General features: G+C 44.3%; 13 protein-coding genes and 1 long non-coding RNA gene across 26 annotated transcripts; 5 read left to right on the top strand and 9 right to left on the bottom strand.

Moving 5' to 3' along the window:
• Positions 1 to 22,741: 22,741 nt before the first annotated feature.
• On the top strand, positions 22,742 to 27,872 carry ADORA3 (adenosine A3 receptor). The gene is made up of 2 exons (XM_073319909.2): positions 22,742 to 23,253; positions 26,539 to 27,872. Exons 1-2 carry the CDS (start codon positions 22,904 to 22,906, stop codon positions 27,158 to 27,160), a joined length of 972 nt encoding a protein of 323 aa, XP_073176010.2. The 5' UTR covers positions 22,742 to 22,903; the 3' UTR covers positions 27,161 to 27,872.
• A 5,497-nt stretch (positions 27,873 to 33,369) lies between these two features.
• LOC144929623 (uncharacterized) lies at positions 33,370 to 47,820 on the bottom strand. Of its 2 annotated transcripts, none has more exons than XM_078849789.1 (6): positions 45,252 to 47,820; positions 43,014 to 43,074; positions 41,320 to 41,416; positions 39,648 to 39,742; positions 37,710 to 37,789; positions 33,370 to 34,555 (listed from the first exon to the last, which is right to left on the bottom strand). In XM_078849789.1, exons 2-6 carry the CDS (start codon positions 43,054 to 43,056, stop codon positions 34,415 to 34,417), a joined length of 456 nt encoding a protein of 151 aa, XP_078705915.1. In that variant the 5' UTR covers positions 43,057 to 43,074; positions 45,252 to 47,820; the 3' UTR covers positions 33,370 to 34,414. The 2 variants fall into 2 exon arrangements, with proteins under 2 accessions (XP_078705915.1, XP_078705914.1); XM_078849788.1 differs by having other exon boundaries at positions 33,376 to 34,555; positions 41,320 to 41,419.
• A 102-nt stretch (positions 47,821 to 47,922) lies between these two features.
• Positions 47,923 to 55,888, bottom strand: ATP5PB (ATP synthase peripheral stalk-membrane subunit b). The gene is made up of 7 exons (XM_073319900.2): positions 55,774 to 55,888; positions 55,651 to 55,693; positions 53,916 to 54,061; positions 53,049 to 53,212; positions 51,478 to 51,603; positions 49,199 to 49,378; positions 47,923 to 48,262 (listed from the first exon to the last, which is right to left on the bottom strand). The coding sequence occupies exons 1-7, from the start codon at positions 55,799 to 55,801 to the stop codon at positions 48,191 to 48,193; spliced, it is 759 nt and encodes a 252-aa protein (XP_073176001.1). The 5' UTR covers positions 55,802 to 55,888; the 3' UTR covers positions 47,923 to 48,190.
• Positions 55,889 to 56,044: 156 nt separating this feature from the next.
• On the top strand, positions 56,045 to 65,181 carry WDR77 (WD repeat domain 77). Of its 2 annotated transcripts, none has more exons than XM_073320012.2 (10): positions 56,045 to 56,249; positions 57,984 to 58,169; positions 59,164 to 59,305; positions 59,394 to 59,443; positions 60,166 to 60,236; positions 61,191 to 61,245; positions 61,542 to 61,613; positions 61,733 to 61,841; positions 62,506 to 62,574; positions 63,096 to 65,181. In XM_073320012.2, exons 1-10 carry the CDS (start codon positions 56,135 to 56,137, stop codon positions 63,253 to 63,255), a joined length of 1,029 nt encoding a protein of 342 aa, XP_073176113.1. In that variant the 5' UTR covers positions 56,045 to 56,134; the 3' UTR covers positions 63,256 to 65,181. The 2 variants fall into 2 exon arrangements, with proteins under 2 accessions (XP_073176113.1, XP_073176115.1); XM_073320014.1 differs by lacking the exon at positions 63,096 to 65,181 and adding an exon at positions 62,796 to 63,087.
• An 8,959-nt stretch (positions 65,182 to 74,140) lies between these two features.
• On the bottom strand, positions 74,141 to 99,735 carry C21H6orf132 (chromosome 21 C6orf132 homolog). The gene is made up of 5 exons (XM_073320146.2): positions 99,495 to 99,735; positions 90,520 to 90,635; positions 81,509 to 81,584; positions 76,962 to 80,115; positions 74,141 to 75,903 (listed from the first exon to the last, which is right to left on the bottom strand). Exons 1-5 carry the CDS (start codon positions 99,631 to 99,633, stop codon positions 75,798 to 75,800), a joined length of 3,591 nt encoding a protein of 1,196 aa, XP_073176247.1. The 5' UTR covers positions 99,634 to 99,735; the 3' UTR covers positions 74,141 to 75,797.
• A 20,094-nt stretch (positions 99,736 to 119,829) lies between these two features.
• Positions 119,830 to 131,303, top strand: GUCA1A (guanylate cyclase activator 1A). Its single transcript, XM_073319893.1, has 4 exons — positions 119,830 to 120,027; positions 126,921 to 127,070; positions 127,820 to 127,910; positions 131,128 to 131,303. The coding sequence occupies exons 1-4, from the start codon at positions 119,830 to 119,832 to the stop codon at positions 131,286 to 131,288; spliced, it is 600 nt and encodes a 199-aa protein (XP_073175994.1). The 3' UTR covers positions 131,289 to 131,303.
• An 11,776-nt stretch (positions 131,304 to 143,079) lies between these two features.
• On the bottom strand, positions 143,080 to 155,643 carry GUCA1B (guanylate cyclase activator 1B). Its single transcript, XM_073320398.1, has 4 exons — positions 155,440 to 155,643; positions 151,644 to 151,793; positions 145,153 to 145,267; positions 143,080 to 143,210 (listed from the first exon to the last, which is right to left on the bottom strand). Exons 1-4 carry the CDS (start codon positions 155,641 to 155,643, stop codon positions 143,080 to 143,082), a joined length of 600 nt encoding a protein of 199 aa, XP_073176499.1.
• Positions 155,644 to 165,222: 9,579 nt separating this feature from the next.
• On the top strand, positions 165,223 to 178,704 carry IRF6 (interferon regulatory factor 6). 2 transcript variants are annotated; one of them, XM_078849798.1, is made up of 9 exons: positions 165,229 to 165,268; positions 169,374 to 169,416; positions 170,991 to 171,167; positions 172,460 to 172,664; positions 174,414 to 174,536; positions 176,369 to 176,515; positions 176,767 to 177,159; positions 177,650 to 177,768; positions 178,139 to 178,704. In XM_078849798.1, exons 3-9 carry the CDS (start codon positions 170,994 to 170,996, stop codon positions 178,358 to 178,360), a joined length of 1,383 nt encoding a protein of 460 aa, XP_078705924.1. In that variant the 5' UTR covers positions 165,229 to 165,268; positions 169,374 to 169,416; positions 170,991 to 170,993; the 3' UTR covers positions 178,361 to 178,704. The 2 variants fall into 2 exon arrangements, with proteins under 2 accessions (XP_073176167.1, XP_078705924.1); XM_073320066.2 differs by lacking the exon at positions 169,374 to 169,416 and having other exon boundaries at positions 165,223 to 165,268.
• A 3,326-nt stretch (positions 178,705 to 182,030) lies between these two features.
• Positions 182,031 to 185,582, top strand: C21H1orf74 (chromosome 21 C1orf74 homolog). Of its 2 annotated transcripts, XM_073320379.2 has the most exons (3): positions 182,031 to 182,276; positions 182,466 to 182,717; positions 182,934 to 185,582. In XM_073320379.2, the coding sequence occupies exon 3, from the start codon at positions 183,064 to 183,066 to the stop codon at positions 183,862 to 183,864; it is 801 nt and encodes a 266-aa protein (XP_073176480.2). In that variant the 5' UTR covers positions 182,031 to 182,276; positions 182,466 to 182,717; positions 182,934 to 183,063; the 3' UTR covers positions 183,865 to 185,582. The 2 variants fall into 2 exon arrangements, with proteins under 2 accessions (XP_073176480.2, XP_073176478.2); XM_073320377.2 differs by having other exon boundaries at positions 182,466 to 185,582.
• Positions 184,904 to 213,587, bottom strand: TRAF3IP3 (TRAF3 interacting protein 3). 9 transcript variants are annotated; one of them, XM_073320369.2, is made up of 18 exons: positions 212,936 to 213,433; positions 212,337 to 212,478; positions 204,179 to 204,593; positions 202,283 to 202,418; positions 201,339 to 201,396; positions 201,034 to 201,058; positions 200,457 to 200,486; positions 200,072 to 200,167; positions 195,058 to 195,129; positions 194,497 to 194,637; positions 193,040 to 193,177; positions 192,198 to 192,333; positions 191,221 to 191,283; positions 189,468 to 189,527; positions 188,711 to 188,859; positions 187,695 to 187,874; positions 185,953 to 186,066; positions 184,921 to 185,480 (listed from the first exon to the last, which is right to left on the bottom strand). In XM_073320369.2, the coding sequence occupies exons 3-18, from the start codon at positions 204,521 to 204,523 to the stop codon at positions 185,397 to 185,399; spliced, it is 1,827 nt and encodes a 608-aa protein (XP_073176470.1). In that variant the 5' UTR covers positions 204,524 to 204,593; positions 212,337 to 212,478; positions 212,936 to 213,433; the 3' UTR covers positions 184,921 to 185,396. The 9 variants fall into 9 exon arrangements, with proteins under 9 accessions (XP_073176475.1, XP_073176470.1, XP_073176473.1 ...); XM_073320372.2 differs by lacking the exons at positions 212,337 to 212,478; positions 212,936 to 213,433 and adding an exon at positions 213,458 to 213,587; XM_073320371.2 differs by lacking the exon at positions 212,337 to 212,478 and having other exon boundaries at positions 213,236 to 213,433.
• LOC140901469 (uncharacterized) lies at positions 195,407 to 200,065 on the bottom strand. The gene is made up of 2 exons (XR_012155861.2): positions 198,327 to 200,065; positions 195,407 to 196,712 (listed from the first exon to the last, which is right to left on the bottom strand). It is a non-coding gene; the product is annotated as an uncharacterized LOC140901469 (long non-coding RNA).
• Positions 213,588 to 216,369: 2,782 nt separating the features above from the next.
• On the bottom strand, positions 216,370 to 222,269 carry LOC140901299 (11-beta-hydroxysteroid dehydrogenase 1). Its single transcript, XM_073319894.1, has 6 exons — positions 222,185 to 222,269; positions 221,073 to 221,203; positions 219,589 to 219,700; positions 218,865 to 219,050; positions 217,553 to 217,696; positions 216,370 to 216,653 (listed from the first exon to the last, which is right to left on the bottom strand). Exons 1-6 carry the CDS (start codon positions 222,267 to 222,269, stop codon positions 216,433 to 216,435), a joined length of 879 nt encoding a protein of 292 aa, XP_073175995.1. The 3' UTR covers positions 216,370 to 216,432.
• A 5,822-nt stretch (positions 222,270 to 228,091) lies between these two features.
• Positions 228,092 to 234,126, bottom strand: LOC140901208 (11-beta-hydroxysteroid dehydrogenase 1-like). Its single transcript, XM_073319629.2, is given in 7 exon segments — positions 228,092 to 228,598; positions 228,600 to 228,640; positions 229,921 to 230,064; positions 230,902 to 231,087; positions 232,222 to 232,333; positions 232,979 to 233,109; positions 233,793 to 234,126. Coding segments are annotated over 7 exon segments (891 nt in total). The 5' UTR covers positions 233,881 to 234,126; the 3' UTR covers positions 228,092 to 228,409.
• A 10,665-nt stretch (positions 234,127 to 244,791) lies between these two features.
• On the bottom strand, positions 244,792 to 246,086 carry G0S2 (G0/G1 switch 2). Its single transcript, XM_073319581.1, has 2 exons — positions 245,982 to 246,086; positions 244,792 to 245,411 (listed from the first exon to the last, which is right to left on the bottom strand). Exon 2 carries the CDS (start codon positions 245,385 to 245,387, stop codon positions 245,082 to 245,084), a length of 306 nt encoding a protein of 101 aa, XP_073175682.1. The 5' UTR covers positions 245,388 to 245,411; positions 245,982 to 246,086; the 3' UTR covers positions 244,792 to 245,081.
• Between the last annotated feature and the right edge of the window lie 15,787 nt (positions 246,087 to 261,873).

Consider the following 261,873-nt stretch of genomic DNA (forward strand, 5'->3'; position numbering starts at 1 on the left):
GGCCTGGCCTATATACAGCTTGCACCAGGATTTAGGTGTGTCCATGCTAGGAAGGTTTCACCAATTTAGATAACTCTGTTCCGAGCAAAAACTGTGTCTTATATAAATTGTCTCTGATGACACTTGTCTATTGTTTCAAAGACATTCCCTCACAACAGGTAGGGAAATAAGTGCCATTACCCACATTTTACAGGTGCTTCATCAAAAAAGGTCAAGTGATTTTCCCAAAGCCATAGCGGATTCAGTGTCAAGAATTCAGTCTTTAGAACTCAGGGTCCCAGAGCTAGGGTCAGACTATATTTTCTCTCCCTTACGGAAATGATCTTTGATATGAGGTTTTCTCCAGAATGAGATGCAACGTTTTAATTAGCACCAAATTTGTTATGCTTGATTGGCGGTGCCAAGGCATGCTACATTAATGGGAAGGAGTACTTGTGGCACCTCAGAGACTAACCAATTTATTTGAGCATGAGCTTTCGTGAGCTACAGCTCACTTCATCGGATGCATGCCGTGGAAACTGCAGCAGACTTTATTTATACACAGAGAATATGAAAAAATACCTCCTCCCACCCCACTGTCCTGCTGATGACAAGTCCTCATCTACCTGTACAGAAGCATAAAACAAAAACCAAAGGAAACATTGTGCTTTCCACTTGACTTCCCCACGTGATGGGATGCAATGAGACAAGGACCAATTCGTCTCCGTGTGATGTGTCGCAATGCAAAATATCAGCCTGCACTAATGGAAAAGGAAAACTATGGCCTGAGAAATCGGTGAGGGGGTTAGATACATGCACAAATATAGGTCAAGTGCTTGCAATGTCACCTGATTCTTTTTGACAAGTAACGATTGGGTCACTCGGAAAACACAGAACAGCACAGCACAGTCCTCTGGCAGCCCAATATATTTCAAGGGCACCAAATCCAATGGGACAATAAGCGATTGGATAATCCGGGGGAAGGACACTTTCATGCTGTTGGGACCTAATTATGACCCGGGTAAGATGGATTTCTGGTGAAACAGGCCCCTGCGTTACCTGCGACACCCAAAGTCGCAATTTCACCTGCTTAAAGAGATGCAGCCATTGAACACTTAAAATGCTAATTACAATGTAATTAAATATGAAATATAAACAATCATCCATCTTTCCTTCAGAGTTAGCACCCCTTATCCTTCAGGACTTTGCACTGCAGCCATCTTCCTCAGATAGAGAGTGAGGATTGAACATCAGGAGTCCTTGCAGAGTCCCCAGAGGCCACCCCACCATTGTCCAGGGGGAGTAACCATAGAGCAATACATGTGAGGCACCCCTTCTCCTCACTCCACAGGGGTTGTGCTTTACAATTGCCTGAACTGAAAAAAACCCAGGTCCAATCATGCCCAGGTTCCAGGGTGTTTAAAATCCAAAGCTGAATGACATACCCAGGCAGAACCGTGAGGGGTGCATCGATTCCCCACCGACTCTAGGAGCCCTTTGTGTAAAGGTTTTGCTTTTGGGTCAGATCCCCAGGGGTAAGTGTTCCGTTCTCAAAGACACGCTGACTTGGGGGAAGCATCCACCATAGGCAGAATGTCTTGGTGCTACTGTAAAAAGAAAAGGAGGACTTGTGGCACCTTAGAGACTAACCAATTTATTTGAGCATAAGCTTTCGTGAGCTACAGCTCACTTCATCGGTACTACTGTGTTTCCCTGCAACAGATCAGGGATCTCTGTCTAGCTGTGTCCTCAGAGAGCACTGGAGCAGCCAGCCACTGAGAGGATACTTCTCCTGCGGTTGAAAGGATGCCATCCCCATAAATGGAAGTGGCCATTACAGTGTGAGTTTTCCCAGGTCCTCTGTACTTAAAAGGAGTTAAGTTCTTTTTGCAGCCAGTGGGTGGGGGCTGAAACTGGCAGCCTGCTCTCTGGAGGTCCTAGGTTCAAATTCACTTGTTATGAAACTTCTGTTCAGTCCAGCCTCTTTCTGCTCACACAACAGAGCTGTCAACAGCCCAAAGGGCTGGGGCCATGTTTCTTAGAATTGTCAAGTTGTCAAGCAATTAATCCACTCTGGAGTGTCTCGTGAAGTCCCTGGGAGTGATGCCGGAGGCTCTACCACTGTTTACAGTATAAAATTTTCCAGAGCGGGAGAGGCAATGCCAGGTTTGTGAATGCTGTGTCTATTAGCAAGTGAAGGGATCCCTTCAAGTTAAAGAAATAACCCAGAAGTGTCATCAGATCTTAGATCACTAGAGCAGAGAATCAGGCCCTGAGGCTCCAGAAGAAGGGAATCCTTTGTCACATACGTACAGAGGATCTCGCTTGGGGGAATGGGGAAGGATTTATTAGTAAATTGTTATTATACCATCCCTAAAGAGATGACTTTGACTAGATGGCAACTCCTGTTCCTGTTCTTCCCTCAGTGTCTGAGACCTCGCTTACCATTGGTCACCGAACAGATTTGTATTGTGAGCTCTCTGGGGTCCTGAAAATAAGGTGCCCTGCTGTCTCTGCAAATGTGGGGTGAAGGTTGCTAGATCAGTTATGGGGCTTAAGCCGCAATAAACAACCTTTTCTTTCCCAGGACTTTTGAATCCCCAGCAAATTCAAAGATCAACTCACACTTGTCAGTTATTTGTCAGATCACTGCTGTGTTATTTTTTGAATAAATTATTTGACTGCTATGTTCTTCATTGCTCCCCTGGTTCTGTTCAGGGATCCTTTCAAGATCCCTCTTATTAATGATTCACATGTTCTGTTTTCACTCTTTCTCCAAGGTCCCAGTTCAGCAAGGCATTTAAGCACAGGCGTAAGTTACTCATGAGCTTAAAGGGGAAGTAAAAAAACGCAAACACATTTTTCATTAAGGATTCCGACCGCTCCATAAACTGATTGAAAAACAATAACAATATTCCATGAAAAGTTTTGGGGGAAAATGTGCCAAAAGTTTCAACAAGCTCTGCTGCTAAAGTGCTTTATCAGCCAGGGCCTTATCCTTCTTCCAAGCCCTCGCCTGCCACCTTCACTTCCTGGCATACATGTCCTGTATCAGGCCAGGAACCTGCTCACTGACTATACTATTCCCTGACTGGGGAAGGGTCAGCAAAGTCATCAATACATAGCACACTCTTAAAGAGCCCACAGATAAATACCCAGGGTGTGATCCTGCCAACGTGTGAGTAACCTGAACCCTGGAGTAGTCCCATTGCCTTCAGGGGAACTTGTCCTGTGAAAATCTGGTGCTTAATGTTAGGTTTCAGAGTAACAGCCGTGTTAGTCTGTATTCGCAAAAAGAAAAGGAGTACTTGTGGCACCTTAGAGACTAACCAATTTATTTGATCATAAGCTTTCATGAGCTACAGCTCACTTCATTGGATGTTTGCAGGATTGTGCCCTTGAGGATCAGTGGTTTAGGAGGCAAGTTTCTTGGGAAGCCAAATAAAGCCCCAATAGTGGTATCTGAGAACCACTTCTCTCAGCACTTGTGTTTGCTTTCCAGGAGCTTGTTCTAATGCCCCAGGAAGTCAGTTAGGAGACAAAAATAGTGCAACGTCTGGTCTTGTCACAATATCTCCACCTCCCAGGAATTGACATATCAAGCGAGCACTGGAGATCGCATTATTTTAACCCTATAGTTGGATCCTTGAGGCTAAGAGACCCGTGAAAATGGGAGAGCAACAAAGACGAGCACATTATTGTCATGATCACTGCTAGGGCTCAGCTTTGTTTACTTTATGAAGTTTTAATTATTGTTTATTTACTCCTGTACTTTAATTGCCTGTGTGTCATCCTCATGGGCCTGTGGTGGGGTTATGAATAAAATGATTTATTCTATTACTAATTATTATTCATCTGATCTTTGCTTTTGTGAAATCCCGGGCTGATATGCTCTGCTGTTGTGCTTCATTTGCATGGGCTGTGATTCTGCAGCATCCATAGCTGTGGTGTGCCAGGTAATTTAAAGAGAAGGGGCCAGCCCTTCCGCAAGTGGAAACCAGCGTCACTCCATCGGAGGCAGCCGAGAAAAAGGACTTGGTCACTGGAGTTAGCAGAGCTGTGGCAATTTATACCAGCTGAAGATCCGTCCCTAAATGCTACAACAAAGCCCTTCTCTTTGTATTGTATTGTATTGACTATTATGTAAAAAATTACAAGCTGTCGCATTAAATCCTACGGGGTTGCCTGGTGCTGCTTGCTGGCTAGGGTGCTTTGTAGGAAAGCATACGGATCTGTGTCCTCCGCAGTCAGTCTGCAAAAAGCCCCAGCCTATAGTAAGGTGGCGTGAGTTGTGGCTGTTTTAGGGGGCAGCCTGCTTCAACTCTCTTTCTTTCAGGGTACTTGTGCATTATCGTTCCGAATTCTAAGAAATAAAGTAGTTACACTGCAACATTGCTGCAAGAGTATTTTATGTTTTTATCTCCCTTTTCTGGGTGTAGGCCCTGAACCTAACATTTCTAACACTGAGCAGATCTCTGGGCTGGAAGTTACCTTCCCTCAGCCAACATATCTTATCGTCTTTCCTGTTAGTGTAATTGACAGGGTGGCTGTAAAACTACAAGCAGGACTAAAAAACAAAAGCTACGGTCTATCAGATTCTTCCCGTGGATGATCCCCAGAGTCCAGAGAGGCTCCTGCAAATGGGTACTAATTTTTTCATTAGTATTCAGCAAAATAGTATCCTATAACATCTACCTGTCTGTCTGTGCTTTACTCTGAAACCTGTCAAACAAACACGTAACATTTAGAAGCAAAGTACAAAAGGAACAGTGAGCCAGATCCTCATTTGGTGTAAATGAGCATAGCTCCATTGCGTCTTTTTCTTCCTTGGCTTCAGTAGAGATTTGCCAGTGCACAGCAGCTGAGGATCTGGCCAGTAGGACGTAAGGTCTGTGCATGAACAAGTTGGAACACCTGAGTAATTCTGGAACCCTTTGAACTTCAAGGAGTTCAGTTCTGGGTCAGAGTTTGAATGTCACAGTTGAGGCTCATCTCTTGTATTGTCACTCCCTTGCCTAGTGGGAGCAGATGTTTGGAGCTTTGAAGGTTGACTTCCCATTGGAGGAGAAATCAGTGACATAGAGTCAAGGTATAGTCGTAGTGTAACTTGTGTATTTTACACCAGTTCTAGAACAGAAGTGGTCACAAACAGCATGCGGGAAATCCCCTCTTTCAAACCTCTCTGCAGAGTCCCCAGTGGCAGATGTCAGGAATCTACTCTGCCCCGAGAATTGATTGTAATAGAGAGATTAAGGCATAGAGCAGCCTCCCTTGCTGCTTGCCACAGTTGCCATAAAACAAAACCATCTCACAAAACTAACACTACAGCATTTCTTCAAAGACTGCACCGTGCTCACACATGAAGAAAAGTGTAAGAACCCTATAACAGAGCCATCTGGGGGTGCCAACCATAACAATATTAATCCTGGGGTGCACTTCGCACCCTGGCTCAGTTTTATTGATGATTGTAAATAATGCAGGACAAGATGGACAGAGACCCTGCGCAACTCCCCTGAGGATAATTTCCTTTAGGGAGCATAAGTTTTGCTTTTTATTCTTCCTTTATGTTTGTGATGAGTCATTTTCTATACCAGGAGCAAGTATTTTCTATTGAAAATGGCTCATGGCAACGAGATGTGTGTGTGTGAACATGTGTGAATGCGTGACACTGTGCATGTGTGTGTGAATATGTGTGACTCTCTGTCTGTTTGATATGCAGCAAGGACGCAGTGATAAGCTCTGGAGAGAGAAAACGTGGTTAAAAGTTTGATCCAGCTGTCACTCCAGCCCATGTGCTCCGCTGGGCTCTGTTCCTAAAGCAGAAAGGAAATGCTCAGGAGAGTTGTTTCCTTTCCTTCAACCCTGAATGCTTTCCTGGCTGCACATGCAGCAGCCACTCTTCCCATTGGAAAGTGTCACCTTTAACAGGCAGTGACCCGATCATACCTCAACGAGCGCAGGGTCGCACGCTGCAAAAGAAGGAGGCAGATGCATCCCGGGGTGCAAAATAGGTATTGGGTGAGGGAACCAGGGCTGGCCTAATGGCTCCTGGGGTTGATCATGAGACATGGATCCATTTACCTCTAAGTCGATATCTAGAATCCAGTGGTGGCCAAACACTGTTGCAATACGATGGCTGTTCCTTTACTGGTGTAAGATGAATTGGGGGACACTGTGGGGAAGCTGGCACTGCTAGTATCTGGGGTGGTCAGGGCCAGAACCACCAAAATGTAGGATCTCCTCCTCTTTCGTGAAATACAAACTTCTCCACAGCCACCTTCAGGCCTTCCTCTTATTCCCCCACTCTGTTCCTCTTATCCCCTTCCCAAAGGTCATTCACTCCCAGCACCTGGATTTGACCAGGATGGAGAATTCTGGCCCAATCTGGAATTCTCTAGAGCCTAGCTTGAAATTCACGCCTGTGCAGAGGGCCCTTTGGACTTAAGTGAGGCTTATCTTGTGCAAAAGCCTTCAGTACAGAGATAGCTTCACCCCTAGCCTGCCTACTGCTGGTCAGGGAATAAGGGTAGAGAATGTTGGAGGATTTTTCTGAGGGGAGTTGCTCCTTTTGACTGAATGTCCACACTGGATCCCAGACCATCACTGGTTCTGTACCCATCCTGAGGATAAACAGAGTAGTTCGCTCTCCCAGAGGCTTCACCAGCACAAGATTCATTGGAGAAGTAGAAAACGGTGTCAAATTGCTGCTGGGAGCAGCTAATTCACCTTTTGTTCATGAAGAGAAATAAACCATGGATAGGAGGAAGCTCAGGGCACTTTGTCTCCATTACAGGGGTTCCGAATCACTGGGTTTCAATGGTGTTTGGAACAAATAGATTTTCACTGGAAATTAAATGATGTGACTTCAGCAGCCAGAGGTAGGTGAGGTGACAGGGGATGGGTCCATCTCATCTCACCAGCCCAGCACATCTCGCTCTTGAAAACAAATCAATTGTGGATGAATCAAAAAGCATGAATGCCTGTCAGGGTTCAAGGCCTTGAGAGTGAAATGTGGAAGGGAAGAAGATGAGTTTTCTGGCTCGGCTCTGTCTTTCCAGTCAGTTTGCTCTCAGTTACAATTCTCTCCGGAGCACAAGGCAGACTCTAAGAGGAGACCAAATAGTTTTGTCTTTCTGCAAAATTTGGCAGGGGGAATTTCCCATGTTTTCCCAGAATTATGTACGGGCTCCTACGGTAATTATGTCTCCATTTTTGAGGAGTTTGGAGTAATTATGTCCCAATGTTAAAAGCTTCCAAATAATATGAGTACATCTGAAAAATAGTAAAATCCTGCTGTTATATAGCACTTCTCAACTGCAGATCACTGAGCACTTTTTTACAGCGGGGGAAACTGAGGTAACAGAAACTTGCTTAAGGTCACTCAGCACGGGTGGAGCAGAGCTGGAATAAAACCCAGGCCCCCTGAGTCCAAGACCAGTGGACCACACTGCCTCTCCTGTCAGATTGACATGACCTCTGTTTCATGTTTACATCCTGCTTCTGCTTTGTTTTCCTTTGAAACACAGAATAGCAAACAGGGATATTGGTCTCCATTCACTAAGTCATGTGGTATGAATCTTTCTTTTTAAGACCCAAAATCCCTGAAAAGCTCCTGTACACCCTCTGGCACAATAGAATGAAATCTTGCAATTTAATAACATATACAATACAGCTGTCTAGGAAAGCAGAACACAGAAAAATATCCCCCAGCTGCACACTTGTGAAGTGTTGTGAGTGCCTTGTATTTGGAAAGGCTGCCCGGTGGCTATATCAGTCTAAACGTTAGCTCTCCTTTGCCAGCAGTTGCTAGGATCACATCATTTAGTAGCATACAACCTCCCTTGCCATGCTTTGTCTTGGAACTTTCAACCCGGTGTCCGAGCTCAGTTCCAATGACTGACGGTCTGTCTGTCTCCTGCATTTTCAGTCAGCTGTTTCCCATCTGTGCTTCTTGTTCTAAACTGTCCTGCAGCATTGCTCCAAGCTTTTAAACAGCTGCCATCTTCTGCCCCTGAGGTAACTGGGTTTCAGTGGTGGGTGTAGGAACACAGAAGTTAAAGATGGAAAGGTCATCTTGTTCATGCAGCCTAAGGCCAATACAGATCAGTTCCCTAAAGTTTATTTGCCAATGCATTGGCCAGTCTAGGCTTTGGCAACAGGCTTCCACCACTTTTCTTAAAGTATTCCACAGTCTCATGGATTCATCGTGGCAAAGTGATCCCTGAATATATGGGGCCAGGTCTCCAGCTGATGTGTATCAGTGTTTATCAGCTCTATTGACATCAATGGAGTTACACCAGTTTTCACCAGTCAGAGATCTGGCCCAACATCTGTAGAGCATTTTGGGGAGCTTATGGGTTTTAAAGGTGCTCTGGAAATATAAGACATTGTCTCCATCTGGAAGCCTGAAGTGAACATATAAAAATAATGTGGTTGAAATGGCACCTACATACCAAGGTAGCTGGTGCCTTATAAATACCTTGCTGGACTAGAATGGGACAAAGGAACTGCCATGCTGGACCATGGTTCATCTAGTCCAAGAATGGCCAGTACTAGACTTTGGGGGTAATACCACAACTTGTGCACAACAAAATACTATGGCTCCTGCTAGGTCACATGATGCTGGAGTCCCTGTCTCCAGCCCCAGCTCCTGATTCCTCCTTTATTGCTTACATTCCTCGCCACTAGGAGAAGGCATGGCAGTTGGAAGTGGCATTTCATGTGATGGCCAGGGGATAGGGGCAAAGAGAAAGGGAGAACAGAAGACCCGGACGGGAGGAGGTAAGAGACAGGGAACACAAAGGGAAATAAATGAAATTAAAGAGGGAAGCAATCCACAAAATGGGGGAGTAAAGATAGATGGATATGCCCAAGCACCAAAGCAAGTGAGGCAGTGATGGACAGAAAGTGCATTACATCACCAAAGGAGTGCAGACTCCAGGAGGAACAGACAAGAGCCCTTATCTTGCTCTGTAGTTGGGTGAGATGTCAGCTCTGTCTGGAAGAATGCAGCTTTCTTTCCCTTGCAAGTATTTAATATCCCTGCCAGAACAAAGGGGGGATTGTTTCCATTGCTGAGTCACATGATAGTGTCATTGTTACAGGACATTTGTTTTTTTTCCACATCTGTGTGTCACTTACAGAGAAATATTTTCTTCAAGAGCTGTAGCTAAGATTTAAGATATATTGTTCCCTTTCTGATCCTTATCTGACCAGGATATAGGAGCCCCCCTCCCCCATCCACCAGCATGCAAATTGGAGAGGGGGCCATTGGAGCCTGTTGTTGGATCCATAGAAATGCCTAGCAAACAGATTGGAGCTTTAAAATGGCTAGTCCAGCAAGCCCAACCCCAGCTCCCTTTGGACTCGGAATTAAAAGTGAGCCAAGATCACCATCTGCTATCTACCTCAGTCTAACTGACAGAGTCTAACCAGCAGTTAAGACAAGGCAGGTTGTGCTCCAGATAGCTCTAAAGGACCAAGTTAAAGCCCAAAGCTGTCCTCTGTGCTTTAACGCAACCAGGTAGGTACATTATAAAGTACAACTTGACTTGTCTACACTGGAGTTTTAGAAGGTGCGAGTTAAATTCAGCTAACTACCATGATCTAAAAATGCCTCTTCAAATCCTAAGCAAGACAAGTTTCAGAGCAGCAGCTGTGTTAGTCTGTATTCGCATCCGATGAAGTGAGCTGTAACTCATGAAAGCTTATGCTCAAATAAATTGGTTAGTCTCTAAGGTGCCACAAGTCCTCCTTTCCTTTAAACAAGACAAGACCTTTGTGGCAGGGTTAAAAACAGCAGTGTAGACATACGGGCTCAGGCTGGGCCCCGGACTCTGAAACCTGACGAGGGGGGACAGTCCAGCTGCCTGGGCTCCACGGGTGCTGCAACCGTTTTTATAGTGCGGGTGCTGAGAGCCACTGAGCCAAACTGCAAACCTGTGTCCGATGGAAACCGCTTCAAGCCAGAGGGTCCTGCCACATCCCCAGCACCCGTAGTTCCAGCACCTATTCTGGGCTCCAGCCTGAGCCCAAATGTCTACACTGCCATTTTTAGCACTGTAACATAAACCCCACAAGCCCAAATCAGTTGCTCCGGGCTCCGAGACTCACTGCCATGGGGTTTTTTTGCTGTATAGACATACCGTTAGCCTGCAGAAATTAGCCCTTCTTAAGGGCTGCAGTGCTGTAGGGCCTTGGAGAGTGAAGGGTGATGGGGAAACAAAAAGGATTATTAGATTCTCACCCCAAAACCTGCTGTGCTAAGATAACAGTGTGTTGTGTCCGCCTGGCTGAAAGCACCAGCTCCGGCCCATGACCCCCAGAGGTGATGAGAGCTCTGCACTTGCACTGAAGTCAATGGGGACTGATAGTGTCGAGCACTCTGTGTACCAGGGAGCACTGAGGAGGTCAATTAGTCTTAAACAAGATCTCCTTGCGCCTGCTCTTCACAGCAGACACTGTGGGTGCCAACAGTGGCTGAAGCTTGCAGGGTTAAGGTGGGGGACTGTGGCTGACAGGGAGTTTTCTCCGCATTAGCTTGTGTTTTGTATTTAGTGAGCGATTGCATAAGAGGAAGGAAGGAAACGAGCGTGGAGCAGTCAGTGTTCCTGTCCCGTGTGTCAACTGCACAAAGCTGCTGAGAGAGTCAAAGGAAGTGGTGCATTCTTGCCCGGGGAGGGGTGAGAGGCCACAGTGAGAGTTGAGGTCAGAACTCTGTGCATTCTGTGAAATCTTGGGGAGGCAAATTATCAGCAATGGGAGGGAAGCTGGGAGCTGACATACAGCAGAGCAGATCATCTAGCTTGATATCCCTCCTCCTGCCAAGCCAGAGCAGATTACCAGTAGGTCCAGACTGTTGCATCGAGGATGTATAGTCTATTATATGGCCTTGTCCAGTGGCAAACACCTGCCTGATGCTACCGGGGAATGAGAATAATAAATACCAGGCATAACCTCTACCAAATTCTGCTCTCTGTTAGAGCTGGCGAGCTTTGCTGTTTTGGGACCTGCTAGGAGAGGGCTTCACGTTTTTCAAGAAGTTTAACTTTGATGAAAAATCTTCCCCTTGAATTTTTTTTTCATTTTTCGACAAGTTCTAGAGTCAATAATTCAAGCCACAAATTCCCTTGAAAAAAGCTTTGGCAGCATCAGTGCCCAAAGCTCTAATTCACAATGGTGTAACTAACTGCAGCTTCAGATTATTACCGTGGGTTTGTTTTTCTTTTTTTAGAACGTAAGAAGGGCCATAGTGGGTAAGACCAAAGGTCCATCTAGCCCAGTATCCTGTCTGTTGACAGTGGCCAATGCCAGGTGACCCAGAGGGAATGAACAGAACAGGTAATCATCAAGTGATCCATCTCCTGTTGCCCATTCCCAGCCTCTGGCAAACGGAGCCTATGGACACCATCCTGACTAATAGCTGTTGATGGACCTATCGTCCATGAACTTATCTAGTTCTTTTTTGAACCCTGTTATAGTTTTGGCCTTTACAACATCCTCTGGCAAGGAGTTCCACAGGTTGGCTGTGTGTTGTGTGAAGAAATACTTGCTTGTGTTTGTTTTGTAAGGGATTACTCAATGACCATCACCCACACTCCCAAGAAGGGATCATCACCAAGGTCTAACTCTGGACCAATGTGCAAATCTCTATTGACTGAGCTAAAAGACTAACTCCATTAGTTTGCAGCAGTACCAGACTATTATCCTATATGTGATCCAGCTTCCAGAAGGGCACATGACACAAACTTAAGGCTCCAAGATTGAGTTTAATTTTATTGAGAGCTAGTAAATGAGGGGGCCCTTCCTCAGATGTCTGACTACTTAAATGCATCCCGTATATTAACAGTGAAAAGGAAAAATAAATACAGAGTAGCTGAATGCCCCAAGGAACCAGATTACAAACCTCAGCCTCCTGCTTTCCTGCACAGAGCTGGGGAATTTTAATCATTTCACAAGTTGTAAAATCCCAAGCTCGCTGTTTCCTGGAGCAGGTTTTGAAGAAGCTGGGTGGGAAAGGGAGGTGGGTGCCCAGTAAAACAGGAAGCCCAGCCTGGGAGAAGAGAAATGTGACATCTGCTTGCAGTGGTTTCACTCTGGTGCATGAAGCTGACATGCTGAGGACATGTGTGTGTGCGGTCAGTAGGGAACTCTGGAGAAAGGAGAGGGTTGTGAAAGGGTCTCATTTGCTCTGTGGCACAGGAGTCACAAAAGTCCAGCAACCTGATTGTTTAAGTTTAGGGCAGGAAACAGATGCTGCCTGACTGAGGAAAATAGTCGTATTTTGCAACATCCATGCCAGGAATGGTGTGGGAAGAGGAGGTGTATTACACTGACAGTCATTTGGGCAGGTGCAGCTCAGAGGGCTTCAGTGGAGTTGCACCCGTGTGTACCAATGGTGAGGTTGGCCCAAAGAGACTGCTTGGTTTTATTTCTTCTTTGAATAGCTGGGCAGCTGACACTGCTTCTTTTCTATCCCCACATGTGCGACTGATGCGTGGGTTTTAAATCCTCATTTGCACTGCCCTATTTACGTAAAAGAATAAATGGACACAAATCAGATGTCAAGAATTATAACATTCATAAACCAGTTGGAGAACACTTCAATCTCTCTGATCACTCGATTACAGACCTAAAAGTCGCAATATTACAACAAAAAGACTTCAAAAACAGACTCCAAGGAGAGACTGCTGAATTGGAATTAATTTGCAAACTGGATACAGTTAACTTAAGCTTGAATAGAGACTGGGAGTGGATGGGTCATTACACAAAGTAAAACTATTTCCCCATGTTTAGTTCCCCCACACCCCACCCGCCACTGTTCCTCAGACGTTCTTGTCAACTGCTGGAAATGGCCCACCTTGATTATTACTACAAAAGGTTTTTTTCCCCCCACTCTCCTGCTGGTAATAGCTCACCTTACCTGATCACTCTCGTTACAGTGTGTATGGTAACACCCATTGTTTCATGTTCTGTGTGTATATAAATCTCCCCACTGTATTTTCCACTGAATCCGATGAAGGGAGCTGTAGCTCACAAAAGCTTATGCTCAAAGAAATTGGTTAGTCTCTAAGGTGCCACAAGTCCTCCTTTTCTTTTAACAATAGGGTAGGCACTGTTTACATACATCAGAAGAGAAAGCCCTGGTCCCGAAGGGCTTTCACCCTAAGAAAACGTATAGATCTATTATACCTCTATTAAATTCTATAGATTGGTTCAAATGAAACCCTAGAGAAAGAGTATCAGTCTCTGTTGCATACTGTGGGACTTTTCCATAAGGGTAGGCGCTGCTGCAATAAGAAACATGCAGTAAGAATCCATCCGCAAGGCATCCTTGTGCAATTCAGAGCGGCTAAGCCTCGTTCCAGTGTATCCCCACCTTTCTAGCTCCGATGTTGGACTCCACTCAGTTCTGTTTCACTCATCAGCCACCTTCTCGCCTTTTAACTCTGAAAGGAGAAATCCAATAAGGCCAGGATTGGACTTTTGTAACATTCTCTAGTGGCTTCACATGCAGAGCGATGTTCGCTCTTTGGCAAAATACCAGGACAATTCTTTGTAGCTTCACTGCCTTAAGGAGCAGCTGCCTTAAATAGAATTGAGAAGACAAAAGGGAGCACTCTGAAAGGAAGGACCGGTAGGGAGGGGAAAATGACATCTAGGGCCAAAGTCAGCCCTGGTGACAACCTGCTGGAGTCCACAGGCAACACCCTGGCAGAATTTTGGCCTGATATGATCGAGGTCGAAAGGGTGGATTTTATTATTTTCCATCACATGTCTCCGAATTGCTAATTCTTCTAATTTATTTGTATTACTGTAATGCCTCAGAGCCCCAGGCACAGAGCAGGACCTCATTGTGTCAGGTGCTGTACAAACACAGAACAAAACCACGTCCCTTCCCCAAAGCACTGATGATCTAAATGCAAGAGGAGAGGACAGGGGGAGGACAACGGACAGGCAGGGGCAGCACGAAGAGACAGAACTGGTTAGTATGATAAGCAGCAGTCCCAGCCCACCAGCAATCTAACCATTGGCCAGGCATCACAGCAAAGGGAACCTTTGAAGATTTAATTGTCACGTTAGATACTGAACACTCATGAAAGGGGAGGACTAACTGAACAGGTCTGACTCTTTATACCATAATTCCCTCTGCTAGCACTGGTGTTAATCAACTCACGAAACTCAACGGAGACATTGTCTCTCCAGGGTGGTTTGATTCAGGAAAGTGCTGCCATCTTATGGCTGTTTTTCAGAAAATTTCCCCATAACCCTTTTTTTTTTAATTTATTTTAACTCATTCTTTTTCCACCCCTGGATCAACAGTGAGCTTAACAGCAGCTTTGGATGGACTGATGGAAAGTAGCCTCACGCTGTATAGTTCACGGCTGAGATTCTTCAAAACTACCTAAGGGATCTGGAGGCCCAACTCTCATTACGTGTCCAAATCCCCTAGAAAGCTTTGAAAATCTCAGCCCATATTACTAGCTGTGTAGCGTCATGCTGGCCACTGATTAGCAAGTCTAAGCAATATGCAGGGTCTGGAATTTGGGGCCAACTTTTCAAAGTGCTGTCTAAATTTTGGAGGACGAACTTTTGATATCTAGGCCCCGGATAATGAAGTGCTGAGAACCTGCATCTCCTGTTGACAGCACTGGACTGGTGCTCAGCAGCTTTCAAAATCCAGCCTAAATTGGTGCTTTAGTGTCCAGTCTCAAGCTGAGCTCCAAAAAACTGAGGCACCCAAATCAGTGACTACTTGTGAAAATGTAAATCCTAATATAGTGGGCACCGTCCTTTAGAGACCAAAGATTCTCCTACATCCAGGGCTCAGCAACCAGTGAGACGAGGTAAACCAGGCTTCCAGGGATCTCTGCGTCCAGGACAATTGGAGCAAACACTTTGTAGGAGCTGGGCCTCAGCATTCCAGACTGTATGTTTCAGATTACATCCCATCCCAGACCTCGTTCCTTCTGACAATCCGCCTGTCTGAGGTATTTGTGGAGCACACAGTGCTTTGATAGATGGGCATTGAACTGGACACAGAGTTTATAAGCATGTTGATTAAAAATGTTTTAGAAACAAATAATCTTTACTATCTTTCAATCATTTTGCATCAATGCCACTGCTCATTACATTGAAACTAGAGATGGATCTGGCTCCAGGCCAGAACAGAGAGCAGTTTCCTTCTTTTTCTCTCCTTTCATGGATGTGCTTATGTGTGAACCAGTGGTAAAGCTTGACTTGCTCAAGTATGTATGTGTGTGTGGGGGGGGGGAGGGGGGGGAGAAGGGGATGCAAAGGGACATCAGGGTTTTAAGTTTCCTAATAGATGTCATATATCTTGACTTTAGTAAGGCTTTGGATACTGTCTCAAATGACCACCTCATAAACAAACTAGAGAAATATAGCCGAGATGAACCTAGTGTAAAGTGGATGCACGACTGGCTGGAAAACCTCACTTTGAGAGTAGTTTTCAATGGTTCCTCACTCACCTTGTCTCTCTAATATCCTGGGGCTGACATACAACAACACAGCATACAAGAAAACTATTTGTGTGAGACTTGATTAAACAAGACCACCCGAGGGGTCAGTCGGAGACATTCGTAGTTCTGCGGTCATTGACCCTGTCCCCAGAAGGAGCTGAGAGTTGGCTGGGGTGGGATGTGGGGAAGTAGCACCTGTTTACACAGGAGTTCTAGATCCTAGTGTCTTCAAACACTAGCCAAAAATACATGAGCTTCAGGAACCTGTGACAAGGCAGAAGGAAAGTGAGTGGGACTTATTCTTGTAGCTCATAAATCAACAAACCTTTAACTCAGGCTTGGGTAAGTAGTAACGCCTCCACTCAAAGACTGATCTGACTCCAGCCCACCAATCTTCGTTATCTATTGGCTTCTAAAATGCTTCTCTCTGCATTGCAGCTCCATGCGTGTGAAGGGGGCTTCCTACCAGGTATCTGCTAGATTTGGAAGCAGTTACAGACAGTCTGATAAAGTTATCTCTTAACCCTATCTTGCTGCAGAGCAGCTTGGTACAGGCTTGCACGATGTCATGGCCTCCGGCTGACTGATCTCAACACAAAAACACCACTCTCCCCCACTAGCCTAGAATGCCATCCAGGTTGGGCTGAGCTTGCTGGGAGCACAGGAATCGCCTGACTGTATCTATATGTTGCGTACATAATAACCTCCCAGATACTCCCCAGCAAGCTGGAAGCCAGAGGTAGCAGGTGGGACGTGAATGAGGCAGTTGTTACACCACGCACTGGGCTGGGTCAGCAACAGCCAGGAACAAATTTGGGATGGCTACATCCAAATACACAAGCCTCTCTTGCCCAAGCTAAAAGACCTGGCTCCGTTAGCCAGAGTTGCAGCAGGCTCATAAATCATAAGCCGTGCATGAATTGCTGGCTTGAGAAGGCTAGCCCCCAACCCCACCCCTTCCGCACTGTCCCCCTGCCGCAGGAGGCCAGAGGCCCCCCCATCACGGCTGCTGGCCCATGCCCCAGGCTAATGCCCCTAGCCCCGGTGTGCTGGAAGGGCGGGCAGCACAGCCCCAGCCCCAGCCCCCTCCTCCCCCCGCATCCCCAGAGTGCTGGGAGGACGGTGCGGCTCCAGCACCAACCCCAGCCTGAGCCAGGGCCATGGCACAGGGGAAGAGCCACCCGCAGAGCAAGAAGCAGGAGGGGGCTGGGGGCGGAGCCATGCCTGGCTGTTTGGGGAGGCTCAGCCTCCCCCAGCCTCTAATACCCACCGCCCATGCTCCTCAACCTCAGCTGAGCCATCAGTCGAGGAAAATAGATCACCACACTGCGTAGGTGTGGGTTCTAGTGTTACTTATATTAACATTCATGTCCATGTATTGAATACTGTCCCCACATTTTCAGCATTCAGCTTGGCAAGGGTTTTGGAACTAACAATGCTGAACTCTTTTGAGGCAGTTGCTGTGGAGATCTGGGAAGCTGGAGAGGAACCAGTTGTGGTTTATGGTGACCAGGGAGTGGATTTGGATTGTGAGTAAAGCACATTAGCTGGCTCTCCGGTGGAACACTGCACATTTCCACTGAATGCATCCGATGAAGTGAGCTGTAGCTTATGCTCAAATAAATTTGTTAGTCTCTAAGGTGCCACAAGTACTCCTGTTCTTATTGCTGACAACGTTACTCTGAACCCGAAGAATGCAATTGAACGTTATGGGGCCCCCCGCTCAGAGCAATTGTTTCAAGCTGTCCGCAGACTCAGGAAGATGTTTAGTTCATATTTTCAAGGGTTTCTTCTCTGCCGTAAGCACCATTTTTTCAATGGAAAGTGAGATTTTGTAACACTATTCTGTGGAAGATGATGGATTCCATGTCATATTCTGCTGCCATGGAATACACAGGGCCACACAGAAAACACTTTTTAAACTAGAGATGGGCCTGAACCAAAACCCAGTCCAAATACACCTGAATCAGTTTGGGATGGAAGGAAGAGTGTGTGTTAAGAATCCAAGTGTTGTAGAAGGGCCCTATTTTAATAGTGGGCTGAACTGAACAAATTCTGTGAGTAAGGTAACCACTGGGAAAGTAAAATGTTTCTTTCCAGGAGACATTTCTCTCTCTTCTGCCCTGTGCTTGCACCTATGATAAGTTGGTAAAAACTTGCACTCGTTACTAACCTGGCCCAGATTTGAGCTGATGGCCTAGAGAAGAAAGATTCCATATCCAATTATTGGTATCTGGACCCATTAGCCTACCACCTTGGCCACAGTAACCAAGAATGTACAAATAACTGCTAGTCCAGACAGTGGGATTTAGAAAAGCATGCAAAGCTATGCTGAGTTGATTAGACTTATATCCACCCCCTATGCTTGAGTCTCATCAACTCAGCGTAGCTTTGCTGTATGCCAAATAAAGAAACCAGCAAGTTATCTTGCATCAACCTATTTGTGCACATGTCTACATCCACATTTGTCTCCGTCTGATGTAAGAGAGACAGTAACACCACCTCCTCAAATGGCACTGAGCCATGGTCAACCTAATGAGGTCAATGTAGTGAGAGTGTAGGCATTGCATGACCGATGTAGCCCCTAATAGTCCTCCGGCAATTGTCCCATAATGCCTAGCAGTGACTGCTCTGGTCAGAAACATGAACTCCACTGCCCAGGGGTCATGGGGACCAGAAGCCATTCCACACCCCACTCTAACGCCCCTGTGTATTTTTGAAATGCCTTTTCCCGATTGCCCACCTTGGTGAGCATGCCCAGCTGTTCCTTGGTTGTGTGCGACTGCCCAACCCACCGTGCCGGCTCCCTATGCTAGACGCACTCCGGTCAGGATCTCCTGGGCCTACGGGGAGAAGGCACAACTACGGACCAGCTGCAGAAATGTGGACTTTTACAAACAGATTGCACTGGGAGGCAGGCTGAGGGGTACAACAGGGACCAGCAGCAGTGCCACGTGACAGCGAAGGAAGTGCGGCAACATGCCACGAGGCCAGGGAAGCCAACAGTCCACCTGGTGCTGAGCTGCAGACCTGTGCTTTTACAACAAGCTGCATGCCGCACTTGGCAGAGACGTCACAAGCAGCACCACACCAACCACTGTGGATCCCTCCATGGGGCCCGAGACAGAGACCCCTGCCATTAACATCAAGGAGAAAGGGGGTATTCCCATGTGACTCACTGCTGCTCCACCACGCATTGCCAGCATTTCCCAAAAGACAGGGTGCTGGATGGTGGTGAGTCGCATACTGGGATACCACCTACCCCAGGTGCACCGCACCATACACTGACACGAGCATTCCTGATCAGTACGCACAAAGCCAGTGCAAGGAGCCAAGTGTGCACGCACACAAGTAACACACTAGCTGCAGCAGCTTTATCAGCTCTCAGAAGTTGCATCAACCAAAGTATGTAGTGTAGATATGGCTTAGTGAGGCTCTTCTTGTTATTAATCATGTTTGTCACAGGAGTGCCTAAGGACCAGCCAAGAATGGGGCCTCTTGTGTCAGGTGTTGTACAGACAGAATTACACCGTAGTAGCTAGTCCCTTCCCCGAAGCACTTACAAGCTAAATAGACCAGCGAGCCAGGGGGTGGGGGAAGGTGCAGAATGCACCAGGAGCATGAACAACGTGATGGCAACAAACAGCATATCAGCTCCACAAGATTTTACATTTTGGAGTGAGTTTACTAAGGAGGGAATCAGCTACATGCAAAGAAAAGGGAAGGGAAGGAGCATGAAGGGGACAGGACAGGCAAGAAGAGGGTCGGAGGGGTAGTTAGTTGTGGGGTGAAGCTAAGGTGAAGAGACTGTGAGGCCTGGAGCAAACAGCCGTTCAGCAGAGGGCAGAGAAAACTCAATCAGAACTGTAGAAAGTTCTCAGAACCTGCCTGGCTGGTTCTGCTCCCACCGGCTGGACTCTGGCTGGCTTCTTTCTGCAGTTTTCCCCCCAGGCCACATGGCAGAGGTTAGGGGAGGCACCTCCTAGTGGCCCCAGCTTGAGGGGTTCTCCTCTGTAGAGTTCTGGATCCAGGAGAGTGTCCAGAGGATGGGGTGTTCTTAGCTGGGCTCCATTATATCTGCTCCCCGCTAGTGCAGCAGTCCTTGTGGTTCTATTCAGTGTGGGGGGTGGGGGAATTCAGTCTGAGTGACAGGTGCTGGGAGTCTCATGCTGCCAGTACTAAAATGTCCTCACAATTTCTAAACATTATCGATAAAAATTTCCTAACTCAGAAAAGTGTTGCATCAGCAGGTGGAATTCTACACTAGACCTAGTCTTGACACATAATGAGGAATTGCTCACAGACCTAAAAATGCCCAGGGGTTGATCACATTTGTTGTGTGCAAACAGAAATAAAGTCCATACCAGTAATATATCAACTTGGTGCTTTAAAAGAGCCAATTTCACAAAGCTGAAAACAATTATGAGGCAAATCAAGTGGGAGAAGATTTGAACAGAAAAATGTGAATGATAATTGGGAAGTATTTCATAATATTTTACTAGATACCCCAAAGTACACCATCTCAAGGTCGAGAGAGGTGACTACGATGTTAAAAAAATCAACCAACCCCCCCCCCAACAATATATTACACATAGGAAAAAGGAGAAGTTGATGCCAATGAATATAAAGCAATGAATATATATTAGAAGTTTGGAATGATAGAAAATTGACAAGGGAAACAGAAGGACACAGAGAGAAATCTAGGGCCTGAAGAGTAAAGGAAAATGAGGAGTCTTTTAAGTATATTAGGACAAAAAGAATCCTAATAATGGTATTGGTCTGTTATTAGATGGAAATAGAAGACCTGTTAGTGAAAAAGCAGAAGCGTTCAATACATTTTCTGTTCTGTATTTAGGAAAAGCCTGACAACGTATTCATATCAGATGACAGTGATGATAGACTTTTCATTGCAACAGTAATTCAGGAGGACGTTACACAGCAGCTATTATAAGTTTAGACAGTTTGACATTTTTAAAAATCAGCAGGTCTGGCTAACTCGTACCTGAGAGTTTTAAAAGAGATAGCCAAGGAGCGCACTGGATCATTAATGCTGATTTTCAATAAATCTTCAGCAACCTGGTTGGTTCACAGTCTATCCCACATGTGCACACGTCTATCCCTATCAATCTGCTGAATGCAGCATACAATAACAGGAGACAAGGTTGTTCTCAGCAGGCAAAGAGGAGCGTGGGTTTGTCCGTACTCAGTTTTACTTATAGCGGGGTAGGTGAGTGAAACATATATCTATGCTGCCCACCAGGGCTGGGGAAAACTGTTCCAGTTGAAATTGCTGCTTCTTCTGCGGACAGCTGGACATGGGAATTTCTGCAGATTTGGATGCTTGCTGTGTTTATTTATAAGCTAATTCCTAGCATGCACTCCTTGCCCTCAGCTTTCTCATTGCCAGACTAGAATCCACACTCTAGGAGCACATGGATAGTATGTGTAGATGACATGTGCTTTGACTTCTTGTATGTGTTCATTGCAAGCCAGACCTGTGTCTTTGAATGAGGCTTATTCTCAGCATAAGTAGTTTCTGGTATGGCTCCGCACTCTACAAGGGCCTAATCCTAAATCTATTGATGTCAAAATGGAAAGGATATGACTGGGGTTCACTAGGGACTTGCTCCATTGGCTTTGGTGGGCTGTAGACCAGACCCCTAGCAAACCTCAGTCACATCCCAATGCAGCAGATAACAGCCAGATTAATGATCATCATGTCTACTGTAATTTTACAGAGTTTTTCTCTGACTTGCACCTGGGTCAATGAGGAGTGATGCCACTGATTTCAGTGAGGTTACACTCAGGATAAATGTGGCCCAGTGTCTGTTTTTACTGAGCACACTGTGCAGAAGTAACTTTGTTTTTTCATTTTAATTTTCCCCGAGTTGTCTTATCACTTAAGATCCTGGGTTCATTTCACTTCCACATCATGGGTTCTGGGGCCAAGCTATGTCAGCTTCGAGACAACAGACATTTAAGGAAGTGAACACTATACATGTTGCCTTCCAAAGATTATGTTTCATTCCATTCTTTTTATTATAGTATCGTTTATTATTTACATTAGGAAGATAAAGTTACTCCCCGATGAGTGAGCAATATAATATAGACCATTACAACGCAAGCAGTTAAAGGTCAGGCATGGTAGTGGGATTAGAGGGCACTGGAAAGGACATCAGGGGTGGACCCTGAAATAACAGTGTCACTTGGGCTGGATTTCTGTTTTTTACAGGACACTTCTGGAACCCGGATAAAAGTTTGGAATTTACGATGGTTTTCATCTTCCCATTCTGCCTTTCTTCTGTGGTTTCTGTTTGCCTGTTCTGGGGTAGCATGTGTCTATCTGTATGTCTGAGTACCCAGTTACCATGAAATACAAATTTAAGGGTCACACAAATGCTTTCCCATAACAAACTCAGATATTTTCAGCTTAGTGTAGTTATTCTCTCTCTCTCTCTCTCTCTCTCTCCCTCCCCTAATTCCCTGCTGCCTTTTCCCGTCACTTCTTTCCTCTATCCATGAACAGTGCTGGCTCATTCTTCAGCAGTTTCATGGTGGGGAGACCTTTCTGCACCTACACACCATGCTGATAGGTGCAAACTAAGAACTGAAAGAACTATGCGTTGCTCTCTGAATATGAGGAGGCTTGAACTCATTCTGATATCTAGCACTAATGAATGCCACAGCTCAGGGCCTTCCATTGAAAGGCTTTGCCTCTACATCATGACAGGACCATCCTAGTCACAGCAGTGCTCCACGGTGCACAGCTGTCTCAGAAGGTCAGCAGTGCTGGTAGGGGGATCTCCAAGATTGCTGGGCCCCCCCAGCCCATTCAGAGCTTTAGTTGAAGATTAACACACCAGGAGCTGAAAGTCAAGTGGGGAGCTGAAATCAGACATTCTGGTGACTTCCTCTTAACTGCCTCACTTCCTAAGAAGAATAGAAATTGCTTATCTAGAATCAGATGTGGTTAACTGACATTGGTAAGTCTAAAGAAAAAAAAAGTTCACAGCTTTAAAATAGTGTCACTGGGGAGTGACAACAGCTAGAGCAAGTGAAGGCAGGTGGGTTTTTGGCTGGGTTGCTACAAGATTTCTGACCACTTCAAAATAAATTGCCAGAGTACTCAAAGGATATTGAAGGAACCACAGAGATGTTCTGGCATTAACAAGGAGAAATCACAAGGGAGGATCATGTGGCATAGACATCCAGGTACAATTTACCCTTGTGCAATGCTAAAGAGGGGTGACAGCCAGTTAACTGCATGATTCCATGGTGACAAAGTTCTGCACAGTTCTGTAGTTATTGTGAGGAAAGTCACTGGGAGAGCTGAGTTTTGGTGCCATTGTGGAAGAAAAATCCCACTCAAGGTTGTTCCTGTTGGTGTCTTCCTCCTTTCTTCCTGCCCTTGAGCCTGCAGAGGAGGCACCCTGCTCTTCACCATGACAAACAGCAGCTTGACTCTAAGCAGCCTGGATGCAGTTTACATCACCATCGAGTTCGTTATTGGGATATCGGCGACCCTGGGCAACATCCTGGTCATCTGGGTGGTGAAGCTGAACCCAGCTTTTCAGACGAATACCTTCTACCTCATCATCTCCTTGGCACTGGCCGATATAGCTGTGGGCATCCTTGTCATGCCGCTGGCCATCGTGGTGAGCCTGGGAGTCGTAATCCACTTCTACTCCTGCCTCTTCATGTGCTGCCTGCTGGTGGTTTTCACTAATGCCTCCATCCTGTCTCTCCTGGCTATCGCGATCGACAGGTACCTGAGAGTGAAGCTGCCCACTAGGTGAGTCAGTCTGTTTAGGTTGTTGCATTTTCAAGTTATTGTTCATATTACATGGGGGGGTTCTGTTAATGCTCTAATGCTCCTCCTGGTCGCCACACCCCAGCTCAGACCTGGAGGCATGCTCCCCCGTCTCCCCCAGTGCTCATACCCCCATCTCACACCAACCCTGCAACACCTATGTTTTACTCCACCCTGCCTCAGGGTTGGAGGATAGACTAAACGACCTCTTGAGATCCCTTCCAGCCCTACATAGCATTGGCCTGCTAAATCCAGGGTTGTGAGTTCAATCCTTGAGGGGGCCATTTAGGGATCTGGGGCAAAAATTGGGGATTGGTCCTGCTTTGAGCAGGGGGTTGGACCAGATGACCTCCTGAGGTCCCTTCCAACCCGGATAGTCTATGATTCTGTGATACATTTCTATGGTTCTGTGATGACAAATGCTCCCTGCTTCCCCATCTATTTGAAGTGGCTTCTAATCAGGCAAGTTTCTGAAGCAGTAAACTCACTTTAAATGTATGTTCCAAAAAGAGTAAGATTATCTCTTTGTAAAATCAATTTAAGAGCAGTTCTTTGGGGGGCAGGGACTATCTCGTAGCTCTGTGTTTGTGCAACTAGCACAATGAAGTCCTGATCCGTGTTTGGGGCCCCTAAGTGCTACCACAATATAAAAAATAAGTATTAATTATTTAATTGCCTATAGGGATCAGAGAGCTGCTGGGATCTTGGTGAAACATGATTTCATTCTTCAATCATTTTGTTGGGTGTATAGCCTGATTTTTATATTATTTCTGTGTTTGTTTATTTTGGGGCTAGTCACTTCAAATACTCCCGTCAATGTCAGCACTGGATCAAAATGAGAAAGGGGCATAGAGTGAACAGCAAGTTCTAATAAGAGGATTTTATAAAAAACACACCTTTTTTCTATAACTTGAGTGGCCAAGTGCAGGCATAAAACACTCCCCCCTCTCCCCCACCAAAAAAAAGAAAAAGAAAAAAGCCCACCAAACCCAAAAACCGTGGCACAGGGGCAGACAGTACACAGTCCTGGTGTAGTAACTGGGTCCACAAATTTATCTTAATTGTGAAGTCAACTGTAAGGAACGAGTGAAAGTTCATAAACAAATTTTTTTATGAACTGTAACAACATATGTTGATGGGAAAAGGTGCAAAAGGGAGACAGAAAAACTGCACAAGTCTAAACTAAAAAACCTACAGATATAATTAAGGACTGTGTTAAGATTATGCCTGGTAAACAAGAGAAGTGTGGGACCAGTAATCAATGAACCAAAACTAGTGGGTCAGAAATTAGGTCTAACAGATGGACAAGATGATGAGGGGATAGGCTATTCCACCCACCACTCTTGTTGGAGATCCTTAAAAGAAGAGACATTGGGGGGAAAGCTGGCTACTGTGATGCTGTCTAACTAAAAGATGAAAGAAGTGTTAGGAGTAAGCTTCACTGTGACGACTACCTGCCCTGCAGTCTCCTGGGTCCCCGGACTTCCTTCATCCTAATCCTCACAAATGTCGTGACCAGATCGGGCCATGAGAGAGGGACCCAGATAACGTTGCCTCCTCTATCAGCTCTGACTAAATCCTGAACACTGTCTAGGATGTGAGACTTTGTCACCCCTCACCACTCCCCAAGATGTCCTTTTCCTTCCACATCCTTATTTCTTCTCTTTCCCATGTTTCTTCTTTTGTCTTCTGTCTAAGAGTCTGGCTCAACCAGCCAAGACTGTCTATTTTACAACACTGGTGTAAGCCTATGACCAGAAAGAGGCAGCTAAAAGCCCTCAAAAGACCAACACTGGTACGAGTTTTCTGGGTTTCGGAGTGGCTGATCAGACTGCGTGCTAGGCCTGGGTTTTTTCCAGCGGTGAGAGTCAATGCTAGAGAGAGAAGTTCCATTTTCTATCTTTGCCATTCCTTTCTTTCCCCCTTTGTGCGTGTTCGTTTTGTTTTGTCCTCTGGGAAGTGAGACTGAAGTTTAACAGCAGCATCTATGACAGGTCCAGCCCATCTTAACTAATGTCTTCTCTTTTCCCTAAAGGACAGTTATTACCATCTAAGACACTGTCAAATGGGAAGGGGGAAAGGAGTTCTTTCAAAACTCTCTCCAGCGAAAGGGAAAGGGTTTAAAAGACTTTCCATAGTGCCAGGTTTCAGAGTAACAGCCGTGTTAGTCTGTATTCGCAAAACCTGGATTTGTGCTGGAAATGGCCCACCTTGATTTTCTCACACACCCCCCCACCCCCATACACACACAAACTCACTCTCCTGCTAGTAATAGCTCATCCAAACTGACCAGCAGGATAGTGAGTTTGTGTGTGTGGTTTTTGGGAGGGGGGTGAGGGGGTGAGAGAACCTGGATTTGTGCAGGAAATGGCCCAACTTGATTATCATGCACATTGTGTAGAGAGTTGTCACTTTGGATGGGCTATCACCAGCAGGAGAGTGAATTTGTGTGGGGGGGTGGAGGGTGAGAAAACCTGGATTTGTGCTGGAAATGGCCCAACCTGATGATCACTTTAGATAAGGTATTACCAGCAGGACAGTGGGGTGGGAGGAGGTATTGTTTCATATTCTCTGTGTGTATATAAAGTCTGCTGCAGTTTCCACAGTATGCATCCGATGAAGTGAGCTGTAGCTCACGAAAGCTCATGCTCAAATAAATTGGTTAGTCTCTAAGGTGCCACAAGTACTCCTTTTCTTTTTCCATAGTGCATTTGCCATGATGCTAAGTAGGCTGAGGTCTCTGTTTACCAAACCCTGAACCTTGTTTAATGTTGGGCAGTGACTGGGTCAATTTAAATCTTTAACTCTTTGGGTTTGTTTTTTCCCATCTAAATTAATAGAGCGGGCCATATTTCTATGAGCAAAGGCCCTACATTAAAAGATAACCAGGAGCAGAGGAATAGTATAGTCTGGCGGAATAGTGTAAATTACAATATGAATGGACAGGTCCTTAAAGGAAAGCTGGAAAGTAGCAGAATCAGCCGCTGGCAATGGCAATCATATCCTTGCCTCAAACATGCTGAGATCAGCACCAGACCAGAAATGTGGCCATCCAAAGCAGGCCAAATGGTAAGAGACAGACTTGGTTAAAACCAGTTAATCATTCCACATATGGTACAAAGTACCTGCAATAAGATACCTTGTCCAAAAGACAGCTGAGCACTCAAGTCAGCCACAAATGAACCTACAGCCCTTGAAGGCATGAATTCTTGGATGTTGCTTCACTGTCACTAAAGAATCACATCTAACAGGGGTGGTGTTTTTCAGGTACAGAATAATCACCACAAAGAGAAGAATTTGGGTGGCTCTTGGAATTTGCTGGCTTCTGTCCTTGCTGACAGGATTTGTCCCCATGTTCGGATGGAATCAAAGGACTAACACAAAAAGGGCCAGTGAACTCAAGTGCAAATTCACCTCTGTGATGAGAATGGATTACATGGTATATTTCAGCTTCTTCGCCTGGATCCTCATCCCTATGATCCTCATGTGTGCTCTGTATATTGAGATCTTCTACATTATCCGGACAAAGCTAAGTCAAAGTGCAACAAACATGAATGCAGCAAGAGTGTTTTATGGGAAGGAGTTCAAGGCGGCCAAATCTTTGGCCCTCGTCCTCTTCTTGTTTGCTATCTGTTGGCTGCCTTTGTCCATTCTAAACTGTATCCTCTATTTCTGTCCCAAATGTCATATCCCATCGCCTCTGTTGTACGTGAGCATTCTGCTGTCTCACTCCAATTCGGTCATGAACCCCATTGTCTATGCTTGCAAGATAAAGAAGTTCAAAGATACTTATATTCTTATTTTAAGAGCCTGTGTTCTGTGCACGAGTCCAAAGCTGGTCAGTCCTAGCATGGAGCAAACATCAGACTGCGACCCAGCGACCCCTTGATGCCAACTGGCAGAAGGTCCAGGGGGCACACACAGGATTTTACAGGGGTTCCCTGGGTCACATATATGCATAATAATTCACCAAAGGATGGCAAATGAGGTCTCTACCAAGAGCCAGTAGCCCACTGGTCATCATAACCACGGCAATATGAATGGATGGATAATATTTAAGGAGTTATGTATCTATATCGAAAATAATGTTCTTAAGGTCTTGGAGTTAAAGCAGGTCACATACCTTGGAAATGTTCCTTTCAGGCAAGTGGTAATATCTCCCTGTCTGATCATTTGTGTATTGTGTAGTGAGCAATGTATGCCTCACAATGTATGCCTATTTGCATATTGAGCCAGGTGCTAATTAAGAGACTGTGAAAATCTACAAGAGAGGAAATCTACAGGAAGAAAAAACAGCAGGAGAGTGTCCTGCTTATGAATAAAGACAAATGATTGTTTGGGGTATATCTTGGTGTGCAAAGGGACACACTGAAACCTTCACCTTGGAAGCAAACTGACAGCATGCATATCTCATGCAAGGGGTGGGAGGGTGTCACAGCCAGCCTAGCTAGAAAGTGCTGCAAGGATTTTAGATGAGCAATACTCTACTAGCCGTGAGAGTATCTTGTTAATTAAGTCTAGGCTCTAGAATGCATGCTATGATTTTATTCTTTATGGAACCATTTGTTTCCAATACTTCTACTTGCTTCTACTCAAATTGTTATGCTTTGTTAAATAATCTTGTATTTGATTTAACTATAAACAAATCTCAGTGCTGTGTGTTCAGCGGAGTGGTGCTCTGAAGTGGGACTGGTAAACTGGCTTGTACCATTTCTTTGGAAGCAGCAAATCTGTGAATACTGTGAGTGTCCAGTGGCACAAGGGCTTGTCACTCCAGGGAGATGCTCAGAGGTTGGAGTGTGCCTATTGCTAACCTGCAGAATGACAGCGGGGCCTGCAAGGCCTAGAGCGGAGTGATTATGTTGCCCATGGCCAGTGGAGTTGGGGAGCTGACCCCCAGCAGGCACAGAGAAGGCGTCCTCATGCTAAGGGCAGATGGTAGCAAGGTGCCTCAGAGTCCTGGGTACTCCCAGCAAGAATCACACAAAGCAGTGGTCATAAATCAAGAATGGCAATTGAATTATCTGGGTAAATTATATCCACATAACGTAAACAGACTGATAACCCTGCGCATTAACAGGCTCTGGGAGAAATATATGCTCTGAATATTCTGCTCATTCATTCTACACATGCTGGAAAGAAAGGCTTCACCAGAAATACAAAGGTAGCAGGATTAGTAGAATCTAGTCCAAACTCAGCCATGTTTTTCTAAAGCACATTGTCTGCACCAGCGATTAGCTTATGGGTTTTAAGGCCAAAAGGAATCATTATGAGTATCTAGTCTGGCCTCCTGCATAACACAGGCCATAGAACCTCATCCAGTGATTCCGGTAACCAGCCTATAGCTTGTGGTTGAGCTAGAGTGTTGACTTGTTTTGGTATTTTTAGAAAGATTTCCGGTCTTGATTCAAAGATGTGAACTTTTCATGATGAGGTAATGACTTTGTCTACTGATAAATGAGATATAGATCCTTTTGCCTCTAGTTCATCAGCTCAGATCTGTCCCAGGACAGCAATGAAAAGCAGTTATATTATTAACTATTGTTTACAGGTATCCTGGGATAGATTTGAGCTGGTCAACTAGATTTATTATCTTCTGATCATAAGTCCAACCACTGAGTGGTTGACAGTGGAACGTCCTCCCCACTCAGCTTTCTGCTATCCTCTCCATTTCCCTTTCAGTGCTGCTGCAGGTCTAGTGCTTTTATCCAGACACTCCTTCCCACTTTTTGCCACAGTTACACCTATGCATCTGATGCCTTTTCAGTACCTTGTGAGAACTGGGTTCCAGCACATTCACTGGAAGACAGGTGTCTGCAGCACCAAACCTCACTCTCAGCTGGGCCCCTTGGTGGCAGTCTCCGCAGAGAGGACCAAAGGCTGAACGGGCTATGGAGGCTAAACTCCTCTTAGCCCTACAAGGAGTTCCTGTCAATGGGCAGCCATTTATCAACTTGGAATTCACTTAACCCTCCCCCACAAAAAATAAATAAATCCCAGAACCACACTATAGTGGACGTGTCCTGTTGAGACATACCACTCCAGACAATAACAGGCAGCATTGGTGGTGGTGGTGGGGAAGATAACAAAATATGCCACAGGGACACAATATACCAGTTCTTTTATGGGAATACCAGTGAGTTAGCACAGCTGTAGGTACAGCTTTTATAATTTCAAAAGTCAGTAAAGAGATTCCCGGTGCATGTTTTGTCTTTCACATTTTCTCATAAGGGTATTGACCAGAGTCAGTTGGAAAAGATGTTAGGTGTTGTCAAGGTTCCTTCCCCACTCTGAACTCTAGGGTACAGATGTGGGGACCTGCATGAAAACCTCCTAAGCTTACTTTTACCAGCTTAGGTTAAAACTTCCCCAAGGTACAAACTATTTTACCCTTTGCCCTTGAACTTCCACTGCCACCACCAAACGTTTATCTGGGTTTATTTATTAGGAAAGCGTTCTTTGGAAACATCTTTCCCCCAAAAATCCTCCCAACCCTTGCACCCCACTTCCTGGGGAAGGTTTGGTAAAAATCCTCACCAATTTGCATAGGTGACCATAGACCCAAACCCTTGGATCTTAAGAACAATGAAAAAGCATTCAGTTTCTGAAAAGAAGGATTTTAATAGAAGTAAAAAGTAAAAAAGAATCACCTCTATAAGATCAGGATGGTAAATACCTTACAGGGTAATTAGATTCAAAGCATAGAGAATCCCTCGAGGCAAAACCTCAAGTTACAAAAAGACACACAGACAGGAATATCCATTCTATTCCGCACAACTTAATTTCTCCGCCATTTAAAGAAATCATAATCTAACACATATCTAGCTAGATTACTTACTAAATTCTAAGACTCCATTACTGTTCTGTCCCCGGCAAAAGCATCACACAGACAGACATAGACCCTTTGCTTTTCCCTCCCCCGAGCTTTTGAAAGTATCTTGTCTCCTCATTGGTCATTTTGGTCAGGTGCCAGCAAGGTTATCCTAGCTTCTTAACCCTTTACAGGTGAGAGGATTTTTCCTTTGGCCAGAAGGGATTATAAAGGGGTTTACCCTTCCCTTTATATTTATGACAGGTGTGTATTCCTGTTTTCCAAAATACAGTACTTAGCAGCCTGGGCATATCCTGACTGAATAATATTTGAAGAGAGGCGTGTTGTGTTGTCTGACCCAGGAACTCCTGAATTTTAATCACAGCTTTGGCAGTGGCTTCTCTTTCAACCAGTCACTAAACTACTCTCACAATTTTGCCATCTGTCAAATGGAGAAAATAATTATATCACAGGGTGTCATAACTATTACTTAATGTTTGTAAAGGGTCTTGAAGACAGAAAGCTGCTCAGCAATATATCTCAAGCATGCTGTTGTATTTTTGTTCATCTTTATATTTTAGCTACCGATATGTTTGGAGTCCAGCAAAAAAAGTAAGTTGAGTAAAAGGAAAACTTATGGGAATCGGAGAGAAGGCCACATAGCTCTTTGAATGCATCTCCAACTGATTGCTGAATAGTTCTCAGTAGTTGCATTGTTCCCTAATTGCCCTGCCTGTCCCTGAGAACTTTCATTCATACCTGGCTCTCTCTCAACACTGGATTCAGTCTCTAAGGTGCCACAAGTCCTCCTTTTCTTTTTGCGGCTACAGACTAACATGGCTGCTACTCTGAAACTGGATTCAGTGTTACCTCATGTGGTTTGACCAGACGCTGACTGTCCTTCTGTCTCTCCATTTTTGAAACATCGCTGTGAAGCATCCTGAGTGTTTGTGGAAAGTGGGATGAACTAGTGCAGGGGTAGTCAATTATTTTTTGTCAAGGTCCAAATTTCTCGGTTAAGGTATAGTCAAGGTCCAGACTCCAGAGAAGAAAAAAAATAATAGTGATGATATTAATAAGTAAATAAAAAGATTTCAGGGTCCTTTCGAAAGCATCTGGCGGTCTGGGTTTGGCCCATGGTCCACCTACTGACTACCCCTGAACTAGAGTGATTGTGTCAGAGAAACCAGAGGAATAGAGAACTGAAAACCAACTGCAACCACACACACAAGACAAAGCTCCAGACACAGTTTCAGACTAATACCCGAAAAAGAGGAAGCCAGGGCAGTGATGAAAGAATGAAACTCAAACTTCCACTTATCAGAGTAGCTGATGGAAACAAAACTTTGCTTTAAGTATTAAGTGAAATACACTGTTGCAAACAAAAGAGACTTTGGGAAAAAACAGGGAAAGTTAATTTTGCTCTAGGGTTGAAAACCGCATAGCCACACTGAACAAGCTTGTGATTGAGACACTAGACTAGGATCTGGAAGATCTACATTCAATTCCTCCATCTACCTCAGGTCCCCTTTTGAAAAATGGAAATTTCTCCCTCTTTTTAGGGGTCTTTTCTTTTTGGACTGCAAACTCTTTAATGCCAAGCACACTGGAGCCCTGATCTCTGCTGGTGCGGCTAGGCACTACTGTAATACATATAAGAGCAGTTCTTATACCCTGATCACTGGAGCATGGCAGGGCATGGACACAGTAGAATGATTAGCCAGCCATGCTCACGTTCTTTCAATTTTTCTAATATTTTTAAAAAATCCAAAGTCAAATACATAGAGAACAAAGAGTGGGTGCAATACGGTGTGAACTCGCACATTCTGAATGTCTCAAAGGAGTATGAAGGGGGCCTCCTACCTGCAATTGCCTTAGAGGATTCTAGGCTATAGCTTCTGCCATTTTACAAACAAGAAGTTGTGATAAGTCACAGCAGGCTGAAATTGGCCAATGTCCTTGTTAAAACGGGATATAGCTCTGATGGCTGAAGTATCACAGCTAATCAAATTGCAACACTGACTTCTAATCCAAGGGGCATCTGCCTTGTGTGCCTCCAAATCATACTAACTTTCTCTAGAGGTCTGACATTTAAGTTAGCATGAACTCCACCCACTGTCCTTCCCCAGGTAATCAGAGAAAGCAGCCTGAGTAGATTGTCAGCTTTTGGGGCACGGGGCTCTTTGTCCCGTGTTTGGGTAGCACCTAGCACCGCAAGAATGCAAATAATAATAATAGTCTCAAGACCCTTTCAAACCACATCTTGACTAGAACAAGTTCCAGCTGATAAACTACATTAAATACCAGTAGTTGATTGGTAGCATCTGCTGTTTCCAGTAAGCATAGCAGAGAGTGGAAATAGGATGTAGGAGCCAGGCTTTTTTTTCCCTGATAAAGGCTATTCTAGGAAAGTTGAAAGGGAGCAATTCTGTTCCGCTCATCCAAGGAAGTTACTGTTAAAAATGCTCTATTTCTTGGCCTTGTGACTAAGATGAAGTATAGAACCAGTTTAATACCTGTCACAGCCTCTGACAGGGGATGATGTCTACCCTGGTGTGCAAGTGGACTCAGGTAATGAACAGGTCAGTGAGGGAGCTCAGCCAGACTGTGTAACACCCATGGATTTCCCTGCAGAACCCCTGTTCGTCAGTAACCGGACAGACCAGCTGGCTGCTGTGGGTTGTCAGAGGCTTGGACAGGGGCCCCATTTAGTTAGCTGTGGGCCTCACAGAAGGTTTATTCCCAGGGCACGTGCAGTGACACTGTTCGTAAGAGACCAGACGAGCACAAGAAGGCACAGGACCAACACCCCTATAGGGCTAAGAGACAAAGTGAGCGTTCCTGAGACCAGACGTCACAAACAAGCAGAAAAAAAGATTGGCCCAGCCAGATCTCCCGTTGAAACCCCACAGCTCTAAGAGAATCATTCTACCCTGCCTTCCTAAACGGAACCCCAACGGACAGCATTGGCTACCCCATCGTTCCCAGAGACGAGGTGAAGCAATTCTATTCTTCCCAGTCCTATCAAGCTGCCATTTCCCCCTACTCTCAGCACACATCTCTTATAGGGGAATTTAGTAATTCACCCCAGCTGAGCCCATTCCCATTGCCCTCTTAGTCAGGGTCATTACAATGAGGATAGGCACCTGTGTTGTTTACAAGGCTCAGGGAGAGTCTCTATTAATCTTCTCTCTGCCAAGAGAGTCCATTGCCCGCACCACACCCTGAAAAATGTCTGTCTGCTTCCCAGCCAGGGGTATTGTCCGAAGCATTTCCCCCTCCCCCCCCCGAGGCATAACACGGCATTCTCTCTGACCTGTGGTAGATGCCCTTGGAAGTACCTCAGATTTTTACCCCTGTGCCGGCTGTGCAGAGACCCAATGTGCAGCCTATCTGCTAATTAAGTCCACGTAAGCTGTACTTTTAAGTAGGATTGCCACTGCTAAGGTACAAAAAACCAGGAGCTCAGGGATGATCCTGGACAGCTGGCAGTGTGCACCTGTACAGATTTCCCAGGACAGCTATGATCCTGGGAAACTCTGGCTAGATGGCAGCCCTAATTTTACATGGTCCCTAGGCCTCGTGCTGGCTTCTGCACAGGGGAGAATTGCACCCAGCAGGAGCAAATGAGACAGCGTGTTGCAGTGACATCTGAGTGATGAAGACTCATGATTGGCTGAGCGAAGCCAGGTCCTGCACTCAACTTGATGGCATTTCTGTCTGTCTGTAACATGGTAACTTTTGAACCCTGCATCCAATCAGTTTCAAAATGATGTAGGAACAATGGGTAGAACTCTATGGATTTTGGTGAAAATAGGAAAACAATGGACACACAAAGCCCTTGGCATCTAGTTAACAGATGCAGCAGCTTCAACCACCTCTTTGATTGCCCATAATCAAAGAACCAGTTGATGGCAGCCATTAACAACTGGTTAACACAGAGCCTCTGCATGAGAGAGGTTAAGGGGGTGCAGGGAATCCTTGAAATAGAGGGACAAAGGCAGGAAGCATATAGTGTTTTTGTTGTGTGGTTGCTGGTGAGTATTTCCTTCAGGTTGGGGGGCTGTCTGTAAGCAAGGACTGGCCTGTCTCCCAAGATCTGTGAGAGTGATGGGTCATCCTTCAGGATAGGTTGTAGATCCTTGATGATGCATTGGAGAGGTTTTAGTTGGGGGCTGAAGGTGATGGCTAGTGGCATTCTGTTATTTCCTTTGTTGGGCCTGTCCTGTAGTAGGTGACTTCTGGGTACTCTTCTGGCTCTGTCAACACTAATCTAGGAACCAAACAAACCCTTGCAACAAAGCCCGTTGCCAACTGTCCCCACATATCTATTCAGGGGACACCATCATAGGGCCTAATCACATCAGCCACACTATCAGAGGCTCGTTCACCTGTGCATCTACCAATGTGATATATGCCATCATGTGCCAGCAATGCCCCTCTGCCATGTACATTGGCCAAACTGGACAGTCTCTACATAAAAGAATAAATGGACACAAATCAGACATCAAGAATTATAACATTCAAAAACCAGTCAGAGAATACTTCAATCTCTTTGTTCACTCGATTACAGACCTAAAAGTGGAAATTCTTCAACAAAAAAACTTCAGAAACAGACTCCAATGAGAGACTGCTGAATTGGAATTAATTTGCAAACTGGATACAATTAACTTAGGCTTGAATACAGACTGGGAGTGGATGTGTCATTAAACAAAGTAAAATTATTTCCCTTTGTTAATTTCCCCTCCGACTGTTCTTGTAAAGTGCTGGAAATGGCCCACCTTGATTATCACTACAAAAGGTCCCCCCACCACTCTCCTGCTGGTAATAGCTCATCTTTCTTGATAACTCTTGTTACAGTGTGTATGGTAACACACATTGTTTCATGTTCTCTGTGTATATAAATCTCCCCACTATATTTTCCACCGTATGCATCCGATGAAGTGAGCTGTAGCTCACGAAAGCTTATGCTCTAATAAATTTGTTAGTCTCTAAGGTGCCACAAGTACTCCTTTTCTTAATATAATCATGGTTCCCCCAAGGCTGTGTCCCTTTGTCATTGGTATCATGATACACTAGTGCTTAAAGAAATGGTGGTTTTAAATGTGAGTGGAGAAGAACAGATCTCAGTGTCAGTCATAAAGCACATTTGCTCATCCCTTATCTTTTGCAGTCATCATATGGCCATTTAATCTCACTTCTTTAAATGCTGAGCAATGTGTTTGTGTTTCTAGACATTTCTGCCTCTTTTCCATTTACGAAACTTGGCTTCTCTTTGTCAGATATTGTGAATACTGACTTCTGCTGAGGTGTGCAGCAAGTTTAATCGACGCAAGAGAAATAGAATCAGATTTACAAAGATATTTATGTGCTAAAGATGCAGATAGACATCCAGTGGGCTTTTTAGAAGGCAGTGCCCAACTCTCACTGGAGTTAAAAATCTGGCCCAAGGCACCTGAAATCCAAATAAGTGCCCATCTGCATATTTAGGCTCCTCAATACCTTTGAAAATCTGGTTTTATGTACTGACCAAAGTGAAGAAGGGTTCAGTACTCAAGTAACAGAGCATGAGACTGTTGGAGATATAGATTCCATTCCCAGCTCTACTGCTGATGTGTTGTGTGACCTTTGGCAAGTCATTTCAGCCCAGATCCACAACAATTTGTAAGTCCCTGACTCCCACTGATTGGGGAGCCTAAATACCTTTCAAGATCTGGGCCTTCATCTCTCTGTACCTCAGTTCCCTACGCATGAGCGTGTGTGGGTGGTGGGGGAATGGAACACAGCTCCCTGTGCTCAGCTAAAACAGAGGCGAGCCCCCATCCCTCCTCTGCCTGGCTTGGATAAGCAGGGCTTCCCTACAGCTCCCCTCCTCCTTCAAGGATCTGGTGGTGGGCAGGGTGCTTCATTGTAACTTTGCTGCAGTTCCCACAGTTGTAAAATGGGGGTAACGCTTCTTACCCACCTTGTAAAGTGTTTGTAAAGCTATGGATGAATGTGCCATTATAATCTTTGATGTTCCCCCAGCGTGTGATGGGTCCTCGCTATTTATTTATTGTTACATGTTTTTTTAAACATCTCCACTGTGGCCATGGATTTCATAAGCGTCACAGCATTTATTTGAACCTAAAATTCTACAGAGGACATGAAGTCCAGAAAAACAACCTAAAGTACTCATCTCAAGATCCCATCAGGAAGCAGAGTTTTCCCTATGCCATCTACTATGGAGAATTATTTTTACGTGATTAACAAACACAGTTAACCAAAGCAACTGACAATTAAAAGAGGAGGTACAATAAAATGAACTATTTGAGTAAATACTAATTTAAGAAGGGGGTGTAAAAGGAAGTCAGAGAGGGGACGAGAACATCTGACAGGACAGATCTGCACAGATTATAAGAAAGAAGAATTTCCTGCCTTTATCTAGTCACTTATTAACACATGCAAAGAAGTTTCAGAAGCTGTTTGAAGGATCACAAAAATATAGCAGGAGGAATGAAAAGAGACAAAGTCATCACAAGCAAGGTTATCCATGTTTTATAAATAAGGAAATGGAGCCACAAAAGACAAGCGATTTCTTCAAGCTCACACCATGAGTCAGGGAGAGAACAATGGAATCTGAACTCCTGGTGATCTGCTCTGACCACTCACCAACACTTCATTGTGGGACAGACCTCCATGTAGCTTAAATAAATCAGCTGATGTGATACATGCAATATTTGGCAACATGATTCCAAGCAGAACTGAGGGGCGGTGACAGAACTTCCATCTGCATTTGAACTGCAGACAGCAAAGATGTCTTCATTTCACTGTGATTAGCACAAACTACAGAGCAATCTTTGACTGAGGCTTCTGTTTGAACATCAAACTGGCATAGGTGATCTCATCATTAGGACACGTAGGAACCTGCAAATATTATTTGGGAGTGAGGAGCTGCTGGAGTTCTGACTGGATTTCCTACCCTTCATTTTGCTTTCTAGGATGCTCTCAAATGTAGTCTAGTGTGAGCAGTCTGTTCCTGTGCATGGGGAACACAGAACTTGCCAGACCAATGGTCCACTAGTCTGGTATCCTGTGACCATGGTCGATATTAGAGACTTCAGAGGAATCAATACCATAATGGACAATTATGGAATAACTTGCCCATAAGGAAAAGCTTCTTCCTAATCATCTCAGTTAGTGTTTGGTTTATGCCCTGAAGCATGAGGGCTTATAACCCTTATAAATGTCAGAGGTAACATCCCATCTCTAAGGAACCGCAGAGGTGACAGATTGAGTCCCTGAGGTATTTGGGGAATGCAGCATTTGAATCAGGGCAGGAAATATCTCGGTCCCTCTACAAACACCTCTTCCAGTCTCTGGCACCACAGCACGCTGATGGGGAGGAGGAGGCTGCAGAGATGAGAAACTGAGCATTTGGGTGGCATAGGTAGGAGTGATTATTGCTTTCCAAGGGAAAGCACTAGCTATAATTTAAGGTAAAAGGAACCTCTGAATAACTGTTACATTTATATGAACAAACTTCCTTTTTTCAGTCCCAAATTCACATTTATAACAATGTAGCATTTTCTACAGAGAATCTAAGACACATCATGAGACACCCCAAGGAACCAGTTCCGACCTTTACCTGGGTGTTTTCAGCAGGTGCCTGATGCACAGTATCTGCAGGATCCTGCTCTTGAGAAGTCTTTAGGGGTGTACTGTGATCTGTAATGGAGACAAAGGGATATGTACCAACGACAGCCAGGCCCCAGAAGAAATCCCCACCCCCTGGGTATGCGTTCAGAATCATTCTAAGGCCTGGATGAATTGATCCAGTTCATGAGGTGTGGAGAAGTGCAGAGGGCACAGGAAAAATTGGGAGCAAACTGTTTTGCAAATGGAAATAAAGTTTTAATCAGGCAGGTTGGAGAAGGAAGGGCAGAACCCCAAAGTGTGCAGCATGGAGCAGCGTGAGGAGAAGATGTACAGTATGTTCTGACCTGCATCCCCTGTATTATTTTACTGTATTGTCTGTATTGGGATGGTGTCTGGCAGCGCCAGCCGTTAACCAGGACTCCATTGCGCTGGGTGCTACACAAACACACAACAAACAGAGGGTCCATGCCCCAAAGAGCTTACAATCTAAGGGTCTCTCTTCATTGCAGAGTGAGTGCATGGAATCTGCCTGCTGCTTAGCCTAGCCTGGGTGTTAGCTGCCACACTGCAAAGCCAAACTCAAGTCACTGTACCCCCACTGGGGCTAGGACTCTTGGATTCTTGGTATTTGCTGTAAACTGAGTTCCTCTATGATACTTTCCCACGGAACTGTGGGAGAATTTGTCCACCCTTCTGATCACACAGCAGGAATTGCGGGAAGGCACTGGAAGACTATCAGCACTTCACTTGCGTGGCTTAGCCTGCATCCTCACTGCAAAGTAGGTGGGTTACCAGTCTGAATGAAAAGAGAAATGCCTGGCTCAAAACCACATCCCCAGAAAGGGCCAGTTAATTTGGGTTTAAAGCATCACTAAATATGGGTGATGTGCGGGGACAGGAGGGAGTTGGAGCAACAGCAACACCTGAATAAAAGGCCGAACTAACCTTGCTGCGAAGACAGACCCTAAGTAATCTAGTAACTTGGATCTTATCTGTGTGGATTCCCACAGGAAGACCTTTGAAAGGTGTGGGTGCTCGGTGCTTTGAAAAATCTGGCTCGGGTTTTTAATAGTCACTATTCTTGGCTACAGTGGGCTTTATGCTTCATTGCATGATGGCAAAATTACCACCATTATAGCTGAAGTGGTGCCCAGAGTCAAGAGGTGGATGAAAAGTCACTGCTACAAACAGATACTTTTGGCTACCATTTATTCAATACTCAAAGTACATTCACATACAAAAAAACCCAGCACACCTGTCTGGGTTTTTTAGAGTATTAACATTAGATAGACATGTGTGGATGGTTAAATATGTGTAATCAGAGTTTTCTCTCAATTTAATCAAATCACTAGAAATGACATGTCATAGGTATTGTCATGATGCTCACTCACTCTGTAATATGACAACACCCTGCTATGGAGATCTGATTATTATATTCCTGACTAATGTTTCTTTCAACAAACGTTCATTGGTGTAATGATGTTTTTGTTTCACATGGGCAAGCGTTTGTAAACCTACTAACGCTTCCTAAATACAAAAATAGTAAAAAAGAAAAGTCACTGCTGTTAATGCTGCATTCAAACAGATATCATCTAAGCAGAGCTCTGAAGGTGGTGGCATTATCACATTCCCAAAGTTATGTTATGGCCTACCCTGAACAGATATGGCAAGGAGATCCTAAGTGAACACCATCACTTCCTCAATGAAAAACCTGCACCCGCAGCAACCACATTTGAATGTGGAACATCTGAGATCCTCGGTCCTAGATGCTAAAAGGCATTTAAGCATCTAAATCCAGTTGATCTCAATGTGAGTTAGGTGCCTAAATACCTTTGAGAACCTGGCCCATGGTAACCAGCTGTCCTCTGCCACAAGCTACAGCAGTCCAATATCCTGCAAGCATTATTCTTCATTGCACATCCCTTACCTTTCCTTTTCCTGATAAAGCAGACGATTGTAAATACCAGTATGGTCAACAGGACAGCAGAGATACAGGCCACCAGTATGTAGAGGAACTCAGGGCTGTTAGTGCACAGAATACAGTGGGTCAGAAACAAACAGCTCTTCCCTTTCCTGCTCTCTGTCCTGGCTACCACACTGGCCAATACTATCTCAGCACCTCAGGGCTCTATGCTGAGTTCAAACACTAATGTTACCAAAACTTCCAGAACCATGCCCGATGCACTGAATTTGAGCTGAGTTAATAGAGATAGATAGATGTTATTGGATATCAAAATCACATGTCTACAGAGAGCTGCTATTTAGTGGGCCCAAATTCCAAATGAGAGGGAAGAAAGAACCTAAAAAAATCTGTGTGATAATATGAGATGTTTGCATCTAATAAGTGTGTCATTCAGATATTGTTATTGGCATGAAAAGCATTACCACAGGTTATGCAAGCTGCACTATGGACCCTCACATTCACAGGAATAAATATGGGTAACAAGATCAGTAACATATTTAATTCTAAGTAACAGAAAGAGACTTGATCTAAACAGACCAGATTCAGCCCTGATGTAACTTCACTGATCTCAGTGGAATTGCACCTACTTACACCAGGACTGAGCCTGGCCTGGTAATTGGAAAGCACTGTACTGGAGACCATAAAACCTATCTCCCATTGAAGTTAATGTCTTGAAGTGGAGCACGATGAGGACCTCAGTGTATATTTTAAAATGTTTTGGCTTTTCACACCCATTACAGAGCCTGAGTTTCAAAAACATAAAAATGCTGCATTCAGAAAATGAACATAAATCTGATGAAAAAGGTAAGTCTGTGAGGCAAACACACACACACAAAAAAGAAAAATATCCTCTCACTTCAGATTTAAATTCAAATATATACAACCGCCGGACCACAGGGATATTCACTGAAGGCATTAATCTACTGGAGGCAGATTATCCAATTCACACACTGTAAGAAATATATTACAGTTTGCAACCTGCGTCTCTTGTGACTGGAGAAAATCTCGGGGGGGGGGGGGGGGGAGAACAGTAATGGGTGTTTTTACTAACAGTTTATATCTCTGAAGAAGTCATGAGGTATATTTCTGCTCATTGTACACTTACGGATGACAAGAATCCACTCTCATTTGCTCCAGTGTAAATGAGAAGTTACTCTGCTATAGTCAATGAAGTCACTCCTGATTTACAACAGTGTAAATGGGTGTAGAATTTGGCCTGACATTTTCATTTCCATGAAATTTTGAAAAGCTAAACAGTATATCCCAGCATCACCACTGAGCATATCACATCAGCCTGTCAACTTACATTGTTCTATTATCTCATTTAAATCAAAATGTGGTGGTGAATGTATCAGAGAGTTATTAATTTAAAAACATCTCTTTTGGAATCTGATGCAGCACTTACTTCAAGCTCTTTATGACTTATTGGTTATGTTGTTTTCATTAGAATTGCATTAAGGGCTGATGATGAATACATGTTTATCAGCAATATAAATATACAGATTCTGTAGCAAATTCCGAGCAACCCTTTACAATTAGAAAAATTGAAGTCACTGCCCATAACAACTCTCCTTGGAGTCCGTGAACGATCTCTTGCCATCATGACAATTAACCCACAAAAATAGTTCTTGTTTACTTATCAAATATGCTCTTGTCTCTTGTAATCGTGACTACAGTAATTGTGCTGGAACTGGTGCTGGCAGTGCTGGTGGGGGCGGCAGGTGATGATGGTGCTGCTAGAAGGGAATACAAAGAGCATTACAACATGTTATCTGTTTCTTAAAATAAGTTTCTTTCTGCAGCAGTGTTTCCAGTATTGGGATCTGTTCTGTCCAGAGGCCCATGACCCACAAGGGAGCTATTAACGTACATTGGTGTGAGAACGTTCTTTAAAATCTTCTTTTTATGATTACTAATTAGAATGAGAAGGATCAAAGGTCTGTGGATGAAAGCTGGGCTATGGTAAATCATGTTCTGTGAGAATTACACGGCCACACTATTACTGCTGCTCAAAAATGTCTCACAGAGAGAAGTGAGATGATGTACTGGTCTAGTGGCCCAAATATTATTACCAATTACACTAATGCAGCTCTGTTGAAGTCTTGGGATTACCCCAGTGTAACTGAGAACAGAATTTGGTTTTCCTCCCTGTGATGGGTTGGACCCCCTGTCCAGGATGTCACCTGATGTACTGTGGTTTTAGTGAGCCTCTCCTGCTCCACCAGCCTGGATTCCCTCTCCCTGTGTTGCTGTATTAGGCTCTCCGGCCTCTTGCAGCACATAAACACAGGTACGGCCACAACCAGCTGCAGACACAGACTGAAATCAGCTCTGTGAGAGAAGGCTCACCCAGCACTCACGTATTGTTTTACACTATATACAAAAATCTGCACAGCGCAAACTCATAAAATTTCACCCTCTTCCTCAATGTGAAGAGAAATATGCATGACTTCTTGCCCCCCCAAGTTAGAAATTACATAAACTGGGTTTAATAAACAAAACAAATTTTATTTACTATAAAAGCAGATTAAGTGGTTGAAGAGATAGCAAACAGAACAAAGCAGACTACTAAGCAAATAAAATAAAACACGCAAACTAAGCTTGATTCACTAAAGAAACAGGTTACAAAATGTAGTTTCTCATTGGATATAATAAGATATGTTGAATCTAGGCAGGAGGCAGGGTTGCATTTCACTCAGAGTTCCAGTTATTTTTCTTACGGATTGGACCCGTCTCAGTCTGGACTCACCCCTGACTTTCCCTGCAGGTTGGTTTCTTTGTCCCTTCAGGTACTTTTAGCAGTCTTTCTTCTTGGGTAGGCCACGGAGGAGAGTCCCATTTGCCATCCTCCCCACCCTTAAATAAGATTTACATAAGGCAGGAATCTTTTGTTTCCCAAACTTGACCCCCTTCTCCTTTTAATGGAAAGTTACAAGAAGTCCAGGACAATGTTTAATATCAGGTGACAAGACCACCAGACCTAGTAGTGTCACAGCTAGTCCCAGGACCCCTCCCAGGAAGGAGAGAGATTAGTATCTTCACAGTCTTGTTTCTTCCTAATGGCCCATCAAATCTGATGGCCTGTTGTCTGGTGGGTGTCTTCCCAATACACACTCAGTTGTAATTGTTACATAGTCCATAATCTGAACTTCAGATACAGAAATGATACATGCATACAAATTGGATAATCACATTCAGTAAATCACAACCTTTCCAAGGATATCTTACGTGAGCCATCTTGCATTTCAGTTTTGTCATACCCATAACAGAAACATATTTTCATAAAGAATACAGAGTGTAATGTCATACCCCTGTGCAAGATGCAATTACCTGGATGTGATTTATGATTGTTTTTCGAGGACGAACTTCCCATTCTCTCTTCTTCTGGTAACTAAGGATAAAAAGTACGTATATACTGTTTAGAAAACATTGTAGATTTTGGGCCGAGTCTCTGATTTCTAAGATCATTAGATTGTGTCTCAATGTGTTCTAAAGTCCTGGTCTGATTCATGGAGGACAGGTGTCTCCGGGTCATTATTAATTACTAGTATTAATAGTTTGTACTGGAAACCCAAATTCTGGGTCTACTCTAATTTGTACTTCTCTGGAGGCTTTCATCCAAGGAGCTCAAAATGCTTAAACTGCAATGGATTAAGCCTCACAACATACCTGCGAGCTAAGAAAGTATTATCCACATTTTAGAGTGTGTGTGAGGTGTAGCAAACAGAGAGAATAAATAACTTGTCCAAACAAAATGGGCAGCAAGTCAGTAGCAGAGACAGCAACAAAACCTAGGAGTCATGGCAACCAGTATCTCACTCCACCTCTAGGTGTGACCGAATGCACCCCTGTATTCACACCCTGCAGACTATTGTAATCATCTTTGTACAAAATACACCTTGTGAGGTATCCTTTTAAAAACTAATAACTCACTGATGAATAATACCATGGTGAAATGGATGGAGCAACATTATGTGCAAAAAGAAAAGGAGGACTTGTCTCACGAAAGCTTATGCTCTAATAAATTGGTTAGTCTCTAAGGTGCCACAAGTCCTCCTTTTCTTTTTGCGAATACAGACTAACACGGCTGTTAGTCTGAAACCTGTCATTATGTGCAAAGTTATGAAAAACCCCCTGTATGATGTTAAAGGGACATGTTCAAACACACATAGCCCCCTCAGGTAGAACTGGTGAAGCAGGCCTGGCTTAAACAAAGGAATGTTTGTTTACCTCCATTTCACTGTAAACAGAGTCCTCAGACAGCAAGAGGAGGAAGAAAGATGACAAAGAAAATCTGAATTTCAGCATACACAGGTGAAAAGAAACAGCCTGAAGCCTCCTTCCTCCAGCAGACTCCATGTTTCCTTGCTCTCGGCTGGAATGAACTTTAACTAGGGGTCACATTCAGGAAAATGCTTTTAAGAGTGACTGAACTATGAAAATGAGGGGCAAACCCCCACTTATCTCTCCCTACCCATCTCTCTCTTTTCACCCAAGATGAAACAAACAGCCATTACACTTTGGGAGCAGGCCCTAGCCTGAGAGTTTGGTCAGCAATCTTACCAGAAACCTGTGGTAAGGGACTTCACTTTGAACCAAGTCTAGTTTGTTTAGGTTAGAAAGCATTTTATCTTTATTTTTCCTATATCCATTTCTGACTTTAATACATTACTTGTAACTCACTTAAAAACTAGTTTTGTTCTTTAATCAAAATAATCCAGTGTTGTGAATTGTTTGGGTAACTCCATTTAAGGTGGCAAGCTGTTGTGTATTGATCCTATTAGAGGGGCAACAGACCTAGTATGTCTGGACTGTCCAGGAGAGGGCTGAATAGTGCAGAACACACATTTTAAAGGAAAATCCGGGACTGTAGTGTGTTGTTGTCACCCTGCAAATAGTAATGAAGGCTGCTGGAAGCCATAGCGTGGGTGGGTGTGTTGCTGTCAGGCTGCTGGTGTCAGAACTGCTGGACCAGCATGGTGACTTTACACAGACACTCAGGAAGTAACCTGCATGCTGACAGCATGCTTCTGAGGAAGCAAAGTTGGAAGCTACATCAGCAAAGCATTGTGAGGCACCCAAGGTTGCAGGGCAGGGGTGACAGCCCCTCACTGGTCAGCACTGCACCCTGAAATGTTCTACTAGGCCATACTCGGAATATTTTTCCATACTTATAAACATACAGTCTATCTACTGTTAAAGACACTGACTAAAGTAAATTCTGTTTCAATCTGAAAGAGAAACAGCCAATGTAAAACCCACACTTCTGCATGAAAATTTGTATCTACTATTTTTTGCAGCAGCTATGAATATAACTGAAAGAGGTTAGGAAAAAATTCTCTTTTCAGTTTATGTTGTGCATTTGACAGCGCTTGATGTTCCCCCATATAATCAGTTAGTCCTCTATTGTTTGTGTGGGTCTTTCACACATCAACAAAGAGGAAAAGGTATTTTTTAAATCTCAGGACACGATCTGAAAATTACCAGATTTGACAATAAATATGACTGATTTATTCTTTACCAGTAAAAATGTTTTTAATTAAGATAAATGAAATAACTACATCTTACCTCCTTCTATGAAATTGTTGCGCGCTGGACACCAGGAAAATGTTCCAAAGCCTTAGCAGCTGCAAAAACAACTTGATTTTCCCCTTTCTCAAAGCAGACCAGTAACAGCTATCAGAGGTAGTTCAACATATCTACATCCGTTCAGATGTTGAAAGATCTCCGGTCTTGGGCTAGAAAGGATCTTTTCTTGCATGCATGAGGAAATTCAGTAATATCAGATTTTGTCACACAAGAAATCACCCATTTTTTTCATGTAAACAATACCCATTTTTAGGCAAACAAGTATGTTTGAAATCAGGTGTCAAAATTCTGATATACTTATTAAGGGAGAGTGAACACAAGAGAATGTTTTGGTTTTGCAAATCTCTTGAATATTTTTTTTCTCCTCTGAATTTAAAGCTTTGTTTTTAACAAAGCCAGTCAAAATTTTGGTTGACATTTTGAATCTTTGAAATCTTTATGATTGGTTCTATTTTTTTTTTAAATTGAATCACCATGTTTAAAAAAAACTAAAGTTTTGTTCCCCTTGTGTTAAATTATCTCATACCTTTTCAGCACAGCATTTAAACGCAATAATCTTATTATTTCAATGGGAAGTAACTTGTGAATAAATTACTTACCAAAGTAATGTGCATTGCTGAGTAATGATGAGATTACTCATATTTAAGTGTTTTGCTCAGTTAGGGCTTGTGTGAGGAATAGACCTCCACCCCTGAAAAGATCAGACAATCAATGGAAGGCTCTCTATTTTTGTTTTAAATTAGAATTCTCCCTCTACTTGCTCCTTTTTCAAATCTCCAGTAAGTGGAACACACACTCAATAACATTTGAGTCAAGATGACTGAGTGGGTTCAAATGTAAGCCAAGTGATTTACCTGTCCTTAGTCAACACTTGGCACGTTACTGTCGTGCTTGGATTCTCACTCTGCTCAGGACCTGTTTATATCCCCATAAACCTATTTTCACATTGAATTGATTTTTTTGAACGGGTAGGATTAGTAGAAATGTTTATTAACAAAAAGCCTAAATGTTGGGCTTATGTCACCACTGTTCAGTTATGAATTCTGTGCCTGCTGTTCTAGTACAATGGATAGAAAGTAAGATGGAATGAGGGTAGTGGTCTCCAGTTGTTTGGAAATATAAGCTATTTAATTCCTGTTTGCAAAGTGCCTCTTACATTAAACTCCTCTCACTACAGAACTGACTATTGTTGCTAGAGGTAAAGTAGGTAGATGGGTAACAATACAATGAAGTTGAGGACACATAACAAATGTCAGCTCCATTACAGAACATACGCAGGAAGGGGGGGGGGGGGGGAGAGAGAAACAAAACTAATTCAGCTTGGAACCACAGATGGAAGGAAATTGCACTTCCTTGAGTTTTAAGAAACTGGTTTAGCAACTATTTTCTTCTCTGCTTTATTTCCCTGCAATAATCTGTCCCAACACACATATATAGCAAGTCAAGTTCATAGCTGCCTTCAGTGCTACTTCCTGCTCCCAACTTCCTCCCCTGTGGACTAGTAGCTGGCCCAATCTTAGCTCACTTTTCATTGTTGAGACACTGCAAATTGGGACAGTAGTTAGTGTGGGCATGTAGAATCCACAGAGAGATTTATATGGCACGAGTACAGAGGAAAGTGACACTGACAATTCTGATTTTTCAGTTTGCTAACAGAAAGTCAAAGGGGTATGTGCTTTGGAGGAGACAAGTGGTAGACAGTGTGCAGAGGTGGAAGGTGGCTTTAGCCCTCTCAGAGCCACTGGTAATTTCTAAAGGCAACTGTATCATACCATAGGGAGCATAATCACATCCCTGTTTGTGGGAGGGAGCCATCTATTCATCCAGAAAACAGGGGTACCATGCTAGAAATGCACAATTAAGAGCATTAGTCTTTAACAAGATCCACAGGAAAGTTAAGACAGACAGAGGCTGAGGCTTTGTTTAAAGAAACCACACACACACCCAACACACTAAGCATTCATTTCATTCACAGACTCCAGGGACCTTTCTCTCCCCCCACAGAAACAAAGGAAGAGCAGCCCCTCTTTCATTGAGTAAGAGGCGTCATAACAAAATTTCAGTTTAGCATTGTGGAATATGATCTATGGTCCGCCAGCAGGGCTTCATCGTGGGAACTTCTGCTTGCAAGGCGAGCCATGTAACAGACTTCTCATCATATACAGAAATACTGCTTATGGTTGCAAGGCAGAGATCAGAAAACCTAATGTGCAAAAATACCCATCAAGTTTTTTGTTTTTTTTTTCCCCCCCAAAAAGCACATAGGGTGAGAAATATAGGACATCTGGGGGAAAAAAAGGGGGAGGGGGGAAACTACCCTCCTACGCTCTCCCCACACTCCAGAGCAAGTGGAGTATAACATACTCTGCATAGTGCCTCTCTCCTTCCCTCTCCCCACCTGGGAACAAATAAGCCATTGCTGTCTGTGTAATGGTTAGGCCATAACCCAAATGTATATCTAGTGTAAACACTGTTTGTTCATACTACTCAAGGATATCAAAATGCTTTACAAGTATGAATCATGCCTCACTTTCCCGTTTCCCATGTACTTATTTTACAGTGGAGGAAACTGAGGCACAGGCAAAAGTAGTCACTTGCCTAGACATATAGTGAATCAGTGTCAAAGCCAGTCACAAAGAAACATGAACCGTTTGGCTTTAACAAAGGAAGAGTTATGTTTTTATTCATCTGCAGAATCCTAATTTCTGCATAAAAACAAACTGGAACAAGTACATAGGTTCCTGTTCACATGTCAGAATTAACTGCCATAAACATATTCTGGAACTGCTGCTAGTTCAGTGCTACTAGTCAGACAGGGAGCGTACAGAACTTATTTTAATTGAGAGTTACAGTTGTACAGTTTCCAACAGCAGATCACAGATGCCACACAGAGCTGATTGGAATTCAATGTCGTGCAATTATACTGCCGCCTGCGGGCTCTTCGATAACATCTTCAAATCTGAGATGCACTTGGCAATACTCTCCTTCTCCTGAAAAAGGAAATGAATAGACTTTCACAGGCCTTGAAACAATTTAGGGAAAAGAATCATTTGCACGAACCATTTGTGCACACCAGCTATGTTCTGATTTTGCTGGGTAAAAACTGAAGCCAAGTACAGAAAGGATCTAGTTCCAACTCATGTATGATTAATACTTTGCACAACCACCTAAGAAAGTCATGGAGATGGAAATCCAAATATTGGTCTATGTTCAAGCATTAGCAAGCGATGATCAATCTAGATGATCAAAATCTGATCCTACAAAACAGTCAGCCTGCACAATTCAAAGGAGACTGCAGAACGTTGGCAAGTGGCAGGCCAACCTATCTAGAGGAAGAGTAAGCTTTGGGAAGAGCGAGTGGATCCTCCAAAGCGCAGGCAGAACTGATGGAGGAGAGAAGACAGCGTTATGTAAATGAACTCCCCATTTAGTGCACTTCAACTCCATATCTAGGTCTACCCATTTTCTTCACCTCCCAGTGTGGAGACAGACCACTGAAGAGGCACCAAGGAAGGGAAATGTGCAGTTGCCAGTCATCTTAAAAATTCACATTTAAACATCTATGCTTTACATCAAAGGATGCTGCACGGAAGTACCCCAGCCTCCTGGGCAATACCTCCCACCCACAACCCACCATTGTGCTGGAAGGTATTCCCTCAATTGGAGTCATTGGGCAGGATTCTCAGAAGCAACCAGCAACCACAACCCAAATGGAATCAAGAAATGCTGCAAGTCCTCAGCATTTTTGTGTTGCTCAGAAGAGTAGGCATGTGCCTCGGGCCCTCTGGGAGCCAGCCAGAGAAGAGCAAACCAAAGAAATACGAGTCATATTTGGCCAGAGATGGCAGATAGGTGAGGAAAACAGTGTTCTGTATTAGGACACGGGAGGCACAGTGAACTGCTAGAAGCTCAGACACTAAAAGTACCTGTTGAGCGGTGATGCTCTGGGCAACGTTTTTCTCTATCCAGTTGATCATGTGATCTTGTTCCTTACGACGCGTCAGTTGCTGTACAGCGATTTGATAGTCTAGCCGCTTCTTCACTTCATTGTATACAGTGAGCAGCCTCTCTCGGTAGTTAGTCTCTAGCAGCATAGCAATGTTATTCTAGTCAGGGAAAAGATGCATTTCAATTTTCTATTATGACTTTTCTGACCATCTTCACTGGTATTCTTTTATTTCAGATTTAAAATTTGTATTAACACTAATGTTAAAAATTATATAATACACAGGTTAAGAAAAGAGTGTCTGTACATCTGGGTATAATGTTTAGATTATCCACAAATACAAAGTTTGTTTTAAAAGTCGTAAGATACGTAATCAGCAATAAATATAGATCAATACATTTAATACAGTTTAGATATTAGCATCCTAGTATTTGGATACATCACTCCTGAAAAGTTATACAGAGAGTTGGTTGTGGAAAGCAAATATATCAGTGAGTGAAGATTATCCCTCAGTAGTTGAGAATTTAGGATTGGTTGTCCATTAGAAAATACAATCCATCTGGAAAGTATGTAAGTTACTTTCCCGACCACGCTTCTCATCAGCACTCCAGCTCATCCCTCCTAGTATTGCCAATGTGCAGTGAGGTGTTCTAGGTAGATGTCCCTCGATCACTACACTCTCATGTTGCCTTTCAAAGGAACCTAGAGTATTTTACAAAAATTGGCTGTGTGTTCATTCACAGATGGAGGCACAGAAGTTAAATGACTTCACAAGGTCTCAGACAGAAACTGAACCCTAGAATCCAAACTCTATACTATATACAAAGACTATATAGTCTGTCAAAAAGCGAGAGTCCCACTATTTAAATATCTGTAGTATTTTAAAAAATGGGCTGCATTTTAGACTTTTCAACGGAGTGTCTTTATACTCAAGATGAATATTTGGCAAAAAACTAGCCTAATCCATCTCTACACAGGAGCTCTCACCATCATGTTCTTTTAAAATAGGTTGTGTGTAATTTCCTAGGTTTAAAAAACTGGAAAAAATGTCACATTGACACCCACATGGGTTATCCGCAGGGCTGGAACCTTTAGATCCACAATACAGACCTCTGCCACAGCGGCAGATACAGCAGTAGGTGGAACTCTTTAGGTGGACCAACACTAGAGGAGGAGGAAACACTCTGCCAGTGGGTTTCACAAAGACCTGGAAAGGAGGTGACAGACTGTTCCCTGCCCCCTACGACCCCTCCTAGCCCATCCCTGTCCCACTCTTCCTTACCCCTCAGACTCTTATTCCAGTCTCATTCCCCCACTCCTCAGGCTTCTTAGCCCATTCTCCTTGTCCAGACAGTTCCAGTTCATTCCCTGGCCCTCAGCCCCTCATCTTCCCTGTGTTCCTCATCCCATTTCAGTATCCCATTCCTCCCAGCTTCTTGTCCTAGTTGTCCCCGTGCCAAGTACCTCACCTGATCTGTCACCACTCCCCCTCTTACCCAATCAACACTCCATCCCAATCTACACACCTGCAGGTCTGGCTCTTGTCCCTTCTTCATTCAAATTAGGCAGCTTCCTCCTCCATGCTGCCTGGGCTCAGCAGGACAGCACAAGATAGTCTCCCTGCTCTCAGTTCATGTGCTCAGACCCAACACTTCCACAGCAGCCCAAAGCTGCAATTGACAGGAAAGTCCTGCTTAGCCCTATGCTGCAGTATGGATGGAGTCTTTGACAAATTTAGCAGCTAAACTCTGAGGAATGTCTATTGAGTACGTGTGAACTGTGATCTTTCAAAGGCTTAAAATTTGGCCAAATTTGGGCAGGTCAACATGGACTGCAAAAGGAACACCCTCAACACAGAGGCCTCCAACTGCCAAATTTCAAGTCTCTACTCCATAACTTGCAGATTCTAGAACTTCTCAAATGAAAGGTCGCCAGAATGTTCTAACAATGTATTTTTCCCTAGCTTCATTCTCTGAAACGGCTGAACCATTTTCAAGGAAGATTTAAAAAAAAAAAAAGCTGGGGCAGACACCCAAGATGGAAAAATTAAAGCCTGAATAATTCTGGTAAAGTTACGTGCAACTGAAAATAGGGTCTTATAATGGGAAATGTCATACAACTTAATTGTCTATGTGACCTGCCACGCCTAATGTACCGATAGTCAACGTTTGTTGCTTAAGTACATATAACCACAGATCCTGAGAGTCTCTGAGGGCCATGTAAAAAGATATTTGTAAAGTTGTATTTGTAATAACGTACCCGCTTGGCATCAAAGAGATAACTGCGGCCTTCAGCCCTCCATTGCTCCTTCTTTTCCTGTTCAATTATTGACTCCAGGTGGTTGATTGAATCATTTTTCACAGCTAAAGCTTTGGCAACTTTCTCCTGAAATAAGAAGGAACTTTAAAATCCAGACTGAAACGTAAGAAAAGGAAAGATCAACCGCTTATCTGATTGCTCAAAACTGCACCGTCTCCTTAAACTGTAACTTATCAGTTCTGAGGGTGAAGAGAGGCAGCCACGAACAGTAACTGAAATTCAAGCTGCCATGTTTAAAGCTTAAGCCTGGTCTACACTTAAAACATACATAAATGCAGTTTTACCAGCACAGATGAGTTTCTGTCAGTATAGCTTATTTCAATCAGGGACCCAATATAAGCTACAAGGCAAGAACTTTTCTGTTTGTGTACACTGGAAAAGGTTTACCGGTACAGATATACCTGCAAACAATCCTAGGGTAGATGCAGCTTATTCTGGCAAAAGCCTTTTTACTAGTGGAACTTATACCCAATTACCCAACTGAAATAAGCGACATCAACAAAAGCACTGGTAAATCAGGTCTACAGTACAAGTTTATTTAGGCCAAGACCTTGTCTACACTAGAAAGAAGCTACAGTTATACAAGCAAACCCTTTCTAGCATAGAAAAGGCCTTTGCAGAAAAGAACCAAGGAACACACATAAAAGAGTACAGAAATAAAATAGCATGCTCCCAAAATATGAAGAATGAGGCAACAAGGTCTCTAATTTCCAGACTAAATTCCTCCATTTCACTCTGAAGTAGATGTAATAAAGACTGCAATGCACTAGCTTCAAAATGCACGTACATGGTTTAGTTATTTCTAAGAAACCCCACACCAGCTAAAAAGCAGGTAAGTTTGAAAGTCAGAGGCTTATGCTCCCCAAGCATCCAAGTCACTGCTGAAAATGGGAATTAAGCTGCTTTTGAAAAATGCTACTCAAATTCTACATATATGGATATTGATTCATGACACCAACTATAAATGCATACTATGCCTCAGCCCTTTAATTTTAGATTGTGACACCCATGGCAAAATACCATAAAATAAGCATTTTGCAAACAGGTGGCTTCTAAACATGCATGACATAGTCAAGTTCTGGCTCCCTTAGCCAACAGGGCCTGGAAGTACTGTTCTGATGAGAGTTTCATCCATTTCTTCAGGATTAGTAGATTACCAGTCAAAATGCAAGAACACTTAGTTGCAAGACAGTCACACTGTACACAATTCTACATCAAACCTGTCCATGAATTTAAATTAAGTTGCCTCTAAGTGTGCCCTGTAAGATTTATTTGGCACAGAACACCTATTGTAAAGTGCTTTGTAGGCTTTCTGCACTGTACAAAGAGAACTATCATTAAAAAAGCCATTACTTTTCTTCAATATTAGAAGAACTGGTGAACTTTTTCATTTTTTTAAAATTTGCCTTCTTAATAACTGTTTATTTCCAAACTGATTTTAGCAACTGAACACCTGGGATTGTTGATTGAGAATCAGTGTCAAGTTAGATTATGTTCTCTTTTTTTCTTACCTCATTGAGCCTATCAGCAAAAGCTGCTACATCACCCCCATATTTTTTAACTATATAGATGAGGACTCCCACTGTGCAGGCACCTGCAATCGTTTCATGGTTGACTATATAGATTTCCTTGGAGAGAAGGTAGAACAGTAGCCCTGTCCCCAGCACATAGGGCCCTAAAATAGATAAAAAGGATACTGTTTTAAATACATCACTTGGAAACAGATCCATTCCAAGTTCAACTGACTGAAAGCAGAGCTAGGTATTTAATTATTTTAAGTTACATAGGAATATTGAGGGACTTGTCACACCTCTCCACAAAAAGGATTACTCCGGTAGAAGAATGAGATAGACTCCATCTTACACCATTCCCAGAGATATACTGTTATATGAAGACTTCCATCACCAGAAAGTAACCATGGAAGGCCTAATATGTTACCGGTAACTTCTGCTGCCCTCTCAGCATAGGGCATTAACCTCCATGTTTGGAAGTTACTGTGAGCCAGCAGCTGCAAAAACTTTTCCGCTAATCAGGCCTATAACACACTTCGGACTTATCCTTTACTGAACGCTAAAGTCTGTAAGGTGCCCTCTGATCAACTCCCCCATTTGAGTCCCAGACTTCAAAAGAATTGAAGGTTCTCAGTATCTCAGAGGGAAACTTATCACCATGCAGGATCAAGTCTATAATTAGTACAATACCCTAAACAGAGTGTGTTCTTTCCCACCACAAAAGCAAATTCATTACCCAAATCAATGTCAAGTTACTCACACCAGTAAAACCTAAACTTTTCAAACACTTTGCCTTACTTGATGGCCATAGCAAGTGTGCAGCACCAAGAAATCAAAATCAAACCCACAAAGGTACAACACACTAACCTGTGACTCCTGTTTTAGGATACAGGAACTGGAAAAATTCCTCCGGGATCAACCCATGACGAACTTGCCCTCCTTTCTCAGGGAGGGGTGGTAAAGGAGCCAAGCAGTGCTGACCTGTGTGAAATGGTCTAGACGCATGTAATACACTATGAGTAAAAACAGATTTTCTGTGAAGTGTATTCCTTTGCAAAAAAAGAAGTCTCAAATGAAGTTAGGTTTCAGAGTAGGACACTTGTTCTTATATGAGGGCCCCAAAATATTTTCAGTTATATAGAAGTCAAAACTGTATACAAAACATTCAAAATGGACTTTGGTTAATGCTTATACAAATTTACCCTTGGTAAACACATCTATTTATTTGCATAGATTTGGTAGATTTTACCTAGTTTCACATGAGCAAATGGGTTCACATGGAGGTTGCACGTACATGGAAAAAGAAAAAAGACCTTCACAATCCTGTCTGAAGATTCACAGCAGGAACTTAAATGAGAAATTGTAGCAAATCTATACTTCTACAAGAATACTTTTCATTCCTTTAATTTTCTACTGAAGGGTCTCAAGATGCTTAACAAAAAAATTATTCTTCCAGATGCATAACGGAAGCAAATTCTATCATCACGATTTAACAGGTAAATAGACTGAAAATTTAGGTGACTTGCCCATGGTCCGACAAACAGAAGCATCCCAACCTCCAGAACCCTGATCATATTAAAAAGTTTGATCAGAAGCTAGCTGAGTGTTGCCAAAGCAGGGTGGATAATAGCACTCAAATAGCTACCAGAAGGTAGCTCAAATATTAGGGCCTGACAAAGTTGCACCATTCAAGCTAAATGTGTTACTTTATACCAATTTAAACTGGTCTAACTTTGTTGATAGTCTTAAGCTGAAATAACACTACTAATATTGTATTTGCTGGTATCTGTACTAGGCAGAAGCTAGCTAAACCAACATAACCAGTTTGGAAATTACCCCCTCTATAAAGTGCCTGGAGATCTACTCACAAAAAGTGTGATATAAGAACTAGCCATTATCATCACGCCATTAAACAGATATAACAGTGTATACACTCACTGGTTGAATTAAGTGGGCATAGGAGTTAAACCAGCACAACCGCCTGCTTATGCGAACGGTTAATCTAACCTAAAGAGGGATTCACAGAAGAGACTGTCACGGAGTTTTTAGCTCCATGCCAAGGTAGTACAGGTCATGTCTAGCACAGCCAGCAACCCTAACCCCCAGCCCCAGGAACAGGCCCCCAGAATCTTAATTCCTAGTTCCCCGTCTCCCCACAGACCCCACTAGAAAGAGAACCCAGGCGTCCTGACCTCCCCCGGCCCCCACCGCAACCCAACCGGAGGGGGAAGAGAACCCAGGCGTCCTGACCTCCCCCGGCCCCCACCGCAACCCAACCGGAGGGGGAAGAGAACCCAGGCGTCCTGACCTCCCCCGGCCCCCACCGCAACCCAACCGGAGGGGGAAGAGAACCCAGGCGTCCTGACCTCCCCCGGCCCCCACCGCAACCCAACCGGAGGGGGAAGAGAACCCAGGCGTCCTGACCTCCCCCCCCCACGCCACAGCAACCCAACCGGAGGGGAAAGAGAACCCAGGCGTCCTGACCTTCCCTCCCCACCCCCGCCCAACCGGAGGGGAAAGAGAACCCAGGCGTCCTGACCTCCCCCCCACCCCCGCCCGGGGCAGGCCCAGAAGCCCGGCGCCTCGCCCGGGCCGCACTTACCCCACGGAGAGGGAGGGAGCCAGGCTCTTCAGCGCCGCCGGAGCTGGGGAGGACACAGAGCGATCAGCGCAAAGCCCCGGCCCGCCCGCGCCCAGCCGCCCCCCGGGGACGGGCCCCACTCACCGGCGCGCAGGCCCAGGCGGGACAGCATTGTCGGCTCGGCTGCGGCGCTGCCCTCTCCGTCCCGGTGACCCCAGCCGCAGCGGCGGCAAGATGGCTGCGGAGAATGAAGCCTCGCGAGAGGAGCTTGGGAACGCCCCAAATCTCGCGAGGGTGGGGGCGGGAGCGGTAAAAGTATCGCGAGAGGAGTCGTAATTCGCCTGCAATTTCGCGGAGCGCGGGGGGGCGGGGCTCGGGCAAGTCTCGCGAGAGGAGCGGCAGGGCGGTGGCGGGGGGCGGGGCCCAGTCGGGGTGTCCCGGGAGCAGCACGTGGAGGCTGCCGGGGTCCGTCTGCTCGTGCCTTGGGGAGTCGCGCGCTGCCGCCATGCAAGAGCCGGAGCAGCCCGACGGGGGGGCCTCGGGCGGGCCCGAGTGGAACATCCCGCCCAACGCGCCCGCCTGCATGGAGCGCCACCTGGACGGGGCCCACTACCGCCCAGGTACCCCCGCCGCCGGGCCCCTGGGGCGGGCCCCCAGCGCCCCCTGGGGCGGGCCCCCCCAGCGCCCCCTGGGGCACGTGCTTCCCGTGCACCCTGCCCCTTGGCACCTGCGCCCCGGGAGCAGCGCCCCTGGGGTGGGCCCCCCCAGATCCCCTGCCTCCCCCCCAGATCCCCTGCCTCCCCCCCATATGCCCCCCCGATCCCCCCCAACGACCCCTGCGCCCCCTGGGGCATGTCCTTCCCGTGCACCCTGCCCCTTGGCACCTGCGCCCCTGGAGCAGCGCCCCTGGGGTGGGCCCCCCCAGATCCCCTGCCTCCCCCCCATATGCCCCCCCGATCCCCCCCAACGACCCCTGCGCCCCCTGGGGCATGTCCTTCCCGTGCACCCTGCCCCTTGGCACCTGCCCCCCTGGAGCATTGCCTCTGGGGTGGGCCCCCCCCCGATCCCCTGCGCCTCCCCCCCCGATCCCCTGCCTCCCCCTCCACGACCCCTGCACCCCCTGGGGCATGTGCTTCCCATGCACCCTGCCCCTTGGCACCTGCGCCCCTGGAGCAGCGCCCCTGGGATGTGTCCCCCCGATCCTCCCCCAACGCCCCCCCCGATCTCCCCCAGCGCCCCCTGGGGCATGTCCTTCCCGTGCACCCTGCCCCTTGGCACCTGCCCCCCTGGAGCATTGCCTCTGGGGTGGGCCCCCCCCGATCCCCTGCCTCCCCCCCCGATCCCCTGCCTCCCCCCCCGATCCCCTGCCTCCCCCCCCACGACCCCTGCACCCCCTGGGGCATGTGCTTCCCATGCACCCTGCCCCTTGGCACCCTCGCCGTGCGCCCCTGTAGCATTGCCCCACACTGTGCCCCCAGGACACCTCGTCTGTCCTGAACCTGGACAGCACTCAGTCCCCAGCCCGTGGCCTGCACCCCTCAGTGGCTAACCCCTGCCCCTAACGCGAACTGTTCTGCACCCCCACGTTCCAGTGCACATCCTCTCCCTGGCACACGTGAGCCCCAGAATTTCCCCGGGTGATCCCAAACACTGTGTTCTGGGGGATTCCGAACATCCTCCCTCCCTTCTGGGACATGGTGCATCACAGCTACTGCCTAGCGATACTCATCATACAGCCCCTGGGATACCCTGCAGCCAAGTGTTACCCTCCTGAGGTCGCACTTCTGAACAGTTTCACACCCCGAGAGAGAGCTCCTGGGTTGTCTCTTGGGACCTTGCAGGGCTCTACCGTTTTCTCACACCTGCCTACAGTGCAACCACTGGGCGTTGCTCCACCATCCCATAAGATCTGTTCATTCAGTGCAGGTCCCAAAGACACCATTCATACCCCCATAGAATTTAGAAATAGAATAGAAAAATCCACACTCCCGTGTGACACAGTTAAACTGACCTGCCAGCCAGTGTGGACCGTACTAGTTCAATGGGGGACTTCTCCCATCGACCTAGCTACCCCTTCTCTGGAAGGTGGAGTACCTACGCCAGTGGGAGAAGCCCTCTGGTCAGTGTAGGTAGCGTCTTCACTGACCTGGTGCACCTGTGCCGCTGTAGCATTTTAAGTGTAGATAAGCTCTTAGTTAGCATGTGTTAGCTCAGTCAAACCAAAACTTTATCAGTCAAGACAAAGCTTTAGTTAACCTAGATAACCTGAGTTCTGTATTGTGCTTTACGAATAGGCTCAGTATATCAGGAATTGTGGTATTTAACTCTCTCTCTCATTTTTATCTCTTTTGCAGATGGAGCTCTTCTCCTGGGTGCTTCCAGTTTGAGTGGACGTTGCTGGGTGGGTTCCATTTGGGTATTTAAGGATCCAAAACGGGCCCCTAATGAAGGTTTTTGCTCTGCTGGGGTTCAGACGGAAGCAGGCGTAGCGGATCTGAAATGGGTAGCGGATAAAGGAATACTAGTGGCCTCAGATTCTGGTAAATTGAAATGGATTGCATTTTTATACCTCTGTAGTTTGTCCGTAATGTGTGGGCATGATCAGTAGTTAGCCTGGTGCAGTTCAAGGGAGTTATCTAGGATGCCATATGGAAGGAAGTTGACCACATGAAGGGAACCAGCCCAGTGGTCCGTATTGACCAGAAGTGGGTGTGTCTGTGGGATTAAAAATGTTTCAGAATTTTTTTTTTTTTTTAAAGCAAACATTGTGGACATGCAGATGAGCAAACTGTTGTTGACCAATGTTTAAAATGACAGGGGAACATGTACAAAGCAGACTTATGTGTACAGACCTACAATGCAAAATGAGTTGCACTGCTGGATTCCAGCCCCTTACCCTGGGCTCTCAGCTGAGACCGTGACAATTCTGAACCTTGGTAAACAATGCCTGAACAAAGATTTGGAATTAAGACACCCGAACCGTGTTCCTGGCCCAACTGTAAGTCCACAGGGAAGTGATGTCACAGTTCTGTGCCATATTCCCATCTGTAAAATAAGAATAACAGGGACTGTCTTGTTTGTTCTGTTTGTACAGCACCTAGCATTATGGGGTCCTGGGCCATTCCTCGGGCTCCTAGGTGACATGAGTAATAATAATAATTTATCTCGGAGGGATGTTCCATATTCTGTAGTTTAGGGTTTTCTGTGACACTCATCACCATAATATTGAAGCATTGTTAAGGTTTTTGATTGCATGTGTTGTAACATGCTTTGAAAATAAAAACCACCCTGTAAGTACTACCTAATATTCTTAATATGATCATGGTGGCATTTTTGAAAACTTTCTTGCACTTTCTCTCTGTTAATTGATTTGTCTATGGGGGTATTTCCATTTAGATCCCATCTGGTTCGCCGCAGGGCCCTTCTGGGTAATGAGTTCTCTTGGTAATAGAACATCTTCTCCCCCGGTCTTTTGTGTTTTTTCTTGGTTGAACCCTCTTGGTAAAATGGTTGGCTTTCCCTGTTCTCCTTTAGGTGCTGTGGAGCTCTGGGAGTTGGATGAGAACGAAACTCTAATAGTGAACAAGTTTTGTAAATATGAGCATGATGACATTGTGACAACAGTGAGCGTTTTCACTAATGCCACTCAGGCGGTTAGTGGCAGCAAAGACTTCTGGTTAGTTTTCTTTGCATTCGTGCTTCTTTCTCTTGTTTTGAGTGAATCATCCCTCGCTCTTCCTAACTGGTTGTGTTCTTACTTGTAGCGTGAAGGTTTGGGACATCCCACAGCAAACAGTGCTGCACTCTTACAGAGGTGAGTGCCAAATTGACTTATGGATTTTGCTTCTCCTGTTCACTTCTAGGAGCTGCTTTGGGAGTCTGGATTTCAAATCCAGCTGTTCTCGGTCTAATAAAACACACACTGCTCTAATAAAATGCACAGAGCTGATATATATGCAGTATCCTGGCTGGTGACCACACCACAATCTTTGACCCAAAATTATTTACTTTGGAATTCTTACCACTAACCCCAGTTGTATTTATCCTGATTATAATTCATGATGCTCAGCTTTCAAGGAAAAATGACAGTACAATAAATTTCAAATGGACAGTGTTTATGATTTAACAAAATTTACAAAGTGGTCTGTTTTGTGGGATTATCCATAGGTTTGTAGGCTTCCTAGAATTTTTCTAGCCCACATCTTTCCAGGGATGTGTGTCATTCCCCTCGCTCTCATTTCTTCCTCCAAACATCGTACTGACAAGTGACAGTTCTCCTCTCTGTGGATCCATTGTACGGTAGTTGTGCTGGGCTGAAAATATTTCTCCCCTAGAATTTTATATTTATTACTTTATAATACAAGTTTTTGTGAATTTAGAGCTGATGGAAGATGGAGGTGTAACTTCCCTCCTGGCCACAGCCCAGGTAGAAGCAGTGCAAGTGAGCCACCCAGTGCCCCTCTTTGGCTAGGTCGCATACAGATTTGATTCACATTCCCGACACTTCAGTAGCTTTATCCTTTTTTCTTTTGATAGCTCATTCCAGCCCAGTGACATGTGTGGCCTCTTGTCCTGGTAAGGACACAGTGTTCCTGTCCTGTGCTGAGGTAAAACCAACTCTGTCTCCAAATCTCTATGGTATAAATCTGATTTGGCCTGTGAACTCTGCAGTTAAAACATGTATTTACGTTTTCAATAAGTAGCACATCGTGTTTTTTGTCATCTTGAAGCATTCCAGTTTGGCACGTTCATTGGTCCATAACTTACAATGATAATTTGTATTGACTACATTGAAATATGCTGTAGGCTAGCTGTGTAGTTGTTAACCCTCGGTCTGTACTGAGGGTATATCTACCCCAGTTTAAACTCTTATTGCAGATTACAGCACCAGAGCAGTGCAGAGGTTGCACCGGTCTGAAATCAGGGTAGGCTGCATTGGTGCACTGCATCTATACTGGGAGTGTACACTGGTGTAGCTACCATGATACAAATAATCTCAGTTTAGAGAGACCTTAAACCTGGGGTGTGGGAGGGAAAAGACGGACTTATAGTTAAGGATGTGAAGTCACTATACAATTGCAAAATATTGTTATGAAAATATACATAATAAATTCTGCTTTTAGCAGTTGTCACAATTTGAAAGAAAACCCTCTTGAATGAAATCATCTGAATCAAAATATTTATGTGCTTCTCAGTTATGAATTTGCCATATAGATTGGAATGGATTCCGATTTGTTTAATATGTTATCAGAGTATTCTGATTCAAATACACAATATTGCCTCTTATTGATAATGCTTAGCAGTTATATAGCAGTACTTATACTTTGAAATCCTATAGAAACACTGATCCCCACTCTGGTGTGGTAGATAAGTGTGACTGCCCCCATTTTAGAGAGGGGGAATTAAAAGCATAGCGTGATTTATCCAAGCCCGTGGAGAGAGTGAGTGGGAGAACAGCAATTACTACTCCTGATTCCCAGTCCAAAGCTTAATTCATTGATGTGATATGTGGAGGCAGAGTTCATAAAACCTTTTTTTCTCCATTAACTTTGAATTTGTAGGATGACAGAATTTTACTGTGGGATACCAGATGCCCCAAACCAGCTACTCGAATTGGTGAGTCTGTGGATATACAATACATGGAATTTTGTGGGGGAGAGGGGGAGGAGATAAATTTGCAATGTTTCATTAAGTTTGTAATGTTCTACTACCACATAGAATTTATCTCAGCCAATGATAGTGCTAGGACGAAAGCACAAAGAAACCAGTCCTAAAATAGCATCGCAGAAGTACAACAAGTTTTTAAAAAAAAAAAAAATCTTAGCCAATCAGCAACTGAGGGTGCTAAAATAACCTGGGAATACCTGAGCTCACAGTTCTCTTCACACTCACCATAGTTTCTTTCCTGACAGTTTGCAGTGCCTCTGCTCACCTCCCTACCTCAGTTATGTGGCATCCACAGCAAAGTGACACATTTGTGTTGGGTAAGGAGCTATCTTACTACTAGCTGATTGTCATTATCCAGACTACACATTCTGATCGAATGCTCTTTGTTCTCTGTTGGATTTTCCTAATAATCCTGTTCTCCTTTGTTCTTTTAAAGGTGATGAAAACGGGACAGTTGCTCTTGTAGACACAAAGAACCCAGACTCTGCTCTAAGTTCAGCTGTGCACTCCCAAACTGTCACTGGTTTTGCATTTTCTACACACAGGTACTGATATTATGGTGGAATGAGGCAGTTTAGATGCTGATATGAATGACCTTGTTTGCTCTCAGAATTAAAGCAATTAGAAGTACTCTTGGCTACAGCCTTTTGTAATAGGCAATATGTAAAAATGATATGAAGTGCACAGGAATTGGTGTCTTACATTGATTCCCATGTATGTGTAAAGTCCATTCACCGTGCTGCTCTGTCTACTGTCTTGCCAGTGCTCTGTATATCTATTGCACCCTAACAATTCTGTCCTGTTCTTTAAAAAAAAGAAAAAAGGAAAAACCCTCTGAACCAAGAACCATGTGGGGAAAGATGTTCATACTGTTCTGCACTAAGGCTGGGGCTAGCAGTGTATATTTGACTCCAGAGTGATGTGGAAGTGCGTGTCGGTAACACTTGGGCCCTTTTGAATCATCTTATAACTGTGTTTCCTTTCCTTTATGCAGCAACAGAATGTTGTCTGTTAATTCTGGTTGAAATCTATAAGATATGCATAGAATATTAAAATACTGGTAAAAGAAACTTGTGCAGATATGGGTTATAATATTGCTTGGTAGTCTTTGTTCACTCCATTAAGAAGCATATGTTTCATATGTTGTTTGTTTTTGAGCTTTCAGGTATATATGGTAGTTTTAACATCAGTCTTTCTTTTACCCTACAGTTCGCCCCTTCTGGCTTCAATTAGTGAAGACTGCTCGGTAGCTGTTCTTGACTCCAGCCTTTCAGAGGTGTAAGTACTAAATGGAATTAATACTTGGTGCATTTTGAAATTTTAGCCTCCTATTAAATGATCATTAAGTATGTTTTATAGGCAGGAAAAGTAATAGCCCTCCAGGAGTTGGGAAGAACATATTAAGCTTACTGACATACTGTTGTAAAAGAAGTCAGGTTTTTTGTTTTGTTTTTGTAGTACTGCAGAAATGAATCAGATGCATTCTCACATATTTATAGGAATGGACTTGGCTGCGGGGAATAACAAAGCAAAGCTAGAGTCTTTCAGTCCCTTTTTTGAACTGAACACCTGTTTGGGGGTCAAGAAGGGGGAAGATGATAAAGAAGCTTATAGCGTATTAATCAGCAGGAGTTAGTTACTGAACACTGCCTGGCTGTGTGAGTGTGTGGATTTTCCAGGAATGATGATGCAGTTAAGTAGCGTTTTGTAATGTAAAGTAAGGCGGTGGGGCCCTTAAAATATTGTTGCCTTAGCACTGTATCTGTCTAATCCCTTTTTATGTCTTCTGATTTTCCCAGTTTCAGAAGTCGCTCTCATCGAGACTTTGTGAGAGGCCTATCGTGGTCTCCCTTGAACAAGGCCTTGCTCTCTACAGTTGGATGGGACCATCAAGTTTTACACCACACAGTTCCAACACAGACTACTGAAGCTGCTGGAAGCAACAGTGTACATGACTAGTTTTATAAACTCACTGGTCCAGATTTATCCCCGGTATAACTCTAGATGTTATGCCCCTGGGATGTATATGGCCCATTGCCTGTCTCAGAGCTTGTGACTTGCAACCAAGAAGACAGGTCCTGTAGCAACTTTGCATTAGGCACGAGCTAATTACAAAAACAGCCCCTTGATGTAGAGTCCAGATTCACCTGTGATAAAGCTTTAACATGTTGCACCAGAGAATTTTGATTTCAGACACAAGGAATTGCAGGGAAGTGGGCAATTAGGTAAAAATAAATAAATAAAACCATAAAGGATTTGGTTTTTATTTGTCTTGGCATATCAAACCACTTACAGAAGTAGCAGAACAGAAGCTCCTGCCAGTTAAAAAGTCTAGCAGTCTTGTGGGGGCCTTGTCTGAGTTGGGATTATGGAACAATGAGATTAAGAGCGATGTAAATTAATCCTGAGAAATGAACAGGAAACCTTGATTCAATATTTATAGTACAGAAAGTCATTCATGCAACCTCCGGCACAGTTAGGGATGCTCTGTCTTCCCTCTTGAGTGTGTGAATCCCGTATGCAGGCATGGAATCTGCTAGTGTATACTTCTGTCCTGTGAATGGACATCTGAATGCTCAGATAGTCAACAAGAGAGAAGATGGAGATCTGTGCTGTTCAGCAGGAATGCCAAGTGACGCTCCCACAGTTGTCCAGTGCAGCCTTTGAATGCCTTCATGGGGAAGTATTACCTAGGGAGAACTATGATCTGGGCTCTCCAGGATGTGTGTCTGCATCAAAGATGATGGTAGTTTAGTTGGCTGCATTATGTTTGACACTAAGGGCATGTCTACACTTACCTCCGGAGTGATCGATCCAGCAGGGGTCGATTTATCGTGTCTAGTCAAGACACGATAAATCGAGTGCTCTCCTGTCGACTCCAGTACTCCACTGGTGAAGACACCGCGGTAAGTAGATCTAAGTACGTCAACTTCAGCTACGTTATTCAGGTAGCTGAAGTTGCATAACTTAGATTGATTCCCCTCTCCTCCCCCCCCCCAGTGTAGACCAGGGCTCCACTGAGGCCTGAAAGCCACAGCAAGTTACCCCCTGGGGCTTTCCCAGGGTCAAAACTTCAGCTTCCCTGCTTTGCAGATACCTCACTTGAAGAGCAGAAGAAAGCTGCGGGGCAGAGCTCCCTTGTTGCAGCTTGGAGTCAGAGTGAAGATTCTGAAAGCTCAAATGACTTGTTTCTCTTCTGAAAGTCACTGTGACCAGCTGCTGCTGGTAGCCTTTCATAAAAGGGCGACTTCTGTTGTACTATTTATGTTAAGTGGCTTTTTGCACTGGGGAGTGGGGCATACCCCAGAAATTCCTAGTATTTGTTTTGCTTGTCTTGTAGTATTTTTGTAACTTACAGCATAACATTTTTAAAACCTGGCTGTTTCCCTTATACTACAGTATGGTTTTGAAAAGCTGCCCTGATGCATATGTTGCCAACTGCTGTTTGGATATGTTGTTCACAGTATGGTTCCTGCCCACCTCTCCCCCTCCCCCCTCATGGCCATGTGCTATGAGGCAAATAGAAAGTACCTGATTGGAAGCCACTTCCATTTTTCTTAGTCTGTAACATGCTGTTCTGTATGAGCCAAGAAATCAAAATGAAGGAAAATGTTAACATCATCTGGCCTCCCATATAGGTTATATCATAGCAGACCCAAATTGTGCAGTGCCCAGAGTTAATTGGCAGGCAGGTAGATAAGTTTCCTTGTGTATTTTTTTTTTTTCGTTTAAAACTAACTTGGCACTCTCGTGAATTCCAGCACAGTGAAATGTTTCACAGAGAGCACATGCTGATCTGGTTCAGTGCAGTATATTCAAAAAGGAAAGTTATAAAAGCAGACACCTTAAGAGCTATTTTAAAATAAAGGAAGAGGAAAAACCTTGTACTTATTATCATGGACCTCTGTGATACTGTAGTGAGAACTGAAACAAGTCTTGTGCTGTTTACATGTGAAATGGGTGGATGTCTTTGAAAAATGCAAGGCAGTTTTTAATAAATCATTGTTTTAATTTCTAAATGGGTACAGATTCACTGGGACACTTTCTTCACAGACTTGCATTATTTATCTTGCATTCTCTCCAAAGAGTGAACTTAGATCCTATGACTTGCATAGAGAGACATGCAATATATTTGTCTTTTGGTCACATATTTGGATGTGAATTGCAGAACCTTTCTCTTGGTAGAGGCCTCCTAGCGAAGTACTCCTGTTCAGGAAAACATGTAACAGCATGGAAGCTACCACTGAGTTTGTTTTTTTTTAATCCTCAGGAAGGATAAAATTCATCCCTGGGCAAAGGGGCCAACATATGGCCTTACGCATTACTGGCCCCCTGTACAGGAGTGAATTTAACCTTAAGTGAGGCAGACTCTGTACTGCAAAGATAAATTTGTTAACTGCACTTCCCCTCAGCCCAGAATCCATGAGAAGCTGCTATAATCCTATGACAGGTTTCAGAGGAACAGCCGTGTTAGTCTGTATTCGCAAAAAGAAAAGGAGTACTTGTGGCACCTTAGAGACTAACCAATTTATTTGAGCATGAGCTTTCGTGAGCTACAGCTCACTTCATCAGATGTTTACCGTGGAAACTGCAGCAGACTTTATATACACACAGAAATCATGAAACAATACCTCCTCCCACCCCACTGTCCTGCTGGTAATAGCTTATCTAAAGTGATCAACAGGTGGGCCATTTCCAGCACAAATCCAGGTTTTCTCACCCTCCACCCCCCCACACAAATTCACTCTCCTGCTGGTGCTAGCCCATCCAAAGTGACAACTCTACATAATCAAGTCGGGCTATTTCCTGCATAGATCAAGGTTTTCTCACATCCCCCCCACCCCCATACACACACAAACTCACTCTCCTGCTGGTAATAGCTCATCTAAACTGACCATTCTCCAGGTTTAAATCCAAGTTAAACCAGAACATCTGGGGGGGGGGGTAGGAAAAAACAAGAGGAAACAGGCTACCTTGCATAATGACTTAGCCACTCCCAGTCTCTATTTAAGCCTAAATTAATAGTATCCAATTTGCAAATGAATTCCAATTCAGCAGTTTCTCGCTGGAGTCTGGATTTGAAGTTTTTTTGTTTTAAGATAGCGACCTTCATGTCTGTGATTGCGTGACCAGAGAGATTGAAGTGTTCTCCGACTGGTTTATGAATGTTATAATTCTTGACATCTGATTTGTGTCCATTTATTCTTTTACGTAGAGACTGTCCAGTTTGACCAATGTACATGGCAGAGGGGCATTGCTGGCACATGATGGCATAGATCACATTGGTGGATGTGCAGGTGAACGAGCCTCTGATAGTGTGGCTGATGTTATTAGGCCCTGTGATGGTGTCCCCTGAATAGATATGTGGGCACAATTGGCAACGGGCTTTGTTGCAAGGATAAGTTCCTGGGTTAGTGGTTCTGTTGTGTGGTATGTGGTTGTTGGTGAGTATTTGCTTCAGGTTGCGGGGCTGTCTGTAGGCAAGGACTGGCCTGTCTCCCAAGACTTGTGAGAGTGTTGGGTCATCCTTTAGGATAGGTTGTAGATCCTTAATAATGCGTTGGAGGGGTTTTAGTTGGGGGCTGAAGGTGACGGCTAGTGGCGTTCTGTTATTTTCTTTGTTAGGCCTGTCCTGTAGTAGGTAACTTCTGGGAACTCTTCTGGCTCTATCAATCTGTTTCTTTACTTCTGCAGGTGGGTATTGTAGTTGTAAGAAAGCTTGACAGAGATCTTGTAGGTGTTTGTCTCTGTCTGAGGGGTTGGAGCAAATGCGGTTGTATCGCAGAGCTTGGCTGTAGACGATGGATCGTGTGGTGTGGTCAGGGTGAAAGCTGGAGGCATGCAGGTAGGAATAGCGGTCAGTAGGTTTACGGTATAGGGTGGTGTTTATGTGGCCATTGTTTATTAGCACTGTAGTGTCCAGGAAGTGGATCTCTTGTGTGGACTGGACCAGGCTGAGGTTGGTGGTGGGATGGAAATTGTTGAAATCATGGTGGAATTCCTCAAGGGCTTCTTTTCCATGGGTCCAGATGATGAAGATGTCATCAATATAGCGCAAGTAGAGTAGGGGCTTTAGGGGACGAGAGCTGAGGAAGCGTTGTTCTAAATCAGCCATAAAAATGTTGGCATACTGTGGGGCCATGCGGGTACCCATAGCAGTGCCGCTGATCTGAAGGTATACATTGTCCCCAAATGTGAAATAGTTATGGGTAAGGACAAAGTCACAAAGTTCAGCCACCAGGTTAGCCGTGACCATAAACCATAAACCAGTCGGAGAACACTTCAATCTCTCTGGTCACGCAATCACAGACATGAAGGTCGCTATCTTAAAACAAAAAAACTTCAAATCCAGACTCCAGCGAGAAACTGCTGAATTGGAATTCATTTGCAAATTGGATACTATTAATTTAGGCTTAAATAGAGACTGGGAGTGGCTAAGTCATTATGCAAGGTAGCCTGTTTCCTCTTGTTTTTTCCTACCCCCCCCCCCCCCAGATGTTCTGGTTTAACTTGGATTTAAACCTGGAGAATGGTCAGTTTAGATGAGCTATTACCAGCAGGAGAGTGAGTTTGTGTGTGTATGGGGGTGGGGGGGATGTGAGAAAACCTTGATCTATGCAGGAAATAGCCCGACTTGATTATGTAAAGAGTTGTCACTTTGGATGGGCTAGCACCAGCAGGAGAGTGAATTTGTGTGGGGGGGTGGAGGGTGAGAAAACCTGGATTTGTGCTGGAAATGGCCCACCTGTTGATCACTTTAGATAAGCTATTACCAGCAGGACAGTGGGGTGGGAGGAGGTATTGTTTCATGATTTCTGTGTGTATATAAAGTCTGCTGCAGTTTCCACGGTAAACATCTGATGAAGTGAGCTGTAGCTCACGAAAGCTCATGCTCAAATAAATTGGTTAGTCTCTAATATAATCCTATGGTATTTGTTAATGAGCTCTCACTTAAGACCTCTCTCAGATTTTGCAGTGGGATTGGCACAGCTGTTCACTATCACATTTCTCTGCCCCTGGGAACTAATCTCCAAATATCAAAAACCCATGGATATTTTAAAACCAAATGCTGAAACTAATGCAGTTTGTAACTCCCATGGCATAAGTGAAACTAGTCACAGTGAAAAGGTGGGTGATTCTGAGCTCAGGCTCAGTGGGGCTGTGTGTGTCTGAAGACTGCTAAGACTCTACTGGTATTATAAAATTGTATGGTGTCAGATCAGTCTTCAGTGCTTCTGTTAATGTGCCAGCAGCGCACAAATGCTTTGCTCTTCCCCTTCAAACTTTAATAGTTTATTTTGAATGCTAAGCTTCCCTGCGTCCTACCACATGGGGGCAGCAGCTGTCTATTTCCGTTCGGGTTACCTAATGAGGAGCTTTTGATTGCATAGTTGAGAGCAGCATGAAAGAATCTTCTTACTTTGAAAGTTGAGCCATTTCTTTTAGGTAAATGAGTATCTGCCAGGACCATTATGAATTAAACTGGTAGGGTCTTCTCCATCAGGATATTTCAGCGTAATGGGAAATGAGACATTGCAGTTGGAAAAAGCCATTATAGAGCTAGTTTAAAAAAATATCTAATACAAAGTTGTACATAGTCTTCTCTACCCATATTGCTGTGCTTTCATATTAAGATTTCTGACAGTTGAATATAAGCCCTAACTTTGAGGAGAGAAATATCTCATCTTTCAGCCCCACCCTTATTTTTTTATTATTTATACTGTGGAAGTATCTAAATGGCTCAATTAAGATTTAAGCCTCATTGTGGTGGTGGAGGAATACGTACTTTTCACCCAAAGGAGATTACATTCTGTGGCCTTAAGGATGCACGTGTTACATGCAATAGAGTGTCTGCTCATTGATAACTGAACTGGTAATTGGTTAACAGAAATCTTACTGCTTCATATTCTATAGCACTAAGTTATGTTGATAACTCAGTTTCATAGTGTTAAAATGTACAGAGGTATCTGTTTCATTCAAAGTATGTTTATACAGTACTTTGGGTAATGCAAAGTGCTATATAGGTGCTTAACTAAATTATTTAGGAACAGAGGGAATATACAATGGTATTTTTTCATCTCTAAAATGGCTTTTTATCTAACTTGCTCATCGTGCCCTTGTAATTTAGGGGACTGGCAGGTTGGGTGTGTGAGGCAATTCACTTGTATATCCCTTGATGCTAACGAACATATTTTACAAATATTGCCAGAGTACAGCTATCAGATCCGGATATGGGTCAAGACAGCAGCTGTGCAAGGTGATTTAAAGCTCATCTTTGTACTCCTCTGATCTTGCTTTTTGTAGTTACAGCTACTCGAATTTACATCTGCTGCAGAGGACCCATTTTTAAATTTTAATTAATTAATGGATTTACATGTAAGTGCTCAGAACATTCATTTGTCTGTAAGGGGTAAACGTATAATTCTAAAACGGATCGAGTTTATTCCTCATACAGAGGAGGTTGAATCCCTGCTTTAAGTGCAAAACTCGACTCAGCCTTATCTGGAGTTTTGACTAATACCTCCCTAATAATTGTTTAGTGCATAATTCCCATTGAAGATAATGTGAGTTCAGTATGCATAGCTGTTGCAGAATCTGGCCCCAGCTAACTTAAATGAAGTATGTAAGCCCTGTTTCAGTTGTTATAAACCCCTGTTTGCCTTTGGAGAACCAGTGGATCCTGCAGAAAAAATGGAGGGCTGAATAATTTAATTACCCATTTACATCTGTTCCTTTTCTACAGGGCCTGTTTTGTAGGGACCGTTTGGCTCCCATTTAGGCACCTAAAGAAAGAATGGTGTTGGTAGTGTTCGGGAGCCAGCATGCTGAGCTCTGGGAAGATCCAGTCACTTATTTTGGTGCCCTAATAGCAGATGAGCTCTCTTGAAAAAGCTGACCTGAAATGTCAGGCTAGTGTAAGAACTAACTTACATGCAGTGAGCTGCATAGATTGTGTAAAGAAAAAGCTTATGTGTCAGAGGAGACCTGTGTTAAGCAATTTCACCCACCCTCTGCCTACAGTTGTCGTTAGAGAGCTTCCACTGTGTTTTGTTTTTAACTGATATAGCTGTTAATTTTAGTAATTTAAACTACAATCTTTATCTCTAGAGATGCTGGTATTTTTGCCCCTGGAGTAAAATCTGGCATGTAGAACTGGTCTTGATAGCTTTGAAGACAAGCATACCTGGTTCAGTTATGGATAAGCCATTTTGTTTAGATGGTGGTGGTTTGACTTTTGCTTTCTGTTCTGACTCGTGTGTCTTTCTGCCTCTGCAGTTGGTTCTTGCCAAATGTTGAATGAGTTATTCTTCAGTAAATACTTTCTAAAGGAAGGGAGTAGCAAACAAGTTCTTCCCTGCTCACATTCCATTAACCCATTTTGCACAAAGGTGTCATTGGCTATTAGTATCCATCTTTGAACCAGTTTTACAAAGCTTGTGCCTCTGAGCTTCTAAACCAGACATTTCTTATAGTAATGCAATCTAGGAGCCCTACTCATAGACCAGAACCCTATGGTGCTAGATTCTGTACAAATACAGAAGAAAGAGTGAGCCCCAAAGAGCTAAGTAGTAATAACCTGAGGTAGCTATAGGCTATCTGCACTGGACATGGGGGGGGGGGAACAAGCTTAAAACTGTATTATTTTTCTGCACATCAACAGACTTCTCAATACACTGAAGTAAGTCTGTCAACGGCATCTAAGAAAATTCACACTGATGTGACGGACTGATGTAAACTGCAACTGTGTAAACTCCATTTTACATCAGTGGATGGGGTCTGCTTTAGGGATTTGCACCAGCGTGATTACAGCTATAGCCATGCCTGTGTGTAAGCTTCCTTAACATAGGCTGGGCCTTTAGAGGGGCAGGTGGGCCCTAAACCCCAATTTATGTAGAAGCCATTTGGAAAAAGGGCTGTGGAAAGTTAGATTATTGATGTCTCCACTATTGGACTCACTTGTACACTGATCTTAGTTTTTGGTATGCCTCCCAAGTTGGGCGTTCATATATATACACACACATTCTGCACTTCCCCAGTAAAGAGTCCTGGTCTGTAACCAGAGTTGAATGAAAGAAATGTAAATGTGTATTTAATGTGGAGGAGTGGAGAGAGGGAGCCAATGTTTAAAACAAGTCTCAGTCTTTTCTCTTCTCATTGTAGCATGAGTAATGTGAGCATTTTCCATTTTAAAAGACACTCGTGTTAGGACTTGCAAATGCTTAGGGGAGTTTCAGTGCTAGTGAAAGAAGCTGGACAGGACTGACAGCTCTAAAGACTAGAGTCCTGTGGTTCTATAGAACAAGTGTGGTACAGAGAATATAAACAAGCTTCCCTGCCCAGATGCCGTAGTTCACGGTTTATACCCATTCAGTCCTTAGAGACTCTAGTGCCCCTGCTACAGAGGCCAGTACCAACTGCAGTGGTGTTTTGTTATGGACAGTGAGCTGGACTGATCCACAGACAGATGGTGGTAATTATACAGCGAGGCTGAATTTCAGTTACCTAGAAATGAAAGGCTCCTTTGTCCTTTACCAATGGCAGGAAACAGGCAATCCTCACCACGCTCCTTTTTTCTCCTTAAGTCTTAAAGTTGAAGGAGATTATGCTTTTGCAGCAGCTGAATCAGGAGCAGAGTTTGTCTCTCTAAAACAACTTTTGGATAACCGACTAAGTCAAACAAAGTTTTATTTAATTAGACAATGGAGCATAACCCAACCCTTTCAAGCAAAAACAAAAGTGAAACATATTTAATGAGAGAGATTGCACAGGGCGTGACATTTTAATACAGTCTATAAATACAAGCTTGTTATACATTTTACACGTAAAAATAGTTACACGACCACCAGTGTAGTTTGTGTAGAATACATATTTGCTGGAAATAACTGCAGTTCTGATAAATGAGTGACCAAGTTTTCATCAAAGTTAAAGCAAAATTGTTTAAAAAAATACTAGAAGGTTTTAAACATCAGGTTTAATATGAACTGTAGTCCATTTATTCATTTTGGAAGCGACCTATATGCAGTGATCTATATACAGTGACCAAGTAGAACATCTAACCATAAATTCATCTGGGTGATTTTATATTAGAAAACAAAAACCCAAACAGCATTATTGAATTTAGAAAGCTGGTGAAAACTGCCAAATTAAGAACCCTGGAATAAAAAGATAGTCCTGTGTTGATCTACAGCACAGTGCAAACTACACATGCTGTCCTGTTAAAGTGCTGCCAGCCTGACCTGGAAGCACTTGAGTCCTTCCCTAAAAGTCCCTCTTCATTGCCCATCTGGGTTTTGCCCTCTGCTTATTCGGCCAATAACTCTGATGGTGATTTTTTTGCAATGTGGCAGCTCTCCACTGGGAGTCCGTCAGAGCTCTCCTTGTAGTCTACAGCGTGTTGCCATTGAATTCAGAGGGAGCAGACATGGCAGGCATTCAGGAAGTAGAATATAATTCACGCTACCCACATTTATAATAGTGAACACAAAACCCCACTTGCATTAACACTGGCTTGAATTAACCACCATAGACACCATCTTATTGTTCTCTCTGTAACTGTTTCATCTATTTATAAGGGTAGGTGCCCATATTAAAGTGGAAGTTGTTTTTCTAGTCCAAGAAATAAATGAATCTGTTTTATCAATATGAACAATGTAACTAATTTACCATATAACAAATTTTTGATGGAAGTAAAACCTTCCCAGACTACATAAAATAGCAATACAAATTGGTGTATCTAGTGGGACTGTGTGAAATACAAGCAACAAAATTGAAATGTGTCAAAAAAACAAACAGTTTTTCAGATTTTGTGTTTTCATAATAGCAGGCTAATTTTACACGGTTTTGCTTGGAAAAACCAAAACCCAAAACAACCTAGGACCATTCCTTAGTGAAAATGGATCATTTATGAGTAAAGCCTCAATTTCCCAAACTTGATTTTGAACCGTTTTGATGGGAAAGTTAGCGTTCACAATTTCAAGTTATTAGAGGTCAATGCCAGAATCTTAGTTTGCAAAAAGTTACATTAAGAAGCAAAATCATGCCTGTGTGAAACTGAAAACGTTAGTGGAAAGTGGTTTTAAAATAAAAAAAATCTAAGGCACTGGAAAATCATCTGAATGTTTACAAGGAAAATATACTTTTAATAGTTCAAATTCAGGCCCTGATTCTGCAAATAGTGAAAAAAGTACATTGCTTTACTCACACATGTAATCCTATAAACTTCAACAAGAACTAGGTACAATATAGAAGTTGCATGTGTTAAGTATTTGAAGGATTGGGGCACTAGTACTTTTGGCAACTATTTACAATATAGAGAAAATTATTGCTTCTGTCAGTATCCATTCATTTTATTTTTTAAACACCACGCTGGCATTTCATGTGTTAGTTATTGCATACCACCTGGAGTAAGCTTATTTGGAATTGTGTGTCGTGTGTATTAGGGGAATTGAATTTCAGCTATTACACTTATCACATACGCAGTCTCATTGTATTTGTAGCAAAGTAGAAGTCCAGAATACTTAAATTTATATCCAATATATGGGGCAACTGTGGAATAAGGCCAGAAGTTAGGTCATTAGTATAATGAATTACAAATAACAGTACACTTACTATCAATTTACAACATGATGTTCATACCAAAAAAAAACCAAAAACTTTTTTAAAAAATTGCATCGTGTAAGCCAAAGTTTTTCACTTAATGTTAAGAGTCCAACAGCAAAAATAATAACCTTTTACCTAAACACATACTAAGTAAGAAAGCTTCACTGAACTAGAAAGATATTGCATATTAGTGAAAATAAAAAGTGCTTTAAATAAAAAAAATGACTAGTGTCTCAAAGTGCTTTTTGTTTGATGTCCATAACTAGAAAATATGTTCTACATGTTTTTACATTTATTTTACAGTCATTTTAATTGAGTTTATTTTGATACTAGATTTTTGTTTATCTTTTACCAACTAAATTAGCTAACCAACCTTTGGTTATGTAAAATGAGAGGGGGGGGTGTGGGGGGGTGTGGGTGTGTGTTATATATAGGGAGAGAGAGAGAGAGAGAGAGAGAGAGAGACTCAAGGTCACCTGTTTACCTACAGTTACTTTCATAGCTCCCATTTCATTTGGATAACCTTTGTTTGACTGTAATTCAGATAGATTTTTGAACTGGAAGAAAACAGACACAATGCAGCATGCTTGCCTGATGAGATGGTCAGAGTGCATCCATAATACAGAAATAGCTTTAAAACAGACTATGCTATAAACCACTAATATTTTACTACTGGCACACTACCAAAGACTGTGTGTCAGCTACTTAAGGACTACATTAAAAATTAGCTGACCCCAAAGTAGGCTAAAACTAAAACTACATCCTTTATGAGAGATGAATTTATAGGGAAAAAAAAGTTGCTTAACTGTTTGGAATGGGGCATTTATGGGGCATTCTTCTGAGGGACAAGAGAACTGTAAAACTGTACACAGTTTGTAAGTCACAGTGATGTCCATTAGTATGGACAGAATTTAAGGACAATTATCACTTAGTGTCTTCCAGCTCCAAAGTACTTTACAAACCTGAACCAGTTAATCCTCTCAGCAGGCCTCTGAAGCAGGTGGTCATTAGCATTAGCACCACTTACAAATTGGCTAAATGAAGACAAGACATTAAGGTCCAAATTTTCAGAAGTGGCTTTTAAACTTCCACACCTCCATTTCTGGCTGCTCAATGAGAGAGCCCAAAGGTGATTTTTTTTCCTGAAATGATGAAGCACCTACAGCTCCCATGACCTTGGGGGTCAAGACAGGCCCTCAAAAATCAAAAGCCACTTTTGAAAACATGCAGCTAACTGATGTGCCCAAGGCTAGTGAGGGAATCTGTGGCAGAGCTAAGATTAGATTCTAGTAGTTCCAGGTCCTCCATCCTCTGCTCTGATCATGTCTCTCACTGTTCTGTTAAAGCTCCCTATTTCTACATCCCATTTTTAGCATATCTGGATTCAGTCACCTTCCCCTTGTCATGCAGGTTCCCAGTGGAGTTTTTCCCCCCTTCCAAATAAATTGCATTTAAAGTAGGTTTAAAACGGAATTTAACAAAAGAAAATCACTAATGAGTAATTTTGTATCACGTGCTTTTAAACAGCATGCAGGGCATGTTCTTTCCTTTACATTTTAAAAGCCCTAATACACTAAAGCATTTACCTAATGGTCCTGTGGGGGAGAGATAAGGCATTCCCTTAAGACAACAGTACAGCAACTGGTCCTCTCCAGTAACTACTCTCCATATTTGTTTTTTTGAGAAGGGTTTTAGTCTCACCCTCACTCCCAATAATTTACAAGCAGTGCATTTACAGGATGCTCTGGGAGCCATGGCAGACCCTTATGCTCCTACAGCACTACTCCTGGATAGACTTCATCATTACTGACACGTCAAGGTCCATCCTGCGTCACGCCACGTTGGAACAGGCTTGTGGGGTTTATGTAACCGGAGGCAGCAAAGAAGCCTCCTGAACCAACTTATCGATGGCTACCTTGGTACGTGTAGGAAATCGGCTGCCGTGTCCCAGGCCTGACAGTGAACGTGTTCACAGGAGAACTGTACTGTGGGTTGCCCTGGGTAGGCCTGAGGGAGGAAACAAAGGAGGAAGTCATCAAAAGCCATGGAAGCCATTTATAAAACAAAGCAGCAAAGCATCCAGAAGGGGTGGGGGCAGGCGTAAGTGTGTTCCTGTAGATATATTTCATTCTGCACCCAGGGAGAGCAAGCTGTAGTTCTCTTCAGTGCCTGTTGCCATAGTATTCAACAGCCCAAATCTGAAGACACGCACGCAGGAACAGATTGGCTAGGGCAATCCTTAACCACTCCTCCATCTGCACGGCCTGTACCAGTGGGCACACTGTGCCTTTAAACATGCACCATTCTTTTATCTGATGGTGCAACAAGACATACCTACAGTGCCCTAGGCAAAGGAATCCCTCTGCTTGTGTTTTAAATCTGCTTCAAAACATGCTCTAATTAAAGCCGATTCAGGAGCATGCTCCTTGGGAAGAATACGCACATGGAGGGGACACACCTCTCCCTGCTTTGCCAGCAGAAGAGCCTCCGGATTCCGGGAAGAAGCTGGGATAAGGCTTATTCATAGTGCTCTTTCTGGCATGTATCTGTATTGCGACGCTGCCCAGATGCCCCAATCAGGATTGAGACCCTGTTACGAGTAGGCATAGTGCAAATGTGGAGCAAGGCATGGTCCTGTTCCCTGCCCTGCCCGTCCTGCTCTTCAAACAGACTGCTTCAACTTGGGGATATTTTCCCCTTAAGCAAACCCTCTCCACCCTCCAGAACAAGTTATAATTAGAGATGGGCTGAGGGGGCTTTGCGTGGAGCCAGACAGTGCCTGGGTCAGAGGGAAAACCAGCTGAAAGTCAGGCCTAGGACTGAGGTGGAAGGAAGAATCAGGTCTTGGGTTTGAGTTAGAGAGAGCACCAAAGATGTTCTCAAAAGACGTCGGTTGCACCTGCGCCAGTATGAGGGGAGAAGCCTCTTCCTCTCGGATGTGACCCAGAACGAGAACCACAGATATGGGTTCAGACCTGGGGATTCAAATTGGATACCCCTCCCAGCCCCCCATTCCAAGGGTTTCCAGCATCAGCCCACCTGCCCTTGCAATAAGTGGAACGTACCTGCTGGTTGCTGCTGCACTGGCGGCAGAGTAGTCCCCATTCTGCCCTTTATACTTGGCGTTGTTCATGGTGTGGTTATAAGACCTGGTTTTCCCAGGGGGCTCCAGTGACATCCGCCTGCCCTGCGTGCTGCTGGGAGCACTCCTGTGGGTGGAGCTGACCCGGCACATCCCCTCCGCAGCCTGGGAGCCATACCCCACTATGCTGTGGCCATAGGTCACGGGTGTGCTAACGTTCCTGGAGGATGTGGATGTTCTCGTGTAGGACCTATCGGGTTCAGACACGTACAGGCGCTTCTTGATCAGCGGGCGGCTGTCTGGGCGGCAGACAGGAGGGCCAGTGGAGTAACTGCCACCTGGGTAATGTTGACTGAAGCCGCTAGTCCTCGTGCTGCTGTCTGGGGCCATTTTGGAGGGCAGGGCGTAACTGTTAGCATAGCCGTAGCTTGGGCATCGGATATTCTGCTGCCTTTCCCAGGGTTGGCTGTATTCTGGGAAACTGGGGTCTCTGCAGCTCTCTGCCACGTTTGAAGAAGCATCCTCGACCCTGTTGGCGTCATTGCTGAACTCTGGTGGTGGTGGGATGATCTCGTAGTCAAGCTTCTCTCCATTCTCTTCCTCCTCCTTGGTCAAGGAGTTAGGAGGTGAAGAGACAGAGTACAGGGGAAGGTCAGGTTTGGGGGGAAGGTCTTGCAGTCTCAAGTGGCTGGACTCCAAGAGGCCTTGAACTAAACTGGAGGCACCAAACCTCTCTGGCTTGGAAAGGCTCTGGGACTCCCCAGCGCTAGTTTTCTGCATGCTCTGGCTTTGCTCAGAAGTGCTGGAGAACGACAGTGGTTTGTAGGCCCTCTGTCCTGGTTCTGAGAAGCCCAGTGCCTTGCCTTCAGGTGTGACCATCCTGTCATGCTGCTTGCCCTCCAACAGGGCAGGGGATGCCTTCTGTGGAGACTTTGGTACCACCACAAAGGAGTAGGGCTTGGATTCACTGAAGTAGAAGTTGGTCAAACCACTTTCTGACTGGCTGCTGCTGCCACTACTGGATTTCTCGGATAGCTTAAGGGGGTGTTTTTTGGACAAATAACTGTTCTGGCGGGAGGCAGATTGCCTGACTCTTTGGGCCCGCTGTTTTGCGGCCAGGAGGAGAGCCATTGGAGAGCCTTTCTCCACCTTTTCTCCTGTGACAGGGTGGATCAGGGCATTGTCATCCTCCTGGTCTGCATTCATGGAGGAAGAGGTTGGCTGTGAAGGCACCCCTGGCTTCTCAGCAGAGCACAGGATTGTGCCTCTTTCTGCATCATGTTTGTTTGTATTGACTGGCCCCTCCTCCACAGTTTGGGAGGGGGTCAGAGAGGACAGACTGTCTATGGAGCTGGTCTTGGCCCGATGGGTCTTGTATTGGACAAGAAAAGTGTCTGTGTGTGGCCCAGAGGTTTGTGTGGGAGAGGTAGCCTCCATAGAGGAGAGTGAAGAGGAGGCTAGAACAAAGAGTTGGTCCTTTGGTTTCTGAGGTGGGTCTGGAGACTTCTGAACATGGTCAGACAGCAGGTATCCCGAAACAGGGTTTAAGTTCTCCAAAGTCTTATTACTGGTGAGGGCAATGAGAGTCTTAGGATCCTCCTGCATCTTCTCAACTTCCACTGAAGCTGCTGTGGGTGGGAGCTGATTGGCTACAGGTTTTGGCAGCCTGGAGTCACCAGAATTTGTCTGGCTGCTTCCAGAATTCAGGGTAACTCTGTTTGTGCCTGAACTGTGTCTGTGATTTGTAAGTCCTGTTGGTGGTTTACCTTCCTTTGTTGGGGAGAGTAGTGCTTCCAGCTCGTTCCTGAATTTCATAACACTGTTTGCTTGCGTGCTGGTGGGTTTATTGCCTGGAGCAGAGAAAACCGAGGAGGAGTACTCTTTTGTAGTGAGTGAATTAGTAGGGATCTTCTCTTTCCTCTCACTTTCCCCCCCTGCTGGTAACTGTGGATCCTTCAAAGTAGGTTTAGCTTGTTTTGACCCAACAGAGCTAAACCTATCATTGCTAGCATGGTCAGTAATACTGTTGGTAGGTCTGGCATTTATGGGTTTATCCAGCTGTCTCTCCTCCCTTTTCGAAGAAGAGGACAGCAGGACTGATAGTTCTTGCCTCAGCCTGTTTAGATTACTGGGTTCCTTCCAGTCATCATCAGATGATGTGTAGTCTGGAGAGGGCACGTCCTCTGCAGCAGGAAGCTCAGATTTTGGACTTAAGTCCTTTTCAGCTTTCTCCAGCGGGACCTTTGCTGCCTCTGACAATGAGGACTGATAGCTATTAAAATTAGTCCCTTTGCCACAGTCTGACCCTGGTCTTGGGCTTGCGGGTTCTGTGATTTGCCTGACGGGCTTTGTTACTATCTGCCTATCCAAGGTAGATTTCTGCTCAGCTTCTCCAGCTAAGTGCACCTTGGCTGCAGGTCTGATGGTGAAGCTCGGCGGAAGGGGAGGGCGGGTGCGAGGCTGTCTGGAAATAAGCCCATCTTCCTCACAGGGATCTTTTTCTTCCATGGAAATGGATGAAGTTCTCACCGGGGCAGCGGGAGGTACTTTTAATGATCTGGGGAAAGTTAGGTGAGGTTCTGGGGCGGACTTGGTCAGCGACTCTTCCTTCTGGTGAGAGGCTGGTGGAGTGGTGACAGCAAGAGAGGGGGCGCTGGCATTTTCCCTGGCGTCTGTCTGCCTCGTGTTCAGAACCGTTTCCGATTTCCACTTGGAGACACCGTTCGAGATGGGAGTATGAAGCAGGGGAGGGGCCGGAGGCGGCAGAGGAGGGGCCGGAGGTGGCAGGGGAGGGGCCGGAGGCGGCAAAAAGGCAAGCGGAGGTGCTGGAGGAATGAAATCCGGAGGGAACGGCGGGCTGGGAGAAGGTAAGGTTGAAGACGAAAGCAGAGCTGGAGCCACAGATGGCGGAGATGCTGCCGTTGAAGGCGGTGGCGGAGGAGGTCCTTTGCACAGTGGAGGCAGTGGTATTTCCATCGGTGGGGGTGGGGGTGTCATGGAAGGTGGAGGCGGGGGTGGGGCCATGGAAGGAGGTGGAGGAATATCATTGTCCAGATAGTCTCTCTCAAAACCTTTTGGCCGCAGGTCTCCAACCGACTTGTACATTCTGTAGTTGCCATTGATTTGGGGCCTAAGGCCTATGGGAAAGAACACTGGTATTAAACACATTGCACATGGGCAGAGTCCATACGGAGAACATCTCCATCAAAACTGTCCTTCTAAGAAGAACCAAGTGTCACAAAGCCAGCTAGAAGCATTTCATTTAAAACAACCTAATTAAAAATGATTTTAGCAGCAACACAGCCATTGCAACTCACTCGTTAATAGCGTGCTTGCATTCAATACATCTTTAGGAGATGCCCAGAATAAGAGCCTGATTTTGCAACTAAAATCCCAGGGGCAGACCCTAATGAAGCAGGTATAGCTTGTACCAAACTCTCTATGGAGTAGATGAAATATACTAATCTCTAGGTCTTTAATCTTGACGGTGCTCAGCACCCTCAACTGTTGACTTCACTGGCAGTTGAAGGCACCTAGCACCTCCTTAGGTGGCCTGGATAATACTTGTAAACCTTTCAGCCCCGGTGGAATTAGTCATCTGAAAAGCCTAGTTCATAATTATGCTAACATAAGAGTTGTATCTCACCACTAAGAAAAAAAAATGGATTGAGCTTTTTCTTAAAAAACAAGTTGAGGTTAATAGACAAGAGAAGGTCTCTTGGCTTCTTTCTGCACTGGGAGATCCTGCAATGTATTTTGTGCTCATTTGGTTATGAAAATTGGAGAGGAATTAATAAAAAATAAAGACACTGTAGACCTCTATCAGATTCTTCCATAACTTATGGAATTTTGATAGTGGTTCATCAGTTTTAAGTTAGCAATTGCTACTGACTTATTTTGTATTGTACTCTCCCTCAGAGCTCTCTCTGTCTTTTCTGGTGCACTGATTTTCATATAAAATGTATCAAACCAGATAATCTGGGTCCACAAAGGAAACAACTAGAATTAGATTGTTTCAGGACTCCCAAGGTCTTATGTAATACTGATCAGAAAAGCATATTCAGTCTCCTGGCTTCTTATTATCACAGTCACTATCTAAAGTCAAGACAAAATTTAGTTACCGCCTATGCTTCTCATTGAATAAGGGAACAAATTAAGCAACCAAATTTCCATGTCAACAGTGTAATAACTTTATATATTTTTAAAACTCTTGATAGTTGCCATGGTTGCATCACAGAAGAAACTAACCCAACATGCTTTGCAGGTGTTGGCTTCATCTGATGAGAGCATCTCATAACTGTGTTTCACTCCTTTTCCCTAAGGACACTTGGAATCCTCCTCAAGAAAGCCAGCAACTGAAAGCTTGCTCAGTTTGTGTGGAAACACAGGAGACCAAATGCTGATGCCTCGGTAAATTGTCTTCAGCCAAACTAGTTGCACGATTAAGGAACGGTGACGGCAACATACGTGGATCTGTGCATTAAAGCCATTTTAAGGGCTTTGAATACCTCAGCAGAGAGGACACCTTACCTGGAGATGCTGTTTCTTCAAAGCCCTCCGGCACAGAAGGGGTTGGTACAGCCACTCCATGTGTCTCCTGGGTGTTCTGAAAGGGTTGAATAAGCGGATGGTAAGAAAACTCACAACAATATATACACAGCACCTAGTACAATGGGGTCGCGGTCCATTACTGGGGCTCGAAGGCACTACTACAGTACAAATAAATAATAAAAACACCTCAAATACCCTGGGTATAAAGTGCTGGACATGAGTTTTACCCATGTTATGTCATTTGAATCTCAGCTTTTAGTTATATATGTTCCTAGGCCTCCTGGTTGTGAAGAAAAGCTTGAAAACATGACCTGACAGCGTAGTGATATCTGCCTGCAAGTACAGACAACCTCCCACCAGAGAAGTAACATCAGCTTTTGCCAGAAAGCTACCTCCGTTGGTGCATCCACTGCTGGCATGGTGGCCTTGGGAAGCACACTCGTTGGGAGTGGACTTGGCACTCCAGATTGCCTTATTCCAGCTCAGGGCACGGGTGAAGATAGACTCCACCAAGCAATGGTAGTCACTCACCAAAGTTCACACGCAGAGGACACTGATTCACTGAAGAAATGATATGAATTCCATCCTCTGGAGGGGCTGTGGCATTCAGCACAGGCTAATAAGTTAAGTACCACTGACATTGTCCTCCCCCCGCCCCCCAACCCTCATGGGTTTGCATTCCTCTCTCTAGTTAGCACCGAGGACTCACCGTGAAACCCAGCTGAAATTGCTGAGTCTCAACTATTTTTGCATCTGCACTGCAAATTCAGAAGCATTTTGATGCAAAACCAAAACGGGAGCTGGCCCAGGTGCCCAAATCTTAGTGACCCTGCTGAGCTTCAGACTTGTGAAGCTGTCTGAAGCCAGGGCGTGCAAAAGTTTTGGTCAGCTCCAGTTCATGGCATTTTCCTGAGAAGTGGCCTCATTCGTGGCACTTTCAACTAGGCTGAAATGCTGAACAAGGGCCTCCTATGCCTCCCAAACACAAACAGCCCAACCTGCCCCTCTAGTGACTCACTGTGACGATCATTCAGCAAAAGCGTTTAAAGTTTTTGCAGCTCACTAAACACACACTAATGCGTGAAAATTAACAGATCAAGCCCTGCCAGGACTGGAACTCTGTAATTCCTGGACCAACGCTTTACTCAGCAGTTTTGAGCCTCGGCTGTACCTTCTCGAGACTTCATTATAGACATTTCAGGCTCAATTCATCCTTACCAGGCACCGCGTGCAGTCATCTACACCTTGTGCGAAGTGCTACCAAATCAGAACAGTGGTGTTATACACCCACTTTGCTGTGACTGCACAAAGGGCTGGACAAGGCTGAATTGGGCCATTCTGTACCACGGTACAGAGAAATTTATACCAGTCAGATGGTTCCTGTAACAGGAGTGCTCTTTATCAATAGAAAACATACATTGTTAACAGATAAAGAGCCAGCAGCTAGCACTCAAGAACAGATAGCACAGTTCCTGGGTTTTGTAGGACCCATAAAATGTGGTGGTGTGCACTGCCAATGGCTTCTTCTAGGCAGCTCTTTACAGTCCTTTGTGCAAAGAGAATGTTGCCCTAAGAGCAGCTTCCGCCATTGCACAGCGTGGCTGTGTTTCTTATACAACTCCCTGGATAATGCTGTAGCCAGTGCCCTTTGCCATTTGTTTGGCAATATTGTTACTATTGCAAGAGATTGCAGTTGGGTTCCAAGGTCCCAACGGCCAAAATTTCATTTTAACACATAATCTACTCCACCATCATAAACACGTCGAGAGTCTAGATTAACTGGCTGTAAAGGCTCTGGGTGTAAAAAGAAAGCAGAGTGGGATAATTTAGAAACACAGGAATTTCCAGAGCAGTAGCACATATAGCCCAGTCTCCTGTCTCTGAAGCAGCCAGCACCAGCTGTTCAGAGAAAGGGGCAAGAACCCCATGGTAGGCAGTTATGGAATAACCTGCCCATAGGGAAAGCTTCCTCCTGACCCCCAATAGTTACAGGTTGGCTTGTGCCCTGCAGCATGAGGGTTTGCATTTCTCACTGCAGCCACTGTGGCTGCATGGAGCCATCAGGGGATTTTTCTGCAGCCACAACAGCCTCCTGGGCTGAGATTGGGCTGGGGCATGGTGGCAAAGCAGTGGCCCCTCCCTGTAGTGTCCAGCTGTTGCTCTTGGCTGCCTTGGTGTTTGCTGGCACCACCAGCGGGGTTGGGGTCGGGATCAGCGCCCTGCACCATGCAGCCTCCTGAGGGCTCTGAGCAGCGTCTCTGCAGACACATGGGGCCAGCGTGTGTGCTCAGCGGGCTTTGGGTTTCAGCCCCTGGGCTTTGGCTCTGGGCTTCAGCCCAGTGCGGCGGGGCTTGGGCTTGGAAAAAATTGTGAGAGCGGCTACCAGCAAGGGTTAGTGGCCACACCCTGAGGCCACCAGAAAAATTGTTCTAAGAACCAGATACCCTGTTATAGTCAAAAGAAACATTACAATTGTTTGTGTTGTGTTTTCCACACCACCTGATAATTATACATACAGTGAATGAATACATGTTATTAAAAATATCTTCCTTCCTGGATTCTACACAGATCCAGAACATTGCTGGCTGTAAATTGAAATCTGACCATTATCCTGCAATTTCACACGCACCTTTAGACACTTTAATGCTTAGGATTCTCAACCCCACCCACTCTGAGTGTTGCTAATATGTAACAAGGATGGGGTTTTTGCAAAAGCTGCCTTGGCCTGGATTCATGAATGCCAGCTGGCTCCTATTTACATTAATGCTGCCAGGAAAGGGAGGTCCACTGAGGACTATAATATTGCCCAACTCACAAGAGTGCTATTAAGCTGTCTCACTCAGGGATCAAAGTTTATGTCCCAGAGAGATCACGCTCAGCAGTAGCAGGTAGGATGGGGAAGTAATGGCTGACTTGTTTTTAAAGCACTCCGTTTTTAGTCTGTGTTGGGAGCAGCCACCAGAAGTGGCAGAGAAACCCAAGAGGCCCTCCCAGAGAGAAGACAATATAAATGAACGTGGCAAATAACTCCCCCACACCCATTCTCACCCAGAGTTTCCTACCAATTCTTGACCAAATGGAAAATGCATATATTCCCTCACTGTGTGCTTTACGGAGTCCCAGTCGCAGCCTTCAGTGCCTGCCCTAAACTGATCATGGCACAGTCAGAAGACCATCCTCCTCAGGCCCAAAATGTATGTCAATATTCAACTGACCAGGCACATTAACAGTGGTGAACAGGTTGACTACTTTTAAGGCATCAGATATGAACCTCTGTCAGAGGCCGACTGCCGGGCTAGATGGACTTCTGGCTGTTCCCATGGAGAACATTCTGTGGTTCTTGGAGATACACACTTTAATGGGAAGGAACTTTTTGGGCAAGAACCTTAGCTTTGGTTGAAGGGATAAGGAGAAGAAAGGGGAGAAGGAAGCATTTCAGGATTTCTCCCCCTTTGCCCTTGCCCAGTGGCACCTCTCCAGCTGAAGATGTCAGGCCATGACTTCAAATAGAATTTCCTTGAGGTCTGCAACTTTGCCAGCAAAAGTCAAACAAAGAGGCGTCTAAAGGCATTTCATACAAGCTAGCGTGGCCTTCTCTGGTACAGCCATGAAAGCATAAGGAAGGCGACAAATGAAAAACCAGCAATTCTTAGCTATTCCATATTGCTTTGAATCTCAGGAGTGCAATACACATAGTAACTTGTTAACAAGGAAATTGAATGATTTCTAAGCATTCATTTGCCCCTGCATTCTGAGAGATACACGTGTCACAGGCTAGATTACAGGGACACACCCCTACGGAAATGAAGAAGGCGGCCTATATTTTCAAGTGTCCAATAATTGTAGGGTGTCCAATTTTTTGAGATGTTAAAATGATGTTTCAGGGTCCTGTCTGAGCACCTGCTGTTCCCAGGGAATTCTTTTGGGGTTGTCGGTGCTCTGCACCTCAAAATTAGCCCCCACAATGTCACATGTTTGTCTTCCAAAAATGGAGGAAGCCCAAGTCAGTGGCCTCTCTTGACAATGCTGGCCATAGCAACTGCATGTATTTGCTAGGCACGTGACTAGCTTTACTCAGCCTCCCTCTGACTCATGGTGAGGTGCTTCTACTCTCTTGAGCGGTTCACTTAGAACCAGCATTTCAGGTTTGAGGAGGTTTTCTGTGCCCTGAGCACCCAGCTTGGGATGAGCGTTCATTGGCACACGAAAGCACTCCTTCATGACTGTGGGACAGAATTAGGTCGTCCCTCTCCAGGGAAGCTTCTATCACCCTTCAAATGCTGAAGAGAGAGCTTGCCTGACTTTACTTTGCCCGGATCCACTATCTCCTGTCACGAGGACCTATACTTCCTTCATTTGGAATGACTTTGGTGCATCTCATTGTGGTTCCCAGAGGTAAAAGTCTGTAGCAAAAGATGACTCAACAACTAGCCCCCATTTGTGGCAATCTCAGAGAGGCTGAGGGCTGACTGAGCTCCCTCCTAATCCCTCTTGGTGACTCCTCCAAGTCAGGGGTGAGGCACAACCAGGAAAGCCCCCTCAGCTGCTGCCCCTGCTTGGTGGTTAGCTAGTGTGCTTTGATCTCCAGGGCTGTCAAGGCAGCACCTTGCACTGGCAATGAGAATGGAGGAAGTTGTGCGAGGTGCAGGCTGTTGACCACTGAAGAAAGAGCCACTGCTCCCAAGAGTACACGAGTTGCAAGTACTCTCTCATTAAAGTGCCTACTGGAAAACATCACCCCTGGTAGCAAGGCCACTGCTAAATGCCATAAGGGTTCATGTGGGAAGGAAGTTGGTCTTGCAAGGGAAAAAATGTCATACAGAAAGGAATGCTGAAGAGATCTGGGCACAATTCCAGGGCACGCTGTACACAAACCCTAAGCCACTTTCAATATTGACTCACGATTACATCTACGTCAGCCTCCCAAAGCCCTGGCAATGCAGAATGTCAGTTGCTGTGTGAAAAGAAGGGGCTGTAGATTAGTAAATTGCTTATGTGAGGTGTGTTACAGCAAGGCCTCAGGAGCAGGAGAGTGGGTCTCAGCTCCATTCATTTCACATCACAGTTAGAGCTGGGTGAAAAAAGGCAAGGTTATTATGCAAAGAAAAAAATTTTTAAATTACATTTTTCATTTAATTCAATTTAAAAAATTTAAAAACAATTTTTTCTACCTGTGTGAGAAAACCCCCTACTCTCTCCTCGGTACCCCAATTGGAAAAAAAAAATTGAAGAGTGTGAGACATTTCCTTCTGCAATTTCAAAAAATGAAGACAAAAATTAAGTTTTTCTGCAAAAAATTCAGTCACTAACCCCCCTTTTTTTGGAGGATAACTTAATTTGCCAGTGTTAAGAAACCCCATTTGCTCCCCCCCACCCCAATCCCAGTCTTGGCAGGGGTCATGTGACACAGTGTAAGCATGTGTTCCACCACGCCTCCCTGCTATAGAAACACTTGGGCCAGAAGTACCTCTACACTGTTCTGCTGCGTGTGTGTGGGATGCAGGGAAATGCAGCCGACATTCAACAGGCAGGACAGCTCTCATTTCTCTCTGATGCCAGACAGACTGAGTGACAGGGCAGCAAAGCAGGGAGGGAGAGACGCTACTTGAAGAGCTTACAGGGCAGGTTCTTGCTGCCTGCAAAGCACAGCTGGGCTGCCCTTCTTTTTAGCCTTCTCAGTGACTCATTCCTTTGGTTTCTCCATTTATAGTTAGCCTTTTATATTTAAAAAAGGGAATTCTGAGAGTGCAGAGAAGCCAGGAAGCATCAGGGGCGGAGGGAGGGGGGGAGAAACACCATGACACTTATTGGAGGATGAGGGACTATGTCTGATGGCTCCCATCCTGTAGCCAAATAGCGCACCAGAGAGGTCAGCACAGGAGCAGGTGAGAAAGTTGCATTGCGGGGGCCGAATAAGAGGATGGCTCTGCATGTTTATTCCAAAGGACATTTGTGCTGCAGAGACCTATTTATTCCCCCTGCTTCTTTCCCCCTTGCAGCCCATTTCAAGTAGAGGTAGAAGGCTGGGTGTGCCACAAGCATGGATCTCCCCTGGAAAATTGGCCGCACAGGGTTCCCAGGCTTGTTCTCTCTCTTTGATTCCATACAAGATACAATTTTTAAAAAGTTTTTCCAACTAAAAGCCAACCCTGCAAACTCAGTCTGAGCTCTGCCAATCAAGCAGGGTTCTCTCTCTCTGGTGCGATCACTTTACGAAACTTTCTGCAGGTAAGTCATGCCCTCAGTGACACCTATGCAGCTCCATTGCTTCCTTATTATTCCTTCAACAACACCGGTATAATCCCACAGCCTCCTAATTGTTCCTTTAATGACACCTCTGCAACTCCATTGTCTCCTAATACCCATAGTAACACCTGTACAACTCCATTAATATTTACAGGTTTTAGAGTAACAGCCGTGTTAGTCTGTATTCGCAAAAAGAAAAGGAGTACTTGGGGCACCTTAGAGACTAACCAATTTATTTGAGCATGAGCTTTCGTGAGCTACAGCTCACTTCATCGGATGCATACCGTGGAAACTGCAGCAGACTTTATATATACACAGAGAATATGAAACAATACCTCCTCCCACCCCACTGTCCTGCTGGTAATTACAGGTAATTAATTAGCAGGTAATTACCAGCAGGACAGTGGGGTGGGAGGAGGTATTGTTTCATATTCTCTGTGTATATATAAAGTCTGCTGCAGTTTCCACGGTATGCATCCGATGAAGTGAGCTGTAGCTCACGAAAGCTCATGCTCAAATAAATTGGTTAGTCTCTAAGGTGCCACAAGTACTCCTTTTCTTTTTATTAATATTTACGCAACCCAGTCGCTGTCAATGCACAGGTGTAATAACTGACTGAAAAGTAGTAAATGTAGCTATGCTGACGATGCAGAAGAAGCAACAGAATCTGGCTCGTTCTCTCTTAGCTACGTCAGCTCTTCAGGTCTAAGAATACATGATTTGCATGACCAGACCAGTATCTGGTAAGGACAGTATCCTACCTCTAGCAGTGACCCATGTCTGGTACATTTCATGTAGTTCAGCTATCCCGTCTCTGTAATACACCTAGGCAGTTGTGCCCTATTCCACATGCCTTGTGGGACTGGACCCTTGGGAAGGCTCATCATGCAGGGAAAAATATACTCAATACTCATAACAAATGGGGAAATTTTACTGAATTTGCAAGAAATACTCTCTCCTTCCGATTCCTGAGGTAGACAGAGACTTTTCTGGAGATTCTTTGGGGATCCCCATATCTAGCCCTGCTGACCATACCTCCTAATTTTAATGCTAGCATCCAGTTGCTATGCAAGTGCTGCTAATCCTGTCTGAGAGAGTCCCTGTCCCAAGGAGTTTATATAGAAGGACCTGTCTAGAGGTTACGTAAAGGTATGGGAGAACTGTCTGACAGTACAAACAAGCGAAACTGATGCACCAAGAGCAAAAAGCCCAAGAGATCCCAGGGAAACGTTCTCAGCCTCACCCATCATGGAAGAGCTCCAAGTCACAGGCACAGAGCAGCAGCTACCCTGGGTTTTTGCTGCACTCCCTGACTTTGATGTTAAGCAGCTGTGGCAGAGCTGAGCACGTATGTGGCTTGGTACACAGGGAATGAAACAAATAAAGAAGCTATTTCTATGGGGTTAATTCAACCTGACGTAGACATACCAGTCTTTCCTCCCTCTCAGCTCTCTGGGTTACATGCTCCCCTTAACAGTGAGGATGGCCAAAGTCACGATGACCATCTTAATGCAACCCGTGTTATACAGGGGAGGAGGGAAGGAGCTGATGCAGAACCCCCAAGTGGCATTTGCTGAATTTGGGCCGATTTAAATACATGACTCAAGTTTTTAATTGGGACGGGAGTTTTGTGTGCATCCTGTCCTGGGCATGATTTGAGGCTCTGGAATGAACTCAGGACCACCACAAACCTTCTCCAAGTGCCACATGTATTTCTTTGACCTGCCTTCTCTAGTATAAACACATAACAACGGGTATATTTATTTAACAAGAAAATTCACCACACGTCTACCAACACAAACACTCCTCTGCACACATTCCTCCTCCTGGAGAAAGGATGAGAGAAACAACAACATGTGACAGATATGTAGTCACGTTGCTTAATGCACTACTGGAAGGCACTCAGATAAAAACCTATCTAGAATAGAACAGAACAGTGATAATTCTTTATTCAAGGGTTATGTCCCTGTTACAGCAGCCTAGAGGATCGTTCAAAATATCCTGCAAAAAGGGTCTGATTCTTTAGGTTTTTAAAGTAATTTCTACAGTAGTTTAATCCCCATGAATTGTATAGGGTTCTCCCATCACACACTGGAAGGAGAATTTGTTTTTGGAGCTGGCAGGCACTGATCCACACATTGACCCATAAATATCATTTGGTGTAAAGTCCTGCTATACCACATCAGGACACTGACTGCTCCATTGTTCCATTCAGCTCAAGGGGTTTTTGCTCATTTACAGCATCCCTGCTTAGAGCTTTGCCAATTTCCCTTTCCCCACTACTGCTTCATGACCTCCCTTTACTAATGAGTATCTCATAACTGAGCCAACGAGAGGGCATTACCAGTAGCAGTCAAATCAGAATACTGTACTCACAATCTGATCCTGATTTGCTACCAACACATTGAGCCTTGTATTTGCACCAGAAATGCTAATGCAGTTTACCAAGTTCATGACCAATGTAACTTACCTCACCTCACAGCTTCCTAGCTGACTATTTTTCCTGTGTCCATCATAAACTATGAGCTCAGCTCAGATTTCAGTCCCTGCCTGTACCCATCATCATTAAAAAGTGGTTTTGCTTCCACTCTGATTTTCTTTCTGCGTATAGATGATGAGAGATATACCGAGCACCCCACCAATCTAGCTGGTTCTAAACACCATTTGCTAGAGTGGCAGAGCGAGCTCCTTTAACCTTGCACCAGCTGTGCAGGAATGTAATCGGGGATGTGGAAAATACTTACAAGGGGCATGAAGGTCAGTAACGGTCGGACTCTTGGCCGAGGCTTAAGCGTTGCTGTTCCAGAATCAGTCACTGTCATAACGCGATTATCCTCATAGTACAGTTCAACAACATCGCCTAAAAATAAGGAGAATAGAACCTGTGAGACAGGAATAAAGCTAACTGCTGTTAAAACCAAACACCGTCATATAAGAAGGCCTGGTCTACACTACGAGGTTAGGTTGAATTTAGCCACATTAGGTCGATTTTATAAGCAATGCGTCTATACAACCAACCCCATTCCGCTGACCTAAAGAGCTCTTAAAATCAGCTGCTGTACTCCTCCCTGACGAGGGGAGTAGTGCTAAAGTCAACCTTCCTGGGTCGAATTTGGGGTACTGTAGATGCCGCATCATGCCATTTGATGGTATTGGCCTCTGGGAGCTATCCCAGAGTGCTCCAATGTGACCGCTCTGAACAGCACTTTCAACTCTGATGGACTAGCCAGGTACACAGGAAAAGCCCCAGGAACTTTTGAATTTCATTTCCTGTTTGGTCAGCGTGGCGAGCTCAGCGGAACAGGTGACCATGCAGTCCCCCTAGAATAGCAAACAAGCTCCAGCATGGAGTGAATGGGAGATACTGGATCTGATTGCTATATGGGGAGAAGAATCTGGGCAAGCAGAACTCCGATTCAGCAGAACAAATGCTGATATATATAGCAAAATCGCACAGGGCATGGTTAGGGTGACCAGATGTCCCCATTTTATAGGGACAGTCCCAATTCTGGAGTCTTTTTCTTATATAGGCTCCTATTACTCCCCACCTCCGTCCCAATTTTTTACACTTGCTGTCTGGTCACCCTAGGCATGGTGGACAGAGGCTACACCAGGGATACACAGCAGTGCCACGTGAAAATAAAGGAGCTCAGGCAAGCCTATCAGAAGACAAAGGAGGCAAATGGTTGCTCCAGGTCAGAGCCCCAGACATGCCACTTCTATTGATCAGCTGCATGCCATTCTGGGGTGGGGGGGACCCTACCAGTACCCCAACGCTCTCCGTGGACACCTGCAAGGTGGCAGCCTCATGTAACACAGATGACTATTTTGTGGATGAGGAAGAGGAGGAGAAGAAGAATGTGCAGCAGGCAAGCAGAGAATCCATTCTCCCCAGCAGCCAGGACCTTTTCCTCACCCTGAAGCCAATACCCTCCCAGAGCATATTGTTCCCGGACTCCGAAGGCGGAGAAGGCACCTCTGGTGAGTCCACATTTGTAACGACACTACAGGGATTAAAAGCAATTGTGTTTCATGTTTGATTTAATTTGAACAATTGGTATGCATTCGCGGCCAGTACAGCTACTGAAACAGTCTGTTAACGTGTCTGGGGATGGAGTGGGAATGCTCCATGGACATCTCCATGAAGCTCTCCTGGAGGTACTCTGAAAGCCTTTGCAGAATGTTTCTGGGGAGCGCTGCCTTATTTCATCCTCCATGGTAGGACACTTTTCCCTGCCAAGCCAGTAGCAAGTGGTCTGGAATCATTGCAGCACAAAGCATGGCAGCGAATGGTCCTGGGTTTTGGTCACATTCATGCAACATTCGGTCTTTATCTTTCTGTGTCAGCCTCAGAAGAGAGTGATATTGTTCATGGTCACCTGGTTGAAACAGGGGAAGTTTTGTAAGGGAACAGTAATCCCCTCTGTTTGGTGACCGCAGCCCCTCCTTTTAAACGGCAAACCCAACCAGCATTGGTTGCTATGGGAAAGGAGGGCGCTGCAGTTTGAAACCATTCCCACATGTTATGAACGCGGAAGAAGCTAACCCCATGTACCCTTTGGCTTACCATGGCTGCCTGGAAACCAAATTCTGTTGCCCAGCCGTGTGTGATGTGTCACCATACCGGCAGGCGCTCAATATAAAAGGCAAAATGCGACCTTGTACCTAAAACATAGGTGCTGTCTGCTGTGAATTGCTTGATTCACTGTGAAAGAGTCTCCCTTTGGTTCTCGGAAATGGAACTTCTTAAAAAAGTCTACTTTCCCTTTCCGCCCCACCTGCAGCTGCAAATGTTTCTATGCTCCCCATACCAACTCCGTCCCTGAGGTTATCGCAGATTAGAAGGCGAATAAAATGCACTCACGATTATATGTTTTCCAAGCTCATGCAGTCCTCCTGCACTGATAGGGCACAGTTGAATGCATGGAGGCATTAGGTGGCAGAGGCCAGGTATCAAGGACACACTCTGCCAACCTAATGCACTTGGTGGGGACATGCACAATCGACTTCTATAAAATTGATCTCATTTTGTACTGTAGATATTTCCGAGGTGGTGTGGTGAATCCTAGGTCATCTCCCGCCCATTACTAGGGGAACTCCATCTGTTTGGGTAAGAAACTAAAAGTCTGGTGCTTAGCCGAATCTCTTGGGTCAGCAAAAGTGGGCTGAAGATGCCATGAGAACAGGCTTATATACGCTTTCAGGTGTTTGGGGAATCCTCAAGAGAAGGAGGGTCTTTGGTTCCAATACTTACTCACTTTGGCTCATCAGAACCTCCCTATAAGTACTTTAGGGCATGATGCAAGTCAGCTTCTGTCTGACTTTTCCTTAATAGCAGGGGTTTCAGTCTGTGGGTCAGCCGGTGAGTGCAGAACTAGTTTCCCACTTGCTTAGGGGCTATGTTTACTGTGTGGATCAGCTTTCTGGTACCATGCGGAAAGGTGCCTAAAGAATCACCATAACTAGAGCTAAATGGAAAATGTCAACAAATTAAATGTGGAGGAAGAGCCAGAACAAAATTATCTGCAAAACTTTGTGCTTTTCTAACCAGCTCCAGTTGCAATTAATATACTGTGACCAGGGCCCTGATCCTGCGAACACAGGAGAAGTGGTTTCTATGGAGTAGACCCCTTGAACTCAGTGGAGAGTCCCACGTGTTCGGTAGTAAGACACCATATCCGGGATGTGCTCAGTGCTCTGTGTCACAGGGTGTTTGAGCTGCAGATTAAATGAGCTCTTGCTGTAGGAAGTAAAAGAAAGTCTTAATAAAAACAGGCGAGAAGAGAGAGCATCTGAGCTGAAAGAACACAGATTTATTCCAGCAGGTGGGTCTGCTGGGTTAGTTTTGCTGCTGTTCCGTATTAATCAAGGTCTGTCTCCGGTGGACCAGACTTACAAAGCTGGCACCCGAGTCACCCTTTGGGAGGGAGAAGATTCAGAAGCAACTGGGAGAAAACAGATGATTGTGCAGTGAGATGGTCTCTGACATTCTCCTCAGACCCCTCCTTATGTAAAGTAGCATGGCTGGTTCCACAGCTGGATCAGTGGCTGGCAGTAGCACATGGACTTGGGGATGGCCGAGATCGACTGATGGCCTCTCTCTTTAACCCTGCCACAGAATCCCTGCTGACTCCTGACCTACTACCCTTGGCGCCTGTCCCCACCTGGACAGTTGCATATTCCTACAGGTAGGGAGGTGGCCTTCAACATGTGGGCTTTGCTGCTGGTGTTTTAGGCTGCTTTAACTCTACAACAGATCCCTGACATTTAATTGTGCAGCAGAGAGGGACAATGGGCCCTTAGTGTTGCTCAGGAGTAATATCCCGGCTCCCTGGGCTTGGCAGCCTGCACCGGCAGCTGCTCTTCTCAAGCTCCTTACAGCGATCACCAAATGAAGCCTCAAAGGACAAGCGATCTGCAGCACCTCTCTCCCACTGAGCTTTAATAGTAGAGTCTGCAGAAGGAAGGGGCACATGAAGTGGCTTTGCAAGCAGCCACGAAGCTTTCCTTCCTGCACTTTCCTTTACTGCCCAGGCCATTCTCTAAGGCAGCCTGGAGGGCACTTTGGAAATGTTCAGAGGTAATAATGCCCTTGGTCGGGTCAACAGCAGGGATTGAACCTGGGCCTTCTAGACCTGGATGAACCATAAGGTTGGTGTCAGCAATAGTGGACTCAAACTCTTTACATGGTCCAGCCACAAAAGGGTGACTCAGGGATGTCTACAATGAAAAGAACAAAAAACAAAAACCACCCACCAAACCCATGAAAGTGAGTCTTAGAGCCCGTGCCTGCAGACTACGGCTCACAGGGATCATGCTACGGTGTTACAAATAACAGTGTAGATGTTCACACTCCAGCTGGAGGTTAGGCTCCAACACCCATCCCCCCTCACTGGGCTTCACAGCCCAAGCTGGAACAACGACACTCAAGTTTTTAGTGCAATAGCATGAGCTCCGTGAGCCTGAGTCAGCTGAGACAGATTCTGAGACTTGCTGCTACCGCAGGTTTTTTAAGTCTAGACGTACCCGAAGACACGAGTCCACTGCATGTTATACAGAAACAAACGTCATTGTTTAGGCAGGGTGAGGACTGAAGTTAAACCTCCGCCCAAAAGTGTCTAGTCAATGTGAGTAGCACTAGATTGAATTTACTGAGACTCTTGTTGGGCACTCTGAGACATGGAGCCAAAATTCTGCTTCCACTTACTCCCAGTTTACACCAGGGCTGTTTCCAGTGGATTTATGGCTGTAGCAAAGCAGTACTTGGCAGTCAAACTCTGAATCCACCTCCATGTATCTCTTCTAAATGAATCACTTTGCACTAGCGGGATAAAGTGGGAACATGCCCAGGCCATATTTCGGTTGTTTACTGTAGGGGGCTTAGTCAAATAATGAAAAAACACAAGTAGAACACACACCCAGACATAAATAGAGATTAGGCAAAATGCTTCTTTAGTCCCTGCAAAATCCTTGTTCCTCTTGTCATCAAATTCAGAATTCAGCTGTTCCAATGCTTCCTTTCACTACATATTATAGTGACACAAAAAGGGATCAATAACACTAACAAAAGACACTCTAAGATGCCACAAGTACTCCTGTTCTTTTTGTGGATACAGACTAACACAGCTGCCACTCTGAAATTTGAGTCTTCAAAGTACCTTACAAATAATGAAGCCTAAAGACGCCCGCCAAGTTAAATATCATTATCCCCATTTTACAGATATGCATGGCAGATAGTTGACATGACTTGGCCATGACCTCTGAAGGTGTTGGAATAAAACTGGTGAATTCCCAGTCCTCTGCTTTTACCATTGGACTACACCTCTCTTCCCATTGTTCTTTCGGACAGTAAATAGAGCCCATAATTTACTTTAATGATGTACTCTGTGACTGAATTATAGCATGAATTAATAGGCAGAGGCACCAAAGGATGTAAACCCCACCTTTGCCAGAAGGATAGCTACTGAATAACTTGCTACCAAGAGAATTAAAGCAAAGAAGGAGAGGTTTTTTTAAAAAAAAAAAAAAAAAAAAAGGTGGGGGGCGGGGGAAAGGCATGTAAAATAGACACACTCAGAGATAAAAATGGAATAAATTCCCACAAGGAAGAGTTCACACCCATTGAAGTCAATAGGATTTTGTTACTGGTTTCCATGGGAGAGAGTTCATTATGTAAATCGCTTTTTTAATTTGGGAGCATGATGCTCACACCTCAATGCAGAGGAATCCAAGTCAGAATTCAAATCTGAGGCATGGGAGGACCATCTGATGGTCACCTTTAATTTCTGTGGATTATATGGTTAGAAAACTAGGATTGTGTAATCCATACAAACAAGTGAAAGGGACAGGTTGCGTTTTTTGCTTGGAAGCCTCATTATGGTTTTTATTCAATCAAGAATCTCTTTTTATAAAGGAGACACCTATTTATTTGTCTTGCCAACCAGTTTGTGTCTGAGATTGTTTGGATAGCTGGTTGCCATTATAGTCCTGCCAACAGGTGGGAATGACACCCATTCTCTGCATCTCTGTCATGACTTCCCAGCCTTGTTTTCCTCCTGATTGACCAGATCAATTGATGTGAAGCAACAGATAATCTTGTGCTGAAAGGTCCCCGACGATAACAGTCTGAGACATGCCCCAGATGGTTAGCTGGAGGAAACGTGATCCAGCAAAACAGATTGTTTGTGTTCTCAGGTCTCAGTTGTGGAGTGTGATTTGCATGCAATTGGGATCATTAATGCAAACCTCAGAAGCATATATAAGCAGAAGGAAGAAAGCAAAACATACCTATCTTTCGAGAGGAACAGAAGCAAGGAGCATCTCAGTTTTGCAAGAACCTATCTACTGGTTCTGGGTTTACAAGCCACAAACTCATGAAAAAAATGTTAATTTTCATCACAAATTTAGATGACATTTGTCAATTTTATTTATTTAGTAAATGGGGGGGAATCATTTGCTGACAAGCCCTGTTATTAATGCATCTCTGCTGATCTTAGACTTCTCCCCTCTTTCCGAGAGGATCTCATGGTAAACAGGTGGCCAAGGATGAAAAGGAGACTGAACACCTGGAGGCCTCCATAGAGAGCTAGCAGGAACACCACATCAGTCTTCGTTTCAACACCTGCATGGGCGAGCCTGAGTGCCGTGAGTCAGCCACAAACGCCATCCCGCTTAATAAGCTTGGCTGATGGCATTTCCCTAACCGCGTCCATCACAGGCACAAGGTTAGCAGGGATGGCTTGAGAACAGTCTGACAAGCTCTTTTCAGGCTGATGCTCAGAGTAGGATGCAGCCCTCCTGGGTTGAAGAAAAAGTTGTTCCCAGAGAACAGCCTTCAAGAGTGGTGCTGTCACCACCCACCACCCCGTGTCACCCAGTGACAGTACACAGGCTGGAGTGCACGGTGCTAAATGGCTCTTTATTTCTAGTGTTATCCCTGGTGTTATTTCCAGCCGCAACAAGGACCATTGGAGGGAACGCATGCACGCTTGAGCTCCTTAAAAACAGGAGCTTCCAATACAGGCCAGTGTTCAGGCCCAAGAGCTGAGTTTTATAAAAAGTTTTAGTTGTGACTTTCACTCAAATCTAATGCAACTTCACAGAGCTTTTGATTCAAACAGTTCAATTAATTTAGTAGAGAGACTGAATGGTCAAGGGTCTCCAAAATCATGTGATCTTTAAATTAAGCAAGACACCAACTGAAGCCAATAAGAGGCTGGATTACAGACCACAAAACTTTGCCCCAAGGTTATTAAGAATTTGCAGGCTTTGAAGCATCTTTAAGAAAGGAGCTTGAATGCTTTTGATGAAAAAGGCGGGGTAATGCTTGCACTTGTATTTTCCTTGCCAGATAAACAGGATTTGCCTCTTAAAAGACCACCAGCAATCAGCATTCTCCCCTGACCTTCCTCTCCAAGTAAATGCATGAGCTCTATTTTAAGACTCCACAGGAAATGGTTTCCCTTGGATTGTACTTTGGGCACCTTCAGGTATATAGTGTTTTCTGGAGATATTTGCAAATGTGACACTGCCTTGTTTTAAGAGTATCCTTCGTTTGAACTAAAGCTTTCCTAAAAAGACGGTACTGTACCAGAGAATCAGTTGTGTGACTTGACAGAGGCTACTCACAATTCGTAACGTATTGTAATTTCATTGGTTGCATCACCTATGGTAGCTGTAAAGCTAGTGTCGCCCTATCTGAGGGAGGGGATGGTATTAGGCACTAAAATCAGGAATCTCTGAGTCAGTCACATGCAAAACCTACTCCCTTTTCTTGTTGCTTAACCTGTGTTTACTTAGCAATATCTCTGATGCAAAACTAGGGTGGGGATTAGCATAAGCAGTGGAGCACCTTGTAGCATATGAAACTATGAACATTCAAAGAAAGAGGCAAGATACAGGGAAGGGCTTTGATCAGGCAGAACATAGCGTTGTCTGAAATCAAAATTCAACTAAATCTGCACCTAGACTGCTTAGCAGTGAGGCAGTAGCAGGCCTGGGATAAATCCACCGATAAGTCTTAACATGCTGGCTTGAAAAACTTTATTTAGTACCTAAACATCCAAAATAAAGTATTACAATGCAAGAGCTACTAAAGGCCTGATTCTGCGACCCTTATTTGTTTGAATAAGCTTCCAGAATGGATGGATCTCAGCCTCTGCGCCAATGTCCCTTGTGCCTCCAAGGAACCCCATTGACTTGGAAGGAGACAGTCGCAGGACGGAGGCCTAATTTTGTAATTAGCCAAATGCACTGCCACTTTAAAACAAAAACCCTCCACAGGAAAAATACTTGAGTCCCTCTTTGGATTTATAGCAGTAATCAGAAGGGAACAATTTTTGAATAAAGTCTCATGGCACTTTTAATAGTGCCTATTGTCCTCATCTGAATTTCCCCAGCCTGAGATCTGGATGTAATCCCTCTGTATATCTTTAACTTTTGTCAGTGTGTCAGCTACACAGCTAAATAAACAATACTTCCACCCCTGAATTTACAAATGTTTATTGGAATCTAAAAATCCAATCCAATCCACATTCTGTTATCTGTAATTTGGTTCAGCTCTAATAATATTTATCTGACGCTATCCCACCTAAGCCTCCAGGGTGTTAAATTTACAATGAGATACAAAAAAAATCCACAGAATAAACAAATGTCACACCCCACAGTTCCTCAAAAACAAGTTACCTACAAAACACATGTCCAAAAGCTCATTTAAACCCCAGAAAAGAAATGCAAGTCAAATGTGTTAGCAAAGACTAGAACAAAGCAAGTCACGGACCACGTTCTTCAGAGATCTGAGAATCCCTTATCAAGCCACATATTAAGCTAGATTTCTCAGTTTTTGTTAGCTATTAAACTTGTTTAGAAACCTTTCATTTTCCTTGACTTTACAGAGTTTGTCACTTGCTGCTCATGCAGAGGATCACAGGTTCAAACATGTTTCCCTTTAATCTGCTCAGTCCTAACAAATACCTCCCATAGTTTCCCAAACTGCATGAATGATTAATAGGGCTCTGCCTAGCAGAATTCATACTGTCCACACCAGAGCTCCCCAACAAGGGTATTGCTGCTCCCCCACCCCACATATCTAAACTATGCCAGTCACTGCTTGGATTCAAAGTGGGAGGCTAATCAGGCCAGGTAGCACTTTGAGAAGGTGGGGGGATTTGACTTCTTTACTGCCTTTCTCCTGAAAGCCCAAATAAAGAAAGATACTAACCGGGACCACCTTTGCCCTCAGAAGTGACCTCTTGTGTGAAGATCCAGGGTGGATTTGTCGCATAGAGGGAAGTGTTGTTGGCATGTTTCTTCCCAAAGAGTTTGCTAAACGTCCCCTGCACAGACTGATTCTTCTTCATCTTTCCTCAAATCCCCTGCTGTGCTCTGCTCAGGTCTCCAGTGTTTCCTTTAGCAAGACATATTTCCAGTGTGCCCTGTCACCACCCAGCTGAAGCTAAAACAGGTGTTGGTCTGCAGAGCTACCTTTTCGGCTGCTTTAAAGGTAAACACCTGAGCTGGTAGAGGGCTGGCTGCTCTTACCTGGCCACACCCAACAGCAGCTCCAGGCTTGGTCACATTCCTTCCTTCCTGCTACAATGAACCATTGTTAAACTCGGCCAATCTCCAGTCCCTGCTGCTCAGGGATGTTTCGTGGATCTCTCCAAAACACTGTGATACCCAGGAGAGGATCCAACAGGTCCACAAAGCTGCTCATTTGCTCTTCTCTGGTCATGATAAAAACATTTACACTTTTCATTCTCCCTCCTGTTTTTTAGAGACAAACTAACAGCAACAAGTGTCAGTCAACTAGTGAATTTATTTCATAGTGCACCACATCTTTTATCTGTCTCTTCTAACAAGGAGACTTAAGGCTGGAGCACTGAAAAATAAATGGCCAGAAGAGCCAGTCATTTCTGTGTGGTACTACTGTTGATTAAATATCTTGGTCATCAGTAAGTGTACTTCTAACTAGTATATGCATTGAGTCAGAGTAGCAGAAGCAGATACTTAAAGTCTGTGATTTTTCTCTATCGTTACTTCCTTCTCCTCTGCCCTCCTTTGCTCCCCACTTATCTGTTTATTCATCTGTTACATATAGTCTAAATCCTGGATGGTGGGCTCTTTTGGTTCAAGACTGTATTTGCTCCCTTGTTTGTAGAGTGCCTCTTGTAATGGGACCCTAATCCTGTTTGAGGTCCTTAGATGCTACTGCAATAGAAATAAATAACAATTGTCTTAGGACAGCTAATAAGTTTAATCATTTTGCTCCATCGTGTATTTTCCAGAATGCAAATTGGCAGCTAGAATTTAGATGGTGTGCTAATAGCTACGGGACTGATCCTGCAAGCTGATTCATATTGGTGGGCTGGGCCCCTGTGCCTGTGCAAAGTCCTGATGCCTTCCTTCAGTGGGACTGTGTCTCGGCAGAAAAGCCTGTCTGTGCAGATTAGTTTATAGGACTGGGGCCTAAATCACAGTCTAAGAGCTAGTTAAAGTTTATGGAATTTGACCACAACTATAAGAACTGCCATACTGGGTCAGAGAAATGGTCCATTTAGCTCAGGACCCTGTGTCTGACAGTGGCCAGTACCAGAGCTTCAGTGTATAGGAGTGTACAGAACAGGGCAATTGGAGTGATCAGCCCGTCTTCTCCTCCCAGCTCCTGGCAGCCAGAGGTTTAGGGTCACCCTGACCATCTTGGCTAATAGCCATTGATGGATGTATCCTCCATGAACTTATCTTGTTCTTTCATTGACCCAGTTATACTTTTGGCCACCACAATATCCCATGGCAATGAGTTCCACAGGTTAATTGTGCAGTGTGAAAAAGTACTTCCTCTTGTTTCTATTAAGCCTGCTGCCTATTGATTTCCTCATGTGTCCCCATTTTTTTGTTTTTTGGGAAAGGGTAAATAACACTGTATAATTGATTTTTCTCTTAAGTACAAAAATAGGTATCATTCCTTGAATTAATCCCTAACATTGCAAGCTATTTCATATGTGGTGCAAATAAATATTGCAAGTTAATGAATAATAACTTCAGTTAATTATAAATCTTGGGAATTCCATAGCATTTTATGCCTTCAAAAAGTCATTCAAACATTAACTAACTCTGAAAACAGCACTGTGAGGTGATGAATGAAAGTCTTATCTTCAGTTGTACTTCCAAGTCAGCTAATAGGGTCAAAATGTATGTAGATTTCATTACTAGAGTAAATTCTGGAGATGTTACCACCTGTCAGCTCACTTATCCCACATTTTTACCTTGCCATAAATTACAAAAACTATTAGAGCAACAGATGCAAAAGCCTTTCCCAAGTTTTGAATTTAATCTCCCAATGAATGAGTGCCAATGTAATACTCTGAAAATGGAAATCCAACCCAACGACAGTGTATTCAGAACTGCCAAAAGCCACTGAAAAAATTGATCTTACGTCCAGGGAAAAATGGGGGTAATATTAATTGCTGTATTAATGTAAATGTCTTTCTCATCATGAACCTTTGCTTTTGTATTTTTCTGGAAAAATTAATAGGAGAAACCGTTGGCAGTGGGACCTAAGCCACTCGCTGCAGACCTTTGATTCAGGAAATAAAACCTAATCTCCTATAGATAACATTCCTGCATTATGGGTTACAGTTGTGCTCAGTGCGGGGCACGAAAGAACCAAAGGAAGGGACTCATAGTAGCTATAAATTAGGGCTCAGATTCTGCGGCTTCACTCATATTAAGTAATCCCTTCCTCTAAGATGAATCCTCCTGAAGTCCAACAGGTCTCCTCTCGGAGTAAGCTACTACCCAGTGTGAGCAAGGGTGGTAGACTCTGGCCCACAGTCTTTTTAACAGCTCTTTTAAAAAATGTTTGCATTTGTGACAAACTAAGGAACCAATCTGGCCAACCTTGACACTTATGATTCACTTTATCCATGCCTTGAATTCTCCGGGACCACTTAACTGTGCACAGTTATTTTGATGTGTCATCTGGGCCTAAGTCAAGGTCAAAATAAGGGAACAGTATTGCCTGCAGTTATGACAGGTAATAAGATAGAAGCTATAAAGAGACATTTGTCATAAGGGAGGGTTTGTGGAGAAAACAATGTCAGCTCTTTGCCAAGGCCCACCCTTCCTGCACCCCAGATGTTTAAAGAAAATCTCCAGGTACCTCTCATGACTGGTGGTCAAACCAAATGAACACTTCCCCACCCCACTGCTGAGTAATATCAGCGTAATTTCCATCAGGTGTAGGGTAAATGCAAAATATGTACATTATAAGCAAACCAAACACTGTATCTTTGTGAAATATGCAAGACATTTGGCAAGTGCCACCTGGTATTTGCAATGTTTGATCAAACCAGTTTAACCAGATATACGTATATAGACAAATTAACTCAAGGAGCAGGAGGGGAGGGAAGAGAGGAGCTGATCAACAGAGAAGCCAAGAGAATGATATAGAGTGAGAGAAATCCACAAAGCTTTTGAGAAGAGCTGTTCCATGAAGGCGCTATGGCTACAGCCAACATAATTGCCCAGTGTTGTTACTGGTTAGTAGTAAAGTAAGATTCAACTCACTGGCACCTCTTTTCAGAAAAGGTGCTTATATACCCGAGTGACGAGGGCCATGTAAGAACCTGGATAGAGAGAGGAAGTCAGAGCCAGTGGGTGAAATCCTGGCTCTGCTGAAATCAGTGGCAAAATTCCAATGGGCTTCAATGGTGCCATGCTTTCACCTAGGCTGAATAAATGACCAGACTTGGTCTCATTCATATAGATGCACATGTATGTTATTGTTTTACATGTAAGGGCCCCCTCCCTGAGTCTCTCTTTTCCCTTCCCAGTTGCAGGTAGAAGGCCCACCCAAGCCAGCTCATACATCCCCACAGGAGGTGGGGCCAAGGGGGATAGCGGTGGGTACTTCAACAGACTGCAGCAGTTTCAAAGGCCCTGGGAGATCAGGAGGGGGAAGGTGGCATGGCAGGACCTACACTTACCCCCCCGCCCCAGGGCAACAGCCAGTAACAGTCAGGAAGGGAGGTGATAAAGAGAGACAAATTCCTCTCAGCATAAGGGTATGTCTTCACCAGTCTTTTTTTACTTCCAGTGAATTGATTGCTAACTAACAAGTAATACTTAACACTCTTATACAGGTTGTTGTGCACATCCCCGCCCCAAGTTTGCTCCAGACTACAAATATTTGTTCTCTACCCCAGGCTCATCCCTAGGCTAGACTGGGCGAGGTCTGGGGAAGAGCACTGATGAACCTTTGCAATGTGCTTGAAGGTCTCTGGTAGGAGGCGACAGAAAGTTAGGATTTATAGGGTGAGATTTTCTAAAGCGCTCAACTTTTGTCCTAATTCTGCTCCCATTGAAGCCAACTGTTTTTCAGTGGGAGCAGGAAGGCCAACAGTGTGGCCTTGTGGAAATCCCACCCATATACTGTGCTGGTGGGTGCTCTTTGTGCCTAAGACAGAGAACAATGCAAAATATTGGGATTGTATATAGTTGGCATGTCACTTTAAGTATTCTGCACTTCTCCAAAAACAAAGGCCAGGTACATGCAAGATATTATTGGAAACCACTGTGATTTCTTCATGCCAAGTCATTTTCCTCACAACAAAATCCTGTCTTGCTGTCCATGTTTGTTGAAAATGCACACATTACTGTTTCTAAAAACAGAAGTGGAAATATTTTCCAAAACACAGTACTTGTGTGTGTGTTCGCTCTCTTTCCTTCTCTGTTTTTATTGCATAAAAGTAAACACATGTGACCTGCGAACTAAGTAAATACTAAGCCAAGAATAGCAGAGTGAGTTAGACACTGATAATGAAGAAAAGCACAAGACTGAGCAAGGAAAACTCTGGCTCTCTGGAAACCCCTCTCAGTTTAGATCTTGTCCATCAAGTTTTCTCTGAGCTTCACAGGGGCTTGGGAGGGGTATCACTGCTGATTGACATCTGGATTCTACAGATGTCAAGCTGTCAACTTTCTGCTAGCAATTATTTTTCTTTGTCCAGCAGTTAAAAGTTGTTCACTGTCTCTGTGAGAACACCTGATGCCTGTTATGTGCCTAACAAAGTCCATTATCTGCTGTAGGAATAGCTTCTTTTGTGCTTTAGAAAAAATAAATCAGCAGCAGAAATACAGGTTGTGATGTCAGCCTTGTCATTTGAAGGAACAGTTCCACTATCTCAGGCAATAAGAGGGCCAGCCGACAATGGCCTGGCATATTTCCTCCAGAGGAGGGCAGTGCTTTACACAAACAAATTCCAGTGTTTCCAATGAGGCACCTACATAAAAACAGTCTGATTTTAACGTGGGAGCTACAGATGCTCAGCACTTCTTTAGGAGTGGATGGCCATGTGCATTTAGGTGCCTATCTGAAGGAAGCCGTGTATGGCCTCCACCTATCCATCCCATCATATATTACGAACTGCATCTATCCTTACATAATGACATTATCCTTTTAAAGCAGGTCTATTTGTGAGCACCACAGCTGTCAACTGAGATATTTAGAATTCCAACAGAAACAGCATACACATTCCACACACGTAGCACGCCACCAAGTTCCTGATGGTTAGTCAGAAATAAATGCTACTAGGAAACAAATGACTTAGGCTGCCAAAGACAACCCAGTAGATAGATGAGTTTTCATTTGGCATTCTAGGAGCCGGTGATGTCACTAGCACTCCCAATTTCCCAAACACATCTGCCATGACAGGGACAATGCCAGATTCCATACCAAAGCCTGGTCTATTTCCTCAATGAGTTATTGTAGAAAAGGCAGGTGTATGTTTGTGTCATATCTTAAAGCACAATACCTGTGGCAGGTTCCATAACTCAGGAACACAAGACTTCTATGAAATACCTCTTATTGCATGAAGTGAGTTAGTTATTCATGCAACAAAGTGACAAGAAACTTTGCTACCTGGTGAGGAGCTCATGTAAATAAAATATGTAATCCTGCAGAGGTGTAGTCCCTCTCTTCTCAGATTTAGCTGTAACAGGTTGAGGCTGGAGCTCACAGACAGCTGAAGAACAAAGTGACTGTTGTGGCTTTGACAGCATTATCAATGTTATATTTCATCAGTGTGACATCAAATCTAGAAATAGGAGTAAGGAGCAAAACAAAGACATTTGAAATTTACAAGGGATTGTAAACTAAGGTCAAATCCTTGGAAAATTGGCTCAAGTGACATTTTTAAAAATTCAGGTGAACAGTATAAGTTAATAAACATGAATGTACAGATTACTTAATATACAATTATATAGACTTGTTAATGGAGATAGATAATATAGCGCTTTGATGATGTAAAGACATCAGAATGGCGTACTAAGTATTAATATCTGCATCAATAACAATTTCTTAATGTGCCTGAATTTTGAATAATGAGAACTTCCATGAAAACACTAGAACTTAACACAGTTTGGCACTGGCCAAAAGTATATCAAAATTTGGAAAAATGGCCTGTTTTCACAGCAAATTTTTTACACAAAGAAGATTTTCACTTTCATGCAGTGTTAGTGATTATTAACTAGTCAGGCATAAAATAGGGTCTGTTATAATTTTGCAAAGCATTTTGTTTATCACAAGATGAACTAGTCATTTAATAATAATATGTTTCTGATATGTATATTCTTGAGTGATTTTGCTGAATTCTCTATTCTTATGAAAGTAGATAGCTAGTGCGAGGCTGAGACTATTAAATTTGTTTCACTTGTCTCCTAAGCCCACTTTGAATTTGCAACTCTTGAGATGAAGAACTATTACTTTAATGCAAATCTGGTTCATCTGCGAAAACATCTGAAAGACCCCTTTCCTCAGCTCAGGGATGCTTCAAGAAAATATCAATATTCGGGGGAGGGGGGAGAGGAGGGGGGAATCATTCACTCAGAACTATTCACTCAGTAAAAAATGCATTTTTGTTAAAAACAAAGGTCTGTAATCAGCATGGCAGCTCCACACAGATGCATGAGTGAAGAGTTTTGTGCTGAGCAGTGCAGTGATATAACTACCAATGGTTCCCTATTCTTACAAACCGTCCTTATAGGATTGTACAGCATTGTAATGCTGTGCTGTTCCTGCCTGGTCACTGTGCTCTGGAAGAACTGAACTCTTCTAGCAGTGTAGTTTGGAAGGGGAGCCAAGTTCTTTCATTAGGTGTTTGGTCCTTTTGTTTTCTCCTAAATAATACCTGGAATGTAGACAGGGTCCCTTCCTTCAAGCTGGTCCAAACAGGCAGACCCCAATCCACCCGGGAAAGTCAGCCCCTCCCCAATAATTAAGTTGGCTTAAAACCCACAATATTTTTTTTAAAAATAACACCCAGGTACTTTGTATGTGCCTTCTGCTTTGTGGGCCTTTCAGGGGCACTCCGGTCAATATTGCAGGCTCTTTCTCTGCAAGGATGAGGGCAAAAACAAACAAACAAACAAGCAGAGGTTACTTTGAAAAATGAAAGCAGAGATTCACAGAACTCCAGGAGCTGGGGCTTTAGGGAAAACTTGAACCATCACTAAGGGACAAGGCATGGGCAAGAGCGGGCATGGGCAAGAGAGGGGCTGGAGTCCGGAGGGGCCCTGCGCAGATGCCAGGCTCTGCCCAGACAAAGCAGCTCAGCGGAGCAGGACCTTCCTATTCACAACAGCCCCCGATCATGGCCCCTGTCCCCACCAAAGTATATTCCCGGTGGAGCCCGGGGGGCGAGGGGGGAGACGCCTCCGCCTCGTGCCCTGGCCCCCCAGCCCGGCTCTCCCGTTTGGGGGCAGAGGGAGGCCAGGAGCCCGCGGGGAGAGCTGCCCCCAGCTGACGCCTCGGCCGAGTCACAATGGCCCGGCCCGGCCGCCCGAGCAGCGGGCCCCGGTCACCAGGCCCCCAGCGGCCGCGGCGGCACCGGGCTCGGCGGGCAGCCCCCGTGCGGAGCGGCCGGGCGGCGGGATGACGCAGCCGGGGATCCCCGCCGGGGGGGTTCCCTCGCAGGTAGGAGCCCAGCGGGCAGGGGCGGGGCCAGCGGCGTCCTCCGGTCGGCAGTGGCAGGACCCGCCCCGCCCCGCTCCCCAGCCGCGGGGCAGAGAGAGCCCGGCCCGGCTGCCCAACGCGGCGTGCGTGGGAAATCCACGCCCCGAGGGCAGGGGGACTCCCGCAGCTCGGTCCTTTCCTGGGGAGACCAGAGCGTTCAGCAGAATCGCTCCAGAAAGCAGGGGGGGGGGGCTTTTAACCATCCTGGGAGCGGTGCAACAGCCCCCTCGAAGCAGAGACTGGCCCGGGACCTTCCCCAGCCTGGGCATGGCCCTGCCGCGCCAGGGGCTGTCCCGCTAGATCCGCGCACATCTCGCGGGGAGTCAGAAGCATCTAAACAAGGCGGAGTCCGGTGCCACCTTAAAGACGAACATTGATTGGGGCATTTCGTGGGTGAAAAAGGTGCCACCCGGACGCCTTATTCTTTTTAAAAAGGAGGACTTGTGGCACCTTAGAGACTAACCAATTTATTTGAGCATCAGCTTTCCTGAGCTACAGCTCACTTCCTCAGATGCATCAGGAAAGCTGTAGCTCAGGAAAGCTGATGCTCAAATAAATTGGTTAGTCTCTAAGGTGCCACAAGGACTCCTTTTCTTTTTGCGAATACAGACTAACACGGCTGCTACTCTGAAACCTTATTCTTTTTGTGGCTACAGACTAACAGGGCTACCCCCTGTTACTTGAGAAGCACCTAAGTAACCTAGGAGCCTAAGTTCCATTTTCAAAAGTGACTCTGGCCTGTCTGCACACTAAAGTTGCCCTGTCTTAACTATACTGGTAGTAAGTACCCTGTAGGGTGGATGCAGTTATAGATATAAATATGTTTCTATTGGTATAGTTTATCCTTGTATGGGATGGGGAACATATGATACTAGTATAATCATCTTTGTACTGGTCTAACTGAACCTACACCAGGGGTTGGACTGGTGTAACTATTTAGGGTAAAATGCCCACTCCCAGCTGAAATGGCTGTTCTGGCACAAAATCTATGTTTAGATTGGGCCTTAGGTACTCAGGCCTAGATTTTTAAAAGGTTTTTAGGCATTGCTGCACTCAGCGTTGCAAAGCCAAACTGATTTAGGAACCTAAATTGCATTTCCAAAAGGCATTTAGTCAGTTGATGTGATTTAGGCTCCTAAGTGTCTAAATCCCTTTGGAAAACAGGACACGGGTGCCTAAGTCACTTTGGTGATTTTGAAAATTTTATCCTACGTGCTTTACCGATGAATTTGAGGAAAGGTCCCGACCTAAAAGAGCTTGTCATCCAAACAGACAACCATAATGAAATGTCAACATATACATACACTACGTGGATCTAAATCCTCAATCCACACCGTGCGTGTGCTCCTTGCACACCTATCTCTACTCCTTCTCCCCGTCCTCAGCCCTAACTCCAAATATTCAACCTGCTGTAGCACCCCCCCCACCCGCCATTCTGGCAGCAGTGACTGGGTGACGCTGGTACTCTACGCGTGTGTTATCTTTCCCTATGAATTGTGAGAGAGGCCTTTTTTTTTTTTTTACATGAATTACAGCAAACCATGACACATCAGGGCTGTCAGAGACACTGCTAATATGCTGAACAGCTGGCCCATTTAATGTAAGGCGGCTCTGGTCCCTTCACAGCCATCTCATGTCATAACAATGTTTATTGATTTATGACCTTCCCCTGAAGCACCTGGTGCTGGCCACTGTCAGAGGCAGGCGTACTGGACGAGATGGACCAGGGTAATGCAATTCCTGTCATCCTTTAACCTCATCTCAAAAGCGCACATGCACGGGCGGTAGTGTTGTTCATGGTTACTGATGTGCATGTCACTGCTGTGACCAGCTGTAGAAAGGGTCCTTGGAAACCAGCTGGATAACATAGAAAATACCTAGAGTTTGGGAACACCCACTGTTTTGCTGCTCTGTTAAAAGCTGTAGTGTGTGTGGGAATGCAGAGTGCCCCATGTCCTCTAGGTTAGTTGCTAGTGAATGCTTTGAGCACAGATCAAGCCAAGCAAGGAGAGCTGTCTGTTTCAGTTTTAACCTATGCTGCCAAAACTCAGAATTTTATCTCCAGTCGCATGATACCTGGTGTTTTTCTTGAAATCCCAGCTCCTTGAGCCATGTAATGTCATGAGAAGCTCAGCTTTCATTAAAAAAAAAAAAGTTTCTAGCTTTCAGGGTTACAGAAAATATGATCCAGCTGCATCTGAAAGGTTCAGAAAGCACATAAAAAGTGCCCAAAATTCATTTTAAAAATGCATGATTTTTAAATCACTCTTATAATTTTTGGAGCCTGACACATGTTTTTTGAATACGTCGGGTGGACAATACTGAGAAGCAAAAAGTCTCCTTTATAGTCAGCACTAACTACTCTGTTTTTTCCCCTTGCATTTAATTTTCTCCACAATCATGTCTTTTAGATAAGGACTATACTAGATGCTGAAGTACTTAATCATAGAATCATAGAATCATAGAATATCAGGGTTGGAAGGACCTCAGGAGGTCATCTAGTCCAACCCCCTGCTCAAAAGCAGGACCAATCCCCAATTAAATCATCCCAGCCAGGGCTTTGTCAAGCCTGACCTTAAAAACTTCTAAGGAAGGAGATTCCACCACCTCCCTAGGCAACGCATTCCAATGTTTCACCACCCTCCTAGTGAAAAAGTTTTTCCTAATATCCAACCTAAACCTCCCCCACTGCAACTTGAGACCATTACTCCTTGTCCTGTCCTCTTCTACCACTGAGAATAGTCTAGAACCATCCTCTCTGGAACCACCTCTCAGGTAGTTGAAAGCAGCTATCAAATCCCCCCTCATTCTTCTCTTCTGCAGACTAAACAATCCCAGTTCCCTCAGCCTCTCCTCATAAGTCATGTGTTCCAGACCCCTAATCATTTTTGTTGCCCTTCGCTGGACTCTTTCCAATTTATCCACATCCTTCTTGTAGTGTGGGGCCCAAAACTGGACACAGTACTCCAGATGAGGCCTCACCAATGTCGAATAGAGGGGGATGATCACGTCCCTCGATCTGCTCGCTATGCCCCTACTTATACATCCCAAAATGCCATTGGCCTTCTTGGCAACAAGGGCACACTGCTGACTCATATCCAGCTTCTCGTCCACTGTCACCCCTAGGTCCTTTTCCACAGAACTGCTGCCTAGCCATTCGGTCCCTAGTCTGTAGCTGTGCATTGGGTTCTTCCATCCTAAGTGCAGGACCCTGCACTTATCCTTATTGAACCTCATCAGATTTCTTTTGGCCTAATCCTCCAATTTGTCTAGGTCCCTCTGTGTCCTATCCCTGCCCTCCAGCGTATCTACCACTCCTCCCAGTTTAGTATCATCCGCAAATTTGCTGAGAGTGCAATCCACACCATCCTCCAGATCATTTATGAAGATATTGAACAAAACCGGCCCCAGGACGGATACTTATTATCTAATGCTGTTTGTTTAAAGGGTGTGGTAATTGTCTGCAGCATCTTTCGTATTTACTGATCTCAGGCCTCCGTCTCGAAGCACATAATGTACTTTAGCAAGAGGTGAAAACTATAGTGGAAATTAGCAAGAAAATAAGGTCCCAGTTCTCCAAGTGGGGCCAGATATTCAGAAGAGCTCTGCACCAAATGTGTACCCAATGTGTTGGTACCCAAGGTGCAAATGGGCATAAGAGTCCAAGTTATCCCCTGAGCTGTAATGTCCACACTACTATTTTTAATCCACTAGCTCAAGTCCCGTTAATGTCAGTCTGTCTACTGATGTTGGGAGGCTCAGTTCCAGATGCAATGTAAACGTACCATTAGTGACTTCAGAACTGGGGCTGAGACACTCAAGCCATCCTCTTTAGCTGGTCTATAGGGAGCAATTCTGCACATTCCAAGGAAGGTCTGCTATCACCTCTATCTATCATCTATTCTATCATCTATCTATCATCTTATTCATCTATCACCTGCTATCGCACACCTGGCACCGAGGACACTGCCCGCTTGGAGACGGTCATTCCCAGAAGTAAATGCCATCTTCCCAAAGTCAAGATGCTTCAGACTGGGATAGAGGTGTCAGCAAATCATGTAGAAAGCCTGTAGTTCCATAAGGCTGGAACAAGCTGACCTCTCGCTTGCAAGCTGCAGCTAGGTCTGATGCAAAGCCCAGTGGAGCCAATAGGATTCTTAACCTTGACTTCAATGAGTTTGGGATTAGGCTCTTAGAAAGCAGATAAGCTTCTGAATTGTAGTGGCATCCTGAGAATATCTTCGAAGGGAAGATTTTTTCTCTTCCCCAAACAGCCACCACCAAGTGGAATCCTGCTGCCACAATGCAGAGGGAAGCACTAACCATTGGGAAGGATCAAGGAGGCACTGAGCTAAACCTGAGCAGCTCTCAGAAGCAGATGAAGGCTCCATGAAGAAATGGTCCTGCAGTGAGAGCATTAAGGCCTCTGGCAGCTGGCTGTTTGGGGAGTGGGTGACAGGAGCAGGGGGTAACTTTATGGGATGCTGACCCCCTTCCCTCAAAGACAATAGGCAATTTAATTTACATAATCATTTTACTGAACTTCCTGTTAAGTGATTAATAGGTTGATGACCCAGTGGTCAAAGCCAGATATATAGGCTGAAAATAGATCAGCTGTATAAGCCAGGGCGTCATGGAAACTTCTTTACATGGTTAAAAATAAAGCTAGGCATCCAAGATTTTGTTTAGGATGCCCAACTAATAATTGAACAGGGAAAATTTGGTTCCCATTTCACCTTTCCAAGGATTACAGGCATCCTCAGTGAAAAGCAGCATATCCCAAGGAGCTCTAAGTGGTGGTTAAGTAATGAAGGTAAAAAACATAATGTCCCTGCCAAGAAAGACTTCAAATTACCAGTAGTAATGAAGTCAGAACAAGTGTGAGTGCAGAGGCAATTCTGGAGGAGCAGAACTGCTGGGTGATGTAGAGTCACTCACTACGCTAAATGTTTTCTCTCTATATGTGCAGGGTAGATTTTACTTCTGAGAGATGTTTGCACCTTCCCCAAGTGACCTGCATTTTTGAGCCCTACGTGCATTTAAATCCTATTTCTGTTTTCATTCTTTCAGAGAATTTAACACTAGCACAAGGTGCTGCAATGACTCTCTCTGTTGACCCACAGAACAGATACAGCATGGGCAAGCTTTCCCGTGCCACCACATTGGTATGCATCAGCACAGAGGGATCACCTTTAGGGTTGAGAGAGGCATTTATGGCCTGTGTGGTCCCTGAATACTAGCAGGGCTTCTACCTGGTTGCAGTTCTGATGTCAGTGGGTAGCTGATCCATTAGGAACTGGACTAGGACCACCATCTAGTTGTTCATTAGCCTCTGAGAAATGAGTTTGATAGTAGCGACATCTGGTCAGGGCTGAATTCAGGCAGCTGACCGAGGGATGAAGGGCTGTCCTCTCCCATTTCCCATCTCCTGAGCTCTTCTGCTGCCGATGCACTGACTCCTGTTCAATAGTATCCCACCCGGGGTGTGTTTGTCATAAAGCTGGGTAAAAAAAGATCTGTGAAGAGAGAATGAAAATCTCTGGGGGGAGACGAAAGACTAAATTCTGTCAGCAGAGAAACATTGCTGCGTGCTGTGTTTTACCTGGTGAGGTGCACCTGGATGTGAATCTGTTCACACTACTTGCTGTAAGAATCCCATGGCTTCATAACCATCACTGGGTGTAGAACTGAGACTCTTTTGTGCTAAAGAATTACGCCCTGACCCTTTAGTCTAGCACCCTAGGGATAGCTCAAAATACATGAACACAAGTGTGCTCTGTGATCAGGCTGGTATCACCTCATTCTGCAAAAAGATCATGTTAGTGCAAATTTGGAAGGTGGTGTTTCCACAGGGGATATGCTCAGCTGGAATAAGATAGTGAACTGTGCAGCATATTTTGGGTGTGGTGTCATTGTTGTCTCAAGACACAAGGAACATGTAGATCTCTATTGATTACAGATAAGATTTATTGATTCATATTTTCCTCTCCATCTTTTGCATATTTGTGTGCAAAATAAAAATAGACCCACTGGTGGATGTGCCAAGGTCGTGGCTAGGCCCTGCAAAGAACATGTCATACACGTAGCACAGAAATGCATGGCCTGGCAAGGCATCAAGAAGCCAGTGAGCAAGCACAGCAGTGTGATCAGGGAGTTGCTGATACAGCTGTATGAATAATTTTACTGATGGTCTCACATCACCGACAGTTCCAAAAAATCAAATAATGTTTTGGTTCTGCTCAAAGTGAAAGTGCTTGTGTGTGTGTATGTGATTGTGTGTGTGTGAGGGGAATTTCTGGCAAATTGAAACAGTTAGGAAAACTTTGGCTTCAAATGAAGCATTTCATGTTGGTCAATTTTAATAAAAGCGAAGAGCAACATTCATTAAACTGAGGGGTGGTACCCCGTTGTAACCTGTAGCCTACTGGTTAGGTCAGCTGGAACATGGGAGACCCAGTTTTGAATTACTGCTCTGGACCAGGAACTTGGAATACCCATCTCCCACATCCTACATGAGTGCCGTGACCAGTGGGCTATGTATCCTGGAGTGGAGCTCTCTACATCTGTTCTGTTAAAGTTGTTCCACTTTGTATAAAATATACGAGTAGTTACTTGGACAAAGAAAGTGCGAGTGACTCTGGGGCACTCATCTTTGTCCTAGTCCGTACTCCAATGAACATTTAATTTTGTACAAATGCAGAACAAAAAGACAGTCCCTGCCCCAAACAGCTTCCAATCTAAGGTAAGTGACAACAGCTAGATATAGACAGACAGATGGGGAGCACAAGAAAACAGTTTGAAAGCTCTTTACACCCACTTTGCAGTAGTGTAATTGACTGCAAAAGGAGAAAGGTTACAGAGAATCAAGTCCTTCAGATCTAGTTTTATGTTTGGTTTGTGAATTCCCTTGGTATATTTTTTCTTTATTAGTAGTATTTGTAAAAAGATGCTGCCAAGTTAAAAATAATACATTTTCTTTAAATAATCCCCTACCTGTGCTACGAGCAACACCTCAGACACTCATTAAAGAATTTTAAATGGCCAGATTTTTACCATTTATATTAGTTATTGACGTTTTGCTGTTCAATGTAACTAGACTGGCCACTTTCACTACTGGGCCTGATCTGTTTCACTTTCCAGTTCTCATGCACCAGTGCAGCACCATTATGTTTGGGTAGATGATAGAGAGAACGTGAAACTCCTACAATTCTGTGCAGGAAAAAAAGGATTGCAATGTCTCTTTGTTTGACTTTTCTTTTCACAGGTCAGTGGGGCTCTGAAACCTGGAGCTCCCATCAATGCCTGCAAGAGATCAAAGGGAAGAGAAACAGCCAAAGTGTTACAGGATTTTCCTTGTCCCCTGCGCACATCCAAGGATCAGTCGTCTCCAATAGGCTATTGTAAGGACCAATCTTTAGCCTCTATGTTTGTTCCTTTCGTCGTACACCCGGGGAGTCATAAGCCTGATTCGCTCAAGTTTGTCTTCTATAAATCGAATTACTCTAATTCGTACATGCCATTTTATACTGCGCAGAAGCCAACCTGTGGGTACCGGTATTGCCGGGACACTGATCACACCAGGAAGGTGATGGACGTTGAGCGTGCAAACATTGTCAAATGGAGACCCATTGTTGGGACGAAACCACAGTTGGTTACAATAAACTCAAAGCAATGAAACTGACAGTATGCCTGGCCCGAGCCTCTCATTTGTGCAGGATATTCTAGTGCAGTGTGTGGGTTGAAGGGGAAAGGTAAAGCTTATCTGGATGGCTCTAGAAGACCACTTGGGAGACACTGCAGGAGCTAAGCTTTCACAGCAGCCTAGGAAACAGCTACCGTCACTTCTACACAACTCCTCCCAGAATGCAGTGTAGTCGTGTAAACCTAACATTGTGGTTAAGTTACCAAAGCTAGCCACTAGCTGGCACATTAAATGAAGCCATATAAAAATTACAACTGGTGCCTGTGATAGCAATGCAGTGGATATGGGGGTTGGGTGAATCCATCCACCTGATGAATGCACTGATCTCTGAGAAATATGTTGCCTAGAGTGTGTGTAATTGTAATGATACAGGAAAACCCAGTCAGACTTGTTGTGTCCGTATTGCTGGGAACTCTTTAAATTGAGGTAGTGAGACTCAGCAGTGAGGTGCATAAAATATTGATTGTACTGATCATCTATGTACTGCATGGGTCTCCCCACAACTAAACGCCAGATGTCTTGCCCCAGCATGCACTGGGCTCAGTGTAGAACCTGGGCTGTATTCCCTAGGAGCTGGTCTCTTCTTTGGTTTCCCAAAGTCCTGGTCAGACTCTGAAAAGCATAAGAACCCCTTCCTTGCTAGGCACGGTATGACATTGTGCCCAGAGAGGCAGAAAGCTCATTTTGTGTTTGGAGCTGTAAAAGCTTGTTTTGTGTTTGGTAATTGTCACTGAAACATATCAGGTACGGGGGAGGTCTTTACTAGCCCCGACTTAGACGAACCTGTAAAAGACGTCGGGGGCACAAGGTACATGGGATTTTTTTTAATAGTCTGGCGAATCAAATGCACTGGCAGAAAGGTACAACTGTAATCATAATATTTTGCCCTTCTGTAGCATTGTGAGCTGATGGACTTCCCACTCTGCTCTGAACAGTGTAGTCATAAAGTCCAAACGTATCCCCTTTCCTGGAGTTTGGCTTGACTGGCAGTTGAAACAACAACAGTATGTCATAAATCTCAGCCCAAGTCTGTCTGGTCCTAGGGCTTCCCTGCTGAAATCTCTGTGCCCCAGACTTTGGGTCGGATGATCATCACACACTTCCTATCTTGGTAGAATTAACAAGCCACGCCTGCTATAATGAGCCAGCAGAACTTACTCAGCAACTTTATGTAGGGTTCTAATTCTTGTTAACAGAGTGGGTTGGGGGAGAACCCGGACACCCCCTTAGAAGCACCTTTCAGCAAAGGAGTTTAAAGCATTTTACAAGTAATAATTAACTAAGCCTCATGACCACCCCCATGAGGTAGAAGACTATCATCATCCCCCTATTTACTGCTGGAAAACTGAGGCCCAGCGAGCTTAAGGCCCAGAAACTCAAAGGTGTTTAGGCACCCAACTTCCATTGAAATAATTTAAAACTAGGCACCTAAATAACTCTGAGGATCTGGGCTCACGTGTTTAGCCTAACCTCATACAGGGAGTCTGTGGCACCGCTGGGAATTTCACCTGGCACCTTGCAATATCCTGAAATAATTCAGGGCTTTCATTCTACTCACCGTGTGCTAGAGATTAGCCCGGATAGCCAGAGCCAAGTTTGGGTGTGTTTAAACCAGATCCATTTCAGGCCCATCTCTTCTGTCTGATCCTGCTAACAGCAGGTGCCACTACGTTTGCTGACTCTGAATTGAAGAATTGAGTGCACTTAACACTAAAGAACAGTGGCACCTCATATTTCAGATGCTGTCAAGATGCACAGGAGAGTGGAGGCCTCCATTTGCTTCATGCGTTCCCCCTTTAGCACTGAATGTGAGTCTGAGGGCTGTTTTCCCCTGGGTCCTGGGTATCTCCACCAGAAGCTCTTACAAAGCATTGATATTTCATATACTGTTAGCACATTGGTGTCTCTTGAGGTACAAGCCCACACTCTTTTATTAGTGGTTTATTTTTAGGTTGTCTGTGTATCTCCCAGTCCCAGCCTGATCACTGGGAACTGGGGATTGCTAGCGTGATGAGTAGTGCAGAGCAGACAGCTTACAGGCAGAGGCCACGCTGGAAAACAACAGTGAAAAAAGGTAAATTCCCCCTTCCCTTAGGCCAGGGGCCAGGGGCCAAGACCACTTTTGCTGATTAGGGGGCAGCCCCCTGGCACCACGGCCCTGAGGGCCAAATCTGCTCTTCCTTTGCACTGGCACAAACCCCGATATAATTCCATTGACTTTGGATTCGGAAAGCAGATGTTCACAGGTGTAACCCACCGCTGAATTTGACCCTAGCGGGTGCTTATATCAGCAGCAAATCTGGGGAAGTCTCCTTACATCCTGCACATCTGCGAGGGTTGCCCTCGATTCCTCCAGTGGCACAAGGTGTTTCCTTGCCCTGGATTTAATCCCTCTTGCACAAACCACACAGTGCTGTCACTCGCTGAGCAGGAAGTGCTCTGCACCGCCCCTGACAGAGCGGCTCCTTCCCAAGGTACATTTCCCTTCAGCATGAGTAGGGGGAGGTGCAGGCAACGAGAATGCCACAATTGGCATGCAGAGGAAGGTCACTGACTACCCTTCAGAGGGTGCTGTTGACTCTCCCGGTGGGCTGGTCCTCCCCACGGGCTGGGGCAGAAAGGGAAACCCTGGCCCTGCCCCTCCTTGCCCCCTTGTGCACCTATTGTGCATCTGTAGGTTTGTTGTGCAGAGGGTGCGATTGTGCCAGGCCCTTACATTGGTTGCACATGGGAGGAAAGTTTCTTGTGCTCTCCTTCCTCATGTTAACACACATAAGGGCCAGGAACAATCTCTGCCATAAATAGCCCAGATAAGAAGGTCAGCGGAGGGGGTCAGAGGAGGACTTCTGCTTCCATCGAGGCAAAACATGGCAGGTGCGCAATGTATTAGGTGGTTAGTGCATAGGACTGTGGGGTCAGGGCTCCTGGGTTCTCTTCCCAGCTCCAGGAGCATGTGCAGTGTAATGGTTAAAGCAGCAGATGGAGAGTCAGGCACCTGGGTTCTGTGGCTGATTCTGCCATTGAATCACCTTCCTGTAGCTCAGTTTCTCCTCTTGTAAAATCTGTGGAAATAATACTGCTCTGCCTCAGAAGTAGGAAGTGTGAGGGTTAGTGAATTAATGTTTGCAAAGCCCTTTGAGGCACACTCAGGTGAGAGGAGCTCTCCACGTTCAGTTCATGGTTAGCACAGGTTGCTTTGTAGATGTCTGGGAAAGGTTTTGCTTCTGCGTGTTCACATTTTCCCTGTTGAATTTCTCGGTGCTGGCTTGTTGGAGTGCACTGCCCTCATTACACTGACTGTCACTGGAATCTCAAACCTCACAGTATTTCTGCTGGAAAAAACCCTGTTTTCAGCCTTATATTATTCTTCCAGGTTTTTCACTGATGTTTACCCCGCTCGGTGTTTTTGCTGTTTAGCCATTGTCAAGCTTCTAGGAAATGTAGCTGACAAAGAGTTGGTGAAGTGTAACCAGCCTGCACACCTTTAATTTGAAGCCTTTCTTTTATTATTCTTAACTGCATAAATCCAGGGAAAGCAGCATCAGGCCATGTTCAGAAATTGGGCTCCTTGCCTTAAGGTGTGTAGAAGAGAAAAACATTTATGAATACTATGGTGTAAATCCAGGTAGCTCTATTAATTTTATACTCTAGCTGAGGATTTGGCCTATTACACATTTTAGGATAAATTTTTTGTTAATTCTTCTCTGTTTGTTGCACCTTAGATATGAAAACAACATTGGGCCCTATTCTCATTCATGCTAAGACCTTTTCACATATCTCTGAGGCACATCATAATTGGCGGCAGATCCTTAGCTGGTGTAAAGTGTCATAATGCCATTGAAATCAGTGGAGCTATGACAATTTATTAACTGGAGATTTGCCCCCTGAACCCAATCTCTGCTAGGAGGGCTGCTAGTTAGTGCTCAGGATGATTCTCTTTCCTTGGTGTTGTTCTAGGCCATCAAAATCAACCCCAGCAAAACACATGTGACAGGAGCTGAAGTGTTCTTCTCCCCAGCCTCACTTTTCATTCTCGGGTTGTTGGCCACTTTTGGAAACCCTCTGACTATAATGCATCTGAGGAAGTTGCATCTGAGGAAGTGAGCTGTAGCTCACGAAAGCTTATGCTCTAATAAATTGGTTAGTCTCTAAGGTGCCACAAGTACTCCTTTTCTTTTTGCGAATACAGACTAACACGGCTGTTACTCTGAAACCTCTGACTATAATGGGTTCGAGAGGAGAAGTGAAAGGACAGACTAACAAAGGGCCTTCGGAGTACTTTACTCTCTTCTCTTTTGTTCTGATGTTAGTATCAGAGTCATCACTCACAGGGTCAGACACAAAATCAGAAATGAAGTGGATTAGGAGATTATGCTTGGAGCAAATCCTGCCACCATAATCTTACATGTAATCTGCAGGTCTCCCATTTTACCTCCTTTCTATTTTAACCCTGAACTCTGGATGCCCCAGTTGGGATCCCATCACTGGCTCTTCCTCATTGGCTGGATTAGGATTTGCTGCATACTTAAATGTCAGGTCCTTGTTTGAAGAGGGTTTTGCGATTTTAAATTCACTTTAGGAAGTGTGAAACTCTCTCTGGAGGGGTGCCTTTTTGCAGCTCTGTGACCCATGACAGTGAACTAGAAAAATCTTGCACTTGGGTGTTTGGGTTCTCTAATTAGTGTAACTCCTGTGACATCAGCTGATTTTGAAACTTTAAGACAAAAAGTAGAATTGAAAAAAAAAAACCAAAAACCAACCAAACCCCCATCAACCGAGAAGGAGAAGTCTACAAAATCTCCATTCTTCCTGAAAAAAACGTGACCACCTCTTGGTGTGGAAATGGGGAACATGGATGGGAAATCCGTGGAAGAACTGAGTGCCACCGAGTGCCACCAATGGTATAAGAAGTTCATGACGGAGTGTCCCTCAGGCCAGCTCACCCTGCATGAGTTCAAGCAGTTTTTTGGTTTGAAAAATCTGAGTCCAGCATCAAACAAATACATTGAGCAAATGTTTGAGACATTTGACTTTAATAAGGTAAATATTACATCCCTCTTTAATATGTATGTGTTTGTGTGTGTGTGTGTGTGTGTGTATGACTAGGGTTCCATAGGTACTCTGATAATACAAATAAAAATAATAGATAAATATGGCCTGTCTTTCCGTTGCCTTATATGTTATGTAGTCATTTACACCCATGTAAAGGGCCAACTGGGTGTAAAACACTATCAAATCCAAATTCTCCACTCTCCAAAACCAGTTTTGGTAGCATTTTGCACCTACTTTGCACTCATATTGCACAGGCCTAAATGTCTGAACAATTTGCAAGATGGTAGAGAATCAAGGTCATATAAATATATTTATGTGAAAGTATTTGACATGAATGTCCCGTATGACTCTGTTATATGAATGCAGGTAAAAGAAAAGGGAATCTTTCCAAAGCAAATGTTCCATCTCTTTTAGTTTTAAATTATTTGAATTGTAGGTATTTCTGTTTAATACAACTTTACAAGAATTATTTTAGCTGCTGGTTTCTAATCCCTTTAAAGTAAACTACCTTTTAATCCCAAACTGTCTAATGTCACGGCAGTTAAAAGAAATTGAGTCAAAAGTGCCACATTCATTTGATGGAGCAACAGTAAGTTCCACATCCACTCAGTATGGCATGTTCCATGGCTTAGGGCAAAGATGAAATTTATTTATTGTTGATTTCTATGTTTATTATCTTTGGATTTGTTTTATTATACAGCTGTGTTTTTCTTGTGCTGGTCTTCTCTTTCTGCAGCTTTTAAAAATGTCTAATTACTTGCTCCTGCTAAATTCGTTCATGATTGTCACAAGGTGCTGTTAGGAGCAAAAGCACCAAATGACTCGTTGAGGCTTTGTGTAAAGCAATTGCCACTAATGGATGCTGCGCTTTGTCGTAGGAACCGATCTTGTTCCCATTGAAATCAGTAGCTAAGTGTCCACTGTCTTCAGAGGGAGAAAGACCTGATCTTTAAGATTATTCTTTAACAGTGTCCTTTATGGGCCTGATCCAAAGCCCATTCAAGTCAATGGAAAGACTTGCATGGGCTATATCAGGCCATATTTGGAGAACATTTGTTATTATCCAGAATCACTTCCTTGGCTGCCATGTCTGTGATTGGCTGAAAGATCCCTCGATATGCAGGCCCTGAGTCATTACTGCATGGCCAGTCTTATGCCGATACAAGTTCATTGGCTTCAGTGGAGTTACACCCACATAATTCTCTGTGTAAAGCAGGAGTGAATCAGGCCCATCAACTTGTAAGGAGCTTTCAGCAGGAAATGAAATGAAAAGAATTGCTATCTAGGCATAACTAACTAGTCTCTGTTACACTGATATAAATCTGGAAGTGACATTACTAGAGTGAATCTGGATTTGCCTGATTTCAGGGTGTTTACTGATGCACCTCACCATGGTATCTGTTCACCTTCCATATAGAACAGATTAGCAGTGGTGGAGGCCTTAGTGGCTCTTCCCCCTTTTCAGGTAAGAAAGCGGTGCGTAAGGTAGCTTTATTTATTTAAGAGGGTTTATTTGGGTCTAACTGACTGCGTAATGGCATGGCCCTATCAATAGTTGGCTTTCTGTTTATCTATCAGACCTGAAGAAGAGCTCTGTGTAAGTTCAGAAGTTTGCCTCTCTCATCAGCAGAGGTTGGTCCAATAAGATATTACCTCACCCACCTTGTCTGTCTCACAAACTGCCATTCATAACATCCATCACCCCTTGCTGAGGTTTCATTTCATCCCAATAGTTTGTGTCTAAAATTCAACCCAGTGCAGAAAACGTGAGTTCTGTCCACTGCTGAAATCCTTGACCTAGGGCTTAACTGAGATTTAAGTGTCACCTAAGCCTTGTGCAGGCCATCTGGTCAGGAATTAATTTCACCCACACAGAAAGCTCTCAGTAGGTGAAATACAGGAGATTACTGTCCAGGTTGCATAGAATGGGACCCCTGCAGAGCTGTCTGTTGAAAAGTGTGTTGAACTCCAAGGTGGGAAGAGACATCTTTGGAGCCTCCTTGCACCTTGCAGGAGCATGTCTGCCATTCAGTACTGTGGAATAAAGCAGATGATCTGTTCTTTAACTGGGCCCCCAGAGCAGTGGGCTGATTCCATGACAGTACATGGCCTGTACTTCCCGAGGAATTACCATTGCTTTGTACAATGTGCCATTTTTCACTTGAAATATGTTTGGGAGTATGCCTTGTGGCAGTTTAAGAAGTTGTGACTGTCAAAGATCAATACCTAGAGCCAGGACGGTGACTAGCAAGCTCCCTCCTGCATAGCGCTGCTGCAAATACACCTGTCCTGACCTGTAACTTCCCCTGAACTAAGCCCCTCCAGCTGAATGTACCCAACGGTAGTGTGGGGCAAATGTAACTAAGTAGAAAAATGAGGCTAAAACCCCTTTCCTGTTGTGGCCTGTCCAAGTGTGAACCCAGGTTTCCAGAGGGAAAAGATTACAGCGCAAGACCCCATTCTACATGCTCTTTGTGAATTCTCTTCTCCCCTTGACGTCTGCATGCAAATCCCATTAGCAGTGAAAAGAATTACATATGCACATGGATGGGATAGTGTTGGGTGACACATCAGATTTCATCTGGATAAGCCTGTTCTTCTTTGCTTCCTGAGATATACTGTATTGCATAAAGAGATTCTCATAGCACAGAATAGCTCTCTCGGTTTAATTAACCTCTAAGCCCAGCAGATACTCTGAGATCCATTACAATCTACATACCACACAGACTATGCTGACAGCTTGTGCCACACACTCTCAAAGAAACTGTGGAATCACCTGATCAACATCCTCTACAGCAAACAGGGAAAGATTAAGAATGAGCTCTCAAAACTGGATACTCTCGTAAAAAAACAACATTCCACACAAACTTCCTCGTGGCTGGACTTTACAAAAACTAGACAAGCCATTTACAACACACACTTTGCTTCTCTACAAAAGAAAAAGGACACTAAGCTATCTAAACTACTACATGCCACAAGGGGCCACAACCGTGGTTCCCTTAACCCACCCAGCAATATTGTTAATCTATCCAACTATACTCTTAGCTCAGCAGAAGAATGTGTCCTATCTCGGGGCCTCTCCTTCTGCCCCTCCACCCCGAAGAACATGATACAGTTCTGTGGTGACCTAGAAACCTATTTTTGACACCTCCAACTCAAGGAATATTTCCAACACACCTCTGAACAACATACTAACCCACAGAGACCTTCCTACCAACAGTACAAAAAGAAGGATTCTGGGTGGACTGCTCCTGAAGGTCGAAACAACAGACTGGACTTCTACATAGAGTGCTTCCACCGACGTGCACGGGCTGAAATTGTGGAAAAGCAGCATCACTTGCCCCATAACCTGAGCGGTGCGGAACACAATGCCACCCACAGCCTCAGAAACAACTCTGACATCATAATCAAAAAGGCTGACAAAGGAGGTGCTGTTGTCATCATGAATAGGTCAGAATATGAACAAGAGGCTCCTAGGCAGCTCTCCAACACCACTTTCTACAAGCCATTTCCCTCTGATCCCACTGAGGGTTACCAAAAGAAACTACACCATTTGCTCAAGAAACTCCCTGAAAAAGCACAAGATCAAATCCGCACAGACACACCCCTGGAACCCCGACCTGGGATATTCTATCTGCTACCCAAGATGCATAACCCTGGAAATCCTGGATGCCCCATCATCTCAGGCATTGGCACCCTGACAGCAGGATTGTCTGGCTATGTAGACTCCCTCCTCAGGCCCGACACTACCAGCACTCCCAGCTATCTTTGAGACACCACTGACTTCCTGAGCAAACTACAATCCATCGGTGATCTTCCTGAAAACACCATCCTGGCCACTATGGATGTAGAAGCCCTCTACACCAACATTCCACACAAAGATGGACTACAAGCCGTCAGGAACACTACCCCCGATAGTGTCACGGCAAACCTGGTGGCTGAACTTTGTGACTTTGTGCTTACCCATAACTATTTTACATTTGGGGACAATGTATACCTTCAAATCAGCGGCACTGCTATGGGTACCCGCATGGCCCCACAGTATGCCAACATTTTTATGGCTGATTTAGAACAACGCTTCCTCAGCTCTCGTCCCCTAATGCCCCTACTCTACTTGCGCTACATTAATGACATCTTCATCATCTGGACCCATGGAAAAGAAGCCCTTTAGGAATTCCACCATGATTTCAACAATTTCCATCCCACCATCAACCTCAGCCTGGACCAGTCCACACAAGAGATCCACTTCCTGGACACTACGGTGCTAATAAGCGATGGTCACATAAACAGCACCCTATACCAGAAACCTACTGACCGCTATTCCTACCTACGTGCCTCCAGCTTTCATCCAGACCACACCACATGATCCATCGTCTACAGCCAAGCTGTGCGATACACCCGCATTTGATCCAACCCCTCAGACAGAGACAAACACAAGATCTCTATTCAGTGTTCTTACAACTACAATACCCACCTGCTGAAGTGAAGAAACAGACCGACAGAGCCAGAAGAGTACCCAAAAGTCACCTACTACAGGACAGGCCCAACAAAGGAAATAACAGAACGCCACTAGCCATCACCTTCAGCCCCCAACTAAAACCTCTTCAATGCATCATCAAGGATCTACTACCTATCCCGAAGGACGACCCATCACTTTCACAGATCTTGGGAGACAGGCCAGTCCTTGCTTACAGACAGCCCCCCAACCTGAAGCAAATACTCACCAGCAACCACACAACAGAACCACTAACCCAGGAACCTATCCTTGCAACAAAGCCCATTGCCAACTGTGTCCACATATCTATTCAGGGGACACCATCATAGGGCCTAATCACATCAGCCAAACCATCAGAGGGTCGTTCACCTGCACATCTACCAATGTGATATATGCCATCATGTGCCAGCAATGCCCCTCTGCCATGTACATTGGCCAAACCGGACAGTCTCTACGTACAAGAATAAATTTACACAAATCAGACGTCAAGAATTATAACATTCAAAAACCAGTTGGAGAACACTTCAATCTATCTGGTCACTCGATTACAGACCTAAAAGTGGCAATACTTCAACAAAAAAACTTCAAAAACAGATTCCAATGAGAGACTGCTGAATTGGAATTAATTTACAAACTGGATACAATTAACTTAGGCTTGAATAGAGACTGGAGTGGATGGGTCATTACACAAAGTAAAACTTTTTCCCCATGCTTGTCCCCCACACCCTCCACTGTTCCTCAGACGTTCTTGTCAACTGCTGGAAATGGCCCATCTTGATTATCAGTACAAAAGCTTCCCTCCCCCCCCCCCCCCCCCGCTCCGCTCTCCTGCTGGTAATAGCTCACCTTACGTGATCACTCTCCTTGCAGTGTGTATGGTAACACCCATTGTTTCAAGTTCTCTGTGTATATAAATCTCCCCACTGTATTTTCCACTGCATGCATCCGATGAAGTGAGCTGTAGCTCACGAAAGCTTATGCTCAAATAAATTTGTTAGTCTCTAAGGTGCCACAAGTCCTCTTGTTCTTTCTGAGATCTTGTTGATTATTAACACATTGTGCATCTGCAAATTTAAAAATTACCACATTTGGGGTGGAGGTGTTTGGGGCAGAGGTGTTTGAGGCAACTAAAACGAACTGCTGCTTGCATTCAAAATGCACTGGAGAGAGGGCGCAAGCCTTCACCTCTGCTAGTTTCACATAGAGCCATTGAACTCTAGGTCCTTATGTCTGTTTGGTTTGCATATTTATTCAAATTTGGAAAATGCAGCAGGACACAGAAAACCTGATCCAGAGCAGATGCAATTCACCCCTGTACACGGGGACCGGCACAAGGCATAGGCACCAGGTAAGCCTGCGAAATAGGTCTTTAAGTGGAACTTAAGTGTTGCCGATCCCCTGGGCTGGCCTTGGCACGGGGGCGAATGTCCCCCCAGAGAACCCTTGTTTTGCTGAAATGCAGAGGAAATCTTTGATGTCTGATTTTTTTTCCCCCTCCAACAAATTAGGCCTCCTCGATCAAAAATAGCACCCTGCACTTTTGAGGTTCAGGCTCCATTTGCTCCAGCAAAACTTGAGTTTGGCTTTTGTTTTGTTGTGTCCTTCTGGGTACCAGGCAAGAATGAATTAGCAGCACGACTTTTGATTGTTTGAACAGCCTGGGCTTCCATTTGCAATAGTTAAAAATATATGAACTTAATCAAATTTGAAAAATAAATGTCTAAATTAAAAAAAGAAATGTTTTCCCAAACGACACACAACTGGGTTTCCCAATTCCCATCACTGCTATTGGAGAGAAATTACTACAGTTTGTTGTATAATAATATTTATTCGTAGTATTTATTAGTAAAGTAATAATTCATCTGAACGTATTTAGTTTTTTTTACCAAATGATTTGGTTAAATGGGAAGGATAGTCTAATGGTTACAGCCCTTAGAGACCTGAGTTCAATTCTCTACTCCACCCCAGATTGGGGTAAGTCACTTAGTCTGTCAGTTCTCAGTTCCCCATCTGTAGAATGGGGATAATAGCACCACCAGACCTCACAGAGACGTTGTGAGGATGAATACATGAAAGATTGTGAGGTGCTCAGATACTACAGTGATGGGGGCCAGATAAGTACCATCGATTTCAAAGTGCTTTTACACTTCTTGGACCAGATCCTCAGCAGGTATAAATTAGCGTCATTTATTGACTTCACAGGAACTACAGCCAGTTTACACCAGTTTAGGATCTGGTCCAGTAGTTAGGGAAAGGTAAGTAATATTATGCCAGTTTTATTACAGAAACGCAGTCAGCTGTTCCAAAAGATACCAGACAGAACCTTTAAAGCTGTCTGTCTGACGCATCCTCACCTCTGATGTAGCCCTGTTCTTGTGCTTTTCAGGATGGCTACATTGATTTTATGGAATACGTGGCAGCTCTGAGCCTGGTCTTGAAGGGAAAAGTGGAACAGAAACTGAGATGGTATTTCAAGCTCTATGATGTGGATGGGAATGGCTGCATTGACAGAGGAGAATTATTGAATATCATCAAGGTGAGCAATTGCTGCTCTGCCTCTCTTTTCTTCAGCCAATAACTGTGTTGCCATAGCACCTTGGATATCAGCCATTAGACAAATGTACAGAGATTGAAAGGCCATAAGAACACATTTCCAAAGGGAGAACATTCCAAGCCAGAGAGGTAATTGTGCTCCGTCAACTGGCAAATTCGCAAGCATTGGCCAAATCTTTAGTCCACTCACAATACTGGGCAGAAGGACCTTCAGGCTCAGTTAGGCACAAATTGGGAATTACAGCAGTGACTTGTGCTAAGCCTGGTGTGGGCATGCATTGTGCCACTTGCTCTCCCGCACTGCTGTGCTGATGCACTGGAATTCCCTTGCAGTCCAAGTCCTCAACCCTCGGCCTCCACACATCTCCCCATGTAACTTCCAGTTCTCACCTGCAGCAATCCCTTCTGTTCCAGTCTGGGCTGCTTAGATACATCAATTTAAGGCTAGGTTGAGACTCGCACTAAGGATTTAAAACAGGATTTCCGGACGTCAAAGGTTTATGAATTATCCCAATGTGCCTCTGTAGCTACTTAATTTTTTAATGCATTTAATGTATTTTAAATTGATTTGAATCTTTTTTAAAAATGTACTTGTTATCCCTTTGAGAACCCAACCCATTGCATGAAAATTTGGTAATTTGTGCTACTCCCCTTTGCTACTTATAGCCCGCAGATTCATAAATCTACCCAACATGCTCATTAAATGTTCTCTATGTCTTTCTTTGCCTCCAGGCTATTCGAGCCATTAACCGATGTCACGAAACAATGACAGCTGAGGAATTCACAGACATGGTGTTTGATAAAATCGATATTAATGGAGACGGTAAGGAACTTTATATGCCTGAGAGAGCACTGCTCTAACTTAATGACAGGTTTCAAAGCAGCAGCCGTGTTAGTCTGTATTCGCAAAAAGAAAAGGAGTATTTGTGGCACCTTAATAAATAAATAAATTGGTTAGTCTCTAAGGTGCCACACGTACTCCTTTTCTTTTTGCTCTAACTTGAACCCCCTAACCCTAATTCTTCCTGCCAAGTTACTGCAAACTCCTGGAATGCCCAGAAACAGAGCTGTCAAAAATGGATCTGAAAGCATCTGAAAAGCCAGATCTTCAGCTGGGGTATATAGCTGTTGCTCCATTGACATCAGTAAAGCTATGGCCATTTACATCAGCTGAGGATCTGAAGATCTGGCCAAAAAGCTTTAGAGTGCGAGGGGAAATTTAGCCCCCAGTCCTTTTAAATTTTGTTCAAGGTCTCAGCAAACTAAGAAGAAACAGGTACCATCTAACCTGTCCATATCGTCCTCTCCTGTTCCCCCCTTGGCTGAACTCTAGGTGTTTATACATTTCCCACTCTTAATCATAGAATCATAAGGTCAGAAGGGACTGCAAGGGTCATCTAGTCTAACCCCCTGCCAAGATACAGGATTTGTTGTGTCTAAACCATCTAAGACAGGTGGCTCCAGCCTCCTTTTGGAACCCTTCAGTGAAGGAGCTTCCCTAGGCATCTGTTCCATTGTCCTACTGTTCTTACAGTTAAGAAGTTTTCCCAGAGATTTAATCCAAATCTGCTATGCTGTAGCTTGAACCCATTGTCTCTTGTCCTGCCCTCTGTGGCAAGAGAGAACAACTTTTCTTCATCTTTTTTGTGGCAGCCTTTCAAGTATTTGAAGACCGCTATCATGTCCCCCCTTAATCTCCTCTTTTCCAAACTAAACATATACCACTTCCTTCAGCCTTTGCTCATATGGCTTGTATTCCATCCCTTTGATCATCTTTGTCACTCACCCCTGGTTTCTTTCCAGTTTCTCCACATCTTTTCTATACATTGGTGACCAAAACTGGACCCAATACTCCAGCTGAGGCCTCACCAGCACCGAGTAGAGCGGTACTATCATCACCTCCCATGACTTGCATGCTGTGCCTCTGTTAATGCAACCTAAAATTGCATTTCTTTATTTTGCAACATCGCACTGTTGACTCATGTGGAGGTTGTGATCCACCACAACTCCCAGATCCTTCCCAGAAGTGCTGCCGCCAATCCAGTTATCCCCCATTCTGTATTTGTGCATTTGTTTTCCACCCCCCTCAGTGTAGCACCTTACATTTGTCTTTGCTGAATTTCATTTTGTTGTCAATAGTTCAGTTCTCCAACTTATCAAGATCCCTTTGAATTTTAGCTCTGTCCTCCAAAATGTTTGCAACCCCCGCCCACCAGCTTTGTGTCATCTGCTGATTTGATCAGGATGCTCTCTATTCCTACATCTGGGTCATTCATAAAGCTGTTAAACAACATCACAGCCGGTACAGATCCCTGTGGAACTCCACTTGAGACCTCCTTCCAATCTAACATCATTCCATTAATAGTTACTCGCTGTTTGCGGTTGTTTAACCAATTAGGTATCTACTTAATGGTAGTTCCGCCAACCCCCCATTTCTCCAGTTTACTTATCAAAATGTCATGTGGGACTGTGTCAAAATGTTCTCTGCTTCTACCAATCCCGAGAGTTTAAACAGGCCCCAAATTCTGCCTCATGAATCTGGGTTTATGTCTAGGGCTTCTGTTTTGGGGGGGGAGGGGTTATTAATTTTATTGTTCAGGGTTTACTGTTAGCAATTTTTGAGTTCTATGTAGATGTCCAACAATTGGGGGTTTTCGGGGGTGTGAGATTTTTTTCAGGTACTTCCCAAATTTCTTGTCTAAACACGATCTACTTAATCTTTTATAGTATGTATAAAAATGACTTACTTGCTATTTTAAGCTTTGTATCCTTGTTATAGACCCCCCCTTGTTATAGACCCCCCCCTTGTTTAATGTGTTTGTTCCTCTGCACACTTTAATGTAGTGCTGTTTCAAACAACACTAAAACCTAAAATTCAAAACCAAAAATCAGAAGCCCTATTTAAACAGTTCCAAAATAAGCATGGGGGTGTAACACCAACATCTCAAGCTCTTGTCATAGTGTTTGAATTTAGATGTCCATATTCCCAAAGGCCCAGAATCCACTAGGGGGATTAAGCAGAGGATGAGATTAAGAAAGAGAAACATTTAGCTGAAATGTCAAGATAAACTTCTGGAGTGAGTTATGCACTCCTCTGGGAAGAGTCTCCCAATAGGACTGGTAGAAACCCTTTGACTGGGGAGATTTAAAACGATACTGGAAACTTTCAGAGAACGGTCCTAGACTGCCTGGCAGGGAGATAGGCTCCTTTTTTTTATCTCTCTCCTTCAGTAAATAAATCCAGTTGGTTCCAGATTGCATTTCTAATGCTAGTTTTGATTGATAAGGCCTTAATGGTGTTGGACTTTGCCCCTCTACTCGTGACATACTGATAAAGGTGCGATCAGAGGAACTCAAGCTGGACAGAACAAGGAGATCCCAATAACATAGAACAAGGGGTAATGGTCTCAAGTTGCAGTGGGGGAGGTTTAGGGTGGATATTAGGAAAAACTTTTTCACTAGGAGGGTGGTGAAGCACTGGAATGGGCTACCTTGGGAGGTGGTGGAATCTCCTTCCTTAGAGGTTTTTAAGGTCAGGCTTGACAAAGCCCTGGCTGGGATGATTTAGTTGGGGATTGGTCCTGCTTTGAGCAAGGGGTTGGACTAGATGACTTCCTGAGGTCCCTTCCAACCCTGATATTCTATGATTCTATGACACCCCTCTTTCAAAAGGAGAGGGAACTGGCCGTTGATGGTTCTCTGTGAGATGCCTGCAGCCCTCAGAAGGGCTTCTCCTCCACTGGTCAGAAATGGCCCTGTGGTCTACTGTCCTTCAGGGCACACTGCAAGCTGCTTCTGTTCACAGAGGCTGGGAAGGAGGTGGGTTTTGAGAGCGATTGGAGCTGTGGAGAGGAGTGGCGTGGCTTTGAGGTTGTGCAAGTAGTTTAATTTCATTTGGCAGGGGGCCGAGAACCATGGCTAGGCCCTTTCTTATGATGTGTCTACATAATTCCTCTGGGCCAGATTCAAGGCCCATTGAAGTCAGTGGAAATGGGGGCAGGATTTAACAGAACCCTCTCTGCATGTGTTCCGGCAAACAGGTGAGCTCTCCTTGGAGGAGTTCATGGAGGGAGTACAGAAGGACGAGGTGCTCCTTGAAATCCTCACCCGGAGCTTGGACCTGACGCACATTGTCCAGATGATCCAGAATGATGGGAAGAACCCGCAGGGCTCGGAGCAGACGGGAGAGGCGGCTGAATAGAAATTTTCAAAACTCTTTTATTTTATTGTCTAACATTACTAAAAAATTGGGGTGGGGGTAGGGAAATTGGTGAGCTGTGCTACTGTCATGGTGATGAGAGCATCCTATGTTAGAATATCACCCTAGCAGGGGAGTCAGGAGCTCCTCTAAATATGTCAAACCAATTGTGCACGCAGTTAATTGTGAGGCCAACACAGACCAGCAGTGACAAGAGCCTTTGGGCGTTGGGCGAGCGCTGCCCAGGGAGCCAATGCAACCACTGCTGCCTCTGTAAAAGAGAGGGACCAGACTTTAAAGAGAGCGAGCTGCCGAGCTGGCTCATTGCTCTAGAATCAAATGATGCTGGGGACTTCCCGAATGGTGCCACCTGGGTCCTTTGCCAGCTTGGTGCCTCTGAATGTTGCTGCTGCTGTGTAGGGAGAGAAGTGAAGAATGTGTTCCAGGAAGGTGAGAGCAGGATCACATAACACTTTCAGAAGGTACATTGCTGAGTGACCACTGTGGAAATTCATCTCCGTGCAAAGCGCCCCACAAGGTCTTCATGCCACTTAAGTCTTAGGGTCAGAACCTGACTCCATTAAAGCCAAGGACAAAACCCTCTGATTTCAAAAGGAGCAGCACCTGGCTCTTAATGGGAGCTTAACCCCTGGGGGAGGCCTGCTGTAAGCACTGGGCAGGTGAAGTAGGACTGCAAAGGCACTCTGCCCAGGGGTGAATTTCCCACTCTGAGAGTAGAGTGATAACCACAGCTATGAGACCTATATGGAAATTGGTATGTGAAAAACACAGGTGACCTTCTAAGGACTTTGCAGAGTTCAGTTCATAATGAACAGCTTTTCTGTCAGTCAAATCAGCACAGACTCCATGGTTACTGCGAGAGTTCAAAACAAATAGGCAATAAGGGTGCAATTTGGACCTGCGCAGGAGCCCACAAAAAAAGACTCAGGGCACCCTTTAAATCCTTAACACGTGTTAAATGGCAACATGGGCATCTGTGGACCCACTGTGCTGGGGTCAATTGCACCCTAGCTGAACAGAGCAAACCCCTGGCAAACCCCGCTCTGGTTAGGCCTGTGTATGTGTGTGTTTGGGGAAAGGGAACTAAGTCATACTTAGAGGTGTTTTAAAATATAGTAGTGATGATTTTTCTCTCAGAGAAAAAGCAAACACACACGCGCGCTCACTGAGAAGTATCCCAAGTAACATACATGACAGGGAAACAGATATTTTTGATAGAATCGTTTTTCTCCTTATTATGTCTTTGAAAGGAATGAAACGGAGCTTGTCGTAAACTGGAGCATAAGCAAATTGTATGGAGTGAAATGGTATCAATGAGTCACTTCACAACTCAAATTATAGGGTGAAATTCAGGGCACTTGGGCACAGCTTGAATCCATCGTAAGCCCACCGAATAGACTGTAAGTGATGCATAGGCCTTTTGCTAACTTTCCTCTTGTGGTGCATTTCAACCATAGTGAAATCTGCCCAGAGTGACAGGGTTCTGTGGAGAAAAAATTGACTCTAAGAGTGTCCAGTCTAATCTCTTTTGCTTTGACTCACTATAACTCCCTGAAAGCGGGGATTCCAGAACAGCTGGAGAAATGATCTGGATCTTCTCTTTCCATATGTATTTTGAGACAGCTGCCCTTTGGTAGTAGCTCTGATGCTTGCATGGAAGCCGAAGAACTCCATGGTTATGTCGCCCATCCTTTGGTTTGAGGCTATCTTTAAACTAAAGGCAATGGTAGGTTAAAAAAACCAACAACATGAGCGAGAAAAAAGGAGTGTTGGCAGCTGCGACTTTTTGTCTTCCTTTTAAAATGTTAAAAACATAAATGTGCCTTTTTACTCCTGTCTGAACTGTTCACACACACGTCTGTGTGGCTCTGTTTCTCCATGAAGGAATTTGAAAGGGCAGCAATGGCAGTGACTTGAAAGGTAATGTCTTGTTATGCGTCTGTAGAAATACTCCTGCATGTCTCATCTGTACAGAAAGAACAACGTATAGTGTCCACTCTTTGGTCTTTGGATACTTTCTTAGTTAGCTATGGATCCCAGTGAGCCAAATTTTGGTCTCAGTTATTCTGGATTTACACCAGTGTAACTCTACTGATTGGTCCAGCAAATTTAGGATTTGGATAGCTGTCAGAATCACTTTTATAGGTGGGGGAAAGAGAGTTTTCATAGATTTCGACCTCATTTCATAGATTTCGACCTTATAACAAGTTTGGAGGGGAAGGTGGAAATCCAGAGGAATACAACATCTCCACAGAATATTCAGGTAGGTGCCAATGAGGGTATAGCATCGGGGTTAGAGTGCTTTGAAATCAGTGGGAGTTGCGGGTGTTCAACACCTCTGAAAGCCAAACCGCACCAGTTCTGTCTCTTTGCAAGCTCCAACTGTGGAAGGCTTGGTCTTGGGACTGGGTTAAATCTTTATCCCCAGGCTTCTCACCCTCCTGCTTCTTTATAACACAGGCATGTTTACTCTCGCTGCTGTCAAATTGCAGTGACTTGTTTGTTGGGGAATCAGAATGGAACAAATCATCTTACTTTTCTCTGGAGCCCAGTCTACTAGTTACCCACACAGGTTCAGGTACCAAACACAAGGTCCAATGGGAAATGGAAAGTGATCTAGTTTAACACTTTTAGTAGGATTTGCTTTTATAATTTCCTTTTCCAACCCAGAGATTAGCTACCTCCATGGATAATTTCATGCTGGAGGAATGTCAGTCACTAAGCTGTGGGCTGGTAGGTTACACTATTTCATTTTCCATTACACCTTTTAGCAATAGTAGTTTTTTCATACAATGGTCCTATTGGGTTCTGGGGAGGTCGGCAGGTGCAAGCTAAAGGACCTGTTCCCAGCCTGTAGGGAGGATCCACTGAGACCGGGAACTCAAATAATTACGGGGGACATCAGAAAATATAACCAGGACAGTTGAGAAGGTCAAAGGGTCAAAACAAGGGAACCTACGATGGTAGTGGAATGCCTAGGTGCAGTTCAAAGAAATCCATGGCTAGAGATGGGCCAAATACAATGTTCAACCTGTGAGCTTCTTCCAAACACTAGGGCATTCAGATAATGAGTAGAACCAAACATCTTTCCCCATAAGGTTGAGTCCCTGACCTTCCTAGAAGCCATTTCCCACCTTTCCAGAAAGAGCCCTGGGGATCGCAATGGTGTGCTAATTACCTAATGCAATTACCTCTCTCTGCCTCTATTGCCAGGACAGATGTAATATCTTGGCTGCCCCCAGTATCCACCATATACATAGGAAAGGTTGGTAATTGATGGTTAACCAGCCCCTCCTCTGCAGCAGCTGGGTGGGGCTGGCCATTCCTCATCAGCTCATCTCTCTGTTATGTGCTCACGGAGTGGAGAGTTTCTTCATCCCACAGCAGCAACTAACGCACAAGTGACTGGGCAGCACTGCACACGGGAAGCAGTTATTTCCACCACATTCAATGTTTTGTTATTTAGCACTGGCTGTTTCCAATGTATAAGCACTTTTCTGATTTTTCTGTTTGTTTTTTTTGTGTGTGTGCACGCATTTGGCTGCTTTTTAACTGTTAAGTTTTATACTTCTGATCCTATAGTGTAATTAAAGAACAAAGTAAAGATGATATTTTATAAAATTATTTCACTTGGGCACTTTATTTTATTAAATCAATGTTTCTATTCCTAGCAGGATATATTAATTCCCTGGTACACATCAAAAGCAAGTCTATTCAGGGAACTAGAGCTACACTACAGCTTAAAATAATACCAGAGAGGCCTGGGGTTTTCAGACTCAGATTCTGCTCCTACATTCACTGAATCCCCTGTAACTTCAGGGCTAGCTGATTGTACTGATGTTATTTTGGCTTCAGAAGGGCTCACCCAGTCTGGCTTCAGGTGCCCCCATTGCTCAGTTTCCCTTCTGCTACAGTTAATAAACTTTCATCCTGCAGGCATTTTCCTAGTAACCCTCTGTTTCTGGATTCTGACTTATTCACAAAGTTCAAGCCAGCTCAAGTTTTCCACCACTCTCTTACTGGCTAGCAGCCTTTGATACAGGGTTCCTAGCCCTGTCTCTGCTGAGGCTTCCCTCTAGCCTCCCTAGCTGGCTCCGGTTCTTTGCAAGCCTTCTGCATGGGAACCAAAGAGCATCTCCCACCTGTTTTCTCTGCATGAAACAGTTCACACAACCTTACTACGCTTTTAAATCTTTCCTCTGACTGGTCTTAGGTTGCATTTATATGCTCCAGCAGGCCTGGTTCCTAATCACGTGCTCCCATCACATGGTCATTGGATTGAGAGGTGAAATAGTCACAGGTGAGGCTGAACTCAGAACTCTAGTAAAAAGACAGTTCACCCAGTGACACAGCCTTTACACAGGCATAATTGAAAGCAGAATTTTGCTTTATGATAACTTCTTGGATGATCTATTTCTTTGGCATACACATTCCCATGTGAGCTCTGTGGGTGAAATTTGCTGTGGGGCAGGGAAACCATCAAAGACTTATGGATCACTTAAACCCTCAAAATAGAATTTATGCTGGACATAAGTGCTGCATGGACATTGTGCTGGGCCTCCACACAAGGATGAAATTCACCCCCATATGTATTTGAAGATTGATCTTTATTTCCTCCATACTCTTAATTGTGAAGGAAGCTGCAGTGTTACCTGTCATAACCTTGACAGGCCCAAGTTCTGTTTTATCAGAAACTTCTAAAGGCTAAGCTTTGCTCCAGCTCATGAATAATTGAATAAACAGCAAAATGGTAGCAACCACCTCAGGATTGTCCAGGTGCCAGCTGTCTTTCTTTACTTACTATTAATTTATGTTTTATTAGCATTTCTGGTAGACAAGTTGACACTGTAACCCCAGTTGCTTATGAGCACTAGAGAAGCTTCCTTCCAATGACTGGCTTAATAAGAACAAATTAATGAAATACCAATTGGTCAGAGCGGTGGGCAAAACTCATGAGCCAGTGGACTGGGGCTTACTGGATCTCAGTTCAATTCTCTACCTGTTCACTGTGACCTAGGACAAGGTCCTTAGGACTAGATTTTAAAGGTATTTCGGCGCCTAAAGATGCAAATATGTGCTTAGTGGGCTTTTCAAATGTGCCTAGGTGCTTATTTCAATGGGCTTTAGGGGCATTGGTTCCCCATCTATAAATTGGGGATAATACCCTCTTTCTCCCACCCTTTGTCTGTCCTCACTATTTCAATTATAAAACTCTTCACAGCAATGGCTGTCTCTTACTATGTGTTTGTACATTCTGGGCATAGATCTCAGCTAGGACCTCTCTATGCTACTGTAATACAAAGAATAACGTGTTTACCATTTCCCCCATTGTCAAGGAATTTCTCCTGCAGTCGCGGATTCCTGCAGTAGAGCAATCATGCCACCATCTGACGGCTGTCAGGATCACTTGAATTGCCCGCTGCTGAAACCTTTCCAAAGCGACCCCCGCCCACATGCTGTGAGGTCACATGGATTATGTGTCTCCACTTGAGCTATCTAGGAGATAGAACCACATTGCAAAAGCGTGCTGATCGCAAACAATGCAACTTTTAATCCTTAAAGTAATAATGTTATTTTACATTTATGGAGCACATCTGCCATATAGGAATAGAATCATTAGTTGTTTTGGCGGAAACTGGGAATAACTCTTTCTTGGCTGAATCCTCACCCCCCTCTCCCATTTTCTCTCAGCCCTTTAAAAAATGACAATAAATACATTTTGCATCCTTTGAAATCAAGAAAATAATTTCTCTCTCATTGAAAGTGAACATGGGTAACACTGGAAATCAGAATCTGCTTCCTTCCACCCTCCCCCCATCTAATTTACAATACTTTCATAATTCCGGAAAGGGGACTTGAATTGATTATAGCCACGCTGAAAGTATGAGAGACCCCACCCAGGAGAACAGAAAGGAGATTAGGCCAGGAGACCTTGCTTCATTTGACCACTGCTTCCATTGTTTAGTGCTGCAGAAGAGTGAAGAACAATTGCAAAAGGAATCCAGAATAAATAAATAAAGGTTTAATGCACTCAAGCTGCAACCATGCCTCCTTTTACACCCTGTTACTTTAGGGTGTGAGGACAGAGAAGGCAGAAACTGACATAAAACAGATTCAATAGTTCTCTCTCTCTCTCCATTACCACTTCGCTGTGTGTAGGTGCTTGATTGCAGTATTGCCAACCCCACACATTTCAACATCATGAGTCAGGCCCTAAAATGTCATGCAACTAGCTTAAATATTATTAATTTTTTTAAAAAAATAATATATTTTGAGGGCTTTTTATTTCCCTGCTGGATTCTGAGCCTTTCAGGTGAACCTGCTTCATGTTTTCCAGATTTTCTTTACAGTTCTGAGGGCTAGAAACTTACTTTTTTTTTCAATGAAAGCTGAGGGTCTCACATTGTTACAGGGTTTTAAGAAAAAAATCAAATATCCTGAGACTTAAAAAAAAATTACAGCGTTGGCAGCACAGGGATTGTGCGAGTATTTTACATCGTGCACAGCTGGCTACCCACCACTGTTGCAACAGGATATTTGTGAGTGGAGGATACATGTGGGTGGAGGTGGGGTTAAGACCTTGACATAGTCCTCCCCTCAGAGCAGGAGTGAATCGCTAGCCCCTACTGTGCTCACTCCTACCTCTCAAGACTGTGGGCCTGTGGACAGAGAATGGGCGTGTCAGAATATACATGGACTTACATGCAGTCCTAGCCCTGGTAACAGCTTGCTTTCTGCTCAAGTCGCATACTTGCTTCCAGGCAGGGATCATATTGTGCCCATCCAGCAGTGCATCCATTAATGCAGAACTGGGTTCCCTCATCTTGCTAATATGCACAGCAATCTGCAACTGGAGGCAAATCCTCAATGTGGGGTAAACTGTCATAGCTTCATTGATTTTCATTGACAGTTTACACTAGTTGAGGACCTGAACCTCTGCACTGTGCAGGACCAAGCCCCATAAAGATCCGGATCTGATCCTGAATCAGGGGTTGTGTTGGGGCCCATGTCTCTTTCAAAGCAGAGACAATTCCTGAACAATGCTCAGCCATGCTCAGTAATGTTCCTGGAGAATCTATCTGTGCAGCATACTTCAGAGCAAGATAACTCTACTATTCTCTATCACATCTCCCACACAGCCAATCTCTGCAGCAGCAAAGACTTCAGCTTTCTAACCTCATTATTTCACCTTCAGGTGTGTTCTAACTTTGTTGATCATCAAGAATGGGAGCAAACGATGATCAGCTCAGAGAGTCAGATGGTATTTGTCTTTTAGCAAGCATCAATACCCATCCTCCAATTTTCCAATTTAGGCCAATGAGAAATCAGATCAGGCAAATCCAATTTCAGCAAGGCAGTAAGTCTGGAAAATGGATTAATACAGTAGTTGACAGCAAGAGCCAACACAGAGGTCAAATTGAGTTTGAGAGGACATCAAAGCATTTAGTGCTTATAGACTTAGCAGTGGGACTATAGTTCCAGTATGATATTTTTGACAGAAGATGACAACGGCACTGATGACACAGAGAGAGAGGGAGAGAGAGATTGGGGCTGATTCCTCACTACCAGATTTATACCAGTGGAAAACTGGCTCCATTATTTCTTTTTTTTAGCCAGAATTTACATTTAGGGATTTTTAAAATAGAGCTCTTCTTCTCCTTGTCCTCAGCTTCCATTCTTAGCAAAGGCCTTGCACTAGAAGTTACAGAAGGAATAATACATAGCACTCTGTATTTTGTAATTTGATAAGAGGCGCCATCTAATTAAAATAGCCCACTACCAACCCACTGGCTCTAAATTGCAGAAACCAACATTTGGTCACACATGCAGACAGGTGTTTCCATCACCCCATTAAAAATCATTTCACTATTGTGGTAGCGAAGTTAGTTTAAAGGACATTAATTACAAAAGAACAAAACAAAAAACCACCAGTAAGATTTGTAAACACTAGTGGCCAAATACAACCCTAGAATGAGTCAGTGTAATTCCACTGAGCTCAGTGGAGTGGCATCTGCTTCCTTCAGAGCTATGTTTGACCTTGATTTTGGATCTGCTACTTTGTGCCTTCATTTGAGTGGGATCCTACTGCTCCTAGTGAATGCACATGCTCCACTTATGCAGTCAGTAAAACATACTTACTTGAAACTGACTGTGGTGTATTCCTTCCTAACTAATACAGCCACAATCCTGAGCTCATTAATCTGATTAAGTCAATGATTTAAGGGGGAACCTTTGCTTCTGCCATATGAGTTTGCTGCTTTCGGATTAGTCCCTTCACAAAGGACAGTGGTCAGCTACATCCAAATATGTAGCCTTTACCTTTGACAAACAATGACCAATTAAATAAGACCAAGTACTACCGGCAGCAGGGAGAGTCATCTGAGGACTGCCCTCTGGCTGAGCTGGGCTTGCCTCCTGGTTTCACCTGGGAGTTAACCCCCTGCAGGAAATCTGGCTCTTTATATATGTTGCTGCTATTGGAGAAGCTGCCACTGTCATCTTCAATAATTCTGTGTCACAGGTCCTTGTGTAGCCCACTGGTGAGCGTGTGTTAAGTGGCCCTTCTCTACCTGCTCCACAGAGGCTGTGAGTCTGGTACAGCTATAGAGCCTGACTCTTTAACTCCAGCTGCATTTAGCTCTGGAGTTCGCTGGTTCAGTGCCCAAGATGGTGGCCATCACATCTGCATCTCGCGTGGTGCATGATTTTTTGAGTGATGCTATATCAAATCCAATCTGGAAAAGAAATACTTATCTCATGGGCATCCTATTAGCTACAGGACAGCGGAAGAGACCTATTAAGTCACTAGCCCATCTCCTTGTAGCTCCAGGGTCAACCCATACTGAATATTGTTTTTGCCTCATTCTGTTTAGTTATACGAGACCCAAGCAAGGTGAGCCCCACCCCTTCCCAAGTTCATTATTTCAGACCCTCAAAGATTTCTCTTAGACAGAACGTTGCTCCTGAGACTCATCTTGCTAATTTCACCCCATTGCTCTGCCTTATACCCCATGGGCCACCACTTCAATCTGAAGGGAAATGAGAAAAGGTAGAACATAGAAAGAAACACATTATTTTAATAAATAAATATTCTTTATTAAATTTAAATGTTACAAAACTCTAACAATGATTCTATACAAGCTTTCATTGTAATAGCCCACCAGCATACAGTTATTTGAATGGGGATGGGGGATTTCAACCATCTTTCTTTCTCCACAATCTGATTGGCTGACTGGCATAAGGAAGCTTCTACTATGTAATGAGAAACTAAAATACCAGCCATATGTAAACCTGAAAAGAAAATGAAATATGGAGTGGAAAAGCAATTGTCAAGTTGTGTTAGGTTGGTTTGGATCCTGGAATTCCTATTATGAAGGTGTAAATTCTGGATTGATTTCAATGAGCTTTGGATCAGGCCCTTACCCTAGTGTAAAGTAGGACTAACTCCAATTAAGTCAAGCAGTTATATGCGTATGAAACCTGTGAGAGTTCAAAATCTGGTCTTGAGTAAATGACGACACAAGGCGCAAGGCAGTGGAGAATCGGGCTCCATGGAACATCTATCAGTAGAGTGGGTATGAACAGAGCTATGTAAGTGGAAGGAGTCTAAGGACACATAATTTAGGCCACGCTCTATGTCACTTCTGAATTGGGTTGATCCTCTCTAACCCTGCTTTATGGGGAAGATCCCCAGCTGGTATAACTCAGAAACGTAGAACTAAAGTCAATAGAGCTACACTATCTTATGCTAGCTGAGAATGTGGTCCTGGATTTATACAATGTTTACAACTAATCCAGAGGCTGCTGTGTATTCTTCATTTTAAGTGTAGGGAATATCTCTGGAATTGGTAATAACTCTGAAACTAGAATGATGTTTTCAGAGCAGCCACTGTATAACCCAAAGTATAGCTTTCACTTAGAAATGAAAAATACCACATCTTTTCTGTGCTATGGCAATAACTTGAACACGGTCTTACAAAGTCTATTTAACAAATAGACCGACGTGTGGATTCATCTTTTAAACATGAACTGCAGCACAATATTAATCTTATTCTGTTTCCCCCGTTTCCCTACGTTTAAAAAACCACTAAAGCCATAGAAGAACAAACCAGTGAACTAATGAGAAGCAAGGACACTACAGTAAAAGGCCACAGAAAAATGAAAAGTGATTGCAAGTCTCCCATAGATATGATTAGACCTACTGCTTCAAAGGGAAAAAATACAGGTCTAGTATATTCAGTCATATTTTTTCCTGGTTTAATTTTTTTATTCCAAATAAACTATTCAATACATTTGTCCCTTTTTTTCCTGTCCATTATCCAACCTGCACTATGCAGATATGGTTGTTATTTGTAAGTATAACAAATCTCAGGCTAGAGGATGCCTATAAATTATTTTCTCTATCAGCTATTCACTATTTGTGGTGTGCAACTGGCTTAGTAGCTCTGGAATAAACTCACACCATGCTTATCCCTTAGGATAGTCATAGATCATTTTTGTTTCATTCTACCAGCACTCATTACAAACAAATGCTGGTGCTCTTGTTAATATGAAAATTAATGAGCAAAATTCTGCCCTCTCCTACCCACTCTTTCCAGACACAAAACACCTCTCAATGGCAGTGAAAGTTCTGCAAGCTGAATGAGTTCAGAATAGATCCACAATGTAGAGAAATCTGCCTGTCAGCAACGATTCAATAAGAAAACAGAGGCTCAAAAAGAAGTGGACTTCTAATTATGTCAACCCAGCATCTAAATCCTGCAGTCGAGCAGTACTGCACTTTCTACTGCTACTCCATAGTCTGGAGTTTTTATTTTCCCAACTCACCCAGAACCACCTGGCTTGATGCAGGGGTAGGATTTGGCAGATAGAAACGGGAGACAGAAAAGGCGCGAGCTCCATCTGCCCAGCCAGTATACTATTGTTCTCTACGATATATTTTCCTGTGCTCTGTATGCATAGTTTTGGCTACCAGCACAGAAATTCAGAACATAACATTATCTCATGGGCTGGAATGTAACTTGCATTTGTGATGCTGTTATATTGATGTCTAATGATTTTAGGTTAGCAGCAACGCACTTATTACAATTAGTAATTGTTTGTATTTCTGGAATGCCTAGGAGCCCCAGCCACATACCAGGACTACCTGGTGGTAGGTGCTGTACAGACACAGAACAAAAAGACAGTCCTTGTCCCAAAGAGCTTATTGTGGTCTATGAAATATTTCCACCCTTCATTCACACACGTATTAGGCATCATAACAGACTTCTTGAGTACTCAGAGTCTATCAAAGCACTTATTTTTTGTAGTTGTTTTCCAATATTTTCATCTCTCTGCAGGCATTGATGATATTGACAGACACACTGATCTACCATGAAAGCTATACCACTGCATCAGGAACACTCCTTTCCCAATCCCCTGGGGCAGTCTCAATATCAAACACTGCTCAGAATACCAGCCGTGGCAGGATACTATCAGACGTTACTTCCTTTGGGTGCAACCAGGAACCTGAGCTGACAAGCAGGGTAGCATGTACACAAAGAGGCCTATTCCCTACAGTGGCTTGCCAGCAATGGTCTCCATGCTATATTCAGCATACAGGTGTGACATATGGAAAGATGGTTCCTCAAGCAATCTGAAGTTCTCATTTGGATGCTGAGATTGTGTTAAAAGTGACAGGCGATTGCCATCTGGTGATTTCACCCTCAAAATGAAATAGCCACCGGTGCACCCAGGATCACACATTTTCATCCACATCATGATCACAGAGGATTCAATTAAAACAAGCACTTTTCCTTCTCTGTTCCACAATCCACCCTCCAGGGTTTACGTCCATTTGTAACATCTTCATCACCCATTTGTCTTTCCGTGCACCATCAATGAACTCATCAAGGGACAATTGCCCTGTAGAAGAAATGGGGAAGATAGCGATCAATAGAGTTCAGAGTAGCAGCCCTGTTAGTCTGTATTCACAAAAAGAAAAGGAGGACTTGTGGCACTTTAGACACTAACCAATTTATTTGAGCATAAGCTTTCGTGAGCTACAACTCACTTCATTGGATGCTGTAGCTCACGAAAGCTTATGCTCAAATAAATTGGTTAGTCTCTAAGGTGCCACAAGTCCTCCTTTTCTTTTTTGATCAATAGAGTGTGACAGAAAGGCCTGGTTTACACTTAACATTTAGGTTGACATAGCTGTGTTGATCGGGGTGTGAAAAATCCACACTCCTGAGCACTGTATCTATGCCAACCTAACCGTCAGTGTAGACACAGCTAGGAAGATGGAAGAATGCTTCTGTTAGCCTAGGTTCTTTGACGCAGGGAGGTGGTATTCCTTCACTGACAGAAAATGCCTTTCAGTCAGCATAGGCTGTGTCTACAACCTGGATATGTCTACACTACACACCACTGGTGGTGGCATTTAAGGGACATGCAACTCCATGCCACAGTGAAAAGCACATCGTCTCCTCGCTAGGGTGTGTAGCTACACCTGTCAGTGAAAGGCTCCAGCCGTGAGCAGGCAGCAGGACACTACACTGCTAAAAGCAGCATTGTAGCTGGAGAGGCAGTGCTTAGGCAAATAGATAGTGTGCAGGGTATGGACTTGAATACATACTCACACCCTGCAGGCGCCTCTTTACTTACCTAAGCTATGCCTCACGAACTACAAACTGCTCTTTTTACCTGCACGAGGGGGACTACATATGTGTGTACCCTACATGCTGCCAAAAGAAGGGTCCAGTGGAGATGCACCTATGAGGTTGTGCCAGCATACCTATGGTGCCATAGCTATGCTGGTGTAGTCCCTGTAGTGTAGACATACTCGAAGTCAGAGAGAAGAGGAGAAAAGGAAGTAAAAATGATATTCTGTACATTAAATGTAAATGTAACAATGAGGGCAACAATTCATTACCAGTCCTCTGCTCATCAATGTGTGACCTGTCTTCCAGGGTACTGTAAAATCACCAAAGGTATAGGTATTTCAGGTTTCGATCCATCCCACAACACGTTTACAGTCATCAGATCCCTTTCCTAAGGCCTTGTCTACATGGGAAAATTGACTGTTCAGAATAACTATTCAACTAGCACTATTCTGGTATCATTTTGCTATTCTGGAATAACTCCTCTGTGTGGCCTCTCTATTACTGAATAAAAGCGATTGTATTCTGGAGGAATTATTCCAAAGCAGAGTAATTACTCTCCAATAAAGTCACTTTTATTTTGGAACAGTGTCCACATGGGGGGTTATTCCAGAATAGCTAATATTCTAAAATAGCTATTCTGGTCAATTTCCCCATGTGGATAAGGCCTAAGAGACAGAAAAATATTCAGGCCTATCCTTCATGAAGTGGGCTTTTGACTAAGATCAAATGTTGCTATAGTTTGATATCTGATACATCCTTTCTCAAACAACTCTGAACCTGATCCTGCAAACCATTATTGATGTGAGTGGTCCCATTGACTTCAATGGGACTATAAAGGACTACTCCAGGGTTTCAGGATTGAGCCCTGTATTCTGCCTTTGCAGGGTACCTCATGATCTCAGGGATGTAGATGGGTGTGGAATAATTACTTAGCTAGATTAGAAGATCTTTCCATGTTGAACTCCTGTTTTCTTTTGTTATGATAACAGGAAATGTTCTCCTTCCCTTCGATATTGACCTTAATATAGTTACTTCAAGATTTACCTCAATGTAACTGAGATCAGAGCGTGGTCCACCATGTCTAATATAGATAAGATGATCCTCCTTCTAGGTGATCAACAATAAAGTCAATTAAATTGGTCTAGTCAGCATAGGTGTTTGTTCACAAGGCATGAATCCAACCTGAGCTGTAAATTTCTTACCGTCCCCATTCTCATCCACTAACTGAAATATCCTCTCCACAACTTCCTCGGGGGAGAGCAGTGGAGTCCTCTCTTCCCTTTCTGACCGACACGCTTTCTTCAGCCTGTAAATAGACTGGAAGAAAAGAAGCTTGTGAGTAAAAGGGCTGTCAAGCACAAAACAACAAAGAAAGAGAGTTATTAATGATGACATTTAGCACTTTGAATCTGCTGTCTGTCTGTCTCCCTGTGCCTATCACAAACATTAATCAAACCTCAATGCTCCCCTGCAAGCTGGGTAAGCAAGTATTACTGTCCCCATTTTACAGATGGGAAAATTCATGCTGAAAAGTTAAATGATTTGTCCAAGGCTACATAGCATGTCAGTGGCATATCTGGGGAAAGAAACCTAGTGCCTCCCTCCATCCATGCCTCTCAGATCTGAGCTCATTCACATCTCATTATCAGTATTACTACTAATTTATTTGGGGTGAATATAGTTGCTGACATTGGGGCCAGCTTTGGCAGACTCTGTGCTACTTCTGGCCCTGCTGGCACTCTCCAGCTGCAGAAAAAATTTCTCTGCTAATAGAAAAAAAAAAGAGGGGGAAGGGAAATAATAATAATAATAAAAATAATAGTAAGTGAAAGTGAAAATGTTATTATTGATTAATTAATTAATTAATCTAAATCCTCGGGATTGTTTCCTCTTCTGGGTCCAATTGTGCTCTCAGGGAAGTTTTTGCCACTGAATTCAATGGGAGCAGGAACAGATCCTTACATGCACACCCCTAGAAGCATTTCAGTTTGTAAACATCTCTAAAATGCAAAAACCCAGTAATAATAATGACCTTTCATTTATGTAGCACCTTTCATCCAAACAGATGCCAAATGAGTGTTCTAGACAGGTTCCTAATATGATTTCAAGCTAAGACCAGATACACTAGTATGCTAAAATATCTGGTCCAAATTGGAGTCAGTGGCATTACTCAAGATTTGGAGTAATGTAGTTGAAAGCACAGCATGGTCTAGTCTATTTTCTGTCCCTAGAATTAGACAGGTCTTTTCTATTCACCCCTCCATCCCAGCTGCCCTTGGGACAAATGCCTCTTCAGCACCAATTGTGTTCATGAGGTTGAAGCGTTTGGCTGGCATCTTGCCAGCCTGGAGATTGGTGAAGGTATGACACAGCCATGCCCGATTCAACATAAGAACATAAGAAAGGCCATCCTGGGTCAGACCAAAGGTCCATCCAGACCAGTATCCTGTCTACCAACAGTGGCCAATGCAAGGCGCCCCAGAGGGAGTGAACCTAACAGATAATGGTCTAGTGATCTCTCTCCTGCCATCCTCTGACAAACAGACACTAGGGACACCATTCTTTACCCATCCTGGCTAATAGCCATTAATGGACTTACCCTCCATGAATTTATCCAGTTCTCTTTTAAATCCTGTTATTGTCCTAGCCTTCACAATCTCCTCAGGCAAGGAGTTCCATGGGTTGACTGTGCACTGAGTGAAGAAGAACTTCCTTTTATTAGTTTTAAACCTGCTACCCATTTATTTCATTTGGTGGCCCCTACTTCTTTTATTATGGGAACAAGTAAATAACTTTTCCTTATTCACTTTCTCCACACCACTCATGATTTTATAGACCTCTATCATATCCCCCCGTAGTCTCCTCTTTTCCAAGCTGAAAAGTCCTAGCCTCTTTAATCTCTCCTCATATGGGATCCGTTCCAAACCCCTAATCATTTTAGTTGCCTTTTTCGGAACCTTTTCTAATGCCAGTATATCTTTTTTGAGATGAGGAGACCACATCTGTATGCAGTATTCAAGATGTGGGCATACTATGGATTTATATAAGGGCAATAAGATATTCTCTGTCTTATTCTCTATTCCTTTTTTAATGATTCTTAACATCCCGTTTGCTTTTTTGACTGCCGCTGCACACTGCGTGGACATCTTTAGAGAATTATCCACGATGACTCCAAGATCTTTCTCCTAAGTTGTAGCTAAATTAACCCCCATCATATTGTATGTGTAGTTGGGGTTATTTTTTCCAATGTGCATTACTTTACATTTATCCACATTAAATTTCATTTGCCATTTTGTTGCCCAATCACTTAACTTCTTTTTGAAGTTCTTCACAGTCTGCTTTGGTCTTAACTATCTTGAGCAATTTAGTATCATCTGCAAACTTTGCCACCTCACTGTTTACCCCTTTCTTCAGATCATTTATGAACAAATTGAATAGGATTCGTCTTAGGACTGACCCTTGCGGAACACCACTCGTTAGCCCTCTCCATTCAGAAAATTTACCATCTATTCCTACCCTTTGTTCCCTGTCTTTTAACCAGTTCTCAGTCCATGAAAGGATCTTCCCTCTTATCCCATGACAACTTAATTTATGTAAGAGCCTTTGGTGAGGGACCTTGTCAAAGGCTTTCTGGAAATCTAAGAACACTGTGTCCACTGGATCCCCCTTGTCCACATGTTTGTTGTTTGTTACCGGTCTGTAATTGCCAGGATCACCTCTAGAGACCTTCTTAAATGTTGGCGTTACATTAGCTATCTTCCAGTCATTGGGTACAGTAGCTGATTTAAAGGACAGGTTACAAACCATAGTTAATAGTTCCACAGTTTCACATTTGAGTTCTTTCAGAACTCTTGGGTGAATGCCATCTGGTCCCAGTGACTTGTTACTGTTAAGTTTCTCAATTAATTCCAAAATCTCCTCTAGTTACACTTCAGTCTGACAATTCCTCAGATTTGTCACCTACAAAAGACGGCTCCGGTTTGGGAATCTCCCTAACATTCTCAGCAGTGAAGACTGAAGCAAAGAATTCATTTAGTTTCTCTGCGATGACTTTATCATCTTCAAGTGCTCCTTTTGTATCTCGATCATCCAGGGGCCCCACTGGTTGTGTAGCAGGCTTCCTGCTTCTGATGTACTTAAAAAACATTTTGTTATTACCTTTTGAGTTTTTGGCTAGCTGTTCTTAAAACTCCTTTTTGGCTTTTCTTATTCCATTTTTACCTTTAATTTGGCAGTGTTTATGTTCCTTTCTATTTATCTCACTAGGATTTGACTTCCACTTTTTAAAAGATGCCTTTTTATCTCTCACTGTTTCTTTTACATGGTTGTTAAGTCATGGTGGCTCTTTTTTAGTTCTTTTACTGTGTTTTTTAATTTGGGGCACACATTTAAGTTGAGCCTCTATTATGGTGTCTTTGAAAAGTGTCCATGCCGCTTGCAGGGATTTCACTCTAGTCACTATACCTTTTAATTTCTGCTTAACTAACCTCCTCTTTTTTGCATAGTTCTCCTTTCTGAAATTAAATGTCATAGTGTTGGGTTGTTGAGGTGTTCTTCCCACCACAGGAAAGTTAAATGTTATTATACTATGGTCACTATTTCCAAGCGGTCCTGTTATAGTTACCTCTGGACCAGATCCTGTGCTCCACTCAGGACTAGATTGAGAGTTGCCTCTCCCCTTGTGGGTTGCTATACCGGCCGCTCCAAGAAGCAGTCATTTAAAGTATCGAGAAATTTTGTCTCTGCATTTTGTCCTGAGGTGACAGTCAATATGGGGATAATTGAAATCCTCCACTATTATTGAGTTCTTTATTTTGGTAGCCTCTCTAATCTCCCTTAGCATTTCATCGTCACTATCACTGTCCTGGTCAGGTGGTCGATAATAGATCCCTACTGTTATATTCTTATTAGAGCACAGAATTACTATCCATAGAGATTCTGTGCAACATGTGGATTCATTTAAAATTTTTACTTCATTTGATTCTACGCTTTCTTTCACATATAGTGCCACTCCTCTCCCTGCACGACCGGTTCTGTCCTTCCGATATATTTTGTACCCCGGAATGATTGTGTCCCATTGATTGTCCTCACTCCACCAGGTTTCTATGATGCCTATTATATCAGTATCCTCCTTTAACATGAGGCACTCTAGTTCACCCTTCTTATTATTTAGACTTCTAGCATTTGTGTACAAGCACTTTAAAAACTTGTCACTGTTTATTTGTCTGCCCTTTTCTGATGTGTCAGATTCTTTCTGTGAATGTTTCTCGTCTGATCTTGCCCATACTTTATCCTCTTCCATCATCTCCTCCTGACTAAAACCTAGAGAATCTCTATCAATAGACTCTCCTCTAAGAGAAGTCTCTGTCCGATCCATGAGCAGCTCTGCAGCCATCGGCTTCCCCCTCCCCTCCATCTCTTAGTTTAAAAACTGCTCTGCAACCTTTTTAATGTTAAGTGCCAGCAGCCTAGATCCACTTTTGTTTAGGTGACCTTAAAACAATTCCCTGTTGACCTAAAAACCATGGCTAAACTTCACTAGGGCTGTCCTCCCTGATGGTGCTGGTCAAAGGATCCTTACCACACCTGCTGCCCATGACCTATCCAAGAAGAGAGGTCAATTGGATTTAGTGAAGAAGATACTAGCTAATTACAATCCCTGCTGTGACTACTAAGTACTTCCCTTGCTGTTTAGGAGAGAATTGCGCAGATACAAAATTTGTATCGGCATCTGATCCACGATCCGCAAACATGGCTCGCGGATATCCTCATTTGAGGATGTGGATATCTGCGGATATAAAGCAGATATCCACAGATTTGCAGGGCTCTAAGAATTGGGAAGAAGTTCCCAGAAGAGGCTAAATGCTCAGGTACCACAGTGAAGAGTGAGAGAGAGAGAGACAGAGCAACCTTAATTCTTTCAAAGGAAAGCTGATCCTGCCTGGTCAAAGAGAACTTGTGCCAAGAAGAGCTAGTCCATCCTGATTTCTCTGAACATATTCATTATTCATAAAGATTTTTCTAAGATTTCAGCTGACAAATGTTCAGCCTACAAGGGTATCTACGAACTAGGGACTGTGACTACTTGCTATTTTTTTATTCATGATATCTGACTGATCACTTATGTCACATCGAATGTTTCTGACCCCTGACTGAGTAACTGAAAACTTTTAAACAGGAGAAGACTGAATAAGGCATTGTGAATATCTTTGTTTCATGCACAAGCAACCTGGCTCACGTATAAACGCTGACAGGCACACAAAAACCAGGCTTTTTTCCAACTGCTTGTGTGTACAAAGCTCATTCAAGCAAATGTTCACCAAAGGGACCTCATCAAACCGAACACTGATGGGGATTCTAATGGATATTATTAATGATGTTTTTGCAGCATTCATCTGACTCTAGTTATGAGCCTAATCCCAGCAATTCATCCTCTCCAATTAGAACCAGAAAATAGAATTCACCCTTCTCCCTCACCCCGATGATTATTTGTTCCATACTCATTTCACATGTGACAATGACATCAGTAAATTAGAGCTGATCGAATTTTTCCAAATGTTGACTTTTCAACAAAACAAAGGGATGTTTTTTTGCAGAAAGTTTCCCTTTCTTTGACCAGATCTTTCGATACAGTATCTTTTCAGAGAATCTCAAAGGGGTTTATAATCACTAATTAAGTCTCACAAATATCCCTGTGAAATAGGTACATATAATGATACCCAGATGGGGTAACTGCAGCACAGAGAGATTGAGAGTTTTGTCCAAGGTCACACAATAACTAGAACCAATGAGTCCTGGCGCTCAATCCCTTTGCCCTAAACTCTAGGCCACAAGCTCTCCCTCAACAGCAATTGCAGAATACATAACAGAAATTCACAGTGTGGATCAGCAAGGATGATTCTGCCCAGTATTACCACTAACTTGTGTCTCTCCCCTTACTGCACAGTATTCAGACAGGAAACCTTAATCCAGACTCATAAATAATATGAAATTCACCCCTTCCACACTAGTCAGAGTATGTGTTGTTGTGTGAGGAATTCACTGGTGGTTACAGGGACAGGTCCTCCCTGGCTACTGTTTCTGCCTCCTGCCTTCCTGGGCCTCTGATGCATGGTCTGTGGGCAACTGATCCATATATCTGCAGATCATGGAACTTATTCCCTGGCCTTCTCCAGTGGTTCCCATCCTGCCATTGCACAAAGGATGTGGTAGTCCCTGTCACTGAGGCTGGCCATTCTCACTTCAGGCTTCGTCATTATCCCGAATTATTTCTGCAATTACTAACTCATTTGAGAACAGTACAGGTCATTATGTTGAGCAGGGAAGAGTGTCTTGCTTAATGACATTAATCCCTTGGCTCATGAGTAGTATGGGGCATAAAGAGCATACCCAAATGAGTAGATAGATTTAGATCTTGGGCTTAAGGCATTGAACTGAGGCGGAGAAGATGGTTCCGCTCCTGCCTTTGCCACAGACTCCCTTTCTTTGAGCAAATCACTTAATTTCTCTGTGCTTCCCTTCCCCATCAGTAACATAATCCTTACTTACATCCTTTGTCTGTCTTGTCTACTCAGTTTGTTAGCTCTTTGAGGAAGAGACTGCCTTTACTATATGTATATATAGTGTCTAGCATAATGGGCCCCTGGTCTCAGTTGGGTCCTCTAAATGCTAGTAATAGCGAAGTCCTACTCACATCAACTATTTCTAAGAGCTCAGGTTTGTCTATGCAGCCGTTCCTATCCTTGTCGTACACTTTGAATGTCCATCTCAGCTTGTGTTCCAATTTTCCTCGTAGGACAAGATTCAAAGCAGCCACATACTCCAGAAAATCAATGGTGTTATCCTGCAGACACAAGAGAGGCAACCACAGGGACACTTAGTCAGACCCGATCAATACAATCGTTTTGTATTGTAAACAAGGATGAAAAATATGCTGAGGTGATTCTCTTGATTATGTGGTTATTTATTTATTTATTTGCTTCCTTACATTTTTGAAGGAATCCTGTGCACTTTCAAGCCAATTGATTGATTGTGCAAAGGGCGATCTGTTGTTGAATCTGATCTGAAGGTTTCAGGTGTTCGCTGTCTTAAACAAAAAACAGAGCCTTCCTCAATTGCTCTATTTAACTAGGTGAGAAGGGAAAAGACAAGGAAAAAATCAGGTCAAGTCTTGTATATACAGAATTTTTTAAACTTTGGTCTATTTATTTTAACAAGGAACAAAAAACGCTGTTTAAAATGTGCATTTATTTTAATACTCCCTAGTGTGCTCTAGAATTGCTCCCAGTGGATGAAATTCACCCCTGTGCAGAGGGCCAGCCAAAGTCTATGCTTTGTGTAAGTCCTGCTTCCGCCCCACTTAAGCTCTGCTTTGAGAGTTTTAACTGGGACTTAGCACCACATAGGCCTTTGCACAGGGATGAATTTCACCTTCTGTGACCCTGCTGGACTGAAACTGATATCAGCCCAGAGTAACCTGAATTTCCAAACAATGGAAGATTTTTAACAATATAAAGATAAACCATGATCCAATCTACAAAGGTACTTGTGAGCTGGTAGTCTACAACGTGGTGTGCTGCTCCTTGGAGATCTGAGGTTCAAAGGGAGAACTTAGTGACTTTTCACTAATACCTAAAGCTACAGACATGGGTCTAGATCTTTAACTGGTGCAAATTGCTGCAGCGACATTGACTTCAATAGATTTAAGCCAGTTTACACCAGCTGAGGATCTGGCCCCAGATTCCCAACCACTAAGTCCGAGGACTGTCTCCCCTCAGGGCAGGTTGCCCTCAGAGAGGCCCTGCTATGTAAACCAGGTTTACAGGAGTATCAGCTCATGGCCAGTGATCAGAAGGACACTGGAAATTGCACAGGAGAGTACTCGGGCGGCCCACCAAAATGTGCACTTCTTAAGGCAGCGAGAATCACTTGTCAATGCCCAGCATGTTCATTCAGTTTATTACGGCTGTTCCATAACAGTTGTGGTGGGTCTGTGCTTTATGGGAAGACCAGAAGGTCAAAGGTGTTTCTATCTTGTGTGTGCGGTATCTAGTCTATACTTTGCAGGATATGATGTCTGAAAGATTTCCTTACATTCACCCTCCATAACATTTTGGGAGTATTATGATCATTACATTGTTGTTAAAAATATCCCCTTTTTCATTCCATTCATGGCTGCGCTTCTCTCCTGCTACCGCTAATGGGAGGTAGGTACAGTATGTGCACCCACCGCAGAACTGACTTCTGTGACCTGATACTGCAACTGTTAGTGTGCAGGTCCCCGGCTCCACCTCACTGGAGCGCCATTGACTTAAATGGGGCACTCATGTGCTGTCATTTGCAAGACAGGGGCCTGTGTTTGTTTGGAAATGCAATCTTTGCTGAATTTGTATAATTTCAAATTAGAGTAATGCAGAGGCAACCACACAGACACTTAGTCAGTCCCAGTGCCCATTTAGACACAGTTTAACACCTTTAAGAAACAATCTTAATGAAATTAAACTGCATTGAAAAACACCCCTTTTTGCCCAGGTAAATAGCAAGGCCCTGAAAGTCAATGGGGTTACACAGGTGCCCCCGGCATGGCTGCAGTTGCAGTACTTGGGCTTAAGGTTTTGTAGAAGCTTCTTTTCAGCAACCTAATTTCTGAGCCAAATGTGATTTGTCAGACTCTCTTTCATGGCCTCGCCTGCTAACCTTTCTCTGGACGTGACCCTACTGCTTTCAATTGAAGCAGGATAGGGACCCTCTAAATCTAATGGAAGGCAGATGACCATCAACCCTTTGTCCCAAATTGACTTGCAATAATGGTCACCACCATGCAACTAATATGGCTGGGGCTTCAAAGAAACTTAGGAGAGTTGTGGGAACCCAACTCCCCTCAAATTTCAGTCGGAGCTGGCTGCTTAACGCTTTATACTCCTTTCCAAATCTACCTGTCTATCTATCTAATTGATAAGGTTAATATTTAGCAAAACAGATTGGAATTAGGGGCCTATTTCTCCATTACCTTGACCTTGTATCATAATTTTCACCAACACAAAGTTAGTACACAGTGGGCATAAAGTGTTACTGAACTGGAATGGTAGCATTTCACACCCATTTTGCAAACGTGTAAATGACAACACAACAGAGAATCAGGCCCAGAATGTTATAATTATTTAAGCCACTTCATACTTCTTGAATGGTTTAAATCAATATATTGATTAACTTCCACCTGTTTATCGTTATTTGTGCATATGATAATGATAATGATACCTAGCTTTTACAGAGCACTTTTCCAAATCCAAAATACTTTTCCTGTTTATAACATAGCTGATGTTAAAAAGATGTGTCAGTTGTCACTACTTAGGGACTTATCTTGCACTGCTCATGGAAACAGCAGCTATGAAAATAATTTAAATTATATCGGCGAATTATTAATGCTGTTGTGAGAGCAGTGGAGAAATTTCAGAGCATTGGAAACTAACAAGGACCAAATACTGTCATGATAGTACAAATAATTAATGTTAACAAAAATGAGTTACATGGTAACTCTTCAGGATAGAGGTTGTCTTCTTTTGTGGCTTGCACATTTCTGGTGCTTAATTAATCATCAATCATCATCATCATGAGTTACCGTGGGAGTAACATGAGCCAGTGAAATCAGAGGGTCTGCTTGCAGAGCGAAGTACTAATCAGGATGAGTAAGAGTGGCAGAATCTGGCTCAGTAATAGTCATCTCAGCACTGGATCAGTATTTGAACTCCATGGGGTGTTCTGGAGTGACTGAAAAAAGGAGCACTTTGTCCTGTTATTTTCCAGCTTCGCCTTAGTTCTATATTAACTATATACAGCAGGGCTCTTTTTTAGGACCTGATCCAAAGACTAATTAAGTCAATTGGAATCTTTCTATTGACTTTGGTGGGCTTTAGAATGGGCCCAAAGTTAAGTGACTTTCTGCACATAACAGCTTCACTCACCAGATGGTTCACTAAAACTGGGATTTCAGTCTGTGCTTTCATGGCACTGACAATACAAGATTCTCATTCCATTTCACAGAATACAGAGCCTCACTAGACCTTCATTCACTACGATTCCCTCTATACCATGAGAGGAAGATAACTCGTTGGCATTCATCTCTACTGTCTGAGGATCTTTGGGAACATTGGCTAACGTGGGAGCCTAAAGTTAAGCATCTAAATCCATAGTTAGGCATGTGAGTGAGAAAATAGTGGCCTTAATTGCTACCTATGGTTTAGATTCAGCTACCAGAACTAAAGGGGATGTTTTCATTTAGTTAGTCCTTGCATCCTGGAAGGAACTAGAGCTCCTTCTTGGGCTACCAGGGTTCAACCCTGACAGATCTGTCACTAACTTTGTCTCAAACGTAATAAAAAACAAACAATAGGATGCGATGAGCCAAGACAATCCCCAAGTTTCAGAAAGAAAAGAACACTGGTGATTGATCTACTTAACCAGCACCACTACTGCAGGTCTTTAACACTTACCCCATTCTTATCAAAAGCTTTGAACATAGTCTCAATATATTCTGCTGCTTCCTGGTTATCCTGGACTCCAAAGAAGCGTTTGAATTCATGCATGAAGAGAGTCCCACTGGGACATTCGACCACAAACTTCTTATACCATTCCTGCAACTCAGCAACATCAATGTCTGCTTGTTCCCCTTCCTCACTGGTGAAATGTTGTCCCATGTTGCTCCCAAAAACAGAAGAGAAAGATTGACAGAAAGAAAAAAGAAAGGAAAATTTAGTCAATGTCCTTTAGCTTATATTGTTTCTTTTTCTCCTTCAGCTGCTTTTTCTTTCTTCTGTTTCTTCTTGGGTTATTTCCTGTCTTTGTTTCTCTATCCTGTCTTTCATGGGTACTGTATATTTCTGTTTTGTTACCTTGTGTTGCTTTTGCTTTATTTCTTCTCTTCTTTCTTTCTCTTTCCTTCTATTCTGTGGTCTCTGCTCAACGCTACAATCTCATTCCCTCAGTAGAGGATCCCGGAGTGGGTTTCCTTAGTTAAATTAGTACAACATGTGGTGTTAGATGGGATAAAAATAACTAAGATCATTAGGAGATTCCCACTATGTGTCACAGAGACCTTCACATGTTCCAGAGCAGGGCCTCATTTAAGAGCAAACTCCAGGCAGGATCAAAATGATTTCTAATGTCAATCTAAGGATTTGAAAGCTGAGGTTCCCACTAATATGTGATGTATAATCCCCTTCTCTCTGAGTCTGTGCATTATTTGAATAATAAAGCAATCAGAAATGAGTAGTTTCTAGTCACTGACATATGTATGAAGTTTTTGGGATGGACACTCCAGGCTTCCCTTCAAGTGTGTGAAATATTCACAAGGATAAGCGAAACTATGGATTTGTGCAGGAAATAGCCCAACTTGATTGTCATGCACATTGTGTAAAGAGTTGTCACTTTGGATGGGCTATCACCAGCAGGAGAGTGAATTTGTGTGGGGGGGTGGAGGGTGAGAAAACCTGGATTTGTGCTGGAAATGGCCCACCTGATGATCACTTTAGATAAGCTATTACCAGCAGGACAGTGGGGTGGGAGGAGGTATTGTTTCATATTCTCTGTGTATATATAAAGTCTGCTGCAGTTTCCACAATATGCATCTGATGAAGTGAGCTGTAGCTCACGAAAGCTTATGCTCTAATAAATTGGTTAGTCTCTAAGGTGCCACAAGTACTCCTTTTCTTTTTGCGAATACAGACTAACACGGCTGTTACTCTGAAACCGAAACTACAAGAAATAGGAGTGTTTTTACTTAAAAAAAAAACCTCTAAAACAGGTCCAGTTTGGTGAAACATGTGCCATCTTTTACACATTTTTAATTAAAAAGTAGGCTCCTTTTCCAGTGAAACTTTTAGGGGAAGTTTTTTAAAGCGTCTAAGTGACTCATCAGCCTTGGACTCTTTTGGAAATCTCACCCAGAGTACCCCAATAAGAGATACAGATACGGATACCTCATAGTACCCCAATAGGACATACATCTTATATTAAACTGAAATTACTTGGATATGATCATCTTGCTGCTTCCTACCCTTTGTTGCAACTGCTGCTATTACACTTTCCATAACCATCTCACTGTTCATTTGGGTTCCCCACCTGTCTACCATTTATTGCATAGAACAATTTTAAACATTGTGTGAGCGGTTAACACACATGAATTTTTGTGTTTTCTCTCCAGGAGACTGCAGTTCAAAATTTCAAATTGTGTGCTGAAAGTTAGGCACCTGCATCAATGCCTGGATCTCAGAGTTGCAAAACTTCCAGTGACTTCAGATGGACCTTCGGGTTCCAAGCACCTCTGAAAATCAGGCCCATCTAGTTGCATTAAATATAGATTTAGGTGCCTGCCTTTAGGAACCCAGGCTTGAAAATTTGCCCATTGGATTTTCCTATTATGAATTTTTCATTCTCTGATATTCTGTATGCATAAATATGGTCAGTTAGGTTGTATTAATGACTAACTCTGATCCTGCAAATACTTACACATATGGGTAACTTTATACACATGAGAAGTCCTGTTAACATCAGGGGAACTATTCCCATGCATAGAGTTAGCCTTTTGTGCTTCAGACCTTTGGTATGAGAATTAATAAAAAAACAGGATAATTAAAACCTCTTAATAGTTTGTATATAAGATGTTTGATTTTCAAAAAACAGCACTCCTATACATTTATTTAAAAAAATTTAAAACAGGAAGATCATATTAAAAATCTTTTTTTTTTTCAAATCCTGTATCTCATTCATTCATTGAAATGCTTGAAAGTGTTTACTACATGCTGTAATGAAACATTTCATGTCTTATAGAGAGAGGAGAAACATCAGCTTCTAATAGCTTAATTATTATTTATTATTTATATTATGGTAGCACCTATGAACCCTAGTAAAAATCAGGACCGTATTATGCTAGGCCCAGCATACAGATAACATAGCCCCTGCACCAGACATCTTACAATCTAACACCTCACTCCCAAAGATTGGGCCCCCATTTCTCTATGTGCCAGATATTATTTTTTATTTTATTGTCATGTTTTTATGAGACTACCAGAACGGTATCCACGGCCACACCAGGTGTCGGAGTTCAACTCGTCTTACCATGTTAGCTGGAAACAAATGACCTATTGCTATAAATGTGCCTGAGATAGGATTCTACTCCTAAGAGGATTGGAGCAGTGTTAATAGGAAACAATAGATGCCACACTTACAGGAGCAAGGGGCATGAAGATTAAAGTCACTGTTTTTAGCAGGAGGTTGGAATTTATAATGTCGTGGAAGAAAATGGTTCAGCCGCTCAGCTAGGCACATGCTATTGCAAACAAATCAGACTGCTGTTGAGAAGAATAGCTCCTGGTCCTGCAACTCCTTACTCACTCATGCTGACCTTTTACTCATGCAAGGAGCCCCAGTGAAGTCAATGGGACTAAACCCCTTGGTGAGGGTTTGCAGGAGCACCTCCATACTTTGCATTTCCTCAGCACTTTCCAATCAAGGCTCTCTACAAGCACTTTGCCGATTCATGTCAGAGTCTGCACAAGGGAGAGGGGCATGGTCAGGGCAGGTGAAGTGTGGGTACACATGGGGTCCCGTGGAGTCACCAGTGAGATTAAAGCTGCTTTCCCCTAGGAAAATGCCAAGTGAATTTCACTGAAGTGCAGTGTACCAAGATGGTACCGAGAAATCCAATTGGCACCTCCCTGCCCCAACAGGGATGGATTTGGCCCAGTGAAATTAAGCTGTGATCCTGCAAATACTTACGCATGTGCTTAACTTTAGTACCATTAGTAGTGTAAGCACATGCATAAGGGTTTGCAAGATCACAGCCCCTATAAAGTGAGGCTTTATTAGCCCTATTTTACAGAATGGGAAACTGAGGGATTGTGAGCAACAATGCACACTATGAGGTTACGATTTCTACAGTGCACCAACTTGTTGCATGCTAATTGGTCTGTGTCGACCCTCCTAGAGCAAACTAGAATTCCCATCGTGTGCTTTAATGTAGTACCAATTCCGGAAAATGGGGCTAATAATACCCCCTGAGTCGAGCTAATTTTTACTGGAAAGGTCTGCAGGCTTTCCTCACAAAGGGATCGACATACTTTGTTTTGCTGTCCTAATAAGAGATTGTCAACGATGCCAGTTATTTGTCATGTGAATTTTTAAAAATGTTGCATGTTTTTTTCAAAATTTCCTGTGATAATTTTTCAGTTTTTCATGAAAAACTTAAATATTTTTAAATTTCAATAGCAGTTTTTGATAAATATTTTTGGTTTTCAGTAAAAAAAAAAGTAGTTTTTGAAAACCAGAACCATTCCATTTGACCTAAACTGAAGCCAAAACTTGAAACTTTTTACTGAAAAACAATTTTTTTTTAACTGAAAATGTTTTCTTTTTTAAGAGACATGTCTGCTCCAAGTCAGTTTTTCAATCAGAAGATTTGGTAACAGTCAGAAAAGATTTGTCAGTTACAGGTGATAGACCTGCAAATATTATTCCAAACTAGGAAGTTTTTGCAGCATCATTTCAATACAGCAAGAGGCCAGTCGAAGAGGAATGATAGCAAGGAAGTAGAGGAAGCCATCAGGTACACCCTCTTCAGGTATTGGATAAGCCTGCATTAATTATTCTCGTTGAAAAGATGAAACTATATTCAGCCAGTTGCTAAATCTGGCACTACATACCAATAACTGAGGGGTAAATTGTACATGTTGATATGTGATAAATGATATGTTATATGTTTACTCTGCTTTTACTCTCCTCTTTCAAATCATACGTGTAGAAAATGCAAACATGCAACATCAGAAATTCCAATGGCTGAGACTTGAAGCTAGGCAAACCCAGACTAGAAACAAGGTACTCATTTATAACAGTTGGGGTAATTAACCATTGGAAGAACTTACTTAGGGATGTGATGGGTTCTCCATCACTTGGAGACACGAAAACAAACTAGACATCTTTTTAAAAGGTATGCTATAGCTCAAACAGAAGTTATGAGCTTAATGCAGAAATTATTGGGTGAGAAATTATTCGACCTGTAGATAGATAAATGCTGTTGTAACTTGGGATCTTGGTATGGAGAAGGTTGAATGCCAGAGGTGTAGAGTATTTCGTCATTTTCCGCTGTTATGTTTGAAACACAGCTGCATTTTGGAATGTGACTCTACCGTGTGCACAAAACAAGGTTCTACATGCCTGGGACATTATGTTACCTCATTGTGTAACTTGGTTTTGCCTTGTGGTAATTTTGTGATATTTTCCCATCAAATATAATAGCTCCTCCCTGTTTATTTTTGCTCCTCCCAAGTAATTTTAAACCGCTAGCGGCTGGTATGAAAACTCCTGTGCATACTACACGAATTCCCAGCGGTTCAGATTTTTTACACTGCAGATTTTGCACTGGCAAAAGTTATCTCCGTTCTGCCAGTATAATATTATTCTGTGGGATAGCTTTTAATTATTATAGTCTGGAGGATTTCTTCCTGCATTACTTCAGCTGTGCAAATTGGTGTAAATGTAAATACAGATTATTAGTTTTTAAAGCAAAAGAAGAGATCTCTGGAGTCTGGAGAATGCTGAACTGTAGTAAATAGCTGATACTCAGGGAATGACCAGAGCTCCGTGTGATAAGGAATAGATGGCCCTAAGGGGATGACCAATGCTGGATCAAATGACACATAGACTGGAGATATGCAATGGTATAGTGAGCAGTTTGTTAGGTGACTGAGCTGCAAAGAACTGGTGAGATCCAGCTACGTGTTCTGCCAGATGAGCCATCCCTAAGTTATCACCAGTGACAACAGCTCGGAAGCTGCTGTGTTTCCCAGCCAGGAGCATGAAAAGTTAGAATTAGGCAAACTAGACTGCTTTTTATCCTTCAGTCCATTGACAGAGCATGTTCCCACATGCCAGCTTTGATGAAGCCTGCAGGAAATTCAGGAAATGACTGCAGAGGAGTGGAAAGATTGAGTTGTTTGGCATCTGCATTAGCAATCATGTTTGTCTTTGCTGAGCATAAAAATGGCACAAAGAGGTAAGAGGGTATCACCAGGTGTTGTCTGCCCCAGGCAAAGTCATGCCAATCCTTATAAGTATCCGAGAATGGAGAAAGCATAACTCATTTGCTCTGTTGTTCCATGATTCTTAAACAAACTGGGTCTCATTCTCATTTACAGTAAGATCCCTTTTAACTTTTCTCTCAGTCTAAGAGAACCTTAAGGTGAGCATAAGCTGATGCAAGAGTTCTATACCAGCTCTGTTTCCAGGTGCTGGCATTGTGTACAGATCTGGGTGTGTGGCCACAATACACGGTCATGGCTATTTTCTGCTTCACTGGGCCAACGGGGCGCCTTGGAAGCAGACTGTCAGTTGGAGAAGACCTGAACTATCTCTAATTTACACCAAGGGCCAGGCAGGCTCTAGCACGGCCCCAGAATACAGGAAATGCAAAGGTGGCTTAAAGTTATCTATGCTCCCTCCACCCCACTGCTTCCCAAAGTGCAGGAATGGAGAAACTAAGAATCAGGCTCATTGTTTCTCTTTCTTCTGTAGGCTCATTTGCTCCCTTTCCAGCTGCCTGTGAAAGTCTTTGTGCTACCCTATGTCTTGTGAAACTCTCATTAGTTGGAAAATTAGCCATAAAATCAGGTTATAGCCAGAGCCCGTTCACAAGCAGCTAGCTGTGATTTTGCACCTAGGTCTGGAGGAGCTGGCAGATATTTCATGCCAGGCTGAAGCAGCAGTGGAAGGGCCCAGACAAGTTCAAAAGGCACAGAATGGATCAAAACAGCTGGCAGTGGGAAGCTCTATGCCAATATCTATCAATCGATCTAACTATCTAAACTTTCATCTTTTCTGAGCCCATCACCAGCAGATCTGGGTTGTCACATGCTTTTTATATGTGGGGGAAAATGACAGTATAGCAGATATTATCACTTATAATCTATTACAGCATTACCCAAAAGGCCCCATTCAAAACTGGGGCCTCAATATAGAACCAGTTTGTTAAATAAATGCAGTTTTGCACAGTGAACAAATTACCAAATCTAGTAATGCAGATTGATATTACTGAGGAGGATGCTAGTCTCTCCTCAGTTTACTGCCTTTTTGTTGTGGAAGTCATGGTACTATGTACTGTTAAATATCTGCCATTTTTCACCCCAGAGGTGGTTGCATTTCAGTGGTGAAGGTTGTGATTTCTGTATGAAAAACCTGTAAAGCACACAACTTCAAATAAATGTAAATTCTTGGCACAAGGTTAAAACTTAGGCAAAGTCCAGGCTTTCCAAAATTAGGAACACCATTAGGTGCTGGGTAGCTGCGTGGGCAGTAAGGAGAAGGGAATTTCCTGCTGTCTTTCTGATTCATTGAAACTGAACTGTAATGTTCAACTTGGTCTCTCGAAACCAAGATTCACCCTTGACTCACTGCTCCCCAACTATGAAAAAAGAAGGTAGAATCAGTAAGGGATTGCTGAGAGACATCATTTGCTGACTGAAGCCAGAAAACGTGCCAGGGAGAAGTAACGCACAGTAGTGGAGTCACAGCACAAGGTATGTTTATGAGCAGTGACGGAGCTTTGTTATGAGGTCGGGAGGGGAAGGAGGAGTTTTATGGATTTCTGAGAATGCCATCTGTCTGTACTTTCATCTGTTAATCATGCTTCATCTTGAAGTTTCTCAGTGGTTGATGCTAGGGATCTGTTAGGACAAATCTGTCTATGCCAAATTGAGAAAAAGAGCGAAGGTTCAAATTTCTACAAGAGAGAGTACAACAGAAGAATATTTGAAAACATGCCAAGAACTTGACTGCCTACACCTAATTTGCTTATAATAATATTTTTTTCTTTAAAGGTTTTTTTTGTAAAACAAGGATCTTGAAGTGCAGGTCCACTTTGAAAAGAGACTGTATAAATGGCAGGACTGGGGCTCTTTCTCTCTATTTCTCAATAATGCACAGTTCAGGATACAGACCATATCTTCATGTATGTCTATCTTGTACCTGCCCCAATGGGACCCCAACCCTGACTGCAGCCTCTGGCCACACTTGTAATACATTAAATAATCATGTACGTACTGTTTATTAGTGAGGGGACATGCTTCCCTCCTAACTGCTAGCCCTGCAATCTCATTGTAGGATCTGGGTCAAACTTGTCTGCTTGTTCACCATCATTAGTAATAAAGATTCTGCAGAACCCAGTTCTCCCCTGTTGGTCACATGTGTGCAGTCCCACCGTTTTAGCTAATGCCCTTAGAGGCTGCATCTACTCCAGGCTATTTTCTTATCGTCTCCCACTGGTGCTACCAGTTGTTCGGCTTCACCAGCAGCAGCTGAGTTGGTGCAGTCTCCCAGCATTGTAAACACTCTGTCCTCCAACCGTGCCCAGACCAGGCCTTGAGGGCAGCGGTGAAAACACCAGCCCCCGCCAGCACCTTTTCTCACTATGAAATTCTCACTCGTGTATTCAGGGTCTTTGTCGCCTGTGAAACCCTGTTGTGTTTTCCCAGGCAGAATTTGGCTCTGAAATTGTAATATAGCTAACAATTTTGTGGATGATGCAGGAGCCAGGCTACACTCCAGTTACCTCTCCTTGTAGCAATGCTGGTTCCTACAGGGCTCACAGGAACAGTGAAATCTTAATTAGGGCTTGTCTACACAGGAAAGTTGACTCAAGCAAAGTAACTATACTGGAATAAAGTTACTTTTGTTCCATAACAGAGTGTCCAGACAGGGCATTATATTGGCATAGCTATAGCAGAATTGTCATAAATATAAAGGGAAGGGTAAACCCCTTTGAAATCCCTCCTGGCCAGGGGAAAGCTCCTCTCACCATGTCAAGGTTCCTCCCCCACTCTGAACACCGCTGCCACCATGTCAAGGTTCCTCCCCCACTCTGAACTCTAGGGTACAGATGTGGGGACCTGCATGAAAAACCTCCTAAGCTTATCTTTACCAGCTTAGGTCAAAACTTCCCCAAGGTACAAAATATTACCCCCGTTATCCTTGGAATGGCCGCTACCACCACCAAACTAATACTGGTTACTGGGGAAGAGCTGTTTGGACGCGTCCTTCCCCCCAAAATACTTCCCAAAACCTTGCACCCTACTTCCTGGACAAGGTTTGGTAAAAAGCCTCACCAAATCGCCTAGGTGACTACAGACCCAGACCCTTGGATCTTAAGAACAATGAACAATCCTCCCAACACTTGCACTCCCCCTTTCCTGGGAAATGTTGGATAAAAAGCCTCACCAATTTGCATAGGTGACCACAGACCCAAACCCTTGGATCTGAGAACAATGAAAAAGCATTCAGTGTTTTACAAGAAGACTTTTAATAAAAAATAGAAGTAAATAGAAATAAAGAAATCCCCCCTGTAAAATCAGGATGGTAGATATCTTACAGGGTAATTAGATTCAAAAACATAGAGAACCCCTCTAGGCAAAACCTTAAGTTACAAAAAAGATACACAGACAGAAATAGTTATTCTATTCAGCACAATTCTTTTCTCAGCCATTTAAAGAAATCATAATCTAACACATACCTAGCTAGATTACTTACTAAAAGTTCTAAGGCTCCATTCCTGTTCTGTCCCTGGCCAAGACGACTACAGACAGACACACAAACCCTTTGTTTCTCTCCCTCCTCCCAGCTTTTGAAAGTATCTTGTCTCCTCATTGGTCATTTTGGTCAGGTGCCAGCGAGGTTACCTTTAGCTTCTTAACCCTTTACAGGTGAGAGGAGCTTTCCCCTGGCCAGGAGGGATTTCAAAGGGGTTTACCCTTCCCTTTATATTTATGACAAGAATAATTATACCGCTATCATTTTCCTGGGCAGACAAGCACCTACTTCCAGCAGAGCAGCTGGGCTGCAAGCAGGCCCTTTTTAAGATCACTTTACAAAAGTAAGTTCCCCCCTCTGAGAAAACTGAAGTGCGCAGAGGAGAAGGAAGGCACGATGGACTTGCCCAGAGTCCCCGCGACTCCAAGCCAGGAGTAGAATCCAAGGCCCAGATTCTTACCCCTGGGATAAAACACACTTGGCCACAGCCCCAGGGCGCCAGCCGCTCTGGATCCAGTCCATGCAGAGACCCCATGTGTGGGGTGCGCCGCCCCCCAGCACCCTGCAGGTGGGGCCTGGACACAGGAGCTGACCCACTGAATGCCCCCCCCCCAGCTCTCACTGCTCCCGCCCCCGCCCAGCGCGGCTCCGGGGGCGGGGCGGGCCGCGGCTGCGCCCGGCTGCACCTGGCCAGGTGAGGGAAGGGGAAGGGCGGGGCCGAGCTGGGGCAGCGCCGGAGCCGGCTGCGCGGTGAGTGAGCGAGAGTCCGGCCGCGGGGCCTCCCCCCTGCCCCCTCGCGCCCCCCAGTCTGCCCCCGCCCCGTACTCCCTGCCCCCCCGCTCCCTGACTCCCCCCAAGTGCCCCTCAGTCCCCCCCCCGGTAATCCCGGCCCCCCAGCCTCTCCCGTGCCCCTGCCCCCCCCGTTCCCTGACACCCCCCAAGCGCCCCCCAGTCTGCCCCCGCCCCGTACTCCCTGCCCCCCCCGCTCCCTGACTCCCCCCAAGTGCCCCTCAGTCCCCCCCCGGTACTCCCGGCCCCCCAGCCTCTCCCGTGCCCCTGCCCCCCCCCCGGTACTCCCGGCCCCCCAGCCCCCTCCCGTGCCTCTAACCCCCCGGTACTCCCTGCTCCCCAGCCCCCTCCCTGACTCCCCCCAAGTGCCCCCCAGCCCTCTCCCGTGCCCCTATCCCCCCGGTGCTCCCTGCCCCCCCCGCTCCCTGACTTCCCCCAAGTGCCCCTCAGTCTCCCCCCCCGGTACTCCTGGCCCCCCAGCTCCCTCCCGTGCCCCTATCCCCCCAGTACTACCTGCCCCACCCCGTCTCTGACTCCCCCCAAGTGCCCCTCAGTCTCCCCCTCCCCGGTAATCCCGGCCCCCCAGCCTCTCCCATGCCCCTATCCCCCTGGTACTCCCTGCTCCCTAGCCCCCTCCCTGACTCCCCCCAAGTGCCCCTCAGTCTCTCCCCCCCCGGTAATCCCGGCCCCCCAGCCCCGTCCCATGCCCCTATCCCCCCGGTACTCCCTGCCCCCTTCCAACCGCCCCCTGACTCCCCCCAAGTGCCCCTCAGTCTCCCCCTCTGGTACTCCCGGCCCCCCAGCCCCCTCCCGTGCCCCTATCCCCTCGGTACTCCCTGCCCCCCCTGCTCCCTGACTCCCCCCAAGTGCCCCTCAGTCTCCCCCTCTGGTACTCCCGGCCCCCCAGCCCCCTCCCGTGCCCCTATCCCCTCGGTACTCCCTGCCCCCCCTGCTCCCTGACTCCCCCCAAGTGCCCCTCAGTCTCCCCCTCTGGTACTCCCGGCCCCCCAGCCCCCTCCCCTGCCTCTAACCCCCTGGTACTCCCTGCCCCCCCCACTCCTGACTCCCCCCAAGTGCCTCTCAGTCTCCCCCCAGTACTCCCAGCCCTCTCCCGTGCCCCTATCTCCCCGGTACTCCCTGCCCCCTCTCCACCGCTCCCTGACTCCCCCCAAGTGCCCCTAAGTCTCCCCCTCCGGTACTCCCTGCCCCCCAGCCCCCTCCTGTGCCTCTAACCCCCTGGTACTCCCTGCCCCCCAGCCCCCTCCTGTGCCTCTAACCCCCTGGTACTCCCTGCTCCCCAGCCCCCTCCCGTGCCCCTATCCCCCCGGTACTCCCTGTCCCCTCCCTACTGCCCCCTGACTCCCCCCAAGTGCCCCTCAGTCTCCCCCCCCCGGTACTCCCGGCCCCCCAGCCCCCTCCCGTGCCCCTAACCCCCCGGTACTCCATGCCCCCTCCCTACCGCTCCCTGACTCCCCCCAAGTGCCCCTCAGTCTCCCCCCCAGGTACTCCCTGCCCCCCAGTGCCCCTAAACCCCTTCCCCCCCTCCCTGGTACTCCCTGACTCCTTTGCCCCCCCAGCGCCGCCCCACCCTTATTGTCCCATGGCTCCTCCCCTCAGGCTCCTTCCCTTCCCACTCACTCCTTCCTACTCCTCAGCCTCCTGTCTCATCCCACCTGCCCATGCCCGTTCCCACCCCTCAGCTCCATGCCCCCCAGTCTGCCCTTCTCCCCCCCACCCATCCCTTCCTATCCCTCAGCCTCCTACCTCTTCCCACCACCCCTATGGATCCTTCCCATCCCAGCCAGCCCCCACCCTATGGCCTACACCCACCACTATCTGCCCCGGGGATGACTTCTATGCCTCAGGGGAAGCCCTGAGGGAAAAAGGTTTAATGCTGAGCTAGACTTTGTCCAGACTAGGAAAAGAAGGCGTGTTTTTTCAACTGAGCTGGATTAGCCCAGTTCATATCTCCTGTAAACACTAGTGCAGACAGTTTAACATGTCTAGACTGATTCCAGCAGGTTGAATGATAGTCTTGGCAGTAGGGTGATCACCTGGCTGGTATTTGACCAGCCTGGCTGGGTTATTTTTATGGTGAAGTCAAACTGTATCTATGCTGGTGTTAAACTAACTTGATTGTTGAAAGCACAGTTTTTCCTAGCCTATAAAAAGCCTTGGGTCACTTACCACTGCGTGTAGTAGACCCCTCTTGCCTTAGTCTATGGGTGGGCCATGGAAAGCCTTGGGACTAGTCTACATGTAGAAATTGATCAGCATAGCTATATGGTGGTCAGTTTCCTGAAGTAGACAAGGCCTTAGCTATGTGGGGATTCCCATAGAGAGAAAAGACAATGGCCATCTCTCATCTAGTGTCTTGTCTCTGAAGACTGACCTACACTAGGAAAATGTTGTTCCATCGATGTTTGACCACTGGCATTTTAAGCACTGTTATCCTAACCATATTTATCCATTGGGTGTTTATAAAACTAGTGGCAGCCTGCTTCGCAATTTGGCTAATTGTAATGGAGCTGCACCAGTGTTAGCAATGGTAGGAAACTGCTGCTGAGTTTCCTTAGTGTAGACAAGATCTGAATGATCATATCCACTCAGCGGTGCAGAGAAAAAGTACAGCACTCCAGTGATGTACCTTACTGTGCTTTGCTGTCCCTTGTTGGGAAGTTTCTTCCCCTAATATGCTTGGAAAAGCTATAAGGGAGAGCATGAGACCCTGGGGTAGGAATGACTGTACCCAACTAATCCAATTTACTTTTCATGATTTGCTGTCGGTGTAATTGTGGCATCTCTTGGCTTAGGCAATGAGAAGTGAGTCAGTTTAATTTCTGTTTAAAGGTAGTTTTCAGTTCAGTTTTTGCAACACAAACATTGCAGCTGGGGAATATAGTGTGAACTGAGGCATATAGGTAGGACAACATTGATACCCAACCCAGAAAGCCTCATGTATCGATAGCATAAGGTAGCCAACCCTCCAGGATTGTTCTGGAGTCCCCAGGAATTAAAAATTAATCATAATTCGAGAGTATGTTATGTGATGAAACCTCTAGGAATACATCCAGTCAAAATTGGCAACCCTAGGATGGCAGCCTTTTCTACCCTTAACAGTAAAATGGACCAAGCTACATCCTTCGGGTGTGAAAACTTATGTATTGGGTGTATAAATCTTAAAATTAACTGTACTTGAAATGGCTGTAGGGCTATATCTTCATTGCAGAGTTAACTTGAGTTATCTATACTTGAATTAGCCTAGCTCAAGTGAGAGCAGAATAACACTTGAGCTGTGTGGAGCGATTGGATGAGCAGCCCAGAGTTGTACTAACTCGGCAGTAGCCTGCCTGTACCTCCTAATGGGCTAGTCATAACTCAAGTTACAGACACTACCACGCTTGAGTTAAGGGGTTTTGTGTACGGATGGGAATAGTTAGGAGCGAACACACACTTTTAACTTTACATTGAGGGTTTTTTTGTTATACTGGAAATTCACTAGGAGATTCCTTTTTGTCCTTTTCACCAGTGGATTCTGTATCTGTTTTAATAGTGTGTGGCAAGCCGGAGTGTGAATCTACAGCGCACCCGCCTGCTGTGTGCTTATGTCTCATGTGGTCACTGCTACAATTCAGTGAAAGTCTTGGAGTGCGCCACATAGTATGTTAGTGCAAGGCAGTCTGGTGTGCTGTAGGTTTACGCCACGGCTGGCTGCACGCTAATGTAATAAGCCCTTAGTCCGAAATAGACAGAATTTGGTGACCTTATAGGGATGCAACAAAATGTTTGTTTGTTTACATTTTTTTGAGAGAGCTCAAGATATGCTTTCCCGAGCAATAAAGGAACAGAAAGGAGCTTTTGTAGGTGGATAGTTGAGTTCCTGTTGACATTCTTTTATGCTGTTGGGATATTATTTTATTAACAATGGTGCGTTAGGGCATCTAAAGTCTTGAATAGGCATCTTTTAACCTATTTCTTAAATCTAAATTAAATAAACAGCATTTTGTAACAGGATCTGAGTGTTTTTCCCACTTAATAAATAAAACAAACTCTATTCTGGTTACAGATTAACTCTTTCTGTATCACGTGCCTTGGAATTGGACCTGCAGGTATTTCTACAAATACATTGATGTATTTGGTCTTATAGTAGCTTCTTTAAAGCTTTTTGCACCTATGCTGAAATCATATTTTGTAATTTTTACATTAATAATCCTCAGTAGATTGTGAGAGATTCATATATCTTCTATAACTATTCTTGATTAAGAAAAATATTTGCATTGTAAGATTTATACACCCAGTACGTAAGTCCTTTTGGACCAAGGTTTTGTATGCTAAAAATCAGGCCAGATAAAAATAGTTACAAGGAAGAGTTTTAAACCACTCAAAAAATGAAAACTTTAAACATGTACATGTAATTTAAGCCTCTTTTCAAGTAATTTGAGCCTGAAATTTAATATACTGTAAAATTATCTGAAGAACACTCTCTATATTCTAAATATCTTGAATTTTTTATAGTGTTAATCTTGATCACATGCAATTTTCATGTGATGTTTTAAACTATTTTTCACCTTGTCTGGTTGTTTACTTGATTCATTTCAAACTGAGAGTACATGTTAGATTGTTTCAGTTTTACTTTTCGTTCGACATCTGGTTCTCATACACTGATAAAATACTGCAATGTTTAAGTTGCAAACACAGTGGATGAGTATTTATTTAAATCTCAACAAACGTTCAGTTGATTTTTAAAAAGAGGAGTTATTTCTGTTAACAAGTTTAATAAAACTTTTTATCAAAAAATCTGAACTTGGGAACAAGGGTTCCTTTAAACATGAATAAATCTTTGCTGTCCATTTCCTTTGACAGCTCTCTTGTAACCAAACTAAAAACGTAGTGGTTAGTGTAGTTTGGCATATTGAATAACGAGAGAGAGAGAGAGCTGTGTCCTTCACAAATACCTGTAAGATTTGAACTACAGATGACTTTCATGGCTGTTTGGAATACACCATGTAGATGTGCAACTACTTTCAAATTAAATCTGCGTTTGTTATCCTTCACTACAAAACGGACTCACTTGAGACTATGCTGCAATTGCTGGATTTTGGGGGCGGTGGGGGGCGCCCGCTGGGGCATGTTTTTACGTCAGTTGAGGAGGGAAAAGAATATTGTAATCGTAGGATAATCTGATCAGGTAGTTCAATTGGAAGTATTTGAAGAGTTTTTTAAACTCTAATATCTTTTCTTCCACTGTTTGTTTTTAGCTTTATCTCTTGCATAACAAGCTTTGTGGCATCTAAAACAACATTCTGATTGGGTTTTATCCTTCACTTTGCTCAATTATTAACACAAATCATACACCAACTTCTAATGCAGAAGGCTTCTGCTTTTACAAAGATTTAACCCAGACTGTTTTAAACCGTTTGCAAACATTAAGGCCTTTTTTAGTGACAGATTAGTAACTGTTTCTCATAGAATATAATCTAGCTAAATCTAATAGCTATTACATATTTAGACATGCTTTCAAATAAGTATAGAAGAACAACAATTAATTAACCATCACATATGATATTCCTAATTCAGTTTCTATTGCTCAGTTTCAAGAAACTGTGCTTACTTTATTAGTGAATAAGAGACTCAGGTAATTCTTGGTGGTTTTCCTACTGACTGTTTTTTTTTCTTTCTGTAGATAATGGCATTACATCCACGCAGAGTTCGTTTGAAACCCTGGCTAGTAGCCCAGGTAGATAGTGGCATGTATCCAAACCTCGTATGGCTTAATCGGGAAGCAAAGCGATTTCAGATCCCCTGGAAGCATGCAACTCGACACAGTCCTCAGCATGAAGAGGAGAACACCATCTTTAAGGTGGGGGAGGGAGGGCACCCCCCCGCTAATTTTGTTACACTGCTTTTCCTCTTACTTCTAAGCAGTTTGAATCTTGTTTTATTTCTTTTTTCTGCATGAACTGTTAAAAACAAATGCTTTGTGATGATTTATTCTCTTGCTACCTACCATTTGTAAGTCAGACCAGAAACTTGCAGATTACACCACAAGCCTTTGTATTTAATTTCTTACACAAACTGAACACACTTCTTTGCTGCCTATAACTGTGAATTCCAACACATAAGCAACAGCTCTAGGCTGGAGACAAAGTGTTAAGAGTTGTTTGGAATAATTATTGTGTGATCATTCTAGTAATAATTTGTAGCCACATTTTGCCCACTAAATGCATCCAGTTCCTTTGACTTCAGAAGGAATGTTGCATGCATCTGAATGCAAAATTTGGCATTTAGTTGGGAGAGAGAATTGTTAAAGGCGTCACTGTACTCATTCGTGTTTCTTTCAAACTACCAGCCTAATTCCATATTGTAGAAGACTTCCTAGTTACTGCTGACTTTTAACAGGTTTGTTTCCTCTAATAGCTACCTTGCCTGGAAAGTGGCTGGCTTGTTCCGAATATTTAATGGAAAACTTTCATTTAAATTAATATTTCCTCTGTGCAGAATTTGACCTGAAATCAGAATACAGAATAAATTTGGAGTGAACAAATTCAAGTGTGCCTCCCTTTTCTGATATCCACTATGGTCTCATGTGGAATCACAGAATTTGTCTGCAATGTGTGGCTGGATGCTACTGTTACACAGGCAGAATTTGTGTAACCGTAGCATCCAGCCACATGCTGCAGACCACTTACTAAGGCAGAGTTTAGGGCTGTTAAAAAGAAAACAAGCATCTTGGCTAGTGCTTTTTCCTCCTATTTGAGCCAGCTTGTTCTAACCCAACAAACTGTGGCTCAAATTTTCAAAAGTGATTAGTGATTTTTGGGTGTCCAACCTGAGAGATCTAGAAGGGGCCTGATTTTGAGAGCGTGCTGATGACCAGCACCATGTAAATCAGGCTTCCTTAAGGTGTTTGAGGTTGGGCACGTAAAATCACTCGTCACTCATAAAAATTTGAGGCTTTTTTGTGTTAGGGGAGAAAGATAATGTGCAGGGGAACAAAGGTACTTTAATTGTTAGCTGCTCTAAGAAGTGTTGTAGCTTAGAAGATTTCTTGTAAAAGACAACAGTTTTTTATAATGTATTTGTTTGGAAACCTGACACAATTCAAAATCGGCATAACAGGACTCATATGAACACTGTGTACTTTGCCCCCAGGCATGGGCTGTGGAAACAGGGAAATACCAGGAAGGAGTTGATGATCCAGACCCTGCAAAATGGAAAGCACAGCTCCGATGCGCTCTTAACAAAAGCCGGGAGTTCAACCTGATGTATGATGGCACGAAAGAGGTGCCCATGAATCCTGTTAAAATTTATGAAGTGTGTGATATTCCACAGTCTCAGGGATCAATCATTAACCCAGGTGAGGAAAAGGGTGACACAGTGCTAGTTACTAAGCAGGCATCAGTCCAATACATGGGCCTTGTTCCCCTGATGTATTAACTCTTCAGCTACCTCTGCAAACAAAGTGGCAAACATTGTTGACGGTGGCGTGGTCCATGATGACTAATCAAACTAAAGGATTTAGATCCACATTCATCCCTGGCGTAACTTTGCTGAAATTAATGGAGTTATACTAGGTGAACTTAGCCCCTTACAGAGGAACATAAGAGTGGCCATATTGGGTCAGACCACTGGTCCATCTTGCCCAGTATACTGTGTTATGAAAGTGGCTGCTGCCAGATACTTCAGAGTGAGTAGACAGAACAGAGCAATAATTGAGTAATCCACCCTCTGTTGTCCAGTCCCAGCTTCTGGCAGTCAGAGGTTTAGGGACACCCAGAGCATATGTTTGTCTCTGACCGTCTTGGCTAATAGCCATTGATGGATCGCTCCTCTATGAACTTACTAATTCTTTTTTGAACGCAGTTATATTTCTGGCCTTATATATATAAGTATTTCCTTATATTAGTTTTTAAACCTGCTGCCTATTAATTTCATTGGGTCACCCTTGGTTCTTGTGTTATGTGAAGGTGTAAATAACACTTCTTTATTTACTTTTGGCACACCATTCAGGGTTTTATAGACTTCTATCATATCTCCTCTTAATTGGGACATTTCAGCTTAGAAAAGAGACAATCTTTTTAATTTCTTCTCCTATGAAAGTTGTTCCATACCCCTAATGGTTTTTGTTGCCCTTCTCTGTACTTTTCCCAGTTCTAATATATCTTTGAGATGGTGTGACCACAGAGCTGTACGCAGTATTCAAGGTGTGGGCCCTTATTTCCTACTATATTAAATGTTGTACAGTCATTGGTTATACTTTTCAGTCTGCATCTTACCTCTTTAGCATACATGATTTTAATACATAGTATGTATAACTCTTCTCAGGGTTGTGCATAAGGTGGGCCAAGCAGGGACATGTCCCCCCCCCCATAACCAGCGGGGAACAGAACTCCTATGACCACAGGGGCTTGGGGGAGGGGGAGGCGAGCTCCTCCAGTCGCTCGGTGTGTGTGTGTGTGTCAGAGCTCCTGGGGCTGCAGGGGTGGGGAGCTGGCCAAAGATGACGGATGGTGCCCTTCCAAAAGCCTCAATTTTTTTATTCCTGTGCACGCCCCTGACTCTTCTCACGTTGGTAAAGCATGCAAGTTAACATCTGATACTCCACAAAACTAGTTTCTAATTTACAGTATTTACCAGTAAGTGCACTACAGTGGGGGATTGTTAGATTCACCTCCTTGGGGGGAGGTGAATGCTGTGAGCAGTACCCTTTTGGCCGATGAAAAATGTCACAATTGAGAAATAAAAGGAAATTGGTCAGAGCCTGACAATTGGCCACTATCTTCGCTGTGTGCTGCTGACCTATGAAACCATTCAGGGTAAATGGAATAAAACTGAAAGGGAGAAACTAAATTCACATTGGGCAAAACTCAACACTTCCATTGAATTTGACCAGTAATGAATTTTGCTCAGTGTCTTGAAACTAAACTTTGACTTAAGTTTGTAACTGAAACTGACCTCTTTGTTATTCAACAAGTGCATCTGTTGGCCCTGTACTGCAGTGGAAGGGGGAATTGATGTTCTATGTCTTTTTTTTTTTTTTTTTCTTCTCAGTCGTCAATGAGGTTCGGTACTGCTTGCTAACCCCATACTGTATGGTTATGTACAGGCTCCACCGGCTCTGCTCCATGGGATGAGAAAGATAATGACCTTGATGATGAGGAGGAAGAGGAACTGAATCCATCTCAGCATGTTCCCATACAGGACACCTTTCCGTTTCTTAATATCAATGGTTAGTAGAATGGGATATAGTGTGTCAATGAAGTGATGGACTTGTAAATCAATGTATGTAACTAGCATTTTAATTTAGTTGGCTATTTACTAATCAGTACTATGATAGAGGGGCAGTGTGGCCTCATACATAAAGCACTGGATTGGGGCTTGAAAGAACTGAGTTCTGTTCCTGGATGATCCTGGGCAAGTGACTTTACCTCTCTCTGCCTTAGTTTCCCTATCTCTAAAACAGGGATGATGATCCTGATCATCTTTGAAAAGCACTCTGAGATCTCTGGATCAAAAGCACTACATAAGAGCTAGGTGGTATTATTATTGAAGCAGACTTTTATAACTCTATCAGAAAACGAGAGGGAGTGGTTAAAAATAACTTCTGAAAGTTTTCTTCTCAGACCACCTTATTCTTAACTTCTTGCCTTGTAAAGAAATCTATTAACACACCAGTATTATATCCCACATTGACAAATGTGTTCTTTCTCTACTTCAGTTTACATCTATAGCAAACTTGATTCCTCTAATAAGCTTTATTAAAAGAAAATTTCTGCTGTGAACTAAAAAGCAAAGGGATGCACTATTCTGTATGTCAAATCAAAATATCCTGTAATAATGGAGATTTCTTAAATAGCTGCTGTTGGTATATTTTTATGCAGCTAGGTTTGGGTTTGGCAGATTTTAACTGTAATGTTGCCTCAGCACTTAAATGCACTTTTTTTATTAGTTTCCGAAGGGTCAGAGCTGGTGTTTAAAATTTTCTAGACAATCTGGTTAGACGAGATGCAGTGAAGCTGTCCCTTTTCCAGTCTCTAAACCTTTGACTTGAGCTCTTTTTATGGCAGATTGCTAGTTTTTAACTAAACTAAAGACATTTCATGTGTTAGGACAGTGATACTAGTACTTAGCTGTCATAATAGTGCTCCTAGAGAGTGACTGAAGTTTGCCATCTCGTAGCTGTTTGAACCTGTATGCATTGAGATCATTCAGTGCAGTTCTCAGTTAGTGTGGTCATTCTATATTGCCTATCCACTGACGCTCTTTAGCCGTCTCAGTCTGACTCTGCCTGGGTACTTAACTCCCTTCCAGTCGATGAAGATGTTTGCTTCAGGTCAGGTGGAAGCATGCTGGTAGTGTTGGGGAGAAGTGGTATAAGAGAACTCATTGTTCATGTGTTACCAGCTCTGTGATTAGAGGGTGGAATGCCAAACAGCTGCACCAGTTTTGCCTTACAGCAGCTTCTGAACTTAACAGAATAATTTGGGACCAAGGGAATGAGAGCAGATGTTCCTATTCATGCCTCTATCCCTCTATATTTGACACGATGGAAAGCCAATGACAGCACTTTCAATCAATTCTGCGCCACAGTTCTGTCTAGATAAATTAGCCATGTTAATAAAAATGCAGTCATTACTGGACCAAATAAATGTTTAGTTTTTAAACTATTTATTTATTTACTTAGGAAGATAAGTTTACAAATCCTTGCTATGTAAATATTAGAACAAAACACTCATTAAAACAGCTAGCTTTTGTTTAAAGGCATTATACAGGAATACAACGATCAGATCTTTCTACTAACAGGGGGCTACCATATTAAAGAGTGAGCATCATTATAGCACCTATAATATGTTTCTAATGACTTTATTAAATAGAGTGAAATCTCTGCATATGCATATTTAACAGACCAGGCATGTCTGTCAAATGCTAATATTAAAAAAAAAAAATGGTCTGCTGTGCTAGTTTTTTGCAGGTGAATGTAATTTGTCAAAATTTTTAGTGTTTTTTGTTTGTTTTTTTAAAATATACTTGTTCTCAAACTTACTTGATTCTTCTGTATAGATTCCCCGATGGGGCCAGCCAGTGCGGGAAACTGCAGCCCTGAAGCGGTGTGGCCAAAGAATGAACCTCTAGATATGGAGATGCCTCCATCTGCTCTGCAACATGACTTCTTCAGCTCTCCGGAGCTCTGGATTAGCTCTCTTCCTAGTAAGTGTATCTGTGGATTTCTCGTGCATCTGTCACTGTGGCTAAAACTGTCTGTTTTACTTTACTGTTACTGCATTTTGACTTCTTACACTTCTGCACATTAGATAACTGTACGTATTTAGAATATACTTCATCAGGTCTAATTTATATTGCAATGTTTTTCCTGTAATAACGTCTACCGTGTTTTATCTGGTGCATGCCAAAGTCTTTACTGAACTGGAACAAAGTCATTCTAACAATTTATCTCTTAGTGACAGATCTAGAAATAAAGTTTGAGTATCGAGGAAAAGAGATTGGGCAGACGACAACTGTAAGCAACCCCCAGGGATGTAGACTCTTCTATGGAGAACTGGGCCCTATGCCAGACCAAGAAGAGCTGTTTGGACCTATTAGTTTGGAGCAAGTAAAGTTTCCAGGAACAGATCAAATCACCAACGAAAAGCAGAAGATCTTCACAAGTCGGCTACTAGATGTTATGGACAGGGGACTGATTCTGGAGGTCAGTGGCCATGCCATCTATGCCATTCGGCTCTGCCAGTGCAAGGTGTACTGGTCTGGACCATGTGCCCCTTCATCCATCGCACCAAACTTGATTGAGAGACAAAAGAAAGTCAAACTCTTCTGTCTGGAAACATTTCTAAGTGGTAAGTAACTTGAAATGCTAGGGAATAATGCTGAGTTCTGGCTTTTCAGCTGACAGCGTTATTCCAAATTGGCTGGAAGAGCCAGACTAGGCTCAGTCTTGATAGTCTTACTCCTCGTTTCAATGCCCACTGAAATAAATGGGAGTCTTTCCAATGACTTCAGTGAGCTTTGGATTAGGCCCAAGGTGAGAAGGAAAAAGGGAACAGATATTGTCTTCTGCTAAACAACTAACTGGTTGTTTCATTCATTGAGCAGCATTGGTGGCTAGTGTAATTCCTGGAGAAGCTTCTATCCAGGAGAGCAAAAAAGCTCTGAGATGTGAGAGAAGTGATGCTAGAAGGGTAAACATTTTTCTCTGGAATAAAACTGGAGATTCTGAACAGGCTGCTTTGTAGTAAGCACTTGTATTCGGATGGTGGAGCAGGATATTGTACCACCATCAGAAACATAATTCCCCATTTGACGTTATCACACTGCTTCTTTTCTTAGAGCTGATTGCCCATCAGAAAGGACAGGTAGAAAAACAGCCACCTTATGAGATCTACTTCTGTTTTGGAGAAGAATGGCCTGATGGAAAACCTAGGGAGAGAAAGCTGATAGTGGTTCAGGTAAGGGAGCTCGGGCTCTGCAAAACAAACATCTGTTAGAACAAATGGATGAATCAAATACAGATTTCCTTAATACGTTTTCTCCATATCAGCATATGCAACAAAGTAGAACTTCTTTATGAGATAAGAAACCAGAACTGCAAGCTGGAGGATTTTTTTGGCTTTTAAATCAAAGTAAAATGGAATCCACTTACAGTGAAGTGGACTGTTTGAGTGTAAACTGCAGCTCAGGTGATAGTGAAACTGTTCTGTGGATAAAGAGTCTACCACTACAGAAGTGTCTTGGCATACCTGAGTGTTTGGAAATGTTACTATGCCACGTTTAGGTTATCCTCATGAGGCTAAAATAACTGCACTTTCTTTTAAACAGGTAATCCCAGTTGTAGCTCGGATGATTTATGAAATGTTTTCTGGTGACTTCACACGTTCCTTTGACAGCGGCAGTGTGCGGCTTCAGATCTCCACTCCTGACATTAAAGACAACATTGTTGCCCACCTGAAACAGCTATACCGTCTCCTGCAAACTCACCAAGAGGGCTGGCCAATGCAGGCATCAACTATGCATATTGCTCAGCCACTCCCAGCACAATGATGTATTTTCAGTCTCTGATTTAACTCTGCTCCACTCTCTGGTTTCTTATATGTACATAGAAAAGGATATTTTTAAATGGTGCCTTGCCCATATATAAATAAAACCTGTGTAAATCCTATATACAGATGGTCAAATTTCAACGGTGTATGAAATTCACTTTTTTGAGAGAATAAAATGAAAGGCTTTGAAGCAGGGCCTTTAGTTACTTTTGATCTCAGGCTAGTTTGCTTAAGCAATCTATTATGTAATAAATCACAGGTTTTAACATCTTAAATATTTTTAAATAGCTAATGCTTACAGCCTTGTGTATAAAATAGTTGATCAATGTAAAAAACGGTTTTAATTATCAACTGTCAATGTGCATTTTATGCTCCATTAAAATTGCTTTGAGAAATAATGGATCAAGATTAAAATAGTTATTTTGAATTTTCTGTAGCAACAAGTGGCTGGCTGATGCTTCATCTACTATCATGCTTTAAATATTGATCCATAATAATTTCATTGATATGTACAGATGATTCAAGATTAAGGTTTTAACTTTACAGCCTTCAGACCAAGGTTCTGCCACAGCACATGGGGCTGGACTTGATGACTTCTCAAGGTCCATCTGAGCCCTACATTTCTGATTCTGTGATTTCATTTCAGAGAATGCTACCATGCAGGTCCTGGACTTTAATCTCTTATCTAACAGCCTAAATTTGGCCTCCAGGACCTCTCTTCTACCTTTCATTGTGTCATTGGTACCTACATGTACCACAACCACCTGCTCCTCTCCAGCACTGCACATAAGTCTGTTTACCTGTCTCGAGACGTCCTCAACCTTCAGACACGGCAGGTGGTTCTCCCATTCATCACAAACCGAACTACCTGTATTTCTGTATAAACTGCCTCATGCATAAATCGGAGGAAAGAGGCTAATAGGTGTAACTTTTTCATTATTCAGTTGCCTATTTCACTTCCTGACCGTAGTTGTGCTGCTCTCTTAAGTATTTCCAGCAGTTGACAAGAACGTCTGAGGAACAGTGGGGGGGGGAATAAACAAGGGGAAATCGTTTTACTTTGTATAATGACACATCCACTCCCAGTCTTTATTCAAGCCGAAGTTAATTGTATCCAGTTTGCACATTAATTTCAATTCAGCAGTCTCTCGTTGGAGTCTGTTTTCGAAGTTTTTTTTGTTGAAGAATTGCCACTTTTAGGTCTGTAATCGAGTGACCAGAGAGATTGAAGTGTTCTCCGACTGGTTTTTGAATGTTATAATTCTTGACATCTGATTTGTGTCCATTTATTCTTGTATGCAGAGACTGTCGGGTTTGGCCAATGTACATGGCAGAGGGCCATTGCTGGCACATGATGGCATATATCACATTGGTAGATGTGCAGGTGAACGAGCAACCCCAGCTAATCATATAAACCATGCTGCAAAAAAAAAAAAAAGACATTCTGCTTTCCCTATACCCAGCAAAAATAAGGTGCTATGATATGCACCCTAACAGGAAGCAAACAATGTTACAAATGATAACAAATTTACCCAAACCTTTACTGGGATATTTATAACATCCCTGCTGTACTATACTCATTGGTGAATGAGCTCCTGTTTACTGCAGTGTCAACCTCTGAGTCTACTAAAACTTAGTGTAGGAAGTACTTTCCTTCTGATTTACTGTAACCCAAGAAAGCTGATGTCATTAAGCACCATAAAAACCTTGGGATGCTTCCAGAATACACAACGCCTACGGGCAAAACAGCAGTATATCTATTAGTGTACGAACTGGCATTTCAAAGTACATGGAACATGGCTTCCCTAAACTAATTGTGCCATAAGTAATAGATGGGCAAACCCAATCTGAGCAAAGCATGAACCAATCCCATGTTCGATCCAAATACTTTGAGGTTTGGAAATGCGTTTAATTTTTCTTCTTGCTTTTAGTTGCCTCTGTGCTGCTTGTTTCCAAAATAATACTGTGATGGGTACGTTTACAAAGGTTTAGCTTTTAGTATTTCTGAAGTACTTTTAGGTTACCTATTGTATCTAAGCTCCCACCTTAGGCTGTTGTCAGGTCTTCAGGATTTTTAAACGGGCAGTCTAGATAAAAATTGGAACCGCTGCCTGTTTTGAGGTTTACGTACCCTCACAAGCATGTGCTATAGTAAGTCTTCTGTCTCCTGAAAACAGGATGAGGGGGGCCGGCTAGAGCTTGCCTTCACAAGTGTATAAGAAAGGGAACTCCACTGCCTTCAGAGTAGCTGGTGTGGAGGCATCGTTTGCCTTCTAGTTTACAAGATCCCAAGCTACCAGAGGGGAAAGTGGGGTGATGTGATGTGGATTAGCCTTTTTTAAAGCCCTGCTACAGTGGTAGAGTTACAGTAGTGCAAGTCATGCTGGGGGCCACAAGTTACGGGGGCCTATGCAGCAGAGGGGGCCTAGGGTGGTAGATTTTGGGATCTCTGGTTGCACCAAAGGGTGGCTGAGGCGGTGACCGGTGAGGCTGGTGAGACCGTCCAGGGGAGGGGTTAGGCTGCTGACCAGGGCTCTGAGGAAGTCCTCTCACCCCATCTCCTGGGTAAGATGGTCACTGTGGCTCAAGCTTTTTGCAGCCCGGGGCTTTTCTGGGTGGCCCTGTCAGGTTTTCAGCCCCTGCCCCGGACTCTCACTGCTGCTGCCACTTTAAGAGCAAAGAGCTCACCTGGAAAGAGGTGGGAGGGTTCCTGAGGGCAAGGTTTGGGGGTGGGGTGGGCTGAGATGGGCTGCGGCCCTAAACCTATTCTTGCACCAGGCTCACTGGGGCTTTGTTATGCCCTGGCCCTGCTAACGGGGAAGGTTGCGCAGCAAGGTCCCCCTCTTGCGAAAGGAGTGTATCAGGGCGGGCCTCTGAGCTGCTGAGTGGGTGAACCTCCCAATAGCCTGCAGCAGGTGCTGCCCGCATTTTATCTCTGCGGGGTTTATCCCTGTAGCAGGGTGGGAGGCAGCAAGGCAATGCTGAAAACGGGCCTCTCTGACCTACTGGGAATACCCAGCAGGAGAGGGCGAAAGGCCAGGCCCAGAGGAGAGGTTTGTGGAACCCCGCATAACTCGCCAAATAGGATACTCCAGCCTGCTGGCTGTGACACTCCAGTGGGCGCTTCTACCGACACAAGCTTTCCAGCGAAAAATGTCCCTACCAGGAGTTTGGATGCTAGCTTGTGGGCTGTAGCTCACGCAAGCTGACGCTCAAATAAATGTGTTAGTCTCTAAGGTGCCACAAGGACTCCTGTTCTTTTAGCTTTACAGGGTGCTTCGGCCGGTGCTGGTTCAGTACTTGGCTTTAGTCTCTGACATGGTCACAGGACCCGATTCTGAGACAATACAACCCTTGTTATCAGAGCACCCCCAATAGGGGTCTGGGCTGCAGCTGCATCCGGGAAAGGTTTTGTTTGTTTTTTAACTTTTTGTTCCAAGTCTGGCGTTTCGTTTGCAGCAACGCACCGTCCCCAGACGTAGCTGCCATAGTTTGAAGCCCCCCTGCCGGGGCTATGGCCCTGCAGCCCGCTCTGGGGCTAGCGGAGCTGTGTCAGCAGCGGGCCCAGCTTGCAGGAGTGGCCGGGCCCAGCCTCCCGCTTTAAGGGCAGGCAGCGGGCGGGACTCGCCCGGCCGCTGCCGTGTCAGGCGCTGGGGGCGTAGCGAGCCGGGGGAAGCGGAAGCCTGAGCGCTGAGCCGGCGCCCGCGTCCCGCCCCTCGCTTCCCGCAGCGGAGAAAGCACCAGCCGGGCAGCGCGCAGGCGAGGCCGGGCCCCGCGGCGGGGGTGCACGCTGCCGCTCGGCCCCCAGCTGGCGCAGACCCAAGAGGAGCTTCCCCTTCCCCTTCCCCCCGTCTTGTGCACGCAGGCGGTGCTCGGCGCTGCGCGGCGCTGCGCTGGAGGGCCCTCTGGGGAAGAGGGTGGGTGTGCAAACTGTTCCTCAGCCTAGCTTCCTCTGGACGACTGGTGTTCAATGCTCTCTGCAGCCTCTTTCAGGGCGTGCAACGGGGGGTGGTGAATCCCCTAGTGTGATGCTCTGGCTGGGTTTTCATGACCTCTGTGGAAAAACATCTTTCATTTCATTTCCTCTCCTATATTCTTTGTTTCAGTTGGGAGCCAGGAGGAGAGCCTCACCCGCCGGCTTCCTGCCACCACCAGCACGTGCGTTGCGGATCGTGGACCACGGTTTAGGAACCTCCAGTTTAAGGAGCCTGTATCTTATCCGTGCCGCCCTAAACTTCGTGCTATTATTCAAGCTGTTCTCTTCAGTCGTTAAAACCCCTAATCCTGGAGTGGATTCTGTAAATTGATTCTAGAGCTTGATGGGATGGGGTTACATCCCAGAGACTCTTTGTTATAACGTAGGTAGAAATAATTTATTTTGCCCCTGCCCTGTGCAGGATAGATGGGGACTGAATGGCTGTTTATTTGTGCACACAAGGGTGAAAATGTGAGGATTTTGGGATATATTTGCTTTTGCAGGAATTAAAGATGGGGGAGGTGGGGGTGGAAATCTAACTTTCAGAAGCTCACAAATAAATTGGATCCCTTTTAAATGCTAATACTGTTTATTTCAGTATCTTTCAGGAAGTGACTTAGGGCAGCAGAAGTCTAAAGAAAAGTTGATTGTGGAGGTAGAGAGAACAGTGATTCACGATTTCACTCTGCATCAGCCATCTCCAGAATAATCCTGAAACTAGGGAGCAGATGGCAACGCCATCCTGTCAGTTGCTAATTGCAGCAGCTCAGCAGAACCTTAAACCAGGGAGGAAGAAGGGTTTATCTCCAGCTGGCTCCTTGCACCTGGCTGGGGAGATCTTAGCTGTAGCTTCTGGATTGAAACCTGCTCTCCTTTACGATTACAATTCAGTTGGAATAAACAAAATTGAGAACTACCTTCAGCAGATCCAGGGCATCGGCCTGACGAGGCATCGGCTGCACCTTCTAAATATAGCAGACAATGTTCTGATACTCAACCTGGAGAAGACAGCACTGTGGCTGGAAATACTGTTACTCACAAACAAAGTGCCCTTCATTGACGTTTCAGCTTCTAGGATGTGTCCTGGCCGTTGTGAGCCAGAATACGTGGAGTCTATAAAAGGCCACATTGCTGAAATACTGGCTCATGTTAAAACACTGCCAAGTATCACATCTCAGGCCATCACTACCAGTGAGATCTTCTCTGCTGATTGGAATCTATGCACCATCTTTGGTGTTCTCCTGGGCTACCCAGCTTCCTATACTTTCACTGCCGAGGAGGGGTTTGACAACTGTTTGTCTCTGACCCCACTGAGAGTTTTTACTGTCCAGGCCTCTTGTTGTAGGATAAGTAAAGATCTCAGAGTCCGAATTTATTCCTTTAGTGTCCCAGAGAACCTGTATCTTGCCATGAAGGAGGGGCTGGATGCATGGAGTGGAAACCTGAAGGACGTATTTAGTGCACAGAATGACTTTGCAAACCTCTGTATCTCAACAGAGGTGGTTTCTCTAGCAGCTGTTGCTTTGTAAATCTAATTTCTTCATTTCTTATCACAGGTTTGGGGGGTGCTAGGCATGAAATCTAGAGGGACACTTAACACTCCCTTATGGACTAAGGTTCCCTCAGGAATAGCTTGAAACCACAGCTCACCCCCACACCTGGAATTTAGGGCCCAAAGCACTGGATGTGAAAGGTGACCATGTTAGATGCTGAATCTGTACTCGCCATGTCACTGGTACATGGAACACTTGCCTTTCCTGGAAGTGCACTTTGTGGATTCAGGCACCGACAGCTGGGTTGCAGGCAGTTCATGCAGGATGGATCCCAGTTGTAGGGTGTTCAACTCCTAAGGTTTGTCTACACTTATAGCACTGCTGTAGCACTTAGTGAAGACGCTACCTATGCCAATGGGAGAGCTGCGTAGGTACTCCACCTTCCTGAGAGGCGGTAGCTACGGCGACAGGAGAAGCCATTCTGTCGACATAGTGCTGTCTGCACCAGAAGTTCAGTCGGTATAGCTATGTTGCTCAGGGGTGGGGATTTTCCACTCCCCTGAGTGATGTCATTATACCAACATCAGTTCATAGTATGGACCAGGGCCTAGTAACCTGACTCTAATGGCACAATTGAACTCTGCCTTCCACATAGGCCTGTGGTAATTCCATCCCCTGCCCTACCACATCAACAGCAGCTCCTAATAGCAGTTTGACTAGAAGAATGAGCACAGTGACAGGAGTCAAGAAGCCATGGGTTCTAATCTCATTTTTTTCCTCTGGCTGCATTTGGGCAAGTGATTTCTCCCCATATGTGCCTTAGTTTCCACATCTGCAAAATGGGGATATTTACCTCTCAGAACTAGTGTGAGGATTAAAAAGGGGTCTATATTTGTATTGTGCTTGGAACGTGTAAAGTTTGATAAATATTACTACTTAATGCCCATGTTATCTAGTGTAACGCATCTACTATAGACCCTGCTTGTGCTAACAGCACAAATGTGTGTTTGCATTAAAGATACATACTGTTGTCAAAGCAATAGAACTCAGCTGTTAAAGGAATTTCAGTAAGTACCGGGCATTGACTTGGATTAACGCGGTATTGACATTTCACAATTTTTCTCCCCACACTTAATTAAAATATCAGCAACCTCTAGTGCTTTGTATGGATTGGAGGGGGGCAGGGAGGTGGAGAGGAAGAGGCTACAGTAATCAAGTAGGAGGTGACAAGGACCTGGACAAGAGCTGAGGTAGTCTAGGCAGAAAGCGAAGGGGTTGGGGGCAGGGTTTTGTGTCTCCTACTGAGTTCTGTCCTCGAGCTGATGCTATGCAATAAAACGTACGGTTGCTGCAGCAGACACACTGAACCTTTTCTCATGTAACCTGCAATTAAAAATTAAACCAAGCAACAGGAATGATCTCATGGCATTTATTGGACCAGGGTGAATTTGTTGAGGAGTGAGACCAGCTCAAAAATATCCCCCCAAAAACCCTACAAAATTTTTATACATTACAGTGAAGAAAGTTGAGTCAGTTGCTGAGATGAGGTAATTGAAATGGACAGATTCTCAGGGTACAAAATTGGCTAAGAAAGCCGCCATGGCTGCTGCTATCACCACCAGTAGGAGAGGGATCCAGTGGCCACGTTGTCCCTGAAAGAGAAAATTAAATGTGTTGAGTGAATCAGTACACAACCAAAGGAAATTTTTAATTTAACATTCGGTGTAAAGACACAGGCGCTATCCTTCCTCCATTGCCCAGATGACATGACAAACCTCACCACCTTCTGCTCCAAGTGCAATGTGTTTCTTTGACTTTGCTTCCTCTAATATAAACACATAATGTGTATTTAAAAGAAAGACAAATCCTACCAAAACAAGACACGCCCATGGATCTGCTGCTCCTGGGGAGAGAAAGGAACCAACTTGACAGATGTGTAGTCATGTTGCTTAAAGCACTATTGGAAGGGGCTCAGACTGTACAGTGATGCGTGCAGTGTAAGAACCTGAGTGGAACAGAACTGAGAAACAACCACCCCACCCCAGCGTGGGGCTTGCAAAGGTATCAAACTGCTCAGGATGTTTGCAGTAGGTAACAGTGGACACAGTAAAAGCGAACTCCTACTTTTGACTGTTTGCTCTGGAACTGATTGAGCTCATCTCGGCACTGACGTAACTTGGTCATGCAGGAGCGGTACTCATCGCTCAGGGCCTCCAGCTCAGAGCGGAGATCTGCGCACTGGAAACAAAGCAGACAAGCGTTAGGAAATGGCCCACGTATACCAAGAATTTGGCAGGTCTCGGTGAAGGTCCCAGTGCAACAGAGCCCATGTAGTGGAGAGTGATCTTCCCTCCCCCCCCCCCTAGTATTGTGACATCTAGGGCAGGACAGCAGTTTATTGTTAAGAGGAGCCCAAGGGAAGCACATGCTGCCTCTGTCTGCATATTACCTCTCCCGGGGTCTTTAGCCTATAGTGCTAGTATGCTGGCATCTTTCAGCAGCACTCAAGTCATGTGGGACGAAAATGTAATATTTTCCCCCACCAAAACATAATATACTTAATCCCATCCTAGTGCCTATGACAGCAGAAGAGAAAGTCCCCAGGCATGCAACTGGCTCCTTATAGGTAAACCCCTTGCCCCCATGCAGAGCTTTACCGGCTGGAAGGTAGGAACAAAATCAGTAGGACTGAGTAAGAAGCGGGAGGGAAGGGAAAGGCATCACACAGGAACAGCCCCTTCCCCCAAAACACATCTTCCTCTGTGCCTGACTGGTCATTATTAGCTCTCTCCAAAACTTTTTTCCTCCCCAGCATGCCTTGGGGGAGTGACCCTTTAAATTGGGCAGTGTCAAACAGCTGCAGCCCTAAGATGGCTGTTTTGGAATGGGCTGCTGCTGACTGCATCTCGCTTTCTTCCAGCAGGTGAGAGTGGCTGTTATATTTTCCCTTTTCATTTTGGGGAGGGGAAGTTGTGCTTTCAGCAGCTCCCCCAAAGCACTAAGGTTCTGGCTGGGGGGCACTGTTATTACCTATGGAGACCTCCTAGTGTTTGTGTGTATTCTGTGTTAGTTGCATTGATGTTTGTGGCAATGCATAGCAGGTCAGGTGTGCCTAGGGCTGGTCAGATTGTTTTGAGGCCGCATTGTATGAGGAGTCCATGGTCTATGCAAGGTGCACTGCAAGTTTCCTGATGGTGCACAGCACTGTATGTAATGTAGCCCTGTAAAAGCTGTTGGCAAAGGAAGAACTTTGTGTGTTCTAGCCAGTTCCTGCTCTCACCTGTTTCCTTTAGATTTAATGGTATTTTGCACTCTCCCTGCCCCCAGCTGATTTAGATCCAATTTGCAATGTCTGGTGCTTGTAGTCATTGAAGGTTTCAGAGTAACAGCCGTGTTAGTCTGTATTCGCAAAAAGAAAAGGAGTACTTGTGGCACCTTAGAGACTAACCAATTTATTAGAGTATAAGCTTTCGTGAGCTTATGCTCTAATAAATTGGTTAGTCTCTAAGGTGCCACAAGTACTCCTTTTCTTTTAGTCATTGAAGGAGACCATGTGAGTTCAGTAAGACACTCTGAGCCCTAAAGGTAACTCTGAGTTCCATCGGCCACAGAGAAGGGTAAATGCCTATTTGATAAATTCCTGTGTATAAGTCCCTTGGTGCCTAGGTATTTTATAGGCACTATTATTAGACAGTCAATAAAGAAAGAAAAAGCCTCACCTCTCCCTCCCCACCCAAACAACTCCTCCCAAGGGTGTGGGCCTGATGAGGACATAAAGAAATAGGGGAAGAGAGATTAAAGCAGAGCAATTAAATTCCCCAGAGCCACAATTCCCCAGGCCTCATTTTAATTGTCTGATCCTTTACCTTCCAAGTACTGGAGCCACAGGTGTGTTTGGGATGAGCAGCGCGTAACTGCCCCACTGGCAGCTGCCAGGGGCTTCTGAGTGCAGAGGACAGACTGGCAGAACATCTCTGTGGTTCTGGGGGAGCCCGCTGAGACGATAACTGTGAGGGGTAGGTGTGTGCTCCCCGTAACAGCGCTCCCTAGGGGTATCTAGCATCAGTGGCATTGCTAACACATGCTTGTGCTTACGAAACGCTAATTCTAGGGGTCTACCTGTCCCCCACGCGGGTGCATACAGGTCCCTTGTACCCTCTCTGCTCCCTGAACCCCAACCACTCTGTCTCTGTGTCTGCTCCCTGTGGCGCTGCCCTGTGCGTGTGCTGTCATGTGGTGAGCCCCGTGCGGGAGGGACTTGTCGTCCAACACTGCTCCTGCATCCCACAGCTCTGTGCGCACTTAATTTTAAAATGTGCCTTCGGGTATTTTCTCTTTACTGATTCCCTTTGGTGAACATAAACTGTGTTTCTATCATTCTCTTCTTTGCTCCAGGAGGTAACAGCGTCAAAGGAGCTGGCTTGGCGGGAGGGGCGGGGAAGTCAATGGTCTGGGAAGATGGGTACCAATGTTATGTTTTATTTTGAGAGCCCTGAGCTCCTCTATGTACAAGATTGACCTGCAGTATTTAACTCGCATGCCAACATACATTTCAGCTTCTGCATGGGAAGGTTTTATTCGGGGTATGAAATATTTTGTGACTTTAAGGCTATCTGTGTAAAGGGCTTGCTTCGAGGTCACTGCATGACTATTCTTCCACCTGGAAATACTTAGAGGAAACCCAACGGGGGGTTTAGTTGAGGTCAGACTCAAAATGTAGTGACCGTGAGTCTCCAGTTACAGAATTAGATGCTATTTGTATGGTTATTCCTAAAAATCATCACACACCATTTTTATTTCTGCCTTGGAAGCCTTTAAAAATAGCAATTAATCTCCTAATGAGAACACTGAATCTCATTAACGGATTGTATCACCTCCTCACCTCCTTTTCCTTTGCAATGAGCTGGGCTGTCCTCTTTTGCACCTGGTCCTTCAGATTTTCCTCTCCCTCATGGTCAGGATGCTTTAACAAAGCATCTTGTTTTTCTCTGACTGGACTGGGGGGTTGGAGCTGCATAGTTAAAACCTGATCTAAAAAAACAGCCAGACTTCCAATGAGAAATGAGTCCAGGCTTTTGGTCAGCCTCTTCATTGTTCTACAAGTTGATTATCTTTAACTTTGTACACTTAAACATGTATTCAGCTGCTAAGCAACTGGAAATGAATGCAGGACATGGCTTAGTTGTCTTACTGCTCGGTTGTGCATATGAGTTAGAAATATTTATTTTTAAAACAATTATTAGGTGTTTGATAGTAGTCTGGCAAAGTAAGCTACCTTTGGTGGGGAGGGGGGTCAAAACTCCCCAGTCTTTGATGATGATTTTCTTGGTGTGCAGGGGTAGCTGAAATTGGAGATGTGGCATATCAAGTAAACAATGACTGGCATGGCCTCTGAAGCAGAAGTGTTGAAATCAAATCAATTTATTGTTTAAGGCATTTGCCATCACAGATACATGTATTTGTATATAGTGAGGCTAAATTTTGTATCAATTAGGAATACATAGCAACCTGTTATGAACAGTAGAATTGCTTTACGCTAAACAGATAAATCGATTTCACTAGAAGTTACTGTTTAACCTTTTCATGTGAGGTTAGAAGCATAATGGTTGTCTAGAGTCTGAGTTACAAAGTTTTCTGACCTTTTCTTCCTACCACCTCTTCCTGAGCCTTCTGCTCCTTGGACTGGTTCTGTAACTGGTCTGCAAATAGAATAAGCCACTATTATCACCCAAATTATGTACACAAATCAGTTTCATTATGGGCATTTCTTCTTTCTCTTCTAATCTGCCCATTCTCCTATCTCAGCCCTCCTTGTTTGTTTTTAGTTCACTGTAAACTGGTTCTACTGTGTGGGTGGTTTGACTCGCTTTATTCATACAATTTCTTGGAAAATTCTGCCACCAGTTATACCCAAGCTACTCTGCTAAAAGCCCAGGGGGTTGTATGGCTATCCCCTAAGACAGAAGAGTTAGGTCTGTTGTTGCTGTTATAAAAAAAAATACCCAAACAGATGCTGTGAAGTCTGGACAGATTTACTCTGAAAGGCAAAATCTTATTTGCCTATGATTATTGAAGATAGCATGCCTTCCTTCGCAATGTACAGAGAAGTGCAACAGTACCTGTCAGCAACTTCACTGGCTCCCCCACTCAGTTCAGGACCCAGTACAAAATGATTCTCCATGTCCAAGATTTTTAAATGACGTGATTTGGGGCAATCAAGCTGAGAGATCTTAAAGAGAGCAGATTTTCAAGAGGCAGGTGCCAAGCACTGTCTGAAAATCAAACCTCTTTAAGGCATCTCAGGTTGTGCACCCAAGAAGTCAGGCTGTCAGAGTGACTAGTCACTTTTGAAAATCCAGGTCCTTGTATTTTAAATGCTCGGTGGTCTTGCTCCAGCCACTGCTATCTGCGTGTCTCACGCCTCATCCTTCTCCCCTTCTCTCTAGCCCCAGTGTCCTGTTAACAGTATCCAGATTGTGTTAACGTGAGAGCCGTCTCCTCTGACTCTTCTGTTGTCTGAAACAGCTTCCCTTTTGCCCACTCCACTGTATCTCCATCTCTTTTCCAGTGTCCGGTGAAAACAGTCTCCTCTGCCCTCTCCTGTTGTACTTTTTCTCCCTCTGCTAATATTTAACTCTAAGACAATCTGGGATAAAGTCTGTGTCAAAGACACACTGTAAAATGAGGTTGTGTTGTGCTAATAATGATCAATGCCAAGTGCTGGTGATGTGCCTAGTGGAGATGAGCAGGCTATGGGGGGGGGGGGGGGAGGGGAGGGGTGTCTTTCATGCCCTCCCTCCCTCCAGATCCCTGGATTTTCTGTTTGCAGAATCAATCAGCTGAGACCTTCTGATAACCTGGTCACCTTTAGAGCCAATCACAGTTGCTCTGGGTGATGGGTAAACCTGCTTTTATATAACGAATAGGAAAGACAATCCCATCAGTCTCTCATAATGACAGGTTTCAGAGTAGCAGCCGTGTTAGTCTGTATTTGCAAAAAAGAAAAGGAGGACTTGTGGCACCTTAGAGACTAACCAATTTATTTGAGCATGAGCTTTCGTGAGCTACAGCTCACTTCATCAGATGCATTTTTCCACTACAGCTCACGAAAGCTTATGCTCAAATAAATGTGTTCGTCTCTAAGGTGCCACAAGTCCTCCTTTTCCATCAGTCTTTGTGCAGGGGAGTTTATCCATGAATGGAGAAGAATAGATGTAACTGGAGAAGGCTCTTGCATTTCCTTGTAAGGCGCATTTCACAGAGCAGTGGGCCTGACTCTTATCTTATCCATGTAAGCCAGGGTTCATGAGCTCACTGGGGTTAAGCTGCAAAGGCAGCGTCAGACTTAATGCATTTTAAAAATGCAGGCCTGTGCCCTGCAGTGCTACTTACTGCGCAAACAAGTGATTGTCACCTCCAGCGCCAGCTTTTGCTTTTGTTCATTTTGCAATTTACCTGAAATTAACAAATTAATTATTAGAAGTCAGGGATGACAAAAAATCTCTGAGGAAATCTCTGCAAGTGCTGCAGGTTTCCTTCTCTCCAAATTTGTACAACTTCTGTACAGTGGAATGAAAGGTGTTGAGAGCCTTCATGAGCTAATGTTTTTCCTTAAGACTCCAGCGATTTCCTGTTAATCACACATGCCCAAATAAATGCTGTTTAACCAGTGAAGGCAGCTTTACTGGTGCTCTTTACACTCTATTAATAATGCTGTCTGTTCTGGTTTTAGTTTAAATGACGGTTTGCAAGACTTAAATCCATTAGGTAGATACGGCTGCCATTAGTTTATCGGTCGTTAATTTTATTTGCTACACTTAAAATAGCCACATTAATAGTAACTGAATTTCAGGGCCTCTGTCTGAACTGCCACTTGCCAATATGATTAGCATTTATTTATGGCCTCATCATGCCCATCACTGTTCCCATGCAGCTCAAATGTTAAAGAATTTGTCAACAACCATGTGAGGTGGGTTAGTAATATCCCCATTTCACAGGTAGGGAAACTGAAGCACAAAGATGCAGTGACTTGCTCTAGACTAGAGCACACAGAGGGCCTGTGACAGAGCTGGGGATTCAACCCAGAGCTTTTGGCTCCCAGACCACCCTTTCTTTTGGAAAAGTCACTTGACCTCCTTCTAACTCAGTCACCCTAGGTAGAGAAAATTGGATAAAACTTAATCTAGGATCCCTACTGGAAACCAGAGTAGTCTTCCAAGCCTAGATGTTCAAAGTGCTTAAAGGAAGGTATTTTTTTATGTTGGGCTTTAACAACTGGGATTTTTAAAAAACGTATTTCCTGAAGGTAACCTGTTGGGGAGAAACCTTTGCCATTACTCATCCTGCTCTTCCCTTAGCAAAGTCAGTACCTTCCATTGCACTGATGTGCTCCATTCTGAGCTGGCTGTCTTCTTGTAGAGCCTCGAGTCTCAAATTGAGATCTTCCCGCTCACTCTCCAAGTTATACAGGGCCTGGTGGAGCTGCTCATTCTGGGTGTCTGCCCACTACATTCAGGAAAGAACCTCAGCATCAGGGCATTGGTTATAGAATTTATACTTAACAATTCAAAGGATACACAATGTGGGCCTGGCCGTCAGAAGTCAAAGTGAGCTGAGTGCTCAACAACTCTGAAAATCTGTTCCTGTCTGACTTGTAAATAGTAACACAGCATTGTTTAACCAAGAAATTAAAGGCCTTGTTTTCAAATTGGCCTGAATCTCTGGCCTGCATAGTTGTATGCTGAAGTTTTTGCACACCTAGAAACATGTGTTTCACTGTGTAATTGATTCCACTGCTACAGGAACCACTTGGCCTACAATTGCAATGCAGCCTCTTCTGAAGTGGAGTATGGTGGCTATTTAACAGTATGGAGAAATGCCACACAAAAGAATACTCTGTGCAACTCAGTCTCAAGGGGAATTCAGTTATTTGAACTCCATGGCTGGGACATCAGGGTTACAGTCATATGGAGCAGATGACATTACATAGAAATGTAATGAGTTTATAGACATTTTAAACAAAGTTGCAGCCTGGGGAAAATCTTATAATCACCTAAATACTGTAATTTAGAAGAGGATACAGATAAAACCTCTGCCATAGTGGAGTTGTGTTTGAATTTAACCCATTCGTGATCATACATCCGTGGTCTCTGACAGCCTGACCAGAGCAGCAGAGGCAACAAGACAACCATACGGCAGAGAACGAACTTACTTGCAGTTGGTTCTGCAAAACACAGAGCTTGTTCTCTAGTTCAGTGTGCTTGGTGGCTGTCTTACTCCACTCTGCTTCTAATGTGTCATAGTGTTCTTTCCAGAGAGCACAGTCCTCTTCAGTGACTGCCAGGGTCCTCTGAAGAACAAAACAACACCCAAGACTCAACGTTGTTAGCTGAGGACTGATCTACACACCACGGTGCTGCACGGTGTGATTTTATACTGGTTTAGTTAAAACGCTGCAGCTCTTGTATCTGTTTAATGCCGGCTTTTATCTTGCACCTATACGTTTACAAGCACAAGCTCATCTGATAGAACCAGTGATGAACTCAACCCAGGCGCCCCGCCTTTAAAGATTCTCCATTCCCCTCATTGAAATGAACACAGCGCATCAAAATCCAAGCACGGAGAATCAGAAATCAGATTTTTGGTGTCATCTGTGAAGATTCCAGTCTGTGTAATGTGCTGAACTATGACACCCCCCCCCCCCCGCCCTGCCGCTCCACACACATGAATGTGTAGGGTTTGCTCTTTCAAGATCATACTCTGACAGCGCTGTCTCGAACACCTCTGGGAAATGCAGGGGCGAAGTAAGTTCTGTGCATTTGTAATATAACATGATGGCATTGCCCTGTTTTTGTGCAGTGAAGTAGCATAGAGACATATTAGAATACGGTGCTGCCTGATGGGGAGGGGAGAGAAACAAGCAGGAGCTTTTCACTCTGGAAGTTAAAGGTCCATATGACTGTACATACAAGAGGAGTGTTTAGTATAACTACCATGAGTTTGACATAGGGGATTACCTGAACTCCTGTGTGTTTCTGTACGTTTAAAACAGATTGTTTCTGTGCTGCTTTGTCGTCGTGTTTTGTTTTTTGGTGTTGAAAATGTTAATTTGTTCCCTGGCCCAGTGGACAAATGTGGCACAGGAGAACTCTCCTGGTGACGTTATTTGTTAGGATTTTGGTCTCAAAAAAGCCACACCAAAGGGCACCCATCCAGAGCTCTGGGTGCTCTGGATGTACATTTAAAAACCACAATAACATTGAGATTACAAACCATAAAGCTACCGAAAGCAGCAGCATTTCTCCTTCCCACCAGGTTATTTAATCACCCATCATTTGGCTCAGACAACTTAAATAACACCCCACACACACACGCACCCAAACTTCTTATGAGACATTGTATTGTTAAGTATGGGGCTAGAGGTTAGGGGGACAACCACTTTAGCCTTCATTCAGTAGTTAAAATATATTATTTTGCACAGTTGTTGAAGATGGTAAAAGGCAAAATCCTCTTCTCACTAAAGCCAAGGGGTTTGGGTCAGTGATTTCACTGGGAGCAGGATTGGGCCCAAACGTGATTGAACTGGCGGTGTGATTATACTTTTCATCAGCCTGAAAACGGGCCTGTCCCTCTCGCTCGGACGTCTGCTGTGGGATTCATGTTCCTCACCTGAGCGCTCTGTAGCTGCTGTTCTGCTTGGAGTTTCTCCTCCAGCAGCTTCTGCAGAGCTTCTCTTGCTTTCTGCTCGTAGGTCTGCTTTTGGTCCTCCATCTCCATCAGAATCCTCTTCACGTTGTCCTTTGAGTAATGCTTTAAAGAGACAACTGAACTGACAGTTGATTCAAATATTACCAATGGACTTTTAACCCACTGGTGAGAGACAAGCCTAGAAATTCAAAAAGATCCACCAGGTTCCAGTTCAGGATTGCTCTCTCTCTAATACATTCTCCACGGCTTTGTCATGATTCAGTTTTAAATGTCTCAAACACCGCTACCCTTGATGGGCTACTCCCCAGTCTGAGAGATCTCACTGGATCTGAGTATTAGCACGTACATGGATAAACGCATCAAGCTGCAGCAAACAACATAACAGTTTTTTGACTCTATTTAATAACAGCCTTCTGGAAAGTAAGACCTGACCTAATTAAATTGTTCTGTGTTTTTACTTGCATGCAAAGTTTTTCTTTCTATCTATTCTCTTTGCTTTTTTGAAAAAGTCACATACGTTACCTGGGCACAGGTGTGAAGCTGATTTTCAACGGCCCTCAGTTTACCCTTTAGTTTGTCTTCATTCAGCTGACCCTGGAAGAAATAATTGAGGCAAGGTCTGGAATACTGAATTACACAACAACCTCTGCAGTTTTCTAAGTGAATCCATCATACTTTTGCTCACTCATGTTTCTGATTTTTCTTCTGCTCCTAGTGTCATACCCAGGGCTGGCCCAAATTATTTTCAAAGTTTAAAGTTTCAAAATTTCAAAAAAAAGTGGGAAAAATTTAGAATTTCAAAGTTTTGAAAAAAGGAAAAAAAAATGAAACACTTGCAGTTCTTCCTCCCTCCCCTTTTTTCCCCCTAACCAGCTCTATCAATTATAGGAACGCAGGAGCGCTCAGAAAAGTTAAAGGCAAAGGAGACATATAGTTACTCTGGATGATTTGCTGAGTACTGTCTGTACTGAGAGCAGAACTGCCCTCCAGCCCACACACACAGCCTTGCTTTCTGCTTCATGATTCTCTCTTGCAACAACATTTTGGCTTACAGCTCCAGTGGGTGGCAGCATCTTGTCTCGTCAGCTTCCATAGGAAACAGATTGGGTTTGCATCACAATGAGCTTTGTTGGGGGTGGAGAGAGGAATGGGGAAACTGAGTCATCATATTTTTTTCCCAGTGTTGGTCAGGTTTTCTAGTTGGGTTTGTAAGATGCAGGCTCTATGCAAATCCAGGCAAGGCTTCTAGCAAAGTGCTTGCCTGGACTCTCGTCTTCCACCTCTGATCTGAAGGATGTCAGCACCACTGCCACTCACTACTGTGCGAAGCCACGCTTAACATCCATTGGGTTATTATTTAATATTCCTATCATGGGAGCATCCAGAGGTCCCAAGCAAAATCAGAGCCCTGGCGTGCTGGGCACTCTGTCAACACACAGATGTTTGCACATCCCAGCCCCAAAAGTGTAAAGTCCAATAAATCTAGCTGTCAGTTCCCATAACAAACTGGAGGCCAATTGTATTTTTTTTTTTTTAAAAAAGAGGGGGGTGGCAATTTTGAGAGATATTTTTAGATGCAAGATATTGGAAGAGACTTCATGCCAGATTCTACTGGCAGTCTTCTTAAGCCTGTGGAAAGTGGATGTAAAGCACTGTCTAGTCAGAGTGGTAGCATTTCTCACCCACTCTATACAGGTGTAAATGAGCATAGAGGGCCTGATGGGAGAATCAGACTTTGTCTATACTAGACAGGGTTTGCTGGTACTAGATTTATACCAGCAAACTCCCTCCTCCTCCAAGTGGAGATGCAGCTTACACCCGCAAGAGCACTTTGGTCCCTGTAACTTAGACCATTTCCCTAAATGGAGTAAGCTCTACTCTACAAAAGGACTCTTCTACCAGAATAGCTGTGTCTACACTGGGCTTTTGCCAGCACAGCTATGATGGTTACGTGTGGGGAAAAAAATCCCACCCATGACCAACATAGCTATGGTGGCAAAACTTAAACCTGTTGACCAGGCGCAGGTTGTATTTACCAGCCCAGAAAGGTTTGCTGAGAAGACACCACAATGCCCCCCTTAGCTGTTCATTCTCACAGTTACATTCGGGTTGTTCCTCATGTCTGAGCTCCCTTAAGATGACGGCTCACACTTCTCGCAGATCCCCGCCTCCACAGCCTGAAGGAGGCACAAAAGGGAGCTCAAAGTTAGTCAGAGGCCCAATGTTTGCAAAAGTGGCTGATTTTGGATGCCTCAATCCTTGGGTACCCCGGGGCCTTATTTTCAGAGACTGGATGACCTCAATTCTATGTGGAGTCAATAGAAGCTACGGATGCTTGGTTCTCTGGATCTGAGGTTGGGCTACCAAAAATTGAGACATCTATGGCCAGTGGCCACTCCAAAATACTTGGCTGCAAAATCCTCCCTCAGCTGCATCCCTGTTCAGCTGTCAGCGAATCACAGTGTTTTTTCTGCAGTGTCCTGGCTAGCCCATGATTGGTAGACTGTATCTGATGTTCCCTCCCCCTTTGCTTTTTTTAAACCTGTCATTTTCAATTCCTGGTTTAAAGAAGCAATTTTAAGCATTGTTTTTGGACTGCATTCCCTTTGCTCAAATGCCATGCCAAATAAAAGGGAGAAAAGTGATCCCTGAAAGTGGCAGCGAGGCAGTGGAAACAGTCTTTAAACTACACAGAAAATGTTCCAGACTTCCCAAGGTCAGACAGAATTTTTGGGGATGGGAAAAATATATTCAGGTGGTGTTTTTACACTTTAAAAGACAGGTCTAAAAAGTCATTACTGGTTACTGTAACAACATGAAACTTTGAGCTCTTCAGACGAAAGGAGTTAGCTAACTATTTTACAAACAGTATTTACTCTTTACAACAGCCCTGTTGTTATCCTGCTGCTTGCACATGAGGAAACAGAGGCACAGATAGGTTATGCGGGTTGCTGAAGGTTGGTGGCAGAGCTGGAAATAAAACCCAGAGGAAATGGAACCCTGCAGTCCTGAATATAGCCCCTCGGCCCAACTGCTAGATATATTCCTGTTGTACTGATGAACGCATTCATTATATTGGTCTAGATGCACCCACAAATATTAAGTAGGATCCTACAGGGATTCTCAGTGTAATTATGATCAGACCATTGTTGTACAGCATGATCACATTTTTCTTTTCCCTTCAGACTTTCTATTATAGGAGCTATTGATTCTAAAATGCTGCCTCAAGGTTTGGTGCCTCAGCTCGTTATGGAAACATAGCAATCGTCACCTAATTTGCTTTAGAGAGGCTTCCAGATGGGACCCTTAAGATAAGCTATTACCAGCAGGACAGTGGGGTGGGAGGAGGTATTGTTTCATATTCTCTGTGTATATATAAAGTCTGCTGCAGTTTCCACGGTATGCATCCGATGAAGTGAGCTGTAGCTCACGAAAGCTCATGCTCAAATAAATTGGTTAGTCTCTAAGGTGCCACAAGTACTCCTTTTCTTTTTGCGAATACAGACTAACACGGCTGTTACTCTGAAACCTTAAGAGTCTGGCAGCCTCATTTGCCAGCCGTGAACTTGCAGAAGCCCCTCTGAGCATTTTCCCACAGGCCTGTTTTCTTCATCATCTGTGCTAAACTATTCCCAGAGGGCCAATTTCTAAATATCATTTACTTTGTTTTCTCTGTTGGCTACAACCCCAGCAACAAATAAATTTTGATTGCCTCATGAAAGGCTAAAAGCAGAGGAAGCAGAGAAATCTATTTTCTATAGCAAAGACATTAAGAAGCAAAGTTCACCCACCTGTTTCTAATCTGAGGTTTCATGGCTACTTCCTGCCAGTGTGTGTGTCAGCGTGTTTTTTCCTGCTCATATTATATTTGTCAGAAGCATTTTACGGAGGAAGTCTCAAACCGCAGTACATCTTAACGCATTTTTTGCTCCATGTCACCCAATCGGTTGGCTCTTCTGCTCTGACAGAACTCTTTCAGATCTTTTTTTTTTTTTTAAGTCTAGTTCCAAATTAACATTTTTTTAACAGCAAATATTTTGCAATGTAACTTGATTTTAAATTTCTGTTTTAAAATTTGCTTTATGACCTAGTCCATAATGGCTTGTACTTCTCAGAAGTAATTGCTTAATGTCACCTCCAGGCTGCTGGTTAAAAATCTACTCTGGGTCAGCTGTATTCAGAAATTGTTACCATCTGATGCCTGTTTGGTGAGCCATGGGAACTAGATTTGGTGGGGTGGAGGCCCTAATTCAGCAGAACACTTAGGGGTGTGTTTGTTTAAGTGTTTTGCTGATTCAGGGCCCTGGGCCCCTGCTGCGGGAAGAGTGTCCATATAACACAAACTGCCGCCGCAGCTGGCTCTAGGTCGTCTCCTGATTGCTTGTCTCAACGGAGCGGCAAAGAAGTGAATAGACTTTAACTTCGAGGGGCTCCCTCTAACGTATATCAAGAATGGATTGAGATATGGTGTGTGGCAGAAGCTTGCGCTGCTGCTGTCTGTGTTGTATCTGTTCTGGTGGATAAACAGATATATTCAGCCTCCAGGATCGTGAGTCTAGCACCTTCACCAGAATGAAATTCTTTCCCATACACAGGTGGTTTAAACTGAGACGCCTGCTCCGTCTGGTTCTGGATTCATTCTTGGCACTGTTATTTAGCACCTCATCTTGGCATCTTTTGGCAGGAGAGCGCACAGAAACAAGCTGTTGCAGACCTTACCAAGGCTATCCCTCTTGTTAAAATCCCTCTTTTCCCCCTTTGTTTCTCTGCACAAAATGGGGTGGTTGTTTTTTTAAAAAAAACAATCCGTGTTTTCTCAATTGAAAAATGGCACTTCACTCTAAATGAAAAATTGCGTGAAAAAAATTCATTTTGGCTCAAATCATTTTTGGTCTCCCCTTCCCCACAAAAAATTGAAACAAAAGTTTGTTTCAAAGTGAAAACTTTTTTGGAGGACGGGGGGCAATTAAGATTTTTTTTATGGTCTTTTCCCCCCCATGGTCTTAGACTTTTTTCCTACTGGAAAAGGAGGAGAAACAAGAGTGACAGAAAATGGGGGAAAATCCTCAAAACTTTTAAAAAAAGAAACAGGAAGAGAAACATTTTTAGTTCAAAGCTTAATGAAAACTTACGTTTCATCCCAACACTTTTTGTCCAAAAGAATGAAGGGGAAAAAAATGAAAATGTCAAACAAAAAGAACGTTTCCATAACAATGGAGAGGTTTTTTTCAGCTGGCCCTAAAATGAAACAATATTGGAGAGGAAGGGCAATGATAGTCACATGCTAAATAGTTCTGAGCCCAGTCATGTCCCCTTGCAGCCACAGCTCAGCTTCAGAGCTATACCGTCTTCTCCATTAGGAGAAAAGGATCATCCCAGAATGTATTAGAAGACCAGAAACAGAGCTGGAATTCAGGTGGCAGAAATAAGCAAGACCTGATGGGGTTTTCCCCCTTGCAAGCATGGGACTCTGCCCTGGGAGATCCCGGCATAATCCTAAAGCCAACTAGAAGTACGCAGCGTAGCCATTTGGTACCTTCCAAGATTTTTCTGATGCTTGTAGCAATGTGGATAAAAGCTCCTGTAAAATCACCATCTTCTGCTTCAGCAGCAGCTCTCGATGTAACGCCTCCTGTAGGCAAAATGAGAAAGCCAGGCTAATATAGGTGCTCTGAATGCGTCTCAGTGACCCTAGTTCATCTGGACAGCCAGGGGTGACCTGTTTCCCCTCTAGCACTCATGATAGCTATTTTCACTCCTCACTGTGTTTTGGGAACTTATTCCCTGGGCTTCAGCAGCTGCTCCTTTTGTTTTCCTGGCCACCTTAAAACTAGGTGCATGATACCAGTTTAGTAAAAGCTACCTCTTCACACATACCCTCCACCCATTTCTAGAACTGTATTTATCATTTTTCTGCTTACCTTGAGGTAGTTGGAAAGTTGAATTATTTCCTAAAAGTGAAAGAAAAGCGAAGTAAAACCCAGATTCAGTTTGTCCAAACCTTCTATTTGATGATATTTTTAAACCAATCACTTCCATAAAGGAAAAGATTTTGCAAGTAACTGCAGTCAGTGGTATGAGTTCTAACCAGCATTAAATGGGAACCCTAAGTTATCACATTCTCTGGGCAATGATAATAAGCTATACAGACCTTTACATGGCTTAGGCTTGTGCAATAATGCAGCTGTTCTGCCATTCACTGGCTAAACCCGAAGTACTAGTAGGTATTTTACTGCACAGTCAGTGCCTTCCCTGGAACAAGACTGTCCCTGTCTACTGCATTAGATGTACCGTCATAGATCTTTTTGTCAGTAAATTAATTTCCAGCAATCTCTGTCATCTACATTCCAATAAGAAATAATCAGGAACAAATCCTGCTTTCATTGACACTGTTAAAACCCCGGAACTGTAGAATTTGGCCCTTTAATGTTAATGTTTCTTAGGACAACAGGATCCTCATAGGCATTTCTGTACAGGTTATTCATATGTTTTGCTTACCTTGTCTAATACTGCTATTCCACAGCTAAAATAAAAAAAGACAAGGATTTTCTTAAGAGGGACATGAGACAGATTTATGAAAAAGATCACAAGAATGGGTGCACTGAAAATACTTGCTAGGGAGAGAAGCAATCCTATGACGATTCATAGAACAATAAATAATGCCAATAATAATAATTCTTTGCACTTGTATAGCACCTTGTATCTAAGTACGTCAAAGTGCCTTTACAGGTATCAGTGAATCCCCAGCCCTTGCAGAAGCAGGAAGAATGTGCTCCTAATAGGATAGATAACAAAATACTTACTCTGTTTGTTGGCTTGAGTCTTTCTTTATTGCACTAGAATCTGTTAATGTCTGAGTGCCTGTTAAGATAAAATTGAGAGGGTGGTATACTGGTTCCTACAGTGTCAGCAGATAGCTAGTATAAAATCCCTCATTCACAGCTGCACCTTTCCTTCTGAAGACTCATAAAGTACTTTACCAATTGTATATAGGGATTATTTCAACCATCACTGAAATGCAACCATTGCTGGGATGACACATGGCAGTTTAAACTGCACACAGCAGCATAACACAACAATTTAGGGCAGAAGGCGAAGAAGAATCTTGTATGCAGCTGAAAATGCAAGTGGAATTTAGGTCATTAACCTAAGTTAAAGTTTGGCCAAGCTACTGGCAAACACACCTATTTCTGAGAAAAGCGCCATGGAGTTTTTAATGATCACAAGTGTTCAGAGCCTCCATTTTACATCTGTATGGGATGATGGCTTCCTCTGCAGCACAGTGCCATTTTGCAGCAGGCTGGGGCAGTGAGGTCATTTTTGACTCAGCACAAAGAATAGCACTTGGTGAATCAACATATTCTTATCATGCACAGTTAGGAAAGGGAAAAATGTCAGATTTGGCTGATACAGAACATCCTCCTTAAACACTTGAACAGGGCTTCTAGGAACAGGAACTCTTTTGGCATGTGTTAGGATTGTGTCTGATCCTGCTCCCATACCATTCACAGGTAAAACACCCATTGATTTCAGAGGTGCAGGTTCCAGTACATTGTGATGTGGCACCTGGGGGGATTTTTTATCATTACAGACCCTCTTTCTCTGCCTGCTTTGGGAGTCCAAAGCAAAATAATCCATGTGATTCCCTTGAACCTCAGAGGTTTAAATAAGATGCAGCCCCCAGATCCCAGTAAGCTTGAGTTCCTTTTTTCAAAACCTAAGCCTCATTTAGCCAGTCGTCTTGTACCTCGGCTGGTCTTGGAGATGTCTTTGGGGAGGATGTTTGGTGATGAAACACCACAGGAGTGCCAGTTGTTCTGCGTGCGAGGATCGTTGAGACTGTGCTGGAGATGCTTGTGATGGACCACGGAGGTGCTGTTGTTCTGAAATGAAATGAGTTTAATGTTTATAATGGCCTATTAAAAACCAGGAGAGAAAAGGGGAAGCAACGAACCCAATGGCATGTTGTCACTTGGAATGGTACACATTGTGCCACGGACCTGGGCAATAACATGGGTGGAGACTGAGGGTTACAGTGAGATTGGGTTCAAGGCCTAATTTTTCAGAAGGTGCTGAGCACCCCCAATTCCCACTGGAGTCAGTGCAAGGTGTAGCCGCTCAGCAACACTGACAGGGGCAGTGGGGGAACTGCTACCTGCAGGTAGACTGGGAAGCTGCAGGGAAAGAAAGTGCCTCTGAGAGGCCAGGAGGCCGATTGCTTCACTAACCACACCGAGTGTAAGAAAAGAGCTTTTGAGGCCTTGAGTTAGTTCCTGGCTAGCATTGCTGCTAGCAGCTGGCGAGCTGTAGGCTTAGATATTTGTTCTGCACTCATCAGAGTTATATCTGAGTGCCTATTCAGGATCTCTGGTAGTAAGAGCATGAACTCTTTTTTTTTTTTCCTCCTTACTTCTGCTCCTCAGAGCCCCCTGCAGGTGCTAGGATGAGAACGGTTCTGCAGCCAACGTTACAGGCACAGGGGCTGCAAGCATGTGAACGCCTGCCCCAAGATCTTGCTGTCTGGCTTGTAATTAAACCCAGCGATCAAAAGAAGTAAACAGTAGCATGAGGTAAATAATTGTCCTCCACACTCATGCCTTGTAGAGGAGCCCCCAGGGCATGTCTGTGCTTTTATTTTATTGCCCTTGGTTGTTCATTTCAATTAAAAGCCCCTTGGATAACTTTACTTAGGTACAAAAACAGATGGGGGAATTATTTCATTTAAAAGGCTGTGAGTTTAGAAGGTACAATCTGATTGTTTTACTGGAACATTTATGTATGATCTTAATCTGGTTTTATTAAATGCATTGGCTCATCTGGTTCACTGCTGGCTGCATATAACATCGGTAGGCTTGGCAGTGTCATTTTGATTTTTATCAATTTAATTTTTCGCAGTTGAGAGATATTATGGGACGGTCAACATTACTTGTCAAAATATACGAAGTAAATATCCTTAAATCAAACTCCAATAAGTTCTCAAACAGCATTTTGGAAACTTTGCCTATCTGTAAATTTTGGTTATTATGATGAAAATACTGATTGGTTGTATATTTAGGGTGATATCACTGTTTAACAATGTTTACTGATAAAAAAATCTGATACTTCCAAGCCTAAACGCAGGATAATTTACAGTTTGTAAGAAGGATGCTGAAATTAGGATACAATCAGACACTCATTACTAACTCAACATGAGAAAATTCCTGCCACTAAAGATGCTGGCGGGAAGACATGCTTCCATAGATTCGTCCCAAGAAAGCTAACTGTTTATGATGGTCATCGTCTCAGATCTTTTAACGAGAACGAGAGGCAATTTGCACAAGAGGAAAACAATTTTTTTTTTTTTTTTACCAAAATGCAGGTTTGAATGACAAGAAATGGCTGCAAATCTCCGTCTGGGTCAAAGTTCAGTATTTAGAAAGTAGGAGAGGAACACAATGAGAGTGATGGGAAAAAATCTTGCCCTGGATCAAGTCTGTGAATTGTCAAGGAAATATCCATTTGCCGTCAAATATTTAGGCCCTGATCCCAAACCTCTTGTAGTCAATGGAAAGACTCCCATTGATTCCAGTGGACATTGGATAAGGCCCATAGTAGGTAGCCAACCATTTACGAAAAGTATGACTGTCATAGCTGCAGCTGTTACCTGGAGGGATGTGGGTGACCTCAGATCCATCCAGGAAGATGCTTCCTTGCGGGTGCCTGTTGCACACTCTTGTCCTGGAGTTGCTGGTGTCCCAGTAGGAAACCTTACTTGTTTCTTTCCTTCTTCGGTGGCTAAGTTCCTTCTCTTCAGGAACTCTTTCTGGCGGGGGCTCTGGGACTGCTCCTCTGCTTCCTTTTTCCGACATTGCATCACACGGCGACATGTGGTGACGTTGTTTCTCCTCCACAAGTTCTCACGGGTCTCGTGCCGGCGCTCACACTTCTCGTCGTAACTCTCGCTCAGACGCCTGCACCGGCGTGGGGACTTCTCAGTTTGACTGATCATATTGTCCACAACCGCACAGACAACACACCAACCTGTGATGATCTTCTGGCTGCTTTGGTGAAGTCCTTTCCTAATGAAACCAAAGGGGGGGGGGGAGAGACAAATGAAACAAAGGATCAGGCTGGAGGCTGAATAAATGTTTGAGAGACACCAACTCTTAGAATATTCCCTTATTCAGTGAATGCAGGTGGCATCTTTGTAGCGCTATGAAATCACAGACATTAGTGGTAAACACTCATTATGTCCCATCTTCTCCATCTCCCTACCCCCAGCCATAGATAAATATATACACACAAGCTTGGAGCTAATACATGATTGCTCCTTGAGGAAGATTTTCCAGTGCTTTATCCAGTTCAGTTTCAATCATGTTCTAAGTGATGAAGCTTCTACCATCTTCCTTGGGAGATTTATTCTGCAGTCTTAGATCTTGCCATTATCAAATACCACCTGCTGTTCAGACTAAATTTTCTTTTGCTCAGTTTCAGCCTCCTGCTCCTAGTTATAAGCCCTTGGCCCACCTAAAAAAGTAAGACTGAAGTAAGAATAATGGCTCCTGGAATTTCCGTAGTAGTGGCCTTGCATTCCTTTCCTGCATACATATATTTTTCCAGTCTGTTCCAAAAGATTAACTGTAGATGTAGGAGACTTGCTATTATATAATTTACTTTTCATGCAGCTGCATGTATTTCTAAATCCTGTTTGTCTTCTGTGCATGCCCAGAGAGGTCTAGCACATGTAGCTTGTGTTACCACACTGCATGGGTTTTTCTATAGAACCTTTGGAAAAATCCCAGGTTGTTTCTGTCTTATCAGTTTTAAGAGCTTCTACTACCTGAAGATAATGGTCACCCTAATGTTGAGTGCTGCATTCTTTTAGCTCCTCTTCCTTAACGCTCATCTTCTGCAATAGCTTGACTGAAATGGTACATTCCAGTTTGCACTCTGAACGTTTTTCTTTCCTTCTCCTCACAAAAACCTGGCTGGCTGTAATGCCATGTCCTTAATTCTCCTGGCTAGTGGCACTGCTTCCTGTCCTCCTCTGTTGTAAATATTAAATACCTGTACATTAATGTTTACACTTGTTAGAAACGTTGTTGGACTCAAGATGAGGGGAGAGCAAGCAGGAGAGCTGAATGGCACTGCTCAGCCCAGTGGGCTTGCCTCCACTTCTGTTTGTTTATAGCTCAAGCAAAGCAGGTAGGTTGCACCAGAGGCCTGCCCTAAGAATGAGCTCCTTTGTTTGGGCATTACCTCCCTACACTGTGTACATGTAGGGTGACCAGATGTCCCGATTTTATAGGGACAGTCCTGATTTTTGGGTCTTTTTCTTATATAGGTTCCTATAACCCCCGTCCCAATTTTTCACACTTGCTGTCTGGTCACCCTATGTGCATGTGCAGAGTGAATGATAATCCCTTCCCTCCACTTCCTCCTACAGAATTCTCTGCTCCACTTGCAAGCTTCCCTCTTGCTTGCTTTACTAGACTGTGGCCACATGGAAGGTGTTTGGGTCTTCTCCTCTCCACCAGTGAGGGAGAAAACAGAATACAACATGACACACACTGACAAAATCCCTAAACATTACATTTCCCCTCCTACCCCTCATTATTAGCCAGCACAGGGATTTCCTGCTCCTTGATCCAGATGGATAATCATCATGCACATTCCAGAAATGTTGCTGGGAGGATCATGTGAGCATGCTAGGCATTCTGCTGAGCAGTTTGGGATTGGATTAGTGCTCCAGTAGTGGGAGTAAAGAAATACTTGACTCTCTTGCCTGCCAGCCCAAGTGCACATTTTATTCTCTTTTTGGCCTATTGTGTTTGGACGGTGAGATTCTCTGTTAGTTATTATTGATCATATTTATTATGCAGGGCCAAAGGGCCAGCCAAGAATGGGGTCCCATTGTGCTAAGCATGGCATAAACCCCGAGTATCAGGTTCAGCATGGGGGAAGGAGTAGAACACACAAGCAAAGTCAACAATGTGATGGCAGTGATGTGGGGGGAGGTATTAGTTAGGAGGTGATCAGCTAAACGGGAAGGGAAGGGTGAGGGGGACAGGGCAGAGGAGGAAGAGGGCAAGCGGACAGTGAAGCTAAGGTGAAGAGTCCAAGGGAGGTGGAGGGTTGGAACAAACAGCCAGTCAGCACAAGGAAAAGCTCTGGAAAAATGTCCCGAGGTCCCTGCTGTGGCCGATTCTGCAGCTGCTCCTATGGCTGGTTCCTCCCTGCAGTTTCTCCCCAAGGGGACACAGCTGGTGGAGTGCAGGGGGTGGAGAGCACCACCTGGGTCCCCACACAGTGTGTGATGGAGAGGTCTCCCCTGCATGGTTCTGGGTGTTGGGGAGAGGAGTATTACACTGCAGCCCTGGGATGGAATATCCCTTTTATTTTGACCAGCTAACAGGATCCAAACCAAGTATTTTTTCACGCAACGCACTGTCAATCTCTGGAACTCCTTGCCAGAGGATGTTGTGAAGGCCAATACTATAACGGGGTTCAAAAGGGAGCTAGATGGATTCATGGAAGATAGGTCCATCAATGGCTATTAGCCAGGATGGGCAAGGATGATGTCCTTAGCCTCTGTTTGCCAGAAGCTGGGATTGGGTGACAGGGCATGGATCACTTGATGAAAACCTGTCTGTTCATTCCCTTTGGGGCACCTGCCATTGGCCACTGTCAGAGGACAGGATATTGGGCTTGACGGATCTTTGGTCTGACCCAGAGTGGCCATTCTTATGTTCTTAAGGACCTGGTTCTCTTTTCACTCACCGTGGTTTTATCTCCGTTGACTCCAGTGAAGTTACTATGGATTGATACAGGAACAGATGAAAGAAAGAAGCAAATTCCCATCTCCAGATTTTCAAAATTGCTCAGAGCCAGCAGCTCCCATTCAGAACAATGGAGAATCTTCTCTAGCCCCATTGAGGACAATAGGAGCTCTTGATTGCGAAGCTCTTTTGACTATCTGGCCATTTAGGGTATATCTGCATTGCAGCTGGGAATGATCCGCCCTGCCCAGGGAGTCAGACTCCTGCTAGCAGAGCTTGAGCTAGCAAGCTAGAAACAGCACTGTGCAGCTCAGATGGCAGGTGGACTCTCAAGCCCACCTGACCCCCTGGGTCTGAGCTTGGGCGGCTAGCCTGCGTAGTTTTATGGTGGCTGGAGCGTCAGCTTCCACACTGCTATTTTTAGCACACTAGCTCAAGCCCTGCTACCAAAAGAAAAAAGCAGCAGCAGTTGTGGAAGGCATTTCAAGGCTTTTATGCATGACTACTAACAAAGGAAGGGGAGAAAGGAATATATAGATTAGCCAAGAAACACAGAGGACTTGGCAGCTGCGAAGTGCGTCAAAGAAGAAAGCTGAAGAGAACGGGTGGATGATAGTGAAATCATTAGGAGATGGCCGAGGTTTTATGAGAAACTGCTCAGTGAAGAGAATGCGAAGAAATCGTTGTGGGAAGTATGCGCAAGCAGCAGCTTTATAAGACCATAAGCCTCATCACTGAAAACAATGAAACATGGGAATGCAGTGGGAGCAGACAGTGTACCAAAGGAGGCATTTAAAGCATTCACCCATGAGGTCGTGGTGATGATGACAGACTTCTTCAACTTAATTCTCTGTACTGGAAATTGCCTGACAAGTGGAGGAAGAGCACATTGGTCCCTATCTAAAGGAGGTGTGCAGGAATGTAGTAATTACCAACCCATCTGTGATGTTCTCCTCAGGAAGTCCAGAGCCATAAGCTCACTGTATTACCTCTCTGCCTGAGCAAGAGAGAGCTTTGCTGGAGCTTAAACAGTGTGACAGCCTTCTGCCACACTACTCTGTCCACCTCAGCAGAAAATACCTCCAGACTCCGCCATTCTAAACTTCCCCTTGCAGGTAACATTTAGTGAGCCCTGGTTCCCGAGTCCCCTACAGGCATCTTTCTGCAGTGCACAGTCCCCCTCACTTGGACACTCATCGAAATTAACCACATCTCCTGCCTCCAAAGAGACAGAATACACCTCAGCCTGTTGGCTCAGTTGAAGATATAGAATCATAGAATCATGGAATATCAGGGTTGGAAGGGACCCCAGAAGGTCATCTAGTCCAACCCCCTGCTCAAAGCAGGACCAATTCCCAGTTATGCACCTCTCTTTACTATAACAGGAAGGGGATGGTTTATAGTAAAACTAATAAGTTTATTAATAAAAATATAGATTTAAGTGATAGTGAGCAAAAGAAGAGAGACAGGTCTGGTTACAAACAAAACAAAAATAACCTACTTTCTAGTGACTGAAACTTAACTTTAGCAAGCTACAATCTTTGCTTGAGCAGCTGTCTCACTCACATCAAGCTATCAGCATCCCCAGCCTCTCAGGCAGAAGGATCCACCAATCACAGCATCAGAAGGTGCTGATCCCTTTGTCTCCTAAGTGATGGATAACAATGGAGTCCCCTTTCTGTCCTTTTATAGTTCAAAAAGCCTTTGAAATGTGTTCTTTGAAAATAAACCCAGACAAAATTCCTTTCCCCTACTGCTTGTTTTTCGGGGTGCAGGTGCCAAGCCCCTTCTTCATCCTCAGGTCAATTTGCTTTTTTTAATTCACTTGATCACTTTGTTTACCTTAGATATAAATGTCTTTCTATTGTCCTGTGCTTGTAATCAAGCCATGATGTTTTTCTCTTCTACCTGTTTGCTTGATCCATGCAGATGGGTAAATCCACATTCCTTTGTCTAGGTCAGGCTAGTTTATCAACTGCCTCCACAACATATTTTAAGAACATATTTCCAGCATACATACATAACTCTGTTATGTACGTTATACGTTAACTCTGTTATATACACAACCTGTACATACATTACACAAGTTTTTTTTTTTTTTTAGGATACTCTGAGACATAGTTTGGCTACATATTCTGTTGGGTGCAGTCTTTGCGAGTTGGCATAAAGGGGCTTTCAGGGTCACACCATCAAGTTAATGGAGCACACTATGAAATGGCTAGAAAGAATTATCGAGAAAAGATTTTAGCAGGAGCTGGAGCATCAAATATATGACAACCAATTTGGGTTTATGCTTGGAAGATCAACAGTGGAGGCTTTATTTGCGACCTGAATATTGCAGGAGAAGTACAGGAACAAATGCATGGCACTGCACTTGGTGTTGGTAGATTTAGAGAAGGCTCGTGGCAGGGTTCCTAGAGAATTGCTTTGGCGGTGCCTTTGGTTGTACAATCTGCCAGAGACATATGTTCAGACTGTGAAGGATATGTATGAAGGTAGCACGACAGTAGTGAGAAGCAGCTGCGCCTAGAGTAAATCATTCACAGACAGTATAGGTCTACATCAAGGATCAGCCTTAAACCCAATCCTATTTGTGATTGCAATGGATGCCTTGGTGCAGGCGATTAGGGGAGAGGCTCCATGGAGCATGCTTTTTGCCAATGACATTATTTTGTACTGTGAAGATAAATGCAAACTGGAAAGGGAACTAGAACTATGGAGGCCTACATTAGAAGAAAATGGCTTAAGAATCAGCCGACAAAAAATGGAATACATTCAGTGCTTTGTTGAGAGGGACACAACACGAAGCCAGTAAAACTAGATGTACAGAGTTAAGGCTGTGCAATAACTTACACACCTCAGTGGAGCCATGATGGGGATGTGGATGCAGATGTTAAGAATCACCTGACGAGCATAAATGGAGAGAGTTGACAGGAATTCTCTGCGATAAGGATAGGCCAAGTAAACTAAAGAGCCAAGCGTATGAGATCGTGGTTAAGTCAGCCATGATATGTGAGTCAGCATGCTGACCAATGAAGCAGAGAGAACAACTACTACAGCGCTGCCAACAGGAGAATGCTCAGGCAGGTGCTGGGTAAGACAAGAGCTGACAAGCTATGCAGTGAAATGGTACAAGCCAGGATTCAGGTAGCCTCCATCACAGAAAAGCTGAGGGGAGGATAGACTGAGACGACTGGGTCATGTGAAATGACGGGATGTAGGATGTGTTGGCCAGAGAGTTCAAAAGCTAGTAGTCACAGGACAAAGACCACCTAAAAAAAGTTGTTTGAGATGCTGAAGGAGGATATGAAGAAGGTTGGTGACAGCTTGGAAGACACACTTGACAAGAACACATGGAAACTAAGAACCAGAGCTACAGACCCTAACTGATGGGAGAAGGTGAGGAGGACCTCGAGTCCTGCTCGCACAAGTCTGTCTCCCTAGGCTGGGAGACATGCTCCCAGCTGCAGTGTAAACATACCCGAAGAGTGATTTTTTTCAATGGTGAAACGCATTGGCCCAACTTTGTTCCTACTGAAGTAAGTGGGAGTTTTACCATTCTCTTCTTAGGCCAACGTTGAATGCTTTTGAAAATCCCAACCTTAATGACTGGGGATCATCAAATGATTCAGTTGTTAGAGTTCAGTTCTGATAAGTACCCAAGGTTTTACCTTAGGGTCACATTCTGCTCTGAGTTGTATAGAAGTCAACTGGGAGTAACATCACTGAGTGGATGCACTCATGATTTACACCAGTGTAATTGTGAGCAGAGTCAGCCCTTTTATAATGCCCACAATAATTTAAACAAAAAATAAAAAGTTTTTGATGATGTTTGGTGGTTCGTTGGAAATCGAGATTGGAAATAGGGAGAGACTGCTCTCTTCCAGCTTTAGGTTTCCTATTCATGTCCTCCAAAGCGATATGATCTGCTACATGCCAGCATCTGTTCACTTGGCAAGAACATAAACTGGCACCCATCATATGCATAAAGTCTCTGAGCTGGGGCTCTCACCACTGGACCAGTATGCTAAGAGTGTTGTAGTAATGTCCATTCCTAGCAAACATTTTTCAGATTCTCATCAACATATATTATGTTGTTTTCATAGCAACCATTTGTTACAGTCCTTAATGTCTCCATGAGCTAGACTACTTCCTACACTCTTGCACTCAGAGCTGAAAGACAGACAGACTGATTGAGATGTAGATAGATAAGATCAAATTCCTATCCAAACCCTTTCAAAATTCTGGGCACTCTCTATCCAGGTACTTATAAAGCTCGAATTACTCTTGAGTCGGAGAGCCTGACTGCCTGAAAGAAAAAATGTATCAACTAAAGTAAAGAAAAAATAAGGCAAATTAGTCTCTGAAAAAACAGGTTAAACTTTGTTCACTCTCAAATAAAAATAAGCGATTTCACTAGCATTTCTTTGTCCCACACAACTGGAAAATCACTGACTTTGATGGAAACGCTGAGAGCAGTTAGTGGTGTCAATTAACAAGTTTGCAAGGTTTTGGGGAAGGGGGAGGAAAGATGGGAGGATTTTATAATAATCTGCCCTACAAAATAGTATAGCTACCTGTAAAGAACCACTACAGATAAACACATTTCTTATAATGGCACAGTCAGAGCAGGTCACTGAAATGTTTTCCTTTGGAAAGGCGTTCTTCTAGTCAATCTGAGAACAGCCTTTTAATAACAATCCAAAGGGTGTATGCTTTTATGTAGGAGAAATCTATGCAAACTGGCCATCAATGCATCACCTTAAATGCTCCCCCAGCCAAGTAGGAAAATGAAAACTGCCAAGATAATATTGAAATAAATCACTTTCTAAATGGCCCTGTGCTTTTGGCTTTTTGGGGTTTCTTTTCATCATTTGTTTGGAGATGCTGCTGACTCTCAAACCTCTCACTGCCCTGAAATGTCCTTTTTTTCCACTTAATTTTTCCGCTCAGCCCCCTCTGCGTCTCATCAAAATCTGCTAGTCATTTGATTTTATTGTTGCAAACTTTCAGCTGGAGAAATAACAGAACTGGGGAACTTACGTTATAAAATGCTTAAAATGTTGTTTCCACACAGCTTTTATGGTCTTGACTTAATAGTTTCGTTGTGGCCCACATTCTGGGCTTTCTCTCTCATGCCCAGTCTTCCTTTCCACAGCAGGCTGAGGGTAGATCTGGTGAACAGCTTTGCCGACATTGAAGTACATAATGATTGGGGCCTGTGCCAACACCCCAGAGCTGAAAACCCTCAGAAACGGGATCAGGATGTGAACTCACTCCTCCTCCTCCCCCCCAAAAAGACAACTGGCCTCCAAACTTTTCAGGCCCTGGAAAAGATATTTTTCTCCGCCTATATTTTCCTATTTTAAAAATGGCCCAGTCCAGTGCTGAATTTGCGTGCTGCTGCCCGTTCATCCGGGTGTGTGATACGTACTCAAAGCCCTGAGTTTGTTAGACTCTTCTCATTACAAGCAGCTCAGCTACCTTCTCACCTGCTCTGACTACATTCTTCTGACTACAGAGCCTGTTTATTGTCCATCCCAGGAAGCAGGACTTGTTTATACGCTTGATTTAAACACAGAATACCTTTTAACTTTTAAAGTAAGAAAGAAACATAAAGAAAAGTGTGATCTGTTACTCACCCCCAAACTGAGCAAACTGCTGAGCCCTTGCTGATGAGTTATGGGTTTTATTTTCTTCCATGGTCACCCAAAATTACTCTTCCTAATTAACGAGCATGCCCTTTATCTCTCTCTTGCATGCTGTAACACTCAAACTTCAAAGGGAAAAAAAATCCCTTGCTGGTTCATGTTACAACTTCCCAGTGTCAATCATGCAGGCTGAAACTTGGGGAAAAAAACAAGACACAAATTGCCTCCCTTCACAGGGTCAGCGTTTACTCCTGTACATCCCTAGCTAGCCACAGATCTAAAGTTTCTTACCTCTACTCAGCAAGGGCAGCCCTTAGGTGGATTCGGCAGATGTTCAGAGGCCCTGCTCTGCTCCCCGACCTCAGTTAAGCCCCACGCCAGAAAGGAGAAGGGTGAGCCCTGGGTTACCGGGTGCTAACACATTGCAACTGACATCTCGTTTGAATGACTTCTCTTTGCTGCTTTTTTTTTTTTTTTTTTTAAACAGGAAATGTACTAAGCCTCAACACTTACCCCAGGTTCCTGTCTCTGCTTAAGAGTTTGTGACATGGGAGGAGAGGCTAGGGCACAAGCTCGAGCATTGGTGCCCGGCACACTACAGTTGTTTGGTATCTTGTGGTGGGACAGGCTGCATTCCATTATCTCCAGGGTCCGGGAGTGTCCTTTGCTGTTTCTCCATTTATCAGCCACTGCAGCTTGAGGCGGTGCTCTGTGCTGAGAAGCTGTGCAGAATGAGCTGTGGCTGACTCTGCCCTGCCACCTTTGGCATGAGGAATCCTGGTGCTGGGAAAGAAAGTAGTGTTAACAGTCTTGTGTAGTGTGAGATTCATATTTCTGCCTTCTGAGGTTAGGCCAGCGGCAGAGTTGACAAAGGTCAGAGTGAAGCAGGTGTGAATGCTCCCCACCAAACAGGTGTGTCCAGGTAAAAATGGAAGAAAATGAAACTCTAAGGCAGCCATCTTCTTTATGATTGCTCCATCCTTATTTTCTAAGGACTCAGCCAGAAGTGATGCTTGATCCAAGTCTATGGCTAAACAGTGCTAGAATAAAATGTGAGAGCCTCCCTTAGCATTGCTTCCGGGGTTTACGCATCCCAAAATAAATCCTTATTTGGACTGAACGCCAGACCCCCTTTCCCTTCACCATAAATCCCTTGCTTTCTCTGTATTTGCCCCTCTATTTCAACCATCCTTGTTAAGTTTCTTATTTTACGTTTCTGAAATTCCTGTGGGATCATTTGGCCCAGAGGGCTTCAATTATTATTGTCAGAGGGGAATATCTGCTGCCACCCATCCTTACAGTCATGCTCATCCTGGTAGACTTTGGGCCTGGAACTTCAATATGCTATTCCAGGTGTGTTCTCAGGGACGAGTGCCTCCCTGCTCACCTGATTCATTGTGTATGTAGCCCAAAGTCACCCTGGCCACCTTTCTGCCATGTCACTGCAATAGTAGGCCAACTAGAATTTGCTACCCAATATTATCCCAACATCTTTCAGCCATTATTGCTTTCCGAGGCACTTTGATCCCATGGGATACCTTCCAGCTGACATCCCCTGTGGGGAATAAGGAGCCTACCGTGCCTGTTTTGCTTTGGTACCAGGATGTGAGAGGATCCGTGTATCGGGGTCCGCTGTCAGCAGGTGGCAAGGCAGACTGATTGATACTGACTCACTGTGGTGGGCGTGGGGTTAGGTAATTCCACTCAGAGTAGGAGAGAAGCAGGTGTGGGCAGAAGTGGGGGAAACGGCCTGGAACAGAGAGGTCCTGGAGGGAAACCCTAGGAATAGCCTAGCGTGGGCGAGAAAGTTTAGACTAAGCTTAAGTGTTGTTGCCGTTTCCACTGCCAATCAAAGAACTACCTCAGAAGAGGGATGTTTTTGGACACTAAACCAGTGCACGCACGCACTCCATGCTAGAGCATGGTAAAATTTCACTCCATTCAGAGCATATTTTTGTGATTTGCCCTTTGCATTCTTAACCAAAGCAGAATGCTTTCAGCAAGGACCTGATCCAAGGCTCATTGAAATCAATGGAAAGGCTCCTATTGACTTTAGGGAACGTTAGTTTTGGCCCCAAGAGAATAAACACAAATCCATTTCAAATTTGTGTGTTTCATTTAAACTCCCCTGATTTCCTCATGCCTCCTTGGGACCTGCTGGATTGTGTCTCTCAGCTTTATTTTTTATTTATATTTTTAAATCAAACTTTTGTGAGATTGTATAAAATTGCAAACAGCCAAAGCAATAGACCAACCAAGAGTAAACAAATAGAGAAAAATATGTAAAATACACATTTCACAAAGTCTCATTTATTCACAACCTCTGTTACTCCAATATGCTTTGTACGTTATTAATTGTGATGATTTATGGGACTCCTGATGAGTTTCTATCCTACTGCACTTAATTTTTAACAAGCATAAATTCACTGTGCTTTGCCCAGCAGTCAGTGACAAGAATAGTTTTATAGCTCTTATGACACTTTCCTGATGTATATTTCAATCAGAACTTCAAAATGAGGTTGTAGTCTCCTTAGGCTATACGTTCCTGGTGCTGTTGTACATTTTCCACCTCCCATTTCACAGAGTTTAGGACATTTCACCTGGCCCTAAAATGCAGCTGTTTTCAACCACAGAGGCACCTGCACTTCAGAGCTGGACGATATAATCCCTAAACTTTAAAGGTTCTTCCCCAAGTACTGCTGAAGTTGGTGGGAACTTGAAGTCAGGCTTGATGGGAGTTCTGGGTGTTCATGGAATGCAGAATTGGCCTCTATACACATACATTCTGTAATTCACATTAGCAAGATTGTAAGCTCTTTGGGACAGGAAGTCTTTTTATGATGTGTGCGTCCAATGCAAAAATAAGCCCTGACCCCTGCTTGGGCTTCAAGGTGTTATTGCAATGCAGATAAATATTACTAACAATAACAATTAGTGGTTAGCATAAAGGGATGCTGGGGGACCTGATGCTGACTCAGTTAGAGCACAGTGAGAGGAGAATGAGATCCTCTTAGGTTTTGCAAGGATGTTTAAAAAGCAGATTTCTTCTAAGCAGCTTTGTGCAGTAGAACAAATGGGAGGTATGCTACTGAAACCAAAGTGGGCTGTTTGCAGCATTGGGAGGTCTGAGTGTGGCTGTCCTGGTTCAAAGTGGGTGAGACCCACACCCGTCCCAGCAGACATGAACCTAGCCATTACTAATGCTGTTCTACAGCCAGTGAGAATTTGCTGCTTTGCAGAGGCCTTGTGTTGCCCCCTCTTCTCATCTCCAGAGAGAAAATATAAAAACAAAGGATGGGATTTTCAAAAGCACCTGAGTGACTTTGATGTACAAATCTCATTGAAAGTCAATCGGCTTTGTTGCTACTAAGTCCCTTAGATGCTTTTGAAAATAGTGCCCAAAATATTTAGACTGAAAATGTCCCCTTTTACCTGAGATTCATGCCATTCGGTTTGTTTTCTAGTTAGGCCCTGGTGCATGTGACAAGCTAACTTCTTTTGACATTTTCCACATTTAACCTATTTCTTGTGAATGAGTCCAAAAATTCCGGAGCCCAGTCTCGTATTAAGAGGGGGATTCTCACAGCGGCGTATGGATAGTACAGTTCCCGTTTCCGCAGTGCTCCACTCTTGATAATCTCCAGTGCGCACTCCTCCTTTGGTGCACCTGGCTTCTGCATCACGTGGGAAACAGTTTTCTCAGCAGTTTCTGGGGAGAAGGAAAAATACAAGAAAGAGAATTGTGTCATCACAAACCAGTGCAGAGCAAAGAAATCTAAAGTTCAACATTTAAGGAGGTATTTGGCATTCTGAAAACTAATTACTAAATAGAGTGGGTTATAAAAAAAATCAAGTGTTCAGATTTCAACAAAACTTCAACTATTTTTTAAAAAAAGGAAATTGGTGAGATGTAGACCTTCTCCCCTGCTTTTTGAGTAATTATACAACTGGAAAATTGTGGTGGTGTTGTTTAACTTTTGCTAATTTTATTACTAAGTTATTCAGGTCAAAAGGCTTGGATAACTTTGTCAGAAATACTCAAGTCTCATTTTCAAAGGTGACTTAGGGTCCTAAGTGCCTAAGTCCCTTTTGAAAATAGGAGTTAAGCTACTAAGGCACTTAGATGTGTTTGAAAATTTTACACCTTATCTTTTACTTGTGTTTAGCACTTACTGGTGCTGTCAAAATAAAATAATAATTACCTTAGCAAGTCTGAGACACTCATATTTGGGCTGAATTTCTTGTGACTATAAAATCATCATTGATGCAATTTTGAGATGTAGTAAAGAGGTTTGCATGAAAGTTAATGTGATCAACTGAATTAATTAAAAACAGTTCCTTCATTTTGGAGCTGAAGCAAGTAGGAGATTTGGGTTCAGTATTGTAAAAACTCCTAAGGAGAAGAGTGAAACTATTTTTTAAAAGCCCAGTGTTTCATTAAAAATGTTCATACTACCAAAAAAAAAACAAAAAACCCCAAAACACCAAAAACACAATCTGACATGTGGACACTATTCTACAGTCTGGATGTAAGTAATATTTTTATGCCTGGGTAGCATATGTGCAGCGCTTCTAATTAGCAAGGCCAAATAACTTTGCTGATCCTACCAGTAGCAATGTGGCCCAAGATGCAGAGCGTGATGGAAACATTGATATTCTCAATTATTAATTCCTGTCTCAAGGAGCTGAAAAATCCATCCAGGGCAAACTTAGTTGCAGAGTAGGGAGCAACAAATGGAATTCCAACTTTACCTAGAGAAAGATGCAACAACAACGTTTATGAGGCTAAACACTTGCAGTGCACAGAAGCAAAACCGTGTCATTCTGACTTTGTCTTATCCTTCAGCAACTGTCATATTTCAACTCAAAGAAATTAACTATCTCAATAGGTTGAAGGATATAAGTAAATCCACTAACGTTGGGGTTGAGGGTAGGGGTGGGGTTAAAACATCCCGAAGAGTTTTCCTGTAATATGTGGCATGTACAAAATATATGATGAGATGGGGTGATATAAAGGTATTATCAGCGTGAGGTCTGAATGACCTCCATAACGCACTCACGAGAAATGTGACCCTTGCATAGAACACACATCCACATATACATCAGTGAATGTGTATATAACACACACTCTAGCAAACAAATAATATGTATTGTGATGGCAGATATTAGCGTGTGGCTCTGTTACGCAGTATTATAAGATCTTTTGCTTAGTGTGCAAGTGAGTGTTGACTGTTGGGAAGACACATGGTGGTGATGTTAGTCTTTGGTTGTGCCAAGTTGTGTGTAGAGGCAGCTTCAGAAAAGGGGGAGTTTGCTCCCTGCCTTGGACTCACACTTAGTCAATTCTTGAGGCAGAGTTGCTCTCTGGCAACCAGGCATTGGTGTTAGACTGAGATTTCTGGAAGCAGAAACTACCCTGTGTGCTGTTTGACCATCTCATTTTAGGACTAGTGTACGTGCATAAGTAAAACCAGTTGCACTTGGAGTACACCCAGACTGTGCCTCACGGATTTCTCCTCCACTGGGAAGCTGATCTGCAAGATGTTAGACCTGTGCTGCCTCTCAGCAGAGTGGGGTCAGAAGGGCAGTGTGTGAACCATACAGACAGTTTTTGCATTGAGTAAACAGACTTTATCACGTTGAACCCCCAGTCCCAGGCAATTATGTGAGTCTTCTCAGGTGATCCTCCTCTTTTTTGAAAAACAATTTCAGAAGACAGGTTTCAGAGTAACAGCCGTGTTAGTCTGTATTCGCAAAAAGAAAAGGAGGACTTGTGGCACCTTAGAGACTAACCAATTTATTTGAGCATGAATTTCAGAATTTCAGAAGAAGCTTCCTTTGAATCCCAGGTGGAACTAAATCAAAGGAAAGAATCCAGCATTACGGAACAATAAGGGTCTCTAGCCTGGTTCACTCTCACCTGCTGTGGATGAAACCACAAGGATGCTGCCCCCGCTCTCCTTCAGCACTGGTAGTGCAGAGACTGTCATGGCCACATAGCTCAGAAAGTTAATCTCCAGGAGTTTTCGTAGATGCTCAACATCTCCATCGAAGTAATTAAAGTAGGTATAACCGATGTGATTAAGGATCAGCATGTCTAGGCCTCCTGAAAGCAAAGGGGGTATTTTAACTTCAGCTAGAAGAAAATGAAGAAACTGTTTCATGAACCTGTGCCGTCAGCATTTGAACCCAAGACTCTCTCCTTATCACATAGACCTTTTACCATTTGCACTAAAGGAGAAAACACCCTTAACTAACAGCTATAGTAGGTTATTATTTTCCAGAGACTAAATACACCTCACATTGTGTTGCATCACTGGTTTGAGTTTGTAAGTGTATCTCAAAAACCAAAACCCCTTTTTGTCTATAAAATCCTGTCAAAAACGAAAAGTAAACAATGTAACCACATTATCTAGCATATGCTGCCAGCAATGTTAATAACAATACTTATAAGTATATATTTTGAAGTCATCATAGTAGGTGTCAGCAATACACAGAATCAGTTCACTGGTCCTTCATCTACACTTATAGCCTGGGTTTTATTGAGAAGTAAAAATAAGATTGGGGTTATTTGTCTCTAGTGCTAAAAGCACCTCCGTGAAAGGGGCAGGTGGTGATTTCCAGGTTGCAAGCAGTTAACATACCCCATAATCGTTTGGCCTCCTTCACCACGTCTTCTGCAAGTGCCATGTCTTCCATGCTGCCATACATATAGTGAGCAGATGCTGCGCCCAGTTCTAGACACCATGTGACAACCTGAGACAAATGCAACCTTTAGACAGGGATTTTCCCACTGTTAGTCCTCTTAGAGTTTCAAGAGGACACTTGGGTAGCTCAGTGGGCAGAGTGATTAGGTTCTCCTACTTGGGTGAGTCCAATCTGTGTTCACTGAGTGAGATTCATAGCTGGTATAAAGAAAAGGAGTACTTGTGGCACCTTAGAGACTAACCAATTTATTTGAGCATGAGCTTTCGTGAGCTACAGCTCACTTCATCAGATGCATATCGTGGAAACTGCAGCAGACTTTATATATACACAGAGAATATGAACCAATACCTCCTCCCACCCCACTGTCCTGCTGGTAATAGCTTATCTAAAGTGATCATCAGGTGGGCCATTTCCAGTGGAATTAGACCATGCAGGTATTTGGTCCTGGGGCTCTGCCTGCAAAAAGTACAGCAAGCACTAAACATCTGATTCTGCAAACACTTACTTGGCTGTAAACTGTAATTTTTTTCATGGAAATTTGCAAATGGTTATTTTTGCGCAGACCTTGTAATAACACACTGGAGACCCTGGCATAGCAGTCAGGTGTTAGTAACTATGTCTGTCAACTTTTCCTGTTAATATTTATGTAAGAAAATAATGTGTACTCTCCAATTCTGCTTATCTTTTAAAAATGTTGGTAACTAAGAATTCAAGCTTTGATAATACCTGCAAGGTTTTAACACTCCAGCTTGGTAAAACCAGCTCTGTGCACTAGTTTTTACCAAGATGCTGTGTCTAAACCATTGATCCTGCAATGCAATCCACTAACTGGTCTCCGTGCAGGGGCCAGGAGCAGGGCAAATGGGTCCATTTCCAGAATCAGAGCTTTTACATTCAACGGTGTTTGACTGGGCTAAGCCGTAAGAACAAGTAACAAGACTTGAGAAATCACCACTTTCTCAAAATCTCATAGCTCAAAAATGTCCTGTGCAAATAGACCTCAAAGTTTTCAGTAACGGTTTCTTCTGGGCAGAAGCAACACATGAGAAACTGTCTGTGGAAAAGAATGGTTTGTGTAAAGATTACTGAATGGAGGGGGTAGGGACATAAGAATTGCCAGGCTGGGTTCCACCTTCTCCCGTGATCTGTGTCTTACATTGGCCAGCCCCAGGTACATCAGGTGAAGGTGCAAGAAACCCTGCAGTGGTCAGCGAAAAACAGGCTTTAAAATGGCAGCGGGTGGGAGTTGAAAATAGGTTTTTGTTGGAAAACATCCTCTGACCTTCATTATGAGACATTATTGCATCTCCATAAACTGTGTCTGAGCATGCATATCTCTTTAATCAAGTATCCACATGTATATAATATACCCATCACCATAGTATCTAGGTACCACAGGAGTGTTTGGGTATCCAGTTACTTTCTGAAGCTTGGCTTCTGTCCGTGCTGTGATCAGAACATGGGCTCCCATCCGGGCCAGGTGATAAGCCATTTGCTCTCCAATTCCAGTGCTTGCCCCAGTGACGATCACTCGCTTCCCTTTCATCATCTCTGCAGAGTAGCACATGGTGACTGTTACATGTCCCACTAACATCACCCGCAAAATCACTTGTGCCAAACAGACTGGTGAAAGTAACTATTTCTGTCCCAAACCGTACAAGTCAAGCTTCAGATCAAGCGAGCTCTTTGTCCCAAGAGAAGAACCCATCAAGGGAGCTGTGGAAACTCACCCAAAAATACAGGTTTGATGCACTATCACTTCCATTTAAAACCTACTAAACCTTGGTATCTACAACTAGAGCAAACTAAAACTAAACTCCAACAACTGAACAAACTAACAACTGTAGCAAACTAAAATCTGAGATCTCAAAGCTGTAGAAGTTTGGATCCAAACTTCATAACTGACCTTTGTTTCTCTAATGGAACAAGCCCAACCCCTAGAACCAATTTCCTCAGCTAGTGTACATCAGTATCACTCCATTGACCGCAGTGGAGTTATGGTGATTTACACCAGTTAAGAATCTGGCCCTGGATTCTTTTACCAGGATGATGGGTTCAATATGAAAATCTAGTTGGAGCGGAAAACCATCTCACTGTGAAGATGGTTTTTATCCAGAGATGAGTTTTGTGGCTGAAGCCCATCTTTAATTTGAAAATGAAACATTTTAGATTTCATGGTGCTAAACATTGTGTCCAGTTATTTTTATTAACAATAATATCAACCACAGGATTCAAAGTGTATAACTTTGTTGATTTCAAATCACTTACCTTGGAAATTCCTACAAGTCCCAAATAATCCCCTCTATTCATCTGGGAAGCTAGAATATGTCTGCACTTTTGTGTGATTGTCATTTGTCATTTTCTACCAGAGAAAGGAATACCATTTCAGGTGACATTCCTGGACACACTTCATTTCAAAAGGCTACAGTCTGGAATTTGAAAGGCTCATGAAACTGCAGATCCATTGTTATAACTCTCAAGTGTGCCCTTTTGCTATCATGGTTTTAAAGGACATTTGCTTTAATCACTTACCTGGTTTAAAATCTTCCTTTGAATAAAAACAGAAGGCCAAGACCAATCCCACAAATGGAACAAGAATCTTTAGCAACAGCCCCATCCTGCTGCAGAAAAACAAGCATAAAAGAGAGAAATGCTGGAGGTCTGAGCTCCGCAAAAGCAGAGATGTATAAATATTCCGAAAAGTAGGGAGCAAGTTATGGGAGCTTTGAAAACAAGTTTGACTGCAAATGTATGTCATAGTTTTTGTTTACTTTTTGTCCAGGTTAATAATCATTAACCTTTAAACAACAGCGTCATTTTGGACTTCATATTCCCTATTGCACCCTGTTCCTGCTATGGTCTGCCTTTGTGTTCTCTGAGCACACTGAAGGAAGGTGTCCTTTTGCTAGAAGGAACCAGCTTCTGAGAAAGGAAGGGTGAGTCTATGAACCTTGGTTCATGGGTTCAAGTACCGGCTCTAATAGCAGGTACTTGAGCAGGTCACCTAACCTCTCTGTGCCTCAGTTTCCTTGTCTATACAATGGGGATGATACTCCCCTACCTCCCAGGGGTGTTGCCAGGATAAATTCATGTATGAGTGGGAAGTGCTCAAATGCTATAGGAATGAGGGACATGTAAAAATCTAGACAGAACTTTAGTGTTTGCAGCACAAACTTTACAGGATTCTGCTATTTATTGTCACCACTTATTATTTGTATAATATCCACCATATGCTAGATGCTCTAAACTCCTAAAAGGACATGGTCTATCCATTGAGGAGCCTATGTAGACAGGGAACACACACATGCAGGGAAGGAATGTACTAAAAACCAGAGTGAATAAACAGTCGTGTGAGACATGTCTTGCAGTTCCAGTTTATTATTCCCTTTATTAGATCTTATAATTGCTAAAAGGGGTGCGTGTGTAAACCCTTTCCTGGGGAAATAGGGATTGCAGGCTTCTCTCAAGAAGGCTTTCTTAAGGAGATGTTTAAAGGCGGAGAGGAGTGAGTTCTTGTGGACGAGATTAGGGCAGGAGTTCTAAGGCTAGGGGAAAGAAGTAAGTGTATCAGGATTGAAGGATCAGCTCCTAAATGTCTACAGAAAACTAATAGAAAGTTATTGCTGCTAATTTGCTTTCGGGAGGAATTTGCATTTCAGGGAGGCAAAGTGCAATGTTTTCAGTGCATTTCTGTGCATAAAAGTGCTGTCCGCAAACAGCGCAATTTCAGAACTTCGCTATCTGGGGAGTTGCAGTAAAACAAGTCTGGGTTAGGTCTCAGCTCTGCTCAGATCCAGTGTAAAACTCAAACATGCTGTTTTTTCTGAATTGTTTTCCAAACACAATTCTGTTTAAAATCCTTTCTTTTACCAACTGAAATAGAAAAACAATCCACATCCTAAAACAGGGGCTTCCACAGAGTCAGGCAATACACCAGGCAAACCCTGCAAAGCTGCCTCCAAGAAAAGCAGCCATATATAAACTTTGGACCCTGATTGTGAGTGCCTGCATGATAGAAAATATGCTGACCTGTAAAATCAGTCTGCGGCCATCAGGTCTTTAACCTGCTGTATCAGACTTGCTCTCCATCAGTGAAAATGACAAGGGTTGAGATGGATTGCCTCTTGCTTTGTTTACCCTGTCCCTGCTTTGGAAGGCATCAGCATGTTTATACACTGAAAAGAGGTGCGGTTTTTACTGGAAAGAATGACAGGTTTCAGAGTAACAGCCGTGTTAGTCTGTATTCGCAAAAAGAAAAGGAGGACTTGTGGCACCTTAGAGACTAACCAATTTATTTGAGCATGAGCTTTCGTGAGCTACAGCTGCCACAAGTACTCCTTTTCTTTTTGGAAAGAATGAGTTTCCCTTGGAAGAACAACAGTCGTGTATCTTCAGCTTGTGTTTCATGGGGCTTTTTTGTTTGTTCTGTGAAAGTGAAGATCAGCAGGGAGATTGGCTGGTTAACTAGCTAAGAGTCAAGAAAGTAAAGACACGTACAGAAAGGCACATAAAGAAAGAGAAAGGGAGGGACCCAGAAAGGAGACCAGAAGAATAATAATTTAAAAAGGGAAATAGAAAATGGAAATGTGGTGGATAGAGGGAGAGGTGGAGGATGGAGGGAGTGAATAAGAAGAGATGGGCAAATTCTTTCCTGGTATAAACAAACAAAACTCAGGCCTTATCTACATTGGAAAGATTGCACCTACTTAATTAAAATCAGTTTTTAAACTGATATAGTCACACTGATCCAAACTCCTGTCTGGATGCTCTGATTTCAGTTTAAGGATTTTGTCTACACTAAGAAAATTTATTACTTTATACCATTATATTTATGTTGCAAAGAAAAACCTAGCGTGGATGCAGTTATGCTGTATAAAAGTTCTTATTGTGGAATAGCTTATTTCAGTCTGGGAAGCAAAATAAGACATAGTTATAAGACAATTTATAGTGTTAAAACTGCACCCACATTAGGGTTTATGCCAGTATAACTAACTCCGTAAAAATAAATAAATCCCACTTTAAAATTGTATCACTTTTCTAGTGTTGACCGGGCTTAAGAGTGGCTTAAGTCTGTTCCCAATCCACAATTGTCTACACATAGAAATTATATTGCTTTAACCGTGGCCTTGTCTACACTAGAAAAGTTTTGTTGGCATAGCTATAGCAGCAAACCCTCCTAGAGTACATGCAGTTCATATCAGCAGAAGTGTTTCTGCCAGCATAACTGACACCAGTTTCCCAAGAGACATAAACTGTACTGGTAAAAGCACTTTTATGCTGGTATAAATGCACCTGCACTAGGGCTTATATGGGCACACCAAAGTCAGTAAAAAAAAATAAAAAAAAATCACACCCCTCACCAGTATAGCTATGCCAGTATAAATTGTAAGCATAGATCAGGCCGCTAACAGTATAGTTGAAGTGGTACAACCCCACGAGTGTGGACATAGTTACACTGTACAAAAGTGCTTTATACTGGGATAGATATTCCCATATGGGAAGGGGGAATAACCTACACCAGAATAACTTTGTGCTGGTATAACTATTTTTCTATAATATGTATAATCACCACCTCATCCAAAATAGTTATAAACTGTGTGTAGACGCAGGCCCTAATCTAATTGGAGAAAAGTCACTCCTAAACCAAAATAAGTACGTCCACACAGGGGCTCACACCAGTTCAACTATGTCAGTTTAAATTTATACCTTAGGCCTGCTCTACACTTAAAACTTAGATCAGCCCAAATACATTGCTCAGGACTGTGAAAAATGTCATGTCCTGCGCAACAGAGTTATGCTGACCTCTCCCGCAGTGTAGACCCCACTAGGTTGATGGAAGCATTATTTTGTCAGCCTAGCTACTGCCTCTCAGAGAAGTGGGTTTACTACAGCAATGGAAAAACCCTTTCCATCGATGCAGAAAGTATCTATGCCACAATGGCACAGTTTACAGCTGTGCCGCTGTCGGGTTTGTAGTGTAGACATACTGTCAGGTTCATCTGGTGCGGCTTGCCTATGTAGATAAGGCCTGAATTGGAGTCAATGGCACTGCACCCAGGTAGGGTGGGCTAAAAAGATGAAATGGAGAAAGGAAGGGGGTGGAATATACACAACTCTAAGGGTAGTGAATTCTATTTTAATAATGAATTTACATCACTACATTTCCTCTGGTACATGCTCCACAGCTCTGTGTGTTTGTAGGGGCCAGGGCTGGCTGGAAGGGTGGGGTTGGAGTTGTGGGAGATTTCTGTCTTTCATGCTTTGTTCAGTCTTGACTATGTGTTATGAAAAAATCCAGTGGTGCAGAGTCCAGCCATCTCTCCTTAAACTTCAGCTCAGATCTGGGGACAGGAGAAAGTTTCACAATGACACTTTTATTAGAGTTTTTTAGAAAAAGGGGAACAGTTTCATGAACATTGTTCAATTTTTTTGTACATGTGGAAAAAATGTAATTTAAATTTGGAAAATTTCCATCAGCACTAATTATTTGGCCCAAAAAGGAAAACAGAAAGCCAGCACTGCTGTCTGCTAGCAGTCACCTTGCTCCCCCAGTCACCACAAATGCCAACTGTTAAGTAACCATAATCCAGCTCCTAAGAAGTCAGAACTTTGGTCAGAGACATTCTGGATACTACTTTTGCTATATATTCTGTATTATGTAGTTATATTATTCCAGATACTGTAGCTAAAGCAGTGGGGTTTGCTGGAATGCTGGCTAGCTTTTGTTAGGTCTTGGCCTGCTGGTTTTTAGAGGTGCCAAGTTCCCACTGGGCTGCGGGCACTCAGTTCCTCTGAAAATCAGGCCACTTGGCTTTGGGTGGGGGGCAGTCTTCTCTCTTGAGTAAACATTGATACATTTCTGGAGTAGAAATTGTCTGATTTTTCCTGGGACAGGATACTGTAGTTTTCCACGTTTACAACCAGGACTCCTTGATTTAGAGAAATTCTGAAGGAATTGCACTCTTAATTCAAAATACAAAGTGCTGTGTATTAGCTTAAAAAGGTCAAAACAAAGATTTTTAAAACAAACATAGCCAGATTTCTGCTGTGGAAATGACCTTCCCACAGTCTGCTTGATCACAAGGGTGGTTATAATATTGTTAAGGCATTGCCTTTCTTCTGTGAATTTCAAATCTGGCTGCTGCAAGGATTTTATCTACCAGGAGAGGGAAGTATGGGATAAAATACAATCCTTCTGCCTCTGCAAAGATCTCTTCATACGCAGCTGACAAATACATAGACTAACAATCAATAGTGCAACAGGAGCCTAGTTCCTTTAAATAAAAATCTCATAAAAATCATATTGAGACAGGACGAGTGAGGTAAAGGCAATGGCCATTGCATTTCACTGATGAGGTCAATTGGTCCTTAAATATGTTCAAATGCGGAGAAGTGTGAGCTAAGGAAGAGTTATAGGAAATGCAATCCCAGGGCACCGAATTCAAAAATCTTTTCCAAAACATGGGTTTTCAAGGCCAGCATGACTTCACCACGCTCCCAGCTGCAGGAGCAGGAGTGCCTGCGTTTGTATCCTGTAATGACAGGAGTGACATGCTTAGGGTTGCCAACTTTGTACTGGCACAAAACTGAACACCCTTGTCCAGCCCCTGCCCTGTCCCTCCTCCGAGGCCCTGCTCCTGCTCCACCCCTTTTCCTAGGCTCTGCCCCCACTCACTCCATCCCCCCCCCCCCTGTTGCTCGCTTTCCCCACCCTCACTAACTTGCTCATTTTCCCTGGGCTGGCTCAGGGCATTGGGGTGAGGGAGGGGCTGAGGGCTCTGGCTGGGGGTGTGGGCTCTGTGATGGGGCCAGAAATGAGTAGTTCAGGGTGTGGGATTGGGCTCTGTGATGGGGCAGGGGGTTGGAGTGTGGGAGTGTGTGAGGGCTCCTGCTGTGGGTGCAGTCTCTAGGGTGGGGCTGGGGAGGAGAGGTTTGGGGTGCCTTAGGGTGCTCCAGGCTAGGACTGAGGGATTCGGAGGGAGCTCCAGCCTGGGGCAAGGGGTTGAGGTGTGGGAGGGGTGCAGGCTCTGGGGTGGGGCTGGGGATGAGGGGTTTGAGGTGCAGGAGGGTGCTCCGGGCTGGGATCGAGGGGTTCAGAGGGTGGGTGGGGGATCAGGTCTGGGGCAGGGGGTCAGAGGTGCAGGCTCTGGGTGGCCCTTACCTCAGGTAGCTCCCAGGAGCAGTGGCATATCCCCGCTCTGGCTCCTACGCTGAGGCACGGCCAGGTGGCTCTGCGCGCCGCCCTGTCCACAGGCGCCGCCCTGTCCACAGGCGCCACCCCCGCAGCTCTCATTGCTTGCTGTTCCTGGCCAATGGGAGCTGCAGAGCTGGCGTTTGGGGCGGGGGCAGCATGCGGAACCCCCTGGATGCCCCTACTCATAGGAGCCAGGGTGGCGGGAAGACATCCTGCTGGCTCTGGGAGCCATGCAGAGCCATGGCAGGGAGGGAGCCTGTCTTAGCCCCACTGCGGTACCTACTGGACTTTTAACAGCCCCGTCAGTGGTGCTGACTGGAGCTGCCAGGGTCCCTTTTTGACCAGGCATTCCAGTAAAAAAACAGACACCTGGCAACCCGAGGCATGCTGCATTGGTTTTCAGGACTGTAAAATACCACATGATCCCAGGGTCACACGATGAGGGATCCCAGCATTGCATTCCCTAAATGAGAAGGAACCTGGGCTAGGGAGCTCCACAGCACACCAGGCCTTGATTTAAGGTAACCCCAGAGACAGATATGAGCAGAAAGGCAGTGGAGAACTCAGACTGATGAATTTTTCTTTAGGTTTTCCACATTGTAGCTTCTTCTGATCAGATAATCCAGGAGTTCTGGAGCCCAGTCCCGGATCAGGAAGGGGATTTTGGTAGCTGCATATTTGTAGTAAATTTCCCGTTGGCGGAGGGCTCCCGCCTTGATGATTTCCAGCGCACACTCCTCCTTCGGCGCAGGGGGACACCAGCACCACATCAGAAGCTGCTTTCATGGCACTTTCTAGCACCGTAGAACAAAAGGAGCTTTGGTCAGATTTACAGTCCTCTCCACTAGTGAGCCCTGCACGTCCAGGGCCAGCTGAACCCGGCTTGGATTTGCTTGTTTTACTGATTGTTTTTAAGCCATTTAACATCAATTGAGCCTTGAGTGGCTTAGTGAGCCTGGGAGAAAACCAGCATAACCCCTCTCTTGTTGTTACGTGTGCTCGGTACCCTGGTAGCACTAGAAGCCCCAGTCAACAGTAGACAAGAGCCCCGATTGTGCTAGGCCCTTTACAGATGCAGAGGTCAATGCAAACCCTGCCCCCAAAAGCTTATGATTTAAGCAGATGAGTAACACAAGGGTTGGGGAGAGGGAGTCAGCTCAGTTTCAGTGATTTTGATAGGCATACTAGAGCCTGTAAAAACAAGACAAAACAAACTCAAAGTTGGAGATTTCAACAGAGGAAGAGAATTTTGCAAAATGTTGTAAATTCCCCCCGCCTCCCCCATTTTCCAAGCAACTCTCATGCATACACTTTCATATTTTATATATTCACGTTGTACTTGCATCAGTACATAAATATACAGCAACTTCTTCAGCTGGTATAAATTGCTGTCATTCCATTAACTTCAGTGGACCTAGGCCAATTTATACCAGCTGAGGATCTGGCCCGCAGACTTACCCTAACTGCACTTCAGGCTGGCCTAGCCATTATTCATTGGCTGATTTCTTTGGGATGGTGAGTCAGAAATGGGTCTGAGGGTATGTCTACACTACGGAGATTATACCATCGTAGTTATGTCACCGGAGCTGTGCCAGCATAGCCCCCTAGTGTAGATGTAGCTTAGAGCAACAGAATGAATTGTGCTATCAGTGCAGCTCCCCTTACAACATTTGCTACGTCTATGGAAGCACTCTTTGGTTGACATAGCTGCAGCTACATCGTTGGTTTTGTCAGCATAATTATGCCAGGCAGGGTGTGGTTTTTTTCACTGATTGACATAGTTATGCTGGTATAAAATTTCAGTGTAGCCCAGGCTGAGACTAGGATTTGGAGGAGGGTGGGGGTAGTGTCCTTCCAGATCAGCCCAGAGAGGGCATTTCAAGTATTTGGGGTGGCATGAAAGAAGACAAGAACATTGGTGGGGAGTTGACAAGTAGCATGGGTCGAGCAGAGGCAGGAGAGGAGAAGGAATGGGGGAGAGAGGTGTGAAGCAACTTGTAAGTTAGGATAAAACGCTTGAATTTGGAGGGTGACTAGTTCCTAATCAGCAAGGTCCACACGGCACTGATCTTACCTGTGTCAATGAAGCCGAGTATACAGAGCGTGATGGAAACATCAACCTTCTGAATGATTAATTCCTGCCGCAAGGAGCTGAAAAACCCATCCAGGGCAAACTTGGTTGCAGAGTAGGGAGCGGTAAATGGAAACCCAACTTTACCTAGACACAGAGCAGCAGTGTCGACATGGTTAAGTTCTGTTACAGTGCTGCGTAAAGATTTATTTGATTCCGCACCAGATGTAACATTCTTTCCAAGTGCGTTGAGTGCCGGTGAAGTGTCACGCCAACGGCCCCAGAGATGCAGGCGCGGGGTTCAGAGGACGGCAAGGGATCTGGGCACTCAAACCCTATTGCTCTGAACTCTCTTCAGGTCCTGTGACTAGCCCAGCCAAATGTCCTGGCCACGCACAGAGCAGGTGGCAGCAGCGTAAGCTTCCCACCTTCAATGCTCTCAACGGATGTGCTCAGACCTGACCTGGAGAGATCACCCACAATGCTGAGTTCAGCCTCAGTGGCCCTTTGGGTCCTTGGCGCCACAGCTGAGCTCACCAGCGAGGGGTTAACTAAGATGGCAGATTTACCATAGGGACACCTGTCACTAAGATGCTTCATGTAAGCCAGAGAACTATCAGCTAGTGGAGTCAGCTAGCTATTGAACTTGATCCACAGAAACAAAATGACCCTGTCTAATCGGTCAAATAGCCAATACAAGGAGAGAGCCAAATATTTCCAGTCTGTGCTGGTCAGACTGTGATGCCAATATCTGAAGAGCTTGAGCTGTACTCCTCCGATGATCCCCTTTGTTTGTCATAAAGAAGCATGCCAAGGTGATCAGCTTCTAGTGACAAAGCACTAGGGGGAGCCAAACCCAAGGAAAGTGTAATTTAGTTTTGAAGGTGCTGAGTACTTGCCTCTCCCATTGACATCCCTTGGATTTTCAGGTGCTCATCACTTCTGAAAATCAGCCCCCAGGTCTCTGTCCCCGTTCAGGCTCACCTGCCATGGATGAAACCACCACAATGCTGCCCACACTGTCTTTCAGCCTGGGCAGGGCTGAGACAGTCATGGCCACGTAGCTGAGAAAGTTAATCTTCAGCAGCTTCTGCACGTGCCCTACGTCGCCGTCGAAATAGTTAAAGTACGAGTTGCCAACGTGGTTGAGGATCAGCATGTCTAGGCCTCCTGAAAGCAAAGGGGAGAGCCAGGGATGCTTTAGTTTAGAGGGGAAGAGGACAAAGGAAGTTCAGAGCACACCACTTGTCTACGCTACGTATCTTTTCCTTTAGTCACTATGAATCTCTGCAGGAATCTATTCTTTGGAATGAAATACATCTATTATTCTTATTATTTTTAATAATAAGGGAGGCTCTTGGGTCACTGCACGGGCCTTTCATCTCTGCAGAGCTGGGTCAAAATCCAGATTCTGCTTGCCAGTACAAGTGTGACTGGCATGCACTCACCAAGTCCCAGTCCTCAGACTCTATTACAAAAACACTGTGTTGTGATTTGTACTTTCTTCTCATTCAGGATGTGTGTGTGTGTGTGGGGGGGCAAGCAGATCTTTCTTGACCTGCATGTGGGCCCACATGTGCAGCATCAGGATGTGTGGCAAGAGAGAACAGACAGGTGTGGCTTTTCACAGCTTTGTGCAGTGACCTATAATGGGCATAGCAAGATTGCTCCAGCACAAAGCAAACGGAAGGCCTAGGAATGTAATACCCATGGCTCTGGGACGGAGATCCAGGAGCGGAGTATTACGGAGGTGTAGGACTGCAATCGAGTGCACTTGAGATCAAGCCTGAATGGTCGAGCTGTGTGTGGGTCCAGGTTTCGAACAGCATGCGGGGCCAGCAGGGTAGGATTGCAGTCCACTAGCAGAACAAAGACTGACGCAACAGATGATGCTTCTAATGAGGGCAGAGTTGCGTTGGCAGAGCTGGGGAGGCGGGGGGTGCATGCACAAAGCCTGTCTATGCTATGGTGGCTCTCTTCAATCCTATTTGTATTTCACATTCACAAGTGGCCAGTTAATACATTTAACAATAATTGTAACTATAACTCGATATAGTTACTGCATGTATGGATTGGTCACTTGTGAATGTGAGATACAAATAGGAATAAAATCCTTCATTCTTCTCGTTATACACACACACACGTAATGAGAAGAATGAAGGACATTTCCACATCCCTCCTGCTTTTCCTGCCTTTTAATGTGGCAGACAGTAATGTGGCTAAGGAGCGATGCCACATCTCTCTGCGTTTCATCACTCGTTAAAGGTCGGATGGCGATTTCCAGACAGTGAGCTGCTAACGTACCCAGCACTACTTCAGCCTCCTTCTCCACATGCTCGGCAAAGGCCTTGTCCTCCATGCTGCCACTCGCATACTGCGCAGAGGCTGCCCCCAGCTCCAGACACCGGGTGATGATCTGGAACGCATGAATGGAATGTTGTAGAAACACATTCCCCACTGATGAACCTTGGAGCGCCTCAGTGTGTTACATCCATGGTCGGATAGACGTGGCTCTGTGGGTAGAATGAGCGCATTCGGCCTGCCAAGGGTTACTGTCTTGAACGCTCTGGCTCTGGCTTTAAACAGTGGGCACTAAAGGATGCCAGAATGGGATTGGAGCCTCCTGGGACTGCAAAATCCGTGTACCATGGAAATCTGAAGCAACCTGGCTATTTCCCAGTAGAGTCTGCTCTGCAGTGGAAGTCTGTGCTTGCAGGATGAGTGGGGCATGTGTATATTACTGCAATGCAGTGAGAGGGCATTCTTGTGTGTTCGTGCACATGTGACTGTGCGTATGAGATTGTGTGTCCATGAGTGGGTGTGAGCATGGATACCAGCGCATGTATAAAAAGAAGAGTGTATGCGTGTGCATGACCAGGAGCATGAATATGTACATGTTTGTGCCTCACAAGCATGCGTGTAGGTTTGTGCATGTGTGAGAATCAGCATGCGAGTGTACCATTGCGCATATCATGTAATTGCAATGGTGAGTGTCCATGCGTGTCTGTATGTCTATATGTGTGACATAAGACTGACCTTCGTGTGTGTGCTCGGTACTTACTTTCTGAAGCTTGGCTTCCGTCCGTGCTGTGACCAGAACATGGGCTCCCATCCGCGCCAGGTGATAAGCCATTTGCTCTCCAATTCCAGTGCTTGCTCCAGTGACGATCACTCGCTTCCCTTTCAACATCTCTGGAAAGCAAGGCACAGGGATGTTAACTTACCAGGATACCAGAGAAAGATTTCCCTTCTCTTACCCCCCCACCCCATGCCCTCCGGGGTCAAGAAACCAAAGTGGACAACAAGCCAGTCTAACCTGCCCAAACTAGCATGTTCACCCTGCACCAGGCAAACTCTCTGCCTTGTCCCAAGAAAACTGTAGTAAGAAGAATAGTTAAAATTCCTAATGTGAAAAAAGCAATATTAACAGGGACATGGCCAGATTTTTTTTTTAAACTATCATGTTGCAAATCAGGATATGAATTTTTTTGGTGATAATTAAAATTTCCAGCCATTTTCAAAAAAGATATTTTCAATGTTTTTAAATAAGTATTTTTAAATTTTTTTTTGTAAAATAGCCTTTTTCTTGCTCTTTTTTTACAAACATAAATCATGTGAAAATGAATGTTAAGAGCTCCCCCCCTGTAAATCCGAATAATAAAACTCCTACTTCACCTGTTTCCTAAGAAAATATTTCTCTGTGTTACTTGCTTGATGTAGTTTGAAAGCTCTGCGAAGCAGAGTGGTCTATTATCTGCAGTGTAACAAATGCCCAGACATGTTTTATTTCAGGCTCTGTACACATCCTGTGTAAAACATTCAAACGTGGCTTTTTCTGTTTAATTTTAAAAATACATTTGCTTTTAATAACTTACCAGGTTTAAAATCCTCCCTTGCTGAATAAAAACAGAAGGCCAAGACCAATCCTACAAAGGGAATGAAAATCTTTCTCAGCAGACCCATCCCACTGCAGAATCAGGAAATAATCAAGCATGAAAGAAGAAGGAAAAAAACAACAACTCCTCCGCAGATCTGCTCCAGACAGAAGCACCAATGCCTGCCCTTTAAAAACCTGTTAGTGAAATGACTGCAGCTCCCCAAAGGTTCAACCTTTGGAAAATCACAGTGGTGGGATTGATGGGTCCATCAAAACCTTTAACTTGTTCCTCTTCAGAGTTGATAAATCTCAGCCTAAGTGACAGCTTCACTTTGGGGTCTGGCCAGCTTATTTAATATTTCCTGTCCCTACGTTAAAATACAGAATTTTGCACAACACCCTGAAAGAGGTGTGCCTTTGCTGGAAAGCATCAAATTTCACTGTAGGGAGCATTGGAGACTGCCTACTGAAGGTGGGAGAACGTTGCGTTGTATTATCATCTGTCTGCTAAGCACTGTCTCTGCACTCAGGCACTATTGCAGACATATAAGAGGACACGGACCCTGCACCAAGGAGCTTGCAATTGTATTGCAGTTCAGGCAAAAGGAAAGCAAGTCAGGCCCATGAAAGCCGCCAGCTGGGGGCATTGGTTCAGCGTTGCAGTGCTCTGGACTGGGTAACACACTTTGGTTGTGTCCCCACTGCCGCTGGGGGGTGAGCCTCCCAGCCTGTGTAGGCAGACTCGTTCGAGCAGGGCTCGAGCTAGCATGCTAAAAGTAGCTCTTTAGACGCTGCAGCGCTGGCAGAGCCTCAGGCTAGCCACCCGCACTCTGACCCAAGGGGGCGTGTGGGCTTGAGAGGCTGAGCTGCCACTTGAGCTGTAACATCCACACGGTTGTCGTCGGCACACTAGCTCAAGCCCTGCTAGAACGAGTCAGTCTACACAGGCTGGGAGGCTCACCCCCCAGCTGCAGTGTAGACATACTCTTTAGGGCCTTGATTCCGCAAAGGGTCACCCTTGTGGGTGCTGAGCTGGAGGCCCCAGGTCGTTCAGAAGATGCTTTCCCAATTTAACTCATTTTATCGTAGTGGTCTAATTGGCTGCCACTAATTGGCTGCCTCATCAGAGGAGCCAGGGTTTCAGAGAGTCTGCACTGAACTCCCCGCTAGGTGTGGTCCCTCCGGTTCAGGATGGAGGCAGTGGGGCAGCGCTGGGAAACTTGCCCTGATGCTGTGCCCCATTGTGTGGGTAAATGCAGGTCTTTGCTCTCCAGGGGAGTCTCTCCAGCATCTTTCACTAGCACTCAATTCATTTTCAGATTAAAGAGGAAAAATCGAAGAGAACTTCAGAGCAACAGCTAACGGCTCGGGGGTTAGGCCTCAGTAAAGTCGATTACAGAGGTCTTATAATAGGTGTCTGCTTAAGCTGCTGTCAGCCCTGCTCTAGCTCTGGGATCCTCCAGGACAGTACAGTACATCTTATTACATGCGGTTCTGGGCTCGGTGCCATGGCACATATAGATTGTGGCCTCACTCTGACAGGGCTTCATGTGCTGACGAGATTACGTCTCTGGACCCCGTCCATTCAAGCAGTGGGGAAAGTTCCATTTATGAAGATAAAAGCCTCGTCTGCAAGGCAAGATGGTTTGAGTTACAGGTGCACAATGCAATGGGTTCCTGTGGTCCCTCCGGCTGGGCCTCAAATTGTACGCACCCCACATCTATTTAGAGAAACCTCAGGTTAACTCATTGGCCAAGTGGAAGAGGATACATCCTGAAGTACCACACCCTCCCCAAACATACCCAATCAGTGGATGCAATTCAGCACTCAGGAGCAACCCTACAATAACAAACCAGTGTCTGTGTGTGCAGCCCAGCACACACAAGCAACCCTCCAGTGATGAACCAGGGACAGTGCTTCATTATAGCTTTGAAGGAACAGATGATTTGGGTTAATAATATACTCAGTGGGTCTGTCTGGTTGCCAGTGGGGCACTGCTCTTAAAGTATAGATTTCTCTTCACTCTTAACTTATCCTCTGCTGGAAAGAAGCACTTAGCATATGTTTTGGTCAGATAAACATCATTGCTTTCTGGGAAACGCTGCCACTTCCCCTGTGTCGTCATCTTTTGTTCTAACCCTGAGTTCCTGGAATTGGCCACTTCACTTTCTTGGCTGAACAATAAAAGAACGAACTCTCTGTTACCTGCAGCACCTGTGCACCTAGCACCTGTGGAAAGAACTGATGGTCCAGTGGCAAGGGCCCTAGGATCTGGGAGATGCTCTGTGGAAGAGTTTTCGTGTGACTTTGGAAAAGTCAGGGAGGGCCAGATTTGTAAAAGTTTCCAGGTGTCTAACTTCCATTGATTGCAGTGAGAGTTAGGCCCCTATATACCTTTGGAAATCTGGCCCTTTCTCTCTCCCTGCCTCAGTTCCGCCTCTGTACAACAGGGATAATAGCACGTCTGTACCTCTCCAGGGGGTGTTGAGGATAAAAACGTTCAAGATGGTGAGGCATTCAGCGATGGGGGCCAGATACTATGTTATGTGGGATGGGCAAGTCAGTCTCTTAGGTACTATTGTTATTTGTATTTGTAGCATCTCGTGGCCCCAGCTGATCTCAGATCCCCATCATGCAAAACTCTGAACAAACACACAAAGCGTGATCGCCCCTGCCCCCAAAGACCTCGCAGTCTAAATACCCAGAATAGGCAAAGGGTGGGAGGGGAAACAGAGGCACAGAAAAGGGAAATTCCTCACCCCAGGTCTCACATCAGGTCCCTGGCAGAGCCAAGAGTAGAACCCTGTCTCCTGATTCCCGGTCCGGTGCTTTGGGGTGTGTCTATACAGCCGTCGGAAGCAAGCTTCCCAGCCCAAGTCGACAGACGCAAGCTTGTACTAGTGCTCGGAAACTAGCTGTGGAGACGGTGCTTTGAAGTGGTGGCTTGGGCTTGGGCTGGGGCTCAAGCTCCGAAGCCTATGGACTGGGGTGGGCTTCAGAGTCTGAGCTCTGGGCTGAGAGCGTTTTTAACAGTGCAAACAATGTCAGATGCAGGGCTGGTGTAATGCTTAGGTCTGACAGCCCCTCTTGGTTCATGTGCTGCCCAACTGTGTCCCACGGGCCTTGTGGGGAGTTGACAGGGATCCGATCGCCCTCCCTGCGAAGCTGACATTTGCTGCTGCTTTCGAGCTCCAGCCTCGAGGCTGCTTTGGCTCTAATTGCAACAGCTGGGCAGCAGGAGGTGCTAACACACTCAGCAGGAGAATCAAAGGTGGGACTCTTGGCTGCTGGCCTCTGAGGCGCCTCCCAGTAGCTGGGCTTTTTTCAGAAGAAACCATTAATGGCATTGGTTAGTATGGAAACCTGTGGGGAACTAGTGATTTGGATTTACCCTAGACGTATGGGAGCTAGAGATGGAAAATGTCCTATCTGGCCCAGTCCTTCTCCAGCAAGGCAGGTTTGTCCCCTATAGGACATTTCCGAGTTGTTTATCCAGTCTAACTGTACGCCTCTGAACCAATGGGTCTTCTATCATTTCCCTGGGAGGTTCTTCTGCAGCCTGGCTGTCACTGAGGAGGCTTTGCCTTCCTGCTATTTACTCCAAATATCCTGTTCTTTAATTGCCTCCTGTAATTCCTAATGCCCCCATAGTTATTCATCTCCCACCACGGTGTGGTGTGGTACTGTACTCCCTTCCAAGACTTAGGGGGGATTAGCACCTGCCCATTATTTTGTCAAACTGAACTGTTTTAGGTCCTCGCTGTTTCCTCTAGATCCCTCCATCCCTTCACTTTGTCTAAACATTTACATACCACAGAGCTGAGCCCAGTATCCCTGGCATGGCCTCCCTGGAGAGCAGGGTATGTGGTGCGGTCCCAGATCACACGGGCCTGTTTTGGAGGCTACGCAGAAACAGGAGCTCACCTCGTTTGCTGACTGTCACCCTTCCCAGGTTTCTCCATCCCACTTGGCGTCTGTGGCTTAGTGCCCCCACCAGTCCCTGGGTAATCAGAACACTTTATCTAATGGCTGGTTTTACACCGCTGCCAGCACCATGCTGTCTGATCGCCTTCTGTGTAAAATCAATAGTGACGTCCTTAGTGAGCTCCGTGGAGTCTCTGGCTCTTCTCCCTTCTCAGGGTAAAATCTTTGCTTGGGTAGAGTTTTTTTAAATGTTGTTAGTTGTTTGGTTCTTTGACTTGTTGGTTTCAGGCTGTTTTTGCTGGGGGTGTTTGGTGAGGAGGAGGTGATGGGGGGAAGCCTTTTCTGAAGATAAAAGTTTAGTAGCATTTCATAAAGTCTGTCACCTGATGTTCCGTCCGTCCTATGTTATTTCCTGCCCATTTTTCTCAAGGTCCTCTGTCCTCACTCGGGCTCATGACCCCCCCCCGGTTTAACGTCATCTGCTAGTGTAATTAATATGCTCTTTCCCAGGTAGCTCCTGGATAGGGGGAGTCAAAGGCTGCACGGTGGATCATGGGCTAACGCTGCCTTCCTGAGGGAAATGCTACTGTTCAGCAGCTGTCCTTCTGTCACCAGGTCTTTCTTCAGTCCCCTTCCCGCTGGCTGGAAGCAGCATTCCACCCACAGCAAATGCCCAGGCGGACTTGGGGTGCTGCCAGAGGGTACAGCGGGGCTGAGTGGGGACAATGGGTACCTACTTGTCAGTCCCCTAGCCCCTGAATAACTGGAGGTGCTCACGGGGAGGGGATTGAGTGCTGCCTGAAATCTAACACCCTCCTTAAACATAATAGGCCCTTCTGTAGCTATTTACACCCTCAGTGTACAGTGCAGACATTTTCTGGCTCTCAGGTGCTTTGGGAGGATTAACAGGTGTTGCTATTTCTCATTTGAAAAACCGGGGGAACGGTTGCGGAAAGAAAGGAAGTGACCTGCCCAGGGCCCGGTGTCAGCACTGGGATTAGAACCCAGAAGTCACTGGCTCCCAGGCCTGTGTCTGCAGGGAGAGGCCTCCTCATATCCACACGTGATTTCTTTTACAGCATTTGATCAGCTCGGTGCTTCAGGTTCACTGTGAGCCTTACAAGGCCTCAGAGCTGGTCGCCAGGCGCTGGGATGGCCTGGGAAAGGATGGAAGCAGAAAGACTGACAAGAAGCCCCCTCCCCCGCCCCCCACTGTGTATTCTTTAGACTCCAGCATGCAGAACTATGCTCTAGAACTGGTCGAGAATTTTCCATTGAAATCTTTTTTCACTTTGCTAACTTTTTTGCTGTGAACTATTTAACAATTTGCTTTTGCCAAGGAACAAGACTTAGGTTTCACTTATTTGGAGACCAAACTGAGGCAGCAAAGTTTGCTCTCCAAATGTAGAATGTCATTCCTGAACAGCACCTTCCTGCCTGCTGCTGCTGCTATGAACACACCCTCCTTGGTTGAGAAGGCCTGCCAAAGGGGCAGATCTTATAACTATTACTCACATTTCTAACATGCGCACGTGTACCAGGCACCACCTCTCATTCCCTTTATCCCCCATAGCTTCTAAATTAGCCCAGAGGTATGCAGAGCACATAGCCAAAGACCAGCAACCTGATAGTAAAGTATTTATGAGAGCAAGTTTAGCGTGCCCTTGAAGTGAGCGTATTGGCAGCATGCAGAATACGCTGCCACTTCTGAACAAACCTCAGCGGCATTATTGTATTTGTTCCCCTTTGGAGAAATGCATCCTGGTGCAGAGGGTCAGCTCTGTATCATTTAAGTCCAATTTATACCCCACTTGAAGGAAATAAGTGGTGCATAGACGTTATGCTGGCCATTCTGCACAGGGGATGCTTTCCACTCCTTGAGACCCACAGCACGTTAGAGAGAGGATTTAATGTAAATTTAAAGGTGCATTTTTAAATGTCCTGATGGATGGTCAGTGAAGCTGCAAATCATATCTGCTGTAGCTTCCCTCCCCACACAAGCCACCCATGGCCTGAGTATTAGAGGCAAATACAGTGAACAGGAGAAAAATGTAGTCAGGTTTATGCATGCAAGGCAAAACTGATGGGCTCTCAATAGTTTGGCAGAAATTAAAATGGCTTTTTTAAAAAAGCAGCTTTGCTTCTGTTTCATCATAAAGAAAAAGCTGATGTTACCAGCTAAACTTTCGAGAGGCTGTCCTGGGCTTTGGGAATGGGACACGGGCATGTCACTTTCTGGTCATTATTGGTTACAATCGAGCCTTAGATCATTACTCAACAAAAGGCAGGTACAGTGCAGCTCAGAATGCCCAGAGGTGTGCATCACCAGGGCACTACTTGGCGCAGTGTTAGCAGGGGTCAGGACTGAATGGGCCATCGAACCTGAGCTCCCAAGACAACTTAGTGTTTGTTTTTCAGCATCAGGGTAGCTGGCATTGAAAAATATGTTCTAAATGTGCTTGTGTAGGTGAAGGTCTAACTGCAGGGTCAGCGTAGACAGTAGAGCTCCAAGAGAGGCCAGCCATGCCTCAAATGACTTCTATCCTGTATGTGAGCCCGAGCCCCGCCACCGTGCAATGCCATGTATGAGCATGGCCACGAGGAACATTGCACCATTGCCTTTTGGGAGCTGATTGTGTTCTCTCAAACACACGTGTGCCTGAGACGACAGTCAGTTCACTCAGCCCCCTGAGCTACTGGATCATTCCAGAGGTGATTTGGGAAACTCAGTCGAAACCATGAAAGAGCAAGTTGGGGAAACAAGTAGCCGGACAGTGCCTGGTAGTGCAAATGCAGTGGCCGGTGCATGGGAATCTGCTGTGTATCTGAGAGGTTTGGGCTCAGTAGCAGCCAGTGTGTTTCTTATGAGCTTTGAGGGCCTTATGCTTTGGGACCAATCAGCCCCCGTGTGAAGCCATTGCAGGGGCAGCAGTTGGATTAGGTGCGATGTTCAGGTGGTGGGACGGGGCAGAAGGTGTTCTGGCCCCTAGAAGAGCGCTCCTGGAGTTTGGGAAAAGCTGGCTTGCCTTGCTAGTTCTCCAGGGAGAAAGTCTGGAAGGGGAGCAGCTCTGCCTGTACTGTTCCAAAGGGACTGGCACTCCACTCCTCGGACTACTTCACCTCATTGACAAACCTCATTCCAGTGTCAAGCCTCGTCCCAGTTATGTGGTAAATCTTGGATTAATGAAGCGGCAAAACGCCCTTGTGGGTACAGGCTTGGCAAATGGTGTGGAGATGTGTGTTAAGCAGAGAAGGTGGGAAGGCCAGTGTAGAGGTGAGATTGGGGAAGGTTTCAGGTGCTATTCCTGTTCAAAGGTCTCAGTGAGAGTCCCCACGTACAAGTACTGTCAGAGTTTGCACATTGCTAGTACAGGGGGAACAGTGTGTTTGTGATGTTCATATCTGCTGGGTGACCTAACCCAACTCACTCCTGGGAAAGATCATCTCCAGGACCCTGACTACAGCCTGCCTGGAGGAGCCCTGGCCACTGGCCATGCTCCCTGTGCCCTTGAAAAAAAAAACCTGGCTTGTTTCTCTCGAGGTGTTGATTGCTGAAGTCCTAAATTTAGTTGGGAGGCCCTTGAACCAAGCAGACCCCAACCTGCAAATAGCAAGTTAGGCATTTCTAAAAAACAAGCCTCCCATACTCTTGCGGTGCATTGGCAGGTCAGAGAAGGTCATGGTGCCTGCGGCAGTGTTCAGCTCTATCATGCTACCAAGGTCTGAGTAAAGTCTCAGCGTTAACATAACCTCTTCTGAGATGTGCATGGTGAGCCTGGGGGAAGCTATACACCAGATCTCACTCCAGCTGCAGTCTCTGGGGATGTAACGTGCCAGGGGATTTTTCCTGATTCGTTGCTTAGAATAAGCAGAATTTAGATCTGTCCTAAATGGAACAGAATAATAGAAATTAACACCTGCCATATTAGGGGATTCATTCATCCTTTAGACAATGCAGGGTTTTTCCTAAAGCTTAGCCCCAAATGCTTTAGCACAGTCCAATTTCAAATGGTCCAAGTGATGTTATTTCACTCTATAAACGTCACCATTAGGAGCCTTTCCTGAGTTTGAGCGTACATGTCCCTCTAATCAATTCCATCCCAGTGCTCTTAGCTATATCCCAATAGCCCACATTAATAAAAAAAAAATCCCTCTATCTTTTTGGAAGTTGCAAATGGACATGTATGATGCAGATACAACACTCTATCTTCTGTATCTGACAGATACAATTTGCTTATGGCATTTAGTTGCAAATGACAGTGTTTGGGCTGTTTGTATAGCCCCAAAACATTACAAGAATTCCTGGTTTTGGATCCATGAGTTAAGGTGCATTAAATTGCCAGGTACCTCAAGTTGGGGATTCAAAAACTGAAGCACCAAAATGACAGGCCACTTTGAAAATTCCAGCCATAATGTAGAAGGTGGGGTTTGTTGAAACCTCTTCTTTAGTGGGTGATTCCTGCAACCCACCACTGTTACCATGACATTATTTTGAATTCACAAGCACTGGATCTATTACACATGGCTTGATGTTAAACTTTGCCCGGGCATTATTGCACGGCAGTTTAGCCACTGACACTTGCCTAATTTGCATGGCTGTAGAAAGCCACGGTTTTCTGTGCATTAAGCGCAAACTCCTGTTGCAGAATCAATGAGATACAGAACTGATTTTTCAGATTGACCTTTGGGGGAAATATTTGCAAAGGGATGACCTCCAGGGTCACAGTAGATCAGAAGGCTGCATACTGGAAGGAAGGACTTGCTTGGACGATTCTAGACATATTGGCGTAGTCAAGCCTATTCTAGCTGTCTAATCCCATTAGCTGCCTAAAGTGCAGCTATTTTGACAGTTGCACAAATCTCTCTGCTTTAAGCTCATAAACCCTGAAATTAGATAACTCTATTTTTATTCAAAGGGGGAGTGGGTGGAAGGACAGGATTACCCTCTCCCTGTCATCCCAGACCAAATGAAATGCCCCTTTGCATAGAGTTGGAGGATGATAAAAATAATCACTGGCTCATATTAAATTCAGGTCATCCAACAGAGAGGCTTCATCCAAAGCCTTTGAACAGTGGTTTCCTGTCATGACAGCAAAGAAGAAATGTTTCTCTTCATTTTCTAGGTTTCCCTATTGTCCTGCACCAGGTGTAACCTGTGAAGCTGGTCTAGTTCTGTGAATGAGTAAGATGTTGAGAGAGTTTGAAGCCAAAAAGTCTTGAATCAAGTCAAGATCCAGTTGGCTTCTTATTTAAATCAAATTCACACTTGTGGCCCCTAGGAGCCCTGACCATAGCTCAGGTCCCCACTGGAGCTGTAAAAACAAAACAAAAATCAATTTCAATGAGACTGTTTCTGAAGTAAGGTACATGACTGGGCAGCGAGGTGAGTAAGGGGATTGGAGTATGGGCCCAAAGTTTTTCTTTCCACTACAACAAGCCTTCTGCAGCATAAGGATCTGTGTATGCTGCAAAACTATCCATGTCCTTGATCTGGCATTATTCAGGGACATGGTTCAGCTGTTTTTTTCAGGCTAAATTGTGTCATCACCTTTGCACATGCAGCAGTCAGTGAAGTGAATGAGGCAGTGGCCCATGTCTGTCTTGTCTGGGAAATTGAAACCCTGAGTAATGCTTGATTGGCACATAAAACACGATATTTCTCAAGTGCTATTTTATGTTGACTTCTATCCCAGTTTTTTCCACAGATGGAAAATGTATGTGCACCCTTGTGTTTAATTCAGAATATGACGTTTTCACAGGCTCAGGGACATTCTCCCCAAATAATGTGCCCTTTTTGACAACAGGTGTTGGTTACACAGATGAAAGGGTGAAGTTGATCGATGTTTTTATTCTTAAAATAACACTAGCATCTAGAAACCATACAGGATCTTTCTAGTGAGAGCAGCATGTTCTTTCCCGTTTTCTTATCTTTTTTGTTTCCACTATCTTCTGTCCTCTGTAGCAATTAGAAAAGGGATCTTTTTTCCCCTTGGGGCTAGACAGAGGCATAATGCTTGTGTGCTTTCCTGATGCTATATACAGCACGTAATGTTTACCCTGCCTCTTTGGGGGCACTGGAGATAGCATTGCAGATTCTAACTTCTAGCAAATAGAAACCAACATTTAAAACTGTCCCTCCCATAGTTGGATGACCCATTGACTTCTGAATGGGAGAGTTTGCTAGCATTGTGTTACATGTAGCATATGTGCACCAATCTTTTTTTTTTAAAGGACAGTGGAAACGGTTAACCTACTCGCTTGTTAATTAAAGCATGTGGTGCTAACAGTCCGCTGCATTCAAGACCATGCAGGTGAGAAATTGCAGGAAAATTGTGACCATAGGACAGTCTGGTGAGAACAGTGTGTCCTAGTGGGTAGAGCACTGGACTGGGACTCAAAGACGTGAGTTCTGTTCCCAGCTTTGCCACTGGCCTGGTTGGTGGCCTTGGACAAGTCATTTCACTGCTCTGTGTCTGTTGCTCCCTCTGCAAAATGGGGATAATGGTACTGAAAAGTGCTATGTAAGAGGTGGGTATAAATGTCCTTGACCGTTTTGCCATAAACATGAATGGAGGCAGGATCGGGCTCTTTTCATTAGTCCTGCAGCTTGTTAGAAATAAGACAGAGTGGGCCAGATATCCCTTTCTGCATTTACACCCATGTAACAAGAGATCACCATCTGGCTACATTCCCCCACCTCCATTCTTAAAAAAACCCAAACCAACCAACCAGTGTATGATTGTAAATACAAGGATGTGAGTAATAGCAGTTTTGTATAAAAAAGTCAGTGCATTATTTTTGGGCGAGGGATGTGGGAAAGAACTCCTAACCTGTAGGCTTAAGAAAAACAAACAAGCTCTCACATTGTTGAGTGCGTGTGTGTGTACTAATTGGAAGGTGACAGCATTCAGCAACTGTTTCACTGCCAAACTTAGGACACTTCCCTAAGTGCCCTGATAAACACCACCCACCAGGAGGCATTAGGCTGCTGCTGCGAAGAATTTATTTCAATAACTTTAGCTGGATTAAGACTCCATCCCTCTTTGAAGACTGACAAAAGAAAGAGGCTTGGTGATGTATAAAATATTTATTTATAATGCAAAATATATTTGTAAAGTTTATTCACAATAAAAAAACATGGTGCAAAATGCCGGGCACGTTACACCTGTGTATACCACAAAAGGGTACATATTCAATGGGTGGCATTTTTCAACTGCTGCATGGCAGCAAATAGAAGTCACTTTTCTAGAGTCCCTTGTGTTTGCAGTCAGTGTCGATTCCCTTCTCCCTGGAGTCCGCACCTGGAGATCAAACAGGGCAGCAGTCTTTTGTGCAGGCCTATCACTGACTGGGCAGTCTCTCTTAGGATGCACGCTGCCTGATCACCAGGTTCCTCTGCATTACATCCTGCTCTTTGCTCTTCTCCACGATCAAATCCCTCTGTTTCTGGGGGACAGTGTGCTCTTTTGCCAGGGGAGGTCTCTTCTCCTCCTCCTCTTGTAGTTGCTCTTCAGAAGTGAAAGGGCTGCAGACTGTCTCCACCAGGCTAATAACCACCCCGAAGAAAGCCAGCACGCTGCCCAGCATGTAGATCTTGACCATCTTTCTGCTGGGCTTCTGGCTGAGCATTTCTTTGGCAAAGGGAATCAGCTCCTGCATGGTCTCCATCTTGGGCCTGGAAGGTCACAAAACCTGCAGAGCAAGAGAGGGGGAAAAAAAGACAGATACCCATCAGCTGCTATCTAGTGCTGCTTCCTTCTGCATTCAGCAGGGCCGCTTCCCAGAGAAAGTGGAGTCTGTGTAGCCTGCACAGACCCATGGCACATGCAGGGCCACTCTTAACGCGGTCATTGCCCAGGGTCTAGTTCAGGAAAATGCAGACACTGGGCTGCGGCGGTGATGGGCAGTCCAGAAACCTCCCCCAACAGTGATCCCTTCGGCCTTTCTCCAGCCACATCCACACGGGCGCTCATCCCAGCCAGCCCCCGCTGCGAAGCGGAGTTTAAAGAACTCCCAGACGTGGGTGACAAAGCGGGACAGGGGTGGGGGTAATAGGAGCCCCTATTAAAAAAAGAAAAGCCCCAAATATCGGAACTGTCCCAATAAAATCGGGACGTCTGGTCACCCTAACTATAGTAACTGCCGGCATTTGGGTCTGAAATTCCCCCTGGATAACCTGGGGCTCCCTCGGCGGGCAGGGGACCGCCCCACGCTCCCCTTCTCAGCGGGCAGGGGACCGCACCCCGCTCCCTCTGTACTCACCGCAGGACGCGCTCCGCTCCGCGGGTTCGCAGCCAGGGATCTCCGCTCTCTGCTCGGCTGGAGCTGGGCAGCTGCTTCCCCCAGCCACCCGCAGCCTTATATCGCCTGCCTGGCTGGCCGGCGGCTCCTCCCCGCCCGGGGCCGGCCCCTCATTGCTCAGGCAGGCTGGGTGCCAGCAGGGCTGTGCACGGCCCCGGAGCGTGCAGCCCGCAGGGTTTCTGTTGGGTGACCGCCCCCTGCCCTGAGGCTCGCTGCGGGGGCTGGGGTCGCCAGCTGCGGAGCAGACACACCCGGGGGGGGCCTGAAGGATCGCGGCCGGATCACGCAGGCATCACTCAGCCGAATCCAGCCTCTGGGCACGAGGAGTGGGAGGGGGCTTCTGGGCAGGCTTGGAGCCTGGGAGTCACGTAGCAAACGTTTCGGCACGCTCCAGTTTCGGGCAGGGGAGGAGTGGGCTGGTTGGTGCGTTTGCTTTATGGTGGGCGGGGGTGGTCGCGCCTGGGGCTGGGGCAGCTGCAGAATCATAAACCCCCTTCGGGGGACGGATGGGTGAAATGCACAAGGTTTGGAATCTGCCCAGATCTCTCCTGAACTGCTGCAAAAAGCATTGTAATATCCCTCCCTGATCTTGGGAAAAAGAAAAGGAGGACTTGTGGCACCTTAGAGACTAACCAATTTATTTGACCATGAGCTTTCGTGAGCTACAGCTCACTTCATCGGATGCATGCCGTGGAAACTGTAGCAGACTTTATATATACACAGAGAATATGATTTTGTATGATTGTGTATATATAAAGTCTGCTACAGTTTCCACGGCATGCATCCGATGAAGTGAGCTGTAGCTCAGGAAAGCTCATGCTCAAATAAATCGGTTAGTCTCTAAGGTGCCACAAGTACTCCTTTTCTTTTTGCGAATACAGACTAACACGGCTGTTACTCTGAAACCTGATCTTGGGGAAAGTCAGCAGCAGTGCGGCTCTAAAGGGGGAATATTGCCCTTGGAAGGTAATTTATTCTTCTGCCCACTTTCAAGTTCGGGGAGAGACCCCCTGGTGTTTCAGAAAAGTGTAATTTACAGCAGTGGTTCTCAAACTTTTGTACCTTTCACACAGCAAGTCTCTGACTGCGACCCCCCCTTATAAATTAAAAACACTTTTTTATATATGTAACTCCATTATCAATGCTGGAGGCAAAGCAGGTTTGGGGTAGAGGCTGACAGCTCACGGCCCCCACATAAGAACCCTTCAGCGGGTTGCGACCACCAGTTTGAGAACCCCTGATTTACAGTATGTACATAGGAGCTTGGGGAATGCATTGATCTCTTTCTTTTTGGTACCATATAGTTGAAATTGCACAGTCCAGGGATACAGCAAAACATGGGCAGGAAAAGAGGCAGCAAAAAATAGCAGCTGAATACTGAGTACTTTGAATGATTAAATGGATTGTCTCAGTTACAACATGGACTAAATGCTGCATATAACAAAATCTTCCGTCAGCCTAGCTACCCCTTCTCAGAGTGGATTAACCACACTGAATCCCGATTGGGGAAAAAAACCCTTCTGTCCAAGTAGGACGCATCTCCACTCCAGCCGCTGTAGTCGCTGTAATGTAGACATACCCTCTCTCTCTCTCTCTCTCTCTCTCTCTCTCTCTGCTGCATCCCACCACCCCACTTGCTGAATTTGGTTTCTTGCCTTCAGTTCTTCTATCCTGAAACCAAAAGAAAGCCAGTTGCATGCAATCTTTTCTATTGAAATGAGCGTGAAACTAAAGTACATTATATTATGTTCTGTAGAACTTTGACATTTCCTCTGCGGCCTGCTCTGTAAGGGCATTGCATCAGCAGCGTAAAGTGGATTACATCACCCACTGGGCCAGTGAATGCTGAGCAATGTGCAGAACGCTTCCTTGTCTGAAAGAGCCTTACGCAGCGCTATGGACTCCGGGTCTGAATACCTGCTAAAGCCTAGAGGAGGCCGCAGGATGCCTTCTAATCCCTCAGAGCTGCTTGGGAAATTTGGGCAGAAGTCTCCTCTCAGATCCAGATGGTTGTGTTGAATGTGGATATTCTGTTCTCGCTCCCCATGTGTGGATTTGCTAGGGAGAACAGCATATCAGAGTCAAGATCGACTGTGTGGCGCTAAGAGGGAAATTTTGTCCAGCTGATTATCGTGGAAAGAGAAGTGAAGTTCCGTTGAGAAAACAGTGTGATGTCTAGCAGGGTCAAAGAGATTGTTCTAGCAGAGCCACTGGGTGGGGGCGTGGGTGTGGATCCCACTTTGCAAACTGAAAAGGAGTACTTGTGGCACCTTAGAGACTAACCAATTTATTTGAGCATAAGCTTTCGTGAGCTACAGCTCACTTCACTGACTCTGTGTGCATCCAAAGGCAGCGGTACACTGCAGGGCGAGTCCCATGGCCCTTTTAAAGTTGTTCTGAACTACTCTGGCTATATGAAGCAGCCCAAAAGGCAGTGTTAGCCAGTTGGGGGCTCCTCCTCTTGCTCCTCAGACCTTCTGGTATAGGGCTGTGGAGGGAGCATGGTCTTGGGGCTGCAGGCAGCCAGTGCAACTTGGAGTAGCCATGAGGATCCACGGGACAACACCGTGGGCCAAAGAGTGATTGGGGGGAAGAGCATAAGGGTGGCTTATCCCCCTATCCTCATCCCTGACTTACATCAGGCACGAAACAGCCAGTCTCAAGGATCTGGGTCATGGTGTAAATATACAGCGTGTGCAGATAAGTACTTGTTACTGAAATCTGGAACTTTATTTCTGGCCCAGAGTTTCATTCAGTATGTGAGCAAGGGCTAGTCAGTGAGTCACTCTCACGCTTTCCCCACACATCCTGCACGTAGCAGAAGCACTATGGTTCTTCACCATTGTAACACTCTCCTCCCCCTTCCCAGGACTGCTGGTGCTGCTTGCTGGGAACACATTACGTCAGTCAGGGAAAGAACCCTTGCAAGATTATGATATTGAAACTGCTCTGTTATTTCATACACAGATTCCCCAAGAGCATTTGAAACTGAATTGCTGGATTTTTTGCAAAGGTTGCTAAAGAACCAGCTGGTTCTTTCTGTTCTCTTTGGTTGCTCTTTTTAAATTCTTTACCTTTTCCTACAACTTGGCAACACGTTTTACAGCTGGTCACTACATTTAAGGCATTTTTTTTCTCCTTCGGTACATTGAAAAGTGAGCATTACAGAGAAAAATGCTGAGGAGACAGCAAATAGGGAAAGTTCAGGGGCATTGTAATTATTATCAGATTGCAGAGTAACAGCCGTGTTAGTCTGTATTCGCAAAAAGAAAAGGAGGACTTGTGGCACCTTAGAGACTAACCAATTTATTAGAGCATAAGCTTTCGTGAGCTACAGCTCACTTCCTCAGATGCATATCGTGGAAACTGCAGCAGGCTTTATATATACACAGAGAATATGAAACAATACCTATTCCCACCCCACTGTCCTGCTGGTAATAGCTTATCTAAAGTGATTTCCAGCACAAATCCAGGTTTTCTCACCCTCCACCCCCCCACACAAATTCACTCTCCTGCTGGTGATAGCCCATCCAAAGTGACAACTCTTTACACAATGTGCATGACAATCAGGCTGGGCTATTTCCTGCACAAATCCAGGTTCTCACATCCCCCCCACCCCCATACACACACAAACTCACTCTCCTGCTGGTAATAGCTCATCCAAACTGACCACTCTTCAAGTTAAAATCCAAGTTAAACCAGAACATCTGGGGGGGGGGGGGGTAGGAAAAAACAAGAGGAAACAGGCTACCTTGCATAATGACTTAGCCACTCCAAGTCTCTATTTAAGCCTGAATTAATAGTATCCAATTTGCAAATGAATTCCAATTCAGCAGTTTCTCGCTGGAGTCTGGATTTGAAGTTTTTTTGTTTTAAGATAGCGACCTTCATGTCTGTGATCGCGTGACCAGAGAGATTGAAGTGTTCTCCGACTGGTTTATGAATGTTATAATTCTTGACATCTGATTTGTGTCCATTTATTCTTTTACGTAGAGACTGTCCAGTTTGACCAATGTACATGGCAGAGGGGCATTGCTGGCACATGATGGCATATATCACATTGATGGATGTGCAGGTGAACGAGCCTCTGATAGTGTGGCTGATGTTATTAGGCCCTATGATGGTGTCCCCTGAATAGATATGTGGGCACAGTTGGCAACGGACTTTGTTGCAAGGATAAGTTCCTGGGTTAGTGGTTCTGTTGTGTGGTATGTGGTTGTTGGTGAGTATTTGCTTCAGGTTGCGGGGCTGTCTGTAGGCAAGGACTGGCCTGTCTCCCAAGATTTGTGAGAGTGTTGGGTCATCCTTTAGGATAGGTTGTAGATCCTTAATAATGCGTTGGAGGGGTTTTAGTTGGGGGCTGAAGGTGACGGCTAGTGGCGTTCTGTTATTTTCTTTGTTAGGCCTGTCCTGTAGTAGGTAACTTCTGGGAACTCTTCTGGCTCTATCAATCTGTTTCTTTACTTCTGCAGGTGGGTATTGTAGTTGTAAGAAAGCTTGACAGAGATCTTGTAGGTGTTTGTCTCTGTCTGAGGGGTTGGAGCAAATGCGGTTGTATCGCAGAGCTTGGCTGTAGACGATGGATCGTGTGGTGTGGTCAGGGTGAAAGCTGGAGGCATGCAGGTAGGAATAGCGGTCAGTAGGTTTCCGGTATAGGGTGGTGTTTATGTGACCATTGTTTATTAGCACTGTAGTGTCCAGGAAGTGGATCTCTTGTGTGGACTGGACCAGGCTGAGGTTGGTGGTGGGATGGAAATTGTTGAAATCATGGTGGAATTCCTCAAGGGCTTCTTTTCCATGGGTCCAGATGATGAAGATGTCATCAATATAGCACAAGTAGAGTAGGGGCTTTAGGGGACGAGAGCTGAGGAAGCGTTGTTCTAAATCAGCCATAAAAATGTTGGCATACTGTGGGGCCATGCGGGTACCCATAGCAGTGCCGCTGATCTGAAGGTATACATTGTCCCCAAATGTGAAGTAGTTATGGGTAAGGACAAAGTCACAAAGTTCAGCCACCAGGTTAGCCGTGACATTATCGGGGATAGTGTTCTTGACGGCTTGTAGTCCATCTTTGTGTGGAATGTTGGTGTAGAGGGCTTCTACATCCATAGTGGCCAGGATGGTGTTATCAGGAAGATCACCGATGGATTGTAGTTTCCTCAGGAAGTCAGTGGTGTCTCGAAGGTAGCTGGGAGTGCTGGTAGCGTAGGGCCTGAGGAGGGAGTCTACATAGCCAGACAATCCTGCTGTCAGGGTGCCAATGCCTGAGATGATGGGGCGCCCAGGATTTCCAGGTTTATGGATCTTGGGTAGTAGATAGAATATCCCAGGTCGGGGTTCCAGGGGTGTGTCTGTGCGGATTTGATCTTGTGCTTTTTCAGGAAGTTTCTTGAGCAAATGCTGTAGTTGCTTTTGGTAACTCTCAGTGGGATCAGAGGGTAATGGCTTGTAGAAACTCGTGTTGGAGAGCTGCCGAGCAGCCTCTTGTTCATATTCCGACCTATTCATGACGACAACAGCACCTCCTTTGTCAGCCTTTGTAGTCAGATGGACTACAAGCCGTCAAGAACACTATCCCCGATAATGTCACGGCTAACCTGGTGGTTGAACTTTGTGACTTTGTCCTTACCCATAACTACTTCACATTTGGGGACAATGTATACCTTCAGATCAGCGGCACTGCTATGGGTACCCGCATGGCCCCACAGTATGCCAACATTTTTATGGCTGATTTAGAACAACGCTTCCTCAGCTCTCGTCCCCTAAAGCCCCTACTCTACTTGCGCTATATTGATGACATCTTCATCATCTGGACCCATGGAAAAGAAGCCCTTGAGGAATTCCACCATGATTTCAACAATTTCCATCCCACCACCAACCTCAGCCTGGTCCAGTCCACACAAGAGATCCACTTCCTGGACACTACAGTGCTAATAAACAATGGTCACATACACACCACCCTATACCGGAAACCTACTGACCGCTATTCCTACCTGCATGCCTCCAGCTTTCACCCTGACCACACCACACGATCCATCGTCTACAGCCAAGCTCTGCGATACAACCGCATTTGCTCCAACCCCTCAGACAGAGACAAACACCTACAAGATCTCTGTCAAGCTTTCTTACAACTACAATACCCACCTGCAGAAGTAAAGAAACAGATTGATAGAGCCAGAAGAGTTCCCAGAAGTTACCTACTACAGGACAGGCCTAACAAAGAAAATAACAGAACGCCACTAGCCGTCACCTTCAGCCCCCAACTAAAACCCCTCCAACGCATTATTAAGGATCTACAACCTATCCTAAAGGATGACCCAACACTCTCACAAATCTTGGGAGACAGGCCAGTCCTTGCCTACAGACAGCCCCGCAACCTGAAGCAAATACTCACCAACAACCACATACCACACAACAGAACCACTAACCCAGGAACTTATCCTTGCAACAAAGCCCGTTGCCAATTGTGCCCACATATCTATTCAGGGGACACCATCATAGGGCCTAATCACATCAGCCACACTGTCAGAGGCTCGTTCACCTGCACATCCACCAATGTGATATATGCCATCATGTGCCAGCAATGCCCCTCTGCCATGTACATTGGTCAAACTGGACAGTCTCTACGTAAAAGAATAAATGGACACAAATCAGATGTCAAGAATTATAACATTCATAAACCAGTCGGAGAACACTTCAATCTCTCTGGTCACGCGATCACAGACATGAAGGTCGCTATCTTAAAACAAAAAAACTTCAAATCCAGACTCCAGCGAGAAACTGCTGAATTGGAATTCATTTGCAAATTGGATACTATTAATTCAGGCTTAAATAGAGACTTGGAGTGGCTAAGTCATTATGCAAGGTAGCCTGTTTCCTCTTGTTTTTTCCTACCCCCCCCCTAGATGTTCTGGTTTAACTTGGATTTTAACTTGAAGAGTGGTCAGTTTGGATGAGCTATTACCAGCAGGAGAGTGAGTTTGTGTGTGTATGGGGGTGGGGGGGATGTGAGAACCTGGATTTGTGCAGGAAATAGCCCAGCCTGATTGTCATGCACATTGTGTAAAGAGTTGTCACTTTGGATGGGCTATCACCAGCAGGAGAGTGAATTTGTGTGGGGGGGTGGAGGGTGAGAAAACCTGGATTTGTGCTGGAAATCACTTTAGATAAGCTATTACCAGCAGGACAGTGGGGTGGGAATAGGTATTGTTTCATATTCTCTGTGTATATATAAAGCCTGCTGCAGTTTCCACGATATGCATCTGAGGAAGTGAGCTGTAGCTCACGAAAGCTTATGCTCTAATAAATTGGTTAGTCTCTAAGGTGCCACAAGTCCTCCTTTTCTATTATCAGATTGTTTGTTAACTGCTATATAGCCACTGTCTGACAGGACAGGACTGTACTGGCTCCTTAAGGAATAAAGTCTGATCTGAAAGGGAGAGCTGGTCATAGCTTTTTGTATCAGCTCCTTGAGGAAGTGACTCTGCCTTTTTGGGTTTGTACAGTGCCTAGCACATTGTAGGTGCAACAAGAAGCTAATTAACTGTATTGGCAATCCCAAGAGTTCAAAAACTATGAGTCCGGCTCCCCGAAACCCTTGCCTCTGATTTTTGAGCATTTAGGGTTTGTTCTTCAGCTTTTCTCTGCAGCCACTTTAGTTTTTAAAAAGAAAGCTGAGATTGTCACATAAAGCTTGAGCCCTTGAAGACACAGTTAAGAAAAACAAATAAATATCATGAGATTTATGGTCAGATCCTGTGAGTTGGTAACAATCCCGCAGTGCATCATACCCAGAAATTGCATCTATTTTACGAAATATTTTTTTATATCACATTAGTTAAGTCAATGCAACCTCATTGTGTGGACACTCTTAAATTGGATTAAGAGTGGCTAATGTTAATGATCTTAATATTAAATTAAACTAATTTTAGCCACTCTTAATTTTATTTGAGTGTCCAGCCAAAGGCATTTATACAGGTTTAATGGAGGCCTTCTGAGCACAGGAAAGTTGCACCAGCTTAACTTGAATCAGTTTGCAAACCCATGTGTGGTTGCTTTTATTTTGGCTTAAGAGGGTTATTTTTCTTTAAATGAAACCTGTTGCCAATCAGCTTAAACTGGTGCAAACCCCTGTGTGGACACTCTTATTTCAGTTTAAGAGCAGCTTCGTTTGGTTTATCTTAACCGTATTTGGTCTAAATTCACACCTTAGGTTATACCACTACCACTTTCCTGGACGGACAAGCCCTAAATCAGTTCAGGGCATCGCTACACTGCAGCTGCTACAGGACTCCGGTGGTGGAGCTGTGCTGTCATCATAATGCTCTGGTGTAGAGGCTTCCTACATCCAGGGAAGGTGTTTTTCCATAGGTGCAGTTCCGGAGTTAATCCACCTCTCCGAGAGGCAGTAGCTAGGGCAATGGAAGAATTCTTACATCAACCTAGTCACATTTACCCCAGGGGTTAGGTCAATCTCGCTACAGTGCTCAAGGTGCAACATTTTTCTCAGCCCTGAGCAATGTATCTTAGGCCGATCTAATTTCTAAGTGTAGACCAGACCTTTAGAAACCAGTTAGTTAAATCGGTGCAGTTTTGGTGTGCAGACTGGGCTTGAGAAGGAGTGTCATGCAGAGGGTTGGTGCCCACGATTAATGTTAATGCCTGAAGATTAAAGCTGCTGTGGGCATGAAACTTAACAGGGTGTTAATTAGGTGGCAGGGAGACCATCAAAAGGAGTGAACAGCAAGGGGAATTGGGAAGATGATTATTATGGACTTAGAAGCAGGGTGAATTCTGAGCTCTGTAACATAGGAGGAGGATGAACTGATCTCCTCTCTTCTGTAAAGATTTGGGAATTGATGAGCGGCCAGTCTGAAGGGAAAGATTTGTCAAAGCTAGTCTGTAGAACTCTGGACTTCAGGGTGAGAGAAAATAAGAATAACAGAAAAGGGGGGAAATCCCAGTGCTAAAGGCCATGAATAACAGCTATGAAACCAAGCTGCAAAACCATAACAAGCAAACAAGAGCACAGTAACTCTCTTTACAGGGGGCCTTATTACCCTGCTGCAAATGGAGTTAAATATGAATCATGCACTTTTTAATTAAATTTTTTTAGAGCTAGCAATATCTAGGGACTAGACACACTGGGGGCCAGACACACTGACATAACTGTTACAGAGAATATGGATAAATCCAGCTGACTTGGGCCTTTGGGGCTCAGGCTGCTTGGCTGTAAAATTGCAATGTAGACATTCAGACTCAGGGTTCTGAAACCCCCGAGGGGGAGCATCTCAGAGCCTGGGCTCCAGCCTGAGCCTGAACACGTATGCTGATAGCCCTGCAACCCAAGCCCGTATCAGCTGCCCCAGGCAAAGATGCAGTGCTGCAGGATTTTTTTAATCACAGTGTAGGCAGAGTCCCAGTCTGGGGCCCTACCCCATCTCTACCTCTGTATCCTCCATATGAGTGCACACCTCAACACTTCAGACCTGTTCCGATCATCTAAACGTGCAATTTTCTCTCTCCCTTCTCTTACCAAAGTTGGATCTATCACCCTGTCACTCCGTCCCAGAGAGGAAAATGCCGGAGCCCCTTAACAGTGATCAAAGGACCCGTGTGGCGAGGAAAGTGTCCTTGTGTAATCTTTATTGCTGCAGTAAAGTCCACAGGTGCATTGTGTCGCTCATGCCTGCAGACACATCAGCAGGGATGGAGCAGCAGGAACATAGGTCTGGCTGCTGATCTGTTCTTTCATTAATGATCCTGAGTCGTAAAGTTATATTGACCATCAAGGCTTGTGCTGAGTTCCTTGCGCTGATCTTTAGTGACCCTTTATGTTTGTAAACATTCCACAGCTTGTAGGATAGCCCCAGTGATGTCGCTTTGGTTTTGTCAGTGGTCCAGCCATCAGCACTGTTACAGGGACATCAACAAGTACGTCAGATGTCATGTGCTCGCCTACGCCTGCAGTCACACCATGTTGCACTGTGATCCTGTCAGGGCTCTCAGGCTAGCATTGTGCCAGGCCTCGGATGGGAACCTTTCAGGGTGCTGCAGGAAGTGAAGGTGTTGGTCCCTCTGTGCAGTGGCAGATGTTGGAGGGCGCTGTCAGACGGACACACCCTCAGTGTCTGCTCAGTTTAAGCACTGGCTTAATTAAAAATGTGATGTTGCATCGATTTAGTTAAACAGGTGCAACTTTGCACTGAAGGCTCTTACAACCGTGAAAACTAACCCAACACAAGCCAGGTTTAAACTCATGAAAGCTTGTCTGCACACAAAGGTGCACCTTTCACTAAATCGATACAGCCTTCCACCTTTAGTTAAACTGGTACAGCTTTATCAACAAGACCAGAAAGAGAGAAATCGGGCTGGCGTGTGTGTATTGGAAATCCGGCCCTGCTTATTTAACAGTTGGAGGGAAATTCTCAAATACGATTCAGCTAAATACTGTTTTTGAACAAGTATCTTGCATCTCATTTCCAGGAGAAGCCCAGCCCAGTCAGACATATGGAAGTGCCCACTTTCTGCCAGATAGCGAAATTTCCCCAAATATTGCACAGCACTGTTTTTATCCTTGTATTGCTAAAGCAGAAGGGCCCATTGCCACATCTCCCAGTTCCACATGTCCCATATACGGGCAAGGGTCAGATGCATTTGGACTTTGTCTCTAATAAACACGTGTTCAGGTAGGTAAATGATTTGATGGCTCCCCGCTTGGAGTAGAAGTTACATAATAAAGGCAATAGTGTCTGGAGAATGTAGTTGCTGGGACTGGTAGGGAAGCCAGGTAGCAGGCTAAGGCACGTGGTCTGTGGTTCTGAGAGTGGCAACGGGTGCAAAAAGAACGAAGCAAAACACCTTTTGCAAAGATGGGATCGGAAGCATTGCACAGACAAGGCCCAGATTTCCAAAGTGGCTGCCTGAATTGTATGTGTAAAGCCCACATTTGTGTGTACAAATCAGCTTTTAGAAGTGGAAAACGGGCAATTGTCAACCATACCGCTGTTCACAATTGCAATTTCATTTGGGCTCCTGGGCTGTTTGGCAGGCAGAACTCGTCTCTGGATCCCCTCATTTGTTCTCTGTAACCCTCCCATGAAGTGCTGTATTGGGCCAGCCGTTTCTTGTGGATGGGGAAGATCAGGATGTAGTTCTCACATGATGCTCATTAATGCCACTCCTGAGTTATTCAGTAGTGGAACTTCTGCCTCTTGCCTTCCTCAAAGACTGATCCTCAAACTACAGTAGATAAAAAAATGCAACTTTAGTTTTCTCAGAAAACTTAAGAAAAATCAGCAAACAAAACTAAAACCAACAGAAATTCAGCAAATCTTTAAAAGAATTACATATGTACAATAAAAACTCTGAAACAAGCAAAAGTAAAAATGTTAAGTTTTTGAGAAAACCTGAAAATGTTTATCCGCAATTTTAACTGAAGAAACAATCAATTTCTGATTTTGTCAAGAAACTGAAAAATTTCAAAGTGAAAATTTTCTGTGAAAATTTTCATTTTGGTCAAACAGCCATTTTTTGTCAAAGACGAAAAAAATGTCAACAGAAAAATTGCAACCAGCTTTACTCCATGCCCTTATCCATCAGATCTGACTGGCGGTATATATGTTATGCTGCTACTGGACTGCAATGAAACATTTTGAACATAGATTATAAACTATTTACTGTATATACCAGCTGTTTGGGAAAGAGGGAGAAAACTCACCCTTTTTTCCTACAAAAAATCTTTTCCCGTTTTTTGTTTTAAATTTAAAAATCTGAAAAAATCCACCCAGCTTTATTATACACACTGCAAACTAATTGAATTTTTATTGAAGGTGACACGTATGACAGTCACATTTTAATTTGTTTCTTTAGCTACATGCTAGACAGAGTGTAGTGAATAATATTTTGCTGACTGCTTAGTTAATTTAAAATTGTCTATTTAATGTTAGGGAAGGTATCAGGAAGCTTGGAAGGGTATGAAAATGGAAAAAAAAGTGGGTCCAAAAAGTTACCTAAACATTTTGAAATTGCTTTTAGGGGAAAGTTTGGGTGTGGACTGGGCTAGAACTGGTTTAATCTGTGTCCCAAGATGAGCTGGTTAAAAAGGATATTTCATGAAAAATGTAAAAAGAAATGGAAATGTTTCATTTTGTTTAATTTGTTTAAAAAAGTTGAAAAATCTCAGTTTTTTGAAAATTGTAAAAAGTGGGTTTTTGATTTTAGATTTAACTAAAAATACTTTTGATTTTAGAACTTAAACTTCAATGGAAATTCTTCCAGTAGCTCTAGTCCCAAGCTTGTTGTTTTCTGTCTAGGGAGGTCTCGCTATTATAACTTACCTGCACTGCAAAATAGTCCATTGACTAATATTTAGTAATATGTTTTCCCATTGACCAGCTAGTCAAACGGTGGTTCTTTCTGAGCCATTGCTAACTTGGAGGGGTGGAACATTTCAGAGCTTGTCTGCCCAAAGCAATAAATAAACAGGCCTAATATGCTTCCTGTTTGAGGCTATTTATCAATATCTGACTCACACTGCAATCAAATCCTAAGCAAAGGCATTGGCCTATATAACCAGATGTGGCACAGCCCTCTGGAATGAACTCCTGGATAGCGGAAAAGAGACTGTAAAATGAGAACAGGTCAAACATTTTATGCTGAATTGATTTTTTTGACAACATGGATATTTTCATAGAAACCATCAATTTTTGTTGAGATTTATTGGGTTTTCATTAGAAAACCAGGATCATCTGACACTGAAAACCCAAGAAATGCCAAAGAAAATTTGACAAAAAAATGAAAATTTTGGTTTTCATCAACATTTTTTGTAGGGGGAAAAAGAATAGTTTCCTGACCAGCTCTGTTTAAAATGAGAAGAGAAGCCGAGGGAAGTGGGTTGGATGGGGAAGGGAACATTTTTCATTTTAGCAGTTCAGCTTTGATACTAGTACCTGAAACTGTCACGTCACAGCATCAAACAGTGGTCTGATGATTGTGGGATTGTGTTTTACATCTGCCTAGTACTTCAAGGAGCAGGCTGGGAGTCAAGATAGCTGGGTTCTAGTCACAGTTCTGGGAAGGAAGTGGTCTCTAGTAGTTAGAGCAGGGTAGACTGGGAATCTGGACTACTGGAGTCCAGTCCCAGTTGTGTCAATGAATTGTTTTGTGGCCTTGAGAAAATCATTTAACCTCTCTGCCTCATTTTTCCAATGTGTAAAATGGTTGTGATGATGGTTGTCTATGTGGCAGGAGTTTTGTGAGGATCAATAAGCATTTGTAAATAGAGTGACCAGATGTCCTGATTTTATAGGGACAGACCTGATATTTGGGACTTTCTTATATAGGCACCTATTATCCCTCACCCCCTGTCCAGATTTTTCACACTTGCTATCTGGTCACCCCATTTGTAAAGCACTTTAAGGTCCCCTGTTGGATGAGGATATCAAACTACAGCGTTTTTTCATTTTGAAATGGTTTAATATAAATTCTACACATCCATCATCCTTTCTACAGTAACAGGTTTGAGATTTTTTCAAGAGATTTTTTCAAGTAGTCCCACATGCTGTTCTCCAGCTGTGTCGCTCTTTCATCCCTTGTCATTCAACTGAGCTTATGTCCCACCTGGAGCTCTGGAGAGAAACTAGACAAGAAATAACGGAAAACAATCAATCATTCAAGACTTCCCAGTATTAACTTAACTGGCTTCACCTCTGATCTGTATCAAAAGCTATGGACTCAGATAGTATTTCCTTACATAACTAGAGTTCTTGTTTATTCCTTTTGGGGTTATTTCACGCGCTTTGAAACTTCTAGTCTCTAATAATAATTTTAAGTAGAATCAGAAAGAGAAATTTAATTAAAACAAAGCCATTCCGGGAGTAGCCACATGCTCATGAATTTTGGCTCCCACTGACTTTAAAAAAAAAAAAAAAGTCATTGCCAAGTTCATCCTTTGTGTAACATCACTGAAGTTGTTGAATTCGGACCTGGGTTTATGCTGGCTGCAGCTGTGGAGTGTGCGCTCAGGGCAGGGGTGCTGGAACCATTTGCACAGTGCGGGGGCTGTGAGCCATTGAACCAAATGGTAAACCCTGCATATGACAGAAACCACTCCAAGCCCGGGGGTTCTGCTGCTGCATTGGTACTCAGTTGGTTTGGGAGGTACAGTGCCGGCTCTGCTGCCAGGGATTCTAACTTTGCCAATAAACATCCGGCTCTAGATTTAATCACAGAATTTGGACTTGTGGCACCTACATCTGTTTCTTCTCACCCGGGCTGGGCAGGATGCAGTGATATTGTGTGGCCAGGACGCAAGGTACCGCAGAGAGTGTTAACTGAAAAAGAGCGTTGTGTGTGTCTCTTAGAAGCATGAGTGATCCTTTCACCCCTGGCTCCATCGGTTGTCTCTGTTGTCCTAGCCAACGGGCTGTAGAGCATTTATGTTCAAGCCACTTTGGCCCTTTCCACATTGCGGTTGACCCCAAACTAGCAGCGTCTTTATTGGCTGTTGCTAGTGTAGCATGGGTGGAGTCTTTTAAAATCGATGTCCCATTGGCAGCAACGTGAACGTGGATGCTCTATCTGTAACCAGCTGCTGCTCGGTGGGCAGCCTCTCGAGACGGAGAACGCTTCCAGTTCCGAAGAGCTGCCTCTGAGGTGGGATACAGAAGCTGTCTGGTCTCGCAGCAACACTACCCCACGGATTAGGGCAGGAAGAGGAGACTCTCCAATCCAAATGAAACTTCACTGGGAGTTTAGGGAGGCAAAATTGAAGTCTCCAAAGGGCAGGACAACAAGCGTATGGGAAAAGTGCCATAAGATCGTCAGTGGCCATGAGTACTCAGTACCTTGGTGTGGCACCCCACAGAGGGCACTGTCAGCAGCCTAGCACCACCCTTGGGCACCGTCTCTGTGCTGATTAAGAGGACAGAGCACTAGCTGTTGAATCACTGAAACCACTTCCTGATGCTACTCATTTTTTCCTTGAAGGTCAGTTATCTGGGGGTTGACTGGGCCCAACCCTGCTCAGCTTGCAGGAGTGGAAGGGACCTCAGCATGCGGGAGTGCAGCTGTAGACAATAAAAAAAAAAACATTTAAAACTTGTCTGGCGTTGTGTCCCTCCAATCCCCTCCTATGCCCATGGATGCTCCCTCTTAATTAATAAATAAATAAAAACTGCACTACTGTGCTGCAATTCTGTCTGTTTTAGGTACTTTTATGCTCCCCCAATCTTTAATATGTTTTATTCCCTGCTATGGAAGATTATTTGCAGTGTTGTGCAAGGAGGGTTGGCCCCAGGATATGAGAAAGACAAGGCAGGTGAGGTAGTATCTTTATATAGGACCAACTCTGTTGGTGACAGAGCCAAGCTTTCGAGCTACAAAGCTTGTCTCTTTCACCAACAGCAGTTAGTCCAATAAAAGGTATCATCTCACCCACCTTATTTCACGAGTATTTAACAGGCAGGCCTGTTATTCCCCTTTTACAGATGAGGGCACAGCGAGTAAGTGACTTCTTCCACATTGCACACGTCTGCGGTAGAGCGGGGAGTTGAACTCCGTTCTCCTGACTCCCAGGTTGGATCTCTCATCCCTGGACCATCCTACACCTGAAACCCTAGTTCTGTTACACTGGCAGATGATGTTCTACCTTCCTGAAATCAGGCTATTCCTCACTTTTGCTCCTGCTTCAGCCTGTAGAGCCTGACTAACCAGGTGATTGTTTACTTCCTGTCTGTGTTCTCCAGGGGCAGAAGGTGGAGAGTGGAATAAAACATTTTTTGGGTAGACTTTGAGCTGCTTTTGGGTCTGTCTACGTTTCTCTGCTCCACCCTGTCTGTGCCACAGAATTGCG

This window comes from Lepidochelys kempii, chromosome 21 (genome assembly GCF_965140285.1).
Source record: "Lepidochelys kempii isolate rLepKem1 chromosome 21, rLepKem1.hap1, whole genome shotgun sequence".
Classification (NCBI taxonomy): domain Eukaryota; kingdom Metazoa; phylum Chordata; order Testudines; family Cheloniidae; genus Lepidochelys; species Lepidochelys kempii.

Bases quoted from the DNA above. Each gene is read 5' to 3' on its own strand.
- C21H6orf132 (XM_073320146.2), bottom strand. From the start codon at position 99,633: ATGAAGAAGAATCAGTCTGTGCAGGGGACGTTTAGCAAACTCTTTGGG. The intron at 81,585-90,519 runs GTAAGTATTTTC...CAACCCTTTCAG, and splicing joins TACTGACCTTCATGCCCCTT to AACACCCAGGAGACACATGG. The intron at 75,904-76,961 runs GTACGTTCCACT...TTCCTCCCTCAG, and splicing joins AGTGCAGCAGCAACCAGCAG to GCCTACCCAGGGCAACCCAC.
- ADORA3 (XM_073319909.2), top strand. From the start codon at position 22,904: ATGACAAACAGCAGCTTGACTCTAAGCAGCCTGGATGCAGTTTACATC. The intron at 23,254-26,538 runs GTGAGTCAGTCT...GGTGTTTTTCAG, and splicing joins AGAGTGAAGCTGCCCACTAG to GTACAGAATAATCACCACAA.
- GUCA1B (XM_073320398.1), bottom strand. From the start codon at position 155,643: ATGGGACAACATTTCACCAGTGAGGAAGGGGAACAAGCAGACATTGAT. The intron at 151,794-155,439 runs GTAAGTGTTAAA...TTGTGTCTGCAG, and splicing joins AAGCTTTTGATAAGAATGGG to GATAACACCATTGATTTTCT. The intron at 145,268-151,643 runs GTGAGTAGGACT...CTTTTCTTCCAG, and splicing joins AGCTCTTAGAAATAGTTGAT to TCTATTTACAGGCTGAAGAA.
- TRAF3IP3 (XM_073320372.2), bottom strand. From the start codon at position 204,523: ATGATCAGTCAAACTGAGAAGTCCCCACGCCGGTGCAGGCGTCTGAGC. The intron at 200,487-201,033 runs GTAAGCAAAACA...TTTCACTTTTAG, and splicing joins GAATAGCAGTATTAGACAAG to GAAATAATTCAACTTTCCAA. The intron at 188,860-189,467 runs GTCAGAAAACTT...CTGTTTTTTTAG, and splicing joins AGAGGTGGTAGGAAGAAAAG to ATCAGGTTTTAACTATGCAG.
- G0S2 (XM_073319581.1), bottom strand. From the start codon at position 245,387: ATGGAGACCATGCAGGAGCTGATTCCCTTTGCCAAAGAAATGCTCAGC.
- WDR77 (XM_073320012.2), top strand. From the start codon at position 56,135: ATGCAAGAGCCGGAGCAGCCCGACGGGGGGGCCTCGGGCGGGCCCGAG. The intron at 60,237-61,190 runs GTAAAACCAACT...TTGAATTTGTAG, and splicing joins TGTTCCTGTCCTGTGCTGAG to GATGACAGAATTTTACTGTG. The intron at 61,842-62,505 runs GTACTGATATTA...TTTACCCTACAG, and splicing joins TTTGCATTTTCTACACACAG to TTCGCCCCTTCTGGCTTCAA.
- LOC144929623 (XM_078849788.1), bottom strand. From the start codon at position 43,056: ATGGGAAGTTCGTCCTCGAAAAACAATCATAAATCACATCCAG. The intron at 39,743-41,319 runs GTAAACAAGAAC...GTGCACTAACAG, and splicing joins GACAAGAGCATATTTGATAA to CCCTGAGTTCCTCTACATAC. The intron at 34,556-37,709 runs GTAAAGGTCGGA...TCTTTTATGTAG, and splicing joins CACCTGCTGAAAACACCCAG to AGACTGTCCAGTTTGGCCAA.
- ATP5PB (XM_073319900.2), bottom strand. From the start codon at position 55,801: ATGCTGTCCCGCCTGGGCCTGCGCGCCG. The intron at 51,604-53,048 runs GTAAGAAAAAAA...TTCTTATTTCAG, and splicing joins TTGCTGATAGGCTCAATGAG to GAGAAAGTTGCCAAAGCTTT. The intron at 49,379-51,477 runs GTACGTTATTAC...TTCCCTGACTAG, and splicing joins ATCTCTTTGATGCCAAGCGG to AATAACATTGCTATGCTGCT.
- LOC140901299 (XM_073319894.1), bottom strand. From the start codon at position 222,269: ATGGGGCTGTTGCTAAAGATTCTTGTTCCATTTGTGGGATTGGTCTTG. The intron at 219,701-221,072 runs GTAACTGGATAC...CATTTGTCTCAG, and splicing joins CAGAAGCCAAGCTTCAGAAA to GTTGTCACATGGTGTCTAGA. The intron at 217,697-218,864 runs GTGAGAGTGAAC...ATCTTTCTCTAG, and splicing joins TGTGGTTTCATCCACAGCAG to GTAAAGTTGGAATTCCATTT.
- GUCA1A (XM_073319893.1), top strand. From the start codon at position 119,830: ATGGGGAACATGGATGGGAAATCCGTGGAAGAACTGAGTGCCACCGAG. The intron at 120,028-126,920 runs GTAAATATTACA...TGTGCTTTTCAG, and splicing joins AGACATTTGACTTTAATAAG to GATGGCTACATTGATTTTAT. The intron at 127,071-127,819 runs GTGAGCAATTGC...CTTTGCCTCCAG, and splicing joins AATTATTGAATATCATCAAG to GCTATTCGAGCCATTAACCG.
- IRF6 (XM_073320066.2), top strand. From the start codon at position 170,994: ATGGCATTACATCCACGCAGAGTTCGTTTGAAACCCTGGCTAGTAGCC. The intron at 172,665-174,413 runs GTGAGGAAAAGG...GGTTATGTACAG, and splicing joins GGGATCAATCATTAACCCAG to GCTCCACCGGCTCTGCTCCA. The intron at 177,769-178,138 runs GTAAGGGAGCTC...TCTTTTAAACAG, and splicing joins GAAAGCTGATAGTGGTTCAG to GTAATCCCAGTTGTAGCTCG.
- C21H1orf74 (XM_073320377.2), top strand. From the start codon at position 183,064: ATGGCAACGCCATCCTGTCAGTTGCTAATTGCAGCAGCTCAGCAGAAC.